This window comes from Ctenopharyngodon idella, chromosome 18 (assembly GCF_019924925.1).
Source record: "Ctenopharyngodon idella isolate HZGC_01 chromosome 18, HZGC01, whole genome shotgun sequence".
Classification (NCBI taxonomy): Eukaryota; Metazoa; Chordata; class Actinopteri; order Cypriniformes; family Xenocyprididae; genus Ctenopharyngodon; species Ctenopharyngodon idella.
The window spans coordinates 18,744,654-18,969,290 of NC_067237.1; the positions used below are offsets into that span (position 1 = coordinate 18,744,654).

General features: G+C 37.6%; 13 protein-coding genes and 1 long non-coding RNA gene across 24 annotated transcripts; 5 read left to right on the forward strand and 9 right to left on the reverse strand.

Annotated features, from left to right (window-relative positions):
• Positions 1-4,641: 4,641 nt before the first annotated feature.
• On the reverse strand, positions 4,642-38,422 carry ttc9b (tetratricopeptide repeat domain 9B). Its single transcript, XM_051870419.1, has 3 exons — positions 37,405-38,422; positions 10,964-11,146; positions 4,642-9,036 (listed from the first exon to the last, which is right to left on the reverse strand). Exons 1-3 carry the CDS (start codon positions 37,856-37,858, stop codon positions 8,942-8,944), a joined length of 732 nt encoding a protein of 243 aa, XP_051726379.1. The 5' UTR covers positions 37,859-38,422; the 3' UTR covers positions 4,642-8,941.
• Positions 38,423-41,091: 2,669 nt separating this feature from the next.
• Positions 41,092-51,423, reverse strand: c18h19orf47 (chromosome 18 C19orf47 homolog). 3 transcript variants are annotated; one of them, XM_051870416.1, is made up of 8 exons: positions 51,349-51,423; positions 48,863-48,950; positions 46,798-46,912; positions 46,396-46,477; positions 46,119-46,232; positions 45,667-45,810; positions 45,439-45,515; positions 41,092-43,449 (listed from the first exon to the last, which is right to left on the reverse strand). In XM_051870416.1, exons 1-8 carry the CDS (start codon positions 51,413-51,415, stop codon positions 42,913-42,915), a joined length of 1,224 nt encoding a protein of 407 aa, XP_051726376.1. In that variant the 5' UTR covers positions 51,416-51,423; the 3' UTR covers positions 41,092-42,912. The 3 variants fall into 3 exon arrangements, with proteins under 3 accessions (XP_051726376.1, XP_051726375.1, XP_051726377.1); XM_051870415.1 differs by having other exon boundaries at positions 45,667-45,816; XM_051870417.1 differs by lacking the exon at positions 45,667-45,810.
• A 1,273-nt stretch (positions 51,424-52,696) lies between these two features.
• Positions 52,697-60,900, reverse strand: fosb (FBJ murine osteosarcoma viral oncogene homolog B). Of its 4 annotated transcripts, none has more exons than XM_051870477.1 (6): positions 60,633-60,900; positions 60,310-60,497; positions 58,814-59,146; positions 58,599-58,706; positions 57,039-57,383; positions 52,697-56,172 (listed from the first exon to the last, which is right to left on the reverse strand). In XM_051870477.1, exons 1-6 carry the CDS (start codon positions 60,694-60,696, stop codon positions 56,119-56,121), a joined length of 1,092 nt encoding a protein of 363 aa, XP_051726437.1. In that variant the 5' UTR covers positions 60,697-60,900; the 3' UTR covers positions 52,697-56,118. The 4 variants fall into 4 exon arrangements, with proteins under 4 accessions (XP_051726437.1, XP_051726436.1, XP_051726433.1 ...); XM_051870476.1 differs by having other exon boundaries at positions 52,697-56,899; XM_051870473.1 differs by having other exon boundaries at positions 52,697-57,383.
• Positions 60,901-62,028: 1,128 nt separating this feature from the next.
• On the forward strand, positions 62,029-86,314 carry LOC127500139 (uncharacterized). Its single transcript, XR_007926273.1, has 3 exons — positions 62,029-62,363; positions 83,543-83,715; positions 86,175-86,314. It is a non-coding gene; the product is annotated as an uncharacterized LOC127500139 (long non-coding RNA).
• Positions 79,869-108,891, reverse strand: capn12 (calpain 12). The gene is made up of 21 exons (XM_051871080.1): positions 108,414-108,891; positions 106,678-106,747; positions 103,674-103,792; positions 97,393-97,526; positions 96,980-97,151; positions 96,081-96,164; positions 95,431-95,516; positions 95,265-95,342; positions 94,743-94,918; positions 92,819-93,075; positions 90,638-90,649; positions 90,314-90,522; positions 90,117-90,153; positions 89,936-90,010; positions 89,780-89,825; positions 89,214-89,275; positions 87,737-87,805; positions 87,371-87,449; positions 86,208-86,324; positions 83,129-83,181; positions 79,869-80,711 (listed from the first exon to the last, which is right to left on the reverse strand). The coding sequence occupies exons 1-21, from the start codon at positions 108,597-108,599 to the stop codon at positions 80,685-80,687; spliced, it is 2,148 nt and encodes a 715-aa protein (XP_051727040.1). The 5' UTR covers positions 108,600-108,891; the 3' UTR covers positions 79,869-80,684.
• Positions 108,892-121,107: 12,216 nt separating this feature from the next.
• On the reverse strand, positions 121,108-138,189 carry znf296 (zinc finger protein 296). 3 transcript variants are annotated; one of them, XM_051870309.1, is made up of 3 exons: positions 137,948-138,189; positions 133,181-133,513; positions 121,108-124,800 (listed from the first exon to the last, which is right to left on the reverse strand). In XM_051870309.1, exons 1-3 carry the CDS (start codon positions 137,997-137,999, stop codon positions 123,293-123,295), a joined length of 1,893 nt encoding a protein of 630 aa, XP_051726269.1. In that variant the 5' UTR covers positions 138,000-138,189; the 3' UTR covers positions 121,108-123,292. The 3 variants fall into 3 exon arrangements, with proteins under 3 accessions (XP_051726269.1, XP_051726268.1, XP_051726270.1); XM_051870308.1 differs by having other exon boundaries at positions 121,108-124,803; positions 137,948-138,174; XM_051870310.1 differs by lacking the exon at positions 137,948-138,189 and adding an exon at positions 125,233-125,294 and having other exon boundaries at positions 121,108-124,803; positions 133,181-133,298.
• Positions 138,190-138,711: 522 nt separating this feature from the next.
• On the reverse strand, positions 138,712-151,162 carry clasrp (CLK4-associating serine/arginine rich protein). Of its 2 annotated transcripts, none has more exons than XR_007926189.1 (21): positions 151,028-151,113; positions 149,871-150,010; positions 149,451-149,548; positions 149,226-149,327; positions 148,362-148,441; positions 148,174-148,258; positions 147,944-148,083; positions 147,716-147,812; positions 147,207-147,285; positions 147,034-147,107; positions 146,748-146,789; positions 145,829-146,011; positions 145,190-145,513; positions 144,926-145,102; positions 143,279-143,322; positions 142,249-142,309; positions 140,189-140,247; positions 140,029-140,075; positions 139,849-139,937; positions 139,639-139,663; positions 138,712-139,538 (listed from the first exon to the last, which is right to left on the reverse strand). XR_007926189.1 is itself a non-coding variant. In XM_051870305.1 (21 exons), exons 2-21 carry the CDS (start codon positions 149,967-149,969, stop codon positions 139,496-139,498), a joined length of 1,944 nt encoding a protein of 647 aa, XP_051726265.1. In that variant the 5' UTR covers positions 149,970-150,010; positions 151,028-151,162; the 3' UTR covers positions 138,712-139,495. The 2 variants fall into 2 exon arrangements, 1 of the variants encoding a protein (XP_051726265.1); XM_051870305.1 differs by having other exon boundaries at positions 143,283-143,322; positions 151,028-151,162.
• Positions 151,163-153,194: 2,032 nt separating this feature from the next.
• On the forward strand, positions 153,195-160,204 carry rcn2 (reticulocalbin 2). The gene is made up of 8 exons (XM_051870314.1): positions 153,195-153,315; positions 153,727-153,863; positions 153,952-154,054; positions 155,166-155,362; positions 155,455-155,568; positions 156,308-156,401; positions 159,683-159,825; positions 159,917-160,204. Exons 1-8 carry the CDS (start codon positions 153,270-153,272, stop codon positions 160,058-160,060), a joined length of 978 nt encoding a protein of 325 aa, XP_051726274.1. The 5' UTR covers positions 153,195-153,269; the 3' UTR covers positions 160,061-160,204.
• Positions 160,205-160,406: 202 nt separating this feature from the next.
• Positions 160,407-178,415, forward strand: pstpip1a (proline-serine-threonine phosphatase interacting protein 1a). Of its 3 annotated transcripts, none has more exons than XR_007926190.1 (15): positions 160,407-161,206; positions 162,158-162,258; positions 162,356-162,430; positions 162,563-162,597; positions 163,485-163,591; positions 163,772-163,834; positions 166,036-166,140; positions 167,536-167,581; positions 167,769-167,848; positions 168,881-168,979; positions 172,205-172,301; positions 172,463-172,550; positions 172,841-172,923; positions 174,954-176,122; positions 176,579-176,713. XR_007926190.1 is itself a non-coding variant. In XM_051870311.1 (15 exons), the coding sequence occupies exons 1-15, from the start codon at positions 161,174-161,176 to the stop codon at positions 176,708-176,710; spliced, it is 1,257 nt and encodes a 418-aa protein (XP_051726271.1). In that variant the 5' UTR covers positions 160,407-161,173; the 3' UTR covers positions 176,711-178,415. The 3 variants fall into 3 exon arrangements, 2 of the variants coding, with proteins under 2 accessions (XP_051726271.1, XP_051726273.1); XM_051870311.1 differs by having other exon boundaries at positions 176,010-176,122; positions 176,579-178,415; XM_051870313.1 differs by lacking the exons at positions 160,407-161,206; positions 162,563-162,597 and having other exon boundaries at positions 162,205-162,258; positions 176,010-176,122; positions 176,579-178,415.
• A 1,766-nt stretch (positions 178,416-180,181) lies between these two features.
• On the reverse strand, positions 180,182-190,564 carry tspan3a (tetraspanin 3a). The gene is made up of 7 exons (XM_051870317.1): positions 190,363-190,564; positions 186,962-187,153; positions 186,611-186,685; positions 185,471-185,572; positions 185,214-185,366; positions 185,039-185,122; positions 180,182-181,214 (listed from the first exon to the last, which is right to left on the reverse strand). Exons 1-7 carry the CDS (start codon positions 190,423-190,425, stop codon positions 181,122-181,124), a joined length of 762 nt encoding a protein of 253 aa, XP_051726277.1. The 5' UTR covers positions 190,426-190,564; the 3' UTR covers positions 180,182-181,121.
• Positions 190,565-190,664: 100 nt separating this feature from the next.
• ch25hl1.2 (cholesterol 25-hydroxylase like 1, tandem duplicate 2) lies at positions 190,665-192,898 on the reverse strand. The gene has a single exon (XM_051870316.1). The coding sequence runs from the start codon at positions 192,893-192,895 to the stop codon at positions 192,074-192,076; it is 822 nt and encodes a 273-aa protein (XP_051726276.1). The 5' UTR covers positions 192,896-192,898; the 3' UTR covers positions 190,665-192,073.
• A 1,243-nt stretch (positions 192,899-194,141) lies between these two features.
• si:dkey-24l11.2 (uncharacterized protein LOC100034462 homolog) lies at positions 194,142-209,283 on the forward strand. Its single transcript, XM_051870302.1, has 12 exons — positions 194,142-194,296; positions 196,772-197,479; positions 199,755-199,814; positions 199,889-199,941; positions 200,032-200,176; positions 200,297-200,679; positions 202,635-202,863; positions 204,631-204,748; positions 205,122-205,233; positions 205,383-205,494; positions 207,861-207,973; positions 209,072-209,283. Exons 1-12 carry the CDS (start codon positions 194,267-194,269, stop codon positions 209,130-209,132), a joined length of 2,124 nt encoding a protein of 707 aa, XP_051726262.1. The 5' UTR covers positions 194,142-194,266; the 3' UTR covers positions 209,133-209,283.
• A 1,383-nt stretch (positions 209,284-210,666) lies between these two features.
• Positions 210,667-212,040, forward strand: ch25hl1.1 (cholesterol 25-hydroxylase like 1, tandem duplicate 1). Its single transcript, XM_051870315.1, has one exon. The coding sequence runs from the start codon at positions 211,201-211,203 to the stop codon at positions 212,038-212,040; it is 840 nt and encodes a 279-aa protein (XP_051726275.1). The 5' UTR covers positions 210,667-211,200.
• Positions 212,041-215,541: 3,501 nt separating this feature from the next.
• Positions 215,542-222,943, reverse strand: kti12 (KTI12 chromatin associated homolog). Its single transcript, XM_051870318.1, has 8 exons — positions 222,671-222,943; positions 221,260-221,311; positions 219,107-219,159; positions 218,870-218,925; positions 218,710-218,789; positions 218,383-218,542; positions 218,206-218,268; positions 215,542-218,041 (listed from the first exon to the last, which is right to left on the reverse strand). Exons 1-8 carry the CDS (start codon positions 222,819-222,821, stop codon positions 217,931-217,933), a joined length of 726 nt encoding a protein of 241 aa, XP_051726278.1. The 5' UTR covers positions 222,822-222,943; the 3' UTR covers positions 215,542-217,930.
• Between the last annotated feature and the right edge of the window lie 1,694 nt (positions 222,944-224,637).

The window sequence follows — 224,637 nt, forward strand, 5'->3', positions numbered from 1 at the left end:
GATCAGAAGATGAATGAAGGTCTTACGGGTGTAGAACGACATGAGGGTGAGTAATTAATGACATTATTTTCATTTTTGGGTCAACTAACCCATTAAATCCTGAAAAACGGGACCAGACTCAATATAAAAAGCTGACCAAAGTTGTTTTATACTATAAACTATATCAGCCTCAGACTCGCCACACACTCAAACTGTACACTGACATAGCTTTGAACGTCTGTGAAAGCAGCAGCAGACGCCAGCCAGTTACTTAGCAACCACACTTCACTTCCATGGCAATGCTATAAAAAGCAACAACAAAGAAAAAACGGGAAGATGGTGGACATGACAGAAATGTGTAAGGGAGTGTGTCAAAAGATTTACACACACAGAAGAACCTGTTTTGACCTCCACATATGTACTTTTCATTTAATATTAGATTTGACATGCTTTATATACAGTCTGCTACATAATTTATTTTGTGGTTAATCTAATAATGTTATTTTAAGTATAACATTATTTCCATTCAATAAATTATTCACTCTTTATCTCTAATTCCTAAGATAATATACAAACTGGCCATCCCTAACTGATCAGAATCCTCTTTTCTGATATTACAAATGATTTTGTCAGTGTAACCTTATGCAATTTATGGTCTTCTCTGTAATTGCTTATTTATAGATTTCCTTTCCTATCATTTATTTTCCTCCTGCTTTTCTTCAAGTGTTCACATTGTTTTTCTCTCACCTTTTATATTCACAGCCCTGAATGTCATTATGGAAGGAAGTCAGGGGTGACAGACACACCACGTCCCACTGAGACAGAGAGAGAGAAGGTATAAAAGGACAGGGTGGAGGGAGAGACTGGTGGTTCCTCTGCTACAACACAAAATCTGTGTTCGGCTGCTGGTGCTTAGCACTGTGAAGAGAGAAAACTGTTTGCACATTAAAGGAATAGTTCACCAAAAAAAAAAGAATATTCTGGCATCATTTACTCACCCTGATGTCGACCTGTATGAACACAAAGATTGTTTGAAAAACATCCAAGCTGCATATGTCAGGATACCAGGGGTATCAAGCTCCAAAAAGTACCATAAAAGTAGTCAATATAACTCGTGCACCATATTAAAAGCCTTCCGAAGCCATCTGATAGTTTTGTGTTTTTAGCTTTCATTTCTCATTCATTTAGATTCAGAGTGTCGTGTCATGTGCAGGATGCTGCATAAGACACCAGATGTGAGCATAATAGTCAAAGATGCTCATCTAGTGCATGTTTATAAGTTGCATGAAAATGAATGAAAATATGTAAGATGTAGGGCAGTGGAATGAAAAAAAAAACCCTGCAGGGCCTCAACTCTCAAGAAGCGTTTTTAAAAAGTCAGGGTCTGTTCACTGCTGTATTTTCTATAGTTTTTCTATGTAAACATGCACTAGACAGATGTGTTTGACCGTTGAGCTTGTATCTTCTGCGGTGTCTCATGTACAGTATGACACGGTGTTCTAAAAATACTGCGCTCAATTTAAAGGTACATGGCCCCACTTTTTTAAGGGGGCAGTTTTGGCCTAATGTTAGAGAATCGACTTGTTATCCGAATGTCACGGGTTAAAGTCTCAGTACCGGCAAGAAATGTAGGTGGGGGAAATGAATGAACAGCGCTCGCTTCCACTCTCATTACCCACAACTGAGGCGCCTTAGAGCAAGGCACCTAACCCCCAATCATAAACCACTTTTGTAAATCGGCTACACATCACTTTCAGTTTCATTTTAAAGGAACACTCCACTTTTTTTGAAAATAGGCTCATTTTCCAACTCCCCTAGAGTTAAACAGTTGAGTTTTACCGTTTTCGAATCCATTCAGCCGATCTCCGGGTCTGGCGGAACCACTTTTAGCATAGCTTAGCATAGTTCATTGAATCTGATTAGACCGTTAGCATCTCGCTCAAAAATGACCAAAGAGTTTCGATATTTTTCCTATTTAAAACTTTGCTGCCGTACCATGGGTGCAGCAGGCGCAATGATATTGCGCAGAGTCTCTCACAAATGTCTCCACGGTTGCAAGGCACGCTCCCTGTGCAAGCAGGGGGTCACAGACGCTGCGTAATATCATTGCATGGTACGGCAGCAAAGTTCCTTGATTATTACGCCGGAATGAGAGTATAGTTACTAGCCATATCGGCCTAGAAAATCGCAACTTTTCATTTTCCGTCGGTCTTAGTACACAATGTAACTACAGAAGAGTCAAGTTTTAAATAGGAAAAATATCGAAACTCTTTGGTCATTTTTGAGCGAGATGCTAACGGTCTAATCAGATTCAATGAACTATGCTAAGCTATGCTAAAAGTGGTACCGCCAGACCCGGAGATCGGCTGAATGGATTCAAAAACGGTAAAACTCAACTGTTTAACTCTAGGGGAGTTGGAAAATGAGCCTTTTTTCAAAAAAAGTGGCGTGTTCCTTTAAAAAACAAAACTGCATGCATTTGCGGAAGAACATTGTTTTGGTTGTGCTTCGTCTCTGCGTGACTGTGTGGATGAATATGGTTCTTTCTCATAACTAAAAAAAGAGAGAGTTTATCCTACTGCTCATAAATCATTCACTACTAGGATTATAAACAGTTTAAATGGTAAGGATCTCAAGCTGACTAGCTGAAGACGTTACTGTAGCTTTACCCATTAATAGACGGTACTTCCTTGAAAATAAATTCCAGCACAGCACTACAACAAACGTAATGAAACGACCCTTCAAAATAGATAATGCTTTACAGTGAACTCTGTTAGAGAGCTACAGATGGCATATTTATCTGTTCAATAAAATGCTTTACTCACCTGTTGAGTAATAAAACGCCATTTCTTTGTCGCTTTTACAATATTTCAAATCCCCCAGTACTCGCCATCCCTGAAAAGCCAAGTCAATGTTGATTCTGGTTTTATTATGTGCTCTGTTGCATTCTCTTTTTGCCAGCAGACTCTCCTCTGTTTGCCTTTTGTTTAAAACAGGTGATTCTCTGGAGGTGCTCCATGTCAATCTCTCTTGTTGTGACAACTAACCTATGCCACTCCCACACCAGACACACGCCAAAGTAGCAGGAGCAAATTTTGTCGAGATATGACGAGACACTCTCGGGCGAGTGATGTACGTACCCAATTTCCCACTAAATCCACCCCATCATCTCTTAAATATAAACACTTATAACAGGCTTAGCATAGTGAATCAGGGTAAGACAAAAACACATTTTGGAAGAAGTATTGATGATATGACTCATTATTTAAATTGTGAACAAAAAAGTTACATAGTGTACCTATAAAAGAAGTCCAACTTTTAACCCCTTAAACTTATTTTAACTTTAGATGTCTAGCTCCTGTTTGGATGCAGGACAGTTTAATGGAAAAACACGTTCTGTGAATGGCCCTTAACAGTAGGTTAAAGACGAGGGGCCTCATTTATAAAATGTTGCGCAGAAATCGTCCTAAATTTGATTTTACGATCATTTCTCAGATGTGCGTACGTGTGATTCATAGAATGAACGTACACACAGAAAACGAGCATACGCCTCTCTTTCAGATGTGAAATCTATAAATTGCAAATGATCTTGAACTTGTGCGCAGCTGAATGGTTTCAGTTCTCTGTGTTGTAAACAACACGTAATTAATGTCATTTACATATAAAAGATCACCAGTCATCGTCCAAATCCTTAGCGAGCTGCAAGAATAGCTTAGATTTCCAAAAACCTGCAGTAATCTGACAATGAAAAGTGTGTACGTCTGCTCAGACCCTGATAAGCACTTTCCCACATCAAAGATCGTTTTTATAAATATGAGCGTTGGCGTGGATTTAAATGTACGCATACTCTAAGATCAAATCTGTGCATACGCACACTTTATAAATGAGGCCCCAGGGACAGTGGTTCAACAGTAATAGTTCAGTTACATTACAGTGACATACTCCAATGGAGAACATCTTGCGTCTTTCTAATCAATATTTATAATTAAAAAACTTAATCATAATGAGCAAATGGAATATCAGAATGTCATTTACTTTTTGTTGGAATTGTACACTCTAAAAAATGCTGGGTTAAAAACAACCCAAGTAGGGTTGAAAATGGACAAACCCAGCGATTGGGTTGTTTTAACCTGAGCAGTTGGGTTAAATGTTTGACCCAACATGCTGGGCAAACTATTTAATCCAACTATTGTTTAAAAATTACTATATGGTTGGCCTAAAATAGGTTGGAAATTAAAAATCAGACACATAATTACTAGAGGCAACAATAATAATCAAAAGGTGAACATTTATTAATAAGCAATTTAACGAATGTTTATTGTTTAGTTATTATTTATTAAACATATTAATAAACGTTCATTTATTAAACATATTAATAAATGTTAATTTCCAACATACTTTGGGATCATTTTAACCAAGCAATACAGTAATTTTTAAACAATAGTTGAGTTAAATAAAACTGCCCAGCATGTTGGGCAAACATTTAACCCAACCGCTGGGTTAAAACAACCCAAATGCTGGGTTTGTCCATTTTCAACCCAACTTTGGTTGTTTTTAACCCAGCATTTTTAAGAGTGTATGATCTGTTGTTTCCTTGTCATTGTGTTTCTACTCTAAATGTTTGGTTTTGCATCAGAAAAAGCACACAAAAATACACTTACAAAGGTTTCTCTTTTTAAACTTTATTCATAGACTTCAAATACCAATCAATAGTGCATTCCTGGACTGACCTGCAGGTAAACGTAACCAGTTCGCAGGTCTTCTGATGTCCGGTGGAAGTATGTACAGTACTTCCCAAAGAGGCAATGAATGACTGCAGTAATGCATTAACATTGTAGTAACCGGAACAACCAGAGGGTCCAAGTCTCTCTCTCCAGAACAGGCAAGAAATAAAGAAAAAGAAACCAGTGGATTTTTCTCTCTCTTTCAGGACAGTAGGGTACCCTCACCCCTTCTTCCTCTTCTTCGAAATCCCTATTGCCATTCTTTCCAGACCCACCTTTCTGGAGGTCAAAGGGCAAACCCTGAATCCTTGGACTGGCAATCAGACAAAAAAACAAAGCTAAGACATCACAAATAAGCCAAGATACAAGAGGAAAACTGAACATATACACAGGTACAAAGCTTCCCCTCACAATGTTAAATATATTTTTCCATAAATCTCTTTTATTTATCCTTCTTCTTTGCTCTCTCACATATCGATAAAAACGATTTAATAAAGTAAAGCTTTCGACAACCATTTTAATATGTCTTAAAGTCTACTTTGACATTCAACAAACACGTACCTCAAGTGACATCCAAGAAAAAGTAAAGTACAGTAAGTTTATTTGCTTGTCCATAAACCAGTTTGTGCTTTTGTTGTTGTCTATTGACAACAGTCAGATTTAATGTTTCTCCATCTGTGCAGAAAGAGATCCAGCACATGGGGACATATGGACCACAGCTGAAAGAAGCAAAGGTGATGGCCGAGATTCCATACAGGACATTGTCAGCATTGCTCTGTTATAGATGAAATGACCTTTACCATGTACAGAAATCCAAAGAACATGTCAAAGGTAAAGTGGAGAGAGAACTGCCACAAAACAGAGTAGACAAGAGACAGCTGGAAAGCAGGAAAGCGTCAGAACAGCCAACACTCTCATGGCAATTCATAACCACTTTACATTTTGGTATGAAATTGTACAATCTCGTTTATACGTTTTCGTACGATCTGCTTACGCCCCACTGATGGTTAGGTTTAAGGGTGGGGTTAGAGGATGACCTTCATGCTTACTTTTTCTAAAAAAATCGTACTTTTCCGTACTAATCGCATCATACAAATTGCCGCCTTGCAAAATAGTTACATTTTCTCATGAGATCGAGTTGGAACATCCACTGGATTTCTCATGCCAATCTGCTCATGACTACACTATCAAGAGTTGATCTGGTGCATTCGGTAAGTTTTTGTTTGTGTTTAACTAGTTCTTATTCATTCCAGAGAAGTATATACTGACACCTACTGGTGTGGATGTATGATGTTTGTGTATTCGTTCGTTATTGTTTTGTAAAGGGCCTTGAGCACTGAAAAAGTACTATGATAATGAACAAATTATTATTATTGATATTGTTGTCTTTATTACTATTAGACACATCTGGTTGTGTGAACTCAACCTGCTCCATGTGGAAGAAATCAGCTTTTATTAGACTACTGATATGACTGGAGTCTTGATTGCATGTGAATATTCATCATTTTTTATTATATTCAGGGCTTGACATTAACTTTTTTGCTCAACAACCACTGTGGATAGTGGTTTTCCAAAGTCACTAGCCACTCAGCATTTTCACTGGCCACAATTTTGACATCGATACCATGGGGAAATTGCCATATAGATATTTTTATTATCTCATAATTTGGCAGCAGGTATATTAGGCTGCTGTAACTTTAAGACCTGACACATGAATCCATCCATTATACTGTTAGACATGCATTAAAACACAACTGACTGTGTTTACATGAACACTCGCTAAGACCGGCATTTTGACATGGCGTGGGCACAAAATCTGTGGAAAATTAGTACATTTATGCGCAATACGCGTAATCCCATGCCAAAATTCCAACCCTGTAACACCAACAATATTCATTCGGAGCAAATGAATCTCGCTGTCGGAGAGATGAGAAGAAATGGAAATAAAAAAAGGTAATTGCGACTTTATATCTCACATTTCTGACTTTTTTCTCAGAAATGCAAGATTAAAACTCACAATTGTGAGCTATAAAGTCAGAATTGCGTGATATAAACTCATAATTGCGAGAAAAAAAGTCAGAATTGTGAGTTTATAATTAAATTCTGACTTTATAACTCGCAATTGTGAGTTTATAACTCACAATTTTGAAAAAAAAGTCAGAATTGCAAGTTATAAAGTCAGAATTGAGAGATATAAAGGTGCAATTCTGACTTTATAACACAGAATTATGACTTTATAACTCACAATTTTGATTAAAAAAAAAGTCAAAATTGTGAGATAAAAAGTCGTAAATACCTTTTTTTTTTTTTTTTTTTAATTTAGTTGGGTAAACAAGCTTCCATAAGTAGGAGTGACTGCGTTACACGCCAATGTTGAAATCCACCCGCATCTGGCAGGTTGGTGGGTGTTCATGTCAAGCCCTGATTATATTCACTAAAAGTTCTACTCAGTGTAGGTATTAAACTTTTTAATGAAGAAAAAATAACTGAATGCTCCTTATTTTATCACCATTTCCTCAAGTGCCACTGCAATAAAGAGATTAACTGGGTTGGTGCGGCCTGCTATCTGTTTTGAATCTCATCAGTGCGTCTTCTCATCTGAATCCCCAGAGTCCCACTGACACAATTAAATCTCTGCCTTATATTAGGTCAGATGGATAATTTCATCTGTCTTCCCCCATCTCCTCCCAAACTAGACTGACATGTGCTGTCAAAGGCATCTGCACATTGAAATTAATCCAACCAAAGATCATCAGAGTTTTCATAACAAAGCTCAAAAAAGAGGAAGACAAACACTTAATGCTTTTGTAAAACATTAATGGTTGTCATAACTACAATTCTCAGAGTTTTACTTGCCGCTATTTTGTAACACTGATGTTTGGGGTAGACATATTACGTTTCACAGACCTTTATCAAGCACTTCAGATGTTGTGGATCCTGTTTCTTGTGGAAACACAAGCGTTTTCCATATGGCTCCATTAGTTAATGATATTCCAACAGGCTGCATAACCATTGTGACATCATCAGGATGCGCTCTTCTCTTAAAGGGATAGTTCACCCAAAAATGAAAATTCTGTCATCATTTACTCACCCTCAAGTTGTTCCAAATCTTGAGTTTGTTTCTTCTGTTGAACACAAAAGAAGATATTCCGAGTGAAATGACTTAAAGGGACTTTGACAGTAGCCATTGACTTCCATAGTAGGGAAAAAAATACTATGGAAGTCAATGGTTACCGTCAGCTGTCTGGATTCTTCAAAATATCTTCTTTTGTGTTCAACAGAAGAAAGAAACTCATACAGGTTTGAGGGTGAGGAAATGATGACAGAATTTTCATTTTTGGGTGAACTATCCCTTTAAGGGGGAGGGGCTAAGCAACAGTCCTATACAAGGGAAATGGACAACGAGGTTCACAAAACACAGTACGGAGGATGTTGTACCTTTGAGAAAGGGAAAGATAACAACTTACTCAAACCACTATAGTACAGCAAACTGAGAGGAAAAACAAAATCGATATCAAAGGACAAATTACAAACACTTGAATTAGCCCTTGAATTGAAACAGTTCAGAAATTGAGTTGAGATATGCCCAAATTCAAGAGAGAGAAAAAGGAGACAGAAAGTAACAGGCGTTGGCAGGCGAGCGTGAGATCTAGTCGTGAAACATTGATTCTCCTCTGTATTGAGTAGAGAGGGTATTTCTCAATGGATCAGAGTGAGTTCAAAGGTCACTAGCCTGATCGTTGACCTTCATCATCTGCACTTAAATAGCAGTGTGGCTTTGATACGTGTGCTTTCATTCTATTCTCTACCTACAGACTCAATTCAGCAACCCATGTTTTTTTGTTAAAACATTATGCACATTTTAATATCCTTATTCAATCATGTAATTTTAAATTGTAATGTCAGACCCCCATTGTTTGTATAATTATAATTGAGCATTTCCTCTTTTTTCGTTGTCGTATTCTTCGTTCATCAGTCAGATTCTCAATTCCTGGGAAATGAAAGCACCGGGGACGTTGGATTTAAAGGGACAGAGCGAGAAAAGACAGTCGCGGGGTGCTGTGCTGTAGCTGTGCCCGTTTCAAGTCCGCTTTCAGAGGGGGGCGCAGCACATGTATCCTGGTTGTCCAAGGGATGGGAAGCATTGTGGGAAAAAGGGCAGAGACTCGAAAGGAGAGGTTTTCTATCAGGGTTAGGGCGAGGCATGAGGGGGCGGAGCAGTGGGCGTCGGGCCGAGTTTAACCCAATGACTCTTTCCCACTTTCACGGACCTGCTGACTGCACTTATTCATCTTCATCTCCGTCAGCTGGATGTATCGCAGCACGTTTGTGTCTGGATGGAGAGAAGATGAAGTACAGAGAATAAGAAGTGCAATAAAGACACCATCATAAAGCTGCGTTCACACTGCCAGCGACTTTGTTGCTACGTGTCACCAGTGACTGGTGGAGAGGTCGCTTGCCGCTAAAAACAAACATTTTGGAGGGAAAAGACTAAATATAAATGAAACCAGTACATAAAATGCTTAAAGGGATAGTTCACCCAAAGCGGTTTAGTCCAAATTTTCTGAAGAGACTTAATCACTTTATATGATGAACAGATTTAATTTAGGCTTTTATTCACATATAAACATTCATCAACTCACGCATCAGATATGGTAAATGGAAGCTCAAGCATGTTCACATGATGTGCGAGAACCAATGAGGTTCATTCTCGTGTTATGCAGCACGTTTGAGCTTCCACAAGAACCAATGAGGTTTGTTCTCGCGCATCAAGCAGGTTCAGTTGAGCTTCTGTTTATGTCCGCTGATCAAAGTTTATGTGTGAATAAAAGCCTAAATTAAATCTGTTCATCATATAAAGTGATCGAGTCTCTTCAGAAAATTTGGACTAAACCGCTTAATTCATATGGATTAGTTTTACGATCTCTTTATGAACTTTTTGAAGCTTCAAAGTGGTAGTTGTGTAGCTGTCAATGGAGGGACAGAAATCTCTCAGATTTCATCAAAAATATCTTCATTTGTGTTTCAAAGATTAACAAAAGTCTTACGGGTTTGGAACAACATAAGGGTGAGTAAATGATGACAGAATTTTCATTTTTGGGTGAGCTATCCCTTTAATATTAAAGATGAATGAGAAACAGCAAGTGGTCTTTGCCATTGTGGCTATTTACCATCACTGTCGCTCGTGTCGCCTGAAATCGCAAGCTCTCAACTGAAATGAATGGGATCATGTCGCTTTGTCACTGCGTGTCGCTAGCAGTGTGAACACAGCTTAAGAATAAACCTTCTTAAATCTTTGGTTGCTTCAGTAGGCAAGTACATGTCAAGAACATAAATACAGGTAAAGCCATTATATAAAACAGGATATGCACATATTTTATATATCAGTGGTTCTGAACTGTTGGGTCGCGGAAGATTTGTTATCATTAACTAAAAGTTGTTAAATGAAATAAAGCTGAAATAAAATATAAAATAAATATTAAATGAAAAACTAACTGAAATAAAACAAGTTGAATTACTAAACTAATAAAGTGAGATAAAAATAAATGATAGAGAAATATAAAAAAGCACATAAAATACTAAAATGAAAACTGAAAATATAAAAAAAGCTAATTCAAAATATTAATAAATACTATAACTGTATATAAATAATCTTGAAAATAACACTGGGTTGTGGCTATTTTGGAGCATCTGTCATAGTATATTAGTAAAAACTATCCGTATTAATAATATTCAGTGTTTGATTTAAATTCGGTTTACTTTTGTAAGATAAACTATATGGCAGCATGATATATGAGTACGACACCGGTTATCAGCCGAGATGACAGAATTTTTAATTCATGCATGCTCATTTCTCATATTTTTATAATTACATTTCCTCTGCATCATCTAACACTAACTTTAAGTTAATCGTCAAAAACACTAATAATTTTATAACACAGTTAAATGTAAACTTTAGCAAATTTAAAAAAAAAAAAAATCCATTTTAATGTTATAAGTTTACCATCGAAATTCACTGGTGGCATTTAAAACAATCAATATTAGTTTTTATTTAAACAAAACAGACAGAATATTGGCCATAGCATGAAGAGAATTAGCAGCTTATCAGTATCAGCCAGAATTTTAATATCTGTGAATCCCTAATACACAATTTAGTGTTGAGTCACTACTTAATGAGGCACAATTTAGTGTTGAGTCACAATGCAAAACCATTTGAGAAGCGCCACTGTTTATGATATTAAAGCAATCATAAAACCCACCTGTGGGTTCACGGCACTTGGCATCGCGCAGGTAACGCAGGGCACACTCGTAGTCTCCAAGGTGGTAGAAGGCAATCCCAGCACGGTACATGGCCTTAAAGTGATCCTGCTGGTGTCCGAGGACCTTCAAACAGTATTCCTTAACCCGCTCATAATTCACCAGCTCCGACTGCAGCAAGCATGCTATAAGGAAGGAGAGAGTGTAAACGAGAAAGAGGGGAATTAGTACAATGAAAAGGAAAGGACAAAACAATAAAATAGCTGAAATAAATAAATCCATGAACACCTAAAAAGAAGAGAATAAAAATAGCTATGAAATATACTAGTACAAAACCCTGGTCTATGAGATAAAGGGCAGTATGTTTTCTTGCAGTCATCAGTTGTACTGAAGTTCTGAGAGCAGCAGTTTTTAATGCTATTGGTTTCAGATAACCACATTAGCACAAATTGAAGGTCTAATTGCATCTTTTAGCCACTCTAGGCTCAGTGACACAAGTGAAGTAATTGTTTTATCTGCTGTCTAAAGAGAAAATAAACCAAATGAGACACATCCTAATCTAAAACTGCTGCCTAAAAGTGTTGGATGTGTCTGAAAATGTGCATGCGTTATCTAACAGGATGAATGTCTAAAGGGGTTATATTATATATATATACACATACATACATATATATCTATATTAGATTATGAGACTATTTAATACTTCCACTATTCTAACCAGAATGACAGCTCAGATATAGCAGATAATTATATGAAAATTTTCCACATCCATTTCTAATAATTCAGTGAATGAATTAAATGTTGGAGGTCTTTGGTTTAAAAAAAGCCGCAGCTAATTAGACGCATTGGCCCTGAAAGAACATCTGCACGGCAAATGAATTACTGCGGTGCCTGCTAGGCAGCTGGTGCGTGTTGTCAACCCTTCATCCAATCAGGGTTATTTATTCCAACAGCAGATGACATGGCTGGACACTGATGGCAGGGGCTGGGAAACTCAATTTCATATTTCAATTTGAGCTCACTGGTTGTAGTGTGTGTGTGTGTGTGTGTGTGTGTTTATGTGTGGCATGTGTCTGGTATGTTCAGGAGTTTAGGACACCCTGCAATTCAATTCATCATTTAAGCTCTTGCATAAGCTCACTTCTAATTATGACCTGAATTCACCTCTCACAATATTTTTATGCACCAGCTAAATGAAGGATTGATATACCACTGTCTTATTCTCATCAAGGCTTGAAAACAGTTGTGCCGCTTAATATTTTTGTGGAAACCATGATTTTTTTTTTTTTTTTTCAGGATTCTTTGATGAATAGAAAGTTTAAAACAACATCTATTTTAAATAAAATAATAAAATAAATAGAATAAATTCACTAAATAATAAAATAGAAATAATAAATAGAAATTTACTAATGCCACTATTGATCAATTTAATGCATCCTTGCTGAATAAAAATATTTAATTAAATTTATTAAATACATTTAATTTAAATTTATTGATGCCAAACTTTCTGAACAGTATATATATATATATACACACACTATATTGCCAAAAGTTTTGGGACGCCTGCCTTTACGTGCACATGAACTTTAATGACATCCCATTCTTAATCCGTAGTGTTTAATATGGAGTTGGCCCACCCTTTGCAGCTATTACAGCTTAAACTCTTCTGGGAAGGCTTTCCACAAGGTTTAGGAGTGTGTTTATGGGAATTTTTGACCATTCTTCTAGAAGCGCACATGTGAGGTCAGGCAGTGTTGTTGGCGAGAAGGCCTGGCTCGCAGTCTCTCTAATTCATCCCAAAGGTGTTCTGTCGGGTTGAGGTCAGGACTCTGTGCAGGCCAGTCAAGTTCCTCCACACCAAACTCGCTCATCCATGTCTTTATGGACCTTGCTTTGTGCACTGGTGTGCAGTCATGTTGGAACAGGAAGGGGCCATCCCCAAACTGTTCCCACAAAGTTGGGAGCATGAAATTGTCCAAAATGTCTTGGTATGCTGAAGCATTAAGAGTTCCTTTCACTGGAACTAAGGGGCCAAGCCCAACCCCTGAAAAACAACCCCACACCATAATCCCCCCTCCACCAAACTTTACACTTGGCACAATGCAGTCAGGCAAGTACCGTTCTCCTGGCAACCGCCGAACCCAGACTCGTCCATCGGATTGCCAGACAGAAGTGTGATTCGTCACTCCAGAGAACACGTCTCCACTGCTCTAGAGTCCAGTGGTGGCGTGCTTTACACCACTGCATCCGACGCTTTGCATTGCACTTAGTGATGTAAGGCTTGGATGCAGCTGCTCAGGCCATGGAAACCCATTCCATGAAGCTCTCTACGCACTGTTCTTGAGCTAATCTGAAGGCCACACGAAGTTTGGAGGTCTGTAGCTATTGACTCTGCAGAAAGTTGGCGACTTCTGTGCACTGTGTGCCTCAGCATGTGCTGACCCCGCTCTGTGATTTTACGTGGCCTACCACTTCGTGGCTGAGTTGCTGTTGTTCCCAATTGCTTCCACTTTGTTATGATACCACTAACAGCTGACCGTGGAATATTTAGTAGTGAGGAAATTTCACGAATGGACTTATTGCACAGGTGGCAACCTATCACGGTACCACGCTTGAATTCACTGAGCTCCTGAGAGCGACCCATTCTTTCACAAATGTTTGTAGAAGCAGTCTGCATGCCTAGGTGCTTGATTTTATACACCTGTGGCCATGGAAGTGATTGGAACACCTGAATTCAATGATTTGGTGGGGTGTCCCAATACTTTTGGCAATATAGTGTGTGTGTATATATATATATATATATATATATATATATACACACACACACATACATACATATATATATATATATATATTACTGTATATATATATTTTATTTATATATTTATTTTTTATTTATTTATATAGTTTGGATTTGTATTTATGCTATTTAAGTAGTTTAGTAGGTTTAATTTTAACCATTAATTCTTGCCATCATCAAACCACAGTGATAATCTGTGATCCTGCTGTATCTTATAAATTTAATCTAGTTCAATACCTGTTTACTGCATCAGTGCAGCACCAATCTTGGCCCGGTCTGACTGGCAGAGGACTGACCCCTGCCAAGGTTAATGTCTGTCTGTGCAGCCGAGAGCCTGCTGACCAACAAATACACTGACAAAAGCTGCTGCTTTATACCGGCAATCTCCCTCTGTCCCTGTTATGTTCCTCCAACTATCACTTTGCCTGTCGCTGACAGTGAAAGTCATGAGTCAGGGATATCGGCACAAAGCAGGATGCAAGTGGTGACCGAGCACAGGACAGAAAAAGATCAAACTCTACACAAATTCTACATTGAAAGTGCCAAACTGGCAGTAGATGAACTCAACCCAGCCAACTGTAAAAATCGCAAGTAAATGAGTGACAGACCAGGATGATTTATTAAGTACCCAGAAACCTTTGTATTCCTCAGCAGCATTATCAAAGCCCTCATGTTTTGGGGCATGCTGGGAGAATGATGACATAACACCAGAAAATGACATTGTATATAAAAGGAAGGATGTGTGCTGTTGTAGAGACATAAACTAAAGCAAACATCTGCTGACTGCTCAAACAGCTGTTAAATCAGACTCATATACTCAGTGGAGGAAAAGGGGAGAAAAACATGGTTTGCCGAACCCTAATGAAGGTTATAAAGACAGAAGGACTAACTAACAAGAGCAGCAGTGAGATAAACATGATTAGATGACAAATTAAAAGCTTTGAAAGGGAAAAATCTAATCTAAATGAGTCATTATAGCTGAAATTTGACTACAGAGTTTGTGAAGGCTTTCTTCCTTTCTCTCCCACTATCTTTTTCGGCTTTTTTCATTTGTTATGATTTCCCTCTGGTCTCTCAGTCTCTGGTTTTCACTTTTCCCAATAAAATACTCTCTACAGCACTCTACAAATTTCAGGACACAAAACGTCACATGCAGTACAATAACATTTGGTGTTAGGTTTGTATTGACTTTCCCTTTAAGACAATACAGAAATTTACTGATAGATTAAAGGTGCACTAAGCAATTTCTGAGAAATGCTGTTGAAAGTGGATCAGACTGAGCACCACAACACACTTGTAGCCAATCAGCAGTAAGGGGCGTGTCCACTCATTGGGGGGTGCCTGTGCATAGCATGTTTTTGAATATGGGGCGGGGCTATCAAGATAGGGGTGTGATCCTTTTGGGTAGGGGCGTGTTTGTTTTGGTGATTTCAAATATCAACAGCGTTTCTCAGAAATTGCTTACTGCACCTTTAAAGGGGAACTAAAGGTGCCCCTTTTTACAAGATGTAATATAAGTCTCAGGTGTCCCCAGAAAGTTTCAGCTCAAAATACCACACAGATCATTTATTATACCATGTTGTAAATGCCCATTTTTTAGTGGAAGGAAAAACATGCTGTTTTCGTGCATGTATCTTTAAATGCAAATGAGCTGCTGCTCCCCACCCTGCTTTCCAGAAGAGGGCGGAGCCTGTACAGCTTGTGCCTGCGATACTCTGCCAAAAACTAACAAAACATCTGTAAGGTTTTTATTATCTCTATGGTGGTCACACTCACGTGACATTGCAGTTCTTCATCATCACGAAAGTTTATTATCTGCATGTAAAGCCATATCAGTCTAAACTTCTGATATATGGTTTTCTGAGCTGGATGTCAGACAGCGCGTCCTGTATTAAGTATTAAACTAAGTGCTCTTTCTCTTTTTATTGTGCTTAAACTGTCAAATACACACAAGGTTATGTCAAAAACACACACAGTTCACATAAATACAGTCGGTTATGTCTGTGAATGTAAACAGCAAGTAAAGAAGTTGCATGTGTATATTAGAGCTGTGTAGTAAAGTGACGGCGCACCTACTGCTATATATGCTGTTAATATGAATCAAACAACAAAAGGAAAACAGAAAATCACTCACTGCTCTTGATTGAATATCTTTAGTAGCTTTAATAAGAATACATTTCTGCTCTTAAATGCTGTGGCGAGGAGATAAACATGGCAGACTGTGTACAGCTCACTGAGGGCGGGGTCTATGCTAATAGGGCAGAGTCTGTCAGCAGTCGTGGGCGGGGCCTAGGCATTTTGTGACGTGACAAAAGGAAAAATCTGCAAATGTTTTGTTCTGAGACACTGATTATGATTTATAGGGATTAAAATACGAAGAGTGGGTGGATTTTTACCATTATAGGGTGGTTGTGTACACACACTTCCGAACAGGTTTATGTTCAAACACCATGTAAAAGTGAATTTCCCCTTTAAAAGTGTCATTTCATGCACCTTAACTGTGATCTCCAGTGATTAACTGGGCAGGCCTGTCTCATTTGGTCTGGGATGGGAAAGAGAGAAACTGCCTTTCAGCACACCACCATCGCGCTCATCGAGCGTCCTGTCCATCTTCATTCTGGGCAACTGGAACACTGGCGAGCTCTCAGTGTATTCAGTTTCAGGCAATAATGGTCTAATGGCTCCTAACTCTTGTGATATCATGATCTTTCTCTCTGGGCCTTTCTCTCTTTCCACAACACACCTACAAGCGCACACACACAAATCCTGCAGCCTGATTCATCACACAAATGGATAAGGCGTGGCATTGTGGATATTGAGGACTGCACTTAAGTGTCTGCTGAGTGGCTCTATGCGTGTAATAATGATGGCATCACATATTAATGGACCCGATGCACTTTATGCTACATCATAGTTATATGAGAACATCACTGCACAGCTAAAAAACCAAAGCTGGTCATCTGAGCGGGCCAGATACTAACAGGGTCAATCTTGAAATAATCCAACTTTACTGAGGAGGTTTGATAGATTTGTCACCCTTGATGAAGCACCACAAATGTGCTCTGCTATACACTGTTTAGGTATAACATTATGACCACCTTCCTATTATTGTGTTGGTCCCCCTTTTGCTGCCAAAACAGCCCTGACCCATTGAGGCATGGACTCCACTAGACCCCTGAAGGTGTGCTGTGGTATCGGGCACCAAGATGTTAGCAGCAGATCCTTTAAGTCCTGTAAGTTGCGAGGTGGGGCCTCCATGGATCGGACTTGTTTGTTCAGCACATCCCACGGATGCTCGATTGGATTGAGATCTGGTAAATTTGGAGGCCAAGTCAACACCTCAAACTCGTTGTTGTGCTCCTCAAACCATTCCTGAACCATTTTTGCTTTGTGGCAGGGCGCATTATCCTGCTGAAAGAGGCCACAGCCACCAGGAAATATCGTTTCCATGAAAGGGTGTACATGGTCCTCAACAATGCTTAGGTAGGTGGTACGTGTCAAAGTAACATCCACATGGATGGCAGGACCCAAGGTTTCCCAGCAGAACATTGCCCAAAGCATCACACTGCCTCTGCCGGCTTGCCTTCTTCCCATAGTGCATCCTGGTGCCATGTGTTCCTCAGGTAAGTGACGCACACGCACCCGGCCATCCACATGATGTAAAAGAAAACGTGATTCATCAGACCAGGCCACCTTCTTCCACTCCGTGGTCCAATTCTGGACCACTTTTGATAGATACTGACCACTGTAGACCGGGAACACCCCACAGTTTTGGAGATGTTCTGACCATTTTTCCTGCTTCTAACACATCAACTTTGAGGACAAAATGTTCACTTGCTGCCTAATATATCCCACCCACTAACATGTGCCGTGATGAAGAGATAATCAGCGTGTATTGACATAGAGGCAAGTCAGTTCTCTTTCATGGTTCGTTAGTTTTCAATCAAAGATTGATTCAAAGACCCCAGATGAACCCAAAAAATGAACAGCTTGTTATTTCGAAATGACACCAACAGAATGAGGTGCGAAAATCAACCAACAGTCGAAGAAGTAATCCAAAAGCGCAGACTACAGTGGTTCATCACATTAGCCAAATGAATGAATGGAAGGTCCAACTAATGGTGCCCAAGAAACCTTGGCAAAACAGATCAAGGCTGTCCTCAAAAACCACAGGCTTAGTCTTCCTGATGCCTAAACGTGAGTCTTTCAACTGCCAAGCCTGGAAAACTATTGTACAAAACTTTGCAATCCATTGGCACCCACAGCAACGTATTGGCTTCGGGACAAATCTCGCCCAAATGTTTGCTAAGGGACTGAGTGAGGGAGTGTATGAAAAGAGTAGCGTGAAGAACATTCTGCTAAACATCTTTTATGTCCCACAGAAGAAATAAAGTCATAATGGTTTGGACAGAAATGGACAAAAAATGATGGCAGAATGTTTAATTTTGGGTAAACGATCCCTTTAAGGTGATTTCGGAGTTCGCTGGCTCGAGTTTTCCTAAAACCGAACAGGTGCAGGGACAGCTGTTGTGTGTGGGAGAGAAAGATGTGCAATAGGTAGAATTGGTTAGCAAATGTTCAGGATTCCCCTCATATTCACACCTTCACATGAGGAGAAAAACCAAAATAAGCAGAAAAGCTACCGGCTAGTCTGCAGGTACAAACGTTAGAAAGGCAGGAAAATTAGCAAAGCAGGAAGAGAGCGGATAGTGGTTTGTGAAGCACAGAGAATAACAAAAGGGTGAGGCAGAGCAGAGGGAGTGAGAACTTGAGGGTAATCGATTTCAAATGCCCTCCTCCCGGAACATCCATCTCCAGCGGACTGGATCTCTCCCTCTCTTTTTTGTACTTCTTATTATCTTCTCTCCCTCTCTGTGCTTTTTTTTCACCTGTCCCTCTATCTCTCTCAGGGGCACGGCTCTTTTGACAGGTGTGGGCTGACAGCATCGGGTAGGGGAGTGGAGCGCTGTTGGTTTGTGGTGATTACCCTGCTGTCACTCTGATGGTAATTAGTTCTCTTGATGCTTAATGGTTGATGCAGGGACCCATCAGTCTGAATGACATCTCCCCTCCCACTGTGTCCTTTCTCACCCGCATATCGACCTCGTCTTGATCCTCCGCTTCACCTATGCCACTGATTAACACCTGCTCTCACGTAGCCAGAGCTTTTACTAAATGGCAAATATCTGGTCCACACCGCAGCTTATTCTGAACAAGAAACAACATGAACAAACATTGAATAGATAGAGAGATAGATAGATAGATAGATAGATAGATAGATAGATAGATAGATAGGTGGATGGATAGACAGACAGGCAGGCGGATAGATAGATAGATAGATAGATAGATAGATAGATAGATAGATAGACAGATAGGCGGATGGATAGACAGACAGGCAGATGGATAGATAGACAGACAGACAAGCAGATAGATAGATAGATAGATATAGATAGGCGGATGGATGGATAGACAGACAGGCAGATGGATAGACAGACAGACAAGCGGATAGATAGGTAGATAGATAGGCGGATGGATAGACACACAGGCGGATAGATAGATAGATAGACAGACAAGCGCATAGATAGATAGGTGGATAGATAGGTGGACGGATAGACAGACAAACAGGTGGATAGATAGGAGGATGGATAGACAGACAGGCGGATAAATAGAATGACATAAACATGAAAACAATTTTATTTTCAGAATATCTCATAAAAAATATACTGGACGTTACATAAAGACAGCCAATCAGAATAGAGCTTGCCAGATCAAGAATATACTGAGGCTGGGACTAAAAAACACCCAGCCTCATCCTCTTCTCCATCTCATCTAGTGATCTAGTCAGCACAAGCAACCACATACGACATTAATATGTTCACAGTTTACAGTGTAATGATAAACACATGACTCATTTTGCCCATTTTAGCGTGATGCATTTGTTTGTTTACTTAATTTGTCACATGACATCAATATCACATAAAACACAGCAGTATAAGCTTCCCTCCTCATGCAGTTTTTAATAAAGCAGTCGCTCAACCCTCAGCAAACAAAACATATCAGCTCCAACAGGAAACACTGACAGACTGCTTTAAAAGCAACAATAGCAGGTCTCAGAATAGTTTAGCAGCGGATGCGCTTGAGTTGGTTTTCAGTCTTATTTAACAAGGCTGAGGGACCCTGAGCTCACATGTATAATTCAAACATTAGTTACTGCTAAGTGCTAGTTCCTCCCCCCTGCACCGAAGCCTGTTGATAATGGCCTTGTCAGTCAGTGCACTGTGGCTTGAAGGACGCTAAGAGGAAGGCTGCCCTAAATCATGAGACCCTGAGACTTAGCAGCCACCACTGGATGTCTTTCCACCCATCCATCCATCTCTCCCCCCCTCCTCAGCTTCTCATCTTTAGCTCACTATTTCTGATTAGGAGTAAATGACCTATTCATATTGTATGAATCTCATTTCCTCTCCGAGTTTGGAAACTGCATAGTCACTTTACCCACCTTCATTTATCTTATCGCCTACAAAACCATCTTCTCTTCACAGTCTTTGTCTTTGTTCTTATTATATTCACATTCACCACAAATCTAATAGGATCTAACAATTTTACAGGTGCTATAAATAAATCTCCACACAAAACAGGCATACTACCTGACAGATATCACTGAAACAGGTGTCCTGAGAAATCACAGCATCGAGGCTCTATAAACAGCAAAAAAAGAAGAAAAAAAAGAGAAACTAGAAAACTAGCCAATCAGAATCATTTTGCACATTCGCAACAGAGTACAACAATGTCCGTCCACTTTCCAGAAGTATTTTCCCCATTCATTTTTCCAATAAATATCTTTATTAAAGAGTTATAAGCCATGAAGCTGATTTGAGGTGAATCGCAACACTACAAACTTTGATTTTCTTGACACAGTTCTCTGATTGTTTGAGATTTCTTTACAGAATCGTGTAGTTTTTCCACAAGGAATTCCAGTGTTAAACAATTAATTAAAAATGATGCTGAAATGATTCAAGCTGATGGATTCAACAAAAGCATATACCATCAATAAACACCCTCAGAGCTCATAGTAGCGGTTCTTAGTTTAAAAAAACATTGAAAATCAATTTTTATTTCTGGAACCTGACTGACACTCTATAGAGAGTGCCACCAGAATAGATGCCCACTTTTTATAATTATGCACATAAAGCAAAACTAGAATAGACTGCAGCAATCTTAGTTCCGTAAGTGTTTTTCCAATTCATTTTTTCCCCAAAAGGATTTCAAAAGATTCCTTAATAAAGAGTTATGATAAAAAGCCAACTAACTAGCTCAGAGACGAATCACAATATATTAAAAACTTTGATTTGAAGCAAAAAAAACATATAGGAAAATTGAAAATGCACATGAAGCATTATGGTACAACATAAACTTCTGATTATATATAATACCATATATTTGAAATTTACTTCGAATATATACAAATAAATAAATAATTTGAGAGGGTAGGGAGACTCAGTTATCATATATAAATATATCACATCCAATGCTTCATGAGAGTCCCTCCCTACTGAGCTCTTTTGTTGCATTCACATTTACATGGTAACAGTGACTTCTCTGATTGGTGGATTTCTCTTCAGGATTATGGGTAGTGTAGTTCTTCACCTAGAATTAGGCTAGTAAACAGGATTTTTTTTCCTTTTTAAAATCAAACTGAAGCATACACCTTAACAATCACTTAATGTCAGAGCAAATCTGTCTAGAAAGTTTTGTACTAGAGCTACACGATTAATCGTAAAAAGATCGCGATCAGTTGTTCAAAAACACTGATTCATCCAGTAATGAAACAAGTATATATTAATGAGTCACTGAATTCATTCAAAACCATTTTTTTTAAATAATTAATTTAAATTAATTAAAACAAATTTCCAGCAATTAATATTTTGTCAGAACCTCTAGTAAATTACATGTTATTTTGTTTAGTTTTATATTCAGAATCGTGGGAGAATCGTGATCTCTATTTGGAATTTAAAAAATCGTGATTCTCATTTTATACAGAATCGTGCAGCTCTAATTTGTACCATTAGGGGCTATTTACACAACACCGTTTTCAACTAAAAACTAATTTTTTACTGTGTTTTGGTCATTCATTTACACAACAGCAGCAGTTTGGGGGCCTAAAAACCTGAACCTTTGAAAATGGATGTCAAAGTGCAAGTTTTTGGAAACAATACGATTATCGTCTCTGTGTAAACTACAAAAAACGAATTTGTGAATACAGTGACGTCATGCACATGCGTATTACATGTTAAGTCTATAGGCATGCGTGAGTACTTGACTTGACTCTCAGTCCACATTTCACTGACATTTTGCCACTTTATAGTCCAGGGTCGCTTGTAGTTCTGTTTTGACAACTCTTGGGGTGTTTAGCATGGTAATGGGTATGACAGTGTTGATATGTTTGGTCTTGGCGGAATAGATTTGCTACACTGCTGCTGCTGTTATTGCTGCTGCTGCAGAGCAAGTACGGGACTTGCTACTGCCAATACATACATGACAAGCTGCTGTGAGCAAGACAGACATGCTGCTACTGCTGTACAATATTGCATACATGAATTACATGTAGCAGATCTATACAGGTGGAGCTGGGGAAGGTGGAGGGTTTCTGAAAGCGCGCTGCACTGCCAAGGCAAATGCTAACCAAGTATTTTGAAGGTTGAGCACACAAACTCATTGGCTACTGATAAAGCAGGAACCAATCAGCTGTGCCCTATAGATAATGATGTGATTACGATCAGGTTGAGTTAAAGGACCTATTAGCCTGCGCCATCTAGAGTTTCATAACAGAACTATGTATTAATCCAACCACATTATCCGTCCAGACAAAACTGCTCAATGCTTTCACCATCTTCCTTGTGTGTATTCACCAGTCTGTAGAAGAACGCATAGTGTTTCCTTACAAAGTGACATCGCCAACTACTGGCCTGGCAGCATACTACAACATTTTTAGTCCTTTTCACGGATCCGTGAGATTGTTTTGACGACATTATCGTCTGTGCGTGAAACTTTTCAAAAACGTTTTTAGTACATTGTTGTCATGTAAACACCCTTAAAAAAAACAATTTCTCTATGGAGAAATTGAATGTGATATTTACTCGTGGAAGGGGTGGGGTTTGGAGAAAGCTACTGCATCACTTTAGTAAGAGTCTGAAGTGATGCTGATTGCTTGAGTGGGTGATGGTGAAGTCTGCGGTCATGCACTGAACACTGAGCTCATTGCTGATCTTTCAAGGGACTCGATGAGACCCACTCACCATATTTTGCTTACCACCCCCTTCCCCCCCCTTGTCTTTTCCCTCTGCCTTTCTTTCTCTCTCTGACCATCTGTAATCACAGAACGACAGCCTTGATCACCACACCATGCACATGTACACCGGGGGAGCTGACAGCATATATGACTTTGCAGTTTTTGACCTAATGAGAAAAAACGACCATACCAGACCCTTATTTCACATTAGTACAGAAAATTACCACCACTTTTGACATCTCAAGCAGACAAAATACACATTTTGCAAGTATATGCATTAAATAGTCTTTCTCTCCCTGGAAAGTGGACCAAAAATATTGATGACTCATCTTCTCCACAGGGGTGTATACAAATTTTTGTCCATTGGGGCGTGTAAAAGTGCTCTCTGGAATGTTCTTGTCACCTTAATTATGAATAAAAAAGCACCTGCAACTGATCTAATGCTGCAAAAGACTGATATTTCCCTCCTCTTCCCACAAAACCCTCACAGTCATTGTTGTCTATGGAAACAGCATCACATCACCCCTATCTGCATGGATTACCCACAGTGCAACATGGATTGTGGAAAGAAAAAGGCTAGATTACACAGTGAGATCTGCTCGTAAGCTCCAGAAAACACCTCAGCCGAGAGAGAATCGTTGAGCATGTTTAAGAGGAGAGGATGAATTATTAATGCAGCTCCCTCCCATCATGCCCCCAAACACCATATGCACATGCTGACTGTAATCAAAACATCCCTGTATGGACACTTGATCGTATGCCTGTGATTTAAAAATGTGCAGAGATATTTTTTTATATTCCTTGATTGAATTTTGATGCTGAGGCTAGAGGATGATGAGCAGACTGCGGCCGGCTGGATTTCCAGTCGGAGCCCTTAAGCGATGCACTTAGCACCAGAGGTTTCAGTAAACCATTATGACTGTATGGAAACATCACCGATGTAACTCCACTTAGACAAGGGCATTAACAGAGACTTGATGAATATGCATAATAGCGGAAAGAGCTAGATGATATAGATCCTTAGAGAGGTCACTTAATACTACTTTCTATGATTTTTTTGGGCGAACTACATGATGTGCACTGATAAATTTTTTTCATAATTATTTTCTTAATAAGATAGACAGACAGATAGTTAGATAGATAGATAGATAGATAGATAGAAATAAATTGAGGCAATCGGTTGCAAATTCAAAGTTTAAGTAAGCAGAACTGGCAGATTTTTATTTTGTTCTCATATAGTTTAATGCTATTTAACTTGAAATGTTTTGAGTACACTCATCTTTTAAATTAGCATAACAAAACAATCACTACTAAATCTCCCACTTAACATTAATATTGCACACAAAAAAAACATTATATAACACTTAATTTTAACATTTACTCTCCCTTTCGAGTGTCATGGGCTAAACAAGCTGGGAAATAGAAATTCCAGCCCAGTTTCAGTTAAAATTAAATTTGTCTAAATTAAAAGAAATATGTTCATAAAACTCAAAACAATGAAACCGTTCATTTTACTTAAAATATATCAGTTCTGTGAACTTGAAAGAAAAGAAAGTGCTAAATACTCAAAAGTTAATTTGACTGAACTAATTTGTTTAATTTAAGTTTGTCCTACTCAAACCAATTAATTATTTTGAGCGTTAGGGTTTACAGTGATGTTTTGGTAACCCTTTACAATAAGGTTTAATTTGTTAGCATGAACTAAAGCTAAACAATACTTCTAAAGCATTTATTAATCTTAGTTCATGTTAATTTCAACATGTACTAATACATTATTAAAATAAAAAGTTGTTAACATTGCCAAACAAACATTGAACAGTTGTATTTTTATTAACTAACATTAACAAAGGTTAATAAATGCTGTAAAATATATTTCTTATAGTAAGGTAATGTTAACTAATTTATTGAAATGAGACCTTATTGTAAAGTGTAGGGGTGGGAGAAAAAAAAAATCGATGCATCGCGATTTTCTCTTCAACGATTCTGGATCGATTCTGAGCTTATTTTTAACCGCAGTTGCGAGATGACGCTGCGTGTGCTTACGGTGCGTGTCCACCGGCGCGGAGCAGAGCGAGCGTTTTCAGTTCATTCATATGGAAGTTGAGCTTCACTCTCGCGAGCCTGAAGATGCTCAACGTCCATAGGAATGAACTGAATACCCTCGCTCCGCGCCAGTACGCACCGTCAGAAACAACCGTATTCTGCTTGTTTCCATTTCCTCTCATACACACACCACTCGAACCTTCTATAAAATAATCTTTCATACAGTTTGGAAAAGCTAGAGCGAATTACATGCGCGCCCATTCGCGTGGTTCATCATTGCACAGGATATGCGCTGTGAGAGAAACGCATTTGGAGTGCTGTGGGCTTATATTTTATAAATATGAAACTCACTGACAGAAGGCTGCTGCTTTTAATTTCCACGTGCGCTTTGTGAAGGGTGCTCGCGCAAGTGGCTGTGTGCGACTCCATTTAAGTGTTTAAATGTAGTCTACTTGCATCTCAAAATGCTTTTATGACGCGAAATTAATGTAAACACCGTCAGTTAGATCAAACAACCGTAAAGCTGAGAAAGAGAAAAATCACTCACAGCTTTTGAATGGAAAACGTTAAGATACTCTTAAATACTGAAAGCGCTCTTTGTTTATTGCTTGTAATGTTTCGTTGTTCTTCTCTATTATTATTTATTAGACTACTTGCTTTTATGTTTTGAAGCTGTTTATAGCCTATATTTAAAAATCTTAACATACAATTTTATTATTATTTTTTTTTAAACTAGTAATTAAAAAGTACTTATAATTACATAGACTATGTATTAAATAAAAAAATATATATGTTTACAAAACTAATTAATCAATAAGAAAAAAAGTGGATCAAGAATCATTTTGGAATCGGATCGGATCGTGAGGTGCCTAAAGATTCCCACCCCTAAATGTGTTACCGATAATTTTTACAAGAAAAGCAAAATACTGATTAAGAAAAAAAAATTGCATTGTATTTTCTATGGCATCAGAAAACATGGGACAAATTAGCTTTTTACTACTATCACACTTTAAAAAAAATTATTTTCATGATTTTTTATTATAACATTTTTTCTTAGATCATTAATGTGGTTCAGATAACATACTATTTTGAGTTTCTGTTGATTAAAACAATCACCTTCACTGTATTAATTTCAATGAACTCAAAATTAAGGCAACCAGGTAACTTACTTTTTTAAGTTAAACAAACAATTCCTTTTTACAGTGCAGAAAAAAATGGTACAAAAGCTGTCACCGGGGTGGTACCCTTTCAAAAAGTACCATATAGGTACTAATTAGTAAAACTATACTTAAGGTAATAATATGGACCCTTTAGAAGTAAATAAGGTACAGAAGCATGCACATTAAAAGGGTGGTGCCCCACTGACAGCTATTGTACCAATTTTTTTTCTGAGAGTGCAATAATAAATCAGAGATTTGAGAATAAGACCGCAACACAGAGAGGTTTTCACTTCGACATCTCCAGGCGGAAACGTATTGTGTCGCTGACCCGCAGTGTTGAATTTAATGAGGAGGGCTGCCGAATGTCCCTGAATGACTCCGCGTCCTAGAAATGGCCAACGGTGAATCAGCGGTACAGCCCCCTACAGCGGTCGCACACAGCTCACATTCAGAGGACGAACACCACCAGACGACAACAGCTTTTTGCCATGACTAGGCAGGGGAATATTAGAACCTCAACTAAAGACAGCATCATTACACTTTCATTAACAGCTCACGTAGCAGGAACTATAATCATCCTGTTTGTTTAAAGGGTATGTAGACTCAAGTAGACTTCTAGAAATAAATACCTATTTTTTTGTTTTGCTATAGTGATATATCTAAGTTCTCAGGAGCATCATACTGGCCAGCTTTCAATGATCTTAAAATATTCTTGGTGCAACAATGTGCTTGGCAGTTTGGATTACAGGGAATGACATCTTGTCAGGTACATCGAAAAACAGCTATGGGCCACAGCAAATTTTATAGCTCACCCAAAAGTTTTGCCATTATTTACTCCTACTGGTCCTCACCCTTAAGACTTTCATAGAATACAAAATGAGATATTCTTAAGGTTGTACTGGATGCAGTTTTCCCCATCATCACACTATCATGGCAATTCTCATCTCCAGTATTTTACGTTTTGGCGAATTGGAGATGAATTCATACAATCTCATTCGTACATTTTGGTACAATCTACTTACGCTCCACTGAGAGTTAGGTTCATGCTTGGTCTTTTTTCTAAATATTGTGCGTTTTCGTACAACTCCACTCTAAAAAATGCTGGGTTAAAGGATTAGTTCATTTTAAAATGAAAATTACCCCAAGCTTTACTCACCCTCAAGCCATCCTAGATGTATATGACTTTCTTGTTTCTGACGAAGACAATCGGAGAAATATTAATAAATATCCTGACGCATCCGAGCTTTATAATGGCAGTAATGCACTACCAAACAAGTATGAGCTGAAGAAAGTGTCTCCATCCATCATAAACATACTCCATTAAATTAATAAAGGCCTTCTGAAGTGATGCGTTTGTGTAAAAAAATATCCATATTTAACAAGTTATGAAGTAAAATATGTAGCTTCCGCTAGACCGCATTTCGTATTCAAATTACAGAAAAAACGGAATTGGTGTCGCGTCAGTTCCATAAGTTGAATAGGGAAGGCATAGGACGTACAGCGTAAGCTTTTTAAAGAATACGGAAGGTGGTCTGGCGGAAGCAAACAGAGCAAAATTGAAGTCATTTTACCGATAATTCTACCCAAACCTTTTGAATGACTTTTTTGGATTACTTTCATTATAGATTTAGGTTTTCATTTGTTTTGTTTTGAAGCATTTTTATGGTGAAGCAGTCCCAATTCAATGTAATTGCATGGAAAAGAGCAACCAGTAAAACAAAGTACTGCAGGGATGACATATTTTTGTAGGCCTCAACGAAAGAGTTAGCATTTTAGCACGGTGCCATTTAAGCTTCCTGAAGTCAGTGGGTTTTTGGTTAAATGCTTGAAATAAGGTCTGTGGTTGAACACAAGCTCAAGATTTTTCACGTTTTATTCTGCGATATAAAATACTTCAGTAATACCCTTTTGTGATTTTTTTTTTTTAAAGCTTTTGCAAAAGGCGGTTGCTAACAAGTGGCTAAATGGGACTACAGAGGTTTTATTAAACATCACAGCCGAACAGATGAACTCATCTACGCTCTAGTCCGCTTTCACAGCCTCATTCGTTGTGTTTATAATCACGCTCTTACAAACTATTATAACTCAAACTTTCAGGGAAAATGTTTTAAACAAAGACTGAAAGAGTTGTCCAAAGCTTAGTGATGATGACGCTGAAGTCATGTGACCTCGGTGTAGTTCGTTTATAGCCTACATTTAGCTTTTGACCTCTGCCGATTGTATTAACACTTTAAAATTCATTTCAAGATTATCACAATAAACAAAACATGTAAGTATCTCTATTGTATTGTAAAGCTTGTAAAGCAAACGATTTTTACTTCAACTTGTTAGGAAAATCCTTCTGTCTCAAATAATAATGCAACACCAAACTTTTCATTTTAAACCCTGCACACAAAGGCTGCATCATTACAGACAGCTGAAACCTACTGTACTTTATCTAAAACACATTCACACATCAACGTGCAAGCTCACACATAAGGTTTCTAGGTGCAGAGCTTCCCCAAGGCAACGGCACCCAAAACCAGATTAAAACACAACATCACAGAGAGAAACTATCATTAAAAGGGATAGTTCACCCAAAAATCATTTACACACCCTCAGGTTGTTCCAAACCTGTTTAATTTTTTTTTGTTATGTTGAACACAAAGGAAGATTTTTTAAATAATGTGGGAAACTGAACAGTTCTGGGGCACCATTGACTTTCATAGTATTTTTTTTTTTCCTACTATGGAAGTCAATGGTGCCCCAAAGCAGCCTGGTTACAAGCTTTCTTCAAAATATCTTCCTTTGTGTCCAACAGAACAAAGAAATTTTTACAGGTTTGGAACAACTTGAGGGTGAGTAAATGATGACATAATTTTCATTTTTGGGTGAGCTATCCCTTTAAGGGTGAGTAAATGATGACAGAAATGTAATTTTTGCTTGAACTATCCCTTTAATTCCGAGACACTACATCACTCCACTAACCTGTTTACACAGCAGTGTTTCAGGTCAGGATGAATCTTAAGTGGCCCTTAGAGAGGTTATCTTAGTGTTGTGTTGATGCACAGGGGTGTGCTCCCTCTCTCCCTCTCGCAAACACCCATCAGTACATGACTCAGCATCACAAGACATTGCCGGGAGTTGCTGGAGTCCTTGCGGGAGAGGTTTCTGTTTTTATGACATGCTTACAATAGGTTTCAACGCTAACTCTCCTGCATTGCAGGATATAAAACTGCAGCAGTATGTAAGAGCTAACATATGTTACTAAAATATCTAAGACTATTAAAATATCTACTGGGGTCAATTAGCTCATGCTGATATAAACTTGCTAGACTGTACAGTCCACAAAATGTTACACACTGATTTGGCATTTAGATTTACAGTTTTACATTTACCCAGATATTTATGATCTTTTAATACTAATTAATAATTAATCCAGAGATTGAGCTCATCTCTGAGATTAGATTAAAACTGAAATGTCAGCTGTTTAACATCAAGTTAAATTACAAGTAAAATATTTAAAATCATTTAAAGAATTAAAGTTGCCAATAGCACACTGATTGCTTATTTGTCTATATAGGCTAAATGTCTACATAAATGCAAGTTTGCTCTCCTGAAATCAATATTTTCTCTCTCTAGTATCTCTCTGTGGAAAAGTGAATATCTCAATCAGAAATATGCTTTTAACGCAAGCATATTTAATAGGGGTGTAACGATACACAAAACTGATGGTTCTGTTCGTACCTCGGTTCTGAAGTACAGCAGGGAGAGAAAACTAAACAAAATTGTTTTTTTTGTTTTTTTTAAACAGTAGTTTTCTGTACAAATGGTGTTTCTGTCTTTACATGAATTCAACTATAATTCAAAGTTTCTTTAGGATAAAAAAAAAAAAATGTATCTCTGCTAAAGCTGTAAACTATATAGGAAGCCCTTACTTGCACCTTACCATAATATTAAATGTTCAGAGCGTAAACTATTAGCCTAAATTCAGTTGCTATTTATTTTTAGATAGCTATAATAATCAACACTCAAATAACAAATTGTATGTAAACATGTAAAATGCACATAAGGCAGTTTTTGCATTAATTTCTTAATCTAATTATAAAATTATGTTTATAAAACGGATAGTTCCGGCCCTTGATTCTGATTGGTTGAGCCGCATTCGAAGCCGTTATTAAATTACTGAAAACATACAGCTGACCGCATTACATAAGTATCACGGTATAGTGTGTATGTTGCTGCGTCTGTCTTAGCAACCACTCCTAGCAACGTAAACATATGTTTGTTCTCTATTGGTTTTGTTCATTGAAGCTTACTGCATTATGTATAAGAGTATTGTGAGAGATATCGAGTGACCGAGTGTATTACCTGCATTCAAATTTAGCATTTTCCTTCAGGTCAGTCCTATGTTCATAATAAAAAATCCGTTTGAATATCCGCTGCGATCCTGTCTTTTAACCGTTAATGGGTTTCCCCGTGCCCTGCTGACACTGACAACGCTAGTCAAAGCCAGAGCATTTAAATATTTTTCAACGGCTCTGGTCAAAGCATTTGTCATTTGCGTCTTGTTCCGTATTCAAAACAAAGTTTCAATATAAAAAAAGTCTTTGCGACTGAGTGCCTTGCTCAATTTTTGTCAATCTTTGTCGCCATCTAATGGCTTAATAAATATAACTTCTGTTACTGTTCACATTTAGGGACTATTTTTTTCCAGCGGAAGGAAGCCTTTTAATGATTTTACTTCATGAAAGTTGCATATTTTTTGGCTTTAATATTTGTATTGTGTGGTAACCATTTTATTTGTCTATAAACCGTTAACCGTTTTAATTTATAACACCTAAGGGGGTTTTAGGCCCTCCGCTCCGCGTTGTGCCTAACAACGCCCTTTGGCTGTTATAAATTTACTGTAAACCATGGCTTCTTGGGGCTTATTGCTTTATTTTACTCCAGTTTGTTGTTGAAATATAATCATGTACACAGTGGCTGTCATTTTCATGATAGATTTACTTAAACATTAAATATTCAAGACAACACTAACAAGTTACATAAAATATAATGAATATAGGCTAATATAGTGCATATATTTAGCAAGAGTTCATTTCTCTGGCGAACTAACAAGCCGTGGACTCGCCTGAGGTAAATGCTACCTGACAGTGTTTACAAGCTGTTTTATTGACGTCTTTCCGCCTTTGAAACTCTGATTGAGCGATTACACGGTATATATGTTTCAGTAAGTTGTACTGTATCTTCCAACATACCTTCAGATGTTCATTCATGTTTATTCTGTAACTAGTGTTAAAAAGGAAGAGATGATCGCGTTCACTTGCGCTCCACGCTGTCGCTTAAAATGAGGCCCGAGTGATCTGTCTCGCCACATAAAAGAGCATCAAAACTGCATTTTTTGTCTGAATTTCATGATAAAACAGACAGGATTTGAAAGACGACACTTTGTTTATTATCGAAAGTAACAAAACGCGGAGCTTATTGTGATTAATGGTGGTTAATGGTGGTTAGGCTATAATGCTGTATTCGTCGTGTAGATCCAACACTTTGGTACGCCATGAGAGTTATCACGTTTTTTCGGTTCGGTTTGAATATCAATACACCCCTAATATTTAGCAACTCTGGTTGCCAAAATCACTCTTATTCCTTCCCTTTACTTCTTTATACAACTTGTTCTTTCAACCAACTTTATTGCAGTTACAGCAGTTCTTACGGATGCCTTGCAAGCATTCTTGGTTTTGGTGGTTATTCCCCTGCATCTTCTTACAATGAAAAATGACCCAAAACTTGAGTAGAGTGCAGAGGGACCTATAACAACATGTTCAGGTTCTACAGACCCAGAAAAGGTAAGCAGGCATTCAGTCTCTCTACGAACACACACACATACACACTGCCAAACCTCCTCTCATCCAGTACTTTATGATCTCTCTTATTTTCTCCTCCATCCCCCCAGGCCGTGGCAGAGCGCTATAACATAATATAGTGTACTGTACAGTAAGTAAAGCCTGTGCCCAGAGGAACCCTATGGCGATGCCATGCCATCTGCGGACCTGGCACCAGCTGCCTCTGTTCGCCAACCACCATGATAATTAACAGACACCTCCACCATCACATTTCTTGTACTTTTCACCTTGTGTTTGTCCCTGATGCACATCAGACAGTGTTCCAGACAGAGAGATCTGGCAGTTGAAAAAAGCGTGTTTAGTATTTTTTTTCTTTTTAAGCGTTTGGCTCTTGGGACAGCGATAAGACCGTATCCTTGAGTTGATGAATGCAACGCAAACACTATCTGGACTCTCCAGAGTCAACCAAGCATAGAAAGAGAGGAATACAGAGACAAAGTCTTGATTTCAATTTAATACGGCCTCTTCTAATTGGACATCAGGGTTGAGAAGTTCATTGACTGTCGCTGTCTGTTGTAATGAGAGAACAAAAGGTCAGTGAGAGTTATATAGACACATGATTTTCCCAAGCCTTATGTGATTAAAAGAGTACTAGCATTTTTATTTTAAAATTAATCAATAATTCTTTTATTTTATTTTATTTGGCAAAACATTCAAGTACCAAGTATCAAGCATAACCCTCACAAAATTTTGTTCAATTCAAAACAACCTAAAACAAGAAATAATACATATCTTCAAAATTAAATAACTAAAATATCTTTTAAATATCTTTTTTTTTTTTTTATTCATGTGCACTCAATCTTTAAATCAAAAACGTTAACCTCTCCTCCCCCTTCCAAACGACATCTAACAGTCTAGTATTTTATTAAAATAAAAGCTTATTCAATTCTATTTACATTAGTATTACTGTTTTAGTCATCTCTAATAATACAGCTTGAAATGTGCTAAAATTACATAGTGTTGATTTTATGCCGCAGTGACTTCACAAGCTCAGTTTTAGCACTTATATCTGGCACTGCCTCGAAATGAACTGAGCTTTGACAGAAATGCAATATAAATCACTACACATTACTAAACGTCCACTCTTCCCACCATACACTATTGAAGAACATGTTAGTCTAATGACTATTGTTTGGCTGTGCATAAGCATACATATAATACATTATTATTCATAATTTCCGGCTTTAATGAAAAGCTACCTAAAAAGCTTTTCTGGGTGTGAGCTGAAAAAGAAATACACAGAGTTTCTGTGTATCTTGCATAACTGCACTACCAAAAAAAGTTACGACCAAATGTAGGCATAACCCAGTTAGAAATCCTGTTCTGTCCTTTTGGGAATTCACGGCTTAGACATTGTGTTTTGAATAAGGATGGCAAATAAACCATTCATCTTCTTGATGTTCAGACAGATTTAGGTAACTCTACTTGGCACATGTATTTCTTGATTTTTGTTTATCACTTATATAATGCAAAAGTTTTTTGCCTATTTCTTGCAAGATATCTTCCTTTCTCTCTCATAACATCTCTCATGGTTTGATATCTTCCTCTTCCAGTTTAGTTTCAAATGTAGCATTCTGTATGGTCTCTTGGTGCTGTCAAGACTGACTTATGACACTTGCTGAGCCAAGAAAGACTGTGTTTTCGCGAGAGGCGACTCAGCAGGCTTTGTAAAAGAGTGGTGCAGAAGTTGCTGTGGCTGGCTGAAGTTGAACAATACAGATGGAAGGCCTGGCCTTTTCACAACAAACCGTTTAGAAGGCCCTTTACCTCACACAAACACACAACAGCATCGTTCAGATTTGCAGATCACACAGTAGGCTATTCAGCTGGCTCTCTCTCTCCCCATCACCCCTTACTTGGCAACCCACACCACCCGAGTACAATCGCTGAGGCCAGCGACAGCAATGGGCTATGTCACGTGATTGTTGAAAACAATCTTTGCCTTTTTTTGCCTTTTTTTTTTGCATATAAACCAGCTATATTATGGATCAAGGATTGTACAGACAAAACATACATACAAGATCATTCTGAGAACTTGAGAATGATCTTTTAAAACTAGCATGGGAGACTTTAAACAGCATCTTTTTAAAAAAAAACATGAATTCAACATATAACATATAGTAATGCATTCAAAACTAGACTTTACCTACTAGACTTTACTGCAAAAATATAATTCAAAATTCGCAGGTCAGAGTTCACCAAACTTGAACTTTGGAATGCAGCAAAAGTTTGTGAAATGCAGCTTGCGTTTGCAGTCTGATGCATTGAATACGCATACCGCCAGATTTTTGTAACCGTGCGTACTTGTAGTAGACGGCTTTAGTCCGTCGAGGTAAAAACATGAACACATTGAAGAGCCGCTTTTTAGTAGACATTGAAATTGTACTTTTAACTGAAAGTGAAGTGTTCTTTCATGTTTAATACTGTAAATCGAAATGTGCATAAAAATCAACGTGACGTGACATGGTTGGAGTGCCGAATTACAGAGCTCATGCAAACATATCCACATCGCTATGATCAGATGCTTTCTTAACTGCTGTTTTCTCACTGCTCTCATTTTTGTTGTGTGTTTATTTTGTTGTTGAAAGGAAAGCGTGCAGCACAGATTTACATTTTCATCTAGCCAGCTTACCTTTAACATTTTTATGTATTCTAACAATGCAGTGCTGCATCACGAAAGTTTAAGCCTTGCGAATTTAAATATTCAAGCGAAAGAAAACGCAAAAGGGAACTCAATTCATTACTCATTAAGTTTAGTGTGCGCAAATATCCGAAGTGCGCGCCCAGAAAGCTGCATCTCAGACAGCGTGCAAATACTGAAATGAGCTCCGTTTCACCTGTTCTTACGCTTGAACGGATATATTCACATAAAATTATGTCAAAAAATGCCCGTCTCGGCGAGTATCCTAGTAAACACAGTCGGTTATGTCTTGAGTGAATATAAACAGTTGAGAAAAACAATGCATGTGTACAGTATCAGTATGCTGGATCCGTGCATTAGCTCTTAAAGTGACAGCAGCCTAATATTTCTGCTGCTGTCTGAGTTTTTAAATGTTAATCAAACAAAAAAGGACCAAGAAGGGAGAAAAAAAAAAAAAAAAAATCACTCAGTGCTCTTGACTGAATAACTTTTAAAACTTTAAATACACTGAATAAAGTAATCAAATGTAAAATAACACTGGATAGTCTTCACTGTATCAATTAAGCATAGATTAATTATGCTTAATTGATACAGTGAAGACTATCCAGTGTTATTTTACATTTGATTACTTTATTCAGTGTCTCTAACGGAAAACTACTGTTACTTGTCTTTAATAATGTTTTACATTTATATTAGTTAGGCTAGTAGTTTTAGCTGTGGTATCGAAATTGGACTAGAGAATTTTCACTGGTATCTAAAATTTTGGTGTCATAAATTGCTTTTTGCAAAAACAGTTTAATAGCCAATAAAAAATATTTATGGCTGGTAAATTTTCTTAAGCCACCAGCCATATATCAGGGACTTAAAGTCAACCAAACAGAATTCAAGAGATACTAACAAGACGAAACACAAAACCTATGTGCACCTCAACCCTCAAAGGCCCTAAATACAGTATGAAACTATAAAATGCATCTTTATATAAGCATTTATAAAAGTTCTCTCTATATATTTCCTGCTCACCTTCATCATGACTGCAGGAGAACAAAAAAAATGATTGAGGGAGGGAATTCATACAAATGGAAATTTTGCAGTGGTGTTTCTCTTTCACGCCTTAATGCTTCTCCCAGAGGGCCTGAAGTGTTTGCCACATTTGTGACATTCAAGCCTCACCTCAAATCGACCACCATGCGAGACCACTATAGACATCAAGGGCCACAAACACCAGGCATCACACCCATCCAGATCAAGCAGATGTGCAGTATTAACCAATATTCTCTGAATGAGCAAACACAGTTGGCATCTGTGATCCTTTTTATGTTATCCCCTGTTTATCGACGACTAAACTGCCAAATTTTACATGAAATGACCTTTGGGAAACAATATGTGTCGATGTTATCACATAAAGAGGGTGTATTTATTATAATGGGCTGTAATTTACAGATTGTAGACGCAACAAACGCTTGGAGAGTGCATTGGCTGCTACACAAAGCCATAATAAAATGATACTCATTAGACTATGATTTAAATGCCATATCAATATGGTTTTGATTAAATGGTTTGGATGAAAAATGTTCAAGCTTAAATTTTGAAGCTGATGTTGCAAGTTTCAACAAAGACTAAAACTACCACAAGGATATGAATTCATGTGCTTGAAAATTGAACATTTGTTATAGGATTAAAAAAATTACACTTATGGGGAATTTCAACATTTTCCACCCTGCTGAAAAAACAGCTAAAACCAGCCTAAGCTGATAGGCTAGTTTTAGTTGGTCTCCCATGCTGGTTTTAAAGAGGTTTTGGCCACATTTTTAGCTGGTCAAGCTGCTAAAAGACCAGTTAAAACCAGCTGAACACCAGCTTAAACCAGCTAAGACCACAGCTGTTTTTTTTCAGCAGGGCTAGCCACAAAACAAACGCACGTTGATATAGTTTGTATGCCAGTGAGTAATTTATGTTGTAGAATAAAGCGTGAAAGTCTCTTAAGGTAATGCTAGCAACTAACTTTATTTTTTTCTCCAAAAATAAAAACCGCTATTTAAAAACAAGAAATTCCCGACAGAATCCGTCTCGTACAAGCTAACGTTGATTTTCTTCCGGGTTTTCTACAAACTAAACTAGTTATATTGTTGTCGTTTACCGTGATTGGATACTGAATCTTATAGAACCAATAACTCCAACCTTTTTTTTTTTTTTTTTTTACCTCACATCACCAAGAACTTGAAAGAAAAATGAAGAAAGTGATTAGCATACTTACTATGCTACGTATCAAAACAGTAGTTCGCGTGGTACGTTTAATCTTCTTGCGCTCTCAAATAATCGCAACGTGACATTAAATGAACTTGGATTATTATGACACTGGCTCAAGAGAACAATGAAGGCCAAACTGGTCGTTAAACGCAAACAATGGCTTGAGTGATTGTTTTCAGTCTTGTCTGTATAAAAACACAACTGTTTTCTTGCTGTGGAATTACTCTGTGTACGTTTATATTATTAATGCCCTTTATTAGCCACTGTATCCTCAAACACCTTCACCTTATCAACAGCATCTCAGAGTGGCTTCAGCCTCACGCAACCTCCAGCGAGCGGCTCAGAACAATGGCAGCGGCTGTTTCCGAGTCTCACCTGTCAGGCTGTCGTAGCATTCGATCTCGGTGCTCTCCACCGCTCGCTGCTGCTCTTCTGTCAGCTTGGCAGCGGCTTGATTCAGGAGGTTCACCTCGGATCCGGTGGTCCCGTCGACGACATGGACCCCTTTCAGCTGCAGCAGCGCCCTGTGATATTTCCCAATAGCTTCCCGGAATTTCTTCTCCTTGTAGCATCGGTGACCCTCCAGTTTGAAGTCGATCGCTTTCTGTATTTTCGCCTCCATCTCCATCTCCGCGCCGCCGACGCGATACCCTCCACCTCCGACGTCCCCACCCGCCGCCGCCGCCGCCAGACTCCGGCCCCCAGCCTCCGGATAGCTCTTCAGGCTCTTGATCGAGTGCTGCTTCGCTTCCATCTCGCTCAGGAAGCCATGCTGTTCCGACACGGATGCCTGTGTTCTCTTTAAGGGCTGGAGCAGCGTGCTGTGCATAAAGGATGCGAGCCAAACGAGAGTCGAAAAACACAGGCGCGACCGGATAGTATCTCCCCGGGAGGAGGTAACTACAACACTAAAGATTCCCGGCTATAAAAACGCGTTAGAAGAGACAAAGAACACAAACAAATCGCGGTTGTCTCTGGTTGAGCAGCGCGTGGAGCTGATGCTGGAGCGGGAGGACTCTTTGCCGCCGGCGAGAGCAGCTTCAGCACCACAGACAGCGCCAACGAGCACTATCGCGAGGCATTATGGGAAGGAATTAATCGTGAGATGATGCTGCTACTGGTGGATCACGATTACATTAAAGAGGAGCGGTAAATCTCCAAACGTCTTAAAGCCAAATATGAATTAAAAATGCAAAGGCTGCCCATCTTTACGTCGTTATCGTTAGCATGAAGGGGCGATGCAATTACCGCCACACTGTGTGGACTCCCTGTAGTGAAATCCAGCTTATCTGGTAACTGTGTTTTGGAATATAGTAGCTGGTTGATCAGCTAACATGTTCAAAAAAAAAAAAAAAAAATCAGCTCTACCATCTTAAGATGGTACACACTAAAAAATGCTGGGTTAAAAACAACCCAAGTTGGGCTGAAAATGGACAAACCCAGCGTTTGGGTCCCAACCTATTGGGTAGTTTTATTTAACTCAACTATTGTTTAAAAATTACTGTATTGCTTGTTTCAAATGAACCAAAAATATGTTGGAAATTAACATTTATTAATAAGTTTAATGAATAAAAATAGCTTATTAATAAATGTTCACCTTTTGATTATTATTGTTGCCTCTAGTAATTATGTGTCTGATTTTTAATTTCCAACCTATTTTGGGTTCATTTTAAGCCAGCCATATAGTAATTTTTAAACAATAGTGGGGTTAAATAAAACTACCCAGCACGTTGGGCAAACATTTAACCCAACCGCTGGGTTAAAACAACCCAATAGCTGAGTTTGTCCAAATTTAACCCAACATTTTTTTTAGAGTGTTTGATGAGCTGGATTGTTGCTGGTTCATGATGGTCCGCTATAAGACCGGACAGGACAAAGAGACATGCAAAAAACAGTTCATGAAGCATGTAAAATGTGCCCTTAAATTATCTTCCAGATCAAAGTGGAAATGGCCTCCCTAGGGAGCTTGAATAATTAATTTTCCTGGCAAAACACCCAAATCTAAACGCTGACCAGGCAGGTTTGTTATATATTAAAGGCAGTGCTGGGTAGATTGTAGTCAGTTACTGATTCTAAATTACATGACAAAAATTGTAGTTAGATTACCACTTTAAGTAATGTATTCTGACTACTTTCTGATTACTTTTTTTAGATTACTTTTGCCCTAACTCATTTATCACATTGATTTGAATAGGATAATCTTGATATAAAAATACAAAGAGAGAAGAAAATATATTCTATTCTTTGTGATTAACAACATGAAGTGTGTTATATATTACATTATGTCAGGGTTTCTTAGACCGGGGTTTCAATGAAATCATAAAAACTAAAAAAAAATTTTAAAATACAAAATTAAAATAAAATTTACTAAAAAAAGATGGGAAAAAAAATTGTGTTTGACCTACATGTCTTTTGACTATTAACTGACATCAAAGAACCGTGAACTTATTATTATTTTGACTTAATTTTATTATTGACCAAGCTTGCTAACTTAAAATCTAAGGGCTTACTTCAAGTAAATATATTAGGGCAAAGAGTTTCAGCTGACAAAAAAAAGTTGGGGAATCCCTGCATTGCATGTAAATATGAAATTACATGAATTTGTACATTTTAATGTGCTTGAAAGACAAAATCCTTCCAGAGACAGTAGCCTAATAAGGTTCGATGACTCACACCCCCCGTTTCACAGACAAGTTAGACAAGTTTTGTCCTGGACTAAAATGCATGTTTGAGCTGTCTTCACTGAAAGCAACTTGCACTGACATACCTTAAAATATGTCAGTGCCATTGTTTTGTGTCAAAATGCACACCAGTAATGTTTTTTTTTTCTAGGGTACGTTTATAAACGCTACTTAAATACCCTAATTGAACTCTAAGGCCTAATCCTAGCTTAACCCAAGCCCTGTCTGTGAAACCGGGCCACTGTATTAATCCAAATAATAATTAATATGTTCGTCAGGAGCTGATTGTTGAAAAGTCACTTCTTAAAAGTGAAATGATTTCAGTTAATCCAGTGATCATATGCTGTTTTGGTCTCAGTTTTAAGTGATAGTCACATGACTAGTGGCTGGTAGTGACAATTCCACAAACCTGGAAGAACTTCTGAATGTATATAAGCAGTAGACTTTTTTAGAAAGGAAAATTTAAAATATAACAAAAGTAAAATCAATTAACTATGAATAATTTAGTCAGTCAGCCCGCAGACAATTGTAGGAGTAACATGTAATCGTAATCAATAGAAAAGTAACTGTAGTCTGATTACGAGTACTTTAAAATGTAATCTAAAATGTAATCTAATTACAAGTACTTAATTTTTGGAATCTGAGTATGTAATCCAGATTACATGTAATCAGTTACTACCCAGAAGCATTAAAAAGATACTATTACTTTGCTTTCATCTATTAATAACAACATAAATATACAAGTAAATCTTTTTGGTGTATTTACATTATAATTAATTAATAACAGCAACAATTGAAAACACAGAGTCAGCATTAAGAGCCAAATGTTGAACTGCTGAAGTCCTTTTACAACAGAGTGCTGCAACATTAGAGACATAAGAGCTTGTGCAGTCCTCACCATCTGTCATTTACTAGCGCATGCATTAAACGCAGTTCAGTGCAATGTTTTGTTGCAAGCTCATCAGTTTCGACTCATCATTTAGAAGAAACTAGGACTAATAAAAATAATTGTCATTATCTCTGTAAAGTGACCTTCTTTATCAAACTAATTATGCTGTAAATGTCTTAAATGTAAAACTGCAGGATACTGATGCAGATTCACACAAATTATACTATTGCAGACCTTCATTCATCAACTTGTGTTCTGCTACACAACCACAAAAATGGAAAAATCTCTTTCAGCTTAACCGCTTTCAAACGTATATTGTGCAGATCAGTTTCATCCATTTGTGAAATGCACTCAGATAGGATTATAATGACGGCCCTTTAAACCACTGAGACACAATAATAAACATGATAAAACATGACTAGAATATGCTCTAAAACTCAGTTCAAGTTAATGCACTTCATATAGCATTTGAAAAATAAAAAGCAATTCAAGGTTTTTCCGTTTCATCTTTTTATATTCAATCCATTCCCAAGACAAATAATCTTCATCAATATTTCATAAACTTACCCAGTTAAAATGTTTTCTCAGTTATTATTCCTTAAACATAACCTAACTTAGAAATTCTGCATTTGAGATGCATCAAATTAAAATATTTATAAAAACAGAAGAAACATGATGTAAAACACAGAAAGTGAAGGTGAATACCTATTACAACAGGATGATTAGTGGATACTGTAGTCAACAGTATAAAGGGGTGAAAACATACACAATACACAAGGGTCCACCTCCACGTGTGTTGCTTGGCAACAGCATGCTAGTACCAATGTTATATTTGCTCTGCCTGTCCAAGGGTATTTGATAGCAGAGACTCTTTTTACACATTGATCACGATTTTGGGTCTTCAAGCAAAGTAACAGTTGTGGTCATGGGGGGGATGGTGTCACATGACACTTAAATTCTATTCATATGCATGCGAATGTTGGAGAAGCTTTGCATTCTGTGGCATTCAAATGCCCAATTTTGGTGAACACTAACCTGCGAATTTGTATAGTGAAGACATGCTACCGATAGAAGAATGATACGTCACAGCGTGATCTCTTAGCTGATTGTAAGGAACACAAACTTTGCAGCACTGAGGGGAAAAAGTAATATATATATATATATTAGTGCTGTCAAAAGATTAATTGCGATTAATCACATCCATAAATGTGTATATTTATTATGTACATATAAAAATACACACATGTATAAATTTAAGAAATATTTACATGTGTAAATATTTTATATATAAATATATTTTTGTTTAATATATACATGCATGTGTATTTATACATACATAAATATACACAATACACACACACATTATGTAAACAAACTTTTATTTTGGGTGTGATTAATCGCGATCAATTGTTTTGGCAGCACTTATGTTTATATATATTACTTGTTAATTGTTGAATTTTATTCATTTTTTAAAGTCTAGTGTGACCACAGGTTAAGGCGCATTAATGGCAATGCTCACGTGTGCAGTTTTAAGCCATTGAAAGGCTTTTCCGATCCTTTAAGTTAAAGGGAGAGGATATCAAAAAAAGGATAATCGTGTCATTTACTCACCCTCATGTCCAAACCTGTATGACTTACTTTCTTCTGCAGAACACAAAAGAAAATATTTTGAGGAATGTTGGTAACCAAATCATTATAATGTCCACTATTGGACATTTCTGAAACATCTGTGTTCCACAGAAGAAAGTAAGTCACGACATGAGGGTGATCAAATGATGACAATAATCATTTTTAGGTGAACTATCTCTTTAAAAACAGGAGGAGGTAAGAGGATGGTTGAACATGAGCTTACTTCACAGAGGAATCGGTAAGCTGAGGTGTTTGTGGTAAACAGCACATGCTTTCACTTATGTCTCTTGGCTACTGTAGTGGGAAAAATGGATATTTCGAGCATTTGATGCTGGGCGTCATGCATTATAAAATCTTCATTACAAACCCATTTAATGTGGAAAAATGTTTCACTCACAGGGGCGCAGGAGAGTAGCTATCAAAGTAGGAGAGCGGGATTCCTATAACCAAACATAAGGACAACAGTATGCCCACACACTTATATTTAACAGATATTGCAGCCGTCCCTTTTTTGTCCCCTAATATCAATCATAACACTTCATGAGGTACAGCATATTGACTTCCCAATCCATCAAGGGTGGTCCTAGAGTTCCTCCACTCTCTCAAATAAAAATTCAGGTGGGTTTTAGGTTATAAAAGAGGCAAGCTGGATAAAAAGGGGTGCCGTTTTCAGTTTTCTGGGCATTAGGTTTTCCGAGCACCTAGTCTCTTGAATACACTGACTGCCCCAGCGTCCATCTGAGCCCCGTGAGTGTCACCTGTGCTGCTACTGACCTTAGGGCTGGCCAGAGCAAAGCTGCCCTGAGCTTTGCTTCTGCTGCTCGTGACTCGACTGTCCTGAGTGTCTGCGGGCTGACTAACTAGAGGGGTAGAGGAGGTAGGTTTGACTGAGGGGGCCTTTCCCAGTCTCTGCAGTACACCCAGTTTGGGTGTCCCCTCCTGGCTGGAGGAGGAGGTAGAGGAGATAGGTGGTGGGCCTTCAGATGGGGGGAGTTTGTACTTGGCGCCAAGTCGACGCAGAGTGAAGGGTTTAGATTTGGTGGTTACAGTCTCTTTTTTAGAAGAAGGTGGGGTTCGTTTGAGGACGCCGGCATACTGCAGCACTGAGCCTTCATCGTCACTGTCATTGTCCTCTAAGGAGTCAGTGACATCATTGGTCTTCCCTCCACCCTCTTCTTCCTCCTCTGCTTCACCCAGTCGGCTAAACACACCTGTTGGCTGCTGCACGACAAAAGAGACAGGAAGACAACGATGCAAAAGAAGAGTTATTATTTGCCACACTTTATAATCAGTTCACATCAGTTAATGCATTAGGAATCACAAACAACAAATAACACTTATTCCGAAAGGCACTGATTAATGGATTCACGAATTCTAACGAAAATATTCGGCAGACAGTCATTCCTTGTGTTTGCTGGATAGCAGGTGAGCCAGGGGATAGCATGATATTATACATAAACCTCTAAAATCACTACGCTATAATAATAATAATAATAATAATAAGTGTGTGAAGTATAAACTACATAAATGAAACGAGCGCAAATATATAGTTGCATCGCCGTCTCTGCAAGTCTCTGGGAAATCAGACCTTTGTCAAAGAGTAAGATATTCAATCATACACATTTTCTACTATTCAATAGGGCTGGGACAATACATCGATTCTCGAGTCAATAAATCTGGATCGATCGTGATATTTTCTTTCTCAAATCGATTCTGAGCTTAGTTTTAACAACAGATGGCGCTCTAGGCTAGTTTTTAAACTACACACACTTAAATGCTCACGAAGAAGAGTGCTGGAGAGCGCTCGTGTGTTCGGCTGAGTCATGTAAGTTAAATATACTTGCACCTCGGCTCAGAATGCTTTTATGACGCGAGATTAATGTAAACACAGCCCACTGTGAACACTCTTGTAATTTGCTTCAACCTTTCGCACTTTATGAATGATTATTTTAGGTTTAAAGGGATAGTTCACCCAAAAATGAAAATTCTGTCATCATTTACTCACCCTCACGTTGCTCCAAATCTGTATAAATTTCTTTGTTCTGTTGAACACAAAGGAAGATATTTTAAAGAAAGTTTGTAACCAGGCCGCTTTGGAGCACCATTGACTTCCATAGTAGGAAAAAAAAAATACTATGGAAGTCAATGGTGCCCCAGAACTGTTCAGTTTCCCACATTCTTCAAAATATCTTCCTTTGTGTTCAGCAAAACAAAGAAATTTATATAGGTTTGAAACAACTTGAGGGTGAGTAAATGATGACAGGATTTTCATTTTTGGGTGAACTATCCCTTTAAGTGTTGTGTTTAAAGGAACTGGAAGCAAGCAAAGTAATATTATGTGTGTTTCTAAAGCACGTAGTGCCATCTGCTGTTAAAAACTAAGCTCAGAATCGCGATACATTCAGAAAATCAGTAATTTTAGATTCATTATATCGTGAACCAATAATCGATGTATTGTCCCGGCCCTACTATTCGATATGTCTATTTAAATGTTGTAAACCTTGTACGATATACTCAAGGTCAAGTTCTTTTCGTTCTTCATTTAGGGGTAAAAAGAAGTTGGAAATACCTTTGCAACCAATTTACTGTTAAAAAACATCCTGATGCAGTCCACGCTGCTGAGTGACGTTTAGATGAATATGTATGTGCTGCGTGCTTTCACTGTTATGATAGTTTGATTATAAAGTATATTTGAGACCATAGACTATAGATCTGGCTATGTGAGACTATAGTTTGAATGAATCCTTTTTCTTTGCATGACACATGGACATGACAGTACAGAATGTTCGGGATAATGCCGAAAGAGCCACTGTATAAACATTCATTTCATGTGTCATTGAACGGAAGAGAGGCTCTCGGGAGCGTGCGTAACTGTCACGTAAAAATCAGTCTACAGGCTTTCATAGACAACCTAAGATGTCGGGGGAAGGTCTTTTTTTTTTAAAAGTTTTGTTACAAGCTGTTCACACATTGGCAATAAAACAGTGATTAATACATGAAAATTCTTACATATAGCTCTTTTAACATTTAGCAATGATGTAAAAAATTGGTTCGTGATACCTAAAACATCAACTCATGTTAACTAAATTAACCATACACAAGAGTTATGGAGTCATTAAACAACGTGTGTTATAAATAGAAAACAATTCTCAGTGTATGGGTTTTTGTCGTCTTGTTTATCTGATGGGCATAAACAATACAATTTCTCACCTTATTGGCTGAGATGGTGTCAGTCTTGGACTCTGCCCCAAGTCTGTCAAACACTGAAGTACGTTTTAAAACCTTGGCTGTGGCAATGAAAGGAGAGATGACAAGATTTAATCAATCTCATCTGTATTCAATGCAAATTTTCTGTTAGGCATGTCTATTCTCAATACTTCAAATTACAGCAATATCATGCAAGCTTGAAGCCTCAACAAATACACTATGTCAGGGCACCTTTCTTGGCCTGCTGTGCCAGGATGCGTCGAGTGCGATCTGTAGTGCCTTTTGGCATGTTTATGATATATTTCCCCTCCATTTCTCTAGTGACTCGCCGGCGCTTCACTTGCAACCCATTTTCTTCTGCTGGCTTGCTGGGAACTAAAACTGGGAAAGTTTTAAATCATCCCGTTTCATTTAAAGAGATAGTTCAAACTCCAAACTCATGTACTCTACTGTTCAAAGGCTTGGGGTCAGTACTTTTCTTTCCCCCCAAAAAATAAATAAAAATAAATAAATAAAAAATAAATTACCAACCCCAAATTTTTGAACAATAGTGTATACAATAAATAATATATACTATTTTTGTGTCCTGTAATAATCCGAGCAGTTAAAGACCAGCAATGTGCATTCAATAAAACCTTGACTGACATCTCTACTTATCTACCATAAAGTTCAATCACAGGTACCTGTTTTGGCACTAGCGTTGGAGACCGTCACTGATATTCGGTTGTCAGGGCGCCGAGCAGGAGTGCTTGGTGGGGAGTCCCGACTCAGAGCATTGGCGATCATGCGTGTGGCAGCTGTCAGAGCAACATGAACATTACCAGAGCTACAGCTTCAGCCCACTCAGACAAAGATAAATCACTCCCTATATGAGCAACCAGTAAAGAACTGCAGGGAAACTGTAAATTAAGGACATGAGGAACAAGTTTATGAAAACAGCTTAATACTTTAAATACTTACGAGTGTTAGCAGTACGTCTCAGTTCAGCCTGTACACTAGTTTGTCCAGACGAAAGGGCCTCAGTTGTCATTTTACACATATCCTGTATTAAGAGGAAGGAAGAGTAGTTCACATTTTAGAATAATGAAGCATGCCAACCTTTAGTGGTCAACAAATATTGATACCAAAATCTAGAGACAAGGGTTGCTGATATATATTACTCATAGTTTTTCAAAATTCACATTTATTTAAAAAAAATTCAATTTATTAATAATTCTCTGTTAAGTTAAGTGTAGATGGTCAATAGTCAAGGTCAATAATTTCATATTGGCAAAATATTGGTAAATTAATTAACTAATAGACATTTCACTTTTTTAAACATTTACAGACACAAAAACCTAAAAACCTAGCATTTGCACCCACCTGTCTATACACATGCTTTGCATGTTTGAGAATAGCTATGATGTCCCCGATGACTGTGATTCCCAAGTCCATCATTATTTCTTTACTGAGGTCCATGAGCATGTTTTTCTGAATCCTAGAGAGAGAAAAAACACTTGAAGTTACTTTTTCAAGACATTTACAGCATCCAGTTGTGATACCTGTTGTTCAGAATGTTGTTTGTTCACATTTCAGAGCAGACCAGATCCAGTGTTGCTAGATTGGGTTGGTTACCGCCCAATAGGGCGGTTTTGAATTTGATTGTGCGGGTAAAAATTAGTTTGGGCGGGCAGACAGACAAAATTTGGGCTGGTTTGGGGTCAGTTTGGTGGTTTTCAAACATCTAAATATTGCATAGGCTAATTGGTTAACAAAGAAAACCCAAGTGTGTACGTACTGCATACAATCAGTCATCATGACGTTACTAAACACACACACACTCACCCACTGCAGAGTTGGCTGGTGCTGATGCTGACGTTGCCCGCCACACTTTTAGCCAATCACGAGGGATCAGCGGACAGAAGTGATGATTCATGAGTGACAGGTTTTTTTTAGCACGATAAGGGATCAGATTTTCAATATATAACTGTACGTTAAATTCAAGTGATCACAATGCCAGAGTGGCCTAAATATAAGTAACACTGTAAAGAGTGGGAGAGTGACTCTCAAAGTGAATTACGTCTGTGGAGGGAGATGACGTGAAGGCTCTAGTTGTAACTCTTAAATCAGAGCACAGTTGAATAATTAAATCAAAATTGAAACGGAATATGGGACTATGCGATCCTGTCCAGCATCAGGACATCTTTTAAACTATCCAGACATATCCTTGAAAGCTGCTGATTAGTTTTGACTGTGCAGTGTTATGTATAATGTTCTACAATACAATAATAATAATTCCTTCCATTATATAGTGCTTTTCTGGGCACTCAAAGCGCTTTACATATTGAAGGGAGAACCTCAACCACCACCAATGTGCAGCATCCACCTGGATGATGCTACGGCAGCCATATTGCGCCAAAATGCCCACCACACACCAGCTTATTGGTGAAGAGGAGACAGAGTGATGAAGCCAATCAGTGTATGGGGATGATTAGAAGGCCATGATGGACAGAGGCCAATGGGCAAATTTGGCCAGGATGTCGGGGTTACACCCCTACTCTTTTCGAAGGATCCTGGGATTTTTAACGACCACAGAGAGTCAGGACCTCGGTTTAACGTCTCATCCGAAGGATAATATGTAGCCTACTTCACGAGAGACGTGCTGTAGTTCTGTCTGAAGTTAAAGTGCAACACGAAGGTAAGCACATTATTGTTGTTAATTTTTTGTTGTTGAAATTCGTACACCAATGTATCACTGAATGGCCGTTTTGACTGTCACTGTGTGTGCATGAACTAGTGTGAAATACCTGCTAATTATGTAGCTCTAGACTAAACGTGAGCATGCATTTAGTAACAGATTCAGTATTCCTCAATATGAATAAAAACAGTGAAATGCAAACTCAGAATATTACACAAACCTGCAATAACTAAATATGTTAATGTCGATGATCCAATTCAACCATACTAATAAGCAAAAATCACTAAATAAACATCACGTTTGTGTTTCATTTTCTGGTTTTTATTACTTAAGTGTTGAACTTTCTACTGCGTCCTATTCTTCTATAACCCAGAATGGCAGCACAGCTGAAAAATCTGTTTAAGCTGCACCCTCTACTGTACAGCCGTGAATTTGCACTTCCTTCAGCCTGAGGCTTATTCATTTCACTTTAGTGTGAAAGGGCCTTTACATTTGCCAAAAATAAAACTTTTTTGTTGTTATTAAAAAAACAAACAAGCCCAGCACAGGAGATAAAGTAATGCAAAAGTAATGTAACGCATTACTTTCCATAAAAATTAACAAAGTAACAGTTACTTTTTTAGGGGGTAACACAATATTGTAACACATCATCTTTTAAAAGTAACTTTCCCCAACAGGAACAGTACAGATGAACAGTTCATGTTTATTTGCACATGATCACTACATTAAAAGGCAATCATTTGTTTTTACCTGTTATCAACAAATGACACAGCATAGTTGACAGCCAGTCCAGGAGGGATCCCAGCATCTTTGAAGAACTGGATCCATTCTGAGGTGGCTAAAGTACCAAAGAAAACAGTTATTATATGCATAGACGAAGAATATCTAACATTTTGAATTTAAAAGTTGTCTCAAATGACACAATATGCACGTAACTGTTTAGTGTAGGATTTTATAAGGTTATTTTATCATTCAAAATCTGATATAGCTGATATAGCAGCACCCCCTCAACTACGCAAGAAAAACTGCAACAGTTAAAGATGCAGTGTGCAAATTTTAGCAGCATCTAGCAGTGAGATTGTGAACTGCAATATAGAAAAGCTATGGTGGCCAACACAGGACAAAGATGTCGTTGTCTGAGACAGCAGAGAGTAGCCAGTCAAGCAAACGCACTCTATAGAGCAGTTTGTCCGTTTAGGGCTACTGTAGAAACATGCCGGCACAAAATGGTGAAAGGGGACCCACGGTGTATGTAGATAGAAATGGCTCATTCTAAGGTAATAAAAACATAACGGTTCATTATGTAAGGGTCTTTATACACCACTGAAAACATATTATTTGAAAACATATATTATATTGCATTTCTGTCAATAGATCCTCCTAAAATTTACACATTGCACCTTTAAGTGCATGAAGCATCCAACATTCCACACTTGTGAATGTGCACTTTTTTTGAATTTTCAGTGTGAACACACTACTCGCACTATTTATACTACAAAACGGCATAGAATAGTGCATAAGTATGTAAACCGGGATGCATCTAATGAGAAATGTGTGCATTCTTTTTATGTTACAAATGACTATAAAATTTAAGCAATCAGCAATGTTACATTATCTTATTTGTTTAGCATGAATTAGCCTCTGTTAGCTTTTAGATCTGGCCGGTTAGCTGTCAGATATGTTTAATGTCTCAGAGGAAAGTGTTGTTGAATGTACAGATAAAATTAAGTGGTTTAGCAATTTAATTTTGATATTCAGTTTTTTTCCAGCAACATTAATAACTATAATTCCATAGATTGAGAATGTATTTTAATATGCGTATTTGGAATTAATTGGATGACACACTGTTTTCATATGGTTATGGAAAAACACCCTCATAAAGGTAAAAATGGGCCCAGAAATCAATTCTATGAGGCAAACAGAAAATTGGTGCAGACCAAACTCAACATGGAAAAGAGGTCAGCAGCATATGTGACATGCATGACAAAGACAGAACACATGGTCAGCCAGAGCAGCTGCATGGGTGTTATTTTTAAAGTTGTGAGTCTTGTATCAGTAACTGAATTCTCCTGCTCAAGGCCGTTCACAAGCTTAAAGGGATAGTTCACCCAAAAATGAAAATTCTGTCATCATTTACTCACCCTCAAGATGATCCAAACCTGTATGAATTTTGTTCTTCTGCTGAACACAACAGAAGATATTTGGAAGAATGTTGGTAACTAAATAATTGAAGGGACCCAATTGACTTCCAAAGTATTTTTTTTCTCATAATAGAAGTCAATGGGGTCCATCAACTGTTTGGTTAACCATATTCTTCAAAATATATTTATATAATATATGCACATAAACATATTCTTCTTATTTTGTCTTCAGCAGAAGAAAACAAAATAATACAGGTTTGAAACAACGTGAGGGTGTGTAAATAATGACGATTTTCATTTTTGCCTTTTAACAAAACTAGCTGCATGGATATAGTTAATTTACATAAAATTAAACTATAAAGAAGTCTAAAGTTTTATTTCTATTTAGGATTAACCTGTCAGTGTTCAATATGTCAGTTGTATTACTGGTCCACACTAAAGTATATTCTAATAAGTCTAAACCCGGCTTCAAACTGCCTAAAATGGTTTGTTGTATTACTGGCTCCATAACTGATCTCAAAGACTGGCCAAGTTGATGTTTAGCTGGTCAGCAAACTGGCCTCACAACTGAAAAGGTGCCAAAATCCTTCATAAATCAGCCGACCTCAACATGCAGGGAGACTAGATAAGAACAACAAACCAGTTTATTATTATTTTTTAGCGGAATACCAAATAATTCTTATTTACACATACAGAAAGACAATTATTTTAAGGGGATTGCTGTATAAACATGTTCACATACAGTAATACCACTTATAATGACTTTAGAATAATACAACACAAACATATTACACAACACAAACATATTTCACGCTATTGGCTAATATGACATGTTGAAGCAAGTGTGTCGGATAAAAACAGCATATTAATAATGTTGTCGTGTAAAAACGAGACAATAGTAATGCAACGCGGGCCTGATTCATTGAACCCAGCCGCTGTTTGGCGCTTTAGCCCTTCGTGAAGACCAAACGTAAACCTCCACAAGTCATTCTCCTCTTAACGTCTCACCACAGAAAGCTAAATATTGATTTAAGCCGCTTTGTGGACATGTACAGTGACCACATTCCAAACATAAGGGTCATTTCTTTCTCTTACCTGTTGTGACGGTCGCCATCTTCCCAGGGAAAAACCGACGCGTTGCGGAAATCTTGTGACGTAACATCCTCTCCGTCTTCGGAACAAATCGGCTGACCCGAATGTTCCGAATGAACTGAGCAATCACTGGCTCCAAAACATGTTTTATTTAACATTTTATTGCTCCAGTGGGTCAATCTGTGTGTAATTACTGTTACAACTGGAAGGCTGTTATTAAACGGAATTTTCTATGACAACCTTCATTATATGGAAAAGAGATGCAATGCAAATGTTAATGGTGTCATTCTGTCTTACTCAACTATTTATCATTTTCACCTATGAAAGAAAGTCTTACGGGTTTATAAACAACATAAGGATTAATAAATGATGATAATACCTTAATTTTTGGGTGAACTATTCCTCTGATTTTATAAATGTGCTGTTTCTATTATATCCACTAGATGGCGTTAAAAGCTCATTAAAGGGTTAGTTCACCCAAAAATGAAATTTCTGTCATATGTACTCACCCTCATGTCGTCCCAAACCCGTAAGACCTTCGTTCATCTTCGGAACACAGATATTTTTGATAAAATTCGAGGGTTTCTGAACCACACATAGGCAGCAACATCATTTCACCTTTTGAGGTTCAGAAAGGTATTAAAGACATCGTTAAAATAGTCAACGTGACTGGTTCAACCTTAATGTTATGAAGTGATGAGAATACTTTTAGTGCGCAAAAACAAAACAAAAATAACGACTTTATTTAACAATTTTTTGGACTGTTATCATACAGTTGACTTTTGGCACGCATGCGTCGTGCTGCTCACGTGAACAGTGTCGGCCAATAGTGAGCCGCGTTCGGACGTAAACACGGAAGCCTGCACTGCGTTTACTACGTATGACAACAGTTCAAATTGTTTAAATAGAGTCGTCTTTGTTTTGTTTTTGCGCACAAAAAGTATTCTCGTCGCTTTATAACATTAAGGTTGAACCACTGTAGTCATATGGACTTTAAGGTGCCTATGTGTGGTTCAGAAACCCTCGGATTTCATAAAAAATATCATAATTTGCGTTCCGAAGATGAATGAAGGTCTTACGGATTCGGGACGACATGAGGGTGAGTAATTAATGACAGAAATTTCATTTTTGGGTGAACTAACCCTTTAATATCATATCCTTGTTTGTGAGTCTTAGCTAGGGGTTTTCAGTATTTAGATGCCACAGACCCCAAAATATAAACATCCTCGTGCGAGTGACCCCATCCAAAAATGGGCATCCAAAGGCAGCTATATATTTGTGTATATAACGATTCAATTTATACTGTGAGAAATTAATATTATAATATGTTTTTAAAAAGCACAGATAGAAGTCTTTGTGAATATGTTTATTTTGTAGACATTTCCTTTACAAGAAAAATTGGACGTCATACAAAGATATTAAGATAGGACAGTACACCAAGATTTCACAGTCTAACAATATGAAATGTCCTTCTCCATTCATTAAAGGGCTAGAAATATAGCATAACGGAGAAAGGGTGAAAAGGGAAAGAATGTAGAACGGCGGATTATATAATTCACAAGGGTTGTTCAGTATGTATTAAATATGCTGTTCAATATGAGAACTCTGAAAACACTCTGTAAACCACTCTTGAGTGTCCTAAACTCACAACCTCAAATCTCCAACGACACGTTTTCTTTGTCAAGAATATACAAAGACAAACAGTATTGAAAAAGCACCATATTATCTTCAGTTTGAAATGTTTTGTAATGATTCTTATTACATCTAACTTTCATTTCCCTTCAAAAAATGATGTATGAGAAATAGGTCAGCCCTCTTTCTTTTAAATTGTGTAACGTTAGACTATGATCTCTTAGATTTCACTCTTTTCATACTGAAGGCAATCCTAAAATGTGCATTAGAAAGTGAAACAGTTCACTAATCAATCAATGCCCACTAAGCGCAAAATGGCACTGACGTTTTACATCCTCATAATGCATAACCCTCCCATCACTGAGGTCTCAGCAGAGTAAATGATACACAAGGTAAACTGTAAAGACAAAACCACTTGTCTCAAATCTTCACTGTGACACTGTAGCATCAGAAATGACTTTTATCATACAGTTCAGTTGATTTGCTACATGGTTTTCCTAGAGTATCTGAAATATTGCATTGCACCAAAGCACTGTGAGTTTGAAAATACCTAGGATGATCTAAAACACGATTGTGCAGCTGAATCTAAACAAGGAGTTTCTGCAAAGTGGAAGACCACAGAGTCACTGATACTGTATCATTTAACCAACATCTCCTTTTGCTATAATATCAGAGTCAGATCATATTTGTAAAGATACAGTAACAATATGTTTTGGTGTAGGAGTAACAAAAGCACCAACAGCTGAAAGATCCAAACAACATAAAACTGTTGTGACACACAATAAAGTCTTTTGAAGAAAAGTTAAACATGGAGCTGTTTGACAATGTGCTTTCTGATATCATATCATGTCCCACTTTGTGAAATCAAAGCTCTGCCTTCATAACGTCACTCTTTGAGACATCATAATTCATAATTCAACGTAATTTTTATCAAATGGCTCTGTTGGAAAGAGCTCTCTCTGCTTATATTTGAAACTCTGGGTCTAAATTCGACCAACAAGACAATGGTGCACTTGTGTGTATAAATGTAGCACGAAAAGGCATTTCGATTTAAACAACTGTACAAATATTCTTGTTTCCACCCCATAAAATACTCCAGATAAAGAAGCCAAAGTCAATAATAACAATGGACCTCGACTGTTTTTAAAAAATACTTCCAATCTGTATTCCGATTTCGATACCAAGTCGGTACTGACATTTTAAAAATGCGACGCTTTGAGCGCTGTTGAGTGGATTCGTAAACACCTCTGATTGGCCATTGTGTTCACATGCTCAACATATATGTCTGTGAATGATCAACGCACGGGAGCATTTGAATTTGAAAGCGGGAGCTGTCCGCTGATAGATGCCTGCGTGTATCTGTGTAAGCGCTCGGTAAGAGCGTCTTTGATGTCTATTTACAACATGTTTTTGAAGCGTTGATCATTGTAGCCAATCACAGACATATATGTTGAGCATGTGAACACAATGGCCAATCAGAGGTGTTTACGAATCTGCTCAACAGCGCTCAAAGTGTCACATTTTAAAAATGACAACTCTAATTCTGATCATGTCCATAACATGAATTAATTAGGGCTGGTTAAAAGATGTCCATCAAGCCCTGACTATCTCACACACACACTCAGTCAAAGGGCAGACAGCACACACTGGACAACACAGCTGAATATCATATGCTCATCTAAAATACATTGAAACACTCAATTCATTTCTTCTTTTTTCTTTAGCATATTTATTGATTTGTTTACGCATTTATAGATATTTTGGCGTCCAGTGTGTTTTGTCCACAGGGGTTGATGAACAAGGGCTGTGGGACCAACCTCATTGGCAAATCAAGCACAGCACAAACCTGTGATACATATATGTGCACCACAGTTTCAATACAGTCATCGTACATATTACACGTTTCCAATGAAAGGCAGTGACAATGCTTCTCATATCATAAGGGAAAGCGGGGCTGTTATTGTTTATTATAATATATTTTTTGTTCTTTTAGAAAAATATCTATGTTTAAATCAAAACCAAGTGCATCAAGCTCTCCCTATCTGTCTTCATTGACAAAAATAACATTTTCTGAACATTCATATATTACATTACAATCATTGTATATATATATACACTGAATATGTATATATATGCATACATAATATATATATTTATATATATTTATAGTTTTAGACATAAAAAGGTTCATAGTGCACAACATGCCTTTTTAGTTGCCAACATGAGATAACTATGAAATAATAATAATAACCATAATAACAATATTTGTGATAACTGCAGTAAGACAACAATAACAGATAGAAGGAGCAGCTAAAAGCCCCACAAAATTCTTCCATTTGGCAGCAACGGCACAATCAAGAGCAAAAAAGCATAATGAAAAATCAGTAACTCAAAACATCAAAAAACATTCACAGGAAAGTAAACGGTTCATATTCAAAAGCACATCCCGTCCTTTAGGTAGGCCACCGTTACGTGTTCCTTCCATCTGCAGCCGCCATTTGTGCTTTTTCCATTTTAAAACCAACATCAACAACCCCCTTAAAGAAAGAAATCAACTGGACATGTAGTCCTCTGTGGCTTCCATTCACAATCAAAGCCTAGAGGTCTCAACTCAAGGACTATGTCAAGAAGCACAGAGGCCACTCATCCAAAACCAAGAGGTTGTCCTTTTTTTTACTCCATTTTTTTTTTTTTTTTTTGGTCACTCATTATATAATGCTCTTCAACCCACTCTCATATGGGATCATCAGATAAGCCACTTTTGAGTTAATACTATCTTTGAAACACAGAATGAAACAAGCAAACATACCCCTCAAGAAAGGGGAAAGGGCGTAACAGGGTGTGAAAGCTCTCAGAAGACCAGCGGGAGATGCGAATACTCTCATCTCATACCTCCAGATTCCAAAAGCTTGCCAAAGCTCCTCCGCTGGCCTTGCCAAAGTCTAGCGATGTATTTCCTCCGCTCATCCGAAATCAAATCCTCAGCGCTGAGGAGGAATAAAGAGTCCCGTTCCTTTAGCCTGTGCGGTGGCATCTGAGATGGCATTTGATCTGCGCGCTGTGGCTGGTTCGTTTAGATGTCTGCTCACTGTTGGCCGGTCCGTGCGAGAGGATTTGAGGTGTTGGGGTGTGGGCTGGCACTCAGTCAAGGTTCCATGGGCTTTCAGGGTCCAACGGACTCTCAGGGGCCGAAGGCTTCAGAGAGAACCCGAGGTACATAAAGACAGGAGAGAGGAGAAACAGATGTGGAGATGGACAACGGAGGGAGAAACAAAGAAAGATAGATAGGTAGAGAGTGTGTGGTCATGTCCTTTTGTCATAGGAAGACGTCGGAAGAGGTGTGGATGAACTGGATGGAGAAAGAAAGGGTTGCAAGGTAGGCCAAAACAATAGAAAAACGAAACAAAACCCACAAAGCAGATCCGTGCCCCCTTTTTTTTTTTGCTTAGACAAATACACAGCAGGCACCTGGCGTGGATAGAGAGAGAAGGAGGGAGATGGTACACCAATGTAAGCTGGAGCGAGAAAGATAAAAGGGGGAGTGTGCTGATGTGCTTGCATTGTTATGTGTCAAACGGATTTAAATGTCTATGACAATTTAAGTGTGTGTGTGTGGGCTACTGACTCATCTTGATATTAAGCCTGAATTCATTGTGAATTAATATACACTTACATCATCTGATGAAGTCACTCAGACACTAACGCATCTGGGCCTTAAATCGCAGGGCTTAAATGTAAACGATCGATACAATGTCAGAGGCGTAACTGAATTTGTATGTACGTATGTGGTGCTGTCGATAGGCAAGCAGAAGCAGAGAGATGCAGAGCTCTCAAAGTGCAAGAAGCGAGGGTGAGTTCAGGGAATCAGAGGACTGATCGCTGCTGCTGGTTCGCTGGTTAGCGCTGGCCCCGCAGGCTCCCTCTGGGTAGGTGAACACAAATGAAGATGTGTATGAGGGGATGTAGCTGCCGGCGTCAGGGTTACCGCCACCGTCGGCAACAAGGCACGGGCCGTCCGGCGCCGGCTGGCCCTGCCCATAGAAAGAACTAGAAAAGGCTACCTCCTGCATCATCCCTTGCTGCTGTTGTGCTGGGGCCGGATGTGTCTGCGTGGGCTGTGTAACCGGGACGTGGTGGTGGTGGTGGTGGTGGGACGAGTAGGCGGGCGGCAGGTAGAAAGAGTCCTCCTTCACAGTCAAACCCACCACGGAGACGGAAGGCGCCTGTGGGGACGTCTGCGGCAGCGGCTGCGGCAGCGGCAGTGGTGCGGGGGGCTGGTCCTGGTATGGAATTTTGCAGCCAGGTTGGTGGGCGACCAGGACGAACTCAAGACGCTCCTTCTCCTTTTGCAGCTCGGATATTTCGGCCTCTAGCTCGGCCTTCTCCTCCTCCAATATGTCTGTCTCCTTATGTTGGAGAGACAAGAGGAGGACACAAGGGGACAGAGATTATATGATCACATGAAATGAGGACAAAAACAAGGGTTTCTCTTTAGCATTCAGAACTAATTCAGAAATACATGTTGCTATAGTTTTAGAGAGCAACAACCAAATAAACGTCATTTTCTTAATTGCGAAATTGCTAAACTTTGTTCACACAATATAATTACAGTGGGTTTATTTAATATTTGCTCAAATTAGCCATTTCTAATTACAATGCAGATGTGCATTGGTACATTCTAAAAAATGCTGGGTTAAAAACAACCCAAGTTGGGTTGAAAATGGACAAACTCAACGATTGGGTTTTATTTAACTCAACTATTGTTTAAAAATTACTATATGGTTGGCTTAAAATTAACCCAAAATAGGTTGGAAATTAAAAATAAGACACATAATTACTAGAGGCAACAATAATAATCAAAAGGTGAACACTTAGTAATAACAAAGACTTTATATATAGAAAGACGGTGCACTCGTATTGTTATGAATGGGAGAAAGTGCAACACGCAATATGGCCAATCACTGATTGGTGAAGTCATCACGTCACTGCAGCGACCGTTAGAAACTAAAACAGTCAAACACGTGCTTAGAGATGTGCCTGAAAAAGCCTGAAAAATGCCGTTTTTTTGTCATGATTTGAGCGTTTAGAAACAAAATTTATGAGACAGTTGTTGTGAGATTTCATTGGTGATTTCAAATATGAAATTTAATCAAAAGTTTGGCGAACAGTTTTGGAGAATTTGATGTTATCCCATTCAAAGAGATAGGAGCTGCACTTGCATGCCCAAGAGGTGCATGACTTGAAATGACTTGCCGAGTGAAATGCCTTTGTTAATAAGCAATTTAATAAATGTTTATTGTTTAATTATTATTCATTAAACTTATTAATAAATGTTAATTTCCAACATACTTTGGGTTAATTTTAAGTAATTTTTAAACAATAGTTAAACATTTAACCCAACCGCTGGGTTAAAACAACCCAAATGCTGGGTTTGTCCATTTTCAACCCAACTTGGGTTGTTTTTAACCCAGCATTTTTTTAGTTTATCATTTACAAACTATCATTGTAAAAAGCGGATTGGCATGTAATGAATCCAGTAATTATGAAGCCTTTGCATTCATCTGTTATCATGAATAAAATATTGTGGATGTGTAATTATATGCGAGTACAGCATCGCTCACCGACTGTAACCTGTCTGTGAGCTCACGCCGTCGGTTCCTACACTTAGCGGCGGCCAGTTTATTTCTCTCTCGTCTCACACGTCTCTTCTCCTCCTCCTCAGGGGTCAGCTGGGAACAGAACACATTTAGTATCTTATTAAACCTTGTGTGTTGAAGATTGTTTTAGATTTTTCGAATCAAATGACTAACCATGCCGTCATGGTCCCCCCACTCACCGTTTCATCCCGTGCACGACGGCGGCTCCGAGATTGTCGCACTGGGCCAGGAGTATCAGAGCTTGGTGGGGTGAAGCTTCCAGGGGATGAAAAGCTTGGGCCTGGCAGGTCGTAAGGATCCAGGGCAACAGGCTGCGTCATGGTGCTGGAGCCCGAGGCGCTTTGCCCTGGTGCCACGGAGGAGATGAGAGTGGGCTGCACCATCCACTGCAGATCCTGGCTGGTGGTGATGGCCGTCACTGTGGGTACAAATGAGCTGGGCATGTCCACCCCTGCCCCGGTGCCGGTTGACCCTCCACCCACCCCTACCCCGCCAGTGGCAGATACACACTCCTGGAATCCGAAAAACATAAGCAGTATAAAACTATGGGCCTCACCAACTTGCTTTCAACAGGATTATTATTAACTAAAAATTGAAATAAACTGAACTAAAATAGCATAAACATAATCTTATTTTATTTCAACTAAGGCAACACTTTCTCATTTTCGTTTAGTTTAACTTGAAATGCTAATAAATAAAATGAAATAAACTAAGCTACAACTAATAAAATTAATAAAAACTATAGGCTATATAGACATATTTGTTAAAAATATGAAAAATCTGCAAAATTACTAAAACTTTCAAATTAAAGTGGAAACAGAAAATATAAAAATGAAGTCTAAGTCAAAATATTAACTGTATGAAAATAACACTGGCTGTAAAGCTAAATTTCCAGTGCCTTCATGTAAAGATAACAGACTAAACATTATGAAAATACAAACAAACAATGAACAAACATATGAAAATCTGAGCTTTATCATAGCATTCTGTTTCATTAAAATAAATAATTTTCACTAAAATGACAAAGATGTGTTTAAATACAACTAGGCACAAACTTCGCGAATATTTTCTCATTTAATAAAATTATCTGTGCACAACCAATAAAACATATTTAGGAGACAGAGCTATATTAGTACACGCTTTCTTCCTCTCTTTTTTTAGAAAAACAAGCCCACTGATGCCAGTGCGAGTCCATGTTTCATTAATATTCATATTAAAGCGTGTTACCCAAAGCGTACGCAGTACGCCGCAGCCAATCACCGACCTAGAGTCGCCCCTCCCGTCTCTGTTCCTCCGCCCCCGTCACACCCCCGGTGTTCCCCTTAGCAACACAACGTAACACTCCAAAATAGAACGCATTGACGTCACGTCGAAGTCTGAGAAGCGAGAGCAGTAGCACTGAGCGCGAGGCGGAGCTTCTTGTGCGAGCGTCGGAGAGTTCCACAGCTCTGTCATCTGTTTCGCGGCGTGCTGTAAACCTACCACGTTGCCACCGGCCTGATTCCGCGCGCATGCTGACTTGTCAGTATTCTATTCCGTCATCTAAACACACTCAAAAGAATGCAAATGCACACCCTTAGCAGCGTCGCTCAGAAACGAGCGAGCAAATCTCGCAGCTGTTTGTTAAAACAATACTTTGTACGGACAAACGCGATGTTTAAATGCGTTTACTTACTTGCGGTGCGCTGGTGGTGGGCGGACTCCCGAAGGATTCCACGGACGACAGGTACTGAGATTCAAGAGAAGGAGATGAGCTTCCACGGGAGCCGGTGTCGGGGTCTCCGGGGAACCCCTGATACATCTCCCCGGTGGAGCCGAGAGAAACCGAAACACCTACTGTGCCCGGCGAAAACGGGATGTCACCTGTCACCCAACACAAGTCACACTGAAGCGTATTGTCAGGGCATCAATTATTCGCTTTTGTAAACCGTAATGCAGTATAAAAAAGAAAACCAGGCGCATTATATTTCAATATGTGTTTATATTAAAGTCACCTACCGTAACAAGTTTTACTTTGAGTCTTCGTCAAGATGCCCTTAGTCTCTTTCCAAAATAGTTGCATTAAGACATCAATCCAGTTCCCTGCTGGAGGAAACTTCTAAATTCCAATCTCTCCTTGGATAACACTTCCCAGGCCGTGGTACAATCCGTGAAATGCGTGAAATGTGCATTTATAAATCCATAAAAAAATAATCCGGAATGTGTTTATTACAAACGGGAGTAGAAAGTGTTCGGTGTTTCGGCAGCAGCGCTTCTTCTTGTGAATGAAGCCTGAGAACGCATTGTAAAGTAGGGAGTCCTGGCTCCTCCTCTTACTGGTGTTCCGCTGACGTAGGTGCCCATATATGGGCCAAAAGCAGTGTTTTTGTTTTCGGTATCTAAGCAATATGACGTGTAAGGGATTCCCTCACCCACAGAAAGAGACAGCGCGCTCGCGGTCAAGAATAGGTACGTTTACTATTACTTCCACAAGATATTTTTAAGTGTTACATGGTTTTAACGGACAATATTTAGAAACGACACGGTTTTTGCATATTTGCCTATGCTACGTCAAAAATGCGTTATGTTTAACTGTAGCTTAATGTTATTTATGTCACTATCAGGTTTAAATAAACCATTATTTTACAATACACTGTATGTTTGCGCTTAGAAATAAATATCATTCATTGAATGCAAGAGATTGAAACACTGAATAATAAGCAAATAAAACAACCTTGTTCAAATAAAGACACACGGTACTGCCTTGTTTTTGTTGAGAGCTATAAAAACTATCCCTATACAAAAAAAAATAAAAACAAAAATAAAATTAAAAAACATGGTTAATATACACTAACCGTTTTTTGGCTACACTAACCATAGTTTAACCATGGTATTTAACTGTGGTTATACAAATGTTAATCAATCCGTCAAAAAAACATGGTTACTACACTTTTACTAAAAAAAAAAAATTTGTTAATTTTACTAAGGGATATGCTGTACAAAAATCATTATGTCAGTGTAATATCATAATCCATTTAATAGTCACAATAATTTTCCATGTCTGCTCGATTTTAATCAGTTCTTTTGAATTTATTTTTCGTTAATTAAATTAAAAGTGGTCGATAAAGTGCATGTTTTATCTTTGGCACAACATTTACTCACTGCAGTCAGTAAATATAATAGTCTTATATTAATAGTCTTAATATAATATAATAATTTACAAATAGTCAAGACATGGATTACTAATAAACTCAAGTTCATAAGTTTTTAAAAGTAATCCATTGACTATTTTTGAGTTGAAACAAAGGTTATCTTAAAGTTGAGTTAACTTATGTTTAGTTGAGTTCACTCACATTTTTAAGGCAGCAGATGACCTTTCATTTCTAAGTTTAACCAGCTGAAAATATAAGGCAACTGTTGAACTTATGGGGGAATTCAGGACGGATACAATTTGCCATTGAGATGACTGTGGGAAAAAGTGTCCCAATCAACCTGAATTCACCCCTATATGTATATGTGGCAAATTACAGAGCAAGAGAAAACACCTGAGCAATCGTAAAGCTAATTTAAAGAAGAATAGGTATTTTGCTGAGGTAAGCAGGAGGGAAACCCTGTGTTTTGACACCACTTGTAAACTTTCTCACCGACACGCCCCACGGAATCCCCGATACACTGGAGCTTTCTTCCACGCTAACAGTCTTGAGAGCCGGTCGGAGCAAAGATTTACATCGCCTTTTTTTCCTGTTGAGGGTAAGTTTGGGAACTATATGCATTTAATTCTTTATTATTATTATGTTATATAAATCTGCTGACCATATACGTCAAAAAAAGATTGTTATATTCAATGAAAAATATTTGTTTAGCAATCTCTTATATGCTTAAAATGATTGAAATGCAATGTACAACGATCAGCGGGATCTGTCAGTATCGCACTAGCGATTGTTCAGCAAACAAAGCGCTCATTATTATGCCTGATGCCCTCGCCATTTACAAGAAGCGTGTACAAGTTCCAAGTCGGGCAGTGGGCTGTAGTGACGGAAGTCATAGTGAGTGTCACACACTGTCACTTTTCAATTCATGTAGGAAAAAAAAGTGATTCATTGCTCTGTGTGCAAGGAAACGAGCGTGGCTTGTTAAGGGGGTAACACTCAAATAAACGCGGGAAGAAGAATAGGCAAGTAGGATACACCGGTGTGTATCAACACCTTATAGCTCGACGGTAGGGAAGGAAGGGTGGGGGAAAACAATTAGTCAGCAGCGCGTGAACGTCACCGGCGGAGAACGCCGTGTCCAGAGGTAGACGTTATAACGACCGAACAAGAATGACTAATGCGGAGTAGGATACTTAGATGTGAGGCAAACATTTCACCAATATCCGCCAGTCAGAACACCCCAGATTCGCATTAAAACGTCAGAGAAAATATATGTGGGATGCTTAAAGATAAACTAGATAGGGAGATGTGTCTATAGCTTTAAAACAGTGTGACGGTGCTTCATAATGCAAATGTCATGTGTTAGGCCTAGTTTATCTCATTTAACTCGGAAAAAGACTGAGACTGAGATGAAAAGTTATCATTTACTCATCAAACCTGCACTTTTCTTCTTCCGTGGACCACAAAATGTGATGTTAGACTTAAAACAGTTTCGGTCACCATTCACTTTCATTGTCGTGAAAGTGAATGGTGACTGAGGCTGCCTAGCGTCTTTTTGTTTAACAAAGAACTTCATCGGGATGAGTAAACTGTGACTTTTCATCTCTTCAAGTTCCTTTGATCTGCACCATAACGTTTCCATTCCATTCAAGCAATGTACAGAGCAAGGGAAACAATACCATAATAAACAAACGTCTATTAACAGTCTCACATTTTGTGGTTTAATGCAAAACAAACTGAACGGTTTCTTAAAGCAAACAATCCCGCAACGTTTACAACCAAACCTGCGTATGTATACAACGTCTCGTCGCCGAGGAAACGCCGTTCCCGCACGTCTGACGCAAGGACGTCACGACGATTGGTACTTTTTTTGTTTTTGCTGCGTAGCAACCGGTTTCCGTGGTTACCCTTAAAGGGGCGGCGCAGTGGTTGAACGTTGCCTGTGAGATTTTTGCCTGTGGGAAAGCGGTTGTGTGTGTATGTTTACATTCTTTTGACTTTTACGAGATCTTAAGAGGCGCATAGTTACACGTTTTAGTTTATTATGAGCAGACCACACGTAGGCTAACTTCAGTCGTCGTTTATTTTTGCAGCTAGTAGTCCCAATAGCTATGTAGCCATCGTGCTAATCGTCCCGTCTACATAACCTTGCAACGTTGCAAACGGATAGTAGCTGTCATGTTAGTACTAAAATAAATGATAGCTCTGTACTGTATCAAAACCACGCTCGATTAAAGGGATAGACTGCTCGAAATGTCTATAATCAGTCGGATAGTTAGTTACCTGTTATAGTCCACAATAAAATAGTACTTTCTTTATCTTTTACACAACTTTAGGTTTGCATAAACACAAAAGACTGGGTGGTGACCATTTAACTTGGTTGTGGAACTGGATCAGACTTCTTTTAACTGGTTTATATTCTATAAAACAACAAGCCCCCAATATTAAATCAAGTTTAAGGTTTATAGATCTAACAAAACTCTGCAGTTAAAACTAAAACTCTTTTCTGCACGTACTAAACTTTTTAATATTTGAAACATGTTGCTTACACAGCAGGAAATCCAGGTAAAGCTGGTTTAATTTAATGCACAAACTATTGGCTAAATGTGGACAACCTGAACAGTGGCATATTTTTGATTAAGACATTATTAATTTCCTCTTAATTATTTAGTTACTGTACATATTATACAAATTGCGACCAGCATAAAGCTTTTTAAAAAAGACACAAAAGTATCACAGAATGATCCCATGCTGTATATTCTGGGTGTATACAATAGGGTTTGGTGAAAAACAAGCCGAAATGTAATGTAATGTATTATTTAATGAAATTCTTGACCTTGGCCGTTGGTCTTCTGTGCACGACTGCGCATTCGTGAGACTCTATCAGCACCGCAGTTCACTCCGACTCGCCCAGAAAAAGCACACAAGTGGTGAGAAATCAAGATCAACTGTCATCAGACAAAAGGAGCTCCGGTCCGGAGATATTTAACTCAGTGAAGAAAGTACACAAAAACCTTTTTGGGGATTTCTTTGGCATTGTATTTCATGCTGTGTTTTTATTAATCTTGATTTCTCACAACTTTTGTGCTTTTTCTGAGCGAGTCGGAGTGAACTGCGGCGCTAATGAAGTCTCATGATCATGTACAAAAAAAAACAACAGCCAAGGTCAGGAATTTTGTTAAATAATACATTAAATTTCAGTTTGTTTTCCACCAAACCCTATCGTACACTGCCAGAACACTTGGAATATACGGCACGTGTCTTATGGGATCATTCTGTGATACTTTTGCATCTTTTTTTTTTAAAAAAAAAGCTTGATACTGGTCACTATATTGGTTGCTATTGTATACAAGCAAATTGTTTCATGTTATACAGGATAACTAATTGCAAGCTATCTACAATCAATGTCAAAGAAATAGTGCAATTAATTAGGAAATTAAATAAAAATAACAAGACAAAAAATAATTCAATAAATCATGCTATTAGACCCCAGAGTTTCCCTACCATTGATGCATTTAAAGCTTGATGTGGATCAAGGGTTCTTGACAGCTTTTTAAAAACGTGGCACCCATTAACAGCTTTATAAAAAAAAAAAAGTGACACAATGGCACGAAACAGTAAAAATAACCGTGCATATGTTATAACAGGTAATGATCATTAATAATACATCAAGTAACGAGATTCCCACTTAACTGTTACATATTGAGTATAATGTTTACAGTAGTCTTTTTGTCTTTACTGTCGTGTGCTACAATAAAGCTGTTTTTTAAATACGTAAAACTCTGAACATTTAGGAGAGTGGTTTTCAATCCTGGTGGGATCCATCACGGCACTGCTCATTTTGTATGTCTTACTTATTTAACACACTTGAGATCATCAGCTTGTTAGGAACTGAACTGAGCATGTCAGTGCGGTGGATCCCCGGCACTAGGATTGAAAATCACTGATTTAAGAGGTGCAGACTGTGCAGTAAATGAACTGGAAAGACTGACAAAACCAGAAAGTCCAGGAACTACAACCGAATATTAATCAAAAATTCAGATAATCCATTGACAGTCTAGCTGTTCCAAAGACAGAAGCTGTGGTGTGAAACTGTGTGCTATGAAGTACAAAAACGACTCAGAATTGATTGACACTGCAAGTCATTAAAGCTCTAAAAGGCTGCGATGAAACGGAAATGTAAAAAATCTTGATCTCTAGATCTCGAGAACATGTTGCATTACAGGACTAAAACAGGCCAAAGTTATGAGGCAGCCTAACATTTCGTGTTTTCTATTTATATATGCATACATTTAGTTTAGTGTCCAGTTCTCATTCTTACTATTAACTTGCTTATTAGCATGCATATTACTAGGATATTGGCTCTTTATTAGTACTTATAAAGGACATATTAATGCCTTATTCTGCATGACCGTATTCTACATCTCTTAATCTTACCCAATACCGAAACTTAACAAACACCTTACTAACTATTAATAAGCAGTAATTAGGAGTTTATTGAGGCAAAAGTCATAGTTAACAATTAGTTAATAGTGAGAATTGGACCCTAATCTAAAGTGTGTCTGTTAATTTGATTTATAATTTTAATATTTAAATAGTTTGTGCACCTATGCTTTATTAGAAGTTTGCTCCTTTTTATAGTTTTTATTAAACATATCAGCTGTTTTAATCATGCTGTACAAATAAAATGTATTTCTCCTTCTTAGTTAAGTAAGTTAACCCAAGAGAAAACATAGGCAGGTCATTTGGCATGCTGATTTGTCCTGTAATCACATGCACAAAGAGTTTACTCAGATGATCGTCACATGTTTTGTGTTTCTTAGGTGACTGCAGTTTGTGTTATCTCGTGTGTTACTGGCAGAACAATGAATAGGAAAATATGTTTATTTGCATTTCAGTTCAAACTGCCCAACTGCACTCACGGGTCATGGGTGTTCTCATGCATTCATTTGGCTTTATGCAAAAAATAAAGCTCAGTTTTCCTGTTTTGGCTCTACTGTTTTTTTTATATTAATTAACCCTTGCCATCTTGCTACAAAAAAAAGTCCCTTAATGCAGGGGAGGGCTGTGTGTTTTGTTTACCCGACTCTATGTTTTCGTCTCTGTGGTCTTTGTACAACTTGAACCCCTGCAGCAATCACGAGAGTGTCGTGTTTCCTGGAGAGGCGGGACATGTTTGCCCGCCTAAAAAATATTTGTAACCAGGCAACAAGCAAGGCCCATCCCACAATAGCTCTGTGCTGTTAACACCCCTCTTGGCATGCTTGCTTACCCTAACGGCGTTGCATAACCTCTTTCTCTAACTTCCCAGCACCACAAATCAAAATTAGCCGAAACAGTCTCATAATTCTCGAAGAAAACTGCACAACCTGTATTGCTTCTGTGTTATTCCCCTGGACCTTCACTGCATGAACTTTGTTTACTTTTTGGGCTTGGACTACTGTGTTTGCACAGACGCACGGAGTTGCAGAGAACCGGAACATCTGCAGTTGAACTGAAACTGACTGTCTGCGGCTGTATCCTCCATTAAAGTGGGGGTTGTTTACACAGACTTTGGCTTCCCTGCGGACATGTTGTTAAGTTGTTTAAGAAAACAATATTTGCATTAAAAGCATAAAGTACAGTGAGTACAATACTAATGTGTAAGGAAATACTCTCTGTTGTGAAGATGAGCTTAAACCTTTAAAATGACCCTACTGAAAAACCTTTTAAACCACGCTATAGGCTGGTTTGCTGGACAGGGCTGGCTGGTTTTAGAGTAGTGGTTCTCAACCTTTTTGACCCCTATAGAATCTTTTCACATTTCTGGGGGTCTCAGAAGTGGAAGTCGTTGTGGTCGGATAAACTTAGTGGTGAATGAGAGACGACAGCAAATATAATTTTTGTATTCCCATTTTTGAAATTTGCCATCACTCCATTAACCATTGCATTATTAACACCCTCACAACAGCGTTATTTTTATTTCTGTTTTTTTTAGATTTAACTGTATAAAAAGTAATATAACCACTGATCTATAAATATAACACAAATATAGCATTATAAATGTATACACTAAAAAAATTATTTTCATGATTTATCACATTTTTTCTCTTGTCAAATCAACTTGGATAATTAATGTGGTTCAGATAGTATAACATTTTGAGTTTTTGTTGATTAAACCAATCGTTTTCATTGTATTAACTCAAATTTTTAATTTCAATGAATTTTAATGGCAACCAGTTAACTTACTTTTTTAAGTTAAACCAACAATTATATTTTACAGTGTACTAATTTTTTTTTTTTTTAAATAAAATTTGCTAGATTTGCGATGATGATTATTGTGTCATCACAGTCTACAAATTGTCTACAATAATACTTAATAATAGTTTTGTTTTCCTTTTTTTAATTTACAGACACTAGGAGTGTCCATAGATTAAACTAGCTAAATAATCATAATTAATCTTAATTGTATTTTGTCTTATTGTAAATGATTTTAAGTCATTTAAGTGATTTTTGTGCCCCCAAGTGTGTTTAGAGGGGTTTGGACACTTTTCATCTGATCTAAACCAGCTAAACTTAGGCCGGTTTAAGTGGTTTTTTTTCAGCAAGTTGTACCTTAACATGTAGGAACTAGTGATCTGCACCTTTGTCACGTCTTCCTTGTAGTATGATTTTAGGTTTGATTCTTTTAGATATCTGTAACTTATAATATAGATATATTATCTTTAACCATCACACCCCATAAAGAAACGAGTCTCCTTTCTTCTCCCTTTGCTTCTGTCTCGTAAATGGGGAAACTCTCCGTCGTGTCTGGAAACATCTGGAGGGGCAGACAGCATGAGGTCATTGCTCTGCCTCCCCAGAGTTCTCATCATCCGGGATCGCCACGCATGTACGTCTGTCTGCTCTGAAAGAATGTGAGAGAGAAGCTTCGGAATTTACATTTTTGTACCAAATAGAGCCACGTGATTGGCTCCCCTGCATCTATGTTCTTTTTCCTGATAACTTGTTTAGACAAACTGAACTTCAGGTTGCTGCTTTAACAAATCCCATGTGGCTGAGGGCACAAAATAAGGATCTAAGATTTAAAATATATTGTTCTGTATTGGTTCCATGAAAAACGTTTCACATCCACTTTCAATTGCACAAAAGGTCTTTATAGTGGAAAAGGGTTCTCCTAGATTATTAAAATGTTTTAAGAAAACAATGGTAGGAACTGTTCTCTGAAAGGTTCTTTAGGGAACACAAAATGGTTCTTCTATAGCATCTCCATGAAAACCCCGGTTTGGAACCTTAAACTCCCCCTGTGGTGAAAATTAAACTTTTAATGTTGTTTATATGTGGTATTTTTAATGTGCTTTAAGACAAACCATGTGCAAATTCATGAGTCAACACCATTGCTGAGTATTTTCTCTTTAAAACTGCAGTGATCTAAAGACAGGATGGGAGTGGAGGCGGGGCTAATTTGCATATTCATACAACTACGTATACAAAATGAGGCAAGGGTGTAGAGTTACATTCAAGCTGTTGAAGGCATGAAGAATTTTTTTCAAGGAAAAAACATTGAAACATGTCATTTTGGTGGCCAAAGATGAGCTTTAAGGGATACAATTATTGACTACAGGGGGACTTTAAGAGTCTACGGTTCTTCATAAACATCCTAAAGGTAACAGCGGTCTGTTCTGGGTGACCCTGACCTACATAGTCAAGTATTTTTGATGAGTACATTGCCCAATATTAAACCGCAGACCAGTGACGGGAGTTATGTGATTCTCCATTACATTCACAACTTCCTGTCAGGATTGCAGTCTGAGTGTTCGAGGAAACTGCAAAGGAAAAGGATACTGCGTGCTGTCTTTGATAACCTGACGGAAAATTTTTCCACATTCAGAACAAAATCAGACCTCTGGAATGTGTTTGAGGAAACAAACAAAACAGGGCCACGTTAAACAAGTTACATCTGACGAGAACGTCACACTATAATTTCAATTCAACATTGCCAATTGTCTGTCTTAATCCAGCTATCACTGGCACTCCATTGTGTAGAAGAACATGAATTGCCATTTTGTTCCATGCAAGACTGTGCAATCCGGCGGGCTCAAGCATTACTGAAATGCAATCAGTGGGTTTAGTATTCAGCAGCGTAGTGTGACTCAGACAGCGTAAACCTCAAGCGCGTCAAACGTAGCCTACTTTCAGCAGGCCGCATGCCAGACAGAAAGGAACAGCGCTGGTTTAGAGAGAGAGAATGTACTCTTTTTCTACCACCTCTCTGCATATCCATCAGTCTCCAGCAATTCTTTCTCTCAACCCCCACATTCTCTCCTGCTCTTCGCATCCATCTCCCCCACTCCTCCAATGCTTATGCAACAGTTGCCCTATTTTTATGGGGGAGGTTGTGAGGGAAGCGAGATTGAAAGAGCAGGTGGGAGGGAATGATGGAGATAGGAGGAAGGGGGGTCCAGGAGTGCTGTCTGAGCACACTGCACACGTCAGGTGAAAGACAAACTGTCCCTTTCTGACTCCCCCTACCCCCCCGTGTGCCACTCTTCTTCTCCGTCATTACCTCCACCCCCCACCGCTCACCCACGGTCGAGACCAGACAAACCTCGTTCACCGATTGGTGTTTATTGCAAACAAGGTATTGCTGTGGGACTCCAAATAAAAAGGTTACTTAGAACTCGTATTATACTGGATGTCATTTATGTGCTTAGCAAAACTGGAAGGGAAAAATATTCAGTTTTAAGTGTCACATTTACCGTTGCACTGTGAAATTTCATGGGCGAAATCCAGTCATTCCAATCTGGAGTTTCGCGTGAGGGGGAAAAATTTTGCTCATGGTAGAGTTGGTCATGTCAATTTGCCATGTTGACCAACAAAAAGCTGATTGGTTTGAGACAAAGTGACTTTGGTGTGAAAAGTGCTAGACTATTGGACCTTTTTTTGCCCGTGAAATTTCGCTAATGTGACTGCACCTTTAAAGGTGACCTATTATGACCCTTTTTACAAGATGTAATATAAGTCTCTGGTGTCCCCAGAATGTGTCTGTGAAGTTTCAGCTCAAAATACCCCATGGATTTTTTTTATTATACCATGTTTTAACTGCCTATTTTTGGGTGGGAGAAAAAATGCGCTGATTTGGTGTGTGTACCTTTAAATGCAAATGACCTTGTACTCCCCGCCCCCAAGCTCACAATTCCAATTCACTGAGACATAAATAATACAGGAGAAGCTAACAGCAAATATAACTCTCAAAATGGATCATTACAAACTGTTTGTGATGCAGCATATCAGTTCATGTAGGTATGGCATGTATTTTGTGAATGTTTGCTAACATTTGGTTCTGAATGAGTTTGATAGCGTGCTGCACAGCTAATGTGGCTAAAGCTACAGACTGTTGTAGAGACTCAATAAGAATGAAGATTATGAATTATACAGACTGCAAGTGTTTTCGGGTTAAAAATGAAAATAACAACATGGCTCTGGTCTCCGTGAATACAGTAAGAAACAATGGTAACTTTAGCCACATTTAACAGTACATTAGCTACGTGCTAACGAAACACTCTCAGAAAGACAATTTGCAAACATCACGAAAACAAGTGTGTTTGATCAGGGTTGTAGCTAAATTGTGCAGGACAGCTGCACTCCAGTACCAGAGTTACTGGTACACCGTTGTTGCTTGCGAAAACAAAATGGCGGAGCTGTGGGTGGAAACATACAGATTAAGGGGCGGTAATATTATAATAAGATCTCCTTCTTACATCGCAAGGGGAGCGAAATCTGAACGGCTCGTTTTTTCACATGCTTGCAGGGAAAGGCTTACCAAAACAAAATCACATTTTATGGCTTGGTAGGTGCACCAGGGACCCGATTATAACATTTAAACACATCAGATTTTCATGATATGTCCACTTTAAAAGGATAGTTTACACCAAAATTAAATCATTTAATCTAAACCTGCATGTCTTGTTTTTTTAAATACATACAATAGAATGTTGTACAGGTTCGGAAAGATATGAGGATGACTAAATGACAGGATTTTCATTTTTGGATAAACTTTTCCTTTAAGCAAGTAGCTTCCTCTCCTTTGAAGAACCACCTGAGCTTGTTTGTCTGTCGCATCTAAGAAACGCTCTTCAGTAAGCTTAGTATCATCACAAATGCCTCCAAGAAGTGAAACACACCCTCATTTGTTAATGTATTATTTCATTACTGCAGAGTTTGTGTTTGCATCTCCTGTGCATTTTGATGTAAAAATCTGTGTTTGTTATTTTAGAACTGCATTTAATTTTGGTTTCTGTGCTCTGATTGGCTCAGACGTGCTGGGAGAAGAAAAGAGCGTGGTGTTGTCTTGAAGACGAGAGGGGTGTGAGTGAGATGAGTGAACAGCACTGTGCAGAAATCAGTCTCTGGCATCTTTATACAGTATATATGTCAAATATTTCTGTTTTATAGGTTTATGTAGCAAAATCAAAATCTTGCCAAGAGCCTTGATCTATGATTTATATTAAAAATATGTTAAAAATAATTTTATTATTTAATTAAATTTATTATGACTGAATCAAATTGAACATAAGGGGAAATTCTTGTATTAGGGGGCCTGGGCCCAACAGTTTGTCAGTAAATCTGTATAAGGAAATGTTGACTTTTACTTGTGTGATATAAACTTGCAACTGCGAGAAAAAAGTAAATTACCTTTTTTAAATTGCGAGTTCTGACTTGCAGTCTGTCAGTAAAACTCTTTTTTGTTCCTGCATCTATGAAGCCCCTCCTTCTGAAAAGTGCAATGTGCTCTGATTGGTCGGCTGGACAAATGTGTTGTGATTGGTCAATCATTTCGAGCTTGTTTGGGAAATGTCACGCCCCTTACCATAAACACGAGTTTCAACATACTACTAACTAACTCAACCAGGCCCCGCCCCTTTTTTTGTGAGAAATATTGTGACGTGTACGTTACCGGAAGAAAACTCAAGACTACAATGGAGGTGTTTCAGGGAGTTCAGAAACAGTGCACACTGATATAGAGAATAACTCCCGCTGGAGGGATTTGCAGACCTTTTTTGTGCTCAAACAGCAACTTTACATACTAAAGGAACTTAAAATGTAAAAAAAAAAAAAAGAGCATAGTATGTATGACCCATTTCATTTGACACAAATGAAAACAAGGTTGTGGGGCACACAACACAATGTTATATGAAAACAAACTGAACATTTGTCCGTTACAGGGCTGTTTTGATTTGCATCAGATTAACCATGGCCTTTACTCTAACAAAGGTCCATAGAGTAGTGAAATGAGCCTCTGAGAGCTGAATCCTGGCTATTCAGGTGAATTTGGCATCGTGCAGGTGAATTTCGCCTCTGACAGTGACTAGAGCAGTTCTCAATCAGAGGGCTGAGGAGGCCTCAGCAAATGATTTAGATTAAGAAATTGATATTAAAATAATCTAATTCTAATCTTAATTAAAATGCTAAAAATACACATCACATCAAGATGTACACTGAAACCCTATTTCTTTTTATTTTCCCTCAATAACTATTGTTTTTATTGAAGAACAAAGTTCTGGAATACAGCACATGAATCACAAAGTGAATCATGATAAATTACTCTAATATATTTGATTAACTGTGTTAATGAATCAGTGCAGCAATAAAAAAAGTTTGAAAACAAGCATAATTGTCATAATTACAGTAGAAATACTGACTTAGAATATTGTGTGGGATAACAGGGGGCATTTGAATCCCGGCATTTGAATCTTAAGCCTAGTCACAGACTAAAATGCATGTTTGAGCTGTCTTAACTGAGGCAACTTGGCACTGACATATCTTGAAATATGTCAGTTCCATTGTTTTGTCTTAAGATGTACACCAGTAATGTTTTTTTTTTCTAACACACGTTTATAAAAGCTACTTAAATGTCCCAATTTAACTAAGTCCTGATCCTGGCTTAGTCTGTGAAACCAGGCCTTAATGTACTGTGGAACATAAAAGAATTTATCAGTGTTTTTTGTCTATACAAAGTTTGTCATGAAACTCTAGATGGCGCAAGCTGAGGTCCTTAACTCAATTACTTGCAATCACATCATTATCTATAGGGCACAGCTGATTGGTTCCTGCTGTATCAGTAGCCAATGAGCTCGCTGCTCAACCTTCAAATACTTGGTCTGCATTCAGTTGTAGCACGCTTTCAGAAACCCTCCACCTTCCCCAGCTCCACCTGTATAGATCTGCTACGGGTAATTAATGTATGCTACGTATATTGTACAGCGGCATGTCTTACTTGCAGCGTGTTGGCAGATCTATTCCACCAAGACCAAACATATAAACATTATCATATCCATTACCATCCCAAACACTCCCCGAGTTGTCATGACAGAAATACAAATAAGATCAAGGGGATCTAATGTTGTTTGATTCCCAATGTTCTTCAAAATATCTTCTTTTGTATTCTGCAGAAGAAACATACAGTTTTGAAATGACATGAGGGTGAGTAAATAATGACAGGATTTTCATTTTTGCGTGGACTATCCCTTTAAATAAAATGTTCTGGAACCAAAGACTGTATAGCTACAGTAAATGTCCCGAACTGTTTTTAGCTCATGGAAAGAGATCACATAATCCCATATTTTAATCAGGCAAGAGTGATTATACATTTTGGAGATAACAGCTGTGTTAAACACAAATTTAGGTTGAGATTAAATTTTAAGCGCCTGATGGATACAAATAGCTCCGTACACTCTAAAAAATGCTGGGTTAAAAAAAAAAAGTTTGGTTGAAAATGGACAAACCCAGCAAATGGGTTGTTTTAACCGAGCAGTTGGGTTAAATGTTTGCCAAACATGCTGGGCAGTTTTATTTAACTCAACTATTGTTTAAAAATGACTATATGGCTGGCTTAAAATGAACCCAAAATAGGTTGGAAATTAAAAATCAGACACATAATTACTAGAGGCAACAATAATAATCAAAAGGTGAACATTTATTAATAAGCAATTTAAGAAATGTTAATTTCAAACATATTTTGCACAAACTGCACAGTTTTCAGTTTCTTTAGTGCTAAGACACAAGTCCGGGAGATGTTTACTAATGGCCCATGGCATTATGGTTGTAGAAGGTTGACATTTAAGCAAGAAGATTCATTCCTCAGAGATTTGAAGCTTCTTTGAGTGCATGGTTCACACAAAGTATTCAAATTTGTCTGCATGAAATGTAGTCGGGCATATGCATGTAGCCTAAATAATTGAGCAATTTAGGCAAGACCGCACTTTTGTCATTACACTGAACTAAAAGCACTTCAGTCTGTAATTATATAGCATTAACGCACCTTTAACAGTGCAATTACGAGCAATTATCGTAGTTGTTATTCAATAAATACAGATGTAAGTTAGCAATTAGAACAGGGCTGAAAGAAGAAATGTACCTGCTGATTATCAGCGTATTACTTTGATACCATTTTACTCTTTTCCTCCTGCATATGCAACCTCACTGCAGTGGGCACACAAATACCTACACCATCCTGCCAATTTATCGGTATGTATTTTTAAAACATGCATAAAATGTATCAAGTTCACCCCAGTTTCATTAATGCGTCAGCCCTTAATGAGTTGACGTAAAAGTGAACATTTAACAAAGTACTCAGTGTGGGGGCAAACAGTCAAATGCAGTTTGAGTGACGCATTAGTCAGTGTGTGATGCACTCACACCCAAAAGAGTTGACATTTTACCCATATTGTTGTTGTTGTTCATAGGCAATGACTCCCAAATGCTCTCTTCATTTATAGTACAACTTTGCGTGAAAACGACTGATGCATATTCTCAGCGTGATGAAGCTCAGAGACAGCCGCTTTCTGGCTCAAAATGACACAATTGCTTCGTCAATACGTGAAATCTTTCAAGTAAATATCTATAAATACATCTAGTGACATCAATTTCAGTAGTATTGTGTTCTCCAGCCAGGTCTAAAAATGCATCTTGGCAGTCAGCTTGAAGAAGGCACCTTCCTTAAGGAGCTTCCACTCTGGAAAACGCTCCCACACACGCTGCACTACAACTCTGGAGCTATTCCTGTAGCCACCCCCATAGAACTGTACCAAATTACCAAGTGTCGGCAAGAAATAGAGGCAAAGCATGTCACTGCGGAGCACCAATGGGATCAATGGGGGAATGAAGCGAGGGGTGACGGAGAAAGGAATGATAACATGAACACAGATGGAGGGAGGTGGAGAAAAGGTTGGAGTTTATTCATTCAACCCTGCGATTCTGAATCAGTCGCACGAACACATGTTCGGCAAGCTGCTGTGCTTATTTCCTCCTTAGTAATTAGATTCAATCAAAGTAAATGTTCTGCCAGATACCCTGAGTCTAATTCTTTGGTTATTTTAGTCCTTTCTCAGAAAATCCCCCCACAGAATTCAATATTTCTGGCCATCTGTCATCTTGGCTTGTACATACTCAGGTAGGCAAACTTTTGAATAGATACTCAGATCTTTCTCGACAAATCAGCTTTATCTGATTGTCCGAGTGCAAATCTGGTACACATGGCTGTATTAAAAGGTTTAAGATATCAGTCATTGCGTCAGAGATAGATTTCATATCTCAGTGAAAGGAAGAATAGCTAATTTTATGCTAAAATAATAATTATTATTACACTCTAAAACAACCCAAGTTGGGTTGAAAATGGACAAATGCAGCGACTGGGTTGTCATTTATGTAAAACGAACCCAAAATAGTTCGGAAATTAAAAATTAGACACATAATTACTAGAGGCAACAATAATAATCAAAAGCTGAACATTAATTAATAAGCAATATAATAAATGTTTATTTAATTATTATTCATTAAACATATTAATAAATGTTAATTTAGTAAACATATTAATAAATGTTAATTTCAAACAAATTTTGGGTTCATTTTAAGCAAGCAATACGGTCATTTTTAAACAATAGTTGAGTTAAATAAAACTACCCAGCAGGTTGGACAAACATTTAACCCAACCGCTGGGTTTGTCCATTTTCAACCCAACTTGGGTTGTTTTTAACCCAGCATTTTTTAGAGTGTTTTTAATATTATAAAATTATGCTGCATTTTTCAGTTGGTCAACAAATGAATATTTCTTCAAAATTGTTCAAGTCAAATACAGTATTTGTACAGAAGCTACTGTGTCTGTGTGAATAACCTTGGTCTGCAGTGTTTTTGGCAGACACTTTCATTCTGTCCACAGGAAAACACTACCTTCTGTTTTAATGCTTCTATTTTAAGCCAAATCACTATGATAAGACATTGTGACTGCTTTAGAATGGTATGTATTTGGTGGCATGGAACGTATTTTGCAGTTTTAAAGTGTGGTATATTCTTACTTTGAGGATAAGTGACTTTCATGGGTTTCATTTGATTCCTAGTGTCCCGGGAGTAATTGTAAAGTGTTTTTCAGTGGCGGACAGAACATATAAATATATATACATTATTTAAATGCAAGAATGTGTGCAAGTGGATGCCATAACCAGTGTTGGGGAAAGATACTTTTAAAAGTACTGCATTACAATATTGTGTTACTAATTGCGTTACTTAGTTACTTTTTAGGATGAGTAATGCATTACATTACTTTTGCATTACTTTTTCTCTCCTGGGTTGGCCTTGCTTGTTTGTTTTTTAATAACAACAAAAAAAAGTTATATTTTGGCAAATGTTAAGGCCCTTTCATGTCCAAAGTGAAATGAATAAGCCTCAGGCTGAAAGAAATGCATATTTAGCCTGTACAGTAGAGGGCGCAGCTCAAACAAACCTTTCAGCTGTGAAAGTTCAACATTCTTACTTCTAAATCTAATATAAAGTAATTATTTTTGCTTATTAGTGTGGTTGAATTAGATCATTGAAGGTCAGCAGCAAAGACATTGGTTAATAAATTGAGATTAAATACATAAAGTATATTTGTGTAATTTAATATAGTTAATTATTACGTTTGCATAAAATTCTGAGATTGCATTTCACAGTTTTCATTCGTTTTGAGGAATACTGAATGTTTTCGCGCAAGCAAGATGAGTAAATGTATGTTCACATTTAGTCTAGAACTACAATAACCATCATGTTCACACACAACGCCTCTGCACTTAATTTCTCTTAAAATGGGGACAGGAGAGCTGTGAGTCAATAAATGTGAAAAAGTAACTTGCGTTACTTATTTACTAGTTACTTGAAAAAGTAATCTGATTACGTAACTCAAGTTACTTGTAATGCCTTATCAACACTGGCCATAACTATACTATTTGGGCCCCAAAAGCAACTTTCTTCATTAGCTACTTTTCCATCCAAAGTTGCGAATTTAACTTGTGCACAAAACTGGAATATCGCCAAAAACATTGGTGAATAAAGCACCGTTTCCATACAGTTTTTTATGCGCATTTTTAGAATTTATGCTCATCTTGGCGTTTCCATCCATCTTTTTTTATGCAATATCCCAAAATGCACATAAAAATAGGTGGATGTAAACATAGGGCCCTATTTTAACGATTTAAGCGCATGGTCTAAAGTGCACGGCGCAGGTGCACATAGGGCGTGTCCGAATCCACTTTTGCTAGTTTAACGACGGGAAAAATTGTTGCTGCGCCCAGCGCATGGTCTAAAAGGGTTGTCCCTAGTCTCTTAATAAGTCATGGGTGTGTTTTGGGCATAACGTGCAATAAACCAATCAGAGTTTCATCTCCAATTCCCTTTAAAAGCCAGTTGCGCTCGCGCCATGGCGGATTCGCTATTTACATGGCGGAATTTGCAAACAGAAAAACTGAGCGCTTCTCTAGCGAGGAAACGGATCTACAGGACAAAGCATTTTTATCTTTATGCATACAACAATAATCTTTTACATTGAAATCCTTTTATTTTTTAATATTTGGCATGTTTGTGTGCTGCTGCATCCCTGTGTGTGTAATAAGCAGAGTGTATGCATGTTGTGCACCCGCCTGTAGGCACATGTTACTAACGCGCTCTTTAAATAACAAAAAAAAAATTTTAAAATACTGTGGCATTGACTTTAGAGCAGGTTTTTGTTGGTCAATGGCGCAGTCATTTTCAGTTGCCTCAAAATAGCAACACGCCAACAATGCACCTAAACACACCTCGTTTTCAGACCAGCACGGCCATGGGTGCACAAATAGGCACGAGTGCATTTGCTATTTAAACAACGTGGCACAGGACGTGAAAATGATAACTGCGTCGGGCTGAAATTAGCAGAAAACACTTGCGTCACGCCTAGCGGCCCATAGTATTTAAAATTAAGTGAGTAGTCTGTTTATGTCCAATATTTCATTATAGGGAATGTTTTACCAGTGCCTAATGTTTTTTTGTTTTTTTGGAAGGTCCTTAAAAGTGTAAAATGGATGATTGGTCCAAAAAAACAAGCAGCCAAAATGAGCAAAGATGGCAGATCTCAAATCGCATACTTCTGGTCAACACTAACGGATATTATTTAAAAGTTATTATTATGTCTGACCTCACAGACAGACAGAGAGCAGGACAGGGCAGACAAGGATAACTGAGTCAAGAGTAGCTTTTAGAAAAGCCAATACACAAAGGGATTATGGCATAAAAAGTACAAGATGTAACTGGTAAAGTATGATCGAGAGAGCAATGACAGACATGCATGCCTGCTTTTCTAGCTGTTTCCAGTGGTGCTTGGACTGTTGCTGGGGGCAACCTCTGTTCGGTCACCTTACGGCAGGGAGGAAGCATTGTGTGAGCAAAGGTTTCTATTAATAGGAGCAGCGGGAGAGAGGACAAGAGCGTACGAGTGTGTGAGTGTGTGTGTGAGCAAGCATACGCGCATGTGTGAGCGAGCGCAAGGTACACGAGGAGGAGGAAGCAGATTGTGAGAATGAGACAGTTACTAGAGAGAGCTGGAGGGAGGGATGCAGGGAGAGCGTAGCGGAGGAGGGAGCGATGGCGTGATGACGCTGTGCGTGGCGTCAGAGCGATAAGAATAGAGCCGGTGCGTGCAGGGCTGCTGAGACATCGCTTTTAATACCCACAGCTACTATCTCGCTCCCCGAACAATGTGTGTGTGAGAGAGTGTGTGTGTGTGTGTGGAGGTGTAGGTATACGCACAGAAAAAATTTTAATATAGAAATGCCCTCTGATGAAAGATTATGACTTGTGGTTTTATATTTGGAAGCAAAAAAACATCCGCAACTTTTAAAGACATTAAGCAGAGATACATTAATGTTCATAACAGGGAAAAAAAGTACAAGAGGAAGTACGAGTCATGCCGTATGAATGAAAAAAAAAAGTAATTAGGCTGCTTGTTACAAGAAATATAATATTTGCTGCCACTGAATCATACCAAATCATTAAATTGGCAGCTCTACTAAAAACAAATGGTGTTAAAATGCTTTTTAGATATAGATTTAAACACATTGTTCACCCAAAATTATACATTTTATCATCATTTATTTTACCTTCATTATGTATTTCTTTCTTTTGTGGACCACAAAAGTAGATATTTAGCAGAATGTCCAAGCTGCTCTTTTCCTTGCAATGAAAGTGAATGGCGATCACAACTGTCCCTGGTCTCCATTCACTTCCATAGTATGGAAAAAGAGCTTGGACATTCTGCTAAATATCTTCTTTTGAGTTCCACAGAAGAATGAGAGTCATGTGGGTTTGGAATGACATGAGGGTGAGTAAATGATGACAAAATGTTAATTTACAAGTAAAATATCTCTTTAAAATATCTAAGGGGGATGAAATGTTTTGTATCCAGGCAGTAATAACCTACATGGTCATAGACCCCAACTGATGGAGCAGTGAGTGGGTGGATGCAACTGCAGGGCAAAGGTCCGCAGATCACAAATGAGATAGAAGGGGGTGATGTAGGAGACGTAGGCCCAGATGGATGACGTCAGAGTAGTCTTGGCCTAGCAGGTCTGTCCCGCTGAGGTGTCGGGTCTGGACAGGCTCACACAGCCAACAGCCTGAGCAGCCACTGCACAAAGATCAGAGAAACGATTCAGTGAATGTGCTGTGCACATTAATAAATATATGCTTATATTGTACATACATAGTATAGATACATATAACCTTAGGAATAGTTCACCTAAAAATTTTATTTCTGTCATGAGTGTTTGGCATGGTAATGGATGTGACAATGTTGATATGTTGTATGCTGCTGCAGAGCAAGTACAGGACTTGCTACTGCCAATACATACACAACACGCTGCTGTGAGCAAGACATGCTGCTTCTATAAGAAACAACATACATTAATTACCCGTAGCAGATCTATACAGGTGGAGCTGGGGAAGGTGGAAGGTTTCTGAAAGTGCGCTGCAACTGCTACAGCAAATGCTGACCAAGTATTAGAAGGCTGAGCAGCGAGCACATTGGCTACTGATACAGCAGGAACCAATCAGCTGTGCCCTTTAGAATGATGTGATTGCAAGCAATTGAGTTAAGGACCTATCAGCCTGCGCTATCTAGAGTTTCATGACAAGACTTTGTATTTATTCCTCTGGTGCTCTCTGGTTATGTTTTGAACTTCATCAGAATGGTACGAAACTTGGTAAAGGTTTTGGCACTTGCTATGTGAACACAAATAAATAAATAAAAATAACGGACATGATTCGAAAAGGTTAAATGGTCCTGGGAAAAAAATGGTCACACTTGAACTCCTCGCAGTCAAAAATGGCTGCATTGGAAATGAATATGAAACAAATTTCATCTAGTGGAAACATTTGGTACTGCGCCCAAACAAAATCTTACTGAAAGCTAATTTTTTGAGATATCAAACTCAAATTTGGAACATAACTTGTTTAGATTTATGGCTTTGATTTTCTCACAGTTTTACAGTAAAACATGTTTGGGAAAATATATATTTAATATAAAAATTGAAAATAGTATTTTTGTGTCTTCTTTAAAAAGAGACGAAACTTAAAGGGTTTGTTCACCCAAAAATGAAAATTCTGTCATTTATTATTCACGCTCATGCCGTTCCAGACCCGTAAGACCTTTGTTCATCTTCTGAACACAAACTGAGATATTTTTGTTTAAATCCGATGGCTCTGTGAGGCCTACATAGGGAGCAATGACATTTCCTCTCTCAAGATCCATAAAGGTACTAAAAACATATTTAAATCAGTTCTTGTGAGTACAGTGGTTCAATATTAATATTATAAAGCGACGAGAATATTTTTGGTGCGCCAAAAAAAAACAAAATAACGAATTATTTAGTGATGGCCGATTTCAAAATACTGCTTCAGGAAGATTCGGAGCGTTATGAATCAGCGTGTCGAATCCGCAGTTCGGAGCGCCAAAGTCACGTGATTTTAGCAGTTTGGCGGTTTCACACGCGATCCGAATCATGATTCGACACGCTGATTCATAACGCTCCGAATCTTCCTGAAGCAGTGTTTTGAAATCGGCCATCACTAAATAAGTCATCATTTTGTTTTTTTGGCGCACCAAAAATATTCTCGTCGCTTTATAATATTAATATTGAACCACTGTACTCACATGAACTGATTTAAATATGTTTTTAAGTACATTAATGGATCTTGAGAGAGGAAATGTCATTGCTCCCTATGTAGGCCTCACAGAGCCTTACGGGTGTAAAACGGCATGAGGGTGAGTAATTAATGACGGAATTTTCATTTTTGGGTGAACTAACCCTTTAAGTCTGTGCTCCAAAGCATGCAAGATTTATGACAGTTTAAGTTGGAAATTTCATCTTTAGGTCTATGCTCAAAACTGGATTACAAATACTGCATAAATATAATTTAGTACCATAAAATCCCCCAAACATATAAAATATTAAATAAAAAACATTATCAAACTAAAATATAGTACATTCATTTCATTGTAGAAAAAACGGTCATTTTTGACCGCCAAGCAAACAGCACCAGAGGGTTATTTACCCTCATGTCGATCTAAACCTGTATGATTTTCTTTCTTCTGTGGAATATAAAAAATATTTTAAAAAATGTTGGTAACAAATTTCTCAAAATTGTCTTTTATGTTCCACAGAAGAAAGATATACAGAACGACTTGAGGGAAAATGATTGCAGAATTTGCATTTTTGGGTGAACTATCCTTTTAAGTGTAACTATTGAAACCATCTCTAGGATAAGAATTCAAAATAGGATTTATTTATTTTTTATTCTATTTTAGTAATAATAATATACATTTAAAAAAGTCACTCAGTTTGCCTTGTCTACTATACTAATATTGACTATAAATATCTGCAAGTCATTGATATCGAATTGCCCTTGATTTTATCTGGACATGCCGTGCGTGATTGATATTTTTATATTGTGTTAATCATTTTAACATTAGTCAAAGACGGCCGTGGAAGAGATTGAAAGAACTGAGCTGATTCTGACAAACAAGACAGCTGGAGAAGATCTTACAGCGTTGATGCCCTTGTCCTTCACCTCTGGGTTGGTCTCCGACTCGTAAAGATCTGAGAAGAAACGATCAGAGAGCTGAATCCTTGCAATTAACATGTTTACAGACAATGTGCACACACTCGCATCACTGCTAACAACGTCACGGACATCTCGACAGCCAATAAACCTCATGATGAGATGCAGTGCTACACGATTATTTTTACCTTCACACTGGATGCAGATAGTGATAACCATATGTTAATGGGCATACTGTAAATTCAATCTAACAAATATAATAAATAACAAAATGGCTACAAATTTCTAATAATAAATAGCATAGGAATCATAATGGATAGTGTTTTTGTCCTCAACCCTTTATGAAAGTGACGTATCTGATTCAATTTTGTTTGTGTGTGTGTGTGTTTGAATGAGCAGCGTTCCGGTGCTTTAAGGGCATCGAAGGATGCATCTAAGCTATAGATGTGTAGGAGGCAGCCATAGATTCACACTGTCTACAAGAAACTTTGACCCCTTCATCTGGATGTCACTGAAGAAATGGACTCTTTAGACCAGGCACTGTTTTTCCAGTCTTCTACTGACAAGTTTTGGTGAGTTTGTGTCCACTGTAGCCTCAGTGTCCTATTCTTAGCTGACAGGAGTGGAACATGATCTTCTGCTGCTGTAGAACGTCCACTGCCACATTTGACACGCTGTGTGTTTAGAAAGGCTCTTCTGCATAGCGCTGCGGTAGCGTCTGGTTATTTCAGTTACTGTCACCTTCCTGTCCTGTCGAACCAGTCTGGCCATTCCCCTCTGACCTCTCTGAATAAGAAGACATTTTCTGTCCACAGCACTGCCACTCGCTAGATGTTTTTATGGGTTTTTTTACGCCATTCTCTGCTGATTCTAGAGACTGTCGTGCACAAAAATCACAGAAGATCGGCAGGTTTTGAGAAACTAAAACCATTCCGTCTCGCACTAGCAATCATTTTTAAGGTCAAAGTCACTTGGCTCATATTTCTTTCCCGTTCTGTTTTTTAGTTTGAACAACAACTGATTGTCATTCAAATGCACTGATTTGCTGCTACATAATTGGCCGTTTGGATATTTGCATTAACAAGCAGGTGTACCTAATGAAGTGACTACTGCGTTTATATATTATTATAATTTTTTATTGTTTTTGAGGTCTCTTATACTGACCAAGGATGTAATTATTTGATCAAATGAGTACAGTAAAAACAGTTATATTGTGAAATATTATTACAATTTAAAATAACTACTTTTTATTTATTCCTGTGATGCAAAGCTGAATTTTCAGCATCATTACTCCAGTCTTCAGTGTCATATGATCTGTCAGAAATCATTCTAATATGCTGATTTTAGACATTTCTCATTATTATTTGTTGAAAACAGTTGTGCTGCTTAATATTTTAATATTATCTTAATACTTTGATGAACAGAAAGTTTGCAAGAACATCATTTACTTTAAATAGAAATCTTTTGTAACATTCTAAATGTTTTTACTGTCAATTTTGATCAGTTTAATGCATCCTTTCTGAGTAATAGCATTAGTTTCTTTAAAAATAATCTTACTTATACAAAACCTTTGAACAGTATTGTATGCTTCCTTCAGAGTTTTAAGCATTTAAATTTTAAAATTATACCAAAAACAAATTTGTCCTGATCCTAAATAAGTAAAAAGGCTATGAAATTTAGTCATAATGCGTTTTGTTTACTGTTGATAAAGAATGGAAACAAAGGCTGGCAGAAAACATTACTCATCAAGGCAGTTAATGAAGCGACAGACTTGTGTGAAGAAAATACACTATAAGGAAAAAAAAGTCACAACAACGGAAAAGGTACTGGTGACTTTCTGCCAGGACATTATCTGTTCAGTTTACGGACATTTCCTTTTACCCTAAAAAACAAAATGTAATGCATAATACAAAATACGGGTAAAACACCAGTGGAAAATAAATACGGAAAATTCCTTCATATTAACAAATATATACACTTCCCATCATTCTCTGTGAAAGCAAAAGTATGATATAAAACACATATCATCAATTAAACACCTAATTGTACATCCTTTACTTTTCATCATGATGTATTAGCACTAGAAATCCTCTCATCTCGGTCAGGAAGTGTAAAAAAGAAATATAAAATTGCTCAAAAAATCAGTTTTATCCTAATCATAGTTATGACATCCAAACTCTTAGTCGGCATGAAACTGAAGTTGCTATAGACTTTTCTTCCCTATTGTGACATATATCTGAGTGAAATGGCTTCTTGAAAAAGAAAAAATGTAGGGCGGGACTTAATTTTGTCCATCGGGGATGGTTGTGGTTTGCTACTGGTGGATCTCAGGTGAGTGACAGGTTGTCCCGCCCTCGCACCATGTCAGGTTATTTTGATTAAAGATCATGAGGGCACATGAATAACAAAAAGTGATGTGCACAGACAAATCATCTATAATAAATGTGACCCTGGACCATAAAACCAGTCATAAGTCACACGGGTATATTTTTAACAATAGCCAACAATACATTGTATGGGTCAAAATTATCAATTTTTTCTTTTATGCCAAAAATCATTAGGATATTAAGTAAAGATCATGTTCCATGAAGATATTTTATAAATTTTCTACCGTAAATAAATCAAAAATATATTTTTGTGAGTGGATATGCATTGCTAAGGACTTCATTTGGACAACTTTAAAGGTGATTTTCTCAATATTTTGATTTTTTTGCACCCTCAGATTCCAGATTTTCAAATAGTTGTATCTCGACCAAATATTGTCCTAACAAACCAAACATCAATGGAAAGCTTATTTATTCAGCTTTCAGATGATGTATAAATCTCAATTTAAAAAAAAATTGACCCTTATAACTGGTTTTATGTCCAGGGTCAAAAATACTGCAATATTTCATAAAAAATAGGAATTGTCAATTATGATTTCATGGTGACTTTAAGTAATAGACATTTTCCAGGAGCACAAATAGACATATGTTTAAGTTCCCTTCCAAGTAAATATGGGCGGATATTTATTTATCTATTTTGACTACAGATTACTGTATGGACTCTCTGGTCATGGACTTACCAAAGAGCACCTGCAGTCTGGCAACACAAGACACAAAGCCATAAAAGGGGAGATACTGTTCACCGGCGCCAAACCTCTCCCACAACAACTGCTCAACAACATTGTCACACTCCACACCTGAGGGTAAAAACAGACACAGAAAGAGGTGGAGGGAACGTGAGTGCAGCGGAGAAGTGTAAAGACTGTACATTTCTCTTTGCATATAAACACAGGGTGTGGTGTTTGTGTATGGCTACATGTATCACACAGTCAGTTTTTGGGATTGACAACCACATTTACTTACAGGTGTGAGCCTCGAAATGTCTCGTTCACACAGCAACTTACAGTAGCGTCTCGAATACTGTCTGTATGAACGTTTGACAGGAGTCAAACCTATATTCTCTTACCAGTAACCACAATCAAAACTGACGGGAGCAGCTCCGGTGGAGAACAGTGACTGGATCGAAAACCCTCATATCTCTGTCACTGTAAGTTACCAAAACCACACATGAAAACCTGCAACACACGGTGTTTGTGCAGCGCAGAGCGGCTCTCTCGCACTATATGACATGACAGAAAACTAGTTGTCCAGTCCGGTTCTGTTCACACAGCGCAGGTTTTCCGAGCATGAAAATTTACAGGTGTGAGTTTGGTTATTCGGTTGTTAAGTCTGACGTCACGCGGCAGCGCTTCCGGGTCCAAACGCTCTATCTCATACTACAAGAAAACAAAAAACGGTGCTAATATACACACACGATGTGGTGTAATACTACCAAAAAATTGTAATCACAACGTTTATCTCCATACCAAAATCCCAGATGGCCAGACAGTGATTCATCTTTTGTAAATTGTTAAAATATTAATGTCGGTGATGCTGTGAGCACAGAGACTGTTGTGTAGATTGTAAGTATTTTAAATTTTTAACTTTTTAAAATGTTAAATGTTTATTATGAATAAATAGCGCTCATAACCGGCCGTCGAGATGGCATTCTCAAGTGAAACGAGTCGAGGCTTGGACCCAGAAACCGCGTTCCTTACGTCACGACTTAACAAGCGGATAGAATGAGGTTGTCACTCCCATAAATAACTGAACTGTGTGTGAATGTAACCGTATTAAGGGCTCAAATACAGGACTGACAACTGTATTCTGCTGCTGTGTGAATGTGGCCCATATATGTGCTCACCTGCAGCATTCAGAGCCAAACTGAGTTCAAACGGACTCATAGTTCCTGACGAATCTTCATCAAACTGAAAAAAGATAGACTGTGGAAGAAAAAAAATGAAGATAAGTAATTTCTCCATATTTTTTTGGCATTTGAAAGGAAGCCAGTGATTGGGCTCCAATATGACACTGGCACAAAGCACTAAAGCAGTTGAGTTCGTCAAAAGGATAAACAACAACAACGTTTCAAGGTCTTTTGGTTTGTGCAAGACAAGCTCCATGTAACCTAACACAACCTGATAATTGTCACAGCTCAGTGTCCTCGCTGCTCTCTCTAACACTGTGCCAAATCTGAGAGTGACCTTTTCACGCATGAGAACTGAGATACCTGCAGATTGCGTAGGGAAGTGAGCAGCTTCTCAGCTTGAGCTCTGTTCAGACGGCCTCTGCCTCCAGTCTACATACTGCCATTAAGAATATCAACCAAAAATGGGACATAGACTATATATATATATATATATATATATATATATATATATACACACACACAATAGTTCAAAAGTTCATGGTCATTTAATAAAAATTCAAGCTAACTTTTCTATTTTAATATATTTTAAAATGTAATTTATTCCTGTGAATTTTCAGCATCATTACTCCAGTCTTCAGTGTCACAGAAATCATTCTAATTTGCTGATTTGCTGCTCAAGAAACATTTTTTTATTATCATTGTTGAAAACAGATGTGCTGTTTAAGATTTTTTTTTAAATAAAAACTTCGAAAGAACAGCATTAAAGGGTTAGTTCACCCAAAAATGAAAATTCTGTCATTAATTACTCACTCTCATGTCGCTCCACACCCGTAAGACCTTCGTTCATCTTCGGAACACAAATTAAGATATTTTTGATCAATTCTGATGGCTCAATAAGGCCTGCATTGCCAGCAAGATAATTAACACTTTCAGATGCCCAGAGAGCTACTAAAGACATATTTAAAACAGTTCATGTGACTACAGTGGTTCAACCTTAATGTTATGAAGTGACAGGAATACTTTTTGTGCGCCAAAAAAACAAAATAATGACTTTATTCAACAATATCTAGTGATGGGTGATTTCAAAACACTGCTTCATGAAGCTTCGAAGCTTTACGAATCTTTTGTTTCGAATCAGTGGTTCGGAGCGCGTATCAAACTGCCAAAGTCACGTTCAGTAAACGAGGCTTCGTTATGTCATAAGTGTTTAGAAATTTCAATGGTTCACCACTGGGGGGCGTGACTTTGGCAGTTTGATACACGCTCCAAACCACTGATTTGAAACAAAAGATTTGTAAAGCTTCGAAGCTTCATGAAGCAGTGTTTTGAAATCGCCCATCACTAGATATTGTTGAATAAGGTTATTTTGTTTTTTGGCCGCACAAAAAGTATTCTCGTCGCTTCATAACATTAAGGTTGAACCACTGTAGTCACATGAACTGTTTTAAATATGTTTTTAGTAGCTTTCTGGGCATATGAAAGTGTTAATTATCTTGCTGTCTATAGAGGCCTCACTGAGCCATCAGATATTATCAAAAATATCTTAATTTGTGTTCCGAAGATGAATGAAGGTCTTACGGGTGTGGAACGACATGAGGGTGAGTAATTAATGACAGAATTTTCATTTTTGGGTGAACTAACCCTTTAATTTGAAATAGACATTTTTTGTAACATTATAAATGTCTTTAATGTCACTTTCGATCAGTTTAATGCATCCTTGCTGAATAAAAGCATTTGTCTTTTTTTTAAATAAAAAATCTTATTCCAAACTTTTAAACAGTAGTATAAAAGTATATTATAAACATAATAAAAATATTGCTAGATGGAAGAAGGATACATCTTCTCCAAAGATGAGCTGTCTGCAGGTCTCCAGGGGAAGTTCATAGTCTTTTTCCAGCACTAAAACATAATTAAAACACATAAACTGCATAAGAACTTGTTTTGAATGCACACTAAGTGCTCTTGGATTATTCTGGCACCTAGAGTGAACCAAAAGCAAACATATTTGGTTACTAATATCATCACAGAAATAGTTCTTGCAAATGCAACTCATTTATTCTGAAACTGAATTTGTCTGATAACAGAGGGTTTATCACATGCCAACCTATTCCATGTCAAATTAAACAGCTTTAGGCAACTGATATGGATGTTAGTGTCATGCGAGTGTAAATCATTTTGTTATATAAACATATTTTTACACAGTAACAGTACTAATAATTTCTTTAAAGGGTAAAACATTTTTAGCCTAAATATAATTAAGTCTTTATAGTGGATGAATGTATAGCCAATACAGCACAGCTGGAGTTCATTCTAAGTGACGCTACATGATACTTCCACCTTGTGGTCATTTATGGTACAGCAACCATGTGACTGACAGCATGTGCTAAATGTGTAAATCCTGACCTGAGTTCACCAGATTCATAAATTGCACAGCATTCACTCTGTCATCCTGGAAAGTGAAAAACAATGGCATATTTGAGGACAACAGCTGTATTTACTAATAAACACAGAATACCACAAATATCTGTGAATTTCACTGGATGGGATTGAGATTCTTACAGTTCCAGCCTTTTCATCAAACCACTTCTGCACCCTGAACTGGTCCTCGGGTAAGACTGGCTTTGACATGACCATCTATGGACAGACAAACGCACACACATGTATATATAACACATAATAATATCATATTTATGCACAGACGGTTGTTCTTCTTTCTCATTTTAGTCAGTACATGTCTTACCACAGAGTAGTTGTTGGTGCAGGGGAAATCCTGGAATCTATAAAGCAGATTTGAAACTTTCATATGGCTAACCGCTGGACAGACATAAACACATTATCACAATATATAACGGACAGAAACATAAGATGTTTGATGTTATTTGTACCCCTTTTTTTTTTTGTTAGTTTGGGGTTTTTTTTTTTTTTCGTTCTTTGTACCCCTGTATGTTGCCGGTTTTGGTGTAAATGCGGAGGAAGAACTCCCCCTGCTGGTTGGGCCTGTATGTGGAGGCTAGGATGACATAACTTCCAGGCTCCAGGTGCACCTTTCGCCACACGCTCCTGATGCTGCGGTACTTTCCAGAGCGAGCAACCGGACGGTTATTGGAGAAGAACTGCTGGTCCAGAGATCCTGGTTTGTCCTGCAGCTAAATGTAGAGAAGATGTGAAAGAGTCATGTGTATGTGTTTATATATTAACAAATGTTTTAGATGAGTGTTTCAGATAGTTACGCAGCGAGCACATATTCATTCAGCTGCTCACCTCAGAGGGGACCTGAAAGAGAGAATTAAGAGGTAAGATAAGGGAGAAATACAATTTGCGACTATAGCAGGGGTCTTTAACTCTTTCCCCGCCAGCGTTTATTTATATACTCTATATATAAAAAAAGTTGGCAACCAATGCCAGCATTTTTGATAGTTTTCACAAAAGTTTTCATGGCCCCCAGAATATTTTGTTGTATGAATATGTGAACATACAATATATCAAAAGAAAGAACAGAGCCTCTGCTTTAAAAAAATATTCTAGCTTCATGCATTCTTTTTTTATCAACACTTGAAAGTGGGTAAGTTTAATAAAAAGTAACATTTTAAACAAAATGCTGAGAAAATCGCGTTTTTGCCAAAGACTACACCCGGATCGGATTCAGCATGATGATCAAAACATAGATTGAGCAGATCAAGTCATCAACACACAAAGCTTCACAGTCTTTTACCACTTCCTGTGTCGACATTTCATTCATTAGGCAGTTTTGATTTACAAACCCGATTCCAAAAAAGTTGGGACACTGTACAAATTGTTAATAAAAAAGGAATGCAATGATGTGGAAGTTTCAAATTTCAGTATTTTATTCAGAATACAACATAGATGACATATCAAATGTTTAAACTGAGAAAATGTATCATTTTAAGGGAACAATAAGTTGATTTTAAATTTCATGGCATCAACACATCTCAAAAAAGTTGGGACAAGGCCATGTTTACCACTGTGTGGCATCCCCTCTTCTTTTTATAACAGTCTGCAAACGTCTGGGGACTGAGGAGACAAGTTGCTCAAGTTTAGGAATAGGAATGTTGTCCCATTCTTGTCTAATACAGGCTTCTAGTTGCTCAACTGTCTTAGGTCTTCTTTGTCGCATCTTCCTCTTTATGATGCGCCAAATGTTTTCTATGGGTGAAAGATCTGGACTGCAGGCTGGCCATTTCAGTAGCCGGATCCTTCTTCTACGCAGCCATGATGTTGTAATTGATGCAGTATGTGGTCTGGCATTGTCATGTTGGAAAATGCAAGGTCTTCCCTGAAAGAGACGACGTCTGGATGGGAACATATGTTGTTCTAGAACTTGGATATACCTTTCAGCATTGATGGTGCCTTTCCAGATGTGTAAGCTGCCCATGCCACACGCACTCATGCAACCCCATCAGAGATGCAGGCTTCTGAACTGAGCGCTGATAACAACTTGGGTTGTCCTTGTCCTCTTTAGTCCGGATGACATGGCGTCCCAGTTTTCCAAAAAGAACTTCAAATTTTGATTCGTCTGACCACAGAACAGTTTTCCACTTTGCCACAGTCCATTTTAAATGAGCCTTGGCCCAGAGAAAACGCCTGCGCTTCTGGATCATGTTTAGATATGGCTTCTTTTTTGACCTATAGAGTTTTAGCCGGCAACGGCGAATGGCACGGTGGATTGTGTTCACCGACAATGTTTTCTGTAAGTATTATATGCACTTATATTATATTATATGATATTATGCACTGTAAATGATGATAACTTCAAACTCTTTGCAATTTTTCTCTGAGAAACTCCTTTCTGATATTGCTCCACTATTTTTCGCCGCAGCATTGGGGGAATTGGTGATCCTCTGCCCATCTTGACTTCTGAGAGACACTGCCACTCTGAGAGGCTCTTTTTATACCCAATCATGTTGCCAATTGACCTAATAAGTTGCAAATTGGTCCTCCAGCTGTTCCTTATATGTACATTTAACTTTTCCGGCCTCATATTGCTACCTGTCCCAACTTTTTTGGAATGTGTAGCTCTCATGAAATCCAAAATGAGCCAATATTTGGCATGACATTTCAAAATGTCTCACTTTCAACATTTGATATGTTATCTAAATTCTATTGTGAATAAAATATAAGTTTATGAGATTTGTAAATTATTGCATTCCTTTTTTATTCACAATTTGTACAGTGTCTCAACTTTTTTGGAATCGGGTTTGTATATTAATTTAATAAAAAATCATGTATGTTTCTATACATCAATAATGATTAAGTTAATGGCTTTGCATCATAACAAAGTATGTAAATGCATTACTATGGTACTATAGGTATATTATTATAAGCCTGGCTTAAAATGCACCACTTTTATACATTTGTAACAGGCTCCCTACTCCATCTCTAAAGAAGGTTGAAGGTTGAAGTTGATTATAACCAGTCTCTTACCTTGTAGATGTGAAATGCGATGTAGAGGAAGTTGACTTTATCTTTCTGTCTGCGGTATTTCTGGAGAAGCTCCACCAGTACCGTGCACTTCTTCTTTTTCTCTCCCTGTTTCTCAGTCTTTTTCACTGGAGCCACTGTGACTTCGTCATCCTCTTCTCCATCCCCTTCCTCCCCTTCATCATCCTCTCCATAGTCATGGTCATCCACATCTTTCTCAGATAGTGTCATCTGGAACTGAGGGTTTTTCCAGAAAGATCCTGCAGGGATGATTATTATATTATATTATATTATATTATTATGGATGTTTTTAAATTTGAATAAAATGAAAACTAAAAGACTTTCAAATCACATGAGCCAATATTTTATTCAAATAGATCATAGATAACATAAATGTTTAAACAGTGAAATTTTTACAATTTTATGCACAAAATGAGCTCATTTCAAATTTGATGCCTGCTATAGGTCTCAAAATAGTTGGGACGGGGGCATGTTTACCATGGTGTAGCATCTCTTCTTTTCAAAACAGTTTGAAGACGTTTGGGCATCGAGGTTAGGGGTTTCTGGAGTTTTGGTGTTGGAATTTGGTCCCATTCTTGTCTGATATAGGTTTCCAGCTGCTGAAGAGTTTGTGGTCATCTTTTACGTATTTTCCTCTATAGGTGTAAGATCTGGACTGCAGGCAGGCCAATTCAGCACCCGGACTCTTCTACAATGAAGCCATGCTGTTGTAATAGCTGCAGTATGTGGTTTTGCATTGTCCTGCTGAAATACACAAGGCCTTCCCTGAAATAGAGGTTGTCTGGAAACCTTTATATACCTTTCAGCATTCATAGTGCCTTCCAAAACATGCAAGCTGCCCATACCGTATGCACTTATGCACCCCATACCATCAGAGATGCTAGCTTTTTAACTGAACGCTGATAACACACTGGAAGGTCTCCCTCCTCTTTAGCCCAGAGGACACAGTGTCCGTGATTTCCAACAAGAATGTCAAATTTGGACTCGTCTGACCATAGAACACTTTTCCACTTTGAAACAGTCCATTTTAAATGAGCCTTGGCCCACAGGATACGACGGCGCTTCTGGACCATGTTCACATATGGCTTTCTTTTTGCATGATAGAGATTTAGTTGGCATCTGCAGATGGCACGGCGGATTATGTTTACTGACAGTGGTTTCTGGAAGTATTCTTGGGCCCATTTAGTAATGTCATTGGCACAATCATGCCGATGAGTGATGCAGTATCGTCTGAGAGCCCGAAGACCACAGGCATTCAATAAAGACTTCGGCCTTGTCCCTTACGCACAGAGATTTTTCCAGTTTCTCTGAATCTTTTGATGATGTTACTTTTTTGAGAACTGTAGCAGGCATCAAATTTGAAATGAGCTCATTTAGTGGATAAAAGTGTAAAATTTCTCCATTTAAACGTTTGTTATGTTATTTATGTTCTATTGTGAATAAAATATTGGCTCATGTGATTTGAAAGTCTTTTAGTTTTCATTTTATTCAAATTTAAAAAACGTCCCAACATTTCCAAAATTCAGGTTGTATGTTTACAAGCTGTTTAATTTATAACATTTATAAAAATTAATTAAAACAAAATGAATTAAAACTAAATCCATAAAATGTTCCCATGCTGGGAACTCCTAAAAGGTTCTATATATGATGCGCCTGACAGAACCCATTAAAGTTCTATATAGAATCTTTTCTTCTAAGAGTTTGGGAAGACTGTGGAAACCTTGGTTCTTCAAAGGAAAAGAACAACAAAAAGTAGGAAATATCTTGATTTTAATTATTTTATTTTTTATTGTTTTATTGTCTAAATCATTTTAAGTCAACTTAAGGCCCTTTGGAAGTTCTCTGAGGCCCCCTAGTGGGTTGAGAACCACTGACATAGACTTATTCGTAATAAACATGCACTTACTGGGGTATTTTCGGCTGCCCCCTGCAGTGCACATTGGGACCCAGGTGCCTTGATGTGAGCTCAGCGTCCAGGATGGGGTGGCCGTGTCATCACTCGCCTCCCCCGACATAGAGTCCGGATTCACACTGCACATTTCCACTGTATTAAACAGACGGCAAAAGTCCTCTATTCCAATCCTGGAAAACATAAGTACTTATGAAGTCCAGATTTTAACTAGATGGCTTTTTAAGGGATGCATTGACTGCAGTGGCAGTTATTATTTGTAGCAGTATTAGTAGTGTTATATAATTCTTGGCATTTAATTGATTCAGGTTTGGCAAGAGATAGAGATGTGTGTGAGGAAATCACTCCCATAATACAATCAAAGGCGCTGTCTGCACTATATTCCCTATTTGTCTAAAATAAAATGTTTTTATTTAAAATATGTTTGTGTGCATGTCCCAAGATTAAATTCTAGAGGAGCCCCTGTTTGACTATTTGAGTTATGGGAAAGTGTCTTGTATACTGGGAACATTTACCTACCAGAATTCTCCATCTTCAACTTTGGCCAACTCAAGTCGGGCCTTCTGAGCACTGTCTATAAGGTCCCAGTCTTTACACCTGTACACACACAAACACAAATGCCCAGTCTTTAGCAGCTCTGAGGTGCAAACCTTGTAACAAAATGAGCTGCTGAAGTCTTTCTCACCTGTCACTCCAGGGTCCACAGTACTCAATAAACCCCCAGGGGTTACGCAGCCTCACCAGTAAGACCTCTTCAGACTCCCTCTGGACCTACACACACAAACATGGGTTTCATGTTTTATGGGGACTTTCCATAGACATAATGATTTTTATACTGTGCAAACTATATATTCTATCCCTAATCCTAACCCTACCCCTACCCCTAAACACAACCCTCACAGAAAACTTTCAGCATTTTCACGTTTTCAAAAAACATTATTGTGTATGATTTATAAGCTGTTTTCCTCATGGAGACCAAAAAATGTCCCCACAACTTTTGGATTACCAGGACCTCACACACTCACACTCACTCACATACACACACTCTCTCTCTCTCTTTCACATTCTCTCCCTCTCACACACACAAACAGAGCACGTGAAAACCTATTGTGGTGTATATTAGGCTCTCAAGTGTTTACCAAAAGCTGTTTTAAAAATCACTAATTGGATGAATCATTCAAAATTTGTCAAGAAACGCCCAAGTCATATTTCACCCTAAATTCACAATAAATGAAAATAATCACACAATGCAAAAAATAAATATTTTTTTCTTTATTTTTCTTTCCCACGATGCTCATGTTCCTGAAATCATGTGTATATGCAATATACTCATACCTTATCTGTATCAGTGATGGCATAGGCATGACCTTTAATGAGACCCTCTGATGTCACAATGCCAATGTCCTTCACACTTGTAGCCTGTACACAAAACATATGTGTGTTTAAAGGGTTAGTTCACCCAAAAATGAAAATTCTGCCATCATTTACTCACCCTCATGTTGTTCCAAACCCGTAAGACTTTTGTTCATCTTTGGAACACAAATTAAGATATTTTTGATGATATCTTAAAGCTTTCTGTCCCTCCATAGACAGCAACTTTGACGCTTCAAAAAGTTCATAAAGAAAAACAAATCCAATGTAAAACTGATGTAAAACTGATCCATATGAATTGAGTGGTTTAGTCCGAATTTTCTATAGAGACTCAAACGCTTTATATGATGAACAATTTAGGCTTTTATGCACATATAAACATTCATCGATGCGCACATCAGTTATGGTAATCATGTTTTCTTGACACGTGCGAAAATGAGTGTTACGCAGCACGTTTGAACTTCCGCAAAAGGTTTGTTCTTGTGCATCATTCAGCTTCGGCTGAGCTTCTGTTTATGTTCGCTTATGAATGTTTATATGTGAGTTAAAGTCTAAATTAAATAAAATCGCAAAAAAAGCGATCAATTCTCTTCAGAATATTTGGACTAAACTGCTCAATTACTGAAATAGTTTTACGATCTCTTTATGAATTTTTGAAGCATCAAATTTTCAATTGCATAGGATGTCAGAAAGCTCTCAGATTTCATCAAAAAGATCTTCATTTGTGTTCCGAAGATGAATGAAAGTCTTACGGGTTTGAAACGACATACCGACAAAACTGATGCATTTGGTGTAGCTGGTCCACCAGCACTCCTGCAAAACATATCATATGCTGTTTATACATATATAACCCTAGTCCATACATGTATGAAGCAGCTGATCAGGCTGCTTCTGGCCAGGGCAGCAGTGATGGCTCTCCAGAGCATGCGTGGGGGCCGAGAAGACACAGGGAGGGAGTAGGCAATGCCCCCTGTGAAATCCTCCATTCCCTCTGAGATAATCCCCCCTTTCAGACTACCATAAGAACCAATCAGCCTTTAAAAACAGACAGAGAGACACAAACACACACATATTACTAATTGGCTTCTATTGGTTGAATTCCACATTAATCACTCTGCATCAGTCAATTGCATTTGATCATTTTTCACAACTGGATGTTTTTTCTAAAAATATCAGTCCTTAAATAACACAAAGGAACAATGGCTTTCACGTGAGCGTTGTCACTAATGAATAGTCACACGCCCACACAGTCGAGGACACATATGCTGGAACTGACTTGGCATAAGCTTTCTCCACCAGGGCGCTCCAGAACTCGTTGGTGGTGCGAGAGTAGCTGAAAAGCAGACGGCCCTCTCTCACAGGCAGCCTGTCATCCACTACCACCTCCACCCACTCACCATACTGCCAAAACTACACAGAGAGAGAGAGAGAGAGAGAACAGGGTTATATCTGCTCTGTACAAGCACATTCGGGTGTTGATGCACCTGAAAAAGTAGGATGTTTTACTGCTTTATGGGTCTCGAAACTATCTGTTTCAATTTTGCAACATTTGGGCCAGTATATTTCCTCTGTTTTAAAGGAGTCATATAAGGAGAATCGAACATTTACTTGAAAATTGCATTTACTCAAAAATGCGTGGTTGGTAAGATTTTTACAAAACAAAAATGCAGGAAAAACAGTAAAAATTGTGAAATATTGTTAGAATTTAAAGGTACACTATCTAGCGGTTAAAACAAAACTGCATGCATTTTGCTGAAGAACATTGTTTTGGTTGTGCTTCGGCTCTGCGTGACTGTGCGGATGAATATGGTTCTTTCGTAACTAAAAAAGAGAGAGAGATTATTCTACTGCTCATAAATCATTCACTACTAGGATTATAACAAGTTTAGATGGAAAGGATCTCAAGCTGACTAGCTGAAGATGTAGATATACCCATTAATAGACACGGTACTTCCTTGAAAAATAAATTCCAGCGCAGCGCTACAACAACCTTAATGAAATGGGGCTTTACAATAGATAATGCTTTACAGTGAACTCTGTTAGAGAGCTACATATGGCAATTTATCTGTTCAATAAAATACTTTACTCACATGTTGAGTAATAAAAACACCATATCTGCATCGCTTTTACAACATTTTAAATCCCTGAGTTCTCGCCATCTCTGAAAAGCCAATGTTGATTCTTGTTTTATTTCGAGCTCTGCCGCTTTCTCTTTTTGCAAGCAGACTCTCCTCCGTTCGGCGTTTGTTTAAAATGGGTAATTCCCTCCCACACCAGACACACGTCTAAGTAGCTGGAGCAAATTTTCTCTATTTATGGATATGACGAGACACGCACATGTGAGTGACCTATGTACGCAACTTCCTGAGAAAACCATCTCGCTAGGTCTATAATATAAACACTTATAATAGTGAAACAGGCAGGGTAAGACAAAAACTCGTTTTGGAAGAATTGATGATGTATTGACTCATTTTTTTAATGTTATATTTATTTTATTTTTAATGTATTTTGTTAATTTTGAACAACAACAAAAAAAAAGGTATATAGTGTACCCTTAAAATATCTTTTTTTTCTATTTAAATATATTTTAAATTATAATTTATTCCTATGCGGCAATGCCGAATTTTCAGCAGCCATTATGCCACATGATTCTGCAGAAATCATTCTAATTGCTTATTTTCTGCTCACAAAATATTTCTTATTATTTTCAAAAAATTGTGCTGCTTAATACTTTTGTGGAAACCATGATATATATTTGATGGCTAGAAAGTTCATCAGAACAGCATTTATTTGAAAGAGAAATCTTTTGTTATGTATTTACTGTCACTTTTGGTTAATTTAATGCATCCTTACCGAATAAAAGTAGGGCTGGGAACAATAAATCACTGAATCGCAAATCAAGTTTAGTTTTCAACAGCAAATGGCACTGCATGCTTTAGAAACAGCCGTACTTGAAATCGATACACACACCACTTGAACCTTCTATAAAATAATCATTCATAAAGTTCGAAAAGGTTGAAACGAATTACAAGGGTGTTTGCAGTGGGTTGTTTACATTAATCTCGCATCGTAAAAACATTCTGAGGTGCAAGTACATATAGCCGAACGCACAAGCACTCTTCTTCGTGAGCATTTGAGCGCGCAGTTAAAAACTAGCCTAGAGCGCCATCTGCTGTTAACAACCAAGCTCAGAATCGATTCGAAGGAGAATCACGATGCATTCGGAAAATCTCAGAATCGATCCACGAATCAGTTTATTCTCCCAGCCCTAAATAAAAGCATTAATTTCTTTCTTTCTTTCAAAAAAAAAATAAATAAATAAATAAAAATAATACTGACCCAAACTTTTGAACGGTAGTGTACTTTAATTTACATAAAAGTCATAAAGGCACAGCAACAAAACAGACCATTTAGGGTGGAAAATATTCATGAAAAACTAAATTATGTTTTATTGTAAAACACTTTAGTAATATTAATAAAGTAATTCAACTGTATGAATGACCCCTTAAATGTGAAGCTGAAAGACTGAAAGACAAGAATGGACATGTTAGCCTGCAGGTAGCACTATGTGTGTGTCCACATGTCTATGTACATGTCCTTAGGCTACAGTAACAAGCCTAGACATTTCAGGAATCATCCACCATCAACAGTCCTCTAACTCCTCATTTCTCTCCTGTCACTCAGTTTTTGATGTGTCTTCTTTCTTTCCTCACCTTCTCTAACCTTCCTGGATCAGGTCAAGTCATGTTGCGCATACCTGTTTAGCCTCTAAATGTAATACTGCGGCATGTAGAATGTTATTATATGATGAGAATGGCATAACAATTGCATAATGCTGACCAACCTTCCATAAGAGCTCTTCAGTGCTAATACGTTTTGACTGTTTAATTAACTGTGCTGTTATCTCACAAGTTTAACCTCAGTTTACAACCACGCACACAACAGCACACGAGCCACGAGAGCTGTAGTGGCTTGTTTTATTGCAAGCCTTGTCAAGGTGAACTCTCTGAAACAAATAGCACTGCAGTAATAATTATACTTACAGTGGTTCATTCATCACTTTGTGCTTCAGAAAATGCAACCCTGAGGAGTAGGGGAGTAAAATGTGTCAGAGGGTAATTTATTTATCATATATACCATCTCATTGTATACAGCAGCCTGTAATTGAGAGACGCACATGAAAAAGTGAACAGCTAAAAAGCTTTTATTTTTATTTGTAGTTTTCTACATAGTGTTTGAAGAGAAATTTGTCAGTCAACTTATCTAAGTCTAAATATATTAATAATGCTTTATAAATAAATTAGCTTAATGTTAACATTTTGTCTATGTAAATTGTGCACCGGGGGGGGCAAAATCCACGTTTTTGGCAGGGTTCCCCTGGTAAAATTACCATTCCAGGGGCTAAATATCATATTATTGCGGACATGAAAAACAACCTGCAGCAACAGTGTTAAAGTAGCCAAATTCTGCGGGAAAACCTCGGACTTGGCAACACTGCTATAGACTTAATTTTATTTGAAGCACTTGGGAAAATCAAAAGCATGTGACGTTTACTCACGCTCCCAAGAACCTCTCTTTTCCCGTTTAATGACACATGAAACGAATGCTTATACAATGTTCAGGATAATATTGAAAGAGCCATTCTGTACTGAAATGTTAATGTGTCATGCAAAGAAAAGGTATTAATTAAAACTATAGTCTTACATAGCCAGATCTATAGTCTATGGTCTTAAATATACTTTATAATTAAACTATCATAACAGTGTAATTTTAATTACTTCATCTGTCGACATGATGCCAGTGAATTGCAGAGCTGGTGCAAACATATCCACATCGCTATGATCAGATACTTTCTTAACTGCTGTTTTCTCACCGCTGTCATTTTTGTTTATTTTGTTATTGAGAGGAAAGCGTTCAGCACATATTTACATATTCATCTAAACGTCGCTCTCAGCAACATGGATGGCTTTGGGATGTTTGTTAACAGTATATTGCTGCAAAGCTATTTCCAACTTCTTTTTACCTCTAAACGAAGAACGAAACTGAACTTCGCCGTGAGTATATCGAAGCTTTGAATCACGTTCAGTCTCTTGTATGTTAGGTGTGCATGAGTACGCGCAGTAAGCTCCTGGCTGCAGTTCACTTAGCGGCCACCAGTGTCACTAATAACAAGGATTTCTGAATTCTTCATACAGTCAAGTTAAAGGAGTAGTTCACCCAAAAATTACATTTCCTTCATAATATTCTCACCCTCATGTCATTCCAAACCTGTATGACTTTCTCTCTTCTGTGAAACATAAAAAATATATTTTGTCTTAATTTGTTTTGTTTTTGCACTCCTACATGGTAGTTGAAGTGAAGTAAACTTGTCTAAGTCTAAAAATATACAGTATATCAAACTTGTTTTTTTATTATTATTATTATTTATAAAATCATATAACAACAATTTTAGCCTAAAGATGAATTATTGAATGAAGCATTTTCCCAAAACAGTAGCAGTTAAGTAAAATGTGTCAGTACTAATAGTGACAGTAAACATTGCACTCCAAATGCATGAAGTACTATTATTTATACTGTTGATATTTACTATTACAAACATTTTGACAATTGTTTCACTACTTTCAAATAAGCTTAACATTAATACCAATACTTCGAAATGATAAAGTCATACATGTTTAGAACAACATGAGGGAGAGTAAATAATGACAGAATTTTCATTTTTGGGTCAATATGGCACAACTTACCCCACTCTCCCCTACTGTATTTAGCTGAAAATATAGATGATGAAATTTATTGAAGGCAGCGGCTATTTACACTAAGTGCAAATATCAACAGATGCTATTTACACTAAGTGAAAATAGCATATTTTCTTAGCGATAAATGCTATTTACACTAAGTAACAATAGCATATTTTCTTAGTGATAAATGCTATTTACACTAAGTGCAAATAGCAATATATTCTATTTACACTAAGTAACAATAACACATTTTCTTAGCGATATGCTATTTACACTAGGTGAAAATAGCGATAGATTCTATTTACACCATGTAAAAATATCAGTTCTTTGCAATAATAGTAAATAGTAATTAGATGCTATCTATCCTTTATACTGGCAGATACTATTTGCAGCTCAGTATTTTTGTACATTAACAGGATGCAAAAATAGGGTGTAAATGATTATATTTATAAAAACTATTAAATGGATGCTGCCTTATTGGGAGATTAAAAACCCTCCTTACACCTTCCCCTAACCCTACCCAATAAACAGTTTTAATGTTATTAAACAGTCATTCGCAGTTTATTTCCACTTTTAGAACATTATTTTCATTTTTACTGAAAATAAAGCAAGCTCGGCAAAAGGCGTTGATCGCGTTACAAGCCTTACTTGCTACTGCTGCGCCACTGAAGATGATGAATTCGGTGTGTCTTTTTTAAAACTTGAGTGGCCCAACCAGACATCGGTGGGTGGAGCTAGTGTAAATAGCATTTGCCAACAAGGCACGCTACTTGCATAAATAGTATAAATAGACACTCCATTTATGGCAAAGGGATGGTTCGATCAGTAATATGCTAGCTCCTATGTTAAAGATGTTAAAGGCAAAACACTAGGTCAGATTCCCCCAAAACCCTGTATATATCTTGTGATGTGACTGACAGGATTAGATGAACAAGCTCCGCCCACCTTCACTTCTTTCAGTAAATCAGTTCACTTTCATGTTGTCTGGAGCCTCACAGTGGGCCTCTTTTTCAGGCTACCAATATAAGTTCAGCTTTCTTTTTGTACGTTTATCTCTCTCTGGTGGTTCCTGCTTAATAACAAGATGGACAGGATTCCTGAGGGGTGGACAAAATAAGGACTCTTCTGGCTGTTTGTTCTTAATAACGGTGGAAACCATGTAGGAAAACACGCATACATGAGAGTTTGCAACTTTAGGATCATTTTAAGACATGTGGTCATTCCAAACTTTGGATTTTATTGACCAAGGTGGTTCCAATCAGATCATTAGGAGACTAAGCGAATAGGATGGAAGCTTATTTTAAAGGGGTCTGCAACAAATTTGCAAACAGAAACACAATGTTCCTTCTCTGTGAATGAAAAACAGACAACTGAATTATGATAATTTTTATGCCAGTTTAAAGGGGGAGGGACATGCAGATGTACATGTCACCGGGACAAAAGGAAGATGACGGGAGCTGTTTCTGGAATGAACCTCAGCTGTTAGGGATGGTAAGGTCAAAGAAGACTGATTCTAATTACCATTCTCCAGCTAGAAGTAAATCTAGATGCATAAGCAGACGTTCAAACGAGGATATAAATTCTAGCCTGATTCGACCCTCTCTCAAACCCCCACTTGGACTATGAAAAATGGATCCCTTTATGTAAAATTCATGGGTTCTTTCATGCTTTCCCTATCAATCACTCATTTATAGTCACTGATCTCGTTTTATATAGGATTAAATGTGGAAGAAAAGCATGATTTCTAAAGAATAATCTCATAAATTTGTGAGCGTCTCATAACTGTCGTTTTTATTGTGGGTTTCCTGCTCCCCCTTACCCTGAAACGGAAGATGCCGGCGTAGGATTCACTCAGGCTTTGTCCAGATGGAACCACTTTGACAAACAGTGTCGGGTGCATGGTGAGACAGGACAGGGCCGCCAGCAGCCAGCAGTTACCTGTAAAAGGACAAGACGACAGGCTCTGTTACACAATTCTGTCAACATTTATGTTCTTCCACCAAAGTGGAAGTCCAAGCTTTGAAGAAGCAGGAGACATGCTGTCTGTCTCACACACAGAGACATTCCTCTCTAACAGGTAACAGCTGTTCGTTTTCTCTGTGTGGGGGAACAGAAACGGATTCGGCGTGACAACACTTCATAAAAAACATACTTAACACACCAGCTCCCATAGGAATGACCCCAAACAGAGCTCTACAATGGAGTACGTCCAATTAATCTTCCAACCGCTGGATATGTTGATGTGGAAAGTCACTTGAAAACAAATAATTAAAATTTCTGCTTGAAGTGCTAAGAATAAGGCATTATTTGGATAGATTTCCATTCAAATGAGATTATTTACATGCGTTTGTTATTCTAGTGATCTGTTGCGATGTTCATATATTATTTAGAGAGGGCATCCAAATCCTGAGTGGCAAACGCACACTTCATGATTTAAGCACAGATCTGCCTCCTCTGATACAAGATGCCCACAGTTCTGTGTTTGCATGCACACAAGAAAACTCAGAAATACTGAGTTTCGCAATAAATGGTAGCCAGATGTTGCTGTGATAACGGTAAGTATCCCTTAAATGGTACTGTATCCTATCCTTGGGGGATACCAAAAGAGAAGAAGGACCTTTGTGAAAACGTGAAATGCAGGGCAGTGGAATCTGAAATCGAAAACTTCCCTACTATATACAGTATGTAAAAAAAACAGTATGCCAAAAGAGTAGTATGTCCGAATACATAGGCTGTGTCCAAAACCGCCTACTTCTCTACTATATAGTAAGGAAAAAGCAGTAGGCGAGTGAATAAGTATGTCAGAATCCTTAGTATTCATAAAAGAGTTTCGGACGTGCGTATACGTAAGTTGCGTCCGAATATGCCTACTTACCTACTATATAGTAGCAGGAAACAGTACGTGAAAGGAGTAGTATGTCCGAAACCTCAGTATTCATAAAAGAGAGGTCGAGAAGTTCCCGGATGGCCTACTGCTTCCGCCCAGATTCTCGAATGCTCATCCGATGGATACTTTTCTATCCCAGGAGGCCACGGGAGGGGATTTATGAATGGAAGTGAAGCGACGCAACTGGTAGGTCACGTGACAGTAACAACATGGCGTCCGAATTTCATTCATACTACCCATATTCACACTATATACGTATAACATATTTTTTAACGGTCGCAAAGTAAATTCAAATGTATTAGCTACTCAGTACACGATTTCGGATGCAGCAAATGTCAAAAGAGGCAATTTTTTCTAAAAAATGAACTTTTAACTTGAGCATCACACTTTTAGAATGCTGCGTCATGCACGAGACACGAGAGCAATGGTAAAACATGTCCATCTAGTGCATGTTTACATTGAAGTTATGCAAAAAAAAGTGTTTGTTTTCCACTACACAACTTTTTAATTCTTCTTTGTAAACATGCACTAAACAGACGTCTTGTTGCGTCACATCTCGCTGCTATTTCAGCGTCTCGCACATTAGCACTGAGATTTAAAGGCCCACTGAAGTACTTGGAAACGTGCAGCATTATTCAGTGTGTTGACGTAATTTCCACTGAAACAGGAAGACAGGGTGGGAAATATCGAACAGCTCCTCCCTTTTTTTAAATTAGCCAATAGCGTTTTGTTTTCGGGGCTGCAAATTAGCCTTTGGCTAGAAGCCTGTATGTGGAGCATCAGCTGCTTGAAATTGTAGCAATGTCATACTGCATTGTCCCTGTTAAATAAACTAATAAATAAATATATCACAGTTTGGCAAGAGCTGTTGTTGAGCTCAGTAAAGCCGCAGTTTCCTCTTAAAGGGATAGTTCACCCAAAAATGAAAGTTCTGTCATCATTTACTCCCCCTCAAGTAGTTCCAAACACCTGTATAAATTTCTGTGTTCTGCTGTACACAAAGGATGATATTTGGAAGAATGTTTGTAACCAAGCAGATTTCACCCCCCATTGACTGCCATAGTATTGTTTTTTCCTACTATGGTAGTCAATGGGGGGGGCGAGATCATTTTTGAGTGAACTATCCCTTTAAGGGTTATTAGATTCTAGAGGATACTTGAAAATTTGCTGTATTACATGCATCAAAATGCATGGTAAATGAAACACTGAACTCATTCAGCAGAAACTTATTAATGTAAATTATGATTTCACTATACTTTGTTGAGTTTAACAGGCACACATTTTTGGTTTGGTGTTGATAAAGACAAAACAAAAAAGGTTGGGAAACACTGAACTGTAGAATAAAGCTGAGCATGTAAACATTTAACATTGTACGTCAACAAAAACACTTTCCATCAATACCAAATCAACCCCATATGTGGAGAGGAAGAGAGGCAAAACAATAAAACAATACCCGCTGAGCACAATAATTGTTATTCTTTAGGTGGGTGGAGATGGGAGGCGGGTGAGGGAGGGGGGTACAGATGATGCCAATCCGACCTCTCGCTCCCTCCTTCTTCCCTCTGCTTTCATCCCTCCCTGTCTCTAGTACATTTGTCGTGTTTTTGATGTGAGTTGCCTGCGGCGGCTCCGTGTTGCATCTCTCAGCAGGAGGCTCTGAGATCTGCGCAGTGTCTCGCGGCTACAAGGGCAGAATGGGGATAGTACATTAAGCATGATGAGGAGGATCTGGGTGGAAGAAGATGGGGGGGAGGGCATCTGCATGATAAGGAGAGGAAGAGTGGGAGCGTTGCCAAAGACGGATATTTCTCTGATAGCACTCATGCCTTGAGGGCACTTTCGGGTGATTTGGTTTCTGAGAGGTGCAGAAAGGCGTTATCCCATTATCCTGGCATAAAATATGAACAACCGTGTGCTAACACGAGCATGCACTTACCCAGCTGGCCCTGGCAGATATCGGTGGTGCCCATGGTGCCCTCGACAAAGACAGCATTACTTGTGATTTCCTGAAGAGGGGGAGAGGTGGGGTAGAAGAGATGGGTGTGAGCCAAAAACAATTTGCAAGTACATGCGATGGGCTGATCAGGACATCTGAAAACACATGCATGTGTGGGAGAACTTTTCAGGTTCAGGGTCTGTCGGACTGTCTTAAAGGGATAGTCCACACAAACATGAAAATTCTGTCATCATTTATTCACCCTCATATCGTACCAAACCTGTATGACTTTCTTTCCTCTGTGGACTTCCATTGCATGGACAAAAATAGAATAGAAGTCAATGGGAACCAAAACGCTTTGGTGTTCAGCAGAAGAAAGTAATGCACACAGGTTTGAAATGATATGAGGGTGAGTAAATGATAGAGTTTTGTTGTTGTTGTTGTTTTTGGTAGACTGTCCCTCTTCTCACTGCACTCTTAAGTATTTTTAAATGAATTAAAAAACAATTTATTCGCCTTAAGAAATGCCCCATTATATATATATATATATATATATATATATAGAATAAGGTTTTTAAAAGTGTAAAAATAAACATAATGGAGATATAATTAATTTTGAAGTTTTATTAAGTGTTAACAGTGAGATTATGTGGTTTTTATAATCAATTAACACAAGATGGACAAAATTTGTCACCAAAAAAGTTATTCGGTTTAACCAAAATTTTAGTTATACCGAATGACAATATTAAAAAAAAAATGCTAACAGGCTGATATCTTGACTATTACAGACTATGTGTCCTACTGACTGTGAGATCCACAATGAGCAGGAAATAGTAAGTGCTCCTAAGAGTTAAAGATGACCATGACATTGCCTGATTTATTCAGAATTATAAAAAAATCCTGAAGGAGTTGACGCAAAGTGAGGACACAACTCTGATTTTTTTTTTTAATGGAAAATATAATTCAAGACTTACTTTTTGTATTGTTTGATATATTACAGATCTCTGCCTTTCAATTTTAATGTATATTTTTGAACTTGTTGCATTTTTAAACACTTTATTTGGCAATTTTACATTGTGACCTCATGCTGAGGACAGGCTAAATTGCATGTATTTTCTAGGTATACATTTAAATAATACTAATAAAATTATTTAAAAATAAAAGCAATGAATGTCCTGAGTATCCAGATTTCCTTTAGATGTGATATGTGATATATATATATATATATATATATATATATATATATATATATATCATCTATTTAACTTTTCTATTGATTCTATGTGTCATATATTCTTTAACCATATACAAATTCAAGAAGTGGGTAAAATAATGTAGGTTGTAACTCTGATTTTACCTTAAACATTTAAGGCAGTAATTAAAGTTTGTAATTTCAGTGGCTTGATTTAGTGGCTTTTTTTAACAGTGTAAACTGAATTTTCCCTCGAGGTGCAACATCACCTTTAATGACCCCATAAAGTTCTGTGGGCTTTAGCTTGTTATCAGTGAAAATTCCTTTTCTACTTCACTTTGTGATGCGTCTTTTAGTAACTAATTGTCAAAAAAATGTCAATAATGACTCAATTAAATCTTATACACTGTTACCAATTAAATCAATCTTCTGTAAATTCACGGCATAGACACAATCTGAACCTATACCATTCTTTTTTGGAAAATCAATAAATCCATGATGATAAAAAAAATACTATTTTCATAGTAGTCAACTTTAAAGTTACCTTTGGGCGCAGCCACTTTACTGCCTTTTTAGGATCAGGATCCACAGGAATACCGAGGGAGCTTTGGTTCGCTGCAAACACCGTGTCTGAGAACAGAACAGCAGATTTGAGACAATTCTGCAGCAGGGCGTCAAAGTCTTGATCCTTGAACTTCACAGGATTGTCAATGGAGCCTAACTCAGACATCTCTTCAGATCAGTAGAGAGGATCAGATGCGTCAGTTCTGTCACAGCCTGTGCTGAAGTTTCTAAGCTTTGCCTCAGAAAAGTTTGGAGCAGCACATCCCACTTAATTCCCACCCTCTCATGTTTACTGGCCTGGGAGGCGTAGAAACTTGAGACGTATATGATAATGTCAGACTATCTTGGCTTCCTGGGCTGCTAATCCATTTAAGTTAGTCATGCTAATATTCAATTCAATTGTCCGTTGTTAGCAAATAAAATAGCTAGCTTCGATACCAACATAGCAAGCCATTGAGTGATATTTTGGGACAAAAACAATTAAAATATAGGTGTCAACGAATCTCTAACATCCTTTAAAATATATATTCTTTCATTTATACACCCGGGAATTTTATTTGAACAAAATCAACATCCCTGTGTGTGAAATAACACACCCACCACTAGATGGCACTACCTCTCAATTCTAATTCTCAATTCACACGTTTGAACCCAAATTCTTCCCAGCTGTTTTAATAGCCTAATAAAACGACCTCTGTACCTTTTCTATTTTAAAATAGAGTCATTACTTATTGCATAAGATCCAATAGACAGTGGCTAACAATATTTATTTTTAAAGGAAGTGATAATTCAATAAATAATAATATTCTTCTTCTTCTTTCTTTTTTTACCTTTTTGTTTCATTTAATGTTTAAATTGTTTTACAATCTATAACCTTTGTGTCTATTATGAAGTTTTATGATACTTCCCTAACAAGTTTTGACAGACAGTGACATTGTCTGAAACCGAAAGTAAATGCCTCGCTGTCCAGTCAGTCAAGTGAGCCTTAGAGATAACTAAGAAAATATTTATTGATAACAATGCTTATTTCTAGATTTAAAAATGAAGTCATGAATTTAAAACAATTAATAAAAGCCCATTCATTTTATGTACTCATTCCAACTGCTCAGTCAGATGCAATTTGTATTCTTACAACCTTCAAACCACACAGGATTGTGGAACGTCATATTTTAGAAACTGACCTGCTCGGTCACAGAACAAAAGTTGGCCTACTATGAAACCTACTACCGTCAAAAAACATTTGTTTGGTACAATGTACTTATTATGTTCATGTTGTATTGCAATACTATGGAAGCTTGTTTTGTCCACAGAATAAAAAATGTAAAATATAATTGCGACTTTTTATTTCACAATTCGGACTTTTTTTTCTCGCAATCCTGATTTTATTCTTGCATATCTGACTTTTTTCTCGCAATTGTGTTTATATCTCCCAATTCTGACTTTTTTCTTGCAATTCTGACTTCTTTCTTGTAATTGTGTTTATATGTCGCAATTCTGACTTTTTTCTTGCAATTGTGTTTATATCTCGCAATTCTGACTTTTTTCTTGCAATTGTGTTTATATCTCGCAATTCTGACTTTTTTCTTGCAATTCTGACTTTTTCTCGCAATTCTGACTTTTTTCTTGTAATTGTGTTTATATCTCGCAATTCTGACTTTTTTCTTGCAATTCTGACTTCTTTCTTGTAATTGTGTTTATATCTCGCAATTCTGACTTTTTTCTTGCAATTCTGACTTCTTTCTTGTAATTGTGTTTATATCTCGCAATTCTGACTTTTTTCTTGTAATTGTGTTTATATCTCGCAATTCTGACTTTTTTCTTGCAATTCTGACTTCTTGTAATTGTGTTTATATGTCACAATTCTGACTTCTTTCTTGTAATTGTGTTTATATCTCGCAATTCTGACTTTTTTCTCGCAATTCTGACTTTTTCTCGCAATTCTGACTTTTTTCTTGTAATTGTTTATATCTTGCAATTCTGACTTTTTTCTCGCAATTGTGTTTATATCTCGCAATTGTGACTTTTTTCTTGCAGTTCTGACTTTTTTCTTGTAATTGTTTATATCTTGCAATTCTGACTTTTTTCTTGTAATTGTGTTTTTATCTCGCAATTCTGACTTTTTTCTTGCAATTGTTTATATCTTGCAATTCTGACTTTTTACTCGCAATTGTTTATATCTTGCAATTCTGACTTTTTTCTCGCAATTCAGATTTTTTTCTCGCAGTTACGAGTTTCTCATAATTTTGACTTTTTTATTTCACAATTCTGACTTTTTCATATCTTTTTCATATTCTGACTGAGTTCATATCTTGCAATTCTGACTTTTTTCTCGCAATCCTGATTTTATTCTTGCATTTCTAACTTTTTTCTTGTAATTGCAAGTTTATATCTCACAATTCTGACTTTTTTCTTGCAATTCTGACGTTTTTCTCACAATTCTGACTTTTTTCTCGCATATCTCTCAATTCTGACTTTTTTCCTCGCAATTGCTAGTGTATATCTTGCAATTCTGACTTTTTTTCGCAATTGCAAGTTTATATCTCACAATTCTGAGAGCAGTCAGAATTGTGAGATATAAACTCGCAATTGCGAAAAAAAAAGTCAGAATTGCGAGAAAAAAGTTGCAATTACCTTTTTTGTTTTTATTCAGTGGTAGAAACAAGCTTCCATAGTTTCCGCTACAGAATAAATAAATAATTAATAATAATAAATAATTGCAACTTTTTTTCTCACAATTGCGAGTTAACATCTTGCAATTCTGACTTTATAACTTGTAACTGTTTATAGCAAATTCAGAGAAAAAAAAATCATAGTTGCGAGATGTAAACCAGCAATTGCCGGATAAAAACAGAATTGTGAGATAAAAAGTAACAATTACCTTTTTTATTTTTATTCAGTGGCAGAAACATGCTTCCAAAACACTTTTCCTGCTGTTGAGGTGGGATACGGGTAAGGTTAGGACAGGGTTGGTGGTAAGTTTAATGGTGGCTTAAGGGGTAAGGGAAGGGTCAACAGTGAAATTATAGATTTAAATACAGAAATTAATTACAGCTGTAATTACATGCAGTTTTTTAAAAACATGTATGTACAAAATATGTGCATTGTATCAAATGATATCAATTCTAGTACATAAAGACACAATATGAAGTGGAACCTCAAACTAAAGTTTGGTCACAAAAGTAAGCAGTGATATTAAATAGGTTAATTTGAAGGTAAACAAATTTGTACCAATTTTTACCCATTTGTACCAATCAAATCCTCGAAACATTACTTTGCCTTTCTTTCACTGGCTGCTCGCGCCTTACTAAAGACATTCAGACAAGCTTACAGGGGCTAAATAAACACAGCTCATAATGAGACGGATGTGAGCAAGCGCTCACCATTAACTCGTGTTATTGATGCTTATATGTTCTGTGAGCTACATATGGTCTTTCAGTTAGAGAGGATTATGTCGCAACGACAAAGGTTGCTGACCCGCCCAGAACATTATTACTCTCCCGGCACGTCCACGACCCCTACTGCTCCCACGACCCAAACCCAGAGTCTATCTGCTCACAGGCATCAATTAACACCAGTCGGTTCCCAGGCACCGCAGTGGTGCCCGATGTAAGGATGCATTAGAATGGGATGAAAAAAGGTCAAGAGGTCAAGAACAGAAAGACAATTACTCTATATCTTGCTATTTAACTATCCTGCCTCAATACGTCACTTACTATCAGTATTTACTCTATTTAACCATCTCTAACTCTTTATATTTGTGTCTCCCTATTACTCTCTCTCTGTTTAAACACATACATATGTAGAAAGAACTGGTGTCCGAATGCTATTCAGGCATGCAATACATTTAAATGAATAAGTAGAAACACTTTACATTTACTCTCCTTTCCTTCTTTTCCCAGTCTACCCTTTTAGTAGATGCTCCTTCTTTCTGTGCAAGAAACCAAAAAAGGTGTAATTTTCTGGGGGGCGAAGGACAAGTCAGTTAACTTGTGTAAGTATAGGTTGATCCCTCAGGGCAGGTCACAGCATTGTGAACATGACAATGAGACCTGCGAGCTCTGCTTTGGAGCAAAGGCTAGTCCAACCAGTTGGTCTGTCCGGCGTCAGGCGGCTGTTTTGACCTGTATCTTGCTCATTGTGTGAGAGTAAAGGTCACCAGGTGCTGTGTGATTCCCCCCCACACACACACTTTTTTTTTCTTGTCAGTATCACATGCAGTTTGTTTGGGAGGTTATTAAGGAGTGGCATACAACTCTTGTGTGTGTGAGAGAGAGAGAGCATGTATGTGGGAAAGCAGAGGTGTTGCATAGATGTCATTTCACCTAATTTGACCTTATTTGTGGCCACATTTGTACCAGGGCTTGAACTATGTAAAGTCTTACCACAGTTTCTATATATAGTCAATTTCTAAATTTATCGGAGCTTGTTTTCACCACTGAATAAAAAAAATAAAAAGATGATTGCAACTTTTAATTTCACAATTCTGACTCCCCCCCCTGCAATAAAAATCAGAATTGTGAGATTAAAAGTCACAATCATCTTCTTTTTTTTTTTTATTTAGTGGTGGAAATAAGCGAATTTACCTTTTAAAAGCAAAGTATTTAGCAAGGATGCAATAAATTAATCATAAGTGACATTAAAGACATTGATAATGTTACTAAAGATTTCTGTCAAATAAATGCTGTGCTTTTGAACTTTCTATATTCATTAAAGAATTCGGAGAAAAAAAAAGTATCACAGTTTCCACAAAAATATTAAGCAGCTCAACTGTTTTCAACATTGATAATAATAATGTTTCTTGGACACCAAATCAGCATATCAAAATGAATTCTAAGGGATCATGTGACACTGAAGAATGAAATAATGGCTGCAGAAAATGAAATATAAATTAATTTAAATCATATATTCAATCAGTCAATCAATCAATTACTGGTTTAAAAGGATAGTTCACCCAAAGATTACAATTCTGTCATATTCATATTTAAAAATGGTGTATTTCACCAGGTTTGCTCTTTTTAAGTTATGCTTTCCAACAAAAAATTCTCCTCTGAAAATATACCATACCCTATAGGGACATGGTGATGGAAAAAATATGAGATGGAAGAAAAAATTATATGTCAGTGCTCTGGCATTCTCTTGCGCAAATGTTTTGCTTTCTGCCGAGATATTTTGCGAGAAACTTTTCGCAGTACGGAGCCCCTAAAGGGACAAATGGATGAAAAGAAAATATGAGATGGGCCCTATTTTAAGCACGTAGTCTAAAGTGCACGCCGCAAGTGCACTAAGGGCGTGTCCGAATCCACTTATGCTAGTTTAATGACGGGAAAAATGGTCTGCGCGCCCGGTGCATGGTCTAAAAGGATTGTCCCTATTTTCTTAATGAGTCATGGGTGTGTTTGGGGCATAACGTGCACGCAATAAACCAATCAGAGTCTTATCTCCCATTCCCTTTAAAAGCCAGTTGTGCTCGTGCCATGGTGGATTCGCTATTTACATGGCAGAATTTGCAAGCGGAAAACTGAACGCTTCTCTAGCGAGGAAACGGATTTACACGCACGCTTTAACCTCACGCGCGAGCAGACCATCTACGGGACAAGCCGGATTCCACCAAAGCGTTTTTATATTTATAATCTTTTACATTGTAATCCTTTTATTTTTAATATTTGACATGTTTGTGTGCTGCTGCACGTACCTGTGTGTGTAACAAGCAGAGTGTATGTGTATCTTTAAATAACAAAAAAATATTGCGGCATTGACTTTAGACCAGGTTTAAGTTGGTCAATGGCGCAGTCATTTTCAGTTTCCTCAAAATAGTAACACGCCAACAATGCGCCTCGTTTTCAGACCAGCACGCTATGGGCGCACAGATGGGTGCTAGAGTTGTCAAAAGTACAGACTTCGGTACCTAGTCGGTACTGAAATTTTAAAAAAGTGACGCTTTGAGCGCTGTTGAGCGGATTCGTAAACACCTCTGATTGGCCATTGTGTTCACATGCTCATCAGATATGTCTGTGATTGGCTACAATGATCAACACTGTAAAAACATAGTAAAAAGTCATCAATGACGCTCTTCACTGCGCGCTTACACAGATACACACGGGAGCACTTGAAAGCAGGCGTCTATCACGGACCAGTCCACTGATAGACGCCTGCTTTCAAACGCTCCCGCTTTTAAAACGCTTTCAAATTCAAACACTTCCATGTGCTTGTGAAGCCAATCACAGACATATCCGATGAATGCGTCAACACAATGGCCAATCAGAGGTTTTTACGAATCCACTCAACAGCGTCACATTTTTAAAATTTCAGTACCGACAGGTACCGAAGTCGGTACTTTTGACAACTCTAATGCAAATGCATTTGCTATTTAAACAACGTAACCTTTTAAACTCTTTGTGAGTGAACACAAAGTTTTTCAGTGAAACGCAAAAGATTTTGCAAGGGAATGCAAAAGCATTGATGAAAATTTTTCCTCCATCTCATATTTCTTTCCTTCACCATGTCCCTATAGAGCCTCCGTACAAAGTTTCTCAGGGGAATGCCAAAGTTTTGCAAGTGAACGCAAAGTTAATCGGTGGGAATGCGAATGTTTTGCGAGTGAACGCAAAAGTTTTAAAATATATATTTTTCCTCCCATCTCATTTCCCTGAATTTGTTTTTGGAGAAAAATCATTGATCATTGGATTTGGAAAATATGACATGCCAAACCACTTCCACCACAGCCGCTGGGAATGTGACAGTTCTGAGCATCAGCCCTAACAGGATTATCACCTTGTTTTTTGTGGTGAGATGGGTCATGTTTAAACCCATATTTGCGGCTGCTCCCTCCACGACACTGTCACCCGTTCATCCAGCACAGACTATTTGTGGACAGCTGGACTGTTGTCTTCCTCTCCCACGCAAGGCCACAAAAACATCGCTGCGGCAGGGGGGGTAATTTTAGGGTTCAGGTTTCTCTCTGTGGTCCTTGCGGAGGAAAGGAGGGACGTTACCACAATGAGGAGGAGGAGGATGATATTGGATGCAGGTTTGGGAACAAGGATAAAGAAACACTTGAGAGCTTTTCTGTGGTTTATCCCATTCACACAACCTTCCTCACTGATGCTGTCACACCAGAAATGGTCCTGTGGGAAGAAAGACGAGGAATTTAGTGGCACTTCTTCATAAAATGTAATTAACAGGTTTTTAAAACATAAAATAATAGGTCTCTGTACCATAATTGCATATATACTATCTCTATTAAGCTTGTCCAGCAGTAGACCTCAGTCATTCATCCACATAAAGCGCCGTGGATGCACAACCCTCCTAATAATGCAGTGATATGCAGCTATTTAATAGCATACAGATGTGTATGTGATATGATCTACTATCCGTAAATCTACCAGTCTGCCAATCACCAACCGTCTTACAATTCACATCAGGTTTCATGAGAACTGGTTTGGCATCTTTTGATCTTTCTATGAAAGAAAGTGATTTCAGGCGGAAACAGCAGCAGTTAGAGCAGAAGTCCATGACCTCTAGAGAGATTGCTGTGTTACTGCAGAGGGCCTGCAAATCACTGTTTGATCTGAAACACATATTTGTGAAAAAAAAAAAAAAAAAAATACAGTAAGTGCTAAAAATACAACTGAGGTTTAAAAATTCAGCTAAATATTGTTGTTTCTCCTACATTGTATTTTTACATTAAAGCTTTATTAAATAATATTTTTTAAATATGAAAAATTAAATAATAAATATTCAAAATAAATGTACCCTTACCCTAATACTGCAGTTTAATCATCATAACACAATTATTATAATATAATTATAATATAATTTAAAAATATAAATATAATAATAAATTTAATACAAAAATATGAGAAATTAAAATAAATTAATATAATACTTTATAAATTAAAAAATAAATGTACTCTTACCCTAATAAATACAGGCGATGAATCAATATGCATACAAATTATTATTGTTATGCAGTTTAATCATCATAACACAAATGTAAAATTATCTATAAATAATAAAATATATAAAAAATACAATTAGAAATAAAAAAAATTAAATGTACCCATATACTAACACTGTAGTTTATTCATCATAAGACAATTATTATATTATTATATGATAAATTAAAATAAATTAATTTAATATAATATTTGATCAATTAAAAAATAAAGGTACTCTTACCCTAATAAATACAGGTGATAAATCAATATGCATACAAATTATTATTTTTTATAATTTATATTATCTATAAATAATAAAATATATAAAAAATTCAATTAGAAATAAAACAAATTAAATGTACCCTTATTCTAATCTATCCAGGTGATTACCCAGGTGAAATCAATACATATAAAAATATAATTTTAATGTATATGGTTTAAGCATCATAACACAAATGTAAAACATTTGTAAATTATAATGCAAATATATGGAAAATTAAATAATAAAATAAATATACCCTTACCCTAATTATTACAGGTGATAAATAAATGAATAAAAAGTATTATTTTTATGCTTTTGCAATGTAATCCTCATCATAACACAAATCCAAAAACATTTATAAATAATAGAACATTATAAAAAATGATAATAATTGAATAAAATAAAAATAAAAATAAATTAAACCCTAATAAATACAACTGATGAATCAATATTATTTTATTACAATATTACATTGACCCATATGCAATTTAAACATCATAACACAATATGTAAACATGTGAATATGGCGCTATATGTGTGTTAAAAGACAGACAGATCTGCTTTATTACAGTATAACAGGGCGTCCCTTCTCTGTCTCTCTATCTAAAGGGGTCATTGGCCTGATTTCTGTCAGTATCTGCCATTAAGAAAGTCTTGAGAGCATTGTGAAGACATGTATAATGAATTCAGACAACTCCCACCAAACAGGTTTCATGAGACCCCAAAACCACAAACTTTCTCTTCTCACCCGGAAACAGTGCTGGTTATTGTGGTCTGTGCTTGAACTCAAAACACATCTCAAAGTCCATGCGCACCTGCAGGTTTGAACGGTCAGTTACCCATCACCACGCCCTGATGTTGTGATTGGTCAGTGAAGATAAACACAGGCCAGTTCCAGCTCAGAAGGGCGACGTGTTAGAGAAAACGCGCAGAGAGGCGGCCCGAAAGAGACAAAGGGCACCTGGGAATGTTTTCATCTGCCAGAGGCCATCTTAACTCGCAGAAGCTCGTGTTACATTATGTAATTGGGACTGTGCGGCCACCAAATGGTGCGTGGCTGAGGTGGGTGTATAAGGTTTTGATAGAGCAGAAGCGATGCAGGTCCCAGGGCGATCACCTTTGATTCAGAGAATCAGGAATTTTTTGCTGAATTACCAGTTGTAAATGACGTTTTAGAGCCCTCCCTTACGCTTCGCTATCTTTCTCTCATTCTCCGAAACAGCGATAATTGGAGATGGGTGAGAGCTACATATGGTCCCTTCAATCCAACCTCCCCCAGCCCAGGCTGAAAGCTCATTAAAAAGGTTGCTTGTTAATGAGCTATAGGGATCATAAAGCGTCCCTCTCATTAGAGGGGCCAGAGATACCGGCGTGAAGGTTTTGTCCCATTACAAAAGAAAAGAGCTGTTAAGATGACTCTGCTCCCCCTTGGTTTCTCAAAATCCTCAGACTCCCATCAGTTTCAATCCCAGAACTCCTTTCCGGCTTCGTCTTTCTCTCTCCAGATGTATACCTGCAAACTCAATAGAGGTGAAAAAGTGACATGTTTACGAACTAAATTGTTGGAGGGGAAGTTTGGGTGCCCAGGAGAAAATTTCTGTGATTTTAACATGTAAACGAAGCATTCTGGTGCACTCTGACAATGGAAAACAACATTTGCTTCAAGTAAAAAATAAAAAAATTAAAAAATATTGACACTAGGGCTGGGCATTGACACAAATTTCACAATTGGATTTGATTTAGATTCAGAAGCTTGCGATTTGATTAACTTCGATTCAATATTGATTAATTTGGGGCTTATCAGGTACAGTAGGGGAGATTGGGGTAAGATGAGCCATTTTTGGTCCTCAAGATAAGGGAAAATTAAGCAGAAGTATAATGAAAGTATCTTAAGTAATTTCAGGATGTTTCCTATCATTTTAAATGATCAGAATACATCTATGACAAAGGGTTCTAAAAATATGGCTTCTTATAAAAAAGTGTTCATGTGGCTCAATTTACCCCAGGTTAGGGGTAAGTTGATCCGAGTCAGCAGGTGTAAACTGACCATCTGAATCAAACCCATTTTTTAGATTGTAAAGATAATTTACCTCTTTTAAAAACTAATTTAATAATCAAATTTCTGTTTACAAATATTCATATTTCTTTTCTTAAAGTTAACTTAAACAACATAAAACCAACCAAATGAAGTTGAAATTTCAATATCTTTAATTATTTGCATTTCTGAAACAGTATGTTGAACACCAAAGTTGTAACCTTCCCATAAACAGACTAAACGGAGTTTGTTGAGTAAAATTAAATAAAAACTAGAATGAATGAATAAATGTCACTGAAACTAATAAATATTTTAGTCAAAAGGTTCTTGACATGGTAGTTTTTCTGCAATGTCGACCATGTTAGGCCATTAGGGGCTATAGATGGAAAGATATATTGTATATGATTAAGCATCTTCTGGTTCATATCAGAGAAGGATTTGGTGTACTTGTACACTGTTCCTATCAAATAAACTCAAAAAAAAAAAAAAAGACAAAATAAACCAGTTGCGTAATATTACATGGAAATTATACCAGTTTATACTTCAGAGATTTAACTTAACTTCAGTGCCTTAAGTAAGTTAAAACGCTGACTCAATTTACCCCACAGCATTTGGCTCACTTTGCCCCATAGCTGCCATTTTAGGAAAAGCTAGCTAGCTTACCAATTCAGGCTAATATTTAGCTAAATGACTTGCATGGTTTTCTATGTTGCTAAATCACCAATATGCATCATAAATATTTTTAGACCTTGACAAATTTGCTTTGATGAAACAGCCATTACATCTGTTATTTTAAAATCTTACTTTGACAAGCCAAAAACAGTTTTTAAAGTAAATAAGCGACTTACACTCCTCCCATGTGCTTCTCCTTTTCACAGTCCGGCAGAAATGATGGGTGGTTCCAAAATATATGGTCACATGACAATAAAAGTTTACGGTCGCCAAGATACAGGGGGTGGGTCAACTTACCCACTGGCTCATCTTACCCCACTCTCCGCTACATGGCAAATTTCCTCAAAGAAAACAATTATCTCTCAACTAATGCTGTAAACTATACAGGGAAACACCGGTTGGTACATTATTATAATAATTAAAGGTTACAATTAATTGATTTGTAAGCTACTTACATATAAATTACAAATAAGTTTTTATAATAACATTATAATACATTTTTTTTTATACATAATTATGTTTCTACTCGTTTTTATACAGGCCTAAACATTTAAATGGTGGCTGTCATAAAACGGATTTATATCAAAGTACCTATCAAGGAAAGTCCGTTCACTCGGCGGCCATATTTGCAACACCTCCGGGCAGCTATTTCGGCCATCCAAGACCAAGTCCAGTCTATTTGAATGGGGGAATCCTGAAATCTCAAAAACTGCTCAGCGAACTCACAATTAAATAACATATTTCAAATCAACAACAAAATCTGACATGAACTGTTCCATAAATGATGATTCTTATGCTCAAATTAGCGTTAAAAAAGTTTATTTTTCAGGCTAGACTAGCCAATGCGCATGTGCGGTCCTATAAGCGCGAGTCTCAGGTTTCTATGGGAACTGGAGCTTCTAACGGCAGCTGCAGTGACGCAATGACTTAATCAATTAGCGATTGGCTCTTCTACTTAGAAGGCGGGACGCCATATTGCGCGTTGCAGTTTCTCCCATTCATAACTAATAGGAGTGAACCGTATTTCTATATCTATAGTCTTTGTTTATATTCAGTATTGAAGAACATGTTGAATACATAATAGACTAGCCTATAGTGCATATTCAGCGAAAGGCTCCTCTCTAAGTTCATTTTTGTAGCTGACTAATGAGTTTTTGGACATTGAACAGCTTTTCTGAGGTAAATATGACAGTAAATGTGACATTTTTACAAGCTGTTTTATTGACGCCTTTCCGCGGTTGATACACATGATACGGATTTCGGTAAATTGTACTGTATCTTTCAACATACCTTCGGATGTTCATTCAAGTTTATTTCGTGTTGTAACCAGTAAAGCGGAAGAGATGGTCAGTTCACGTTCGCTCTGCTTCAAGATCTGTCAAGCCACAGAGTGCCAAGAAAGATCGAGACACCTGAAGAGAAGTCTGTGGTCTCCCATTTTCGGACCATGTAGATTCAAAATGGTGAATTGGCAGATGTATTACTTTTTAAATGCGTCATCAACGTGACAATCTCATCTTTTCCATCAACCCCTGTTCCTTGAAGGCCAACCTGAATGACCCAGTGTTTTAGTCAGATATGACTGTACTGCTAACGGACTATGACTCAACAACAATAGCCGTTAGAAGAGAGCAGTTCATCTGTGCAAATACTGGTGAATTTGTGATGTAATCTGAGACATGTAGCGGCAGGTTCGACTTCACCGTTCGTGCCGTCACACTTTCTGGTTCTCACATACTCTCTCTCTCACACACACACACACACCCTCTGACTTTGCCTCAGTCTTTTAATTATTGTACAAATATGCATAATAATACAAAATACACAAAGTGGTGGGCTACACAGGGAGAAATCACATAAGACATGACATATTTCATCAACAGAAATGATTATAACAATATACAGAGGACAAAAAGAGCTTTGTTTTCGCTGCTCCCTGAAGAAACGGACAACTGGATGTCCAACTATTTTCACATTTGTTAATACAAAAAAAAATAGAAAAAATGCTTTTTTTAAATTCCATTTGATGACTTATTCTACCATTTTTGAACCACACAAACATAAACTGTAACATAACAGTTCCCTGACGTTGATAATAATACAAAACTGTAACAAAGCAGACTTTCCCTGTATAGATTTATCAGATATCTGGTCTCTAACTCTTTCTCACATAAACACAAACAAACACAAGTGCTCTCTCAGTGGGTTCACCATTCAACAGCACTGTTTCCCAATCAGAAACGAGGCTTTTCATTCCACAACCTGGAGAAACCATTGACAAAAAGAAATTAAACGTTTCATAGTATTTCTATGTGCTCGGGCAGTAAAACAAATGTCTGTAAACAGACTAAACAGGCTCACAAAATACAAAATGAATGTGTTGTGCAGTAGAGTGGCTATATAAACATTTTTGTGGAATATGTTGCACAAACTAAAATATACATTTACACAATTTTGACATTCTAAATGATAAACTAAATGGCAAACAAATGCACTTTAACAGTGATATGTGACAGTGAACATGTATTGCCACAGACCCAATCAGTCCAATTTAATATACAGTATCAAAAAAGCAAACGACCCTGTCAGATAGTTGAGAAAACACAAGCTCAAATTCATCTATTGTCATCTGTGCAAGTCATACTCTTACTACACTGATGTAGACCAAGGGTGTCCAATTCTGTTCCTGGATGGCCGCCATCTTGCAGAGATTAGCTCCGACCTGCCTGAAAGTTTATCAAAGGTCCATTTCAGGTGTTTAATTAAAGGGTTAGTTCGTACAAAAATGAAATTTCTGTCATTAATTACCTACCCTTATGTTGTTCCAAACCTGTAAGACTTTCGTTCATCTTCGGAACACAAATTAAGATATTTTTGATGAAATCCAAGATTTTTTTTTTATCCCCCCATAGAAAGCAATGTAATTACCATTATTAAAGGTCCAGAAAGGTATTAAAGACATCGTTTAAAATAGTTCATGTGACTACAGTGGTTCAACCTTAATGTTATGAAGCGATGAGAATACTTTTTGTGCGCGAAACAAAAATAACTTTATTCAACAATTTCCTTGTAGTTACATTAATTATCATCGTTATTTTTGTTTTGTATTTGTGCACAAAAAGTATTCTTGTTTCTTCATAACATTAAGGTTGAACCACTGTAGTCACGTTGACTATTTTAATGATGTCTTTACTACTTTTCTGGACCTCGAATGTTGTAATTTCACTGCTTTCTATGGGAGATTAAAAAAAAAAAAAACCTTCTCGGATTTCATCAAAAATATCTTAATTTGTGTCCGAAGATGAACAGGTCTTGCGGGTTTGGAACGACATGAGGATACGCGATTAATTACAGAAATTTCATTTTTGGGTGAACTAACCCTTTAAGGTTGGAGCCAAACTCTGCAGGACACTAGCCCTCCAAGAGCAGGATTGGACATCCCTGATGTAGACCATTCCCTTTTTTGTCACACACAGATTTTTATGAACCATGAACCTTTAAGGCTCTGTGGTAGAGTGCCACAACAGTGTAAACCCAAGGTGTCCACTTCAGAATTGCAAAATCACATTGACAGATCTCCTGCTGTCCGATTGTCTTTTGGGCTCAACAAAAGGCTCAAATGATTTGTAACCATCTCCGTATACTCTGACTATGCTCTACTAGTCAAAATGTAATGTTCTGGGTACCATGTGCCTTGACAACGGTGGTTGGGACTAAGAGTTCAGAAGTCTTTCAATATTGCATGTCAGGCTTTAACAGTAGGCACTTGTACTGATATGAGAATTTATCAAGTCTCGTTCAGTGCCAGCATCACTCCCTAGAGTGACTGAGGTCAAGGCGGGTAAGGTCTTCTTGGTTTTTTGATAAGATGCGCATACTGAGTCAAGGGCAGAAGATCGTCATGTTTGGTGGTTTTGGTCATAAGAGTGTCATGTTCAGAAGTGCTGCTATTTTTATACTGCGGTTTCACCCAGAGCCGCAGTACTGCCTGTTTCTTCAGAGGAAGGGGCCTCTTCAGCACTGACCCTCATTTCAGCGTCCTCTTCTTTGAGCTCCACATTAGATTCTTTGATGGGAGCTCCTGATTTATCTCCTATGGAGTCATCCTCCATTTTGATATTGAGGCCGTTGTAATCGGCAAGCAAGCCCTGGCTGTAGGCACCGGCACTAGCGTGAGTGAGTCCGTGGACCTTCTTGAGGTGTTTCTCCAGCGTGGCATAGACGGTAAACGGGACAGAGCAAAGCTGACACTGAAAGGGGGCGCGTGTCCCGCGGGCACCATGTGTTTTCATGTGGCGTGTGAGCTTGCTGCTCTGCGCGCAGGCGTAGCTGCAGAGTCCGCAGCGGTACGGTCTTTCGCCCGTGTGGCTGCGCCGGTGGACCGTAAGGTTGCTGCTGTTACGGAAACACTTTCCGCAAAATTCGCAAGCCTCTTCTTTTTTCTTCTTGCCCCCTCCGCTGGTGACCTGCCTCCTTTCGTTCTCCTGCTGCCAGTCCTGGACTATCTCCACTGCCTCCACCTCTTGCTCCCATTCGCCTTGAGGACGATCTTCCCGTTCGGGGCGCTTTGGTGTGCAGTTCCCGCTGGCAATCCCACTCTCGCCACTTCCACCTGTATCTCCGCTCTCCAGAGAGCCCTCCGAGGGGCTGCCATAGGGAGAGGGATGTTGAGGATCACCTTGACCCTCTTCTTCTGCTTCTCTCAGAGGCTGGTAGTACCGCAGCAGATTGCGATCCGCAGCCCTGGACTGAGAAGATATCAAGATCAGGCTGGTACCTCCTGGATGCTTTCCAGCTTCCAAGCTGGCTCCATGACCACCGGAAATATCATTATCTCCCTGTCCAGAAAGCTTTCTGTCTTCATCCGCACTGACAAGGCTGGGATCAGATGTTTCCTGTCCAGAACGACGGTGGCTTCTCATGTGTCGTGCAAGTTCGCCACTCTGGGAGAACGTGAGCTGGCACAGACCACAGTGGTAGGGCCTATCACAGGCGTGAGTGCGGCGGTGGGCGGACAGGCTGCGCAATGACTGAAAGCCTTGGCCGCACAGCTGGCAGGAGAAGGCTGTGTGAAGAGGTGGAGTGGAGTGGGGAAAAGGCGAAGCGGCCGGTGGAGACGGGGATGGGGAAGGTACCACTCCGCCATTGTTGCAGCTAACCTCCGCCAGGCGCTGTAAACACATGGAGAAGTTCAGGCCCTGCAGGTCGCGTGGTGCAGGGGTGGAGCTGTGGGGAGGCTTGTGAGGGCGGATTGATCTCTGGGAGGACGGCTGGAATGCAGAGGCCAGTGTGGCGCCCAGGTGACGTGGATCCATTGTGGCCGGCGGTTTTGATGTCTGCGTGGTGGTGTCGTCCTCCACCTGGTAGATGCTGAGAGAATGTGCATTCTGAGCATGCTGGAGGAGAGTCCATGCGCTGGAGAACATACACTGACACACCTGGCAGGTGAAAATGGAGGGCTCTTCTGTTTTGGAAAGGAAGAGAGAGAGAGAGAGAGAGAGAGAGAGAGAGAGAGAGAGAGAGAGAGAGAGAGAGAGTAAATTAATTTATTAGTCAAACAAACACCTAAAAACTACATTTACTCAATACAAATCACCCAAAACCAGTGTTAGGGAAAGTTACCTTTAAAAGTAATGGGTTACAATATTGCGTTACTCCCTAAAAAAGTAACTAATTGCATTACTTAGTTACTTTTTATGGAAAGTAATGCATTACATTACTTTTGCGTTACTTTTTCTCACCTGGGCTGGGCTTACTTGTGTTTTTTAATAACAAAAGTTATATTTTTGGGAAATGTAAAGGCCCTTTCAAACCAAAAATGAAATGAATAAGCCTCAGGCTGAAGGTAATGCAAATTCATGCCTGTACAGTAGAGGGGGCAGCTCAAACAAACCTTTTAGCTGTGCTGCCATTCTGGATTAAAGAAGAACAGGACGAAGAAGAAAGTTCAACACTCTTACTCCAGCAATAAAAACAAAACAAAAAAAAGAAACAAATGTGATATTTAACTAAAGTCATTTTTGCTTATTCATATGGTTGAATTTGATCATTGAAGGTCAGCAGCAAAGACATTGGTTAATAAAGTGAGATTAAATACATAAAGTATATTTGTGTTATTTAACATATTTAATTATTGTACTTTGCATAATATTATGAGTATGCATTTCACAGACTTTAAGTGAGATGAGTAAATGCATTTTCACAATTAGTCTAGAACTACAATAAGGTTCACACACAACGCCTCTGCACTTACTTTTGATTTCTCTCAACGTGGGGACAGGAGAGCTGTCAGTCAATAAATGAGAAAACAAAGTAACTTGCGTTACTTATTTGAAAAAGTAACTCAGATATTTTGTTGTAAATTTACTTTACTAGTTACTTGGAAAAAGTAATCTGATTACGTAACTGTAATGCAGTACTCCCAACACTGCTCAAAACACACTAACAGATGCCATTTTTTAAAATAGCAGTACATTTCAGGAAAGAATACCAAACTTGTTTGACAAGTAAATGGTCCACAACATGCATATATCTCTAACTGATGAGGTCCATTGACTGAATCTGCATTTCCAGGTTTTGTGAATGTCCATACTAAAAATGCAAACAAACAGAGCCTTTCTCACGCTATAGAACCCTGTATATATCTAACAAAATATGCTTAGTGGACTGGAAAGACGTCTATCATGACGACATGAAAATGAAACCGCAGAAAGAAAAGATTGGAGGCGAACTTGGTCATTTACAGAAAACAGAGCAAAACAGGTAAAACCACAAATACTTGAGAAAACAGGGCAGGTTCAGTCCATGGCAATGTTCAGAAAAGAATGCTAACATACTTCTTACGGCATATAGCACAGGCCACAATATATAATGCAGAACACTACATTAAATTTAACAGTATGTTGAATGCAACAATAAATGTTTCATTCAGCTGTCACATGACCTACATACTTTGCATGCTTTGATATCATCTTAGAGATTATATGGTTTAGTTTATATAGTAGTTTTAATCAGATTTTGTGCCAGTCCTATAAAAATTATAAAGAAAGAGGATTTTTCCTTATGATTTTAGAGTGAAATGTGACCTGGTCATGTTTTAGTGCTAATCACCTTACTAAAATAATCCAAGTATTATGCTGCAGTAAACACAGCCCAAAACTCATCCTCCTGACCTACTGCATCACCTCTCGAGAACACGATTTCCTCATTTGTCTAATTTTTCAGGCAAATTTTTTTTAGGAAAAGCTGCATGTCACAAACCCCTGCAGGTGTCAGAGCAATAATGAGCTGGTAATAGCGCCGCTGTTGAGTCAGACCAGAGCAGAAAGGCTCGCCTGATTAAAGGTGTGCTCACAGGAGAGCCGGATGACTGCGGAGAGAAAGATTGAGACAGAAGCAAATGAGCACGGATGGGCTCCTTCAGCAGCTCTGGAGGTATTTTTAAACGTGGTTAGCTTTGTCTCTATTTCAGAGAGCCGCTCGCCAATTAAGCTGCAAATTGCTAATTAGCGGAACGGGGCAAACGAAGGTTTTATGCAAATGAGTCCTGACTCAGCCTCCTTGATAAATGGGGCCTGTCTGCAAAGAGGATCCCAAAACAGGAAAATTCATTTCATTTTTTCCATTCTCTTACAAAGGGTTCAAAGCAGAGTGCTATAAGCCTCTTTTACATATCCTCAAGTCAAAATCCTTCTGCATTTTATTGGGAGGGGGGGCAAAGAAGAAGAAGATTAAAAAGAGCCTCTCTTATTCTCTTCTTTCGTACTCTGTGCCTGGAGAAGAACGGGAGTCAAAAAGCAAGAAGCAGATCTCTGAGCCTCAGGGACGGAGGTTAAAACAGGGGAAAGATAGAAGAAACGGGTTTAATTTAAGAACAAAAAGAAATAGCTGCACAGGTCATGAAAAACAACAGAAAAATCATCACCCCTGTGACTGCACCTTCGCCCCCTCCGAACAACACCCCTTCTGCCTCCAAATCTCTCCCTCGGGTGGAGGGTGCGAGGAGGGGTGGAGGGGCTTTTGTCTCAGGGTCTTGGAGTGAAACACAATACCCAGCCTGTCTCTCTCTCTCTCTCTTTCCTCTCCCTTTCTTTCATTCTTTCCCCTCACTCTTTTTGTAAGGATTCCCATTTGGCCCAGGGTAGCAATTGCATATTAAGCAGAAGCAATAACCGCTAATTAAAAATGCAGATTGGCTGAGAGCGCTAACGAGCAGCAGGCAGAATCTTCTCTCTCTAGGGAACAGAGGGAGAGAGAGAGAGAATAAAGGGACAGTTGAAATGAAGAGCAAAGAGACGGCTGGAGGAAATAAAAATAAGACTATTGATACATTGTCTAAACTAATTCAATAATCCATTCCACTGAACTGCTGTCTCCAAAATCTCTGTGTCACTGTTTTACACCCACACATAAGCACACACAATCCTGTCTGATGGTTTGTGGGTTAACTGATTTTTCATTGGATGAGTCAAAATGAAAGCGCAAATACGACGTGCATACAAAACGCCCTCATCCAAGCAGCACAAAAATGTATCCTTTTAGGGACCAAGAGATGCCAAGAATTGGGCTACTCTTAAACACCGTCACCGATACATTTGTTGTTGTTGTGAGGGTTTGGTGCATTTAAACAGCACAAATTAGATTCATTTAAAGTCCCCCTGCGGTGAAAATCAGGTTTTAAATGTTGTTTGTAAGTCTATGTGGCATTTTTAAGACAAACCATGTGCAAATTCATAAGTCAACACCATTGTTGAGTATTTTCTCCTTAAAACTGCAGCGATCTAAAGACAGTTTCAAAAACGTGGTTTGAAATCGCTGGTGTTTCTTACGTCACAAACTACCTTGTAACCAATCACGTCAATGTGTGATCGTCAACGAGTGGATCTCTGAGCTGGTGTGAGTGAGTCAGGCGGGGCTAATTTGCATATTCATAGAACCGCGTATACTAAATGAGGCAAGGGTGTAGAGTTACATTCAAGTTATTTTGAGGCATGAAGAAATTTAAGGAAATAAACATTTAAATATGTCATTTTGGTGATCAAAGATGAGTTTTAAGGGATAAAATTATTGACTACAGGGGGACTAATAAAAAAAAAAAAAACGTACTAAAAATGGAAAAGTTTTTCCTTTGCATTTTCCGTAACAACATCATCAAAATGATCCCGGTTCACACGGATCCGCAAAAATGACTAAAAACGCTGTATTATTCATGTCAGGCCAGTAGTTGGCGACGTCACTTTGTAAAGAAACACTACGTGCCTATTGACTGAACACTTAATACACATGATGTCACTGTTTTCACAAATTCACATTTAAAAAAAAAAAAAAAAAAAAAAAACGGTATCATTTTCAGAAACTTGAACTTTGAAACACTTTTTCAAAGTTCGAGTTTTCAGGCCCCTAAAATGCCTTTGTCATGTAAATGAATGGCCAAATTAATGTTTTTTTTTTTTGTTTTTTTTTTGGCTGAAAATGGTGTTGTGTAATTAATTATTTTACTTTTATAATTATAATTTTATTTTATAATTATTTTATTATTTTACATTTACCCAAGTTCTATCTTAATAACTAACAACTGATGCCAAAAAAAAAGGGTTCAAGCATGTACACGTCACCCACTAATACATTAAACAACACAGTAAATTTACAGGTGAAAGTGCAGAAATAAGGTAGATAGGTATGACCGATATTAAAATTCTGATAAGCTGATATTTTAACATGTGAACATTTGAAAATGGCCAAAGACAGATAAGCTGATATTAAAATTCTATATTATTTTGTAGAAATAAATTAAGACACTAAAAACTAAAATCAATTGTTTTAAATGCTGAATATAGGAATCACAACATTATAATACAGTATGAAAATAGATATTCATTTAGAGATTGTGTGTTAGCTCACGGCAAAGGTAAATTAAACGAAAAAAAAAAAAAAAAATCAGGGAAATGAGTATTTACAATTAAATAACCAATATGGTACTGATATATTCTGAAACTACATGTAACACAAGTAAAATACATCTGGTAAATATGACATTGGCTTTTCCAGGCTCCACTTTTCTTCTATGGTTATGAACTTGGCATTTTTTAAACTTTGTTATTTTTAATATAGAGAACCTATATTATATGTCATGCCTATTCCTACAAATAAATGCAAAATAGTTAAAAGTTAGTTTTGGAGTGGCATTCACTACCTCTCAAACGTTTGGGGTCAGTAATTTGCAGTAATCTTTTATTCAGCAAGGATGCATTTAGTTGATCAAAAGTAACAGTAAAGACTTTCAAAATTGTTTCAAAATATTACTAGTTCAAATAAATGCTGTTCAACAAACATTTTGAACACTGATAATAATAACAATAATAAGAAGAAAAAGAAGAAATATTACTTACGCATCAAATTCAGCATCACAGAAATAAAATTACATTAAAAAGAAAGTTATTTTAAAGTGTAAAAATATTTCAATATTACGGTTTTATAAATGCAAATAAATGCAGCCTTGATATGCATAATAAGAGATTTCTTTCAAAAATATAAAAAAAAAAAAAAAAATCTCACCTACCACTAATTTTTGAACGGCAGTGTATATTCTTGCATTGGACTGTTTTTGTCATGCAGACTTGGCAACCCTGACATGTCAGATAAAACAAATTATCATTCACTATTTCACTTTTATTACTTTGAACTGTCTTTCAGGCAAAAGTTAAACACTTCAAACAGTTCCATATCAGACTCAATCTTTGTTTCTGATGCCTCAAAATCTTTGTCTCAATAATAACCCAAGACTGTTGACAGTGAGGAAGTAACACATTAGCATATTTTGCACCTCTCACCCTGGCCCCTTTTTTCAGCAACATATACCTTTCACACACAAAAAAAGCATAAGGGAATGAACCCAGAGAATCAAGAAACGTGGACGGACGGAAGCAGAGCATGAAAAGGAAGGAAGCACAAACGTGTACGTATAGGAGGGAGTGACCCAAAAGCAAGAGTTTGTTTTGTTGATAACAATCAATCGTAATCATTTGCTTGCCTTTATAAACAGTCTGTAATGATAAACTAATAAATGTTTGCTTTGCTCATGGTGTAGGATGAAAGAATCCTGCCCATATGAGGAAGCAGTTCAGGTCACGGTTCAATAGCATCACACTAAGAAACACCAACACCTGCACAGGCCGATTCCCGTTACGGCCGACTACTGCACTGAAAAACACTCAAGCAGCTTTAACACACACACACACACACACACACACACACACACTACTATGACACACACACACACCCACCAACATCCTGTTTAACAGTCGAAAGAGTTCAATGTTTCATACAGATTCTTCTTTACAATCTTAAAAAATTGGTTTATTGTCATCTTTGCTTCCATGAAGAACCTTCAACATCCATGGAAAATTTCCATCGCAGAAAAGGTTAATCAGATAAGAGGTACACGATTGTGGTAAAAATAAAAATAAAATCTAATTTGGATTTTTCTGATTGCGATTAAAAAAACGTTTTCAGGATTGCTGTGCTTGTTTGTAGGGCTTCACAAATCGGCCAAAAATGTGTGGCTATAAAATAATAATAATAATTATTATTATTATTATTATTATTGCTAAAAAATATGAACACTACTAAATAAAAGAAAAATATTACTATTGTAAAACTTCACTCTAAAATTTAAAAAATGAGTATTAAGAGGGGACCTATAATGCCCCTTTTACAAGATGTAATATAAGTCTCTGGTGTCCCCAGAATGTGTCTGTGAAGTTTCAGCTCAAAATACCCCACAGATCATTTATTATAGCTTGTCAAATTTGCCCCTATGTGGGTGTGAGCAAAAACACAGTTTTTGTGTGTGCCCCTTTAAATGCAAATGAGCTGCTGCTCCTGACCGCTTTCCAAAAGAGGGCGGAGCTTTAACAGCTCACTCTTCAGTTGCTCAACAACAACAAAGCCGGAGAATCTCACGCAGCAAAAAAGACGATTCTCAGTAATGGTGTTCAGCCTTACATTGTTCAAACCGGAGTCGACACTGATGGAGAGACTCAGGAAGAAGTTACAACTTTTAGAATGAAACTGGACGTTTCTGAATGGTTAGTGGATAAATTTATGTTGTTGCTGTGGAGTTGATTCAACTCATCGACTAGCATGTGCCGTCATGTTAATCTACTACAACAACTCTTGCTCTTCTCTAAACTTTCATCCCCTTTGTTGAGTGTTCTCGGGGGCAGGGTTTATTTAAATTTTGGGGTTTGTGATGTCATTAACCCAGGAAAAAGCTCACTGTAGTCCCTACCAGCTGTTTGTTGTAGTCCTTAAACAGAGAATTTTGTAAAAGAAGATATCCCCCTTTCCATTGAACATTGAGCATCACAGATGTTGATTATGCTCAAACAGCAACATTTTATTTTGATGGAAAACCTAATTTCCTGTGAACTGAGATGCTCTGATCCCGCTCGCAGAATCACTCTCAAACACGCAGAGCAGCCTTTGCGATTTGATAATAATGTCATATCGCGGTTTCGGTTTTATTTTGACTAATTGTGAAGCCCTACTTCATATTATTAAAATGTTCTTCACATTAAGAAAAAAAATGGTTATTTGGTCACTGAAAGATTATTTGGGAAACCCAAAATGTTTTTTCTATGGTATCGCTGCAAAACCCCTCTTTTGAGACCTTTATTTTTAAGGCCCTGTTTACACCTGGTATTAAGATGTGTTTTTGTCAATCGGATCACAAGTGGATGATGATAAATACAGGTGTAAACAGGGTGTAAAATGCTTTGAGCTTGACCACTTGCAACCAGAGTTAGTAGAAAACGCATTCAACCAGATTGCTTTCGTAGTGTAAACGCTCATGTGGTCGAATGTGTTCGAACAAACACAAAAGACCACCTACTCTCTGCCTTCTGACCTAATGGGTAAACATTATGGGGATTTAAACTTTGTCGGCTGAAGACCCAAGTTTGGTTTAAAGATGAAAAAGGTACCAAGCACAATGTTCTCTCGCCATTCCTGATTTCCAACAAGTGCTAACCGTGTTCGCGCGGCTGTCAGAGCAGAAACATAAGCTGCTGTTATCCGTGTTTTTCCATCACTTCCGAGCGAGTTCATATGTAAATCGCACAAGCTTATTTTGTCCATTAGATTGAAAGATCTGAAAAAACCCATACATTTACCCGGCCATAAACCCTCCCCTCAAAGAAATCAGGACAGAAATGGTTGAAAGTGGACAAAAGAGACAGATTAAAACACCAGAATCTGTCTGCCTCGTCTGCTTGTGATCCGATCGACCAAAACTCATCTTAATATCAGGTGTAAACAGGGCCTAAGAGTGTATGGTGCATCAACACGAGCACATTTCACATTTCACGACTTTATTTTGAAGAGTGCAGTGAGAGGACGGGAGCGATGCAATTCACAAAGGACTCTGGGAATAACACCCCATGTCAGCACCTGCTATGACTGACAGTGCAGGAATAATGAGGGGTTTGAGGAAAGCGTGTGTGTGTGTGCGAGAGCTCTGGGAGTTGTGTAGTTTGGTGGCCTGACTGTGCTGTGTTTACCTGGCCACTTCACCTGAGAGACAGAGCTAAGGAGATGCTCAGGTGTGCTCAGGTGCCTTTCCACTGTCCCCCAGGGTGCATGTATAAGTGTACGTTTGCTCACGTGTGTAGCAGAACTACCTATCCCTTCCACACAATTAAGCCCGGCGTCTCTAACTCTCCAACTCACCAAGGCCTCAGCGCCACAGCAACGGCGGCCTAATGAGCCGGACTGGGGACGAGGTTGTTAAATGAGGGGACAGTTTTACAAAAAAAAGACACTAATTAGCACCTAGAACTCACCGGCTCGGTTGGCCTCCACCCTCACACCTGGCTCTTCCTTCCATCTCCTGTCCGTCATCCGCCGGAGCTCCACGTATCCCGCCTCCACCTGTGTTCCTTGGCCGCACTGCAGCGTCCGATTGGCCGGAGAGGGAGGGGTGTGGCCCTGAGGCTGGGCTCTGGCTGTGCTGCATCCACCCTGTTTGTGCTGGATGAAGGTGAGGATGTGGGCCAGCGGGAACGCCTGACCACACTGGCCACATGTCAACAGGTCACGGCCTCCATCTTCAGGCTGAGGCATCCGCTCAGGTGACGGCAAGGAGACGCCGGGGATGACTGAGGAATCCGGAGCGTCTGTGAGCAGAACAAGACAATAACGCTGTAAAAATACTTAACCCTGGGTCATTCTAAACCCTGGGTTAAAGAGTTAAAGAAACCCTGGGTTATAGTGCTGTGCGAGCAGAAACGAGGCCTCTCGACTGATTGCTAATGAGCGCGACACACGTCTCGAGAGCAGCGGAACTTTTATTATGCCACAGTCGCCGTTTCCGCTTCTTCCGGTCAAGCGTACGTGGGGTAACGCAGCACTGTTTTATCATATTAGATACATTTGTGTGTTGAAAGTTGTTATAATAGTACTCTGCGTTCGCTCGGTGGCTACTATGAGACACTTGTTGCACACTGCAGTAAGCTAGATCAATATTAGGCATGGTAAAACATGGTAAATCAAGAAAACGAGATTTAAACAAGACTTACTGTGTTGAGCTATATAACAATGATTAGTTTTCTGTCGATTAATGTGTCCAAACAGTTGCTCACGTCTAATAAAACACATAAACGCATAAAGCGTCTTTGGTGTTTCCATGGTTTCTACAAAATAAAACCGGAAACCGAGGGTAACGCGGGTATGATGTCATTGATAGGCGACACACGGACACGGTCCGTGTCCTGGTTAAAATTGCTTATTTCTTTGGATTTAAACATTCTTGGAATCATTTGGGATAATGTAAGTACACAAATCAACAAAATATATAACATCGTTCTAGTGGTTTTTGAATATTTTAATCCATATTGGGCCATTTGTTCAAAAAGTTGAATCTGGATCAGAATGATCTGGATTTGGAAATCCCATGTTTCGCCAGGATCAGGTAATCCATCTTACTTTTGTGCTGGTTTTTCAAAGCAAAATTGGATTGGATCACCCTGATCCAGATACACACTTTTTAAGAATACCAAATCTGGATTACTAGCGCTCTACGGAGCCTCTAAAGGGACATGGTGATTGAAAAAATATGAGATGGGGGGAAAAAAATATTTCTCAGAAAAGTTTTGTGTAGCGTTCGCAAAGAACTTTTGACTGGTTCATCTCTTATGATTGAGCCAATGTAGTTTACAGCGATAAAAAAAAAAAAAAAAATCACTTTAAAATATAATATTTTTGTTTGATATTTACTGTTTGGGGATTATTTCATGTCGCCAAATCTCTTTTTTTACTTTACTGTAAGATACCGAAAGGCTTAATAAGTAGCCTAATGTCTACTTCTATTCTATTACTTTAACAGGTAAACTAATCAAGAGCAAAATAAAATTTGTGTATGTATATTACATGATAAAAATAATGTATCATTGTTACATATTTGTTCCTGAAATCCATCCTTCTGCTGGGGTCACCCTTCTTTTTGGATCAAAGGTATCCCAATCTTACTAAAAAGTTTTAAACAACACAAACTGATGATTTGATCCAGATCAAAACCAAGATTGGATTTTGTGATCTAATCTGATTGCAGAATCTTTTTTTTACATTTCGAACAATCCATTTTCAAGATATGATCCAATCCGATCAGATTACTTTTGAACAACTGGCCCCTGGTTATAAACCGACATTTCACACCGTACATTCCCAAACCTAAACATCCCTAAACACTCCTATTTGCATACTTGCAAAGTCAATGTCAGTGATTGGACGAACGCAGCAAGCAACCTGTTTGTATAAAGGCTCTAGCATTTCGCGTACTTATATTATGTATTTCCAATTGTATCATCAGTGAATGGACTTTTTTTTAGAACTATAAAAAGGTAAGAATGAAGCGATCACTTCTTTACTACAATTGATGCGTTTTCTGTCACCATTTAGCATCGTTTCCTTCAAACGCTGAAACTACAACACAGGGTGTTTCTGTCATTGTCCAAAGCATGTGAATATGAGGTACATCTGTTACTGTTACATTCTAACACCGCTTCGTTTCACACGGGACATGTTTGGCACCGCAATGCTCTGGAGCAGAGCTTCATAACCTGGGTAAAAAGTGGTGCCAACCCCGCTTCTAAATAAAAGCAGGGTTTAGAACGATGATAACCTGGGGTTAAGCGCAGTGCAGTCTTTCGGGAGTCTTGAAATGACCAAACTGAGTGGCTTTGCAACAACTTTGTTTCTCTTCTAATGTGCTACTTTCAGTTCTCTGCATTTGTCGGCGTACTGCTAAACTGTCACCATCAGCACGGCTCTGTCTGGTCAGCAGATACTGACCACTTCCTGTGTCTCTGCCACCGAGGTCTGCCTTGCACAGGAAGCAGTGCGATGCAGCTCCGACCTGCTTGAGCAATTCGCCCATCAGTGCACGCTGACATATCAGGCACTTTGCACTGTAGTCGTCCTGCCACGCTCACAAGTCTGCTGATATAGGCAAGGTGTCTTTCACACCACTCATAACTCATCTGTTGCAGTATGTAAATCAAGCCAGGTCAAAACTAAGCCAAACAGGATTTTGAAAATGAAAATAAATGAAAATAAAGTCTACTTTTTAATATTTTTCTAGAGTCTAAAGTGAAAGTCACTTTCATATTTTGTCCCACAGTCCATCCAATGCCATTTTTACACTGCAAAGGTGGCACAGAAGCTGCATATGCGCTACAAAAAGTGCATTTAAACACTGATTATTGCTGCACAGAGGTGAAATAAATGCAATTACACAAGAATTGCATGTTTTTTAAAAAATATGAATGTATGAATATAGAAACATTATACTACAAATAGCTACTCTGCAACGTTTAAGGCTGCTGCATTTCATTTACACAGAAGCAAAGCAGCATCAGGGCCGCCTAGGATGGATCAAACTACATATTTTACGCAGAATTTCATTTTTATTCACAATGAATTTGGCGCAGACACAGATCCTGCTCAGAGCACCTTTAACTTGACTGTAAAAAGGCGAGTTAAGAGCGGAACTTGCCCTTTGACCTGGGTGCCGCTGCTGTGGTCATGGACTCCAGAGCGAGCGAGCGCGCGCACACACACAAACACACACACACACACCTACAGCCTGGACTGGATCCACCTGCCCGGGCTAGGCTGTCCATGCCGATGCAGGTACAGACAGTCCGGGAAGGGGAGGATTTCACCAGTGGTTACTCAAAAATGTCACCTTTCCTGTTTCAACAGCTCTGGTTGTTTGTGCCGACACGCAAAAGGCGCGGCTGCTCTCTCTCACAAATTAGTGACTGGAAGTCCGACTCATTTAAGTGAATCGGTTCTTTCGAGCAATTCGTTTTACGCGTTTAGCGGATGTTTTCATGTTATCACGTGGTCCTTGACATCTCGTTTACATGCTGCTCAGTCTAAAATCGATCAGTAAAGCCATATGTAAAAACATATTGCGGTTTATCATTATTACGGATGTTTATTATAATTTCATACGTCTCAGTTCAGTTGTATGATTCAGTTAATAAAAAAAACAAAGTCATTTAAAACCTTTACTTTCATTGTAACACTAAAATTAACAAATAAAATAGTTAGTAAATAAATAAATGTTAATAAAATGCAATGAAGTAAAACCAAACGTATCCGTGTTGATAAAACGGTCATAGCTACGTTACGAATAAATAAATAATGTCAAGAAAATGTAGTGAAGTAAAGCCAAAATTATCTGTGTTGATAAAACGGTCATAGCTACATTACGAAAACGTTTACTAAAATATTTATGCCATTCGGCTATTAAAGTAACGTTGCCCCGTCAGTCAAATCTTTTATTCAACCGATTCATTGAACAGATTCGACTCAAAAGAACATTCACGAATCGGACTCCGCTAACGCACACACACATCAAACTAGAGTCTTGTGGTCAGGTGAGGCACGCACAGCTGCCCACAGTTAGAAGATAAAACAAACAACAAAAAGATTCTGTCATGATCAAAACAATATTTCATATCCGATCATGCTGACTATGTTTATCAATCAATTATTAATATCAGTAAACAACAACAGCAAAAATACTGGAAGTGAACTTGTCAGCAGGTAAAATTACGAGTGCCATCCGAGAATGAGGGTTTGTGTAAAAATATGAAAACTAATGGTAAAAATTAAAAAAAGTAGCCACTAAGGTATGAGTGACGACACCAAAACATAAAGATATCGTGAAGATGCAATAAGGAAGTGCAATGTTATTGCTCCAACTCGATCACTAAGGAACTTCAACCTAAAACCTTAAGTATCCTATACACATTTAACACAGATTGATTACGATACAATACTTCTCGCCAGCAACACATATAAATAAAAAAAACATGAGGCTATGTTATCATTTCAACTCCAATGTCAAGTTCTGGACACGCACTGAACCACAAACCACGTGAAAAGTTATTAGCATACATTGCATTGATTACGCGTTATTGGTTATTGATTACTCATACTCTTATTCTCACTGTCCCACATTATCCATATGCGGTTCTCCGTGAATATATGTTGGGTTTTATCGTTTAAATGTGAATAAAGTTGTCTTAAATCCAGCTTACCTTGCATTGCGCTCAGGTGTTGCGGTCTGCTGCCGAGTTTTCGTCTGGACATAGTGAGAGAAGATCCTCTAAAACTACACCAGAACTAAACGGACACTATAAATCTCATAAAACAGCAATGATGTGTGACTTGACTGTCGTTCGGTGCTGAGCCCGTCAGTATTCAAGTTCACACTGTCTGCTGGCCCTACAGGAGGAGGAGGAGGAGGGCACGAGCAACGCCTCCAGCCCTTCAGCCCGCCCATCATCATCCTCCTCCTCATCCTCGGTCTTATCACTGACCTCATTAAACAACTCTGCCGTGCTTAGGCAACACCATCAGAGACACTTTAAATGATTCAAACTCCTTCTATTCCTTATCTACCTGTCGTATTGGAGGAATTATGTAAATAGTCGTTTTGATGGCGCGCAGCTGCTGCTCCGACATCAATAAAATGTGCTGGTTTAGGATGTGGGTGAAGAGGAAGTGGCTTTATCGAGGTCGACTGAGACAGGTGTTTGTTTGGCTGTCCGGCTTATTTCGAAACCCAAAGTAACTGTCGCTTTACTTTCAGACATTTGCTTCCATTTTGTGGGGTCAATATAGGCTAACGGAGACGGTTTAGATTTGTCTTCATGTATAAAGTAATCAAATTCCGTTAAAAACGGCAATTAGCGTAGAATCACAAGTAGCTCTAATGGTGAAGTGCGCCATCTTGCGGTTACAACACGTAACAGTGGTGACGCCAAAGAAAATCCGTTAAAAAAAAGAGGCAAAAACAACGTTATTTTTATTCACGATTAGCTTTTTATTTCAGTGTCAAAATCTGTGATCATCGATGATTGTTTCTAATACAAGAAATAACCACCAGACATTTACATTGCTTGAGTGAAAAAAGATTATGGGCATTTAGAATCTGCATTTTCTGTAAAACATTTTTCTCACTCTTTAATGAAGGGATTATGTACAATGATGAGGTAAAATGGGCAGATTCACCGCTTAAAGAGACCGTTTACCCGAAAACAACAAGTTCGTCGTCATTTATTCACCTTAACTGACTTTTTTTTTTTTTTTTTTTTCTCTCACATGATGTAAGGCAGAATGACTTGTTTCTGGAAACTCAGTCTGTCGCGCGAGTTTAGAGCAACATGAGGGTGAGTAAATGATGAGAGAATTTGCATTTTTGGGGGAACTCCTTTTTAAAATGGGGTGTGAGACACAAGGGAGAGATTAAGGTCCATCCCAATCTTATGTCACAAAATTCAACCCTATCTGCAAAGCTTGAATCATAGCAGCTCAAAGCATTCCTGGCAACCCTGCTGAGAAATATCAACAAACTGAGGCAAAAATGTGTTTTCAGAGCATGATGGTGTTAATTTTCACATTTTAGAAATGAGTTTATTTGTTTCCATTGCAACCTTCAGAAGATGTACAAAGCTAAAGTGAGTGAAGTGAGTTTTATTGGTAATTTTTTCCCAAGCTTGCATGTAAACTCTTGCCATTGTGGTCACCATTCACTCCTAAAACATCTGTTTGACATGTCTTGTTGTGTTTTATCAGCTGACTCTTCAGTACCGGTAATGAGGACTCCGTGATCTTGAGCGTGACCTCCTGTTGAGGAAGACAGTAGACATGGTTGAAATGAGCCTGAACGGAAGTATGTTTAGATCAAATGGACAAGTGTGGCTGGTCCAAACTGGTATCAACATACCTTCTAGATGAGCCATAGTCTCGACCTGTGGGTTGTTCAAGATTTATGATTAGAATCTTCTTCATGAGTTAGTTTGTTCATATGTTTTATTACCACACTGTAAATCTACAGAATCCTTTACTATAGAGCACAATTCAATCCATAGAAGAGTCTCGATTCAGTTCTTTCATAATGTGGAGACTTAAATTCGTTGGTGGGATGTAAACTCACCGTATTTGGCGTTGGGGGAGGGCGAGTGACTCTGACGTCCATACTGCCTCTCCCATTCATCCCTTTCCTTTTCCCGCCGTTCCCGCTCCCTACAAGACCAAACAATGACCAAACTGTATCTTCTCCGTTACAAACCGAGAGGACAGTTCCCACAACATGTGTATACATGTTTGGACTCACTTCATGCGAATTTTCCGTGCCATTGCGCGAAGAACTCCTTCTCGTTCCTGTGATGGGAGGGGGAAAAGCAAGAGTGTTAATGTCCAAAACTACCTGGAACTCCCCACCCACACACCCACACACGCACGCACGCATACCAAATGTACACCAATGCTTTTACCTGCCGCTTGTGCTCTTGTTGCTGGATCTTGGCTTGTGCTGCCTTCTTATCCGCCTTGGCTGAAGAAGGTGAAAGCAGAAGGTGAGGCAGGGTCAACAGGCTTTATTTCACACGTCTTTCCCATAACACACAGACAGCTTAGAAACATGATATATACACTACTATTCAAAACCTTTGGGTCAGTACGTTTTTTGTATTTTTTTTTTAGAAATTAATACTTTTATTCAGCATGGATGCATTAAATTGATCAAACGTGACAGTAAAGACTTAGGTTACAAAAGATTTCTATTTCAAATAAATTCTGTTCTTTTGAACATTCTTATCAAAGAATCCTGGAAAAAAAAAAAAAAAAAAAAAGTACCACCGTTTCCAAAAAATATTAAGCAGCACAACTTTTCAACATTGATAATAAGAAATGTTTCTTGAGCATCAAAATCAGCATATTAGAATGATTTCTGAAGGATCATGTGACACTGAAGACTGGAGTAATGATACTGAAAATTCAGCTTTGCATCACAGGAATAAATTCTATTTTAAATTGTAGTAATATTTCACAATAATACTGGGGGTTTTTTCTGGCTTTATTTTTGATCAAATAAATGCAGCCTTGGTGAGCATAAAAAGCTTCTATTAAATAAATAAATATCTTACTGACCCCAAACTGGACAGTAGTGTTATCAGTGGCAGTCATTGCACAGGGTCAGCCTTTAACTAAAAATATAATCATTGACTGTATTCATGCTCATGTAAAGATTTAGTATAATATAAGTAATATATAAGATATAAGATAGACTAAAATAAAAACAATAGTTTTAAATGCTACAGGTGAATTTAAGAATCACAAAACTAAGTACATTAGTATTCAAAAGTTTGGGGTCGGTAAGAATTTTGAATGTTTTTAAAAGGTCTCTTATGCTCACCAAGGCTGCATTTATTATAATACAGTAAAATCAGTAATATAGTGAAATATTACAATTTAAAATACCTTTTTTCTACATTTTGAAATATCATTTATTCCTGTGATTCAAAGCTGAATTTTCAGCATCATTACTCCAGTCTTCAATGTCACATGATACATCAGAAATCATTCTAATATGCTGATTTGCTGCTCAAGAAACATTTCTTACTCGATGATGAAAACAGTTGTTTCTTAAAACTTTTGAACTATAAAGACAGATTTTCATTTTGAAACTTGCTAAAGATCACAGTTACCAGTGTTACAGAATTATTTGAGTTATTAAAGGTTTTAAGTAAGCGTTAGTTGACACCAAAGGTAAGAACTGGAAGGAATGAGCATGCACAATTAAAGATACACTGTAACTTTGGGAGTGTCATAGCTTGACATGGAGCAGCTAAATCTCCAACCTCCGGGGAATCACCCGTTTATTAAAAAAAAAAAAAAAAGAACAGCAGAGTCTGCTTGCAAAAAGAGAACGCGACGGAGCTCGTAATAAAACAAGAATCAACATTTGCTTGGCTTTTCGGAGATGGTGGAAACTGAGGGATTTGAAATGTTGTAAAAGCGACGTGAAGATGCCATTTATTACTCAACAGGTGAGTATGGTATTTTATTGAACAGATAAATTGCCATTTGTAGCTCTCTAACAGAGTTTATTGTAAAGCATTTTCTATCGTGAAGGGTCATTTCATTATGGTTGTTGTGCTGGAATTTATTTTGAAGGAAGTACCGTGTCTATTAATGGGTAAAGCTACAGTAACGTCTTCAGCGGTCAGCTTGAGATTCTTTCCATCTAAACTGGTTATATCTCTTAACCCTAGTAGTGAATGATTTATGAGCAGTAGGTTAAACTCTCTCTCTTTTTTAGTTATGCGAAAGAACCAAATTCATCCGCAGTCACATAGAGCCGAAGCACAACCAAAACAATGTTCTTTTATCTGCTAGAGGGCCAAAAGTTACATAGTGCACCTTTTAAATATCCAATTCTGACTGATAAAAGAAATAAATAAATAATCGCTAACAGATATGGTACCGATATAATATCTCTAGCATATATATTGTATAAGATGGCGGTTCCTGGATGCCTGAATGAGTAACTCACATTGTTTGTTTAGGGCCTTCTGCATTCGGAGTTTGAGCTTCTCTTGAGGGGTCATCTTGGGCTGCAATGGACACAAAGACTTTAGAACAAGCAGGATGGGAAAGTTCAGGCAAAGATCAGCGACTGACAACAAGATATCTAATTTGCTAGGTTAAGCTTGTCATGCAGAAATACGAGCGTGTTTTAAACTACATACAGCTCATTTAATATACTGCATGTTGAACAGCAGCAGGTGGTCCTGTTACACAGAAATGCCTGTGTTGTTTACGTTCTGGATGTATTTGTAGGTATATGGAAAAGTGTGAACAGACAAATGGAGGCAGCCATTTAGAACAGTACAGAGCTGTCGACTCTTGTCCTCTCCAGGTCAGGTACACCAACTTGATGGAACGGTTACAAAATGGCAGCAACTTTAGCCATTTCAGAAGGTGTTCAACCTTTACACACAAGGACAATGTGTATTGACTTATGCAGGTGTGTTTAGTTGTGCGACTGAGTGAAGTTGCTCTGCCTGTCTTGACAAGCCCAGGGAAGAAGCAACACTTGAGTTGTTAAACTCTGAGCAAACCTGATAAGAACCATTATTCCTTTGTAGTTTTTCAGTCATCAACAGGTGTCTATCAACAACCCATCATTCAGATAATAATACTCAGTTAAATAAATGAGAAGTATGTGTATTATTTCCTTAAATAGAAGACAAATCTATAGCGGTTCCAAAGAAGAGCGCACAGAAATATCGGGTTCTTTAGAGATAAAGTTGGTCACTCCCTGCCTCTTTCTTACACGCATACCAAAAAAGTCAGGCAAGTTCGGATATGGCTGCCCTTCAAAAGACCGCTGCATTCTGCAAACAGAGGGCAGCTGATCACCAAGTGGACAGCCAATCACACGCATTTCAAATGAGAACAACGGCTCTCTGAAGAGCCGAGAGATGGGCAGGAGCCCCGGCCTGATTGTTAACTGCATCAGCCTGTCAGGGGTGAGGGAGGCGGAGTCTTTAGCAACAAATCGAGATATATCAAATTCTTACTGACTTTGGCAGCTCCAGTCTCTTTACCACCCGGAGTTTCAGGCCTACGAGAGAAAAAATAAAAAAGAACACTTTGTTCAGGCATGTGGATCAGCTAAAGACAATAAGATAAATAGACATAATAATTCTATTTTACAGAACACTGATGTTTCTTAACCTTATAAAGTCCACTATATCATATTTGAGCTGCAAATTTCTAAGCCCTCTAAATATGACCAAAACTGCTGAAAAATCAGTTGTACACCTTCTGTTATCTGATTGATAATTTTTTAGCAAGTAAAAGGCCTTTTAGTATAATTCTAAAAACATCCCCCTTCAGGTCTTTCTGCAGTGAAGTTTTTTCAGATTTTTCTAAAGTTGACATAACTTTTATATTGTTAGTAGTAGGGCTGTCACGATTCCTCGATTCAATTTCAATACTCGATTTTTAAAAATCCTCAATTGCAATTTGCCTGTGTCGAGTAACCGTCAAAATACTGAAAGTAGTGCACTTTACGGACGAGAATCCATGAACCGCATTATTAGACCGTTTTCTAAGGCTGCACGGTGTATTAATACCATTTAAAAACGATAATATAGCATAGTGCTATTGTGAAATCACAAAGGCTCTCATTCCATTAAATAAATATATGTGCTGAGGATGAAGAGCGATGCTTTAATTATTTACATGCATGCAGGTTACGAGTCTCAGAGCGGTTCAGTTCATAGAAGCTTTGCAAGAACTCGGTCTTTGCATGTGCTGTTTGTTTGGGTTTTCAATAAGGTGCATTTGGGGATGCATAATGTCTCACGTCCTTTGTGTTTCATACAAAGTGTTGCACTGTTTTACATGCGTGGAGTGTGTCTCAGCAGCTCGGTTAATAAGCTTCATTTCTGCATATGCTGTGAGTTTGGGTTGCTTATAACATTCATCTAGGAACGCATTGTGCACCTTTTCATCAGATTTGTAACATAAATCACTTATAAACCTAAGCAAACACAGGAGAATACATACGTTTCTAAATATGCAAACTGTTCTTCGCAATTTCAAAAAAGTTTAAACCCTCCCTCTGAGTTTGCATGTTTTGATGTCCTCATGTTCTTGTTCAAGAAATTACAGTGGCTGTAGCATTTACATGTTAAGAAATGGCCAAATATTAAGGATTTGATCTGCTGCGTAACAAAAACTACCACTAGGCCGTTGGCACCCTCTGCAGGCATTTGTTATAATAAATGTAATAAATTTTCTATATTTATTACCACAAGAAAAATCAGATTACTTGATTAATTGTCAAAATAATCGATCGATTACACGATTACCAAAATAATTGTTAGTGACAGCCCTAGTCAGTTGCATTTCTAGATAAACACTTACTGGAGTGAAGCAAATTAGGTTTACTTGATTCTCTGCACATCGTTTTTTTGTTGTTGTTTTTTTAAAAGGCTGAGATGCTAAGAGTATCCGCACACAGTCGCTAGATTACGCCACTACATCCTGCAAAGCTGTCGAAAGCTATCGATGCGTAAAATAAATGCAGGAATTTCTTTTTCTCGCATTTACACAGGTCATTTTTCTGAAGTTGGAAAATTCGGAAATCACATCCCTAACATTTTGATGTGAAGTCGGTAAAGCGTATCTAGAGTGCTTACAGTTCTTTCGCAACTTACTTTCTCAGTTTGTCTGCAGAAGCAGAGGCAGGCAGAGCAGAATGGGAGGAGGGGGAGGGACTATGGCTGGCAGCAGGTGAGTGGGAGGGGCTTTGACTGACGCTGCCACCCCTTCTGTACGCAGAGCTGCGACTCCGTCTCCGGTAACGATCACCCGAACGTGAACGCGAGCGAGACCTGAGGGGAGAGAGTGTTTCATCCGATCAGTTTCACAAAAGACAAATTATACACCTTTTCAATCAAAGAATCTACAAGTTCTCTTGCCTGGTTCGTCTGCGGCCCGTGTAGCGCCTCCCCCTATCCCGGTCTCGGTCTCTTTCACGGTTTCTGTCTCTACCTCGATCTGCGGAACGAGACCTCGTCCTGTCGTATCGTCTCCTCGAGCCAACTCCTCCACTGCGTTGCCGTGAACGGGAGTCAGACCGCCTTCGAGAGCGAGATCGAGATCTGGAGTAACGGCTGTCCCGGTCCCGGTCCCTGCCCCCGCGAGAACGACGACTCCGGCGGGAACGTGAGGATGAGCGTGAGGACCGGTGCGAAGAGGAGCGTGAGGAAGAGGATGAGTGACTGGAGGAAGACCGTCTTCGGCTGAAAACATACACAAAGTGCTATGTTATTATGAGCAACCTATAAAACCTATTAAATCACAAGACAATCCAAAGAGCTTCTAGTTCTCGGGATTAAATTATTCTAAGTTGTTTTAAACCCTGAATATCCCACAAAATATAATCAACAGATATTGGCTGGCTTTCTCTCAACCATATCACCAATCATTCTGAAGCTCAATCTGTGGCAATTCTCTTCGCACAGTGAACTACATGCTATCACAGCAGAACACGCTTATAAATAAATGGAGAAAAAAGCCACTAAGGAGCCAGAAAGTAGAAAGGGGAAGTTACCGACCGGGAGCCCCTGCTATGACCTGCGGTGTTGGAGGAGATGTGGCTTGACGCCGCTGCAGGTGGGGGTTGTGCAGCTGTGGCTCCCTCTTCATCACTGCCCCCGAAGCTGGTGATAAAGGTGATCTTATCATTGCCTGGGGTTCGGGAACGAGAGCGTGACTCTGAACTTGAGTCTGACTCTGGCCTGGGACAAGAAGGACAGGAAAGAGAGTAGTAAGAAACATTAATATTAATAAATGATGTCCATTACTGTTGAAAAGTTTGGGCTCATTACTCCATTCTTCAGAAATCATTCTAATATGATTTGGTGCAGTTGAGCTGTTCAATATTTTTGTGGAAATCGTTATACATTTTCAGGATTGAAGTAGAAAACTTTTGTAATATTATAAACATCAATATTGCCACTTCTGATCAATTTGTGAATAAAAGAATGAATTTCTTTGAAAGGTAGTACATGTAATTGTAATCAGGTGATGCACAATATATCTGTCCCAAAGCGATTATCAATGTTTTTTTATTTATTTATTTTTTTATTTATCATTATTGGTCATGTTGTATTGTGCAGTTATTTACCCTTTTTTAACATTAACTTTGCCAACCTTTAATACTCAAAATTAATCTTTAAAAACACTAATAACTTAACACTGTTAAATGTAATCTTCAGAAAATATCTCTTATATAACTCTTATATTCTCTTGCATTTAAATTTTTTTTAAAATTAAATTAGACAAAATACAATTGACTTTAATAATGGCCATTTATCGGTTATCAGCAAAAACATGAAAATGAGTTTATCAGTATTGGCCAGAATTTTAATATCGATGTAACCTGAATTGTAATGGATTTGGCACTAAATTTGGCATTGTTTAAACATCATTCAAATCTAATGTGCGAAATATCAATCCATCAAAAACACTTACCGTTTGTAGGGGTCGTATGTAGGACTGTCTCTTCTGGCATAGCTGTTTTTGAAATTCACATTCATTTCAGTTAATCAATGTGTAGGTGGTGCATATAACATTTTTTGTGTCTTTTTTAGGAAAAATTTCAGTGTCAAATAAGTATATATATTTTTAAAATTGGGTTGTGGTCATGGACACAATACAAGACACTACTAAGAAATCTGGGATTATTATTCCTGAGTATAAACAGTAAAACTTTGTTGCATATCCGAAAACTTGTAGCTCATATTTGTTGGGCTGTTACCTCGGTGGGCTGATCTGCCTGCCTTTCATATACTTCTCTCTAAACTCTCTTCGCTGTCTGCGAGACCGCCGGCCCTGAAGAAAACAAAACAACAATAGAGTATTACCAATACCAATATCAAACGCAAACATCTTAATGGGAGAGAAGAACAGTTAAAAAGCTTCTGCCCATACAGAGTACATGGCCTTCTCTGCTTCCAGTGCTTTAGCATGCTTAATGGCCTCCACTTCCTCCTTGTCCTTCCTCAACATCCTGCCACAAAGACACATCAGATTTTAACTACACTTCACCATTTTTTTTTTGGAAGAATTATAAGAAAATTACAGTGTGTCCATTAAGGGTGCTTTCACACTTGGTTCGATTGACTGGACTGATTAATAGCAATTCACTTCCGCGATTTAGTACAACTGAGTTCATATCAGCAGCGAACCATACTGGAGTTCTCATGAACCGTACCCAGACCAACCCTTTTTATGCAGACTCGGGTACGGTTCGCGGGTGTGCACCAGAGTTCGGAAAACAGCGTTCACATCATCCACAGGATCCGAACTCTGACGTCAATCGGACCCAGGTGCGCACCAAAAGTGCTAGTGTGAAAGCACCCTAAGAGTCAATCAATTTAACAAATCAGTTTCCTCTGATTTGCATTTCAATGGCTTAGCTGAAGAATGCATGAACGAACCATACAAAGTCCCCCTCTGCCATGCCGTAAGTGGTGCCCATCTTGTTAATCTCCGTCACCTGCTCTGGGCTCAGTTCATCTACATCCACCTCAACATCTACAACATGAGAACGCATTCACACACATTATAAGGGAGTTACCTTCTATATTCCACATAAGTAAATCGCATATCTGAATGGTTTCTTTATTATTCAAATGCAGGAAGTGTTTAGTATATGAAGGACACACCAATATCAGGGATGACTTCGTCTTCCTCAGACTCGCTGTTTTCCGAGTCATCCTCGTTTCCCTTCTCCGTCTGTTCATCTGGTTCGGTCACTGTGCTGTCCTCATATGTATAACCGATCTGAGCTTTCTTCTCAGCGAGTCTAACAAAGAAAAATATAAGTGTTATCATTCTTACGGAATGTATTTATGCATTCATTTTTGTAACTAACTACTGATTCATAAGATCATACTTTTTCTTTTCATCCTCATTTGGTTTCTGTAGGCCACCGTAGAGTTCATCCACATAGATCTGGTACAAACACTGCTCCTCAGAGACTACAAAATGACAAGAACATTTTTGTGAGTTCATCAAGAGCACCTAGTCACATTACAAGGGTCAAAATTGTATTGAAGCATGCTGAAATTAAAGGGGACTCACTGTTCGCAAAGTCATTCTGCACCAGACCTCTATAGCGCTCATAATTGCATTTTCTCTCTTCTGATTCCTGCTCTGGGGTGCTGTGAAAGAAACAATGAGCTCAATCAAAAATGACATAAAGCAACAACCGGTTCTGCATTTTTTTTAATCAAAACATCTTTAACTCTCTGGTGGTCTACGGTCATTTTAGACCAAAAAAAGTTGTTTTCAATTGAAAACGAAAATGTGAACATGATTAGAAAAGTTTAAATGGTCTTAAAAGTCACACTTGTGATCTTCATGGTCAAAAATTACTATATACAATACATTGATTCTCAATCGATACAATGAATCTGGATCGATCCTGATATTTTCTCTCTCTCTAATCGATTCTGAGCTTAGTTTTAACAGCAGATGGCGCTCTAGGCTAGTTTTTAACCACACACTCAAACGATCACGAAGAAGACTGCTGGACAGCGCTCGTGTGTTCGGCTGAGTCATGTGAGTGGTTAAATATACTTGCACCTCAGCTCAGAATGCGTTTATGATGCAAGATTTGTAATTCGCTTCAACCTTTTCGAACTTTATGAATGATTATTTTAAGTTTAAGTGGTGTGTGAAAGGAACTGGAAGCAGGCAATGTATGAGTGTTTCTAAGCACGTATAGTAGTGCCATTTGCTGTTTAAAAACTAAGCTCAGAATTGATTCGAGAGAATCACGATACATCAAAAAATATCAGAATCGCTCCAGATTCTTTGTATCGCGAATCGAGATTTGATGTATTGTCCCAGCACTACTAAATTTAATAGTATACTCTATATTGAATACTCAAGGTAATTTATTTTATTGTCCAACATGAGAGGCATTACGATCAGACTACTCACATAGTGTTCAGGAGAGGTGGCGTATAGGTGGGGATGTAGTCCAGGTGTGCCCTGACATCAAATCTATCAATCATGTTGTTGGAATCTCCTTGCCAAGGCATCCTGTTTGGACATAAGATGAAGCTGTGACAGTTTTCCAAGCAAAACCCTTTATATGGGCTGTTTTTATGTTGGTGTGAGAACTATAAACATTTATGCAAACTGATCTGTATGCTAGTGACATACATGTTGATGGGACTCTCAGCTGCCAGGGCTACAGCTGAATCCAGGTGGATTTTGTATGCTCGGCCATGAACCTGCAGGAACTGAGCTGGATCCTTTTTCTACACAGAACAAGAGAAGTGTGATTCTTTATTCAAAAGCCTCTGTCCAGTATTAAAGGGATAGTTCACGTTCAAGTTACGTATAAATTTCTGTGTTATGGAAGTCAATGATGCCGCACAACTGTTTGGTTGCAAACATTCTTCAAAATACCTTCTTTTGTGTTCAGCAGAAAAAAGAAATTTATACAGGTTTGGAACAACTTGAGGGAGAGTAAATGATGACAGTATTTTCATTTTTGGGTGAACTATCCCTTTAAGCTGTGCTGAGAAAACAAAGCATGAAAGCGGAGTCAAGGTCACAGACTTTTGGTTTTCGACTTACGATTTTCTCATAGTACTCTCTGCGTCTCTCCCCACGCCGCTTGTAGTCCACCATCATCCCGCGCAGTTTGCGCTCATGTTTGCGGGCCTCCTGCCACATGACGGCTCCGCTTGGGGTTGGGGCGCGTCGGGGCAGGGCTGCTGTTAGTGGACACAGAGGATTCAAATCAACCAACACAATAGTTGCCACATACAGTGCCATTCTGAATCTTTGCACCTGGAGAAAAGTATATTTAACCATGGGAAAACACAGTTAAGATTTATTTTAAAGGCAACTTTACACAGCTGATTTAAGGCTGCTCTGTGCCTGCACAAAATTCTGTGTAAAGACGCAATGCAGCATAAAAGCCAGACTAAATTATGCCTACTCTGATAAACCTCAGCCCCAAGTATAAAAACATGCAAATTAAAATTGTTGTGTAAATGCATTCATACCACCTCTGAGCAGCATTAAACAGTCTGTGTATTGTAAATACCTCTAACTGCCACTTCAGAAGCGCTTCTGTGCCACCTTTACAGTGTTAATTTGGCATTATATTGTATGGACTACAGGTTATGAACTGCAGTAACTGTATATGGAAAATATGTCACTTGTGTGGCATACATATCAACAAAATATTGTTAGGGAAACTAGTTAGGCCTAACCGTCTTTACTGAAGTGTCTAACCACTTAAGGAAATTGTGTTTACAGGTTACAGATTAACTAACTTTAATTAAAAAAGTTTGACACGACCAGCTTTTGAGTAATAATAGTTGCGTTGGCTACCTTAATAACATCAAAACTATATAAAACTATATTATAAGTGCATAATAACACATTTTAAACTACTCGGTAACAAACTGAAGTGTTCACAGCCAAGTGGCTGAAGCCTCTCAGGCTGAAAACACATACATGCCAATTCCGTCAGTGATTCATACTGTATTTATGAACACACACCAAGGACTGTCGATTATTCAGCTCGTATAACTCGCGTGCAAAGATTTAACAGCTCGCGTGCGATTATGTATAATGTTGCAAAACGCTGGTGACGGACGTACTCGCTAACGCTAACGTGCTAGCTGGCTAAATTTCACATCTAGCGTTAGCTAACAGCCGACGATGAAGCTCTGTGATCGTCACCAAATTCCTTTTGCGATTTATATGATTAAATGAATTACCTGTTTATGTTTACAGTATGTATAGTCTGATTTTTCTTGACAGAAAAACACATACGTCGGTCACCAAATGAAACAGGCCGCTAGTTTACATACACGGCACGCGCACACGCCTCCCAACGCATGCGCAGCTCAGATCACTGAGCTGAAAAAACAACTAGAGGCGTTAGCACACTTCATTGTGTTTGAGAATCTATATATTCTCCAAAAGGCGGCGCACCATGGCTCATAAAGAACGTTTTTACCTATCAGTGTAATTTGAAATACTCTGAAGGCGTTTTTGGTCGTCAAGAGCTTTGTTTTGTGAGTGTTTTTTGTAAATGTGGCTGTGAAGCTTTGAGTTCAGCCTATTAGATGAGCCAGAAGAAGATATTTGGACTAGGCCCATAAAATATGGCACAATGGCTGGAAAGTTACAGCAAAATGTATTAAAGATGCACTAAGTGCTAACCATATATGTTGTGCTGCCTGATATGAGATTTGTTTTGGATTTCACTCACATAAAAACTAAAGGTTTCACTTGCCGCTGCTTGCCATTACAGAACACAGTTATTATGCAAGTGACAGTGTCCAATAGATGGTCATGTTATCTCAAAATGTCAGCTACCTGCTCCATGTGAAATGTTTTATAGTCTACTGATATGACAAAGGTCATTTATCTCATGACTAAATAAGCCTTGAACCTTAAACTATTTTTTTTTTTTTTTGTCCTCTGCTCTGCTACTAATTCCATAGGGAGTTTATGAACGCAAATACTTGCATTAATAGTTAAAAATAAAAGATATTAATAAAAGAGCCTATTATATATATTATATATTGAACACCATCTACATTCTAAAAAAAGTAATTTTAACATGTTTCCACCAAAAAATGTCAAAATACTTTGTTAACCATAGCATTGAAGATTTTGAAAATAACACATACTGTAACCAAGAGCAATGCAATAAGAATGTAGAAAAAATGTAAGATGAATTCTCAAAAAAACTTGTTTTATTATTTTTGCTGTTTGCAGTGGGTGAATGGGAATATGTGTGTATATGTCTGTGTGTGTTTGTGCATACTTGCTGGTTTTGATAAATATATGATTGTGTGCATACAGCATCAGGGCATCAGTGTGTGTGTGTGTGTGTATGTGTGTGATTTTGTGTGTGTGTTGCAGTGTATGCACTCATTTCACACTTGCTGTTTCACTAAAACTGATGAAAAACTGAATGACAGTTTATGATCACAACATAGAAGACATTAAATCAGAAGAATTTTTTTTTTTTTTAATTAAGACCTAATGTCCATTGTGATGGACATCAAACTTAAAAAAAAATCCTGTGTTCTTCAGCTCTGAAAAGATCTTCAAATTAACTTTGAATATTACCACTTGCTATTATTAAAGGGTTAGTTCACCCAAAAATGAAAATAATGTCATTAATTACTCACCCTCATGTTGTTCCACACCCGTAAGACCTTCCTTAATCTTCGGAACACAAATTAAGATACTTTTGATTAAATCCGATGGCTCAGTGAGTCCTGCATAGCCAGCAATGACATTTCCTCTCTCAAGATCCATTAATGTACTAAAAACATATTTAAATCAGTTCATATGAATACAGTGGTTCAATATTAATATTATAAAGCGACGAGAATATTTTGGTGCGCCAAAAAACAAAACAAAATAACAACTTATATAGTGATGGCCGATTTCAAAACACTGCTTCATTAAACTTCGGAGCGTTATGAATCTTTTGTGTCGAATCATGATTCGGATCGCGTGTCAAACCGCCAAACTGCTGAAATCACGTGACTTTGGCGCTCCGAACCGCTGATTCGACACAAAAGATTCATAACGCTCCGAAGCTTCATGAAGCAGTGTTTTGAAATCGGCCAACACTATAAGTTGTTATTTTGTTTTTTTGGTGCACAAAAAATATTCTCGTCGCTTTATAATATTAATATTGAACCACTGTACTCACATGAATTGATATGTTTTTAGTACATTTATGGATCTTGAGAGAGGAAGTGTCATTGCTGGCTATGGAGGCCTCACTGAGCCATCGGATTTCAACAGAAATATCTTAATTTGTGTTCCGAAGATTAACGAAGGTCTTACGGGTGTGGAACGGCATGAGGGTGAGTAATAAATGACATTATTTTCATTTTTGGGTGAACTAAAGTCGTTCTCTGCTCGTCCTCCAGCCCTGCAGGTGGCAGTAACAAAATTTGTAGTACAGAGTCCAGATGACTGGAGCGCACCATGGCAACAAGCTCAGCTGAAAACTTTAGCAACCAGCCTTTCGAAAGTAAGTGTTTTGTTTCTTAAAAACGTATGGTGAATTCTTCTTGTTGTTGCCTTAAATAAATAGACAACAGAGTGTTAGTCTAGGCATGAATTTGCACGTTTTCAAGTTGCTTTTTTACAGTAAAAATACTTCGCAGTTAGCGACACGCACACCAAAAAGCCTTCCACAATATCAGATAGTCATGACACCACAAAAGGAGATATGTAATGAGTATAATTTTGTTTAAATTCATATTCTGGCTACATATTGCTATTATTTGAACCCACTTTGTTATTCTCCTTCCTCACCAACATCAATATTGTAATATTTTCTTTTTTTTGTTGTTGTTTTTTTGGCATGGAATGTGTAGCCCATCGCAAGAGGGCACTCGAGATCATCTTGTTAATTTGTTTGTACTTGTGTGTTTATCAGATTTAAAGATTAGATACACAACTCTGTTATTACTGGTGGCCTGTTGTGCATCAGGAGCTGTTGGAAACCAGATTGTCCAAGAGGATCATGTCAAACATAACCATGAACATAATGCAAATATGTTTCTTGGCTCTGAGGTATCATCATCTCCATGGTTCTTTATAACAGTTATTTAAGTCTTTAAAATGATCCAGTTTCATTCAACCAGCTATCACTGTTTTTCAGGACAAAGATGAAATACAGAAACTAAGTCCATCTGAGCAGCGGAAGCGACTGGTGGAGATAGTGAAGAAGATTGACACCAACTCTGATAAATACCTGACTCCAGGTCAGTTCTGGTTTGGTTGACATTTATATTAGTACATACACATGAGATGTGTCTGATGTAGACATATATACAGTATACAATATATCACAATATTGTTATTGTGGGCACTTCAAAATACAGTGAATAGTTATTTATTTGCATATTTTTATATAAAACATTATAACACTTTACAATAAGGCTCCATTAAACTGAAAATGAGCAATACTGCTAAAGCATTTATTAATCTTAGTTAAAGTTAATTTCAACATTTAAAAACATTATTAAAATGAAAACGTGTAGCTATTATTAAATGGACCTGAGCTAACATGAACTAGCAATGATCAGTTGAAATTTAACTAACGTTAACAAAGAATAATAACTTCTGTAACAAACGTAGCTATTGCTCATTGTTAATGTTAGTTAATGAGACTTAACTAATGAGACATTATTGTAGTGTTACCTTTTGGGGTTTTTTATAATTCTGCATTTTTGCATTTTAAACTGTTTGAAACATTTGTTTTTGAGCATTGCTTTATTGTATTTAAATGTTCAGAGCTGTTTTTGTTATGAAAAATTATTAAACCTGCTATAGGATGACTTAATTTAATATCATGATAATACAGTATACCGTGATAAAAGCTTCAGCAATTATCGCAACATGAAAATTTGAAATTGTTTTTGAAAAAAGGCTCACCAAGACTGTGTTTACTTGATCAAAAATACAACTGTAATGTTGTGAAATATTATTAAAATATAAAATAAGGGCTTTCTATTTTAATATATTTTAAAATATAATTTATTCCTGTGATGCAAAGCTGACTTTTCAGCATCATTACTCCAGTGTTGAGTGTCACATTAACCTTCAGAAGTGATGATTTGGCACTCAAGAAACATTTCTTATTATTATTAATGTTGAAAACCGTTGTGCTGCCTAATATTTTTGTGGAAAACGTGATTTTTTTTTTCCCCCCGGGATTTGTTGATGAATAGAAAGTTTAGCATTTATTTGAAATATTTTTTTTTTGTAGTATTATAAAAATCCTTACTGTTATTTTTGATCAATGTACTGACCCCAAACTGTTGATCAGTAGTGTATGTTAGAATTATAAAGCCTTCTCTGTTGCTTCTCTAGAGGAAATCACATTATGGATACAGAGGGTGTACAGGAGATACGCACTGGATGATGCTGAGGAACGCTTCCCTGAATTTGACTCCAACAAAGATGGTCTGGTCACTTGGGACGAATACAATGTGGTCATGCATGGTCATACTGTGGAAGTGGATGCAGATCCTGTTCTTGACGACCCAGAGGAGGAGTCTCTCAGATTCGTATGTAGCATGATGATTCATTAACATTTCATATTATGGAATGGCAAAAAAAAGTATTGCGTGATTGATAAAAAATTTTTATCCACTCACAGCTCCATGCAAAGGAAAAAAGACGTTTTGATTTTGCCGATATGGATGGCTCAGCTGGCCTGAACTTAACGGAGTTCCTTGCATTTACTCATCCATCTGAGGTGGACCACATGGCTGTAAGTATAAAATGAAGCCGCAGTAAATCACAAATATGATTTGATATTAAAGGGTTAGTTCACCCAAAAATGAAAATAATGTCATTTATTACTCACCCTCATGCCGTTCCACACCCGTAAGACCTTCGTTAATCTTCGGAACACAAATTAAGATATTTTTGATTAAATCCGATGGCTCAGTGAGGCCTGCATATACAGCAATGACATTTCCTCTCTCAAGATCCATAAAGGTACTAAAAACATATTTAAAACAGTTCATGTGAGTTCAGTAGTTCTACCTTAATATTATAAAGCGACGAGAACATTTTTGTGCGCCAAAAAAACAAAATAGCGACTTTTCAATGATATAGTGATGGTCTGATTTCAAAACATTGCTTCGGAGCTTTCAGTGACTCGGAGCGTCAAAGTCGAGATCCGAGTCACTGATTCGATTTGTAAAGCTCCGAAGCAGTGTTTTGAAATCGGCCCATCACTATATTGTTGAAAAGTCGTTATTTTGGCGCACAGAGAGTATTCTCGTCGCTTTATAATATAACTTTATAACTTTGAATGCAGGCCTCACTGAGCCACCGGATTTAATCAAAAATATCTTAATTTGTGTTCCGAAGATGAATGAAGGCCTCACGGGTGTGGAACGACATGAGGGTGAGTAATAAATTACATTATTTTCATTTTTGGGTGAACGAACCCTTTAAACATCCATGCATGACTATATGTGCTGTGTTTGCATTTTCCCCAGGATTTTGCTATTGAAGATGTGCTTACTGAATATGATTTGGATAAAGATGGATTCATCAGCTTGAGTGAATTCATTGGAGATCTCCGAGCAAATGGTACGATTATGATCGGATAAATAACAGAGTATATAGTCATTATACTACTGATGTACTAATACAGAAAAAAATCATTCAATAACTGATAAATGGCTGATATTAAACGTCTACATATTGTCTAAATAATTAAAAATAAAAACTGAACTAAAACGTAACTAAAATCAGTCATTTTAAATACTACAAGTGAATTTAGGCATCACAACATTATAATGTACAGTATGAAAAATGATTTTTCTAAACATTACATTTAGAGCTGCATGATTAATCGTTAAAAGATCGCAATCTCGATTCAAACACCCACGCGATCTGATTCCTAAATGACAATGATTTGCCTGTGTCTATTAAAACTTTGACAAAATCACAGAAGAACATTTAAATCTGTGTTTGTGCTGCCGCTGAGCCAGAGAGAGCAGATGTCATGTATGAAACAGCTTCACAAACAGTCTTTTCAGCTACACAGTATCATTATTTCTGTCTTACAAATATTCAGATTATCACAGAAGTAATGGTTTATAAGTTTATAGTTCGGATATAAACACTGATGTCTACGGATCAAAATAGAGTAAATCACCTTTAGAAAGTAACTTGGTGCTTCAAATAACGATTACATTGTTACACCACCAGGTGGCGACAAGTGACTGTTAAAACCCTCTTGTCCTCTTCGTTTAGAGGTCACACTTGGCTCCTTCATGGTCAAAAATGACTGAAGCCTTGAAATGCAACTTTGTTTTTCAGGAAAACCAATACATTTTTGTTCAATAATAATATTTTATGATTATTATTTAAAATTTTGAGGGTATTTTATGATACTATGCAATATTTATACAGTCTTTATTAGCTATTTTTCTCCATTGAAAATAATACAGTTTTTTTTTTCTAATATATTTTAAAATTATTTTTCAATTAAAGCAGTATTCCATGTTGAGGCATAGAGGCATTTAAAATCCAGTTTTTTAAGGTAGATTAGTGCCATCTGTTGGGAGTAAAGAAAGAAAAACTTGTGTAATGCCATGGTGTCACCACCAGATTCCTATATAGCTCTATATAAAGTGGCTTATAGATTATCTAATGGTTTTTAGACATAAATACTTATGTTTATTAAGTTGTGGATTAGAATTTATACATTTTCAATGACTACTTTTTGTCAAGGTTTAGATTTTTTTTTGTTTGAAATGTTGATTTGAAGTGTCAGTTTTTGCATTAATTTTACTACAGTCAAACCTGAACACAGGAGGACATTTTGTTACACATAAATTCAAAATGAACAGGTATGTTTTATCACAACTGGGTCTGATCTGATTTCAACCTCTTATTTGAGTCTTTTGGCTCAATTTTACCATATTGTTACAGCCACACCAGTTCATTTGTGTGTATATAATAGTGTGTTGTGTGAGTATGTGTTTGAATGGGTGTGTCTGTTTTGTACTCTCAATGTTTTAGAGTGTTACCTCTTTCTTGCTGTTAATTTTTTTTACTGCTTTGTGGCTGAATTATTGATTTTATTTTATAGTCACGCTAGTTCATACATATATATATACAGTATCTCACAAAAGTGAGTACACCCCACACATTTCAGCAACCATTTTAGTATATCTTCTCAAGGGACAATATTATAGAAATGAAACTTGTATATATTTTAGAGTAGTCAATGTGCAGCTTGTATAGCAGTACAGATTTACTGTCCTCTGAAAATAACTCAGCACACAGCCATTGTCTAAATAACTGGCAACAAAAGTGAGTACAAGTGATAAAAGCTGTACGGCATTTAACCATGCAAAGCAACATGTCCTATTCATCATGTTCATGTTTTTGTCAGCTTGACAGGACCATACAAATGTGTGTATCTTGTATTAGAGCAGTGAAAATTTGGTGCTTTGAGTACAATTCTCTCATACTGATCACTGGATGTTCAACATGGCACCTCATGGCAAAGAACTCTCTGAGGAATTGAGAACTAGAATTGTTGCTCTCCACAAAGATGGCCTGGGCTATAAGAAGATCGGTAACACCCTGAAACTGAGTTACAGTACAGTGGCCAGGGTCATACAAGGGGTTTTCCAAGACGGGTTCCACTCGGAACAGGCCTCGCAAGGGTCGATTAAAGAAGTTTAGTCCTTATGCTGCACGTCAGGTGCAGAAGCTGGCTTCAAAAAACAGACGCATGAGTCCTGCCAGCATTGCTTTAGAGGTTGCTGAAGCGGAAGGTCAGCTTGTCAGTGCTCAGACCATGCGCCGCACACTGCATCAAGTCGGTTTGCATGGGCGTCGTCCCAGAAGGAAGCCTTGCTCGCAAGAAAGCCCGCAAACAGTTTGCTGAAGACAACCTGTTCAAGAGCGTGAATTACTGGAACCATGTCCTGTGGTCTGATGAGACTAAGATAAACTTGTTTGGCTCAGATGGTGTCCAGCATGTCTGGCGACGCCCTGGTGAGGAGTACCAAGAAAATTGTGTCTTGCCTACAGTCAAGCATGGTGGTGGTAGCATCATGGCTGCATGAGTGCTGCTGGTACAGGGGAGCTCTGCTTTATTGAAGGAAACATGGATTCCAGCATGTACTGTGACATTCTGAAGCAGAACATGATGCCCTCCCTGCAGAAACTGGGCCGAATGGCAGTTTTCCAACATGATCCCAAACACACCGCCAAGATGAAAACTGCCTTGCTGAGGAAGATGAAGATGGAGTGGCCAAGTATGTTTCCAGACCTGAACCCTATTGAGCACCTGTGGGGCATCCTCAAGTGGAAGGTGGTGAAGCGCCATGTGTCTAACATCCAGCAGCTCTGTGATGTCATTATGGAGGAGTTAAAGAGGATCCCAGCAACAACCTGTGCAGCTCTGGTGAATTCCATGCCCAGGAGGATTAAGTGCTAGATAACAATGGTGCTCACACTTTGGACACAGTTTTGACATGTTCAGTTAGGGTGTACTCACTTTTGTTGCCAGTTATTTAGACAATAGAGGACAGTAAATCTGTACTGCTATACAAGCTGCACATTGACTACTCTAAAGTATATCCAATTTTCATTTCTATAGTATTGTCCCTTGAGAACATATAATGAAATGGTTGCTGAAATGTGAGGGGTGTACTCACTTTTGTGAGATACTGTACTTCTGCACAGTGGCTGATTTGTAGTTTGTACCACCAAAAGCCAATATATTGTGCTTCCGTACATAGTACACATTTGGCTTCATTTGAAATTAAACCAGATTTATGGGAACTCAAGATGTTAGCATCTAGATTATTATCAGAAACGTATACGTTTGCTCATCTGTGTTTAAGAGCAGGACGAGCCCTCGCAGTGGGAGGTTGAGGAAACGGTGCGCTTTAAAGATCTCTATGATCAGGATAAGGATGGAAAACTCAACAGGGATGAACAGCTCCGCTGGGTCGCTCCGAACAGTTATGGGTCGGCACGAGAAGAAGTGAGTCAATGTGTTATACATTCACCTTATATACGTTTTACATCTATAACAAGATATTCTAAAAAAAAAAATGTTTTAAATTGTTATACAGGCTATTCATCTAATCAAGGAAATGGATCAAGATGGAGATGAAAGGCTCTCGGAAGCAGAGATTTTAAAAAACCAAGACACTTTCATGAACAGTGAAGTGACCGATTACGGCAGACAGCTCCATGTGCCGCATGATGAACTGTAATAGTTGGATCCTTTTATAAATTCTTTTTATGGTGCCACAAAGAAAGAATACTTGAGTTTTTATGCATTAATTTTTATTAGATAACATGTAACCGGTACTTATGGAAGCTTGTTTTCGCCAATGAATAAAAAATTAAAAAGGTAATTGCGACTTTTTTTTGTCACGATTTTGACTTTTTCTGAGAATTGCGAGATATAAACTCTCAATTGCGAGTTATAAAGTCAGATTTGCAAGATATAAACTGGCAATTGCAAGTTATAAATTCAGAATTGCGCGATATAAACTCGCAATTGTGATTTATAAAGTAAGAATTGTTTCCGCCAATGGATAAAAAATTAAAAAGGTATTGCGACTTTTCATCTCACAATTCTGACTTTTTCTGAGAATTGCGAGATATAAACTCTCAATTACGTGTTATAAAGTCAGAATTGCGAGATATAAATTGGCAATTCTGAGAAAAAAAAGTCAGTCTTTTTCCCCTCAGAATTGGACTTTATAACTCAAAATTGCAAGTTTATTGTGAGATAAAAAGTCGCAATTTTAAATTGTTTTATTCCCTGGTGGAAACAAGGTAAAAAAAAAAAAAAAAAAAATGTACTTTTATCAATGCTATTATCTACTTTGGCCTGTGATATTGTCTTTAATTTGAACTAAGCTGTGTAACATGCACTTTTCTTTTTCTCTCTCTATAAAATCAGTAGTTACAGAACTCAGTCAAAAGATATTCAAATCAGTATATCTGTCTTGATTTAACTTGATTTAGTATAACTACTTAACTGTAGACTGCTTGGATTTCGATGGCTTTGTTTGCTCAAACTCTCTAAAGACTGACTCTACATTTTCCAAAAGCCCACTGTTTCAGATGTGTCATCCTATCTAGTATTCAAATGGCTGCTGAATGCATACGTATTATCTGTCGGGCAGGCTCTCTGGTCATTGACATTGTAGGAGAGAGCTTCCTTATCTGACTCAAACCTGAGCACCACGGGCGTGCTGTGAAACAGTGGTTTCCTGCGTGTGGTATTGTCTGTTCTTTCTTTTATTTTTCCTAATTCCGTCTTTGTTTCTTTCTGCGAGCTTGTATCGTTCTTACTGCTGTAAACTGCCTTCAGAATGACACCGTTACAATTCAAAGATTCTTTTTGGGTAAGTGAACGAGTTGAGCTCTTTTGACAGGTTAGATTGAACGCTGTTGTCAGTTAGAGCTGACATGCTTGATGTTGACCATACTGCATACGATGACTGACAGGGTAGAATTTTAATGTGTATAACAGCATCACATTACCTTACCTAAAGAATGTATTGGACCATATATTAAATCTCAGTGTTTTTTGTGTACTGTCATTTTTATTCATTTGTATCAGGAATTAGTGTATCTGTATACAAGACAAATTTAACTATAATCTATCATTGTTCACGTTTTTTTAACATGTGTTTCGGTTAGATGTTGGATTAGATTTGTACTGACAGTACTAAGTTGTTCTCTAAATGATACGTAAGATTTGGATATGGTTTTTAAGAATAAGATATTTGTCATGGTCTTTCTCAAAAGTCTTTTCTACATTCGGGGGTTTAGTGTCTATATATATATATATAGACATTCTGATGTTGTGTCATGGAGATGATCTGTGGGCTTCCTGTTGAACGGCTGACTGTGTGCCCACTCTACCCTTTTTAGCTTTGATCTGTGCTGTCAGAGCATTCATCTACAAAGCAACTTCTGGGTTGATTTGCATGTAAAGCCACGCGAGTGCTATTCAGTGTTAGGGGTACATCCATCTGGTGTCAAAACAGTACTGTCATTTTGTTTCTGTTGCGAATACAAGAAGAAGTGTTCATTTTCATTAGCATCCCCTGTTAATGTTATCGCAGGGTGTCAATGATTAAACTGTTTAACCACCTCAGACAGTCCACGCTTTTTTTTGCATAGACACCAACTCTTCAAATAAGGCCTAATTTTTATGAACAAAATGCTACAAGTAGAGTCCAGTAACTTCCCAGGGATTCAGGATTAAAACTGAGATGCACAGTTTCACTTAAGCTAAATCTTGTTGCTGTTTTATGGTACTGGAGAAATCTAACCCTCTTGGTTTTTAGGGCCCAGAATTCACCAGCAACACTGGATATGAGACTCTTATCCAGAGGCTATGTGATGGACGACGAGCATGCAAAGATATGGAAGAGCTCTTAAAAATGAGGTAACACTAGAAAATTGCATATTTAAATTCTTTTCTACAAGGTACACTGTTTAGTACTGGTCTGTTTGGTTAACATAATGCATTCCTCTGCTCACAGGGCGATGGCAGAGGAAAGATACGGCAAGGAATTGATTACAATTGCACGCAAGACAGGAGGGCAAAGTGAAATTGGGTAAGCAAACATTGTATGTATTATTTATTAATATATACATTGTCTTCTGGTTTTAATATTTTGCATAGTAACCAATATTTTTGAGCATAAATCTTTCAGTTTTATCTTAATTTTGTTGATTTGGTCTTGTAGCACTTTGAAGGCATCATTTGACCAACTAAAAGTCCGTAAGTAACACCCCAAATGATAATTTGCTCAGTTTGCTTTAGAAATGAGCCTTATTTGTCAAGTGTTCACAAACATACTGAATATACATGTATAAAATATACTAAATATACTACAGTGCTGGGTAGATCACTTACAAATTATAGTCTGAATTCAAATTACATGATGAAAACTGTAGTTATTAACGTCATTTATTACATTACACATTTTAGGTCATATAATTGGACTACTTTTTGGATTACTTTTAGATCACTTTTGACCTTACTTTTAGCCTTAACTTGTTACACATAGATTTGAATAAGATAATCTTGTGTTATAGAATACAAAGAGGAAAAAAATGTTGAAAATTTGTCATCAACAATATGAAGTGCATTAAACATTACATTATAACAAGGTTTGTGAAGGAACTGCAGGGGGTTTATAAGTTTATGAAAAGGTAACCATTAATTAAACCATAAAAATGTAAAATTTTAAAATAAAAACAATCAAAATAAAACAAAAAAGATGATTATTTTTATTTGAATATTTTATTTGTCTCTAACTTGTGTAAAAAAAACTGGAAAACTTTCTTAACATACAGTACATAAGCAATATGCTGTTTTAGAAAGGACACTTTAAAGGAAAAATTTAGTGAGAATCAATAAATTATGAATAATTTATGGCCATTTTGTGAATATTAAGTAGTCATGATGTAATCCATAAAATGTAACTGTGCGATTATGAGTATTTTAAAATGTAATATAATCTAATTACAAGTATATCATTTTAGTAATCTGATTACGTAATCCAGATTACATGTAATCAGTTGCTACCCAGCACTGAGTATATACTAAATATACCAAACTCATACCTTCAAGATCACTAAGGAATGTGCTGTTTTCTCACCTAGAAATGGAGAACATTGGAAATTTGCACATTCAGCTTTCTGGTATGTTACGAGAAGAGGTGAAACGAATGGAGCAGTTCAGAGAGCGACAGAAGGAGCAGCGGAAAAAGGTGAAATACTATGCAGTTTTTATTTGCAGAACCGCAAACTGCTTTCTCACACGGGTGAACAAATAGTAACCGTATTTGTGCTCAAACCAAGATGCTTCTTGACGCCCTTGTTTTATTAAAATAGCTCCCTATAAAGCACAAGAATTCAAATGACTTCTTAAAATGTTTTCTTTTTTACAGTTTGAAGGGGTCATGGAAAAGGTTCAGAAGATCAAAGTATCATTATATAAGAAAACCATGGAGGTGAGTCTAATTTACTTGACTTCATTAAGTCATTGAAGTGACTTCAGTTTTATAGGCTACTCACTGAATCATAGATTTGCCTAATAAAGACTGAAAGCAGAATATCAGGAAGAGGAAGGGAGAAATGAGAGTGATTTAAATCATCAGTGCTTGCGCTAACTTCTTTGCAGCTAGTGTGCAGGGCAGGGAGGGGGATGGGTTTTCAAAATGTTGTAACTGTCACCTCAGGAAGTCTCACTTCTCTACTAGAAGTGTATTTCTTTCTTGCCCGCACACTTCTCTTCACTCCCACCAACACAGGCTTTGTTTTATCAATGTTTGGTTTCTCTGTTCCTCATATATTTGCAATTTCCTGAAACAGACGATTGCTGTCGTCAAAAAAAGATGCGTTTCCGTTTGTACATCAGACAAATTCAGAAAGCAAAGGCCTGTGTTAGGACTGAGGCGAGTAGAAGCTGAAGGGTAAAGTTACTTAGTATTATCATATAGCATTGTAAAAACTGATCTGATTTGATAAACAAAAGAGTAAAAGGGGATGTTACTATCTGTTCCAGTCAGGAACTGTCAAGGTGGTTGTCTGACTTAGTGGTTAAAGATGAGGTTATGATTACCAAATGAATGGTAGTTAGTAAAGTTGGTGTGGTTCATGAGCTTCCACCATTGTTCAAAAGCACAATAGGTTGCCAGCGGGACTGTCCCTGCCACTCTTAGGAAAAAAAGGTTCTATATAGAACCTTCAAGGGTTTTCATCATGGGATCATTTTATGGATTTAGTTTTTTTTATTTTTTAAATTTTGATTACATTTTATGAATTAAACGGCTCGTAAACATACTTTATCATTTGAATTTCTTCTTGTATAGCACCTTTTTATCATAAAGGTTTCTTTTAAATTGAGTCAAGAACCCTAGGGTTCTATATAGAACCTTATTAAACCTTTGTGTATGGACGCTTGTTTCCGCCAAAGGTAATTGCGACTTTTTATCTTGCAATTCTGACTTTTTTTCTGAAATAGTTATAACGTCAGAATTGCAAGATATAAACTCGCAATTGAGAAAAAAGTCAGAATTGCGAGAAAAAAAGTCAGAATTGCGAGATATAAACTTGGATTTGTGAGAAAAAAAGTCCGAATTGTGAGAAAAAGTCAGAATTGCGAAAAAAAAAAAGTCAGAATTGCGAGAAAAAGTCAATTGCGAGATATAAACTCACAGTAGTGAGAAAAAAAGTCAGAATTGTGAGAAATAAACTAGCTATTGTGAGGAAAAAAAGTCAGAATTACGAGTTTATATCCCGCAATTCTGAGAAAAAGTCAGACTTCTGAGATAAAAAGTCGCACTTTACTTATAAATTGTTTTATTCCGTGGTGGAAACGATCTTCCATATTTGTGTAAAGAGTGTGTAGTGAAAATATTTTGGATTAGAAAGTATATTGTAAATGAAATTAATAGTGAAGGATATATGTGATTTAGCTTGTAAAACAACAATTACTGGTTGATAAATTAGATCTGACTTCATTTTTATATATTGTTTGAAACATAGACTTTATTCAGGGTAGACAGTAAATTTAATTTTGTTATATGTATGTCAAATATGAAAATTTCAACAAAAATTTCAGTTTCAGAACTCATTTTATCTTAAAGACAAAATCAACTGAAATTCTGCAATCTTCTATTTAGCAGTACTGGACATTTGATGTCATATCTGATCAAATGATGGAGATTATGGTATTATTGTGTTGTTGTTGTTGTTTTGATTTTAAATAGCCAGAAGTAGTATTTGGAGGAAGTAAAATATCTGATATAAGTAACATGAGCAAGGTGAATTGTATAAAGGAAGTTTAGTGTTCCATCTTGTTCCCCTGTTGCTTCATGGTGGTTGTACCATGAATTGATTAATTCATCATCTATCAGTCCATTAATTTGGAGCAGATTGATTGTAGATGTCTATGTTTGGGTCAGTGAAAGCAGCTGAGTCAGATTATATGAAAGTAGATAATGAAAGTTTATTCTCGCCTTATACTTTTCGTGACATAATAGAGTAAAAAAAGTGAGGTAAGAATCAAGATTTAAGACTAAGAGAAAATTCCTGCAAATTTGATTTAATATACTGTATTTAGCTTTTTCAAGTCATTTGTGGATCACTTGGCCTTCATTCAAGTCTAGGTGAGACTCATAATAACACTGTACCTCTCTGCTTCTCCCAGTCTAAAAGGACGTATGAACAGAAGTGTAAAGAGGCGGATGAAGCTGAACTGGCTATCGAGAAGCTCAACAGTACACCCAATGTCACCCCTAAACAATCTGAAAAGGTAAAATATTTATTATTATGGGCAAAATTTGTGTGGCATCTTCAAATATTACAACATACACGAGAGAGATTTATTTTTATTTTTTTTGACAGAAATAAATACTTTTATTTAGCAGGGATACATTTAAATTGATCAAAAGTGACAGTAAAGACATAATGTTACTAAAGATTTCTAAAATAAATGTTGTCCATTTGAACTTTCTAGTCATCAAAGAATCTTGAAAAAACACAAAATAACACTTAATATTTCCACAAAATATTAGGCAGCACAACTGTTTTAACATTGATAATAATATTAAGAAATGTTTCTTGAGCAGCAAATCAGCATATTAGAATGATTTCTGAAGGATCATGTGACACTGAAGACTGGAGAAATGATGCTGAAAACTTAATTGCATTTTAAAGACCCCCTGTGGTGAAGTTTTTATTGTTGTTTATATGTCTATGTGGTGTTTTTAATATGCTTTAAGACAAACCATGTGCAAATTCATCAGTCAACACCATTGCTAAGTATTTTCTCCATACAGTGTATCAAAAACAGTCTTGAAAACGTTTCCTACATCACAAACATGTAACCAATCCCATCAACGTGCAGGCGGGGCTTTTCTCCACTGACTTTCTATGATGTTCAAAGCGTTTCCAAGGATACTTATTTTTAGAAGGCAGCTGATTCAGAGATGACGAAAGGGAACATGGTTTGTGTAACATTAGCAACACATTATTGATAATGTAGTCAAGCCAAAGGCTATCATTTCAATTACACTACGTGTCAATGTTGTAGAGAGAGATACACCGACTTGTAGACAACCCTGTATAATTCACTCTCCCTCTTCTTCTTCTGAATCAGTTTCTGGTTCAAACATATATATCTGAATTAAACAACTATTTCCACTTGCCATTATGTAGCGTTTACTACAGTTGACAGAGTGGATCAGGTATTCTGAGCTCATGTGATTGAGTGGAGGACTAATTTGCATGTTCATGACTCCATGTATACTAAATAAAGCAAGGGTGTTACATTCAAGCTGTTTTATGGCATGAAGAAATTATTTTATAACAGGAAAAAAAAACATTTTAATATGTCATTTTGATGATCAAATGTGAGTTTTAAGGGATACACTACTTACTGCAGGGGAACTTTAAAACATCAAAATAATGTTTCACAGTATTACTGTCTTTACTGTATTATTTGATCAAATAGGTGCAGCTTTGGTTTTTGAACTTTTAAATGGTAGTGTATATGATTCTACTCCAATAATGAGTTCTTATAAATGTAAAAAAAAAATGTTGGTAAAAATGCTAGTGATATTGTTTGATGCCATTTTTTTATTACTCTGAATATTTTTTGGCATTTGTAGATATATTTCAAACAATGTTGTGCTCTATGCCATAACAGACGCAAAACAAAGCAAAGCAGTGCAGGGATGGAGCCATGGATGCAGGTGAGAAGAGAAATACGCTTTTGTTTTCACACATTGAAGCTTGCAATGCAAAAATGATCAATTACATCTGAACCGGAAACACATTCAATGACGCTGGTAACTTCTAAGATGCACAATTCAAATAGTTTCAAAAAAGATTTGAATTGCTGGAAATGCAATGATGCTGATGCTTGTTCCCGTTTGACAGAGAAACAGTACATGTCAAACATAGAGCAGCTGGATAAGATTCGACAGGAATGGGAAACCACACATGAATGCACATGTGAGGTAAAGAGAAACACATTCATCTATCTGTTGGCTGTCTTTCAAAACTAGCTCTCTGCTGAAGCTATGAACCACATAGAACACACTAAAAATGAACTTCCCTTTTGCCGTTTTACCCACTGCATACCACAAACCACATATACTAAATTGAAAATGAGACTTGTTTTGGCTTGATAAAATAAGTATATCCACAACACCAATTCTGATCATCATGTATCCCACTGACAGTTAAATCACCATTTACTGTATTTAAAGGAATAGTTCACCCAAAAATGAAAATTATCCCATAATTTACTAACCCTCAAGCAATTCTAGGTGTATATGACTTTCTTCTTTCAGTTATATTAAATAATATCCTGGCTCTTCCCAGCTTTGTAATGACATTGAATAGTGCCCGAGTTTTTGAAGCTCCAAAAAGCACATCCCTCTATCATAAAAATAATTCATACGACTCCAGTGGGTTAGTAAATGCCTTCTGAAGCGAAGTGGTGTGTTTTTGTAAGAAAAATATCCATATTTAAAACTTTTTTTTTTTTTATGCTCTGCGAAAAATTCTGGAGGAGGCTGAAGCAACTCGACTCTTTTTTTTTTTTCGTGAACACGAGTACTGCCGTTGCTGGAAGCCAGTGATTATTGTTTAGAAAGTTTTAAATACGGATATTTTTCTTACAAAAACCCATCCCTTCACTTCAGAAGGCATTTATTAACCCACTGGAGTCGTATGGATTACTTTTGTGATGGATGGATGCACTATTCAATGCCATTAGCATAAAGCTGGGAAGAGCCAGGATATTATTTAATATAACTGATTGTGTTTGGCTGAAGATAGTCATATACACCTAGGATGGCTTCAGGGTGAGTAAATTATGGGATAATTTTCATTTTTGGGTGAACTATTCCTTTAAAGCCTTTTTTGGGGAGTTAGCTCAGTCTGTGTCATCTTCCTTCTGTGTCTGGTATGAGCACGTAGACACATTTACATCATGACGTATTTACATTACATCATGTTAAGCTGAATTCTGTGTATTTCTCCAGGTTTTCCAGCAGCAAGAAGATGATCGTATTAATATTTTGAGAAATGCTATTTGGGTCCACTGTAATCACTTTTCCATGCAATGTGTCAAAGATGATGAGGTCAGTGATATTTAATGAATCAAAGATACACTGATAATAGCTACAGTCATGATTACATACAGGAGAAATCAGAATATTAAAAATGTGAATTTTTATTTTTTTCAAGGCAAGACACTACAGGCAACGCCATTGTTGTTGGCTTTTTTTTTTTTTTTTTTTCAGTTTTTCAATTTTGCTTTCTTAACATGTCTTTCAAACTAGTGGAGAGAAAACATCTAAAATACACATTTGGGGTGTGTTCACACTTGCCGTCTTTTTTGACAAGTTGACAAGGGCGCTTTTTTAAGTAAAAAAAAAAAAAAAAACTTGCAGCCGAGGGCGTCTTTTGTTGCTATAACAACAGCTAGCGTATAATGGCAAGCGTCGCCTAATCGGCTAGTTACAGTATTGATAACTGTTGCTGAGCGAACGTTAATGTTAGCTAACGTTAACAGGTGGTAGTTTTGTCAAGGACAAGTAGTAAATAGATGATACACTTACCTGACCAACCAAGGATCCGTCCACCTTCTTCATTTTTCTTGTTGTTATGAAAACGAAAGGTCTCGCTACTCGCTTGTCATTGGTCAGCTGTCAAAAAGGCTCTTGACATAGGGCGGTTTTTTTCAAGAAAAGTTGAATTATTTTCAACTTAAAAAAAGAAGCTCTGAGCTGCAGAAAAAAGACGCTGGTGGTGGCGTTTAAAAAAGCGCTCAGGATTTTTATGAAAACACGGTCTACTCCATAGGATTATAATGTAAAACAGACGCTGGCAGCTTCAAAAAACACGGCAAGTGTGAACATAGCCTTAGGGGCCGTTCACATATCGCGTCTAAAAACATGTGGAAAGCGCGGCTGCACCGCTTTCTCCTTCTATCCAAAGCACTTGCGCTCCCGCTATGCAACCATGAACTGCGCTCTCCACGCTGACGAGGAAGTTTCAGCAAAGGATAAATTGATTTATTACTAGATATATTTATGGAGATGAGATATAAAAACCACCCTGTACAGCTATGATCAGCTGTTAGGCTGAGCTTTCGATGTTTTGTTACAGAAAGGCCGAAGCTGATCCATTGGTTCTTGTCACATGACCTGCGGTGCGCTTGCGGCATTCTGAAAAGTTGAGAATTTTTCATCTCGATGCGCCTGGATATCTTTGAAGGCCGTTTTCTCAGAATGAATTTTTTTTTTCTCTTAAAATGAGTAGCACTTAAATATATCAGACTTTCCAGTTTTTGTCCTATTTACATTCTTAAGGTGTTCACAGAGAGGTTTGTTTGCATATCATTCGCCTGGTTTATATAACATTTTAATGGTGAACGATGGTAACATTTTATTTTTTTTTGACAGTATTACTGATTTATGGAGTGTTTTTATTACTGATTTATCCCTCTCTGTATAACTTTTAACTCTTATATGGGCCATTCTACAGAATTGGTGCAAACTGCTGTCCCACAACCAAAAAATACATTTAAAAAGCATTTAAGTATTCAAATCTTAGATGTTTACTAAGATCCTTCTATTATCTATTGAATCCCACAATAATATTTAAAATATCCTTAAGCTTAATATATATAAAATCGTAAAATATGTCATGACCAAAACACATGGTGAAGTTGACATCATTGTTTTTTGGGGGTTATTTGATCAAATTTATTTTTTGTGTGTGTACAACTGTTCAGAACTGTGCTAGCTAACCATGTGCTGATTAGCATCTTTGAGCTAGGCTCAATAGTATCTAAAATTGTCACAACCGAAACTTCACCACGAGTTTCGGTTGTGACAACTTATTAGCATCTTTGAGCTAGACTCAAAAGTATATAAAAATGTCATCAATTGTTTTGGTAGTGACAATTTTAGTGCAGTTATGCAAGTCATTAGAATTTTATTATGTTTTTTTTATGCAAACAAAGTCCCTTTAAGACAAGTCATTTCACTCGGCGGCCATCTCGGGCATTCAAGTGCAGCTCCTATCTCTTTGAATGGGGAAACATCAAATTCTCTAAAGCTGTTGCCAAGCTTTCGATTAAATTTCATATTTGAAATCACCAATGAAATCTGACAACAACTGTCTCATAAATTTTGTTTTTAAACGCTTGAATCATGACAAAAAAACAGTATTTTTCAGGCTGGATCAAGCTAATACGCATGTGCAGTCCTAAATGCGTGTCTCTTGTGCCTCATTTCTACACTGTTTCTATAGAAACTGGAGCTTCTAACGGCTGCTGCAGTGATGCAATGACTTTACCAATCAGTGATTGGCTCTTATTTAGAAGGCGGGACTTGTTCCGCCATATTGTGTGTTGTACTTTCTCCCATTCAAAACAATAAAAGTGACGCCTCTTGTGTTATTCTATAGTCTTTAAAATCATTAGTGTTTTAGTATGTGAGGTAAAATTCTGTAATGTGATGTGATTTGTGAATATTGATTTACCTGTAAACTTTTTAATAAAATAGCAAAAAATATATTTACAAGGTAGCTGTAAACAAAATCGTTGCAGTAGTGACAAATTTGGGGAGAGAAAAACTATTTCAAAACTTTCTGAAAATACAATATGAGAATTAATTGCACAATTACTAGAAATGTGTACCTTGGATATTATACAATTTGCATACATGCAAAATTTGTGGAAAAAGACATTTTCTTTTTTTCTTCAAGATGTTTTCAACTCAACCAATTCTGTAGAATGACCCATATATAGTATGTCAACAAAAATGTTGAACCTAGCCTTATCCAATGCTCAGATTTCTGTTCTGGAAATATATGCAAATGAGTGCATATTTAATAAGATAATTCCTCATTTGCGTATTTAAACATAACATTTCTGAAAACATGTAATACAAAATCATTTTCTAATGTACTGTGATTAATCAAGTGGGGATTAAAGTGATTAATCAATTTTTTTACCTTATTTACCTGTGGTTTCTTGCCTTAAAATAAAATACTGTGACGTGAAATGAGTAGGAAATATGTATTATTCTTTATATTAATTATTTAAATGTAAGCAAACTTGTGTTGCTGATCCTGTGAACTTCGATGCTCTGAGGAAAATTCTCAAATCATGCTGAATGACATAAGGTTGCTATCATTAAAGCAAAAGGGCAGCATTTTGTATTCAAAATGTGGTGTTAAATGATAAAAATGCAAAATAGAAGCATTTCACTTGTGGTCTCAGACTTGTGGACCTCTCTGTAATTATAATGTAAAGTGCTGGCCATGTTGTCAAATTACTGCTCATTTTTATTCAGTGCTATGAGGAGGTGAGGGCAGTTCTAGAAATGTGTGACATCACGGAAGACATAAACTGTTTCATCAAGACAAAAAGCACCGGCACCACTCCTTCAGGTCAGTGCTTTTCTGTATTGTTTCCACTGGGTTATTGTGTTAAACTTCACAAATCGTCATCATGACATGGTGTAGTTCAGTAACCATATCATGTGATGGTATAGTTCTAAAGAAATTCTGAGGAGAGTTTGCTTAATGAAATTTGCCATCTGTGTCCGTAGCGCCCATTGTGTTTGAGAACTATTATGACAAAGAACCAACAATGGACAGCAATGGCATCGCACGCTTCGGAGGAGGTGTGATGAAGAGGTGTGTTTTCCACTGCGGGGTCTGTATGTTTGAGTGTAATACTACATTATGTGTTTGCAATGCTGACAAAACAGAAATCAATGGAAAATGTACTTTTTTTAGAGATAAGTTAGACATAAAGCTGCTAGTAGAGGTGTCACAAAGAGATACAATATAGGCGGAGCTGTGATATACTGCACTCTAGTGCGTGTATAAGGTGCCATAACTAATAAGAGTGCAAAAGCATTGTTGTCGGCTTTGTGGTTTATCAGTGCATACATTACTTTCTGTGATTGTTTTCTTTTTGAAAGGTTTTCAAATCTCTTGCAAGGCAACTGTGCCGTTGGCTCAAAGACTAGTAATGAATGTATTCAACCATCAGCACCTCCATCAGGTACATATTACAACATATTAAAGCTCTATATTTCAAATTGCACATTATTACATTGTTTTTAAATTCTAGCCATCTTCATCTTGTAGTTAAGCACCAATGTAGATGTTATTCACCACCAGGGGGCACTTCAGCCCACCTATGACTTCACTGAATAGTATTTGGGTAGTTTATTACATTATTTTCCAGATACAAAATAATACAATAAAAAAACAAATATTTTCCCAACTTGAGTAGTAGTATTATTTTTATACTATTATAGCATTTACACTTTGAATTAGCTTTTATTTTTACTACTTTAGTACTTCAACATATAGATATATCTGTCTATCTATCCATCCATCTATCCACACACACACACACACACATACACACACACACACACACAGTATTGGCCAAAAGTGATGTCCAGAGGGGATATTTGTTTGTTTTAATGACCCTACAAGTTTGATTAAACCATCAAAATATGAGGAAAATATTTTATATTTTTAAAATATTTTAAATATGAGGGAAGAACAAAACACTAAAGTTATTAATCTGACTAAATTATTTGGTTAAAAAAAAAAACTACAGCTACAGGTTTTACTATGGACAAAAAATGTAAAGGAAAAACTAAATGCTTTCCAAAAAAAGCATACACTGACTACAACAAAATCAGTTATTAATATTTAGGGTGTTCCTTCTTGTTTTTGCATGTGTTCATAAATTCTTTGTATGACAGCCTGGACAAAAATGATGTCTGTATAATTTGGCATGTTTTATTGCGTAAATAAAACCATTGACTCTAAGCACAACTGCGCAATATTATTACAAAATTTTTAACAAATTTTAAATAATATTTGAAAAAGGGTGAAGATGTCAATTTTCCTAGGCTGGACATCACTTGGCCACTAGTGTTTGAGTGTGTGTGTGTGTGTGTGTGTATAGCGCAAGTAGCGCAAGTTACGTAATCAGATTACTTTTTCCAAGTAACTAGTAAAGTAACACATTACTTTTAAATTTACAACAAAATATCTGTTACTTTTCAAATAAGTAACGCAAGTTACTTTGTTATTGACTCACAGCTCTCCTGTCCCCATGTTGAGAGAAATCAGGAGTAAGTGTAGAGGTGTTGTGTGTGCTGTGTGAACATGATGGTTATTGTAGTTCTAGACTAAATGTAAACATGCGTTTACTCCTCTCACTTGCACAAAAACTGATGCAGAATTCCTCAAAATGAATAAAAACAGTGAAATGCAATTTCTTAACCAATGTCTTTGCTGCTGACCTTTGATCCAATAGAGTACCTCAGGGATGACGTGTTTTTGTAGGCAAAACCCGAAGCGAATTAGCATTTTAGGACTTCACACTAAAGTCTATGGGGTTTTTTTTAATGGGTTTTTGCTAAATCGCCTGAAATAAGGTCTGCGGTTAACAAAGCCTCTAAATATTTTCACGTTTTGATCTATGACATAAAACACACCAGTTATAACCCACTTGTGATTTTTTTTTTTAAACCTTTATTGTGTCTTAAAAACGGTGGTTGCTAACAAATTGCTAAAAGGGACTACTTCCTTTGGCGAGGACGTCATCATGACAAACAGGACATTTGGACAGCATTTCTCATGAAAAAGTGGATAAGTATTCACACACAGATCATAATCAGCGAGCATGTTTTTAAATAAAGTTGTTTTTTAAATAAAGTTTGAGGAAGATTGGTGGTGGTGACGTTGATCAGCGACCATGGTGTGCTGTAGTCCGTTTATAGCCTACTGTTAGCTTTTTATATCTGACGACTTTATTTAGGCTTCAAAATGTATAAATGTTGTGTTAACTTGTAAAGATTATCTTGATAGACAAAACGTGTAAGTGTCATAACCCTTTGTTAAACACAGAGCTTATTTTTTGCGATTTTCCAAAAGTCTATGGGAAAAACGCATAGGTTTCGATCGAGGGAACCAGTGCACCGCTAACTTCCGGGTTGGCCTACAAAAACACGTCATCTCTGAGGTACTCTATATGCTTCATGAAAAAAAAATGCTGTTTTATTCAAGATAACTTAAAAGGAGCGAGCAAAGATGAGCATAACTGATGTCCCCCACATATGCAGATAAGCTTTTTTCATCTTTCTTTTTCACAATAACGTTTAGATATTTAATAGAATAAAACACCTATAGACCTTATGCGCCAGAGAAACAAGTGCGCCGCCATCTTTATAATATTGTCTTTGAACTTCCATTTTTGCGGTAGCTCTGTATATTTCTATGGCTGTCAAAGAATAACTAGCCGGTGAAGTGGATTTACTTGTTGTAATGAAAGTTATCATGAGCATTGTAATGTTTAAAGCAGATGTCTTAACAAATGTCAGTACCGGGAAGATTTTAACCACAAGCGCAGCGCTGAAAAGGGGCGGGGCTACATAAGGTCTATAACAACAATGTGAACAAGGTAGTTTCATTGATTACCTTAAAAGTCCATAGATATGCTGTCAGTTCATACTGCTGTTAACATTTTTTTCTGACATGCGGATGCAATGAAACCATTTTTCTGGTTTGGTCATGTGAAGTTTGACATATACCCTATAGTGCTGAACTTTCTTGTCTGAGCTGTGCCCTCTACTCTACAGGTGTGAATTTGCATTTCCTTCAGCCTGAGGCTTATTCATTTCACTTATGGTGTGAAATGGCCTTAACAGGAAATTCACAAACACCTAAAAACACCAACAAACAAGTTGGCAGTTGAAATTAGAATTTTATGAAAAATAAACTTCATGTTCACACTGCCCCAACAGACACCACCTGATTGAAGATGGTCAGTCAGGTGAAAACAAACTCTGACCAACAAACCCAACAAATGTGTTTGTCCGTGCGGTGTGAATTGACCTTACATTTGCCAAAAATAAATTAAAAAACTAACAAGCAAGCCCAGCTCAGTTGAGAAAAAGTAATGCAAAAAGTAACGCAACACATTACTTTAAATAAAAAGTAACTAAGTAACACAATTAGTTACTTTTTCAGGGAGTAACGCAATATTGTAATGCATTACTTGTAAAAGTAACTTTCCCCAACACTGGTCATTGGTCTGTTTTAATTTTCCTTTTTTCTTTTCAGCTGACAACTCAGATGGAGTGTATGCTTCTATTCCTGGATTTCCACAAGGAACTTCAAATAGTGCTGGCTCTCAGAGCGGCACGTACCAGGCTCAGTACGACTACGTGGCTCAGGTATAAAAAAAAAAAAAAAAAAAAAAAAAACTATGGAAAATGTGATTAAAATGGCCTTAGAAGAGAATAGTAGGAATATGCATTCACTATGGAATAAAACATTGGAGACTCACAGATAGAATATTTGAAGGGCCACATTTAGTCATCAACTATTCATTCCATTAAATAACATTAACAGATACAAGTTTTGCTTTTAATAATGTATTAGTAAATGTTAATATTAACATTAAGTAATATTAATAAATGCTTTAGAAGTAGTTTTCATTAACTACTAATGTAGTTACCTAATGTTAACAAATGGAACCTTAGTGTTTCCTCAAAAAATATCCATTTGGTTTTGCCCTAGCTGTTACCTAAGAGCAGAAAAATGTTAATATCTTTTCTTTAGACCGTTGTGAAATTGTTAAATACAGTTTGATGAGGGTCTGAGAGGGAGCTCCACTCTTGTGTCTGCAGGGCACTGATGAGCTCTCCATCTCTGCGGGGGAAGTGCTGCTCGTGGTGGAACAGGGAGGAGACGGCTGGTGGACGGTGGAGAGGGACGGCCAGACTGGGCTGGTGCCAGGCTCCTACTTGACCAAGATATGAATTAAGAGACTAGAGCACATTGGACCATCTCTGCGTGTCCTTAAACGCCCTCTAATAGCAGAGTTATTAAGGCCACTCCTTATGAAGTGTCTCAGAGGAGGATTTCTGTTTGCTAAATGCATTTATGCAGTAGCACGTCCATATGGAACATCTCTATGGGTTATAGTAAATGAATCAAAATGGGTTAATTTGTATATTAAAAACTGGTAATTTTACATAACTATCATTAATGTTGAGATAGAGATTTATATATTTATTAGAAAGTTTTTAGAAAATTATTTATTGTGAATAAAAAGCATAAGAATGTATAAGAGATGGAGACTAGGCACTACGGACTTGCCATGATTTAGTTTATGAGAAGACAGTGACAGTGTACATATAGATAGATATCGTCACAGAATTCAATTTTTTTTTAAAGTTAAAGGGTTAGTTCACCCAAAAATGAAAATTCTGTCATTAATTACTCACTCTCGTGTCGTTCCAAACCCATAAGACCTTTGTAACACAAATTAAGATGCTTTTTGATAAAATCTGATGGCTCAGTGAGGCCTCCATTGCCAGCAAGATAATTAGCACCTTCAGATGCCCAGAAAGCTAATAAAGACATTTAAAACAGTTCATGCAACTACAGTGGTTCAACCTGAATGTTATGAAGTGATGAGAATACTTTTTGTGCTGCAAAAAAACAAAATAATGACTTTATTCAACAATACCTAGTGATGGACGATTTCAAAACACTGCTTCATGAAGCTTTGAAGCTTTCAAATCAGTGGTTCGGAGTGTGTATCAAACTGCCAAAGTCACGTGATCTCAGTAAACGAGGCTTTGTTACGTCATAAGTGTTTCGAAATTTCAGTGGTTCACCACTGGGGGGGGGGAGAACCACTGATTCAAAACAAAAGATTCGTAAAGCTTCATGAAGCAGTGTTTGAAATCGCCCATCACTAGATATTGTTGAATAAAGTCATTATTTTGTTTTTTTTTGTGCACAAATAAGTATTCTTGTCGCTTCATAACATTACGGTTGAACCACTGTAGTCACATGAACTGTTTTAAATATGTCTTTAGTAGCTTTCTGGGCATCTGAAAGTGTTAATTATCTTGCTGGCAATGGAGGCCTCACTGACCCATCTGATTTTATCAAAAATATCTTAATTTGTGCTCCGAAGATGAACGAAGGTCTTACGGGTGTGGAATGACATGAGGGTAATTAATGCCAGAATTTTCATTTTTGGGTGAACTAATCCTTAAATCAGTGGTACAAAAGTGAGGTCATATACAGTTTTAACTATTATACACATTTAGGAAAAAAAATGTTCAATGGGGTTCAATATAGAACCCTAGGGTTTTTGACTCCGTTTTAAAAGAACCCTTTAGTTTTGCCGTTTTTTTTTTTTTTTTTTACTTTATTTAGACAGTACAGCTAGTGAGAAGATGGGAAACAAAGTGGGAGAGAAAGAAGGGGTTGGGATCGGGAAAGGACCATGAGCTGGAACTCAAACTCGGGTCACTCGAAGCTCCATAAAATGATCCAATGATGAATCACTCCTAAAGGTTCTATATGATGCACATGACAGAACCCTTGAAGGTTCTATATGGAACTTTTATTCTAAGAGTGTCTCATCCATAATAGAGCTCCAACTTCATCATTTTGCATTTATCAGCTGGATGGCATAAAATGAACAATAAAGCTGTGTAATGATCATTGCGTCATGTTGCCATTGACTGAATGTAACCTGGGTAATGATTTGGACTCTGTGGCTGGCATTTTTTGACTTTCCAAGGACATTGAAAGGCAGTTGGTTCAGACAAACTAACCTGACGCAAGCATTTTAAAGTTTTAACAGACCGGCCTTCTTTGCCTTAACCTCAGGTTTTAAGTTTCAAGCATTTCTCAGTCACAGTAATGGACTTGTTGCATCATATTTGAAATGTGAAAGATATTCTAGGCTATTTCTACACATAAATGTTTAGCAATCACCGTGTAATAGTTTGGGGTCTCTATGATTTTGTTTTTCTTTTGACAGTCTTTTATGCTCACCAAAGATATTGTGAAATATTATTACCATGTAAAATATCTGTTTTCTATTTGAATATATTTAAGATGTAATTTAACCCTGTGATGCAAAGCTGAATTTTCAGCATCATTACTCCAGTCTTCAGTGTCACAAGATCCTTCAGAAATCATCCTAATATGCTGATTTGATGCTCAAGAAACATTTCTGATTATCAATGTTGAAAACAGCTGTGCTGCTTAGTATTTTGTGGAAACCATGATACTTTTTTATGATTATTTGATGAATAGAAAGTTCAAAAGAATAGCATTTATCTTTGATGACATTATAAATATCTTTCTTGTTACTATTGATCAATTTAATGCATTCTTGTCGAATGAAAGTTACAATTTCTTAAAAAAAAAAAAATCTTACTGACCCCAAACTTTTGAATGATAGTGTAATTTACTTTTTACAAGCAGTTTTTTTCAGTACACATGAGAAGCATGTACAGCAAACCAACACCATGCCAATTCTTTATCAGGCATCAAGTTAAAAGGTTTCACATTCCTCTTGTCCACAGATCCTGTTTCAGGCCCTGTTCAGTTAAAGTAAGTATAACGATTGAAGGGAAACCACATGACAGACACATTAATTTCATTTCAACTATCTACTATTAATACCCTGCCATTAAAGCTTACAAATGCTGTGTTACTAAGGGATCCAAGAATGCAGTGATCTAACTCCCCCCTCTAGATAAAGTGTGAAGGCATGTTACTAAGCATGACTAACACAGTAAGCAGATGGTACACATCCCCCTCCCTGGGAAAGGACTGAACTTTGACCCTGTCCCATGCTATCAAGTGTTCAGCCCGCCTGACTGAAGAAAGCCCCTAGACAAGGCATCTTTGAACAACCGTGACGTGTCTGAGTGCCTTGTGCACTATGGAATTGCTCAAGAGTGGGATAACAGCCATGAATGATATAGTTGTGCTCCAATATGATATATTATAGAGCTCCAGAAAAAAAAAAATGGCTAGAGAGCCACTGGTTCCTAAAATGTAGCATTTAGGAGCCACATCAACTTTGAGGACAAAATATTCACTTGCTGCCTAATATATCCACCCACTAACAGATGCCGTGATGAAGAGATAATCAGCGTTATTCACTTCACCTGTCAGTGCTCATAATGTTATGCCTGATCGGTATTGGATTGTAGAATATCATTTATTAATTTATTACAACAAAACATCTTTAATTACACACAACTGTTCCCAATTCTGACTTTTTAAATTGTCGCACAATTTAATTTTTTGATGCATTTATGACTGTTTTACTTGCAGCTTGGTGCCTTGTATTACTGGGACTGATCAGGTTGAAGTTCTGCTTTAAAAGTACCTGCATGTTGTAATTTTGCAACCACAGCATTCAAGCCAAAAATGATTCATATCAGTGAAATGAAACAACGCAACAGGTGTCAACTTATGAAACATTTATTTTAAGATCGAAATCGCAAGCTTATTTCACCATTTTTCCTCCCTATGTACATTCATTTAAACTAATACATTGTTGACCCTGTTCTACATACCTACATGTTATCCAAACTAACTTTAAACTATAGATTACTAGACTAGTAATGTTCACACTGTAAGCAATGGAAAAAGGAGGAAAAGAATATAAGAGTTCAGTAACTTTTAGGTAGTGCATGTAGAGCGTCCCCCAAACCTCTTTACACTTTACATGTAAACCGGTGTGAACCTCATTTTGAACATATAGTTCAATTTAGCTGTACGATTGGACCCACAATGCCAAGTGATCTTGTGTGGTCAATCCAGATCTGTCTCTCACACTGCCACTGTCCCTGAGCAGCGGACTGGTGATGGGTGATATTCATCTGAGACAGCGGTACCACGAGTTGATCCTCATTTCCCCATCCCAGCCATTTACCATCTTGGTATTTGTAATATAGAATTAAACCATACACATAGTGCAAACTAACAAATGAGGAAAGCATACATTCCACATATTATTCCATACAATAACAGAATCTTCCTCTCCATATAATAGAGACAAGGAAGAGAAAATGTTATCGATACATGTGTTAAAGTCTTCTCAACGGGATTAAAAACTGGCTGTTTGCCATTTTGCAGTCTGGCCCAACGCCTTTGAGAGAAAAACAAAGGTTTAAATTAAAACGCAGTCATTTTTCGGTGACATATACTGTATAAATAAATATTATGCGCTTCGCTTCACCCATCACCAGTGCATCGTGTGAGCAAACCCTGTGTGAGGTGTGTAGAAAGAGAGATAAATAAGGGCATATCCAGTGTGCCACCTCACACCGACAGAACCCTGAGCCCAGTGTGTGTGTATGTGTGTGTGTGAAAGAAAAGAGAGAGTCTGTCTGCTAGGTTTTTTCATGCATACGTCCCTCCAGTGATGAGGAGCTCATAGGCCGGGTCTCGGCTTCTGCGACACAGCACCACGCAAGCACACAGCATTCCCAGCATCTGGAGGAAAAGAAAAAAGTTTGAGTTCATTTAAAGCTTTTTTTCTTTCCTGTGTCTGGGGATGTGGGCGTCTCTCTCAAGTCAAGTCACCTTTATTTATATAGTACAGGTTTACAAAGCAGCTTTACAGTGATAAGAAAATGATTCAACGATGGAAACAGTTCATTTTGGCTATACAGCAGCTCTAAAAGAAAATACTGTCATTTTTCAGCTGAAGTCCGTTCCGTTGTAAAGATTATCAATTATTAAATTAATATTTATTAATATTTCTCTGATTGTGTTCATGAGAAAGAAGAAAGTCATATACACCTAAGATGGCTTGAGGGTGAGTAAATTTTGGGGTAATTTTCATTTTAAAGTGAACTAATCCTTTAAGTCTCTCTCAGGTGGTTCCGCCTTAATTGAATGTGCTACGTGACGTATAAAACATTAAAAAAAACTCTTAATAAAAAATTTCTAATATCATCTGATAACCATTATGGTACCGTTGTGCATGCCTAGTATACGGAGAGAAAGACTATGGGCACAAAAGGCCACCGTTGCCTGCCATGTTACTAAAAGTGCCACACTGCTGCTCTATTTCAGCAAATGGTTAAAAAAGTGGGCTCTTTTAAAAAAAAGTTGTGGTGGGTAATGCACAAGCTCAAGACAAACACTATAGCTTTTATATCAAATTGCCTCTGTGACAAAGGCCTATAAATGAGACTTCTTCACCCTGGCGCAGACAAATTTAATCTAAGTTCAGACAGTGGAAAAAAAAAAAATGAAAGGGAAAAACCAGTCAAATAATACCCTGAGAACATCTGGTATAATTTATGCAGTTTGCCAAGAACAACCTAACCTACTGCCCTGTTAATTCAGGCAGTAATCATGTGTAAGTCACGGGCGTGTGTTGGGCTTGCCAAGACGCTGTCTTATTTGCCTATATGCCCCAGAGGGTATTTGGAAAAGTATGAATGTCAAAGTGTGTGATTCAGCAACTACAGGGCAACAAAAGCACATACTGACACTGCAGAGTGCTTTGACGGCGAGAAAAGAGAGTGTACTGTTGTTTCAAACCAGGGGTTCCCAGCCGAACTCCTTAGATGTAAAATATTTACTTGAAGAACCACCTTTTAAGTTAATATTTCAATAATTTAAATGAAACATTTGCATGTTCACAGTTCACCGATGTCGGTTAATGGTCACATGACACCCAAGTAAACAGTGGTTTTTTTTTTCAGTGTTTTAGGAACCCAATCAAATTAAATAATAATAACAAAAACAATTATTATTATTACTATTGTTTTAGCTAATTTCATTTTCAAACATTCTAATTTTCAAGCATTTATTTTGGCAGAATATTGGTGAAATGCTTCAAAGTTTTGTCCACAAAAATGTTGGAAATTATGCGAGTATGTAAAAAAGTAAACCTTGCACATGTTGAGCTCCCAAAATGAATATTAATCTTGCAGCTCATGCAGAAATGGAGTTTGCTGAATTAACAGTGAACTGGGAAGCTCTGGGACACTGAATACACTGGATCAAACTGCTTACACTTCACTCTGAAACATGCAGCACGTTAGACTATACAGTAGAGCTGCACGATTCTGGATAAATTGAGAATCACGATTTTCCCACAATTCTGAACAAACAACTAAACAAAACAACATGTAATTTACATGTAGCATGTTGCCACCTACTGGTGTAATGATGTAACTGACAATCTTTATTTGAAGCGTCAAGTTACTTTCAAAAGGTGATCTAAGCTTCCGTAGACATCAGTGTTTATATCCAAACTATAAACCTAGGGCTGCACAATTAATCGAATTTCTAAACGCAATTATGATTACGGATGCCACGATTTCGTAATCGTTCAAAGGCGCGATTACAAGGAAAAATATCCACTTACATTATTCTGCATGTTTAAAGGATTAGTTCACTTTCGTATAAAATTTTCCTGATAATTTACTCACCCCCATGTCATCCAAGATGTTCATGTCTTTCTTTCTTCAGTCGAAAAGAAATTAAGGTTTTTGATGAAAACATTCCAGGATTTTTCTCCTTATAATGGACTTCAGTGGCCTCCAAACAGTTGAAGGTCAAAAATATAGTTTTAGTACAGCTTCAAAGGGCTTTAAACGATACCAGACGAGGAATAAGGGTCTTGTCTAGCGAAACGATCGGTCATTTTCGAAAAAAATGTAAATGTATATGCTTTATATAAACAAATGATCGCCTTCCAAGTGCCTCCGCCAAAACCGTACTTTCGTATTCTTTAAAAAGCTTACGCTGTATGTCCTACGCCTTCCCTATTCTACTTACGGAACGAACGCAGTGCCAGTTACATTTTTTGCGTAAGTAGAATAGGGAAGGCGTAGGACATACAGCGTAAGCTTTTTGAAGAATACGAAAGTACGGTTTTGGTGGAAGCACTTGGAAGGCGATCATTTGTTTATATAAAGCATATACATTTAAATTTTTTAGAAAATGACCGATCGTTTCGCTAGATAAGACCCTTATTCCTCGTCTGGTATCGTTTAAAGTCCTTTGAAGCTGCACTAAAACTATCATTTTTACCTTTAATCCTTTAAGAGGTGTGTTTAGAGCATGTTACGTTGCGAGAAGCGAATCACGGCTACTTCAGAGTGTAAAAGGTCTAACCTAGCACAAAAGGAGCTACCAGTGACGTAGGTGTACGCTGATTTGTCGAACGCACGCGAAACACCAGCACCCGCCATTTTTAAAAAGCCATGTACACAGCCTATATATTTACTACATGAACTAACTAACTCTACAAACATGAAAAACAGTGACAGAACCTCTCAACCTTAATCCAGCGTGACTTTGAGCAGACCAAGCGAAACATGATTATGTATTTTTGCAAAGCTAGCGACATTGGGCATCAGCCAACCACACGGCAAAAGCTAATACTTTTTCATATACTGTCTACTTTCTTTGTATAACGGTTCTACCTAATAATGTATTAGACATGACTGTTAAACAGATCGTAAACTAATGAAGATGGAGAATGCGAGCACTGTGCTCAGGATCTGTCTGAACTGTTCTCAGCACCGTCAAAATAAAAGTAACAACAACAAGCGCAGTTTACGTCACTTCAGGCCCTAGGGGAACATTAGTTCTCGGGGAACGTCGCTGGTGGCTAGTTCCTATATCTAAGTTCCTAGAACAACCCAATGCAAAAGCCCCTATTATTATACCATTCATATGTTTACTTTCTATTATTATTTAAAGAAGAAAACAAACCAATGTATAGTTGACATTTGAGGTTTAATGCTATTGGGAAAAAAAATTCAGGAAGAGTGTTTTCAGCTTGTTTTTTTAATTTTTATACAAAAATATGGCATGCAGTTGCTTCAAACAATGGTATAAAGCTATTCAATACATCAGTCAATGTAATTTGTGATAATCGTAATTAATAATCGCAATTACAATTTCAAGGGAATAATCGACAATTATGATTTTTGTCATAATCATGCAGCCCTAAACAGAAATAATGAAACTGTGTTTGAAAAGACTGTTTGTGAAGCTGTTTTATACCTATACATGACAACTGCTCTCTTTGGCTCAGCGGCTAGATAAATTGTTGTCATTTAGGAATAAGATCACATGGTTGTTTGAATCGAGATTGCAATCTTTTAACGATTAATCATGCAGCTCTACTATAGTTTTATTTAATTAAATCGCAGTCTTTGTTTTGATAATCATGAAACCCGCCTGGGAAACCTAGGTCTAAGCATTTTCATGACTAATAACACTGAAACTGGATTTCACTTATATAAGATAATCTGTCCAAAAAAATAGAAAATGTCAGAACAGCATACCTGGATTGCAGCAAACGTCAGAGCGGCCCAGATGACGTACATCATGATCTCTTTCAGTTTCTTCACAACCAGGGCTTCACATCCCTAAGGTGGTTCAACGGATACATTAACATCACACACAGACTTCCTTTGCTTCATCAGCTAAACACTAATAAGCACACATAACGCCTCTCACCTCAGGGTAGAGGTCTCCGGGACGGGAGAGGGAGCCGGTGCAGTTGCTCACGTTGGGTTTGCAGCAGCTCAGTGGGACGCTGTTGTTTCTCGACTCCTTAAACCAGCTTGTGTTCTTCCAGTCCAAGTAGCTGGTGATGCCACAGCAATGGAGCTTTATGTTTTGACAGACATTATGGTGATTTTATTAGGGTCGGGAACCGATTTATTGAAAATACAATAACCGAATGTTTTGTACGTCTCATTAAGCAGTCTCACCTGTCTCTGCACATAGTCAATAGCGCGGCTGGGAGCATCCGTGTTGGTGCCATTGTATTCATTATAAACTTTCTGGATGGAATGATTGACCTCATCTTCAACCTAGAAACATATTCACAAGTGGCAGAAATTAACTCTCTGTTACACTGATTTCCAGGGCAATTTTTTCAAACCTTTTAAAATAAATGCTTCTTTTATGTCAAATTCTATAGAGCTGTTACCAATCAAATGACGCATCAAACAAAAGCCATTTTACACTACAGAGGTGGCACAAAAGCTGCATCTGAAGTGGCATTTAGTTGAATTTACACAGTTTAATGCAGCCCAGAGGTGGCATGAATGTATTTACCCTGCAATTACAATTGCATAAGTAATGAGATAATGTTTTACAAATAATATTTTGTATATAAAAATTAAACGATAAAAAATAAAATAAAATTATATTTCAAAAATGAAACTAAAAACGCCAGTAGGTGGCAGCAAGTCACCGTCTTAATGAGAGTGTCATTGAATCACTTCCTCAACCGATTTTTTGAAAATGTGGATTTATTAAGGAACAAAACACCACTGTTTGTCGCTCTGAGACATGCAATGGTTCTGCTCTAGCTTTGTTTGGAAATATTTTCATTGGCAAAATAAAGTAAAAATAGACAATGTTGTGTGTCTAAAATGTAACTGAAATATAAAATCAATTTCACATTTGCAATCGGGCTCATATTCAGAAAAACAGCACTCTTGCTTGTGTAATATTACGTATATCGGATGTTATAAATACAAAAAAAAAAAAAAAGAGAAAAAAAATCATAAAGGGGCATTTTTTTCAGATATTTTGAATTTAGAGGGGAATCTTTTATTCATTTTGACAGCATTTTTGCTGCAAGCCTCCATCTACCTTTCACTAAATCAATTCTTTATGTAGGAGGAGATGCTTTTTTTTAGTCTATATGTCAAAGAGCGCATTGCTATACAAACAGGACAGCACAAAACAAGACAAGACAGGTATTATTACATTGCATGCCTTGTTCACTTGAGCACAATTGAAAGAGCTTACATAGTTAGAAGGGCATTCATATAAAAACAAAAGAGATGCAGGCACTCCTATTTCTTTAAATATTGACTTCCTTCGAATGCAGGACTTACCTTTGCTCTGTAAATATAGCCAAGAACCACCACAACCACCTCAGTCACAAAAACCAGCATAAGAATGATGACAAACTGTAAAAGAGGAATGCAAGAAAATGGGGTTTCAGCAGATCAAGATATATAAACTATGCTAAACTATTTTTTGTTATTAAACAGTCTTTACCGCCACTTTTGATCAATTTAATGCATCCTTGCTGAATAAAAGTATCAATTACTTTTAAAAAAAAATCTCACGGACCCCAAACAGTGGTGTATTTCAAAGAGAGTAAATTATGATAGTTTTTGGGTGAACTATCGCTTGAAGCAAAACACTAAAACGCAGTGCTTGGAACTTAATAGTTCACTAACCGTGGCAAGACCGCAGCGGCTCTCTCGAATAGTGGCGCAGCATCCAATGAGTCCGATAATGAACAACAGCGCTCCGACTGCGATAATGACAACGGCTGGGATCAGGGTGTACACATCCTCAAAGAAATGGTCATAGTCATCATACGTGATGAACACGTAGGCTCCAACATAGCACAGGATGCCAGCGGCGGCCTAGAAGGAGATAACAAAGAGAGTTACTTATCTAAAGCGGATATGATTTCATGCCAAGAGATATGGCAGTATCATTATGAGTGAGATACAACCAAAAATCAGTTACTGAACTGATTTTAATGCAGTGCTCTTCACAGAAAATCTTATTAAATGTGTAAATCAGAATGAAAGCAAGTGAGGAGGCAAACAACTTTATTCATGTCACTTTCAAAACATAAGTATTTGGAATGCTGACCATAAAGATCATAATCATCCGTTTATAAGTAAAATGAGAGGAAAAAATAAAGGTTACACTTTATTTCGATGGTCCACTTTAGACATTCTACTAACTATAAGTAACTTTGTCACTACATGTCAACTAACTCTCATTAGAGTATTAGTGGACTGAAGTAGACTGTTTGGTTAGGGTTAGCTGTTAAAGGATTAGTTCACTTCAGAATTAAAATTTCCTGATAATTTACTCACCCCATGTCATCTAAGATGTTTATGTCTTTCTTTCTTCAGTCGAAAAGAAATTAAGGTTTTTGAGGAAAACATTCCAGGATTTTTCTCCATATAGTGGACTTTACTGGGGTACAACAAGTCCAAATGTCAGTTTCAGTGCAGCTTCAAAGAGCTCTACACGATCCCAGATGAGGAATAAGGGTCTTATCTAGTGAAATGATCAGTCATTTTCTAAAAATGTATACACTTTTTAACCACAAATGCTCGTCTTCCACTAGCTCTGCAATGCGCCACGCATTACATAATCATGTTGGAAAGGTTGTTCACGTTCAAAATCGTCCGACATCGTTGTTTTACCTTTTTTTGTAAAGGCCGTTTGACTTAAGGGGCTTACACACCGGAGGAACCTTTTCATAGTTCCTAGAACTATTGGCTGAAGTACCCGGATTTTGCCTTGTTCGCACCGCACAAACTAGGAACGATTTTAGTTCTAGGAACTCCTTTTGGGGGAACTAAACTAGCTCCTGCTTCACAGTAGGGTCTAAACCAGCACTATAGAAACTATCAGTGACGTGAGTGTACGATGATTGGTCAAACACATGTCAAACACCGGCACCCGGCATTTTTAAAAAGCCTGTGTAAATATATTTACTTCACGAACATGGAAAACAGCGATAACCGCATTTACCTGTTGTCAGCAGGGTTGTGTTCTTTTCTCCGCCTTGATGATATGTAATTCTGAAAGTTGTCATAGTAGTCTCTTATTCCCACTTTTCCCACTAACGTTCGCTTTGTAAACACTTGCTCGGTACTTCCGCCTATGTTAAGCGTGACCTTTCCCAACGTGATTATGTAATGCGTGGTGCATCGCAGAGCAGTGCAAGATGAGCATTTGTGGTTAAAAAGTATATCTTTTTTATTTTTATTTTTTTAGATAAGACCCTTATTCCTCGTCTGGGATCATGTAGAGCCCTTTGAAGCTGCACTGAAACTTTAATTTGGACCTTCAAACAATTGAACCCCAGTGAAGTCCACTATATGGAGAAAAATCCTGGAATGTTTTCCTCAAAAACCTTAATTTCTTTTCAACTGAAGAGATAAAGACATAAACATCTTGGATGACATGGGGGTGAGTAAATTATCAGGAAATTTTAATTCTGAAGTGAACTAATCCTTTAAGGATGCCAATGTCTGTTGGGGAGCATCAAAATAAATTGTTAGTAGATATTAAGCAGACAGTCTACTAATACTCCAATCAGAGTTAGTTGACATGTAGTTGCAAAGTTACTTATAGTTAGCAAAATGTCTACAGTGGACAATCGAAATAAAGCATTACCAAAATAAGTTGTCAAATCAAATGGCTACAAATAAGTGGCCTGCGTCATTCACGGACCTCCAGGCGTTTTGGGAAAAACTTGTTTTAGAGGGATTTGGTCTTCCCCATTTACAACAGAATCATAAAACCTCCTTTGAACCAATGTAGCACAGCTTTCAGGCTCTAAAATTATGAACAGGGATTTAATAAAGCAGCCTGATCCCTAAAAAAAGAACAGGATAGTGTCATACTACTTCTATCTGTCAGGAGGAGACTTTAAACTTCATTCAGTCCCAGATTAAAGAGATTAATCAAAGGCACAAAGACAAGAAAAGCAAGCTGATAGGTGGAGTAGAGTTTCTACAGATCCGACTGCTCCATTTAAGTCTTAAATTTAAAACTTTCCCCCAATGCCCCAGTTCTGTCAACCCCAATGCACACAAAATCAAAGTTAGTTTGATTTTTATTACATTTATTTAAATAATATTCAAACAGATTTTTTCCTTTTGTAGATCTGAAAAGTGAATAGTTTTATATTTTATTATATATTGTTTATTTTATATTGTAAATTATATTATTGTGATTCTCTCTATAGAGTTATAGACATGAATATCACCTAAGAAAATCAGTTTATTCGATATTAGCTAGGATTTTAATATTAGTAAATCTCCATTTGGAACCAATGATTAATCAAATTATAGCTAATTATATAAGATGATCTTGATAAAAAAAAAATATTCTTATTTAACTGGATATCATATAGTCTTTATTTATAAAACGTAATTATTATTATTATTAATATAAACTCTTAATGTATTGAAATAACGTTACAATACAGTTAAAGAAAATCTATTTTTTTTTTTTTTTTTTTTTACTTTTCTCTAGGTGAAATTGGGAACTGTTTTTAAAGTAAGTTCTTTGTTGTTTTGTGTGATAATGGAATCCTTTGCTATTATGATCCTTAAGGATTGCTTACAAATTACGAAATAAACTCCAAAAGGAATTGCCTAAGGAGGAATAGGTTTAACATCCCAGACAATAAAACTTATCCTGCTCTGTGGCTAAAAGAAACAAAGAGGCTGACTGGTCAGTTCACGAACAGCAACTCATACAAGGCTAATAAACAAATAAATAACAATAATTTTATACTGTCACTGTTTATTATCCATTAAAAATTCTTAAACGTAGAATCACATGTATGGAATATGTAAACAAACACTGCAATACGCAGCAACGAGTAGCTTTTTTTTTTTTAAATAATGCAATATAAACACAATCGGCATATCAAATATAGCAAAGTATGCACTATATTCCAAAAGCTTGTATAAATGAATTGGTGATATAAAGGACGGAGTGTGTGTAATAATAATGCAGCTGCTCGACACCTGACTGTGTCCATCTGACAACACTGACGCACTCTCAAATTCAGTCCCAAACACCTCAAACTTACCCAAAATATCAGGTTCAGGAACACCAAGACGGTCTTAGACGACGTAATCCCACACTGACCCATTATTAAAAGATGCAATAAAGCCGTTTAAGTTGCAAATATAACAGACAGGCTGCAGATTATAAAATGGCTGTCTGTTTCCTGGCTGCCATACCACCACTGCCGTGTTTGAGTCTGATCCAGTAACAGCGCCACACAGCGGTCAGCTGACGCACTTTCATTGGCTGTGCCAAAACATAGCGAACAGCCGGTTATGACAGAGAGGAATGCTATTTAGGTAGGAAAATAACTGGGATTTGAGACACGTTATTAATAGATTTTTATTAGTAGCGCTTGCTTTAACAAAGCATCAATCAAAACTATCATTATATGACACGTTTTGCACATGCAAGCACCATTCACATTTTCTCCAAAAATGACAAACTATACTTTATTTATACTTTTGTAACTGCAAAGAACTGCATACATTCTTACCATTCAGAATATACAGGTTCACATGCAAGATAGTTACACAAAGGGATTTAACAAAGTAATCTCTTTACTGACACCTGCTGTTATATCACTGAATTGCGTAATCACAAGTCAATCAGCTCAATAGCAAGCCTACATGCATACACAACACATGACTGAAGCTCATTAGGTTTGCCAGGTCAACTATCACCATGAAATAAACCACAAATGTATAAATATTAAAATGTACACTAGCAAAAACAACATAGAGAGAAATGAACAGCAGGCTTTGAAATAAGAGGCAAATATTAATCTATTTTGAGCTCACGCATATGCAAATCTGATTTCCTTTAATAAACTGTATAAAGCTTGAGGGTTTTTTCTTTACCCTTTTTCTTCCTCTTGTGGTCGGTTAACCATGTTTGGTTTAGCGTCTTTCTACCATGTAAGAGGAACAAAAAATAATTAGAACAATCTTATTTACATATTTTCCTTTCCAACTTTCAAATTTGTTCTATTGCTCAGATAATTTGGTGAGAAATGTGAGTTCATATCTAAATCTCTTCCTTTTGATATATATATATATATATATATATATATGAAGAGATTTAGATATGATATATGTTTTCTAAATTTATATATAGACAGAATTTTACTAGAATGAATTTTTGAACTCCTCATTTCTCTAAAAATGGTTCCAACTTTGGAATATTTACCAAATGAAATAAAATTAACACAATATTTAAGTTATTTTATAATACGATGGTTTATAATTATCTACAGTGTATGTACATTGTATTGATTTTAGTTTATTTGTGCTTAAAGGGATAGCTCACTCAAAAATGAAAATTCTGTAATCATTTACTCACCCTCAAGTTGTTCCAAACCTGTATGAGTTTCTTTCTTCTGTTGAACACAAAAGAAGATATTTTGACAAATGTTGGTAACCAGACAGTTGACTGAAGCCACTGACTGCCATAGTATAATTTTTTCCTACTATGGAAGTCAATGGGGTCCATTAATTGTTTGATTACCAAGATATCTTCTTTTGTGTTCAACAGAAAAAAGAAACTCACACAGGTTTGGAACAACTTGAGGGTGAGTAAATGATGACAGAATTTTCATTTTTGGGTGAACTATCCCTTTAAATCATGCTTTTTGTACTGTTCGTATACAAATAAAGTCAATGCCAAAAACTGAAGCTCTGCCTGAAGCAAACAAACATGCACTCTTTACATACATTTGCATGCATGCATGTTCATCACTGCGTTTTAGCATAACTAAAATCAGCATGAGTGCCGAACAGTTTATCCCAGTGACTAAAATGGGGTGCAAAGTTAGTATTAGGTTTCTGGTGGTGCACATCATGCTTGCTCGGACCTCCATAAACACCAAAAGGGATCAGACGAGATGTGGACCAAGGGAAATCATATCCGCAGTGGTCTTCTACTGACACATACACGTGGACCACCATGAACATCCAGGTGGTGAGCAGATGACACCTCAGCAGAACGGGGTTGATCGTGGTCCAGAAGCCCACCGTGACCAACTCCCATCCCCCGAGGCACTGTGTGGCCAGAGCAAAGGGCGCAGAGTAATTATGGTGGATAGCATGGAAAGTCACATACAGCCAGCGGATCTTATGATGCAAAAAGTGCCAGATGAAATACTGGAAGTCAAAGAGAAGAAGGTTTCCAGTCACCCCACCTGCAAGTTCAAACAATGTAGGTGCTCGTTCAGGCAGAGGAACAGGAGGTCTCCACAACCACTGAGCCACTGCTGCAGGAAACACCAGAAGTATGTGGTTATAAAGAGTAACTCCACTGCAGTGAAGGAGCATTGCAGTTGTGGGAAGCTTGTCAGGTTGGATCTTGTACCGGTAAATAGCTGGCCACTTCTTTCCCACGATGTCACAGACTAGGTAGGGTACGCAAAGAACAAAATACGATGCTACGGTCAAAATCACAGGAAAGAGAGGAGACCGAAGCGTTTCAGAGTGGTTGAGTCGCAAGTAGTCCCACATAGGCTGCAAAACTGAGTCTTTTGTCTCCCAAATAGTCTCAAACACATGCACTAGTGTCATTTTCAATATTTAGTCGAATAGCCTATAGTTCTTTCAGCATCAAATTAAACTGTTGTTTAGCTCTCTAAATGACTCTCCTGGAAGTTTCAAGTGGGTCAGGTAGCTATCTGATATCTAATGACTTTGTACTGAAATATTTATACACTCATTCAGTTTGTAAATTATTTAGGGGTGTATTTTGATGTAGACATTGTTTCCGTAGCGTAATAAATACATTTATTTACATTCTAGGAATCAAAGATGTGTTTAAGACAGTTTGGTTATGAATTTATTGCTCAAAACTTGAACATGGCCGGACATGCTCTGTTGTCATTCTACTCCGTAAAGCAAGAGGGCGTCGACGACGTCTAGTTCAAACCATTATAAAAAAACAAAACAAATAGAATGGCGATTAGCATAAAGCTGGATTAAATGGGCGTGGCTTTGGCCCACACGTTGTCTCTAATTGGTCAGGTATGATTGGGACAAATATCCAATTCTTCACCGTGTATTTTTAATTCAGTGGTTATTAACAATTTTCTCTGTCATTATTCCGAAGTAAGTTATTTAATTATGATGTCGGTAAGGTGCAGCAAATTCGCAAATGATGCTATTACAGGAATAAAAGCCGCTTTCTTCATGAGAGAGAGCTGCAGTCGCGCCGAAAAAGAGAGAATTGTACAGTTCACAAAGAAAAAGAAAAGAAATGTGGATGGTCACGCATCAGACCCACATATCAGCAGTCGAGAGACAGCAGCAGCCAGTCTGGTATAAAGGAGCATCCGCCCCCATTCATCCACAAAACTGCTCCTGGAAAGCAAGAGAGAGCTAGGCGTCTCTGTCGCTATTCCTGCCCCGTTTTATTGTAATGTAGGACCGCTTTTGGCATCCAGAGGACCAGCCACATAGCCCGAAAGAGAGATGCTGCTTTTCCAGAACGGTGCCGAAGTATATTGATGACAGCGTCACGTGGTAGATGTTACTTTCTTACTCGCTGGTCAGTTTGGACGAATCACAGTTGCTCGTGATTACATCCTAAAGCGTTCTTACAAATCATTGCTGGAGGAGATTTTCATTTTATCATTGATATTATTTCAGGTACAAATTAACAGATTCAAACGATTAGGCTTTTTAGTGTGAAAATATCTCCAGTAATGGAAAAAATCGTCTTGAGATTTGAATGCGGATCAATGGACGGTTAGACTTTTTGAGCCAGTAAAGCGTCCCCTAGAGGAAGACGACGTTTTGTTTAATTTTTTCATCAAACATATGCCTCTTAATCCTAGAAACTCGTGTGTTCATGCTAACGTAAACGTAAACGACACAGAGCGACAGCAATAAGTACTGAAGTATTGGACAGTTTACATTGACTACAAGGTGCTATCCGATTAAATGGAGTCAGAAAGTGCGGGTGTGGAGCAGGTTAGTGGCAAATCTGTTAGGTGTCATCCACCACAAATATATACACCAGTAATTGTGATCAGTGCTATAATTCAGGACATTAACATCACATTAACCTCAACATGAGTAATCAAAAACAACATGGTATTTTAAACAGTCAAACTTGAAGTTTAGCAGCACTTCCTGATCCCAAAGTGCGTGTTAGCGGTGTACGATTCCTCAGTAAATGAATCGTACATTGAATCGTTTCGAAGAATCAGATGAATAGGTTCAATTTGAATATCATAGTTTTAATAATAAAACACAATTAACACAGCTAATAAAAGTGTTAATCAGTATTAACATGAATATTAGTGATGGGAGAAATTAAGCTTTTCGAAACTCGAATGAAATGAACCAGTTGATTCGCTAAATGATTCAGTGTTTCGAAGACCTCGGCTCGAAACACTACTTCTTGCGGCACTTGCTGGTCAAAACGGTGTAAATTCAACAAAAACTAAACCTGTAAACAAAATATATATTTTTAAAGAGATCTTAAAAGGTTTGATATTGAAATGCTTAGTTTTATGATCAAAGCTCTGTAGTGTAATTGTGGGGGTCAAATACATATAATGCAATTCAATTATGATTCAGAGATATAAAAATAAACACTCCTCAAAGGCCTGATTTGATATTCACATTTAAACACGATTTTTCATTATTTTTATGTATAGTAAACCTAAATTGTTTCTGTCCAGTAAATGGTCATATGGAAATATTACTAACAATATGAAAGTTATTCTTACATTTACTTTTTAAAAGTTAATGAAAGATTTCACAGCAAAAAGACATGTGTACCATGACCTGAAGGTGGACATTTTTAGAATTATACTAAAAGACTTTTTTTCTTACTAAACAGAAATAAAGGCTTTGCAGTATATCATATCAATAATTTAGAGGCCTTTGTAAATCACATATTAAATATGATACAGTATAGGATTTATAGGGTTAAATATGAAGGTTTTGTAAAATATTTTGTTCTTTTATATTAATGCTTGTTTTGGGTGTTATTAGGCAGGGCTTGGCCAATTAGAAGCAATTAAAATATTTTTCTTTTTGTAATATAGATGCTTAAGTATCATTTATTAAATTAACTCATTCATTAAATTAATTGAAAATAAAACAAAATTATAAAAGTGCTGAAATCAATTGACTTAGTGAGTTTGATACAAGCTCCGAACCACTGATTGAAACAAAAGATTTGTAAATTTAGTTTCATGAAGCAGTGTTACGAAAGTGCCCATAATAACTAATGCACATACATTTATTAGAATGTGTTAAAGTGCAGTCACATTAGCGTTGCCGTTGTGCCAGGCAAAAATGGTTTTGTCAATGGTTTTTGTCACTTTTAAACCAAGCCGCTTTGTGTCGATCAAAACACTGCAAATTCGCATGACCACCTGAATCTTTCGCCTTCACATGAAATTCCAGATAGCATGGATTCCTATTGAAATGACTATATTTTGCCTCTATATTTGCAGAACAATGGTCACTTATACGGACATAAAAAAGTCTGATAAAAAAAGTTGTCAGTAGTGTAGCAATGCATGAATCACCGCTCCCACAGAGGACTCTTTCAAAACAAGCAGTTTTCTCTTGGTCAGTGTGGTGAATTCGCATGACCAACATGAGCAAAATCTGCTTAGGGACATTTTTCACTTCATGCAAAACTCCCGTGGCTGGTTGCATAAACCTAGCCTCTATGTTAAGACTGTGACTTAAGATCTAGTTTGACCAAATAGCAGTTAGTTAGGGCTAATCAGTCTTACTTTTCTGATTCAAATTAGACCGATCTACCTTTTTATGTAACTGACTTTACAAACTTAGTACCAGTCTTGGAAAAAAAATTAGCTGACTTTAGTTTTAAGACTAGTCTAAGTAGTTTATGCAACTGGTCAATTGCGGATGACTAAATTTCACCTGTCAAAATTCGCAGAACAGTAAATGTGACCCCAGGAGTTCTTAACTCTGACCCTCGATATCCACTTTAACAAGCTTATCAAGGTCTTCAGGATTACTAGAAAGTTATAGACAGGATAGTTTGATCAAGGTTGGAGCTAAACTCTGCAGGAAAGTGGACCTCGAGGGTCAGGGTTGAGAACCCCTCATCTAGAGCGATTTAAAAGAACTACTGATTCAGTATAAGCAGTTCACTGAATGAACTGTTCGAAAGAGCCATTTTGCTGAAATGAATCTGAATTCTAGTCACTAGTCACATGCTTTTGAGTGAGTTCAATGTTCACTTTCAGATGTTATGTAAATGCATTAAGTAGGTTTAATGCATGTTAACAGGGAAAGGTTTTAAGCAGATATTTTCAGCAGATAATTACAGTGCCTCTTATGGTTCTGTTCATTGCTGTTAGATGGTAGTGTTTTATTGTTGAATGATTACAAATAGTTATCTTTCTGTTTAATCATTAAAATATATTTTAATGTTGTTTTATTTATGTTTCACAGTCATTGGTTCCTGAGGATGAACCAGCCCCACAGTCTGTGTCGGTTGAGACTGAAAAGGACAACTCAAGCCATGATACTGAGATTAGCAGTAAAGACACTTCCCAGAAGGCCGCTCAGGTGCAGCAACTGTGCCGTTTTTACTCTCAGGGCAGGCGATGCTATTACGGGAAAAGGTGCCGCTTTCTTCATCAGAGAGCTGAAGGTCCAATGAAAGAAGGAGAGAATGGTACAGCTCACAAGGAGAAAGAAGGAAACGTGGATGGTCAAGCATCAGACCCACAGCAGCAGTCGAGTGAAAACGGCCAATCTGGTTCAGAGAAACATCCGCCTCCGTCCAGCCGCAGAACTGCTCCCATGAAGCAGGACAGACCCAGGCGTCCCTGCCGCTACTTTCTGTCTGGGTTTTGTGCAATGGAGGACCGGTGTCGCTTTTTGCATCCACAGCAGTTTCCGTCCGTGGAGGACCAGCCTCACGGCCCGAGAGAGAGGAGCAGCTTCAGGCCTTCCGCTCCAGCCGCACGATCAGCTAAAAGTCATGAGCAGGTCAAACTGGCTGATCTTACTGAAGAGGTCTGCAAGGAGCTGAGAGCCACTGAGATCGCTCAGCTGATCAAGAGATTTCCGAAAGAAAATCTCATCGTGCAGGAGAGAGAAGATGGACAGCTGACCTACTACAGAGTCACGGTTCAAGCCACGGACCCTGACTGGGTGAGCACTTATTGTATTGAACATAAAGTGGATTAAAGTGCCCCTATCATGCTATTTTAAAGGGATAGTTCACCCAAAAATGAAAATTACCCCATGATTTACTCATCCTCAAGCCATCCTAGGTGTATATGACTATCTTCTTTCAGACAAATACAATCTGAGTTCTATTAAACAATGTCCTGGCTCTTCCAAGATTTATAATGGCAGTGAATAGAGGATGAGATTTTGAAGCCCAAAAAAGTGTATCCATCCATCATATAAGCTATCCACTCGGCTCCAGGGGGTTAATAAAGGCCTTCTGAAGCGAAGTGATGCGTTTGTGTAAGAAAAATATCTATATTTAAAACTTTAAAAACTTAAATAACTGTCTTCCGGCAAAAGAGTGACCCCTAACGCGATGTAAGAGTAGGAGTAGTGTGCAACAAACTCAAGCTTCTCTTATGTTGAAATCCTCAGACATTTCTCTTTAAGAATTCTCATTTTAGACTTTCGTGACCGGGGTTTTGTTTTACTCTCTCATCTGCGCTTCCGCATTCATCAAAATGTCAAGAGTTCACTCTTTCGCCGTAAATTGATGCGTACGGATACTAGTTATTTTAGTTTTTAAAGTTTTAAATATGAATATTTTTCTTACACAAACGCATCACTTTGCTTCAGAAGGCCTTTATTAACCCCCTGGAACCTTGTGGATAACTTTTATGATGGATGGATGCACTTTTTTTGGACTTCAAAATCTCATCCTCTATTTACTGCCATTATAAATCTTGGAAGAGCCAGGACATTATTTAATATAACTCCGATTGTATTCGTCTGAAAGAAGAAAGTCATTTACACCTAGGATGGCTTGAAGTTGAATAAATCATGGGGTAATTTTCATTTTTGTGTGAACTAACCCTTTAAACTTTCTAATTTTGTTCTGAAGTTCTCTTAAAATAGGTTCACATGCATCCAAAAAAAACAAAAAACACTTTAATTTTCTCATATTACACAGTACAGCATCACCTTTTTTTTCACAGTATCAGAAATGGTTTGATAAAGGATTCGGTCTCCCTAAACCCCACATTTCCGAGAGCGTACTCTGCTCTGATTGGTCAGATGGCCCAGTCTGTTGTGATTGGCCTACTGCTTACAGCACGTGTCAGAAACAAAACACCCATTACCATTTGAATTTCAGCTCCGACGGCTTCCTCAGCACTTGAATACGACAGTAACGGTGGTTTTACTGTATCAATTCGAGTCTCTTCCAGGCCTCAGCTACAATTACAGTGTTTGAGGGCATGTCAAAGTAGATGCTGTTTGCGAGCGGACATTATGCAGATGTGTTATTGACCTACACAGGTTCGAGCAGGAAGTAAGGCTGGAATTACTGATGACTTGACAACACTTTTTACAAACCGCTGTATAACACACTACATGAAACGTAATATCTGAAAAAGCATAATGGGGTCAATTTAAAGTACAGGCAACCATGTGCCAAATGGCAAAGTTCTAGCTAGTATTAATATAATGGGAATTAGGGAGCACTAAAGTATTTGCCAAACCTTAATATCAGTATCATACAGCTGATTGTGCAAAACGAAATGAAAGAAGATCAAGAATGGATTACTTTCGTATTATGCTTGTTTGCAGAACTTATTCAAACTTATTGAATGTTACATAATGGATTTTTATAAGGATTTTTATAAACCAATGTAGCCTAATCATTTTAAAGTCCTCATGAAATTTCCATGCTTTTGGGGTCAGAAAGATTTTTAAATGTTTTTTAAAGAAGTCTCTTCTGCTCACCAAGGCTGCATTTAATTGATCAAAATACAATAAAAACAGTACTTTTGTGAAATATTATTACAATTTAAAATAGCTGTTTTCTATATTAATATGATGTAAAATATCATTTATTCCTGTGATCAAAGCTGAATTTTCAGTATCATTACTCCAGTCTTCAGTGTCACATGATCATTCAGAAATCATTCTAATATGTTGATTTTTTTTTTTTTAGGATTCTTTGATAAATAAAGTAAAAATGATGAGCATTTATTTGAAATAGAAATTTTTATATCATTATACTTTTTTTTACTGTTACTTTTGATCAATTTAATACATCAACATTATTATTATTATTTTCAAAAGAAAAATCTTGTATAATATATATATATATATATATATATATATATATATAATATAGGTATACAAATATACATTTTAATGAGTAGACAAAAGTTAGATTTGACAGTACTACAGTAGTTTTATAGTCATCAATATTTTCTCTGTTTTGCAGCCATTTGACCTTAACGAAGTGGACATCATGGTCAGCTTTCCTGAGAGTTACCCTCAAGAGGTGTGCATCTTTGAAATGTTTCAAATTTGATGTTAAAATGTCTGTTTTTGCTAATGAAAGCTAATGTATCATAGGTTTTCACTGTGGATATCCCTGAGGACCAGGACTTACCATCACTTATGGGGAGGTGAGAAGAACTGTTTATATTGCACACACTGTGCATGCAAATATAAACTGATATCGATAACTGTATTTATTTTATGCTATGTGAATGCAGACATGTGCAGAAGGCCTCAGAGGAATGGCTGAGGGCTAAACATGCCACTAATCAGCTGATGGGCAGAGTTGAGCTGCTCTTCAGGCCGTACTTGCGCTGGCTGGACCGTAGTATGGAGAAACTCTTCACTGATGGAGCCAGACAGGTGAGACTCTAAAACAGCCAATCAGATTCCAGCTGGAAAGTGTCTTCCAGTGATGCATCAGTGAACAGACTCAGGTGAACCTAGATCTAGTATTAATCACTTTCAAATCTCTCTTCTCAGTTGAAAAAAGACGTTGACCTTGAGAGGGCTGGAATACAGTTTGTTCCCTATGAACAACTCAAGGTCACCGTTTTTAAGAGCAAATCCAAGAAATCAGATGCTCCTGAGCGTATAGTGTCACTCACAGTGGCTTCAGGGGAGGAGGAGGAGGAGGAGGTGGAGGAGAAAGTGCATGATGAAGCTAAAGTAGAGGAGGAGGAGGATGAGGATCAGGATGAAACTGCTCTCGGTATTGATGGGGAGGAAGGTGGCCACCAGGTGGAGAACGTAAAAACAAGAGAGCGACGAAGAGGTACTGAAATGAAACTGCTGGGTCTGAAACTGGGAGAACAAACAGCTACTGTGGCGGCCAGACAGATCTCAGTGTCCCTGAGGTGCAACAGGTGAATTTCAGTCCTCTTTCAAACTAAACTAAAACATTTCATTGGAGTTTTCAGATGGTAATCGGAGATCAGAACTCTGGCCTTTTTATACCTGGTATTTACATCTTTCTTTAATGATTCTGTCACAAGTGATGAAGACAGATCGTTGTTTACACCAGGTTTTAAGGCCCGTTCACACTAAGGATGACAACTATAAAGTTTCAATAATTGGTCTAATTCTGTTGGAATGGGGAAGTCCATTAATGTCACAAAGGAGCAATATTGTTATTGTCCATTGGCGTGGATGCTAATATAGTTATATTTATCTTTATAGTTATTGTTCTTGGTGTGAACAGGCCTTTATCATTTTGTTTGTTTGTTTGTTTCATCCAAGGACAGTTCTCTGATTGTTTGACTACATACATACATTTTCCTACAAATTTGGAGTCTCTAACTTATTCTCTTTAGCGCCATCAACTGTCCGAAGTTTCTCTCACGTTTGTGCTAATAACGTTTGAACCATAAGGGCTATTTTCTGTTTGAATTTCTGCTCATTTAAATTTGTCAGCCATTTTGAATTTTGTCATAAAATGCTGTATTTTTACGAACACATGAGCGTATTGTTACGAAACTCAGTATGTGCCATTGGCACCATGCCCTGAATATACTCAAAAAGTTTTGCAACAAAATATTTATAATGAAATTTTTAAAAATGCTAATAGCTTTTGAATAATTTCATTTATTTTAATGAAACTGGTCTTGATAGATTCCTTGAATCAAACCGAGAACAACGATACCTGTTATGCCATAATCGATCGAAATTGTTGTCTGTCATTTCTTTGAAAAATTAATTTTTCAAGCTCCTCCTAGACTGTTGGTCCAATTTTCACCAAAATTGACTCAGATCATGCCAGCAAAAAGTTATTAAAAGCTTTTGGGTTGACCCAACGGTTCTCAAAAAACGCATCAGCAAAATTAATGACAGGATGCCAAGCTGACTCTGAGGCTGTAACAGCAAACTTTGTCATTGTCACCTCACACTGACCACACCACATTAATTTGGTAACGGCACCACCTGTCGGTCAAAAGGGATAAGCAATTAAATCATATTACTAGTGATTCTATTTATGATTTTTCAGCCATTTTGACTAAAATCATCTAAAATTGTTTTTAAATACTCATTGTTGCAGTTGGTCTGATGCTCCTAGCCATACTTGCATAACTCATCATGCCTTTTTAATTGCTGCTTGCAGCTATATTTTTTAAATATTTTATTATATATTGTCCTGGTTTCACAGACAGGGCTTAGATTAAGCCAGGATTAGGCCTTAGTTCAATTAGGACATTTAAGTAGCTTTTATAAACGTGCCTTAGGAAAAAACATTACTGGTGTGCATTTTGAGACCAAACAATGGTATTGACGTATTTTAAGATATGTCAATACAAGTTGTCTTCAGGTTAAAACAGCCCAAACGTGCATTTTAGTCTGGGACTAGGCTTAAGCCTTGTCTGTGAAACCAGGGGTTTATATTTTAACAAAAACATATTGAAACAAATACTATATTACATATTTTAAAATAAAAAATATGGAAAAATATCAAAATTAACTTTAAGTCGACACATAAATGTATGATTGTTTCTCTTTAAAACTGTGTATACCAAGTTTAAAACATTTTGTGAAGGAGTGATTGTGTGCTAGATGAGAAGGCGGTTCTTCGCTTTTGTGAGTGACGCATCAAGAAGATGTGATCACATGCATTTCAAACTCCCCCCAAATGTCATTTCAAAGATTGGATCACAAAACGTTTAGTAAATGTTTAGAAATACATCTATATTTAGAGCTGTCCATTTATGATTGGATCACGTAGGTCTGATGTCAATACCAGGTGCAAACATGGCCTCTTGTTTTTTTTAAATGATTTATCACAAACTGCCCTCAGGCAAAAGCGCAAGTATCCATGTTCCCCTTTTTCTAGGTGTAAAGAGGACTCTGACCTGACCCTGAGCGGGCGTCTACCCTATACTGCTATGTGTGAGAATTGTGGAGCAGATATCAGGGCGGCCTTCAGACCTAGTATGATTCACCACTACAGTGATGTTTTGGGCTATCTGGACATTAACTCAGCTGTGCCTGTAGACCTGGTACTGCAGGACTCCGAGTTCAGTATTGGTTGCCTTAACTGCAACAAGGAGGACACAATTCAGGTCTGCAAAGATTCACTGGACATAACATTTGCATTCACATGAGATATATATATATATATATATATATATATATATATATATATATATATCATTTGATTATATATATAAGTTTTATGGCAGTAAGATTTTTTAATAAAGATTAAAGTTTTTTTTTTTTTAAATATTAAAAAAAAAAAAAAAAAATTCAGCAAGAACACATTAACCTGATCAAAATTGACAGTAAAGACATTTACAATGTTACAACAGATTTCTATTTCAAATTAATTCTTTTTAACGGTCGCTATTGATCAAAGAATCCTGAAAAAAATGTGTCATGGTTTCCACAATAATATAGTTATATATTGGCACATAATAATAAGAAGAAGAAGAAGAAGGAGAATGTTGGTCACACTTTAGATTAGGGTCCAATTCTCACTGTTAACTAACTATTAACTAAGATTTTTCCTCCGTAAACTCCTAATTACTGCTTATTAATAGTTAGTAAGGTATTTTGTTAAAGGGTTAGTTCACCCAAAAATGAAAATTCTGTCATTAATTACTCACCCTCATGTCGTTCCAAACCCGTAAGACCTTCATTCATCTTCGGAACGCAAATTAAGATATTTTTGATAAAATCCGATGGCTCAGTGAGGTCTCCATTGCCAGGAAGATAATTAACACTTTCAAACGCTTAGAAAGCTACTAAAGACATATTTTAAAACAGTTCATGTGACTACAGTGGTTCAACCTTAATGTTATGAAGCGACGAGAATACTTTTTGTGCACCAAAAAAACAAAATAACTACTTCATTCAACAATATCTAGTGATGGGCGATTTCAAAACACTGCTTCATGAAGCTTTATGAATCTTTTGTTTCGAATCAGTGGTTTGGAGCACGTATCAAACTGCCCAAGTCACGCACCCCACTGGTGAACCATTGAAATTTCGAAACACTTATGACATAACAAATCCTCGTTTACTGAAATCACGTGACTTTAGCAGTTTGATACACGCTCCGAACCACGGATTCGAAACGAGAGATTCGTAAAGCTTCGAAGCTTCATGAAGCAGTGTTTTGAAATCGCCCATCATTAGATATTTTGTTTTTTTGGCACACAAAAAGTATTGTCGTCGCTTCATAACATTAAGGTTGAACCACTGTAGTCACATGAACTGTTTTAAATACATCTTTAGTAGCTTTCTGGGCATCTGGAAGTGTTAATTGTCTTGCTGTTGATAGAGGCCTCACTGAGCCATCGGATTTCATCAAAAATGTCTTAATTTGTGTTCTGAAGATGAACAAAGGTCTTACGGGTGTGGAACGACATGAGGGTGAGTAATTAATGACAGAATTTTCATTTTTGGGTGAACTAACCCTTTAAGTTTCGGTATTGGGTAGGATTAAGAGATGTAGAATATGGTTATGCAGAATAAGGCATTAATATGTGGTTTATAATTACTTCTAAACAGCCAATATCCTAGTAATATGCACGCTAATATGCAACTAGTTAATAGTGAGAATTGGACCCTAAAATAAAGTGTTGCTGAAATCAAATTAGCATATTAAAATGATTTCATGTGAATAAAACATGAAACCATGTTCTATGGTTTCATACAATGAATCATGTGACACTGAAGACTGGAGTAATTCAGCATTTTATAATATATTAAAATAGAGTAATAATAAATTATTAAAATAAATGCAGTCTTGATGAGCATAAGAGATATTGTATCTAATTATATACTGTATTTTAAGTTCTCAAACAACAAACTTTTTTTTTTTCTAGAATCTGACCTATGGGCAAAACTGGGAACAAAACTGCCAACATTGTCATACCAAACTCAGAATTTTTGTGGAAGCGACACAATTTCAGTTCATCCAGCCACAGACCAGAAATCAAACAGGTCTGAACCTTGTCTTATATCTTCACTGATTCTGTGGAGGTCTTGTTTCTTGTGCGTTGACATTCTGTGTCAAGGGTTAGTCTCGCTGCGAGGGATTATTTACCACCTGCACCTGGTTTTCCACTAAAGCTTAGCAAGGATGGGAGACCCCCTGGTTGGGTTGATGCTGGAATTATGTGTGTGGGTTCTGTTGCCCCATATAGGGACACACACTATACTGTAAAAGTCCTAAGGTGTTTCTGAAATCATTGGTTAATTGGTGTGTGTTCTGGTGCCCTGTGGTTGAGGAGATTCCAAACTCCCTTTGTAAATTTCATTGAGTATAAAGCAACTTATAAATATAACAAATTATTATTATTTACTAAATTTACAGGTGGAGCTCCTAAATACACTCGACGTTACAGAGACCCTGCAGTTCAGCAAGGGAAACCCCTACCTGATAAAGGTGTCTGCAGGCATTTCAGACAAAGTCACCGGTGGCTAAGGTAACTGTCGGGAACAGCGTCTGGGACTGTAAGAGGTTTATTTTGTAGCAGAAAACGCTGTGTACCACCAAGTCCTCTTGTTTGACCTACAAAATGCCCTTGGCTCATATTTAGGGCAGCCGTCTTGCATTAATGATCTCTCCTGCCAGATTTCCATGCTGCGGTCGGGCGTACCCATGTGATGTGTGCCATGATGAAGATCAGGACCATCTGATGGAGCTGGCCAACAGAATGATCTGCGGTTATTGTGCCAAAGAGCAGGTCAGCGGCAAAAACTCTGTCAGACCGACGGGATGAGGATTATTTTCACCTCAATCCCCCTTAACCTAAATATTACATTGAAATTAGAGACAAATTAGGCAGGTTTCCAGCCCGTTTAAACCTTTTGGCTTTGCGGGTGCAACTAAAAGGGTATGACCCACATTTTGCAAAAGACAAACAAAAACACAACATTTGTTCCGACGACACCAATGAGTCTCATCTGTTTTTTCTTCAGTTCACATTTTTTCCACAAGTTTATCATCCGAAAGTAACAAAAAAAATGTCTTTAGAAATGTGTTAATATTACCATGAACTGCTTAGGACCAACAATATGCTAAATTATAAAAGTAACATAGGCTGAGTAGGAAAATTAATCATTTTTGTTTTAAATTTTTTGAATTTAGGTGTTTTCATGAAAGTAATTTACTGCATAAAACAAACTGTTTATCCTCGCCACATGTGAACCCACTTTTATGGCCCGTCGTCCACATGAACCGGAAGTTGCGACCGTCTTTACTTCAGCATGTGAAGTATTTTCAGAGTGAAACGGAATATTGATTGCTTGGTTTTTCCTGCAGGGAATTGATTGGATATAGAAAAGTGGGCGTTCCTTTTAGCTCACTGTCAAAGCTCACAGCAGAATGACAGTTGGAGGAAGTACTTTTTCAGATTTTGATTAAAGATTACAAAGACAATTTTTTTTGTGGATTAACTTGCACATAGACTATATTGTCAAAAGTATTGGGACACCCCTCCAAATCATTGAATTCAGGTGTTCCAATCACTTCCATGGCCACTGGTGTATAAAATCAAGCACCTAGGCATGCAGACTGCTTCTACAAACATTTGTGAAAGAATGGGTCGCTCTCAGGAGCTCAGTGAATTCAAGCGTGGTATATCGTGATAGGTTGCCACCTGTGCAATAAGTCCATTCGTGAAATTTTCTCACTACTAAATATTCCACGGTCAGCTGTTAGTGGTATAACAAAGTGGAAGCAACTGGGAACAACAGCAACTCAGCCACGAAGTGGTAGGCCACTTAAAACCACAGAGCGGGTTCAGCGCATGCTGAGGCGCACAGTGCGCAGAAGTCACCAACTTTCTGCAGAGTCAATAGCTACAGACCTCCAAACTTCGAGTGGCCTTCAGATTAGGCTCAGGAACAGCGCGGAGAGAGCTTCATGGAATGGGTTTCTATGGCCGAGCAGCTGCATCCAAGCCTTGCATCACCACGTGCAATGCAAAGCGTCGGACGCAGTGGTGTAAAGCACACCGCCACTAGACTCTAGAGCAGTGGAGACGTGTTCTCTGGAGTGACGAATCACACTTCTCTGGACGAGTCTGGCTTTGGCGGTTGCCGGGAGAATGGTACTTGCCTGACTGCATTGTGCCAAGTGTAAAGTTTGGTGGAGGGGGGATTATGGTGTGGGGTTGTTTTTCAGAGGTTGGGCTTGGCCCCTTAGTTCCAGTGAAAGGAACTCTTAATGCTTCAGCATACCAAGACATTTTGGACAATTTCATGCTCCCAAATTTGTAGGAACAGTTTGAGGATGGCCCCTTCCTGTTCCAACATCACTGCGCACCAGTGCACAAAGCAAGGTCCATATAGACATGGATGAGCGAGTTTGGTGTGGAGGAACTTGACTGGCCTGCACAGAGTCCTGACCTCAACCCGATAGAACACCTTTGGGATGAATTAGAGCAGAGACTGCGAGCCAGGCCTTCTCGCCAACATCACTGCCTGACCTCACAAATGTGCTTCTAGAAGAATGGTCAAAAATTCCCATAAACACACTCCTAAACCTTGTGGAAAGCCTTCCCAGAAGAGTTGAAGCTGTAATAGCTGCAAAGGGTGGGCCAACTCCATATTAAACCCTACTGATTAAGAATGGGATGTCATTAAAGTTCATGTGCACGTAAAGGCAGGCGTCCCAAAACTTTTGGCAATATAAATTTGTTTAGCACAAGACTAGTAATTTGTGCTAACAAAGTAAATAGGGTCAATTGATTTCATGCTGACTTTTTTCATAGATTGGAGAAAAAGACAAATTTGCACCCAAATATTGTAGAGTTTGACCACACACATGGCCGTTGACATTAACATTGTTAAGCCAAAGAGTTTTACTGTAAAAAGTACAAGCTGTACAAAATGATTTCCAAAATAGTACTGTATAATAACTATAGCTTTGTTTCTTATTTTTCTATACAGGAATGATTGCATTGTGCATTTAGGGTAGCCTTTTTCCTGCTGTCTAGAAGTCAATCAGAACAGAGCTGTGGCCCATTATTTTGGGTTTCAAGTTGAGAACCACTGGTGTATAATATACTTAAGATTTTTGACTTCTTGTTTTGTTTTCTCCTTCTAGCCATACAGTAACGGTAAGCCGTGTGTTGGTTGCGGAAGTATGATGACAAGAGCCACCTTCACAAGCCACTGGGAGGGCGGACAGGGCTGTAGAAACAAGGCTAAGATGAGCAGGTATGTGCTGATTTCCCTATACCATATAAATCATGTGGCAATTAAATATAGCATAGTGTAATATTTCCCTTCCATCTACTGTTACATACGTTGCAACTCGCCAGTGATTAATATAGTGTTTGAACCGTACCATTTGTACACTCTGTCACAGATACACACTTTTAAACCTTGAACTAATAACTAAGTTGACCTAAGTTGTTGACAAGCCTAGAATATGGTAGAGGTTTATTTTTAAAGAGGTTATATGATGCTTTATATCACGTGTAATGTATCTGTTTGTGCTTGTATATGATCTGCAAAGTCACAAAGGGATTTATCTTATCTTTTAGAGAACACTGAGCTAGACCTGCCTAAAACGCCTTGATAGAAGTCCGATATTAGTCAGATTTCGATCAGATATTACTTCCTCAAACGTCTACATCACAATGTGAAATATTAGCATAATGCCCGTCCAAAGGCGTACGCAGAGAGAAGACGGGGCTTCAGTGAATTGTAGTCACAGAGACGCTGTGTGTTTTGATGCGAAATCAGTGGTTAAGAATTATTTATAACGCTGTTCTTGCGCACAGCACATTTTACAGAGGACAGCTAGACTACTTACCACTGTGAAATGTTCTGCTCAAGTCGTTCTTGCAGAGTTGATTGTGATCGATCAGCTTGATCATCATCATTTTCAGAATCCGATTCTGGCTCGAACTGATATGGTAAAACCGATGACATTATTGTGTTTACAAATGCTTAAAGCCTTGGAAGCAAAAGCTCATGATTATGGTAAGGGGCGTTACATTTCCAACAAATGCTTGAAGTGTTTGGCCAATTGGCGTGTTTCAGAGTAAGACAGACTGGGATTAGAGGAGCTGCAATAATGTACAGCATGTGAAAAATAATGGGGTTTTTTTTAGCATTAAATCATGTTATCCTATCCTATTACACCCAATAAACAAAATTATGAACTTTTAAAATAACATCATATGCTCCCTTAAATGCACATGTAAACTGTTGGTGAACTATGTGTTGTAAACAAATTGGATATGACTTGATCATTTTGTCTCTGAACTGCATATGAACCTTTTGCTGTTATCTTATTTTTCTACACAGGAATGACCGGCACAAATACACCAACACACGTAAAACGGTGGCAAGGAAAAAAAGTGAATAATGATGCCAAAGGATCTTATTTTCAACCAATCAGATGATTCATGGCCAGGTCCCCAATTAAGTCATTTATGAGACATCTTTAGATTTACTTTTCGGATGATTTTGCAAAATTGTTTTCTTGCAGTGATTTTTTTTTTTTTTTTTTTTTTTTTTTTAAATAAAATACATTTAACAGATTTGACATATATTCAGCTTAACCATTTTCTTTTAGTAGAAATAAATATGCATATTATGTATGTACATAAATTTACTCAGACCTTTGGTTTTAGATTGCTTAAGAATATATGAAATAACGTTCAGAGTCATTTGGACTTGAAAACTTTGTTAAACGTTATAATCATTATGAGTTTTTTTTTTTTTTTTTAATGCAATCTAATGGATACTTGTATCCCAAATGTAGTAGTGAAATAAGCAAAATATGGAATGCAAAATATTTATCTGCATTTTCTATGATTGCAATTGAAATAAAATTATGTAAAAAACATTTGGTTGTTGTTATTATTATTTGAGAATGGGATATGAAAATATTTAATTCAACACTTCATACATTTGTGGCCATAAGTTTACACACCCCTTGCAGAATTTGCAAAATGTTAATAATTAAAAAATATATGAGAGGGATCATAACAATTGCATTTTTTTTTTTTTAGTACTGCCCTGAATAAGGGCAGTACTAAATAAAACAGATGTTTACATATAGTACACAAGAATGATTAAAGCGGTCCTTGATTATGATTTCACTTTTTTAACTTTAGTTAGTGTGTAATGTTGCTGTTTGAGCATAAACAACATCTGCAAAGTTACGACGCTCAAAGTTCAATGCAAAGGGAGATATTTTCTTTTACAGAAATCACTTTAAGGACTACAATAAATGGCTGGTAGGGACTACAACGAGCTTCTTCCCAGGTTGGTGACATCACTAACCCTAAAATTTACATAAACCCCTGCCCCCGAGAACACGAGAAAGGGGGTGTGGCCATGTTGGGCTGCTTTAGAGAAGAGGAAGAGTTGTTGTAGTAGAGTGTTGTTGCCATGCCGTCATTTTACGCCGGACTGCTTCACAAACGAGGGTCAATTCAACGCTGGATTTGCACAAAAGATTAACATGACGGCACATGCTAGTCGATGAGTTGAATCAACTCCACAGCAACTACATAAATTTATCCACTAACCATTCAGAAACGTCCAGTTTCATTCTAAAAGTTGTAACTTCTTCCTGAGTCTCTCCATCAGTGTCCGACTCCGGTTTGAACGATGTAAGGCTGAACACCGTTACTGACAATCCTCATTTTGGCTGCGTGAGATTCTCCAGCTTTGTTGTTGAGCAAACGAAGCGTTAAAGCTCCGCCCTCTTCTGGAAAGGGGGTCGGGAGCAGCAGCTCATTTGCATTTAAAGGGACACACACAAAAATGGTGTGTTTTTACTCACCCAAATAGAAGCAAATTTGACAAGCTATAATAAATGATCTGTGGGGTATTTTGAGCTGAAACTTCACAGACACATTCTGGGGACACCAAAGATTTATATTACATCTTGTAAAAGGGGCATTAAACAGTAGGTCCCCTTTACCACAAATTACCCCTGTTCAAAAGTTTTGACACACTTGATTCTTTTGAATAGGAGGATCAGTGGATATTGTTGTTATTTTGTCCTGGATAGTAGAAGGTCCTTGCTAGGTCTTAGTAATAATTACATTTAAATGTCTATTTAAAGTTACACAGTTTTTTAAATGATTATATTTACTTGATTGTATCAAAGCTGTTGATTCAACAAAATGGAGAGAAATGATCAGTTCAATAACCCAGACTTTAGAGGAGGGAGAGACGGGGGTATTTGAGAAAGATTTTCTTTTGCGCCAAGAATTGAAGTAATCCAGCATAACATTAGTTTACTAGCAGTCTTGTTTCACGTTTTGGAAACTTTCAATTGTGGGGTATTGGCTGAGAGAAATGGAGAGAAAGTGCCTTATCATGGATTTACTGGAGTTCCAAGTCTGGCTCAGCAGTATAAATAGGTCTGGGATATTCCCCATCAGCATTCACTTGCCATTGCTCAATCCAGCAGCAGGATGTGGAACATCAGTGAAGTCGCTCTTCAGCTCCCAACTTCCACAACTTCAAACCGTCTCCTCCAGCCCCTGTGGGACCACCTGCTTTTTCAGCACTACAGCCAGATCTCGTCTCCGTTCTTCCCAGTGCTGCTCGCCTTCTCCAGCTACATCATCTTCAGCGTCCCCTTCGCGGTCCTGGATGTCCTAGGAGAGAAAGCTCCTCTTTTCAAGTACAAGATCCAAAAGGGGCGGCGTCCCACCGTAGGCATGATGGTGAGGACTCTGGGGACGGCGGTGTACAATCATCTGGTGTTTGTTCTTCCGGCTGTGTTGATCACCAACGTGGTGATGCCCGCTCCCCCACTCCCTGCAGTTGCTCCGACAGTATGGGAGCTGTTCTCAGGCGTGTTGGGTGTCTTGCTCATCTTCGATGCTCAGTACTTCCTCTGGCACATGGTGCACCACAAAAACCCTCACCTGTACAGATGGGTCCATGCCATCCATCACGATTACATCTCGCCGTTCTCCTGGTCCACCCAGCACCTGAGCGGTGTGGAGCTGATGACGGTGGGCTTCTGGAGCAACCTCAATCCCATCCTGCTCAAGTGCCATCCTTTGACCGTATGGACGCTCTCTGTTTTCAGCATTTGGATGTCTGTGGAAGACCATATCGGCTACGACCTGCCATATTCTCCTAGTCACCTGGTTCCTTTTGGGCTTCTTGGAGGGACGATGACCCATGACATACATCACCAGAAACCCAGCAGCAACTTTGCACCCTTCTTTAGTCACTGGGATAGACTCTTTGGCACTGCTGTAACAGTGAAACGGACTCAGAAAAGTGATAAAGAACAGTAGACGGTTTAATTTGTTTTAAACCTTTCATCTGTGTAAATATAATACTTGTATAAATCCTGTATTTTTCTATTTTTATTGTATTTCTGTCTGCATTCTATATGGTTGAAGTTAATAAAGAAAAAGTTTGTACATTTTATTGTGCATATTTTGGAGTGAGGTTTCAGAACATTGACTTTGCTGTCCATTTTTCTTATAAAAATATTTTGTGTATAAGCCACATATATAAAAGTTATTCCAATAAGCAGCACCCAGATGGTGGAAAGCACATAACAACCCTTGCCTTCACAGTAGTAACAGCCAATGATCTGATATTTTACAGATTTACAGTAATCATGCTTCCTCTTACATAAAACAACACAATATCTGGTAACTAACCCGATTACTGAGCCGATAAGGTTTAAAGAGAAAATAATTTTTGCTCCCTTCTTAGCTAGTGGGTTTCCTCAAAATGACTTATACAGATTAAAAGATCAAATATTCCTCCACTGGATATGAACTTTTACAGTATTTCCTTAGCTCTTTGAAAGGGGGATGAACAAAGTCTTTGTTTATACTAAAATCACCCTAAAATAACTAAATAAAAACACTTGTTTAAGCTGTGAACATTGAACTGCTTTAAGATAAAACAGCCCTCATTATGGGAAGATGGAGCAATTTCATGATAGAATGTTTTGAATATTTCATAATGATTTAATACAATACTTCACTAAACCGCTGATTACATAATCATGCTTGCAGCCATATCACCCTGTAGCCCAAGACTGGTTGCCCATTGAAGCTAAGCAGGGCTGAGCCTGGTTAGTACCTGGATGGGAGACCTCCTGGGAAAACTAGGTTGCTGCTGGAAGAGGTGTTAGTGAGGCCAGCAGGGGGTGCTCACCCTGTGGTCTGTGTGGGTCCTAACACCCCAGTATAGTGATGGGGACACTATACTGTCAAAAAGCACCGTCCTTCGGATGAGACGTTAAACCGAGGTCCCGACTCCTCTGTGGTCATTAAAAATCCCAGGATGTCCTTTGAAAAGAGTAGGGGTGTAACCCTGACATCCTGGCCAAATTTGCCCATTGGCCTCTGTCCATCATGGCCTCCTAATCATCCCCATACACTGATTGGCTTCATCACTCTGTCTCCTCTCCACCAATAAGCTGTTGTGTGGTGGGCGTTCTGGCACAATATGGTTGCCGTCGCATTATCCATGTGGATGCTGCACATTGGTGGTGGTTGAGGAGATTCTCCCTTCAATATGTAAAGCGCTTTGAGTGCCCAGAAAAGCGCTATGTAAATATAAGAAATTATTATAATGCTGATTTTGTTTAATGTGGACTAATGTTCCATTAGGTCTCTACAGAAAAGCAGTAAAGAAAACCTAAATATGCAAAGTACTTAGACTTTGTATTTTAATAATCATTACTATACACTGCCACTGGTTTGGGTTGGTAAGATTTTTTTATATTTTTGTAAGTCTTTTATGCTCACCAAGGTTGCATTTATTTGATCGAAAATACAGTAAAACAGTGATATTCTGAAAAGTTAGTATTGTTTTTTAAAATGTAAATTATTCCTTTGATGGCAAAGCTGAATTTTCAGCATCATTACTCCAGTCTTCAGTGTCACATGATCCTTCAGAAATCATTCTTATGCATTCATATGCTTATTAGAAAGAAACAAGAAACATTTTTTATTATCAATGTTAATAACAGTAATGCATCCTTGCTAAATAAAAACAAACTTACTAACCTTAACTTACTAAACTTTTAAACTGTAGTGTACTTTATTTCTACTTAAAGAGGACCTATTTTTACAAAGTCTTAAGGGTTGTTTACACCACACCGTTTTCAACTAAAAATGGAAAACTTTTTATGAGTTTTGGCCTTTAATTCGACAACAGCGTTTTGGGGGCCTGAAAACACAAACTTTTGAAAACGGTTTCAACGTGCAAGTTTTTGAAAACAATACCGTTATCGTCTCCGTGTAAACTACAAAAACACAAATTTGTGAAAACAGTGACATCATGCGTATTACCTATTCAGTCTACATGCGTGTAGTATTTCTTTACAAAGTGACATCGCCACCTACTGACCTGACATCATAATACAGCGTTTTTAGTCGTTTTCTCGGATCCATGTGAACGGGATCGTTTTGACAACGTTGTCATCTTTTCAGGTGTTAGTACATCATTGTCCTATAAACGTACCCGTAATTTTGTTTTTGGGGCCTACTAGAATAGGTTTTCATGCTTGATTGTTCAAAAAAAAAAAAAAAGAATTTTTTTCTTCTTCATTTTTTACAGTTGCAGCACGTCTCTTCCCAGTCTGTCAGTAACGATCCGTTTAGTTCCTGTTTCTATGAAGCACCTCCTTCCGAAAAGCCCAATGTGCTCTGATTGGTCTGCTGGACCAGTGTGTTGTGATTGGTCAACCACTTCTAGCGTGTTTCAGAAATGTCACGCCTCTCATAACCGCAAGTAGCTCAACCAGGCCTCATTTAGAAACTGTTCTTACTGATATAGAGAACCCCTTTGGACAGACTTTGTGCTTTTTATCTTTGCAGACCCTTTTCATGCTCAAACAGCAACATTACACACTCAAGAAATTTGAAAATGTAAAAAAGCATAATAAGTCCTCTTTAAATTGCAACTCATGTCCTACAAGTAATATTCCTGTACAGAACAGATATGAGTATATAATGCAACGCATTAAAATCAGCCACATAGCTTTAAGGAGTGACATTTTTAAACTAATAACTAAACAATTTGTGAACGTAATATTTTTTAATGTAGACTTAACAATGCCAAAAAAGAAGGGGACTATACAAATGTGGAAAACATGAAAAAAATACAAAAAAACGTAACCAAAATGTTGCTATTTTCACCATGCAAAAGAGTCTGAGGGGTCATGACAGAAGTTATTGGAGTGCATGTTTTCTTCAAATCATGTTATACCAGATTATAATTTCACACAAACAGCTGGCCTGATTCCCCCAGTGAATCCCTAACACAAGAGTCAATATGGCTCTCCAAACACTTGCATTTGCCCCGAGGCATAAACATAAGACTTGCATGAAAAACACTAACAGTCAGCGTCTTAATGAGTTTTATGGTTCATTTCATTAGCCTGCCCACGTCTGAAGCCTGGAAACATCTGTATGTACGCATTGATGACTTCAATCAAACATTACGCTCATTTCAAGGTCGGTGAACCACTGAAGACAAACATCCAGACTGCAGCTGAACGTTTCCCAGCATGTTCCCTGTTACTGAGGAGAAAATGAAGAGAAAAAGGAACAATCTCTGAAAGAAAGACAAAAAGCACTGCAGTGAACCGTGTAGGTGATATATTGGGTTGTTAGGTGATATGAGTTCATATGCGGCTTGTGACATTTCCTCCCATTTTCTCACTGCTTTGCAGCAGAATAATCCTGAAACTGTCCAGTTTGTTTTGACCAGACCTCTACTCACTAATTATTTGTATTAATACACCAATGAATATAGAAAGACATTAGAAGAGTTCAAATTTTTATTGCACTCAAAACATTCTTAAAATGCAACTTGAAAACAATAAATATGACCTTAAGAATTACAATTTAAAAACACCTGTTAGTGCATACTCTTATTAAGATACTGCACAAACATATTGGCAATCTGTCCAATGTTCTCTGTTGGATGCATCTTGGTGTAACTGATGAACTGCCGTCGGAGTTTCCTCAACTCCACCATGTTAAGACTTCTTGTGAGTTCGATGTATTGAACAAGTTAAGAAAACTGGGCTGTTACAATAATGTACGTTGCATCTCAATTGAGGCGGATAATTTTTATCCGATAAGAAACTACGATGGAAACACATTTACTGAAAAAACGTTGAGACTCTGCCTCAACACTGGATGTGGACTTAGTTGCGAGACAACAAAGAACAAGTATAAATTAACTTCTAATAAATCCCATTTGAATTCTGTATTATTTCAAAGGGCCACCTGCACTGGTCCATGTCCACGTGTCTAAATGCTAAAGCTGTAATGGACGGCCACCGAACTGCAACTGCGTCAGAAAGAAATGACATTCTTTGATGTCTGTGTATTCATCACATGCACACAAGTCCTGTTTATTACTACAACACATCTTCAGTTAGCATTAAACGGATCAACTTTCTGTCAGCAAGACTCAATCGAGCATAAGTCAAAAATTCCAGGCTTGATCTTGGTTTCATGCTGTAATCGTTTCTAATGCTTTGCCCGTTTATGGCAGGACATTTCTGTGTTGTCACAGTGAGAAACATCAAATAGCTATGATGGGTGGCTCAGCAAAGCAAGACAACAATATTACATTTTCACCAAAAAAAAAAAAAAAAAAAATCAGAGTAAAAGCTATGGAGCTCCTAAAGGACATGGCAGTGGGAAAAAAAAAAAAATGAGATGGGAGGAAAAATAAATCGTCAATGCTTTTGCGTTCTCTCGCAAATATTTTGCGATTCCCCGAGAAACTTTGTGTTCGTTTGCCAAATATTTTGCGTTTCATTGAGAAACTTTGCGTTCCCCAAGAAACTTTGCATTGGCTCGGCAAATATTTGCGTTCCCCTGAGAAACTTTGCGTTCGCTCCCCAAATATTTGCGTTCCCCCGAGAAACTTTGTGTTCACTCACCAAATGTTTTGTTTCCCTGAGAAACTTTGCGCTCGCTCGCTAATGTTTTTAGTTCCCCTAAGAAACTTTTGTGTTGTCTTGCCAAATGTTTGCGTTTACCCCGAGAAACTTTGTTTGCTCACCAAATGTGTTACATTTTCTCGAAAAACTTTGCATTCGCGCGCCAAATCTTTTGCGTTTCCCTGAGAAAAATGTTTTGTATTCCCCCAAGAAACTTTGCATTGGCTCGGCAAATATTTGTGTTCCCCTGAGAAACTTTGCGTTCGCTCGCCAAATGTTTTGCGTTTCCCTGAGAAAATTTGCATTCGCTGGCTAAATGTTTGCGTTCCCCCGAGAAACTTTGGGTTCGCTCGCCAAATGTTTTGCGTTTCCCTGAGAAACTTTGCGTTCGCTGGCTAAATGTTTGCGTTCCCTGGCTAAATGTTTGCGTTCCCTGCGTTTAGTCGCCAAATGTTTTGCGTTTCCCCAAGAAACTGCGATCGTTCTCCAAATGTTTGCGTTCCCCCAAGAGACTTTGTGTTGGTTTGCCAAATGTTTGCGTTCCCTTGAGAAACCTTGCGTTCCCTCACCAAATTTTTTGCGTTTCCCCAAGAAACTGCGATCGTTCTCCAAATGTTTGCGCTCCGCATTCGCTTGCCAAATAGTTGCGTTTCCCCGAGAAACTTTGCGTTCGCTCAGCAAATGTTTGCGTTCCCTCAAGAAACTTTGCATTCGCTCGCCAAACGTTTGCGTTCTCCCGAGAAATTTTGCGTTTGCACGCCAAATGCTTGCGTTCCCTCAAGAAACTTTGCGTTCGCTCACCAAATGCTTAAGTTCCCTCGAGAAACCCTATTATAGTTACAGTTGTGGTGTGGACTCTGCTATTCTTTTATATTTAGATCATTTTTTTAGAACTATTTCTTTATAGTTATAGTTAACGTCCTTGGTGTGAATGGGCCTTTTCTGACTTGAAGAGGATTCTGACTTACTGAAAGGCCACTGCGATCACACACACTCAACAGATATGATTGTGATCGGCTACAATGCTCAACGCTTGTAAAAACAAGCTGTAAATAGAAACCTTTGACGCTCAGAGAGCAATCAAACAAACATGAACAGGAGCGTTTGAAAGCAGCATCTATCAGCGGGTACTGAATATACCCAGTACTCGGTATTACAGAAATGCTGGTACCGTCAACCTTTAATTAATTTATTTTTTTAAGTACCAACTGGTACCGGTAGTGCTGGTACATATGACAACACTAATAGAAAGATATTTAAAGCGAGAGAAATGCTAAACATTCAAGAATAAAGGATATCTTTTCCGTAGCTCCAGGAATGGAAATGAGATCTCCAGGGACGCTGGTCTTCTGTGACTCAAGAACAGCCTGGGACATAAAACAACCCGTATGACGACACATGCTATTGATACTGACGGTCTTGCTATGCAAAAGCAATCTATAAACGCTCACCTGTAGGCAATGAAACAAAGAATGACACTGAAAGCTTTCTATTTTTATAACAAAACACCTGAAGGGGATGAAAAACGTACCATTAGGACATCTTGAGTAACTTTGTCCAACTCATACATAAAGTTGGTGGATGAGAGCGGTTGCTGGTAAAAAAAGAATTAGAGAAAAGGAAACAGGTTCTAATGTCCATTCATGGGCAATCAAAAGTACACAATGCTGTTACATACTCATGAATAATGCATTATTAGCGATCTTACGCTCTGTGTGGACTGATTAGGTGGTGGTGCTTTTCTTTTGAAAAGCGCATCGCAGATGGCTTCAAATGGAAGTGAGTCTTCTTGTTGAATAGTAAAGAGTGGACTGTCCCATCTATTCCTTGAATCAGGGGCTTCAAAACGCTGTATTAGCGCATCAAGACTGTTGTTAAAAAAGACAGAAAAGATTGGTAATGAAGCTAACACTCTATTTAGTATCCTTATTTTATAACATCAACTACCATTCAAAAGTTTGGGGTCAGTAAGGTAGTGCATAACAGAAACACGTAATTAATATAACCACATTGAGACGAAAGAAAAAATTCTTACATTTCCTGTGTGTACTGAGATTCAGCCTCTCTGCCTTTATTCCATTCTGAGCTCACATCAGCTGACGTCAAACAGTACATCTGCAGGGGTTACAGAATTATGTGCACTACATACAAAAATAGTAGACTTAAATATTTTTCAGACATAAGAGCTTACGTACCAAGCAATGGGGTGTTTGTGTATGTTTGATAAGACAGAACAGCTCATATCTGTAGCCTGGAAATAAAACACAATTAATCCTCAATCTATGTGTGTCACATGCAACACCAGCTGTTGAAAGTTTGTATGTCACTTAATATAACACTTTAAGGAATGTGTCACTTTAAGGAACTTCTAAAGGTAAGGTCTAAAATAAAATTAAACACCTAACATTATACGAATATCAACACTGATTTACCTTTAATATAATTCAAGGAATCAAGAATGACAATGTCGCCTCTATTGACTTTCCTGTTTACAAAGAGAGAGAAGTACAGAGAAATCATTTAAATCAGAGTCACAGTTCTCTGATAATGCAAGTGTATAATTACAATTAGTGTATAATTATACAAAATATAAGTGTATAATTTACTTAATAAATATAATTATTAGTGTAAAATTTCTCCCAGCAGGACCCGCAACAGCACACGTCAAAATCAAAATCAATTCAAAAGTTCTGTTCTGACCCTAAAACTTTTGGATATTCATGACTCAAAACATTCATGACATTTGTATAAATATTTTTTACCTTGAAAATATGTTCTTTTTTGTAGAAAATTGTAAAATAAAAAAACAACAACATATACAGTGGGGCAAAAAAGTATTTAGTCAGCCACCAATTGTGCAAGTTCTCCCACTTAAAAAGATGAGAGAGGCCTGTAATTTTCATCATAGGTACACTTCAACTATGAGAGACAGAATGGGGGAAAGAATCCAGGAAATTACATTGTAGGATTTTTAATGAATTAATTGGTAAATTCCTCTGTAAAATAAGTATTTGGTCACCTACAAAAAAGCAAGATTTCTGGTTCTCACAGACCTGTAACTTGTTCTTTAAGAGGCTCCTCTGTCCTCCACTCGTTACCTGTATTAATGGCACCTGTTTGAACTCGTTATCAGTATAAAAGACACCTGTCCACAACCTCAAACAGTCAGACTCCAAACTCCACTATGGCCAAGACCAAAGAGCTGTCAAAGGACACCAGAAACAAAATTGTAGACCTGCACCAGGCTGGGAAGACTGAATCTGCAATAGGTAAGCAGCTTGGTGTGAAGAAATCAACTGTGGGAGCAATTATTAGAAAATGGAAGACATACAAGACCACTGATAATCTCCCTCGATCTGGGGCTCCACACAAGATCTCACCCCGTGGGGTCAAAATGATCACAAGAACAGTGAGCAAAAATCCTAGAACCACACTGGGGGACCTAGTGAATGACCTGCAGAGAGCTGGGACCAAAGTAACAAAGGCTACCATCAGTAACACACTACGCCGCCAAGGACTCAAATCCTGCAGTGCCAGACGTGTCCCCCTGCTTAAGCCAGTACATGTCCGGGCCCGTCTGAAGTTTGCTAGAGAGCATTTGGATGATCCAGAAAAGGACTGAGAGAATGCCATATGGTCAGATGAAACCAAAATAGAACTTTTTGGTAAAAACTTAACTCGTCGTGTTTGGAGGAGAAAGAATGCTGAGTTGCATCCAAAGAACACTATACCTACTGTGAAGCATGGGGGTGGAAACATCATGCTTTGGGGCTGTTTTTCTGCAAAGGGACCAGGACGACTGATCCGTGTAAAGGAAAGAATGAATGGGGCCATGTATCGTGAGATTTTGAGTGAAAACCTCCTTCCATCAGCAAGGGCATTGAAGATGAAACGTGGCTGGGTCTTTCAGCATGACAATGATCCCAAACACACCGCCCGGGCAACGAAGGAGTGGCTTCGTAAGAAGCATTTCAAGGTCCTGGAGTGGCCTAGCCAGTCTCCAGATCTCAACCCCATAGAAAATCTTTGGAGGGAGTTGAAAATCCGTGTTGCCCAGCGACAGCCCCAAAACATCAATGCTCTAGAGGAGATCTGCATGGAGGAATGGGCCAAACTACCAGCAACAGTGTGTAAAAACCTTGTGGAGACTTACAGAAAACGTTTGACCTCTGTCATTGCCAACAAAGGGTATATAACAAAGTATTGAGATGAATTTTTGTTATTGACCAAATACTTATTTTCCACCATAATTTGCAAATAAATTCTTTAAAAATCAGACAAAGTGATTTTCGGGATTTTTTTTTTTTCTCATTTTGTCTCTCATAGTTGAAATGTACCTATGATGAAAATTACAGGCCTCTCTCATCTTTTTAAGTGGGAGAACTTGCACAATTGGTGGCTGACTGAATACTTTTTTGCCCCACTGTATACATGGATTACAATTATAAGAATCTGACAATAGATTGTTCTAAATGTTTCTCGTTTTTATCTTGAACATCCTTATTTGCCATTGAGTACTGTTATGTTTGAGTCTGACTCTTTTGCATCTTTAACAGAGATATTATATGAGACATAAATGAATCACCTCTCCACTTCAGCTCTCAGTGATCCTCTCAGATTCTTCTCTTTCTGTGAGTCTGTAGGCAAAGAAATAGCATTGTTGTGGCAGTTAGATTCAGATCAATTACAAAGAATTGGAAGCAAAACTCTTCGAATGTAAAATTTAGTGTCAAATATAAAAGTTTGATGAAAGCTTATAAAAATGAAAATTCTGTCATTAATTACTCACCCTCATGTTGTTCCAGACCTTTGTTCATCTTCAGGACACAAATTAAGATATTTTGATTAAATCCAAGAGCTTTCTGACTCCTCCATATACAGCAATTCAAGAACTGTCAAGGCCCAGAAAGGTACTAAAGACATCATTAAAATAGTCCACGTGACTGCAGTGGTTCAACCTTAATGTTATGAAGTGATGAGAATACTTTTTGTGTGCAAAAACAAAACAAAAATAATGATTTCGTCTCTTCTATGTCAGTCCCCTACGCTGTTAGCGTAGTGAACGCAGTGCAGCGCTTCAGTGTTTACGTCAGAACGCAGACTCATTATTGGCCGGCTCCTGCATCAGCATCACACGCATGCATCGTGATGCTCACGTGAACAGCGTCGGCCAATACCGAGCTGGCGTTCAGACGTAAACATGGAAACCTATACTGTGCTTACTGTGTAGGACACTGACAGGGAAGAGAAGAGATTGTTGAATAAAGTCGTTATTTTTGTTTTGTTTTTGCGCACAAAAAGTATTCTTGTCGCTTTATAACATTAAGGTTGAACCACTGCAGTAACGTGGACTATTTTAACAATGTCTTTAGTACCTTTCTGGGCCTTGACAGTTCTTAAATTGTTGTATATGGAGGAGTCAGAAAGCTCTCAGATTTCATCAAAAATATCTTCATTTGTGTTCTGAAGATGAATGAAGGTCTTACGGGTTTGGAACGACATAAGAGTAATTAATGACAGAAATTTCATTTTTGGTTGAACTAACCCTTTAACATTAAAATTTTATGTTAAAATGTATGTTTTTAATGTAACCTCCTTTTACACACTTTAGTCAGTTCAAGAATTATTTATGCATTTGTATATTGTTTATTTGAAGGACTCAAAAGTGCAGTTTCGTGTCTGTCCTTGTATTGGTCAATTGGTCGAGGTTGATATGGGATTTAGAAAGTATTAGTAATAAGCAATCCAATACTTTTAGAGAGAGTAATAAGTATAGTAATCTAATTACTGTTGAAGATGTAATTAGTAACTAGTAATTAATTACTTTTTAGAATAACTTACAGTGCTTATAAGACCAGTTATAAGCCAAAAGTGTTTTTGTTTTTCCACGTTTCTCAGTAAGACAGACCTTTGGCTTCAGTATTGTCCTAACATACACCTATGCCGATATATGATTTTAAAACTCGACGCATCATGAACTTTAAGAAGCTTCTCACCTGCATATACAGAGTTCTTGTCAATTCCCTGATCTTCATCTCCGACTATATGAACCTGTCTTTCTGTATTTTTCGTGAAGTACTCTCTCAGTTCATGGGCTCGTCGGGTTTTACCACTGCACGGGTATCCACACATCACTATTAACGGCATTTTAACGCAAAAGTCTGGATGACAGGAGCAGATTCATGCTTTTCTACAGCGATACATGATGGGAGATGTTCTTCCTCGCGCTCATGTTGTGGTCTGGTAAGGTTAGCGCATTGCTGCCCTCTACAGGTCAGTGGTCAGAAAGTAAAATATTCCAGATAACTTTGGTGTGTCCACGTTCACTCACTCACTGTAAACTGTTTTAAACATTGTACATAAACTGGTTTGAGTGGTCTGAGTTTCCAAAGGTGGGTAAATCATTTTGCAGAGGCTAAATGAGAAACATAAGATGAATGCACTCCGACATGGTAATTTTGAGCATCTGAAGTATCATGAATTGCACACTGATGGTCTCTGTAAGATAAAATGTTTTTGCAAAATAAATAAGTATTTAAGGAAAAAGACTATTTATTTGTGGGCCCATTTATCTACGGCTAAAATGAATCCGTTTAGGAACTTTTAGAGATATTTTTATGGATATTTTCCCTTGGTATGGTAGCCTACATTAAACAAATAATATTGAAACGATGTAAGTTTAAGCTTTTAGCTATGTGTCATATTTATATTGTATAAATGCAGCATCCATAATTGGGCTCACAACCACCACACACAGACACACTAATGTGCATTTTATTACAGCTGTTATCAATTATACAATATTACAATATTAAATAACAATTACATTTTTATTATTCTTAACCTAAAAAAAGTGAGTCAAAAATATTATTTAACATCACTGAACCAATATAAATCAATTTATACCAACAAAACTAATTTTTATGGGTTAAATCAGGCAGAAATAGCTCTTTACGGTAATAATGGCAGGTTACCTTTTACAGTGTATAAGAGGCTGAATGTTAACAATGTTTTAATGTTATGCATGTTAATGTTTCATTAATGTTAATTTTTTATTCTAAAAAATGTCCAATGCAATTTCAATAATTTTATAATCATTTTTTAAAAAGAATCTTATTTTAATGCAATAATAGATATTTTTCCATGTTATAAAATGTAAAAGAAAAAAAGGGAGAGAGAAGAGTTTAGAGTATATGCATCTGATATTTAAATAGCTTTTGCGCAGAGACATTTTAATAATTTACCAAACAGTTCCCAATGTATCTGACCTCACATTACTATCCGGGGACAATTTTAAATAATTTTTTAAAATTTGAAAAATCACAAAAAGCATTTCTTACATCAGTTTGCAAAGGCTCCAAATCCCTGCATGCATCAGAGAATCCCATGGGAAAGATAAGCTGAAGCTTTGTATCATAATTAGAGCATGATCCTTCCCACTTGTTTCTATGAAGCTGCTCATTTGGGGGGAAAAAAAAAATCTTTGAGAGCAATTAGCAAAATTATAATCTAGATTACACCTGTAACCTTAAATTGCCGACAAGATAGAAATGAGACTAATTTGCAGTTTAATATTTATTTTTTAAAATACAGATTTTAATAACTCATCTAACACATTCATTCATCCATTCACTCATTCATCCACTGATTTTATTCTTTCAGATAGGCTATCCAGACATATTTACAGCAGTTGAATAAACAATTAATATTTGTCAAAATACATCTTAGTACTATTAATAAGCCTGTGTAACAAACATTAAAAGCAGACTCCGTCTCCCATATAGATGTACACAGCTGTAAGGTTTGTCAAATTAACATTTTATTACAATTACATCCATGGCATTGTCACTATAGGTTATTTTTTCCCCAATGTATAGCTTTTCAAAAGCTTTACCATGAAGTCTGTATCCTGAAAAATGAATAAATAAAATATATAGCCTAGGCTATTCACAAAGCAGTTAAT

Bases quoted from the DNA above. Each gene is read 5' to 3' on its own strand.
- ttc9b (XM_051870419.1), bottom strand. From the start codon at position 37,858: ATGCACAGCACGCTGCTCCAGCCCTTAAAGAGAACACAGGCATCCGTG. The intron at 11,147-37,404 runs GTGAGACTCGGA...CCTTCCTTATAG, and splicing joins ATGCTACGACAGCCTGACAG to CATGCTTGCTGCAGTCGGAG. The intron at 9,037-10,963 runs GTGGGTTTTATG...CTCTCCATCCAG, and splicing joins CAAGTGCCGTGAACCCACAG to ACACAAACGTGCTGCGATAC.
- c18h19orf47 (XM_051870415.1), bottom strand. From the start codon at position 51,415: ATGTTACGTCACAAGATTTCCGCAACGCGTCGGTTTTTCCCTGGGAAG. The intron at 45,817-46,118 runs GTACCTGTGATT...AAACTTTCCCAG, and splicing joins CAACGCTAGTGCCAAAACAG to TTTTAGTTCCCAGCAAGCCA. The intron at 45,516-45,666 runs GTGCCCTGACAT...TCATTGCCACAG, and splicing joins GGCACAGCAGGCCAAGAAAG to CCAAGGTTTTAAAACGTACT.
- fosb (XM_051870473.1), bottom strand. From the start codon at position 60,696: ATGCAACTATTTTGGAAAGAGACTAAGGGCATCTTGACGAAGACTCAA. The intron at 60,498-60,632 runs GTAGGTGACTTT...GTTGGGTGACAG, and splicing joins TCAAAGTAAAACTTGTTACG to GTGACATCCCGTTTTCGCCG. The intron at 58,707-58,813 runs GTGAGTGGGGGG...TTCTGTTCCCAG, and splicing joins GTCGTGCACGGGATGAAACG to CTGACCCCTGAGGAGGAGGA.
- capn12 (XM_051871080.1), bottom strand. From the start codon at position 108,599: ATGTCTGAGTTAGGCTCCATTGACAATCCTGTGAAGTTCAAGGATCAA. The intron at 90,154-90,313 runs GTACAAAGAACG...TCTGCTTTATAG, and splicing joins AAAACCGGCAACATACAGGG to ATTCCAGGATTTCCCCTGCA. The intron at 89,826-89,935 runs GTAAGAATCTCA...TTCACTTTCCAG, and splicing joins TTGATGAAAAGGCTGGAACT to GATGACAGAGTGAATGCTGT.
- znf296 (XM_051870308.1), bottom strand. From the start codon at position 137,999: ATGTCCAGACGAAAACTCGGCAGCAGACCGCAACACCTGAGCGCAATG. The intron at 133,514-137,947 runs GTAAGCTGGATT...TTCTGCTCACAG, and splicing joins ACACCTGAGCGCAATGCAAG to ACGCTCCGGATTCCTCAGTC. The intron at 124,804-133,180 runs GTGAGTTCTAGG...TTTCCAAAACAG, and splicing joins GGTGGAGGCCAACCGAGCCG to AAGAGCCCTCCATTTTCACC.
- clasrp (XM_051870305.1), bottom strand. From the start codon at position 149,969: ATGTGGCAGGAGGCCCGCAAACATGAGCGCAAACTGCGCGGGATGATG. The intron at 149,328-149,450 runs GTATGTCACTAG...ATGTCCAAACAG, and splicing joins GCTGAGAGTCCCATCAACAT to GATGCCTTGGCAAGGAGATT. The intron at 139,938-140,028 runs GTGAGTCCAAAC...TTGGTCTTGTAG, and splicing joins GCACGGAAAATTCGCATGAA to GGAGCGGGAACGGCGGGAAA.
- rcn2 (XM_051870314.1), top strand. From the start codon at position 153,270: ATGGCAACAAGCTCAGCTGAAAACTTTAGCAACCAGCCTTTCGAAA. The intron at 155,569-156,307 runs GTAAGTATAAAA...CATTTTCCCCAG, and splicing joins CTGAGGTGGACCACATGGCT to GATTTTGCTATTGAAGATGT. The intron at 156,402-159,682 runs GTACGATTATGA...TCTGTGTTTAAG, and splicing joins TGGAGATCTCCGAGCAAATG to AGCAGGACGAGCCCTCGCAG.
- pstpip1a (XM_051870311.1), top strand. From the start codon at position 161,174: ATGACACCGTTACAATTCAAAGATTCTTTTTGG. The intron at 161,207-162,157 runs GTAAGTGAACGA...CTTGGTTTTTAG, and splicing joins AATTCAAAGATTCTTTTTGG to GGCCCAGAATTCACCAGCAA. The intron at 162,259-162,355 runs GTAACACTAGAA...CTCTGCTCACAG, and splicing joins GAAGAGCTCTTAAAAATGAG to GGCGATGGCAGAGGAAAGAT.
- tspan3a (XM_051870317.1), bottom strand. From the start codon at position 190,425: ATGGGTCAGTGTGGGATTACGTCGTCTAAGACCGTCTTGGTGTTCCTG. The intron at 186,686-186,961 runs GTTAGTGAACTA...CCTCTTTTACAG, and splicing joins GCCGCTGCGGTCTTGCCACG to TTTGTCATCATTCTTATGCT. The intron at 185,367-185,470 runs GTGAGACTGCTT...CAAAACATAAAG, and splicing joins TTGACTATGTGCAGAGACAG to CTCCATTGCTGTGGCATCAC.
- ch25hl1.2 (XM_051870316.1), bottom strand. From the start codon at position 192,895: ATGACACTAGTGCATGTGTTTGAGACTATTTGGGAGACAAAAGACTCA.
- si:dkey-24l11.2 (XM_051870302.1), top strand. From the start codon at position 194,267: ATGGAGTCAGAAAGTGCGGGTGTGGAGCAG. The intron at 194,297-196,771 runs GTTAGTGGCAAA...TATGTTTCACAG, and splicing joins AAAGTGCGGGTGTGGAGCAG to TCATTGGTTCCTGAGGATGA. The intron at 202,864-204,630 runs GTCTGCAAAGAT...TTTTTTTTCTAG, and splicing joins ACAAGGAGGACACAATTCAG to AATCTGACCTATGGGCAAAA.
- ch25hl1.1 (XM_051870315.1), top strand. From the start codon at position 211,201: ATGTGGAACATCAGTGAAGTCGCTCTTCAGCTCCCAACTTCCACAACT.
- kti12 (XM_051870318.1), bottom strand. From the start codon at position 222,821: ATGCCGTTAATAGTGATGTGTGGATACCCGTGCAGTGGTAAAACCCGA. The intron at 218,269-218,382 runs GTAAGATCGCTA...TTTTTTTACCAG, and splicing joins CTAATCAGTCCACACAGAGC to CAACCGCTCTCATCCACCAA. The intron at 218,042-218,205 runs GTACGTTTTTCA...TTTATGTCCCAG, and splicing joins TTACTCAAGATGTCCTAATG to GCTGTTCTTGAGTCACAGAA.